General features: G+C 44.8%; 1 protein-coding gene and 1 long non-coding RNA gene across 3 annotated transcripts in view; both read left to right on the forward strand.

Annotated features, from left to right (window-relative positions):
• The first annotated feature begins 4616 nt into the window (after positions 1-4616).
• LOC121001747 (prostatic acid phosphatase-like) lies at positions 4617-216092 on the forward strand. Of its 2 annotated transcripts, none has more exons than XM_040432942.1 (11): positions 4617-4848; positions 51735-51830; positions 91622-91708; positions 123991-124143; positions 125112-125210; positions 140961-141059; positions 159145-159277; positions 171425-171510; positions 172155-172261; positions 179960-180138; positions 215926-216092. In XM_040432942.1, exons 1-11 carry the CDS (start codon positions 4723-4725, stop codon positions 216036-216038), a joined length of 1278 nt encoding a protein of 425 aa, XP_040288876.1. In that variant the 5' UTR covers positions 4617-4722; the 3' UTR covers positions 216039-216092. The 2 variants fall into 2 exon arrangements, with proteins under 2 accessions (XP_040288876.1, XP_040288877.1); XM_040432943.1 differs by lacking the exon at positions 4617-4848 and adding an exon at positions 6369-6440.
• A 71589-nt stretch (positions 216093-287681) lies between these two features.
• Positions 287682-288358, forward strand: part of LOC121001748 — a 20407-nt gene continuing 19730 nt past the window's right edge. The window contains exon 1 of the long non-coding RNA XR_005779128.1: positions 287682-287691. This is a non-coding gene — a long non-coding RNA (uncharacterized LOC121001748). The remainder of the gene's footprint in view (positions 287692-288358) is intronic.

Raw genomic sequence — 288358 nt, forward strand, 5'->3', positions numbered from 1 at the left:
CAAGGGAAACACACAGCAGTTCCAACAAAGGCAGGGCAACACTCTTCAAGGCATGGGACACTTTCATGACACCCCAACAGCAACCTCAGCCTCAAGCGTGGCCTAGTGGTACAAGGAGGGAAACGTTTTGGAAGATGGTTAAGGAATACATAGCAGACCTTATCAGCATTCAAAATGATCCCTCAGTGCCTTACAACTACTGGGTGTCCAAGCTGGACACGTGGCTCGAACTTGTGCTCTACGCCTTGGAGGTGCTGGCCTGCCCTGCCGCCAGCGTTTTGTCTGAGCGTGTATTTAGTGCTGCTGGTGGCATTATAACAGATAAGCGTATTCGCTTGTCCACCGGCAATGCTGACAGGTTGACTCAGATAAAAATGAACAAGGCCTGGATTGCCCTGGACTTCTCAACTCCACCAGAGGAGAGCTGAGCTGATGATTAACATAAAGGCAATTTCAATCTATCATTTATAATGTACTCAATCTACTATAGTGTATTCCCATGCACCTTTTCCACCACAAAAAAGAGTATATTATTGAATCTTGTTTTCTCCTCCTCCTCCTCCTCATCCAGATTGTATATATTCCCTCCACTCTATTTTTTTTTAATAGGGTCAGCTCAACCGCAGGCCCTCAACTTAAATTTGTTTATAGGGTCAGCTCACCAGAAGGCCCTCGCCCCTAATGTTTTAAAGGGTCAGTTCAGCAGCAGGCCCTCGCCCAAAATGTTTTAGAGGGTCATCTTAGCAGCAGGCCCTCGCTCCTAATGTTTTAGAGGGTCAGTTTAATAAGAAGTGGCAAGGTGACGGCAGTATGAGGAGGCCACATAGTAACACAATGACTAAGTCTACAGTGTAGATAAAAGACTGAGGCCACAGGTTGTTTAGAAAAATGCAGATGGAAACAAACAATCTGTTGAGCTGTATCACGGTCACCTGCAGATTAATGCAGACCAGGGCCGTAGCTATAGGGGAAGCAGGGGAAGCTTCAGCTTTGGGGCCCTGACCCAAAAGGGGCCCATCCAGGATGAGGAGGTTTGGTCAAGGCCCCCTCAACAGTATTACACAATGAAATTAGATACAATGATAGTATAGACAGTGTATAAAACTGATGGAACAGCTGCCGGCCCTCGTCTGAGAGAGCGATCTTTACTATCCACAGGAATGGGGGAGGCATGAAAGGAAGGGGTCGCTAAAAACTTACTGTGGGATGGAGTCCCATTCAAAAATTTGCTGTGGGGCCCAGTCAATTCTAGCTACGCCACTGATGCAGCCGACAAAAGCAAGTTGGGTTTATCGATCACAAAACCTTAATAAAATTGTGGGCCTGGTGATTAGTTTAAGGCCTTTTAAGCAGCATCAGCAGCAGCAGCATGGTGATAAAAATGAGTGGCAAGGTGACATGTTGTGGAGATGGAAGCATGAGGAGTCCTCTTTCAAACGGGCATCGCGTGTGAGGGCCGGATAGGATGCGGGTGCGTTGCTGGAAAATGCATGAGTGCAAAGCGTTTTAATGCATTTTGCACGCCCATGAGAAAAATCGCCATGTTTGGTACCCAGACCCGAACCCGGACTTTTTCACAGAAGCTCAGGTTTGGGTTAGGTGTTGTGCAGATTTTATTATTTTCCCTTATAACATGGTTATATGGGGAAAATAATAGCATTCTTAATATAAAATGCTTAAAATAGGAATGGAGGGGTTAAAAAAAAATATATTAAAATTAAACTCACCTCATCCACTCGTTCGCACAGCCCGGCTTCTCTTCTTTCTTCTTCTTTGAGTACCTGGAAGAAAAGGACCTTTGGTAACGTCACTACTCTAATCACATGGTCCATCACCATGGTGATGGACTATGTGATGAGCGTGGATCCATCACATGACCATCAGATGGCTAATCACCATGGTGATGGGCCATGTGATGAGCGCAGTGATGTCACCAAAGGTCCTTTTCTCCCAGGTACTCAAAGAAGAAGAATGAAGACAAGCCGGGCTGCACGAACAAGTGGATGAGGTGAGTTTATATATATATATTTTTTTAACCCCTCCATCCCTATTTTACTAAGCATTCTGTATTAAGAATGCTATTATTTTCCCTTATAACCATGTTATAAGTGAAAATATTATATAGATCGGGTCCCCATCCTGATCGTCTCCTAGCAACCATGGGTGAAAATCGCACCGCATTGGCATTTGCTTACATTCACTTCTATGGGGCCTGCGTTGCGTGAAAAATGCACAATATAAAGCATGCTGCGATTTTCACGTAACGCACAAGTGATGCATGAAAATCATCGCTCATGTGCACAGCCCCATAGAAATGAATGGGTCCGGATTCAGTGCGGGTGCAATGCGTTCACCTCACGCATTGCACCCACGTGGAAAACTCGCTCGTGTGAAAGAGGCCTAAGGCCACAGATTGCTTGGAAAGATGCAGATGGAAACAATCTGTGGAGCTGAATCACCGTCACCTGCAGATTAATGCAGCCATCAAATTCAAGTTGGGTTTGTCGGTTCCACCTCAGCTCACCAGCAGGCCCGCACCTAAAATCTTTTACTGGTTCTGCTCACCTGCAGGCCCGCAACTCGAATCTTTTACTGGGTCAGCTCACATGCAGGCCCGCAACTCATGCTGCCTTGCTTTGAAGTAGTAGCTGTAGCCGTTTATCAGGCTCCCTCTCCGAAATCGAACAAGGATTCCCCATTACCGGTGGTCCCCATGTTAGGCACATAAAAGAACATCGAAAGTTGATAGGGAAGATATCCAAATGGATCGTGGACTTCACGGGGACGTGCGATCAGGAAGAAGTTATCTAGAGTCAACAAAGCGGCAGCAGGGCCTCTCCTGTATAACGTTTCCTCATCCAAAATACTGCAGTGACATTCCCTGTAATTTTTTACTTATTCCAATAACAAGGCATCTTAAGAGTCCTGTATTGTTATTTATTGTCACTACCTCCCCGAGTCGGGAGTGGGTAATTGCCGCTCGCCTGCTGCCTTCCTTGAATGTTTCTGCTTTAATAACTTGACCCACCCTCTCTGGGTGGTTTGCAATTATGAAAAAAAAAGTGGCAAGGCAACAACAGCCAACCAGATTTCAGACATTGACCTCCCTTGGATGTGGTATCCCTTTCTCAAGCTTCCTTTTCCAGCATGGAACCCTGATTCCCCGTTACCCGTGATCACCCTGGTAGGCGGAGAAAAGAACATCGAAAGTTGATAGGGCAGACATCCGAATGGATCATCACGGTGACGTGCAATCGCCCAGAGATTATCTAGAGTCACCAATGCGACAGCAGGCCCTCGCCCCTAAGGTTTTAGATGGTCAGATCAGCAGGCGCTTGCTCCAAATGTTTTTGAGGGTCACCAGCAGGCCATCAATCATAATTTTTCAAGGGTGTGTATGATGCACTCCTTTATGTGTAGCAAAGGGTGTTTTGGAGTGCCGGTTCCTTGTAATTTTTGGCAGCCCTTTGACTTAGTGCATAGGCTTAAGTGTAAGAGTCCCACTACCTGAACATTTGTACCACAATGTGAATGAGGCCCTCCTTTATGTGATATACAGGCTGTTTCGGAGTGCCTCTTGCTTGTAATTTTATTGCAGCACTTGCACTTTATATACAATTGAATATACAGGAAAGAATGTTTCCTAACAATTTTTCCTGTAAAATTTATTTTTGGGGGGGATTTTGTGCGTATTTTTGTCAGTCTGTAAAAGTGGCGTACAACTCGGAGAACATGGATCCCAGCAGCGACCTGGGAGTCCAAGATGCATCCAGACATCGTCCCCATGGTGTTCCTGATCCATTTCGGTGGTGTTTCTGTTACTTTCTGACCTTTTCCAATGGACTAGGCACCCTCCCCTCTTCAGAGCAGGGGGTGCCTGCTTGTCTCCCATTGATTTCCATTATACTTTGGTGCTCGGCCGAGCACACGAATATAGCAATGTGTTCGGTCCAAAACCTGAATACTTTGGTGCTCGATTATCACTAGTGCTGACCGTAGCACCTGATGTGAACATCGCTCATCTGAATAAGCATTTTCTGCTTCTATATTCTGCATTCATAGTTTTAACAATATTCTGATGTTTTCTGATGTTTTCGTAATGTTATCTAAAAATTTTACAAATATTTGGAATATTGAAATGAATGCCTGGCAATCAGCTTTCTTTGCATTAAAGAGATTGTTTTATTATAGACATTGGTGGGTTAGGGCTACCATAAGCCACAAATATTCGATCACTGTTGTCACCACCACTGATCACTACAACAAAACAACACTATACCTTATTCAGGTGCAACATAGACAGCCTAACCCAACCTGCTGACAGTTTGCTTTTAAATGTATAGTTGCATATATAAAAAGAGCTAAAAGTGTAAACCTTAAATATAAACTTACCTAAGAATCTGTATAACATCTTCATCAAACATTAGACAATGAAATAATGCTCTGACCTAACTACATGAACAGCTAAGCTTCCACTTGCAGGTGTGTAGACTTTGTACACTGTGTAATACGTGGAGTGTGTAATAGAAGCGATAACAATCTAATGCTATTGTGCAGGGAGGACTTCAGTGAAAGCATTCTTCCAGAGATTAAACATTCAGTATTTGAAATTAATTCTTTCAGTGACACCCAGCTCCTCCCAGCTTCCCTTAAGTATGTCATGTATTGTCTGAGCACCTTGCAAGATCTACCTGATCAGCAAGGTTAAAGTGACACTACAGTATGCCTCCTGCAGAACTCAATGTGAGCCATTCAAGATGGTTTTTATCAAATTATATTTGTCTCACTATGTGTTTTCTGGTGTTGGGCCAAACAGATGCTGAGAAGACGCTGAAGTTTGTTGTTCTGGTGAGTAGTGTTATGGTTATTTTAAAATAGATATCTATTTATCTGGTCTATAGAATTACAGATGTAGCAGAGCTGAAATCAGTCACTTCGCTGTTTGAAGCTGAATTTTTTAGCACTGCTAATGCTGTGTTAGGTTTCGATGCAGATAATACATTTGTATTTTTAAGATGGGTCAGACTCATACCATCTAAAATGTATTCATTAATTTGGTAATGTACGCTATATGTATGTACTATGAACGAACTTGTGTTTTCAAGTTCGCCCCAGGCAGAGAGAGCGATCTCTTACAATTGGTGGAGGATGCATGCATGTCATTGTTGCTCGGGGCAATAGAAAGTTAACCCCTTCAGGACCCTGACATTTTTCAACTTAAGGACCAGGCTATTTTTTTGCAAATCTGACATGTGTCACTTTATGTGCTAATAACTTTAAAACGCTTTTGCTTATCCAAGCTATTCTGAGACTGTTTTCTCGTCACATATTGTACTTCATGACAGTAGTAAATTTGAGTCAAAATACTTCATTTTTTTATTAAAAAAATACCAAATTTACAAACATTTTGGATACATTCACAATTTTCAAAATTTCAATTTCTCTGCTCTTAAAACAGATAGTGATAGCTCCTAAAGTAGTTATTACTTTACATTTCCCATATGACTACTTCATGTTTGGATAATTTTGAAAATGAAATTTTCTTTTTTTGGGAAGTTAGAAGGCTTAGAAGTTTAGAAGCAAATCTTAACATTTTTATGAAAATTTCCAAAACCCAATTTTTAACGACTAGTTCAGGTCTGAAGTCACTTTGTGACTGTGAGGAATATGGATTATTATTTTATGTCAGCCATGTTTCTACATCAGTCATCAGCTGTCAGATAGCAGAGGTAGTGAACTCCACAGGGGGGCCCTGATTCAAAGCTAAGCCAAATGGCAGAGAACCTTTAGCAGACCACCGTTGTTTACAATTTCTCGCCTCCATTCAGCCAGCCAGGAATCCATCTAATGGAACAGGAAAACCCTCTCTGCAGGGGGTCTAGGCCATTCCCCAGTTCAATGAACAATATCAGACATCATGGAACGGGCGATTAATAAGAAAATATGAATCGCCTGTCCATCACAGACATAAACCAGATGCATATTTGTGTCCCTGTGGCCACGTTGAACAGGCCGTGGTCATAGTTTGGTGGTGGGATGCCAGGGAGGGGAGACCAGGGAGGGGAGATATACATATCTGCCCACAGAAACCAAATAACGGTACCATGCTTGGACTCTACTGGTAGCCGGAACCCAGACGGATGCATTGGTCCCAGAACCACCTCTCTGCGACATTCTGGTCTGGAGCCATGAGCCCTAATCGGTTTTGTGGCTCATGTGCTGCCAGCCCAGCAGATGGGGAGTAGACCACTCCCAGAGGCCGGGAGGGGAGGGGCCGGCTACAGGTTAAAAGGCTTGTACCAGCATGTGGGCGGTTCTTTTTTCTGAAGGGAGTTCACATCATGCCATTTGTTTAGAGGGACCCGCAACCGGCTGACATCACTGCTTCCCATGTGACTACAGATAGGAACCCATCACAACCCAAAGAACTCATATACCTGGTAAACTGACCTTTTTGTTCTGCTTAACCCTGTTTGTACCACACCATCTGTATTTACCGCTCAGACAACTGTATATATTTTCTGTGTATATTGTTTTACATCTAGTGCACCCTCAAGGCAATTAAATATATAATTTAATCTTGTGCTGTCCTTGTATCTCGATCACAAATCCCCATGTCCGTGTTTCGGCAGTACCGTGGGCTGGTTTCTTACCCTATATAATCCCGTTAGTGGACCGGGCTTATATCAAACAAGAAACTGGTGGCAGTATACCCAGGCTGAGAACGCGCTGTTTCACTGGGGCAGTGAAAGGGCTCTCTCAGCTTGTTGCCTCTCTGTACCCGTGTGGACAGGAGGAATCTGTGATCACTGTACCAAGCGGACCTTACCTGCTCCTCAGGGACGGCGTCACGTCACACATTGGCAGGGGCGTAGCTAAAGGCTCATGGGCCCTGGTGCAAGAGCTCAGCTTGGGCCCCCTACTTTGGGGCAAGGGACAGGGAAACACATAGCCTTCGTGCCACCTGAGGCAAAAATTTAAACAGCACCCCACCTCAATCCAAATTCTTAACCTAACCCCTTCCCTTCAGCCAGAGGTGTAACTTGACCAGCATGTACTTTCTATAATACCACTGTCCTCTTATACGGCACAAGGGACTTTGGGCCCCCTCAGGCTCCTGGGCCCGGTAGCGACTGCTACCTCTGCACCCCCTATAGCTACGCCCCTGCACCTTGGTAACCAGTGATCATATCGTATCTCGCTGGCTCTACGTAGTTGATGTCAGTCGGGGTAGGGTATTTGTCACAGTGGGGCTTACATAATAGAAACATTTTAGAAACTACACCCCTCAAGGTATTCAAAATTGCTTTTACAAACTTTGTTAACCCTTTAGGTGTTCCACAAGAATTAAAGGAAAATGTAGATGAGATTTCAGAAGTTCACTTTTTTGGCAGATTTTCCATTTTAATCCATTTTTTTCCAGTAACAAAGCAAGGGTTAACAGCAAAACAAGACTCAACATTTATTACCCTGATTCTGTAGTTTACAAAAACACCCCATATGTGATCGCAAATTTCTGTATGGGCACACGGCAGGGCACAGCATATGGTTTTTGGAAGGCAGATTTTACTGGGATAATTTTAAGTTGCCATGTCATATTTGAAGACCCCATGATGCACCCCTAGAGTAAAAGCTCCAAAAAAGTGACCCCATTTTGGAAACTACATGATAAAGGTGGCAGTTTTGTTGGTACTATTTTAGGGTAAATATGATTTTTGGTTGCTCTATATTAAACTTTTTGTGATGCAAGGTAAAAAATAGCTGTTTTGGCACTGTTTTTCTTTTTTGTTTTTTACAATGTTCATCTGACAGGTTAGATCATGTGCTATTTTTTATAGAGCAGGTTGTTACAGACGCAACAATACCAAATATGACTACTTTTTTTTATATTCTGAAAGCCATAGTTTATTTTTTATTTTTTGGGCTACTGTCTTATGTAGAGGCAATTTTTTTTCCACTGTATGAGATGACGCTTTGATTGGTACTATTTTATGGTGCATATGACTTTATGATTGCTTAGTATTACACTTTTTCTGATGTAAGGTGACAAAAAATGGCTTTTTTTACACCGTTTTCTTTTCTTTTTTACGGTGTTCATCTGAGGGGTTAGTTCATCTGATACTTTTATACAGCAGGTTCTTACGGATGCGGCGATATCTAATATGTATACTTTTATTTATTTAGGTTTTACACAATAACAGCATTTTTTAAACAAAAAAAATCATGTTTTATTGTGTCCATATTCTGAGAGCCATAGTTTTTTCATCTTTTGCCTGGTTGTTTTATGTAGGGACTATTTTTTTGCAGGATGAGATGACAGTTTGGTACTATTTTGGGGGGCATACACTTTTTTGATCGCTTGGTGTCTCACTTTTTGTGATGTAAAGTGATCAAAAATGATTGTTTTAGCACAGTAATTATAAAAAAAATTCTACGGCGTTCAGGTGAGGGGGTGGATCATGTGATATTTTTCTAGAGCCGATCATTATTGACGCGGCAATGCCCAATATGTCTGGTTTTCTTATTTTTTTCTATTTTTTTAATTTTGGGAATAAATATTTTTTTTTCTTACTTGAAACTTTTTTTTTATTGTGAAAAACACTTTCTTTAACTTTTTTTAACTTTTTATTTTTGTCAAACTCTGGGACTTCAACTTTTGGGGTCTGATCCCCTCTGCAGTTCATTACAATACAACCTGTATTGTAATGCATTGGCTGTCAGCTTTTATGCAGACAACCAGACTGCCTGTGAGACCCAGCCTAAGGGCTGGATCTCACAGGCTTCCATAGAAGCCAAGCCCCGTTGCCTATGAAAGTCATTGGGCTTGCCTTCTATGCCATCGGGTCCCCGCCACTGCAGCGCGGTGACACGATTGGGAAGCGGAGGGCACCTATACCCTCTGTGAACCCCGCATGCAGCGGTCAGTTTGACTGCGGCATACAAGGGGTTAACACGCCGGCATTGGTGTTTTCACCAATGCCGGCGTATGCGGCAGGGGCCCAGCTGTCAGTGACGGTGCTGATCCTTAAGTCACGTCCACCAGCGCCATACATACACGTACGGCGAAAGTCCTTAAGGGATTAAAGTGCAATAGTTGTTGCCAGGGATAATGGCATGACAAATGAGCAGGTGCTGCTGAATACTGCATAGCATGTTAAAGGGCCAGAAGCCTGTTTGTCCAGTGAAGCTGCTGCTCTTACTAATCTGTGCATTTTTGGCTGTGTTGCAGAGAAATTTTTCCTGTGATTTAAAGGGCAGGAAGCCCAAGATATAGTGGGACACTATGAAATCCTATGTAGAAGTTGCTGAGGCTTGATGGAGCCCATCAGGTGCCACAAATTATTGTTGGGAATGGTGCTAGCTGAGCTGGAGGACTGTGCAGGGGATGATCGTTTGATCAGGACATCAGAGAAAGCATGTGAAAGATCCTGCGAGTTGGTGATCCCGCAGGGGGAATCCCGCGGGGGATTACTCTAGATGCTCGCCGACAAGTATCTTGGGTTATGCCAGACATACTGGACTTTCTGAAAAGGAGGCCAGAGACAGTCCCATGTAAGATACATCTCTTCCCTGCCTTCAGCCCTTCTTGAAAACAGTCCCATGTAAAATTCATCACTCGTCCTGCCTTCAGCCCCTCCAGCATACAGTCCCATGTAAAATACATCACTCCCCCTGCCTTCAGCCCCTCTAGCATACAGTCCTATGTAAAATACATCACTCTCCCTGCCTTCAGCTCCTCCAGCATACAGTCCCATGTAAGATACATCACTCTCCTGCCTTCAGCCCCTCCAGCATATAGTCCTATGTAAGATACAACCCCCCCGCCTTCAGCCCCTCCAGCATACAGTCCCATGTAAGATGAATCACTTCCCTGACTTAGTCCCTCCAGCATACAGTCCCATGTAAAATACATTTCTCCCCGCCTTCAGCCCCTCCAACATACAATCCCATGTAAAATACAAAACTCCCCCTGCCTTCAGCCCCTCCAGCATACAGCCCATGTAAATAATATCACCCTCCCTCTTTTCGCCGCTTGCCTTCAGCCCCTCCAACATACAGTCTCATAAGATACATCACTCCCCCTGCCTTCCAGCCCTTCTTGCAAACAGTTCCATGTAAAATTCACCACTCTTTCTGCCTTCAACCCCTCGAGCATACAGTCCCATGTAAAATAATATCACCCCCCGCCTTCAGCCCCTCCAGCATACAGTCCCATGTAAATAATATCACCCCCACTACCCTCTCTTCAGACCCCTCTAACATAGAGTATCCAGTACAAGGATTATTCCTCCTCCCTTCAGCCCCTGCAAAAAGTTCCCCAAGTAAACATACCAGTCAATATTCTCCTCCACACACTGACCTGCAGCCTCTGTCCCTCTCTCAAACAACATGCTCTGTAGAATCTCCTGCAAATATTGAGGTCCCGCCCCCTGGATGACGAGACTCCGCCTCTTCCCCCAACATCATACCTCCTAGGAGAAACTCCATTCTAGTCACTACGGTCGCTCTACTGCCTCATAGGCTTTAGGAAACTAGCCTGAAGCCTATGAGGAAGAACAGAGGGGACGGGAGCCTCCCGTGGCCCTCATTGAAGTGCTTGTGCAGTGGCCAGGAATGGGTGGTTAAAATGTTCTGTATTTGTCGTGATGCCAATTGTAGCATGTGCAGGGTATTATCACAGGGCCCTTCCAAGGTGTTATAACTCACGTCCCAGTTTAGGAATGCCAGAGTGGTGTAATGTCTCTGTATGGTAATGGTAATTGTGTCAACTATGTCTCCTACCTGGGTATGGCTGGACTCCTGGCTCCTGGATCACTTGCAATAAAATGGAGTGTAGTGATAGGAGGAGTAATAGAGGGATTTTGCAGCAGAAATTGAGTTCCAGACCTTTAGATAAAGTTCAAACTCGTCTTTACTGAGGGTAACTTTCATCCAAGAAAGGTGCAGCTTTTTGTCTTAGGTCCCAGCAGGCTTTCAGCAAAGGTTGGCAGGAATAAAATCTTCTGCTTTATCAACCTGGAGCTTGCAGGAAAGGACGTCTGTTTGTTAGCTCTAAACTGTGGCAGGAATTTGGCTTCTGCACTTTCTTTCTTCTGCTGTATGGGGACTGACTAGCTGAGGAGGAATATGACTTATCCTGTGTCTCTGGACTTTACTCACAGTTATCTTCTCAAGGAATGCTTTCTTCCTGGATCTGGAGGTTGTCCTCTTGCTTCATCCAGCTGAGGCTGCAGGGCTCAGGCTGGGGGTTGTGATCAATGTCTCAGCACGAGACTTGGTCCTGACTTTGTTCCCTATATCTTGGAGCTTCTAACATGCACACCCTACCCCAAGCAGGGGGTGGGCTGCACTCCTCACTAACTTACTTCTCCACCCAGGGTGTAGGCTGTGGGAATAGTCCACAGCTCCACAGAGGGGGAGCTAAGCTGGAATGAATTATTCCAGCTTAGATGTACTAAACTGAACCTAGCTCCTTACCAATGCATTGCTGCCACCAAAGGGTGGTATAAAATGTTATGTAAAAGCACATAAAATAGCAGCATAAGTGAGAACCATAGTTCCATGAGGCTCTCAAGTAACGTGAGAAAGGGGATAAAACAATGTAAACTTGGATGCAAAGGGTTAAAGTAGTTGGGGGGAGTCCTCACAAACCATGTCCATCCTGGTGAAGAAGAAACAAGGACAACACACACAGAACAAATGGCCAACAGCTCTACACCCTTCAAGTGTAGTCCATGTTGTGGCTCCCATTAGTTCTTTTTATTTTTAAAGTGAGAACTGCATTTCGAGAAGGACTTCCAAGTTCTCCTCGCTGCTGGAGCTACTGAATCTCATGAGAGGGCGCTCCTGTTTCTGGTAGCTCAGGGTTGCAGCAGTTGTGGTCCGCCACTGCCATCTGGTGGTGTCTTTTGGTAATGGCTGTGCAGTCATCCTGGTGAATGCAGCTGTAACATGCTGTAAGCTGGGATCCCTAGCTGGTGCAGAGGTGGGTAATACCTCTTTGGCTGGAGAGGTTCTGGAAGAAAGACTGGGGTTGCCTATGGCTCTGGTTCTGGCTGGGATTGTTCCCTGAACCTCATCCTGCCGTCTCGGGTCTCCTGAAGGCAGCAGACTCTCCCTGTAGAGCCCGGATCTTCCTGCCAGGTCTATGGGGTCAAAGCAGGGGACAATGGTTTGGCCAGTAAGGTCACATCGGCTGCGAAAGGGCCATGGATGGAGCGCATGGGGGTGTATTCCACCTGGTCACCCACATATAGGTTGTGGCGGGCCTGCGGTAAATAGTGGCGCTTCACGAAGTGGTGGCCCATGAATATCTCAGCCCCTGAGTGATTGTCCTGGAGGAAGCCCACTCCATTCTCCAAACCAAACCATAGTACTGTCCCTGTGCGCCGGACAAGCTTTGGGTCACCGGGCCAGGGGTCATCTAGAACCTGCTTGACCCACTCCTCTATAGCAGATTTGTACTCCCATGAGGTCTGGGCATGGGCTGTAATCTCGACGGGGATCTCCGGGTTAAGTCTTTCTGACTTGGGGGTTTCTTTTCTGGGCGGCGGAGTGGAAACTCTGGCCGCCTCCGCCACACCAGCAAGCGTGCGTAGCGGAGTCTGTTCGGGCCTGCTAGCAGTGGCGGGACCCACCGGGCGCGGTGCAGTTACTGGGAGCGGGGGTGCTAACACCTGTAGTTGCGGCCGGGTGGCTGGTACCGGTGCCTCCTCCTGGCGCTTGGAGGTGGTCGCATGTAACGCACCTAGTTGATCAGTTAGGATCTCAACTGCGGAAGCAATGGACATGCACTATTATCCCACTGCCCTTGTTCTTGACTGTGGGATTCGCGGTTACTCAGTATGTACCCCAGGCGTCTCTCTCAGTCTTGGGCGGAGAGTTTGGGGTAACAAAATCATTTACCGCTATCCATCTATTTAGTATTACTGCTGGAGAGGAAGGTCTCCCAGTATTACAGGAGTCACAAGTTAGTATAAGCTTGTGCACAGTTCAGAGTTAGTATCTAGTATGCAATAGGTTCAGGGTTAGTATATAGCATGTCCTCAGTTTAGTATATTGTATGCCATAGGTTCAGAGCATGTCCACAGTTTAGTATATAGTATGCAGTAGGTTCAGAACATGTCCACAGTTTAGTATATAGTATGCAGTAGGTTCAGAGTTAGTATAGCATGTCCACAGTTTAGTATATAGTATGCAGTAGGTTCAGAGTTAGTATAGCATGTCCACAGTTTAGTATATAGTATGCAGTAGGTTCAGAGCATGTCCACAGTTTAGTATATAGTATGCAGTAGGTTCAGAGTTGGTTTGGGAGTATCGTCTCACACCAGTCAGGAACCACCCCACTCAGAGTTCCAGGACATTAATCAGAGCAGGTAACAGGCATATACTTGCGGTTAGTTGGTCCTGGCTAGGAAGCCAGCAGTGGGGAAGCCAGTGGCAAGAAGGTAGACAGTCCTTCACGCTGTTGTTAGGGATCCAGGTCTGGATATGTGGACAGAGTCCTCAGATGCAGTGGAGCTAGCAGGGTGCGCACTCCATTAGTGGAACACCCTGTTTAGCACCTGTCTTCTATTTAAGGGCCTGACGGTAAGTGGGCGGAGTCACAGGAGGGCCCAGCAGCCACTGCGTTCCACGCTGGAGCGCAAGCCAGCGTAACAACACAGGCGGTCGCTGCGTTCCACGCTGGAACGAAAGCCAGCGTATCATCGCAGACGGCCGGTGCGTTCCACGCTGGAGCGCAAGTCAGCGTATCGTCACAGGGAGCCGCTGTGATCCAGGCTGTACTGTTACAGTACCCCCCCCTTAAGGGACCCCTCCGGGGTACCCCACTAGGAGAGGGTCGGTTGGGAAATCTTCTATGGAACAATCTTTGGAGTCTGGGAGCATGAACGTTTTGCACATCTTCCCAAGAGTCATCCTGGGGACCATACCCCTTCCATCTAATGAGATACTGGATCTTCCCCCGTCTTCTTCTGGAATCAATGAGCTGCTCAACTTCAAATTCTTCTTCTCCTTGGACCTCTATCGGAGGCAAGGGTCGAGGATCACTTGATGGGAACGGCCTAGATCTAAACGGCTTCAGTAGTGACACGTGGAATGTGGGATGTACCTGTAATCGCGGAGGAAGGGTGAGTCTCACCGTGTTGGGGTTAATAATCCTTTCTATCGGAAAAGGACCCAGGAATTGTCTTCCCAATTTCTTGGAAGGTACCCCCAACCGAAGGTTTTTTGTTGATAACCAAACCGAGTCCCCGACCTGGTAGGGAGGACTTTCTCTCCTACGACGGTCGTAGTAACACTTCTGTCTTTCTTTTGCCCGTTGAAGGTTGTCTTTTAGCGTCTTAAGGGTAGTTTGCAAAGTGGTCAGATAATCGTCTGTGGCTGGAACGTTTGTGGGAAGGCTGGTTTGAGGAAGAGACCTAGGGTGAAATCCGTAATTAGCAAAGAATGGAGTATGTAATGTGGAGGAATTCGTAGAATTATTATAGGCGAATTCAGCGAGAGGAAGTAGGCCCTCCCAGTCATCCTGGAGAAATGAGCAGTGACATCTGAGATACTGTTCCAGACACTGATTCACCCTTTCAGTCTGCCCATTAGTTTGGGGGTGATAGGCGGTAGACATTCTGTGGTCGATTTGAAGTCTGGAACAAAGTGCTCTCCAGAATTTGGATACGAATTGCGAACCCCTGTCTGATATGACCTGGCTAGGAATTCCATGTAACTTAATAATATTAGACAGGAATACCACGGCCGTTTCCTTGGAGGAGGGTAACTTCTTGAGGGGCACGAAGTGTGCCATCTTAGTCAGCAAATCCACTACCACCATGATGGTGTTGTTTCCTCTGGAAAGGGGAAGTTCAACTATGAAATCCATCGAGACCCATTCCCAGGGTCTGTTGGCGATGGGAAGACTCATTAGGAGACCATAAGGTCGGTTTCTGTCAGTTTTACATGAGGCACAGGTCTCGCACGTGGAAACGTATTCCTCAATTTGTTTGGTCATCTTTGGCCACCAGAAGTTCCTGCGTATCAGGGTTGTGGTTTTAGCAATGCCGGGATGTCCCGCGAGGGGTAAATCATGGCAAAGTTTGATCACCTGATTGGTGAGGGAGGGTGGTATGTACAGTTGGCTGTCCTTGTAAAGGAGACCCTGTTGGTTCTGCGAAAGACCAGGGGGGGTATTAGCATGGTCATTAATTAGAGCATCCTTGAGCTGGGTTTCCAACGTTATGGTGGCAAGGACGAGTTTCTTCGGTGGAATGATCCATGTGGGGGCCGTGTCTGAGGTGCGAATTTCAGCCAGTCGTGACAAGGCGTCGGCCTTCCCATTTTTTGAGCCTGGTCGGTATGTAATTTGGAAGTTAAACCTGTCAAAAAAAAAACTCCACCGTACTTGACGGCCTGATAATGTTTTATTGGTTTTCAGGTATTGTAGATTACGGTGATCCGTATAAATTGTGATGGGGTGTATTGATCCTTCAAGTAAATGCCTCCAATTTTCCAGGGAGCACTTTATGGCGAGGAGTTCCTTTTCGCCTATGGGGTAATTGAATTCGGCGGTATTTAGCGTCCGGGAGTAGAACCCGATAGGATGTAACGGAGTTGAAAAAGAGCTTCGCTGGGACAGAACAGCTCCTATGGCTGCCTGGGATGCGTCTACTTCCAGCACGTAGTGATGGTTCGGATTTGGGAGAGTCAGTATCGGTGCAGTAATGAACCTGTTCTTTAATAACTCAAACGCTGATTGGGCGTCCTTGGACCAAACAAACTTCGTGTTGACACTAGTTAAGCAGGTTAGTGGTTTAGTGGTAGCGGAGAAATCTTTAATGAATTTCCTATTGAAGTTTGAGAACCCCAGGAACCGTTGAAGAGCTTTCCTGGAATCCGGAATCGGCCAATTTTGGATGCAAGTGATTTTTGAGGGATCCATCTGGATACCTTTGGGTGAAATTATGTATCCGAGGAAGGGAAGAGAGGTAGTCTCGAATACACATTTTTCCTGTTTGACGTATAAGCGATGAACACTTAACCGTGCGAGAACCCAACGGACATGTTTCCTGTGATCGTGTAAGTTATCGGAATACACTAGTATATCATCAAGATAGATGATTACACATACGTCCAGTAGATCCCTAAAGATGTCGTTAATAAAATTTTGGAATGTGGCAGGGGCGTTGCACAACCCGAAGGGCATCACTGTATACTCGAAGAGACCATACCGAGTGCGGAAAGCTGTCTTCCATTCATCACCTTTTCTGATCCTAATTAAGTTGTATGCGCCTCTCAAATCCAGCTTGGTGTAGATTGTTGCTGTTTGTAATCTTTCTATGAGTTCGGATATTAGTGGCAAGGGGTACCGATTTTTGATTGTTACTTTGTTCAAGGCTCTGTAATCTATAATGGGCCTTAGGCTTGAGTCTTTGTTTCTCACAAAGAACATCCCTGCTGCTGCCGGGGAGGTTGAAGGCTGAATAAAACCTTTTCGTAAGTTCTCTTCTAGGTACTGTTTGAGGTGAACAAGTTCTGGTTGTGCCAATGGATAAATTCTACCCGTGGGTATCTCACTACCCGGCAGCAAGTCTATGGGGCAATCGTAAGATCTATGGGGCGGAAGAGATTCCGCCTTCTTTGCGCTGAATACCTCAGCAAAGTCTGCGTATTGGCTGGGGACCTGGTTCACTCCCACGTGCATGAGAGATTTGAGAGGAAAGCAGGTCTCCATACAATAAGGTGACGTAAACTGAACTCTCCCCTGTTTCCATAGGGGGGTTGGCTGGTGTATTTGCAACCATGGCAACCCAAGAATCACGGGAAACAATGGAGAGTGTAAGATATCAAAGGATAAGAATTCTGTGTGGTTATTTTCACATGTCACCATGAGGGGTTGAGTCTGACTGTGGATAGGACTAGAAGTGGTACCATCAATGAAACTCACGGATATCGGAACGTTTTTTCTCATGTGGGGAATTTTATTTCGCTCAACCAGATGCATATCGATAAAATTCCCCTAAGCTCCCGTGTCCACCATGGCTTCAACGATAATCCGGTTTTGGTCCCACTGTAAGGTGAGAGACGTGTATATGTAACCACCAGTACTATTTTTTGTACTGCCTAAGGTACAAGACGTGCCGCTCTTACCTTCGCACTTCTTACTTATCGCGGGGCATCCGTCAACGGTATGGTCAGCAGACACACAATATAAACAGAGGTTGAGGTTACGTCTCCTGGCTTTCTCTCTCTCGGTCAGAGGACCTCGGATCGCCCCAATCTCAATCATCTCTACAGCAGGACCCTGGCTGGACGGTCTTGGGTTGGGTGTGAAGCCTGAGACTCTCTCGGCACTGCGTTCCCTCAGCCGTCTGTCAATGGTGGTGGCCTTCTGCATCAAGGCATTAAGTGTAAGTGGTAATTCTCCTCGGGCTAATTCGTCCTTCAGGGCCTCGGAAAGACCTAGGCGAAACTGATTCCTAAGGGTGAGGTCATTCCATTCAGTCTCCCGGGCCCAGCGAGTGTATTCCGCAATAAAGTCCTCTACAGGTCGTCTCCCTTGTTTAAGGCTGCGTATAGCGGTCTCAGCGGTCAGCTGTTTACTATGGTCCTCGTAGAGAAGGGCCATTTTTTCAAGGAACAGAGGGAAGGATTCCAGGACTGGGTCTTCTTTTTCTAAATAAGTATTGGCCCATGCTCTGGGCTCCCCCCTGAGGTATGAGATCATGGTAAGTACTTTTGTTCTGTCAGTTGGGTAAGTCCGGTGCTGCAGCTCAAACATTAGTTTGCACGCGTTCAGGAAATCCCTGAACTGCCTTCGGTCACCCGCGAATATCTCAGGTGGGCTGACCTTGGGTTCTGGTCCATCACGGGGGTGTCCTGGCCCCTGAGTGACAAGTTGCCGTATTGCCTGGTTTTCTAGCTGGAGATGTTGTATAGTCCCATTGAGGGTCTCCACCCTCTTAGTGAGGGTGACGAGATGACCTGCAACCTCCGCTGGATCCATGTGGGTTCCACTAATATGTAACGCACCTAGTTGATCAGTTAGGATCTCAACTGCGGAAGCAATGGACATGCACTATTATCCCACTGCCCTTGTTCTTGACTGTGGGATTCGCGGTTACTCAGTATGTACCCCAGGCGTCTCTCTCAGTCTTGGGCGGAGAGTTTGGGGTAACAAAATCATTTACCGCTATCCATCTATTTAGTATTACTGCTGGAGAGGAAGGTCTCCCAGTATTACAGGAGTCACAAGTTAGTATAAGCTTGTGCACAGTTCAGAGTTAGTATCTAGTATGCAATAGGTTCAGGGTTAGTATATAGCATGTCCTCAGTTTAGTATATTGTATGCCATAGGTTCAGAGCATGTCCACAGTTTAGTATATAGTATGCAGTAGGTTCAGAACATGTCCACAGTTTAGTATATAGTATGCAGTAGGTTCAGAGTTAGTATAGCATGTCCACAGTTTAGTATATAGTATGCAGTAGGTTCAGAGTTAGTATAGCATGTCCACAGTTTAGTATATAGTATGCAGTAGGTTCAGAGCATGTCCACAGTTTAGTATATAGTATGCAGTAGGTTCAGAGTTGGTTTGGGAGTATCGTCTCACACCAGTCAGGAACCACCCCACTCAGAGTTCCAGGACATTAATCAGAGCAGGTAACAGGCATATACTTGCGGTTAGTTGGTCCTGGCTAGGAAGCCAGCAGTGGGGAAGCCAGTGGCAAGAAGGTAGACAGTCCTTCACGCTGTTGTTAGGGATCCAGGTCTGGATATGTGGACAGAGTCCTCAGATGCAGTGGAGCTAGCAGGGTGCGCACTCCATTAGTGGAACACCCTGTTTAGCACCTGTCTTCTATTTAAGGGCCTGACGGTAAGTGGGCGGAGTCACAGGAGGGCCCAGCAGCCACTGCGTTCCACGCTGGAGCGCAAGCCAGCGTAACAACACAGGCGGTCGCTGCGTTCCACGCTGGAACGAAAGCCAGCGTATCATCGCAGACGGCCGGTGCGTTCCACGCTGGAGCGCAAGTCAGCGTATCGTCACAGGGAGCCGCTGTGATCCAGGCTGTACTGTTACATCGCAGCTGTCTCTGGAGCCGGGACGTCAGTCGCAGGAACAGTAGGTGCCGTCGGCGATGCAGGCATGTCCGGGGCCTGGGCGACTTGGCTGGAGGTGGCTTCCGCGGGAGCAGGTTCATCGCTGGCGGCCATCTTGGGGGACGTCTTGTCTCGGTGTTCGGCCATCGCGAAGGGATCCACAGCCTCCGGGGTCCGTAATGTAAACACGATATCGTCATACGCAGGAGCGGGTTCAGGAACGGCGGCCATCTTTGTTAGGGCTGTGGCGGAACTCACAGCTTCCAGGGATACTCCAAAAGTGCTGGGGCCAGCTCTCTTCATCAGCTGGGAGACCCAGATCTCTGGTAAGTGAGCCTCATACACTAGCTCTCCCTGGACCGCCATTTGCTTCCACTTGAGTGATGGGAGCGCCATGTTCCCTGCGTCTCTTTTCTCACTCGGTACAGGGAATGAGGGTGGAGCCAGAGTCTTCACTCTCTTGGCTCACATTGCAAAGTTCTTGGTGGGCAGGCTTGAGAGTTCCTGCTTCTAGGGGAGCGTATTCGGCATTTTTGCGCTCTTGAGAGGGCGTTCTTGAGTTTTCCCGCTTCTGAAGGGCATGAAGAAGCAGCGTCATTACACGAATATGGCGAATTAACCCTTGGAGTGCTGGTGCACACTTTGTAGCGCTTTCTGGCACCGCAATAAAATAAAAAATTTTGGATTTTGGCACAGTTTGTAGGCCTTGTAGCGGGGTTAGGCACACAATCCAATCCTGTTGAGGCACACAATTCGATCCGTATCCTGTTTGTGATGCCAACAGGAACGGGTGGTTAAAATGTTCTGTATTTGTTGTGACGCCAATTGTAGCGTGCACAGGGCATTATCACAGGGCCCTTCCAAGGTGTTATAACTCACGTCCCAGTTTAGGAATGCCAGAGTGGTGTAATGTCTCTGTATGGTAATGGTAATTGTGTCAACTGTGTCTCCTACCTGGGTACGGCTGGACTCCTGGCTCCTGGCTCAATTGCAATAATAATAATGGAGTGTAGTGATAGGAGGAGTAATAGAGGGATTTTGCAGCAGAAATTGAGGTCCAAACCTTTAGATAAAGTTCAAACTCAGGGAATGCTTTCAAACTCAGGGAATGATAGAAACTTTTAAATACATAAAGGAATCAACTCGGTAAAGGAGGAGAGCATATTTAAAAGAAGAAAAACTACCACAAGAGGACACAGTTTTAAATTAGAGGGGCAAAGGTTTAAAAGTAATATAAGGAAGTATTACTTTACTGAGAGAGTAGTGGATGCATGGAATAGCCTTCCTGCAGAAGTGGTAGCTGCAAATACAGTGAAGGGGTTTAAGCGTGCATGGGATAGGCATATGGCTATCCTTCATATAAGATAGGGCCAGGGGCTATCCATAGTATTCAGATATATTGGGCAGACTAGATGGGCCAAATGGTTCTTATCTGCCGACACATTCTATGTTTCTATGTTTCTATGTTTCCTGGAACTGGAGGTTGTCTGCTTGCTTCATCCAGCTGAGGCTGCAGGGCTCAGGCTGGAGGTTGTGACCAATGTCTCAGCACGAGACTTGGTCCTGGCTTTGTTCCCTATATCTGGGTGCTCCTAACACGCACACCCTACCCCAAGCAGGGGGTGGGCTGCACTCCTCACTAACTTCCTTCTCCACCCAGAGTGTAGGCTGTGGGAATAGTCCACAGCACCACAGAGGGGGAGCTAAGCTGAACCTAGCTCCTTACCAATGCATTGCTGCCACCTGCTGGTGAACATGGAAATTGCAACAATAAACATTTAACATGGTTTATAATGCACAGTTGTGAAGACATCCTGTAAAATCACATCAGATGACCAGGTTAAGGCTCTTAACAGATTGTAGTGGGGTATAAGATTTTCTTAACACAACTCTGGGGTGTTACACTTGCTGCCTGGCGGTCAGAGTCGGGTGGACTGTTGGACTATATCCCCCCAAGGTATTGCGTGGTCACCATCAGGAGGACTGGTGGTCCGAGATCCTAATGGATTGCATTGGTCACAGCTAGGAAGCTGTCTGACCGCATGGCTGAGTAAAGCCGAATACCACAGTGTGAACACTGAGCTAATGGTAAGTTAGGAAAAACCTCTGTATATTCAGCGCCTAGCCGGGCAAGGATTTTTAATTTTTTTATGTTTATGTAACACATTGTGATTACAAACTTGGAAGTTTGATGTGCTGTGTGACAAATAAAGCACTGTTTGAAATTGAAAACTGCCTGTTTAATGAAAAATCTGTCATCGCCGCTCTAGGCAGAGAGAGCGATCCCTTACAGGAGCTACAGTTCATTGAGGGAACTATGAATACCAGCATGTACTGTGACATACTGAAGCAGAGCATGATCCCCTCCCTTCGGGAACTGGGCCACAGTGCTGTATTACAACATAATGATTCCAAGCATACCTCCATGATGACCACTGCCTTGCTATAGAAACTGAGGGTAATGGTGCTGGACTGGCCAAGCATGTCTCCCGACCTAAACCCTATTGAGCATCCTCAAACGGAAGGTGGATGTCATGGCAAGTGAGGATAAGAGGAATACCAATTAAACAAACTGCAACAGGTAAACAGACTAGGCCCCAAAGCTAGGGAGAAGGGAATGGTAACCTCCTAACAATCCCTTAGACTCTCCCTGACTGCTGACAATATGAGCAAGTCCTGATGGTGAACGAACTTCTACGCTGGAACCTAGGCCCCGCTGACACTGATGCAAACCCTAACTTAGGGAGCAGGGAATGAGACAGCCAGTACCTTCCACCGTGAAGGGACCAACGTCTCCCTGAGACCTAGAAGCAACACATGAACAAAGGGGAGAACAGGAGGACTTGGCTTGAGACGAGCGGGAAGTAGAGGATCCACAAACAACCTGTAAAGAACTCCAGAAGGAAAATATCAACCGCAAAGTCAGCAGTAAGAGGCAGACTTAAATGGAGCCTCTTAACCACTTACCGTCACGCTAACGCCGAAAGGCGTCATTTCTGCGGCGCTCCCAGGTCACACTAACGCCAATAGGCGTCATCTCGCGTGAGCCGAGATTTCCTGTGAACGCGCGCACACAGGCGCGCGCGCTCACAGGAACGGAAGGTAAGAGAGTTGATCTCCAGCCTGCCAGCGGCGATCGTTCGCTGGCAGGCTGGAGATGTGTTTTTTTTAACCCCTAACAGGTATATTAGACGCTGTTTTGATAACAGCGTCTAATATACCTGCTACCTGATCCTCTGGTGGTCCCCTTTGTTTGGATCGACCACCAGAGGACACAGGTAGCTCAGTAATATGTTGCACCAAGCACCACTACACTACACTACACCCCCCCCCCCGTCACTTATTAACCCCTTATTAGCCCCTGATCACCCCTGATCACCCCATATAGACTCTCTGATCACCCCCCTGTCATTGATTACCCCCCTGTCATTGATTACCCCCCTGTAAAGCTCCATTCAGACGTCCGCATGATTTTTACGGATCCACTGATAGATGGATCGGATCCGCAAAACGCATCCGGACGTCTGAATGAAGCCTTACAGGGGCGTGATCAATGACTGTGGTGATCACCCCATATAGACTCCCTGATCACCCCCCTGTCATTGATTACCCCCCTGTCATTGATCAACCCCCTGTAAAGCTCCATTCAGATGTCCGCATGATTTTTACGGATCCACTGATAGATGGATCGGATCCGCAAAACGCATCCGGACGTCTGAATGAAGCCTTACAGGGGCGTGATCAATGACTGTGGTGATCACCCCATATAGACTCCCTGATCACCCCCCTGTCATTGATTACCCCCCTGTCATTGATCAACCCCCTGTAAAGCTCCATTCAGATGTCCGCATGATTTTTACGGATCCACTGATAGATGGATCGGATCCGCAAAACGCATCCGGACGTCTGAATGAAGCCTTACAGGGGCATGATCAATGACTGTGGTGATCACCCCATATAGACTCCCTGATCACCCCCCTGTAAAGCTCCATTCAGATGTCCGCATGATTTTTACGGATGCACTGATAGATGGATCGGATCCGCAAAACGCATCCGGACGTCTGAATGAAGCCTTACAGGGGCATGATCAATGACTGTGGGGATCACCCCATATAGACTCCCTGATCACCCCCCTGTAAAGCTCCATTCAGATGTCCACATGATTTTTACGGATGCACTGATAGATGGATCGGATCCGCAAAACGCATCCGGACGTCTGAATGAAGCCTTACAGGGGCGTGATCAATGACTGTGGTGATCACCCCATATAGACTCCCTGATCACCCCCCTGTCATTGATCACCCCCCTGTAAGGCTGCATTCAGATGTCCATATGATTTTTACGGATGCACTGATAGATGGATCGGATCCGCAAAACGCATCCGGACGTCTGAATGAAGCCTTACAGGGGTGTGATCAATGACTGTGGTGATCACCCCATATAGACTCCCTGATCACTCCCTGTCATTGATTACCCCCCTGTCAAGCTCCATTCAGACGTCCGCATGATTTTTACGGATCCACTGATAGATGGATCGGATCCGCAAAACGCATCCGGACGTCTGAATGAAGCCTTACAGGGGCGTGATCAATGACTGTGGTGATCACCCCATATAGACTCCCTGATCACCCCCCTGTCATTGATTACCCCCCTGTAAAGCTCCATTCAGACGTCCGCATGATTTTTACGGATCCACTGATAGATGGATCGGATCCGCAAAACGCATCCGGACGTCTGAATGAAGCCTTACAGGGGCATGATCAATGACTGTGGTGATCACCCCATATAGACTCCCTGATCACCCCCCTGTCATTGATTACCCCCCTGTAAAGCTCCATTCATATGTCCGCATGATTTTTACGGATGCAATGATAGATGGATCGGATCCGCAAAACGCATACGGACGTCTGAATGAAGCCTTACACGGGCGTGATCAATGACTGTAGTTATCACCCCATATAGACTCCCTGATCATCCCCCTGTCATTGATCACCCCCCTGTCATTGATCACCCCACCTGTCATTGATCACCCCCCCTGTCATTGATCACCCCCCTGTCATTGATCACCCCTCTGTAAGGCTCCATTCAGACATTTTTTTGGCCCAAGTTAGCGGAATTATTATTATTTTTTTCTTACAAAGTCTCATATTCCACTAACTTGTGTCAAAAAATAAAATCTCACATGAACTCACCATACCCCTCACGGAAACCAAATGCGTAAAATTTTTTAGACATTTATATTCCAGACTTATTCTCACGCTTTAGGGCCCCTAGAATGCCAGGGCAGTATAAATACCCCACATGTGACCCCATTTCGGAAAGAAGACACCCCCAGGTATTCCGTGAGGGGCATATTGAGTCCATGAAAGATTGAAATTTTTGTCCCAAGTTAGCGGAACGGGAGACTTTGTGAGAAAAAAATTAAAAATATCAATTTCCGCTAACTTGTGCCAAAAAAAAAATTTTTATATGAACTCGCCATGCCCCTCATTGAATACCTTGGGGTGTCTTCTTTCCAAAATGGGGTCACATGTGGGGTATTTATACTGCCCTGGCATTCTAGGGGCCCCAAAGCGTGAGAAGAAGTCTGGTATCCATATGTCTAAAAATGCCCTCCTAAAAGGAATTTGGGCACCTTTGCGCATCTAGGCTTCAAAAAAGTGTCAAACATCTGGTATCGCCGTACTCAGGAGAAGTTGGGGAATGTGTTTTGGGGTGTCATTTTACATATACCCATGCTGGGTGAGAGAAATATCTTGGTCAAATGCCAACTTTGTATAAAAAAATTGGAAAAGTTGTCTTTTGCCAAGATATTTCTCTCACCCAGCAAGGGTATATGTAAAATGACACCCCAAAACACATTCCCCAACTTCTCCTGAATACGGCGATACCACATGTGTGACACTTTTTTGCAGCCTAGGTGGGAAAAGGGGCCCATATTCCAAAGAGCACCTTTAGGATTTCACAGGTCATTTACCTACTTACCACACATTAGGGCCCCTGGAAAATGCCAGGGCAGTATAACTACCCCACAAGTGACCCCATTTTGGAAAGAAGACACCCCAAGGTATTCCTTGAGGGGCATGGCGAGTTCCTAGAATTTTTTATTTTTTGTCACAAGTTAGTGGAAAATGCTGATTTTTTTTTTTTTTTTTTTATACAAAGTCTCATATTCCACTAACTTGTGACAAACAATAAAAACTTCCATGAACTCACTATGCCCATCAACGAATACCTTGGGGTCTCTTCTTTCCAAAATGGGGTCACTTGTGGGGTAGTTATACTGCCCTGGCATTCTAGGGGCCCAAATGTGTGGTAAGGAGTTTGAAATCAAATTCTGTAAAAAATGACCTGTGAAATCCGAAAGGTGCTCTTTGGAATATGGGCCCCTTTGCCCACCTAGGCTGCAAAAAAGTGTCACACATCTGGTATCCCCGTACTCAGGAGAAGGTGGGGAATGTGTTTTGGGGTGTCATTTTACATATACCCCTGCTGGGTGAGAGAAATATCTTGGTCAAATGCCAACTTTGTATAAAAAAATTGGAAAAGTTGTCTTTTGACTAGATATTTCTCTCACCCAGCAAGGGTATATGTAAAATGACACCCCAAAACACATTCCCCAACTTCTCCTGAATACGGCGATACCACATGTGTGACACTTTTTTGCAGCCTAGGTGGGAAAAGGGGCCCATATTCCAAAGAGCACCTTTAGGATTTCACAGGTCATTTACCTACTTACCACACATTAGGGCCCCTGGAAAATGCCAGGGCAGTATAACTACCCCACAAGTGACCCCATTTTGGAAAGAAGACACCCCAAGGTATTCCTTGAGGGGCATGGCGAGTTCCTAGAATTTTTTATTTTTTGTCACAAGTTAGTGGAAAATGCTGATTTTTTTTTTTATTTTTTTTTCATACAAAGTCTCATATTCCACTAACTTGTGACAAACAATAAAAACTTCCATGAACTCACTATGCCCATCAACGAATACCTTGGGGTCTCTTCTTTCCAAAATGGGGTCACTTGTGGGGTAGTTATACTGCCCTGGCATTCTAGGGGCCCAAATGTGTGGTAAGGAGTTTGAAATCAAATTCTGTAAAAAATGACCTGTGAAATCCGAAAGGTGCTCTTTGGAATATGGGCCCCTTTGCCCACCTAGGCTGCAAAAAAGTGTCACACATCTGGTATCCCCGTACTCAGGAGAAGGTGGGGAATGTGTTTTGGGGTGTCATTTTACATATACCCATGCTGGGTGAGAGAAATATCTTGGCAAAAGACAACTTTTCCCATTTTTTTATACAAAGTTGGCATTTGACCAAGATATTTATCTCACCCAGCATGGGTATATGTAAAAAGACACCCCAAAACACATTCCTCAACTTCTCCTGAGTACGGCGATACCAGATGTGTGACACTTTTTTGCAGCCTAGGTGGGCAAAGGGGCCCATATTCCAAAGAGCACCTTTCGGATTTCACAGGTCATTTTTTACAGAATTTGATTTCAAACTCCTTACCACACATTCGGGCCCCTAGAATGCCAGGGCAGTATAACTACCCCACAAGTGACCCCATTTTGGAAAGAAGAGACCCCAAGGTATTCGCTGATGGGCATAGTGAGTTCATGGAAGTTTTTATTTTTTGTCACAAGTTAGTGGAATATGAGACTTTGTATGAAAAAAAAAAAAATCATCATTTTCCGCTAACTTGTGACAAAAAATAAAAAGTTCTATGAACTCACTATGCCCATCAGCGAATACCTTAGGGTGTGTACTTTCCGAAATGGGGTCATTTGTGGGGTGTTTGTACTGTCTGGGCATTGTAGAACCTCAGGAAACATGACAGGTGCTCAGAAAGTCAGAGCTGCTTCAAAAAGGGGAAATTCACATTTTTGTACCATAGTTTGTAAACGCTATAACTTTTACCCAAACCATTTTTTTTTTACCCAAACATTTTTTTTTTATCAAAGACATGTAGAACTATAAATTTAGAGCAAAATTTCTATATGGATCTCGTTTTTTTTGCAAAATTTTACAACTGAAAGTGAAAAATGTCATTTTTTTGCAAAAAAATCGTTAAATTTCGATTAATAACAAAAAAAGTAAAAATGTCAGCAGCAATGAAATACCACCAAATGAAAGCTCTATTAGTGAGAAGAAAAGGAGGTAAAATTCATTTGGGTGGTAAGTTGCATGACCGAGCAATAAACGGTGAAAGTAGTGTAGTGCAGAATTGTAAAAAAGGGCCTGGTCTTTAGGGGGGTATAAACCTGTGGTCCTTAAGTGGTTAAACAGCTAATGAGCAGAACCTGTGGAGAGGGTGAGATCCTGCCCACAACAACAAATAGAAAGGAAACACAGAAAGACCTGTCAGACTCACGTTCTGCAAGTCTATCCGATCTGTTCAGATCTCTCACAGGGCAGGCAGTGACAGAACCCCATATTCACAGTGGGTGGAAACGTTGTAAATGGAATAAAACTACAAAGTTTATTGGGTATACGTTAAAATAAAGGGGGAGGGTATGAGAGCCCTACCTCATGTGTACAAACAAACGACACTAAACTGGTCGAGACTCTGAACTGTAAAGACAGACAACCAACTCTCCCCTTAGAGTTCCCCTGTGTGCCAACAGTGGGATTATTGGCTGCCTAGACGGATATAACCCAGAGTATATGCAGCTGAATAACGCACTGCACTCTACAGTGTATGCAAACTGGTATCTATTGATGAAGCTGCTGTAACGCAGTGTGTCTTCAGCATGTTACCAGCCACTGTCCGTTCAAGAGTAAAAAGTCACCAGACACCTATAGACACCTATAGACTGCCAGGCCGGGATCTACTTGAAATCAGTGGGTAACACAATGCTAGCATCCCCATCAATGCTGTCCAGTCCCCTTACTGCCTCTATTGTTGTGCAGTAGGATTGTCTGGCTAAAAGAACAACTGCGGCTATCTACCCTATGTCCCCATAAAGGGGTAGCGCTGAACCTGTACCCTATTCACTGCTCTATGTTTCGCCCGGTAGGCTCATCAGGAGCTAGGCAACCAGAGTTTAGGACATACAAACATATAGAACGCCGTGTGCCTCGTGTGGTGAGGCAACGGCATCGGCGATAGGGTGGCCGTAATATGGCCGCCACTCACAGCTTGTCAAATAGTGGAAGCCCCTCCCCCAAGAAGGCGGATTCAGTGGTTACCAGCGAATAGGAGAGCGGTAGGCCTGTCACACGGACCGAGCGCCTTCGTTCCCCCTGCCCATCTCGGCAACGCGATCCTCTCTAGAGTGTAAAGACACTCCCATTTTTATGTTAACAAGGACCAATCGGCGGTTATATAAATACTACCAGGCATCATCACCTAAAGGTACTGTGAAGCTAAGTTATGGATGTATAGAGCCAGTAGTAGGGAGGTAACCAGCAAATCTATAATGATCAAAGGGTATGTCTCTAGGCTCCTTTCACTCCTCGCAGGGGTGCAGTACTTATACCGGTCCACAGTAAGCACACCATACACTGCAAACATGCAGTGTATGGATTACAATGCACACCTCCTGATGATATACAGAACAAGAAAAGCTTGTAAGATAGATAGTAAATGGGGACTTCTACTCATAGGGTACATAGTGAGGCCCAGCATGCCCAGCATGACCAGACATCACCTTTATATGAAACAGGTATATGAGATGTGTTCATTCAGGCCTCCTGGACGTATGGTTCGTAATCTGAACGCCCATTCTGCCTCCTTCTGTAACAGTTTAGTATCGAAGTCCCTTCCTCTAGGAGTTCTTCTATTGACCTCAATCCCTTGAAATCTGATCGCCTCCAGGTTACCAGCGTGGCCTATGGAAATGAGACGTGCGATAGGGGTATCCGCATCATTACGGATATCATTGAGGTGTTCCCCTATCCTCCGTCCGAACTCCCGTATGGTTTTGCCTACATACTGGTGGTCACACATACACGTTGCAAGATTGATGACCCCTCTGGTCCTGCAATTTATGAATGACCAAATTGCAAACCTTTGTTGTGTCACTGTACTGATGAAACTGTTCCCCCTCTCAATCGCTCCGCATGTCACACACCCACTACATGGGAACGTGCCCTTAGGTTGGCTATCGAGCCACGTCCCCGTTGTGGGGGTTGTAGAAAGCTGTGTACTATACGATCTCTTAAGCTGCGGCCTCAACGAAAGGTAATGCTTGGGGTATCACCTACAAGGTGTCCCACATCTGGGTCCGATTTAAGGATGCCCCAAAAGCGGGTGAGGACCTCGCATACATCTCTCTGAGCCTCATCAAATGTGGCAATAATTCGGACTTGGTTGTCGTCGCCATCTATGGTACGTGGTACCAACAATGTATCGCGGTTTACTGTAAGCGAGTGCTGGTATGCATTCGTCAAGACCTATCATGGATATCCCCTATCTGTAAACCTACTCTGAAGGTCCCTAGCCGCCACCCGGTAGTCTACCATCCTAGAGCAGTTTCTGCGTAATCTCAAGTACTGCCCTATGGGTATACCTTTTTTCAGAGCTACCGGATGGCAGCTGTCCCAACGTAGGAGGCTATTAGTGGCTGTGTCCTTCCAGAACAGGCGTGTGCCTATATTACCTTCAGGATCCTTAAAGATATAAAGATCTAGAAAGGTAATGTAGTTTTGATGGATTTCCAACGTGAAATATAGTCCCAGGTCATTCTTATTAAGGTCGGTGACAAAATTTATAAAATCACTCACACTCTTAGACAATAGAATCAGCACGTCGTCCATATAGCGTAACCACAGGCCTATGTGTTTAAGCCATCTGTTTTCCTCCTCAGTAAAAACCACTTTTTGTTCCCACCAGCCCAGGTAGAGATTGGCAAAGGTCGGTGCACATGGGCTACCCATTGCCACTCCTCTGAGCTGGTGGAACAGGCGGCCATTAAACAAACACACGTTATGTTCCAGAATGAACCGTAATAACTCCAGTACAAAATCATTGTGCCGCCACATGTGCATACCCCATTCTTGTAGAAAGGCCCCCACAGACCCATACCCTTTTTGTTGGGGTATTGAGCTGTAGAGCACCTCAACATCCAGGCTGGCCAGAAAAGTCTGGTCATCGATGTGAATTCCCTCAAGTTTTTTAATCACATCCATGGTATCTCTCACATTGGACGGGAGAGGCAGCACAAAGGGACGTAAGATCTTATCAACGTATATACTAATACCCTGTGTCAAGCTCCCCACCCCTACATTTTACTCTTGAACTGACAGTGGCTGGTAACATGCTGAAGACACACTGGGTTACAGCAGCTTCATCAATAGATACCAGTTTGCATACACTGTAGAGTGCAGTGCGTTATTCAGCTGCATACACTCTGGGTTATATCCCTCTAGACAGCCAATAATCCCACTGTTGGCACACAGGGGATCTCTAAGTGGAGAGTTGGTTGTCTGTCTTTACAGTTCAGAGTCTCGACCAGTTTAGTGTCATAGTAACATATTAACATAGTACATAAGGCAGAAAAAAGACATTTGTCCATCCAGTTCGGCCTGTCATCCTGCAAGTGAATCCAGAGGAAGGCAAAAAAAAAACTGTGAGGTAGAAGCGAATTTTCCCCACTTGAGGGGAATAAAAAATTCCTTCCCGACTCCAATCAGGCAATCAGAATAACTCCCTGGATCAACGACCCCTCTCTAGTAGATATAGCCTATAATATTATTACACTCCAGAAATACATCCAGGCCCCTCTTGAATTCCTTTATTGTACTCACCATCACCACCTCCTCAGGCAGAGAGTTCCATAGTCTCACTGCTCTTACCATAAAGAATCCTCTTCTATGTTTGTGTACAAACCTTCTTTCCTCCAGACGCAGAGGCTGTCCCCTCTTCCCAGTTACAGTCCTGGGGATAAATAGATAATGGGAGAGATCTCTGTACTGACCCCTGATATATTTATACATAGTAATTAGATCTCCCCTCAGTCGTCTTTTTTCTAAAGTGACATTTGTTTGTTTGTTTGTACACATGAGGTAGGGCTCTCATACCCTCCCCCTTTATTTTAACGTATACCCAATAAACTTTGTAGTTTTATTCCATTTACAACGTTTCCACCCACTGTGAATATGATTTAACTATGAAACGTAATCTGTATTACTGATTCAGTGTCGAATATTAGTGACAGTACCCCTTCCTTCTACGGGTGACCTCCGGGCACCCAGGACCGACCTTATCCGGGTGCGCCCTGTGAAAATCCTTCAGAAGGTGACTAGCACTGACATCAGTCACCGGAACCCACATTCTTTCTTCTGCCCCGTAAACCTTCCAATGTACGAGGTACTGAAGGGAACCACAAAGAATACGCAAGTTAATTATTCTGGAGAGCTGAAACTCCAGATTACCATCTACCAAGATAGGAGGAGGTGGCAAGGGAGATGGTTTAGCAGGTTCCACATAGATTTTTTAGCAAAGACTTGTGAAACACATTATGGATCTTCCAAGCCTGCTGAAGTTTGAGACGAAACGCAACCGGATTAATAAAGGCAGAGATCTTGTGAGAACCAATAAATCTTGGGCCCAACTTCCAAGAGGGTACCTTCAACTTAGATGGTCTAATATGTCCGTTTGCCAAACTCTTCAGTAATATACTCTAGCATAGCTACTCTTTCGGGTTGGGAAAGATTATACAACCGAGACTTTGGCAATATAGCTCCGGGAATAAGGTTGACCGGACAATCATACTCTCGTGAGGGGGTAACTCCGGATCTCCACCCTCAGAGAATACATCAGAAAAATCTGAAAGAAACAGGGGTAACATCTTAGTGGATACCACAGAAAGTGATGCACCGAGACAGTTGTCTATACAGAAATCACTCCAATTACTGATTTGTCTTTCTTGCCAATCTATGGTAGGGTTATGTTATGTCTGGTCAACCATGGTAAACTTAGCACAAGAGGGGCAGGCAAACCCTAACTTAGGGAGCGGGGAATGAGACAGCCAGTACCTTCCACCGTGAAGGGACCAGCATCTCCCTGAAACATAGAAGCAACACATGAACAAAGGGGAGACCAGGAGGACTTAGCTTGAGACAAGCGGGAAGTAGAGGATCCATAAACAACCTGTAAATAACTCCAGAAGGAAAATATCAACCGCAAAGTCAGCAGCAAGAGGCGGACTTAAATAATACCTCTTAAACTGCTAATGAGCAGAACCTGTGGAGAGGGTGGGATCCTGCCCACAACAACAAACAGAAGGGAAACACAGAAAGACCTGTCAGAGAGACTCACGTGCTGCAAGTCTATCCAATCTTCTCAGATCTCCCACAGGGCAGGCAGTGACAGTGGAGAAGTGCAAGGTCTCTAACATCCACCAGCTTCGTGATGTCATCATGGAGGAGAAGAGGATTCCAATGGCAACCTATGAAGCTCTAGTGAACTCCATGTCCAAGAGAGTTAAGGCAGTGCTGGAAAATAATGGTGGACACAAAAAATTTACACTTTGGGCACAATTTGGCCATTTTCACTTAGGGGTGTACTCACTTTTATTGCCAGTGGTTTAGACATTCATGTCTGTTGAGTTATTTTGAGGGCACACAAAATGTACACTGTTATACAAGCTGTACACTAATTACTTCACATTGTTTCAAAGTGTCATATCTTCAGTGTTGTCCCATGAAAAGATATAGAATAAAATATTTACAAAAATGTGAGGGGTGGACTCACTTTTGTGAGATACTGTATATTCAGGTATTCAATAGCAAAGCTTATCATCACTTTTGCAAAACCAACTAGCAACACTACAAAGTATTGTTACAGCAGAGCAGACTTACCATGACCTCTTCTGTATGTGTAGCTGCATGTACAGTTGTCAATCACATACTGTAAGAGAAAATTTGATTCCTGATCAAAGTCAAGGCCTTGAGCTGTGTAAGGGGCCCTAAAATTTCTGATGGCAGCCCTGTATGTAACCCTTATAGTTCTCGACTGTATTGGATAGGATAACACTGACATAATGCGGTCAGTGTTATTCAATACATTCCAGAACTCTAAGGGCTACATAGCATCATAAATCTATATAATGCTATGTGACCCAGTCAGTTCTGGGAGTTCAGGATGGGAGCTGCTGCATATTCACGCTGTGAGTCTGGAGCGTTGAACTCGCTTGTCTTAAAGGGGCCTTAAGATCCCAATCAATTCTGCCACAATCACAATTGCTCCAATTAGTGTGAACATTTGTGTATGACACTCTGAGGTCTCCTAGGACTCATATTATTCTCTCAAGTCTCTTACTTTTTATATTTCTTTTATTTCTTTTATTTTTTTTCCCCTCTTTCGCCCCTGTCCAAAATTCACCCAAATTGAATCACCAAACATTTTAAGCTTATCCTGCTCTATACATGATGCCTGCAGAAAGTACAGCAGATTCCCTTAAAGCTCTGCAGCATTAGATCTATAATTAAGCTGTCACCAACTGCAACAAATCATTGAAGATCTGTATAATAACTACTTTAGCGTACTTTAAAAATGGATCAAAATATATTTAACAAGCTAGGTCCTTCGCCGTCTTGCGTAAAATGTCTCCACCCAAAACATAACTCATTCTTTTTTTTTCTTGGCTTAACTATGAAGCTACTTTATTTTCTGATTAGTGTTTACACAACAAGTACATTCATATTTGTCTGTCAACCACTTCCCTCTTTGTAGAAAAAAACCAGTTGTCAGAGTTTTGCTTGAAGAAGGAGGCTTCAGCACTGCAGTTTCTTCTTCATTGCAGCATATCCATGAAGCTGCAGTACAATCTACAGTGAATTAGAACTCTCTTACATGTTTTAGATGAAAAACATCCTTAATCATAGCCCCAGTCTAGTACAAGTAATGTGCAATTTAAAAGCTATGGGAAGTAACATGATGCTGGATTCTCCCCTGGGAGGGTCAGAACCAAGTCATGCAAATTACCCTGGCACATGATTAAAAATTAGCTTTTTTAAAAACTATACTTGAATACAGTGATATAAATATAATAATACAGTGCATTCAGAAAGTCTTCAGACCCTTTAACTTTTTTCACATTTTGTTATGTTGCAGCCTTGTGCTAAAATTAAAAAAGATTCAACTTTCCCACCATCAGTCTGCCCTCAATACCCCAATACTTCAATACCTTAAAAGGCAGACATAGCAGAGCTGTAGAGGGTCCAGAGGAGGGCAACTAAAGTAATAACTGGAATGGGGCAACTACAGTACCCTGAAAGATTATCAAAATTAGGGTTTTTCACTTTAGAAAAAAGACGACTGAGGGGAGATCTAATTACTATGTATAAATATATCAGGGGTCAGTACAGAGATCTATCCCATCATCTATTTATCCCCAGGACTATGACTCTGCATCTGGAGTAAAGAAGGTTTGTACACAAACATAGAAGAGGATTCTTTTCGGTAAGAGCAGTGAGACTATGATACTCTCTGCCTGAGGAGATGGTGAGTTCACTAAAACAGTTCAAGAGGGGCCTGGATGTATTTCTGGAGTGTAATAATATTACAGGCTTTAGCTACTAGAGAGGGGTCGTTGATCCAGGGAGTTATTCTGATTGCCTGATTGGAGTCGGGAAGGAATTTTTTATTCCCCTAAAGTGGGGAAAATTGGCTTCTACCTCACAGTTTTTATTTTTTTGCCTTTCTCTGGATCAATTTGTAGGATGACAGGCCGAACTGGATAGATAAATGTCTTTTTTCGGCCTTATGTACTATGCAATCATAGCCACAGTCTAGTAAAAGTAATGTGCAATTTAAAAGCTATGGGAAGTAACATGATGCTGGATTCTCCCCTGGGAGGGTCTGAACCAAGTCATGCAAATTACCCTGGCACATGATTAAAAAGCAGATAGAAAGCTTTTTTAAAAACTATACTTGAATATAGTCATATAAATATAATAATACAGTGCATTCAGAAAGTCTTCAGACCCTTTAACTTTTTTCACATTTTGTTATGTTGCAGCCTTGTGCTAAAATTAAAAAAGATTCAACTTCCCCCCCATCAGTCTGCCCTCAATACCCCCTTAATAAAACAATAAAAACTGAATTATAAAAATGTTTGCAAATGTATTAATAAGGAAAAAAAAAAAATCCCATGGAAATAAACATTCAGAACCTTTGCTAAGGCACTTGAAATTTAGCTCTCGAGACCCATTTCTGCTGCACTAAAAATTCCAAAGAGCACAGTGGCCTCAATAATTCTTAAATGGAAGAATATTTGAACAACCAGGACTCTTCCTAGAGCTGGCTGCCTCCCAAAAATAAGTAATCAGGGGAAAAGGTCTTTGGTAAGAGACCAAGAACTCAATGGTCATTCTGGCTAAGCTCCAAAGATCATGTGTGTGTATATGTCAGAAACCTCCAGAAGGTCAACCATCACTGCAGCATTCCATCAATCTGAACTATATGCCAGAGTGGACCAAAAGAAGTTTCTCCTCAGTAAAAGACACATGACAGTTTGCAAAAAAGCACCTAAAGAACAAGATTATCTGAGCTGATAAAACCAAGATTGAACTTTTTGGCCTCAATTCTAAGTGTCATGTTTGGAGGAAACCTGGTCCAGTGTGCTCTGAACCTCAGACTGGGCCAAAGGTTTACCTTCCAACAAGAAAATGACTCTAAGCATACAGCTAAGACAACACAGGAGTGGCTTAGAGACAACTCTCTGGAGAGACCTGAAAAGTCTGACCACCAATGGTCCCCATCCAACCTGTTAGAGCTTGAGAGGATCTGCAGAAAAGATTGGTAGAAAGGCTTAGTGGTAAGGCTTAGCTTTAATGCCAGACACAGCCCAGAAACAACAGTAGTGCTGTTTTGAGGGGGGAAAGACGCAGATACTTACAGTCTTTCTAATCTTAGACAATCTTTTTGATAGTTAGTACTGTTTTTACACATCCTTTGTTTTGGGTGAACAAGAATTACAAGTAAGGGTGGTTTCATACAACAGGGTCCTGGTTCCTATTTTCTTATAAGAGAGAACATGAATGTGCATATTCATTGCAGGGACTGGTTGAGGTCCCATTTGCTACATGATATTAGTGTATGAGACAGGGGTGTGAGACACTAAATGTCTTTCAGGACTGGTGAGCTACAGTATGCTAGCATCCGCAAATAACAAGGTAGGCTGGATAGCTTAATCCTGTCTAGAATATTCAACTGTAGGTGATAACAACATTCTAATTATTGTTCCTACTGTTATCATGTATTATATGAGGTAAACGCCTATTAACACAGTAACTATGAAAAATAGCTATATACTTTCGCTACTATTTCCTGGACATCCTATGGCTGCATAGTCACAAATGGGTTAAAGGAGTTGTGAAGGCAATATATATTGATGACCTATCCTCGGAACCTATCCTCGGGTCATCAATATCTGATCGGTGGGGGTCCAATGCCCAGCAACCCTACCGATCAGCTGTTTGAGGAGAAGGAGGTGGAGCTATATGTAAGCGCTGCTTCCTCCTCATTACACTGCACATCATCTCCCTTGCAGTGGCGGTGCAATGTAATCAAGTGAATGATGTAAGTGCTTGTAATTACTCTGCTTTGCCAAAACTTCTGAGAACACAGGCATTGTAATAAAGAGGAAACAGCACTTACATGGAGGTTAGGTCATCAATATACACTCACCTAAAGAATTATTAGGAACACCTGTTCTTTTTCTCATTAATGCAATTATCTAGTCAACCAATCACATGGCAGTTGCTTCAATGCATTTAGGGGGGTGGTCCTGGTCAAGACAATCTCCTGAACTCCAAACTGAATGTCAGAATGGGAAAGAAAGGTGATTTAAGCAATATTGAGCGTGGCATGGTTGTTGGTGCCAGACGGGCCGGTCTGAGTATTTCACAATCTGCTCAGTTACTGGGATTTTCACGCACAACCATTTCTAGGGTTTACAAAGAATGGTGTGAAAAGGGAAAAACATCCAGTATGCGGCAGTCCTGTGGGCAAAAATGCCTTGTGGAGGCTAGAGGTCAGAGGAGAATGGGTTCAAGCTGATAGAAGAGCAACGTTGACTGAAATAACCACTCGTTACAACCGAGGTATGCAGCAAAGCATTTGTGAAGCCACAACACGCACAACCTTGAGGCGGATGGGCTACAACAGCAGAAGACCCCACCGGGTACCACTCATCTCCACTACAAATAGGAAAAAGAGGCTACAATTTGTACAAGCTCACCAAAATTGGACTGTTGAAGACTGGAAAAATGTTGCCTGGTCTGATGAGTGTCGATTTCTGTTGAGACATTCAAATGGTAGAGTCCGAATTTGGCGTAAACAGAATGAGAACATGTATCCATCCTCTGATGGCTACTTCCAGCAGGATAATGCACCATGTCACAAAGCTCGAATCATTTCAAATTGGTTTCTTGAACATGACAATGAGTTCACTGTACTAAAATGGCCCCCACAGTCACCAGATCTCAACCCAATAGAGCATCTTTGGGGTGTGGTGGAACGGGAGCTTCGTGCCCTGGATGTGTATACCTCAAATCTCCATCAACTGCAAGATGCTATCCTATCAATATAGCCCAACATTTCTAAAGAATGCTATCAGCACCTTGTTGAATCAATGCCACGTAGAATTAAGGCAGTTCTGAAGGCAAAAGGGGGTCCAACACCGTATTAGTATGGTGTTCCTAATAATTCTTTAGGTGAGTGTATATTGCCTGCACAACCCCTTTAAAGCTCCCTAGGTACAATATACTGTAAGTAAGGCAGACATTGTCAGTGCATTTATCACAGCTATATTTACTCTGTTGCTATCAATCTGCGGTATGCTACCTAGCACTCTATGGCTGCTGTTCTTTGGGAGATATCTCTGTTCTGGCTATGTTGTGGTCACCTCCAGAGTTCTCATACTATGTATGTTTTCTTATTAGATATCTATTATTGAGATTTCAGGAGGAAGTTAAAAAAATCCAGACACTGCAGAAAATGCCAGCAGCTTGTACCAGAAGGCTTTGTTTGTGATCTCAGCAACTACCTGTTCATCACATAATCTTTGTTCTCTGAAAAATGAAACCAGGAAATGTTTTGTCTTGGTCTTAAGACAATTTACATCTGTTTTTGCAGCCTCTCAATCCTGAACAGGTCCAGCCCTGCCTAATGTGGTAAAACTAAACAGAGTTAGGCCTCATGCACACGACCGTATTTTTTTCCGTGATCCGTGACCGTTTTTTCGTCCGTGGGTCTTCCTTGATTTTTGGAGGATCCACGGACATGAAAAAAAAGTCGTTTTGGTGTCCGCGTGGCCGTGCGGAGCCAAACGGATCCGTCCTGAATTACAATGCAAGTCAATGGGGACGGATCCGTTTGACGTTGCCACAATATGGTGCAATTTCAAACGGATCCGTCCCCCATTGACTTTCAATGTAAAGTCAGGAGTTAATATACCATAGGATCAGAGTTTTCTCCAATCCGATGGTATATTTTAACTTTAAGCGTCCCCATCACCATGGGAACGCCTCTATGTTAGAATATACCGTCGGATTTGAGTTACATCGTGAAACTCAAATCCGACAGTATATTCTAACACAGAGGCGTTCCCATGGTGATGGGGACGCTTCAGGTTAGAATATACTAAAAGAACTGTGTACATGACTGCCCCCTGCTGCCTGGCAGGTGCTGCCAGGCAGCAGGGGGCAGCCCCCCCCTGTAGTTAACACATTGGTGGCCAGTGCGGCCGGCCCCCCCCTCCCCTGTAGTTAACTCATTGGTGGCCAGTGGGCCCCCCTCCCTCCCCTGTAGTTACCTCATTGGTGGCCAGTGGCCCCCCTCCCTCCCCTGTAGTTAACTCATTGGTGGCCAGTGGGCCCCCCCTCCCTCCCCTGTAGTTAACTCGTTGGTGGCCAGTGGGCCCCCCTCCCTCCCCTGTAGTTAACTCGTTGGTGGCCAGTGGACCTTCTCCCCTCCCTCCCCCTCCTAATTAAAATCTCCCCCCTATCATTGGTGGCAGCGGAGTGTACCGATCGGAGTCCCAGTTTAATCGCTGGGGCTCCGATCGGTAACCATGGCAACCAGGACGCTACTGCAGTCCCGGTTGCCATGGTTACTTAGCAATTTGTAGAACCATTATACTTACCTGCGAGCTGCGATGTCTGCGTCCGGCCAGGAGCTCCTCCTACTGGTAAGTGACAGGTCATGTCACTTACCAGTAGGAGGAGCTCCCAGCTCTTCGGATCCGTCTGTATAAAAACTAACCTACGGCCACGGATCACGGACACGGATGCCAATCTTGTGTGCATCCGTGTTCTTTCATGGACCCATTGACTTGAATGGGTCCGTGAACCGTTGTCCGTCAAAAAAATAGGACAGGTCATATTTTTTTGACGGACAGGATACACGGATCACAGTCTCGGCTGCAAAACGGTGCATTTTCCGATTTTTCCACGGACCCATTGAAAGTCAATGGGTCAGCGAAAAAAAACGGAAAACGGCACAACGGCCACGGATGCACACAACGGTCGTGTGCATGAGGCCTTAAGCTGGGTTCTGGTCTGGAAGGGAGACCAATGCTTTGATTCATTAGGTGCTGTGCTTAATGAATTAAAATTGTCATAAGAAGGGTGTCAAGTGGAGACATCCTACAGAACCTTGTTACTAAACTTTGTATCAGAGTTCCCCTATGATGCTGTTTTGAACATAAAACATTTTTTCCTCCGAATTCTTGGTAGAAATGCCATTGGGGTCAAACAGTGACCTGCCAATGTACAGTACCATTTCTGTAACCTATTGTTTCAACCAGTAGAGAAAATTTTAACAATTGTAAAGTATTCAGGTTCACAGACACTAAAAAGAACACCCTATTTTTTTGGGGGGGGGGAGATCTTCAAACCTCAGACCTAAATAGAGCTCTTCAGTTGTTTGGCACCAAGCCTGTGGATGTGCACATAAAGGCCAGACTGAAAAATACTTTGTGTATGGTTCAGGACTCCGTCAGGCACTTGGGTTTCTTCATCAATAAGAGAATTCTATGCATCCAGGTTCAGAAAATTCCTTTCAGATGCCTTTTTCCCCAGCACAAACAACAAACAAGTTCAGTTTCCAGTTGTTGTTCCTCATCTCCTCCAACGATTTTTTGAAAAGGTAGTATTATAAGAAGTGCCATCTTTAGAGAAAGGTTCCTGGTAAACAGAAAATTCAAAATGAAGACTTTTCGATGTCATGGTGTCCTGCAAATGTCGTCAAAATGTGGTTAAGAGCATGGCAAGTGCTCTGCAAACAAATGTGGATAGGGAAATGACTTTAAATAACATAAAATACGTAAAAATAAAAAATTATAATCTTGATCTAGGAGGACGAGGTCCATATAGAGTAGGAGGTTGAGGAGGCGGTGGATGTGGAGGTGTAGGTGGAAGTGGCAGTGGAGGAGGAGGAGGTAGCCTACACTGCTTTTTGGTTTAAAATGTATTTTTATTTTTTTAAATTAGGGTACACCCCAAAACATTGGGAAATATAACCTTCCAGTCGTGCTAAACACACGTTCAGACAATACACTGGCTGCAGGGCAGGCCAGCACCTCCAAGGCGTGAAGGGCAAGCTCAGGCCATGTGCCCAATTTGGAGACCCAGACGTTGCAGGGGCTGACCCCTGTCAGTTAGTTCGTGTAGGCGTGTGCATACTTACTGCCCCACCATGTCGCACGTCCCCGTGATGTTCACCATCCAATTTGATATCTGCTCTATCAACTTTCGATGTTCTTTTATGCGCCTACAATGGTGATCACGGGTGGCGGGGAATCAGTGTTCCAGGCCGGAGAGGGAGCGTGAGAAAAAGAGACCAAATTTAAGGGAGATACATTTATTTTAAAAATTTGGGATCGAGCAGAAATGTGGGAAAAGCTACTGAGGCGCAAATGTGGGACAAATTACAGAAGCCCAACTGTGGGCCAAAAGAGTCAAGCGGAATTGTGGGAAAAGCTATTGAGGCTCAAATGTTGGCCAAAAGAGTATAGCGGAAATGTGGGACAAATTATTAAAGTGCAAATGTGGTACAACTTGTTTAAGTTTAAGAATTGAATCAAAGGAGGTGGCGCGCATCAATTAAAGAAGCATTTCAGAAATTTTATTCCCTGTCACCTATGCAGAGCAGGGGTTTATTCACATCTAAAATTGTATAATGTCAACCCAAGAATGTAACAGAAAAATTACAGAAATTAATTAATCTGTGTACTTGGTAGAGCAGGGGTCTATGACAGAAAACAATTTTTTATTGTCACCCGAAAATGTAAAAAAAAAAATTATTGAAAATTATTAAGCTGTCAACTAGGTAGAGGAGGGGTATATTACACCCAAAAATTGGTGAATTTGACCATAAAATGTACGGTAACTGACAATTTTTTTTATTGTTTAACCTGTCTACTAGGTATAGCAGTGGTACTTCACACCCAAAAATTGTTGAATTTCAACTAAAAAAAGTAACTGACAAAATATTTTTTTTTTTTAACCGGCCTACTACAGTAGGTATAGCAGTGGTACTATACACCCAAAAACTGGTTAATTTCACCCGAAAATGTAAATGACAAAGTAGTAAAATTATATAAAATAAAACACGTACAAAAAAAATAAAATTGATTTATGAGGTGGTGTTCCATATGGAGTAGGAGTTTGAGGAGGCGGTGGACGTAGCAGAGTAGGTGGAAGCGGCGGTGGAGGAGGACGAGATAGCCAACACAGGTTTTTGGATAATTAATTTTTTTAAATTAAGGTACACTCCAAAAGAGTGTGAAATATCCAAAATACAAACATGAGCAATTGCGCTGCAGTATAACAATGGCTGGTTAGTGCCGGCATACATGTCTATTCTGGACAAGATACGGACAAGTCCTGAGAGATCCATGCCTGGTTCATTTTAATGAACGTGAGCTGGTCCACATTGGCTGTGGACAGGCGGCTGTGCTTGTCTGTGATGACGCCCCCTGCCGTGCTAAACACACGTTCAGATAATACACTGGCTGCAGGGCAGCCCAGCACCTCCAAGGCGTAAAGGGCAAGTTTGGGCCATGTGCCCAAATTTAAGACCCAGAAGTTGAAGGGGGCAAACGAGTCATTCAGTACGTGTAGGCGTGTGCACACATACTGCTCCACCATGTTGGTGAAATGCTGCCTCCTGCTAAGACGTTCCATATCAGCTGGTGGTGCTGGTTGTTGTGGCGTGCTCACAAAGCTTTTCCACATTTCGGCCATGCTAACCCTGCCTTCTGAGGTGCTGGCGGTGCCCCAGCTGCGTTGGGGACCTCTTACTCCTCCTCTGCCTTCGCCTTGTGCTTCCACTGTGCCCCTGCTGTCAGGTGGGAATGCCACCAGCAGCGCATCTACCAGCGTGCACTTGTACCCGCGCATCTTACGATCATGCTCCAGTGATAGAATTAAGGACGGTACGTTGTCCTTGTAACGGGGATCCAGTAGCGTGGTCACCCAGTAATCAGCACATGTTAGAATGTGGGCAACTCGTGGTCTTTGCGGAGACACTGCAGCATGTAATCGCTCATGTGTGCCAGGCTGCCCAGAGGCAACAAAAAGCTGTCCTCTGTGGGTGGTGTATCGTCTGTGTCCTCTGTATCCCTCCATCCACGCGCCAGTGATGGCCATGAGCTGGTCTGGGTGCCACCCTGCTGTGAACATGGTTCCTCCTCCTCCATCTCCTCAACCTCCACCTTGTCATCCTCCAGAACTGTGCCCTCGCTGGACAATTGTGTACCTTGGGTTTGTGGGTGCAGCTGTGCTGACTGGCACAAACTCCTCATAGGTCTGTTGTTCAAGGCCCGTCCACAGCTCCTGCGCAGTGTGGGGTTTGTCCCCCAAACAGATAAGTATTAAAACTGCCTGCTGTTGTTTACCCCTGGCTGTGCTGAAGTTGGTGGTGAATGTTACGCTGACCGGATGAGGAACTGGTAGAGGATAATAAAGCAGAGTAGGAGGAGGAAGCAACAGGAGGCAAACTGAAGCGCCCTGCAATCCTCAGTAGTGGAAGGACATGCGCCAAACTGCTATCCGCCTCAGGCCCAGCCGCCACTGGATTTACCCAGTGTGCTGTTATGGAGATATAACATCCCTGACCATGCTTACTGGTCCACGTATCCGTAGTCAGTTGCACCTTGCCACAGATGGCGTTGCGCAGTGCACACCTGATTTTGTCCCCTACTTGGTTGTGCAGGAAAGGGATGGCTCGCCTTGAAAAGTAGTGACGGCTGGGCACGACGTACTGTGGAGCAGCCACTGCCATAAGACCTTTAAAACTATCCGTCTCCACCAGTAATGGAATGACAGCATTTCAAAGGCCAGTAATTTAGAAAGGCTGGCATTCAGGGCTAGGGGGGTACTTCCTCTTTCTCTCCAGCGTTTGGGAGATGGAGAGCTGAACGCTTCCGTGGGACATTGTGGAGATGCTTGGTGACCCAGGTGTTGGTGTTGCTGGCAGATCCTCTGTTTGCGGAGTGGCAGGTGGCACTGTCACTTCAGAGGTGGATGAAGAGGCCGAGACTGCAGCAGAAGAGGAAGCAGGAGGAGCCAGAGCCCTTTCTTGGTTTTTGAGGTGTCTACTCCACTGCAGCTCGTGCTTTGCACTTAAATGCCTGGTCATGCACGTTGTGCTCAGGTTGAGAACGTTTATGCCTTGCTTCAGGCTCTGATTGCACAGCGTGCAAACCACTCGTGTCTTGTCGTCAGCACATTGTCTAAAGAACTGCCACGCCAGGGAACTCCTTGGAGCTGGCTTTGGTGTGCTCGGGTCCCTTGCTGCTGTGGGCAGTAAGAGGCGTACTGTCTAGAGGACGGCCGCTCCGCTTTTGCACCCTGCTCCCTCTTCTGCTGTGCTGGTGGCTCTGTGTGACCACCGCCTCTTCCTCCGAACTACATAGGTCACTCGCATGACCTTGATTCCATGTGGAGTCGAGGACCTCATCGTCCTCCACATCATCTTCCACCCAGTCTTCACCCCTGCCTTCCTTGTCGGTCTGCACACTTTCGAAAGCCCCAGCAGTTGGCACCTGTGTTTCATCATCATCTGAGAGGTGCTGCGATGGTCCTCCCATGTAATCCTCTTGAAACATCAGTGGTTGGGCATCGGTGCACTCAATCTCTTCCACTTCTGGGGCAGGGCTAGGTGGATGGCCCTGGGAAACCCTACTAACAGAGTCATCAAAAAGCAGAAGAGACTGTTGCATGACTTGGGGCTCAGAATGCTTGGCTGATTTGCAAGGGGGTAAGGTGAAAGACTGATTTACATTGGCTGCAGGTGCCAACTGTGGTCTTTCAGCAGGAGACTGGGTGGGAGACAATGTGAAGGAACTGGATCCACACTGTCAGCAACCCAATCTACTATCGCCTGAACTTGTTCAGGCCTCACCATTTGTAGAGCAGCATTAGGCCCGACCAAACAGCGCTGCAGGTTTTGTTGCCTACTCGCACCTGAGGAAGGGGTTTCACTTGTGCGTGTAGCTGGCACAGATCGACCACGTCCTCTCCCTGCAACAAGAGCTCCACCAGCAGCACCACGACCTGGGCCACGTCTCTTATTTGACGCTCTCCTCATATTTTTCAAATTTAGGATCTTGCCCTAAATGGGTGTTTAATTAATAGTAGAATAGAATGACAGTATGTTAAGGGTGTATCTCACACGGTCTGAACCAGTGTAGGCCTCAATTAAAGATTTTTTTGCCCAAAATGGCTGTATTTCAAATGCCTGAATCAAACCCCTGTATGTAGAGGGTGTATCTCACACAGTCTGAACCAGTGTAGGCCTGAATAAAATATTTCTTTGCCCAAAATGGCTGTATTTCAAATGGCTGTATTTCAAATGCCTGAATCAAACCCCTGTATGTAGAGGGTGTATCTCGCACGGTCTGAACCAGTGTAGGCCTGGATTAAATATTTATTTGCCCAAAATGGCTGTATTTCAAATGGCTGTATTTCAAATGCCTGAATCAAACCCCTGTATGTAGCGGGTGTATCTCACACGGTCTGAACCAGTGTAGGCCTGAATTAAATATTTCTTTGACCAAAATGGCTGTATTTCAAATGCCTGAATCAAACCCCTGTATGTAGAGGGTGTATCTCACAGGGCCTGAAACAGTGTAGGCCTGAATTAAATATTTCTTTGCCCAACAAGGCTGTATTTCAAATGGCTGTATTTCAAATACATGAATCAAACCCCTGTATGTAGAGGGTGTATCTCACACGGTCTGAACAAGTGTAGGCCTGAATTAAATATTTCTTTGCCCAAAATGGCAGTATTTCAAATGGCTGTATTTCAAATGCCTGAATCAAACCCCTGTATGTAGAGGGTGTATCTCACACGGCCTGAACCAGTATAAGCCTGAATTCAATATTGGTGCACCAAATGGCTGTATTTCAAATGCCTTAATCAAACCCCTGTATGTAGAGGGTGTATCTCACACGGCCTTAATCAGTGTAGGCCTGAATTAAATATTTCTTTGCCCAAAATGGCTGTATTTGAAATGCCTGAATCAAACCCCTGTGTCACGAGGGTGTCAAGAACCACGCCTGACTCCGTTATACCCGGGGTCAGGAAGTCGCAGCGGTTGGCTGCGCGCTCTATGTAAGATAGGGCTGTTTCCTTATGGTAGCTTTCTGGGTTTGCTTTGCAACCCTTTTGGCTCACTCAGGGATCCATAGCTCCTTCTCCTCAGCTGTTCCTTGTCCAGCACTCCCAACCTCCTTATATTCCCCTCTCACACTTCTCTGGTTGCCAGATATAGAGCTTCCTGCCTGGACATCTATTCTGACCCTCTGGAGCTGTGTTGCTGCGTTCTCTGGTTGTTGGTCCAGAACGCTACCCTCCGGATCCCTGTTGGACCTTTGTGGTCTGCTGTGGTCGCCCACCTGGGTGTATGTGTTTGTCTGTATTGTCTGTCCTCTCCCTGGTGTTTCCCTCTTAGTGTCAGTGGTGCGGACTAGCAATCCCACCGGCCCATTCACTATCTAGGGCTCATTTTAGGGAAAGCCAGGGTTTAGGCACGTGATCGCCGCACGGGTGAGGAACCCGTCTAGGGACGTCAGGGCAGTCAGGTGCCAGCCGCAAGGTGAGTCAGGGGTCACCACCTTTCCCTCTCCCTTGGGCAGGGCTTTCCCTTTTCCCTCCCTGTGCGTGACGCCGGTCATTACATTATATCTGGCCCTTATTTTGTGTAGGTAAAAAAAATATATATTTTTTTTTACCTACTTAGAATCCAGTATGGATCAAAATGCTGCTCTGTCCAAACAATTTCATGGCCTGTCTTTGGAGGTGGCAGGAGGTGCAAGCTAACTTGAAAAATATGGGAGGTAAATACAAATGCATGGCTGATAACAGACGGTCGCCAGGTCCGGACCTAGGAGTGAATGACTATGTGTGGTTGTCTACTAGGAATATTAAATTGAAGGTTCCCTCTTGGAAACTGGGTCCTAGGTTTATTGGTCCTTACAAAATTGTAGCCATCATCAACCCCGTGGCTTTTCGCCTGGAGTTACCTCAGACTTTTAAAATCCATAATGTCTTTCATAAGTCGTTACTCAAAAAATATGTTCCACCTCTAGAACCGTCACCGCTGCCACCCCCTCCTGTTGTTGTGGATGGTAATCTAGAATTTCAGATATCCAAAATTGTTAATTCTCGTCGGGTCCGCCGGTCTCTTCAATATCTGGTGCATTGGAGAGGTTACGGTCCCGAGGAAAGAATGTGGGTTCCTGCGTCTGAGGTAAACGCCGACAGGCTAGTTCGGGTTTTTCATGCCTCTCATCCTGAAAGACCTGGTCCTGAGTGTCCGGAGGCCCCTCGTAGAGAGGGGTGTACTGTCACGAGGGTGTCAAGAACCACGCCTGACTCCGTTATACCCGGGGTCAGGAAGTCGCAGCGGTTGGCTGCACGCTCTATGTAAGATAGGGCTGTTTCCTTATGGTAGCTTTCTGGGTTTGCTTTGCAACCCTTTTGGCTCACTCAGGGATTCGTAGCTCCTTCTCCTCTGCTGTTCCTTGTCCAGCACTCCCAACCTCCTTATATTCCCCTCTCACACTTCTCTGGTTGCCAGATATAGAGCTTCCTGCCTGGACATCTATTCTGACCCTCTGGAGCTGTGTTGCTGCATTCTCTGGTTGTTGGTCCAGAACGCTACCCTCCGGATCCCTGTTGGACCTTTGTGGTCTGCTGTGGTCGCCCACCTGGGTGTATGTGTTTGTCTGTATTGTCTGACCTCTCCCTGGTGTTTCCCTCTTAGTGTCAGTGGTGCGGACTAGCAATCCCACTGGCCCGTTCACTCTCTAGGGCTCATTTTAGGGAAAGCCAGGGTTTAGGCACGTAATCGCCGCACGGGTGAGGAACCCGTCTAGGGATGTCAGGGCAGTCAGGTGCCAGCCGCAAGGTGAGTCAGGGGTCACCACCTTTCCCTCTCCCTTGGGCAGGGCTTTCCCTTTTCCCTCCCTGTGCGTGACGCCGGTCATTACACCCTGTATGTAGAGAGTGTATCTCACACGGTCTGAACCAGTGTAGGCCTGAATTAAATATTTCTTTGCCCAAAATGGCTGTATTTTAAATGGCTGTATTTCAAATGCCTGAATAAAACCCCTGTATGTAGAGGGTGTATCTCACAGGGCCTGAACCAGTGTAGGCCTGAATTAAATATTTATTTGCCCAATAAGGCTATATTTCAAATGCCTGAATCAAACCCCTGTATGTAGAGGGTGTATCTCACAGGGCCTGAAACAGTGTAGGCCTGAATTCAATATTGGTGCACCAAATGGCAGTATTTCAAATCTCTGAATCTTTCCCAAATGTATTAAGGGTGTATCTCACAATGACATCTGCATCAAAGGCTGCCAACTATTTTTTTTTTGGCCCAAACGAGTGTTTGTTTAGCAACTGAATCTGACAGCAGTATATAAGCCTGTAAGGCCTGAAAATAGTGTTTTTTGTCAAAAAAGTGTGTTTTTAAAACCCCAGAAAATTATGGGTGTATTTCTAGCTTAAATTGCACACTAACTAATCCAGATGTTGTAGATTGCCAAAAAAGTGTTTTTCTGGTAACAGAATATGAAAGCTGTATATATTAAACTTGAATTTAACACTTGCAGATCAGGAAAATACTGTGTTTTTTTTTTTTTACAAAAAAGTGTGTTTTTAAAACCCCAGAAAATGATGGGTGTATTTCTAGCTTAAATTGCACACTGACTAATCCGGATGTTGTAGTTTTCCCAAAAAATTGTGATTTGCAATGTCCCAAAAGCTCAGATGCAGTGCTGGTGCACTGAGCTTGCATAAAATGGCCGCCGCCACCGCCCACCTAACTTTCAGAATTATAAAAGTAATTTCTTTTTGGTCAATGGGCTCAGGGCAGGGTAAAACGATTGTGCCCTGCACCCACACAACTATTTCTCTGTAGATCGCTGAGTTAGATTCTCTCCCTGAAATCACAAGTCCAGCAGCATCCTCTCCCTACACTTGTAAAAGCAGAGTGACGTGCAGCGCTACGTGACTCAAGCTTATATAGAGCCTGGGTCACATGCTGCTCTGGCCAATCACAGCTATGCCATTAGTTGGCATGGCTGTGAGGGCTTCTAAGGTCAGACAGTTAACCGCTTGTTAATTGGCTGCTCTGTAGCCTTTCAAAAAGAGCCAAGAAAGCGATGAACACCGAACCCGAACTTTTACTGAAATGTTCGGGTCCGGGGTCCAAAAATACTAAAGTTCGATACGAACCTGAACTTTACAGTTCGGGTTCGCTCAACCCTACTCCCTGATCAATTACAAGGAGTCACAGCTAGTCCCAATCCAGGAGATGGAATTTCTGGTTTCATCATAAATGATTAGCAGCCAACAATAAAGTTGTGAGAGTGGAGACACAATCTTGAAGTGGGCGAGTAACCTCTTTCGTCACCCCAAAGTGTCTGTTTGCTATGACATAAAGTGTTGAATCTCCTATCTTCATCATAGATGTAATACTATTGCCTTTATCTCATGTCCACTTCCTCCAAGACAATATGCACTCATTGAAACAGATGTTACAAGAGCCTATATAAGTTTATTTTTTTGGATGTATCCATCAACTTGCCAAGAGCTGAAGTGGTGGCTATCTCCAACGTGGCTATGGATCACTACGGATGACTCGACCTGCTACTCTAGTGTGTAAGTAGACAGATTCTAGGTCCATAAAATATAACACAATCCGAAAGATGTCAAGGCTGTCAGAATGGCCTTTGCTCACTTCCAACCTTATCCTCGCTACAACCAGTCAAGCTAATTTACCAAATGGTTTATATTAATAAACAAGCTCCAAGGAGGTTTATCCAGAGGAATGGAGTCTCAACTCTACAATCTTCTTTCAGATAGTGAATAAGTGGGGGGAAAAAACGACCAAAAAAGGTACTAGGCCTGGATACTAAGAATTGGGGAAAATGTCACCACCTAGTGAATCCCTAAACCAAGCCCTGACTACTATCAGTACGAACAGACCTTGATGGTAGGAATGTTCATACGCTGTAATCTAGGGCCCTATCTGAACCTAAAGGGCCCTGGAAATAGTGTCAGGACAAGAGATGACCTGTTCCTTCCCAGCCGAAGGAACAGGAGACTCCCTCAGGCCTCATACCAAAAGGTAGGGGAAAACAACAAACAAGAAATAAAGGAAAGACACTTAACTCCGAAGTATGCGGATGAGCAGGAACTCAGAGGAGAACCAACACCAGCACTTCCAACATCCAAAAGGAGCTATCAACCGCATAGCATGATGGGTGAGGCCAGATTAAATAAAGGAGTTGGAATGACCACTTAAGCTATACCTGAGACCAGAGGTGTGGTCATACCCAGCAACAACACAGAAGCAAGTAAAACCAGAGAGGCTGTCAGATCACATCACGTGCAGCCACTCTCTTAGATCTTCTGACCCCTGTCACAGGAGAGACCGTGACACTTTTTTCTCGAGCAGACAGAAGTCATGACGATTCTTCCTGATGGCCTTGAATGGACTGGTTCCCATTCCTGTGGTCACTCTGGAAGGAGTTACTGGAGTCGAGTCTGACAGGAATTCCAGACCTTCTCTTTCAAGAGGGGTGTCTTCTTCATCCACACAAGTTGTATCTCACAGTGTGGAAGCTGGCAAGGACAACCTATTATACCTAGGATTTCTACTGAGGTTGATAACGCTGTTAGCTGCCTAAAGGCCTATACATTTTTTGTACAATGTATTAAAAAGCACTCATGGTGCAATTCATCACCATCAAAGCACAGTTACAAAGCAAGGTTTCTAACCACCATCTTGTCAGATATTTCTTTCAGAGCCTCAAAAAAATCTCAGTTCAGCATTTGATTGACCTGCACCTTCCTAGAGTTGTCTCCATTGCTAACTCCGCTAACTAAACATGAGTTTAAAACATTGGAGGATTGTTTTCTTAGATTCATCATTTTCAAGATGTTCTTAATATTTGTCATTAGTGTTGATCACAAATATTCGAATTTCGAATTTTTATCGCGAATATAGGTACTTCGAAAATTCGCGAATATTTCGAATATAGTGATATATATTTGTAATTTCGAATATTCTATTTTTTTTTTAATCAGTACACATGATCCCTCCCTGCTTCTAGCTTGTGGGCCAATGAGAAGGCTGCAGTATATTTGACTTTAGGAGTAGTGTTGTTTGCGAATTTTCGTAATGCAAATTTTTGTAATGCGAATTTTTACAAAGAAGATTATAGCGCTATATTAGCTAAATTGCTCTATATTCGTTTTTTTTTTTTTGAATATTCGGAATATTCTAAAACAAGAATATATAGCAATATAGCGAATATTCAAAAAAAAAATATAGAGCAATTTAGCTAATATTGTGCTATAATCTTTTTTTTTTAATCTGAACTTCAGATGAGAAAAAAATTTCAACTGTTAGACAAAGAAGATTATAGCACTATATTAGCTAAATTGCTCTATATTCGTTTTTTTTTTCAAATATTCGCTATATTGCTAAATATTCTTGTTTTAGAATATTACGAATATTCGAAAAAACGAAGTTATAGCAATATAGCGAATATTCCGGAAAAAAAAACGAATACAGAGCAATTTAGCTAATATAGTGCTATAATCTTCTTTGTCTAATAGTTGTAAGTTGAAAAATTCGCAATAAAAATTCGCATTACAAAAATTCGCATATTACATGATCATTACCTTGACGATTTTTCGAGTAAAAAGATCGTTGAATATAACGAATATTGGAATTTGCGAATATTCTACAAAATATTAGCGAAATATTGCAAATTCGAATATGACCCTTGCCACTCATCACTAGTTGTCATCTCCTCTACTAGGGGTATTAGTGAACTACAGGATTTGTCATACCAAACAGTATCTCAAAGATCTAGGACCAAAAACGTCATGAGCAGGAGGAATCGCACTCCCTTTAATTTTACTCCCTTTAATAATTGTAATATTTTTCTATAAAAATACACTGACTCTTTCTTACTGTTCAGCTTTATAGGGTCGATTGGTTATTTGATTATTACTGCTTTTTAATGTATGTCTAGTTGTTCCTAGGGAGATTTAACCCACTTGCGACTGCCTACAGGTTACAGGAAATGAACATTTCAACTAAATACATTTTCATTATACATGTATCTATATTTTGTTAATAATTGTGTTATTTCACAGGTATTTCGTCATGGTGATAGAAGTCCAGTTCTGTCATATCCCAAGGACAAACATCAAGAAGACTCTTGGCCAAATGGGTTTGGACAGCTGACTGAGGTATGCTAAATTGAAAAATAAAAAAGTAAATAAATATATATTTATAAATATATTTATTTAAAAAATTATCATTCCTCCTATGCCATGTTTGAAAATTTTTAAATGGTATTGCAACAACATTTCCGTTTCTACTCTGCCCTAGCCACTTTCTGAAAAGGGGTTGAGGTGAGGGCAAGGATGGGGCGGGGTCAACAGGCTCGGCACATCTTCATTTATGACAGTTTTCTGGCCTAAATAAAGACAGAAATATATGGCAGTAGATTTCTATCTAGGCACAAAAACTGGCAGTGGATGAGCCTAATTAATAACGAGACCTGTGCCTTTATAAATTTCAACCTTATGTCTTTAATAGAGTATGCTAAATTTAAAAATAAATAAGTAAATAAATATATATTTATAAATATATTTATTTAAAAAATTATGATCCCCCTATACCGTGTTTGCAACTTTTTAAATGGTATTGCAACAACATTTGGATTTCTCCTCTGCCCTTGCCATGTTCTGAAAAGGGGTCGGGCAGGGCCGTAACTAGAACTGACTGGACCCCACAGCAAATTTTTTACAGGGCCCCCCTCCCTTAGGGTCCATTCAGACGTCCGCAAGTGCTTTGCGGTCCACAAAATGTGGATCCGCAAAACACGGATACCAGCCGTGTGCGTTCCGCATTTTGATAGTTCCCTATGATAGAAATGCCTATTCTTGTCCGCAGTTGCAGACAAGAATAGGACATGTTTCATCCTTTTTTGCAGGGGCCGCGGAATGGAACTACGGATGCGGACAGCACACGGTGTGCTGTCCGCATCTTTTGTGCCCCTATTGAAATTAATGGGTTTGCACCTGTTCCGCAAAATTGTGGAACGGATGCGGACCCAGAACAACGGACGTGTGAATGGACCCTTACTTAAAATAAAACCTTTGAAAAAACCTATTTGTCTTTGTATCACCATTTTTTGACAGCTAAAACTTTTTTTTAGATTTCTGCCTAAAGAGCTGAAGCTTTTTTTCAGGTGGATGAATTGTAGTTTTTATTGGTACCCTTTTTGAAAATTACTTATATTTTTTAATAGTGAAGACATTTTTGGACATGGCAATGCTTTTTTTTAAGCTTATTTACCTATATTTAAAACATTGTGAAAGTGGGTGATTCGAACTTTCATCCCAACCTCTGCCCACGCCGTCCTCTGCCAGCCTCCTGTACTATAGCATGCGGTACGTGGCAGCCTTCCCTCTCTGCCTCCGCTGCTCTGCCATGTACTAGTGTTTATTATGGCACCCGATGCCTGCCCAGAACTATCCTGGCATCACATTTGTGTATATGTAACTTAAAAGAGTGCCATAATAAGCACTAGTAGATGGCGCAACAGCAAGCAGAGAGGGGAGGCTGCCACGTCGCATGCTATAGTACAGGAGGCTGGCAGAGGAACCGTGGGCAGAGGTTGTGATCTGGCTACCTGGCAGCTACATGATGAAGGCTTCAGCATGCAGCTGCCAGGTGGCGATCCCAGCATCTGCCAGCCTCCTGTACTATACCAGCAGATGCATGCATTTTATTATATAGGAGGCTGGTGGGGCTGGGATGGCAGCCTGTGGCAGCTACATGCTGCAGCCTGTCATGAACGTTGCCTGCTGCTGTACCTGGCCTTACCTCCTCTCCTCTTCCAGTCTGTGAACTTGACAGACTGAGAGAGGAGGAAAGGGTTAACTACTTTGACTCTCCCCTGCCCTCCTCTTTCCTCATGCCCAGAGAGGCCCCAGAACCACTGTGTACTAGTGCAGCTGCAGCAGCCGCAGGGGAGGGGGGGGGGGGGACAATGGGGCCCAGGCACATACCTGAAAAAATGAGTGCTGTGCATGCTTGTTGTGCCTCCCTTCGCCCTCTGCCATGATGCGCTGCCTCCCTGCCCCTTGAGGAGGACTTCATTTGGTGGGCGGACTGCCGGAAGAGATTCATTTGCATAGCGCGCTGCCGACTTGTTCTCTGGCAGGTGTCACGCTAGGCAGGCAGAAGAGGCAGCTCAGCAGATAATCATGGATGGAGGCGGGCAGTCGCCCACTGAAGCGGGCCCTGTGTAATGAATGGGGGTGTAGGTTGGATGGGAGGGGTGGACGGGCCTGGCCCCGGGCCCGGCCCCTATACGACCGCACCAAATGTAAAGGGGAGGGGATTTGGAGGGGTTGTTTTCGGGGGTGAGGCCAGCCTGAAAATGTAAAATTATTGTGTGTGTGTGAGACACTGCTCCCGGGCCCCTTGTCAGCCCGGGCCCCGAAGCAGTCGCTTCCCCTGCTTCCCTGGTAGTTACGCCACTGGGGTCGGGGTAGGGGCTAGGATGGGGTTGGGCCAGCAGGACAGGCACATTTATCTTCATTTATGCCAGTTTTCTGAAGACAGAAATGTATGGCAGTAGATTTCCAACCAGGCACACAAACTGCCAGTGGATGAGCCTAATTAATAACGAGGCCTGTGCCGTGATAAATTTCAACCCATTGTCTTTATCTTTCATGGTCAGCCCATTCAGTGACAACTGTGCAATGACAAATTTTCACTGTAGTGGCTCTACAGGGGATTAACCACTTGTTGCCATGTTCCCTAACAGATTACTGCCCATTTATTGGGATCCTAGCAGAGAGACCTGGCTTGCAAACCATTAATAAATTTACTGACAATCCACAAAAAGTATGTGTCTCCACTGTTCCCCATTATAATTAATGGTGGCCAGGCCGCAACGCTGTCACTTTTGGCAATGCCGGAATACAGAGAGATATACGTACAAGCACTAGAGTAAAACCTCTTAGATGTAGAAAGGAGAGCATAGTACCACTTCTCTTGTCCTGTATGATTGGTGTAATTTCCAGTATCTGCTCATACACTGCTTATACAGATACTGCACGGTCTAATTTCTCCTGTTCTGCATACTGGGTGTAATTATCAGTATGATCTGCCCTTATTCTCTATATATGAGTGCTGCACAATACCACTTCTCTTGTCCAGTATGCTAGGCTTAACAGCTTACTTACTCTTATTCTGTATATAGGAGGACACTGCACAGTACCACTCGTCTTGTCCTGTATGCTTAGTGTAATTCCCAGTATCCCCTCTTATACATGGATGTTGCACAATACCACTTTTCGTCCTGTATGCTAAGTGTAATTCCCAGTATCCCCTCTTATACATGGATGTTGCACAATACCACTTTTCGTCCTGTATGCTAAGTGTAATTCCCAGTATCCCCTCTTATACATGGATGTTGCACAATACCACTTTTCGTCCTGTATGCTAAGTGTAATTCCCAGTATCCCCTCTTATACATGGATGTTGCACAATACCACTTTTCGTCCTGTATGCTTTGTGTAATTCTTAGTGTTCTATTTTATTCTGTATATATGGACACTCAGTATATGCACTTTATATATATATATATATATATATATATATATATATTGTAGGGATTTGCTCTAGTAGGCAGGGTAAGCGGACGCAATACAGAGGCAAAACCACGGTTGAAAAGCAAAAGTCAGTGTTTATTCACACAAAAAGGCAAAAAAGAAACACAATACTTGGCAGGGTCGTGGTGTTAATTCACACCGCAGGAATCCTCGTGTTAATTCACACAGCAAAAGTCCACAGAACTAGAAAAAAAAAACTCACCTGGCAGTCCACAGCAGGCTTTAGGGCGCCTGGCTTCCAGCTTTCATGCAGCTCTCAGCCTTGCAGTATGGCAGAACTCCCAAAACACAGAGCTCCACTATCACCTGGAGGTTCATTCCACACCCAGCTGAGCTGCTGGCTGGGCTTTTAAACCCCAGCCCAAAATCTGGCCTGGACGTGGGGAACAGCCACCCACCCTGCTCTTTGGCTGCTTCCAATAAGAACCGGCCCAGATTGTCTTTAAAGCCACACTAAGTAAAACAGTGTCAGCGAGCACTAGCTGCCGGTTCTTATCTCACCGAGGCCAGGAACCTCGGTGACACGTACCTTCCGTCAATACCAGACCCCTGCGCCTTCCTACAAAATATATATATATATATATAATAAGGTACAATAGCAGCACACACAATTGCCAGGTGCAACAAATCCTTGATATAGATTCCGAACAAAAATCCTCAAGTTAATAGAAAAAGGTAACATTTCAGCTCATCTCATTGGAGCCTTTGTCAAGCAGTGATAACAATGCTCTTTACAAGTATATATACAGTCAGGTCCATAAATATTGGGACATCGACACAATTCAAACATTTTTGGCTCTATACACCACCACAATGGATTTGAAATCAAACTAAGATGTGGTTTAACTGCAGACTGTCAGCATTAATTTGAGGGTATTGAGGGTACATCCAAATCAGGTGAACGGTGTAGAAATTACAACAGTTTGCATATGTGCCTCCCACTTGTAAAGGGACCAAATGTAATGGGACAATTGGCTTCTTAGCTGTTCCATGGCCAGGTGTGTGTTATTCCCTCATTATCCCAATTGCAATGAGCAGATAAAAAGTCCAGAGTTCATTTCAAGTGTGCTATTTGCATTTTGAATCTGTTGCTGTCAACTCTCAAGATGATATCCAAAGAGCTGTCACTATCAGTGAAGCAAGCCATCATTAGGCTGAATAAACAAAACAAACCCATCAGAGAGATAGCAAAAACATTAGGCGTGGCCAAAACAACTGTTTGGAACATTCTTAAAAAGAAGGAACGCACCGGTGAGCTCAGCAACACCAAAAGACCCGGAAGACCACGGAAAACAACTGTGGTGGATGACCGAAGAATTCTTTCCCTGGTGAAGAAAACGGTCTGCACAACAGTTGGCCAGATCAAGAACACTCTCCAGGAGGTAGGTGTATGTGTGTCAAAGTCAACAATCAAGAGAAGACTTCACCAGAGTTAATACAGAGGGTTCACCACAAGATGTAAACCATTTGTGAGCCTCAAAAACAGGAAGGCCAGATTAGAGTTTGCCAAACGACATCTAAAAAAGCCTTCACAGTTCTGGAACAACATCCTATGGACAGATGAGACCAAGATCAACTTGTACCAGAGTGATGGGAAGAGAAGAGTATGGAGAAAGAAAGGGACTGCTCATGATCCTAAGCATACCACTTCATCAGTGAAGCATGGTGGTGGTAGTGTCATTGCGTGGGCATGTATGGCTGCCAATGGAACTGGTTCTCTTGTATTTATTGATGATGTGACTGCTGACAAAAGCAGCAGGATGAATTCTGAAGTGTTTCGGGCAATATTATCTGCTCATATTTAGCCAAATGCTTCAGAACTCATTGGACGGCGCTTCACAGTGCAGATGGACAATGACCCAAAGCATACTGCAAAAGCAACCAAAGAGTTTTTTAACCACTTCCCATCTGGGCCATTTGCCCCCTTCATGACCAGGCCTAATTTTGCAAATCTGACATATCTCACTTTATGTGGTAATAACTCTGGAACGCCTTTACTTATCCAAGTCATTCAGAGATTGTTTTCTCGTGACACATTGTACTTCATGATAGTCATTAATTTGAGTCAATATATTTCACCTTTATTTATAAAAAAAAATCAAAAATTTACCAATAATTTTGAAAAATTTGCAATTTTCTAAATTTCAATTTCTCTGCTTTTAAAACAGAAAGTGATACAGTACCTCAATAAAATATTAATTACTTAACATTCCCCATATGTCTACTTTATGTTGGCATCATTTTGGAAATGTCATTTTATTTTTTTAGGACGTTAGAAGGCTTAGAAGTTTAAAATCAATTCTTCAAATTTTTAAGAAAATTGCCAAAACCCACTTTTTAAGGACCAGTTCAGGTCTGAAATCACTTTGTGGGGCCTACATAGTGGATACCCCCATAAATGACCCCACCCTTACAGTAGAAACTCCCAAGAAGTAACCCCATTTTGGAAACTAGGGGATAAGTTGCCAGTTTTATTGGTACTATTTTTGGGTACATATGATTTTTTGATCATTCATTATAACACTTTATGGGGCAAGGTGACCCAAAAATTAGTTGTTTTAGCACAGTTTTTATTTATTTTTACAGCGTTCACCTGAGGGGTTCAATCAAGTGACATTTTTATAGAGCAGATCGTTACGGATGTGGCGATACCTAATATGTATACTTTTTCTTATTTATTTAAGTTTTACACAATAATAGCATTTTTGAAACAAAAAAATTATGTTTTAATGTGTCCATGTTCTGAGAGCTATATTTTTTTTATTTTTTGAGAGATTTTCTTATGTAGGGGCTAATTTTTTGCGGGACATACACCTTTTTGATCACTTGGTGTTGCACTTTTTGTGATGTAAGGTGACAAAAATGGCTTTTTTTGACAGTTATTTTATTTATTTTTTATGGTGTTTATCGGACTGGGTCAATCATGTGATATATTTATAGAGTCGACCGTCACGGACGCGGCAATACCAAATATGTTTATTTTATTTTATTTTTTCTATTTTAAATTTTTTTTTTTATTCCTTATTTGGGGATTTTTTTTTTACATGTGAAACCTTTTATTTTATTTTATTTTTTTAACACTTTATTTTTATTTTTTATTTTTTTACACTTTTCGTCCCCCATAAGGTCTTACAAGACCTCTGGGGGACATTTCATTCACTTTTTATTTTTTTTCACTGTTGATTTCTCCTGTAACTGGGGCTTACATAGTAGCCCCAGTTACAGTAGAAATACACCCCCCAGAGAGGCTGTACAACGCAATACAGCGCTGTACAGCCTCAGAGCAGGGCTGATCGAGGTCTCTGAAAGACCTCACACAGCTCCTGCACTCTCCAGTCACATGACCGCCGGGATGGAACAGGAAGCGCATAGAGCTTCCTGCTCTGCATACACAACGCTCGGTGAGCGCTGTGTATGCAGCGATCCAGAAGGCAGGGACACCTGGGCACTGTCCCTGCCTTCTCTCTGGGTTTCCCTTCTGTCACTGACAGCGGGCAACCCGATCAGCAGCTGCACGATTAGCGTGCAGCTGCAGTTTCTGAATAGACGATCTGGAACGTCCATTCAGAAATAGAGAACCACCTCCCGGACGTTTATAGTCTATGGGTGGACGGTAGGTGGTTAAGGGAAAGAAGTGGAATGGCAATTGGCAATGGCCAAGTCAATCACCTGACCTGAATCCGATTGAGCATGCATTTCACTTGCTGAAGACAAAACTGAAGGGAAAATGCCCCAAGAACAAGCAGGAACTGAAGACAGTTGTAGTAGAGGCATGACAGAGCATTACCAAGGATGAAACCCAGAGTCTGGTGATGTCTATTCATTCCAGACTTCAGGCTGTAATCGACTGCAAAGGATTTGCAACCAAGTATTAAAAAGTGAAAGTTTGATTTATGATTATTATTATGTCCCGTTACTTTTGGTCCCTTAACAAGTGGGAGGCACATATGCAAACTGTTGTAATTCCTACACCGTTCAACTGATTTTGATGTAAATACCCTCAAATTAAAGCTGACAGTCTGCAGTTAAAGCACATCTTGTTAGTTTCATTTCAAATCCATTGTGGTGGTGTATAGAGCCAAAAATGTTAGAATTGTGTCGATGTCCCAATATTTATGGACCTGGCTGTAGGTGAAACTTAATTTGTACATGATTGTTGCCAAACATAATCAATTAATCAATAAATCAGTGAAAATTTCAAAATACAATTCATAAAATGTCATATTATGATCCCCAACTGTTGATTAGTAAGTGCCTGTGCGTGAATTCTTATGTGTCCATAATCGATGTTCAATATTATAAGACATATACTTGTGTTCCAATTATAGGTATATTGTGCACATATGTGACAAAATACATATTAGTGATTAAATCAATAAAAACGATTATTATCGTGGGCGGCTCACCCTATTAATCGGGGCTCCATGTGGCCATGATCCAGCGTGTCTTAGTTGCTAGTGCGCCTGCAGGCATCAGTAGAAAATACTTGCTCCTTCAGGCTTCAGGCACATAGCCTTGGAAATGGGAGCGCTGTCTGAGCGGCGATAGAGTCACGGAGGCAGACCGGAGGAGGGGGAGAGTGTGACGTGTCGTCATCACGTCCCACCAGAATCCACCACAGGGTTTAAGGGTTAAAGAAAAATAATATGTCTTCTTTTTTTTATTATCTACCAGTTTTTTCCTTCAAGAATTGCATAAAAAAACTGCACATGAAGCCATAACTTTGCACTACTGTACTCTCGTCCTGTATGCTGCATGTAATTCTATGTATCTGTTCTTATTCTATATATTTTGACACTGCACAATACCACTTCTCTCATCATGTGCTGTGTGTAATTCTCAGTATCTGCTTTTATTCTGTATATATCGACACTGCATGGCACCACTTCTCTTTACCCTCTATGCTGTGTGCAATTCTCAGTATTCTATCTTATTATGTATATATGGACATTGCACAGGATCACTTCTCTTGTTCCGCATGCTGGCAGTAGTGTAACTATAGAGGTCGCCAGTGGCACACAAAAAATGTATGTATTTTTATGGAAGTGCTCACTAGTATGCACAAGGAGCAGGGAGCAGTGAGTGAAGCACTGTTCTCACCCCTCCTCCCTGGTCTTCTCTGGGTGCTGCGATGCATTGTCCCGACTGCGTACAGAGTCAGGCTGTAGTCTGCACACTATGACCTGACCCTGTATGCAGCACCCAGAGAAGACCAGGGAGCATGACTGCAAGAAAGGATGCTGAGACTGCTTTGTAGCAGCATGGCAGGACAAGTAAGTGAATTTATTTATTTTGTGTCTGATCTGAGGTCTGACATGGAGGTCTAACGGGGTCTGATATGGGGAGCCTAACATGGAGGTCTGATGGGGGTCTCATCTGAGGTTTGATATTGGGGTCAGATCTAATGTTTCATATGGGGGTCTGATTTGAGGTCTGATATCGGGTCTGATTTAAGGTTTGATATGGGGGTCTGATCTGAGGTGCCATATGGAGGTCTGATCTCATACGGGGGTCTGAACCGAAAGGTAAGGGGGTATTTTTTGTACTGGTGCACATTATAAGGTGGTATGTTTTGTACTGGCACACATTATAAGTGGGTATTTTTCTACTAGTGCACATTATAAGGGGGTATTTTTTGTACTGGTGCACATTATAAGGTGGTATTTTTTGTACTGGCTCATTTAAGGGGGTATTTTTTGTTTTAACACACATTATTACGGGATATTTTTGTTCTAGCACACATTATAAGTGAGTATTTTTGTACCTGCACACATTATAAGGTGGTATTTTTGTACTGGCACACATTATATGGAGAATTATTACTACTGGCAGACTATGGGGAACATGATTATTAGTATGGGCACAATGGGAGCACTGTTAACACTAAATGCACTCTGGAAGATAATTATTACAATTGGTGAAACTTTGGGGAGCACTATTACTGAGGGGGTGGGGGGCACTGTGGCACATTATCAGCTTAGCACAATTATTTTTGGAGGACATTATGTTTACAACACTATTGGTGTCAGACACTATTTGCAGGATGCAGATATTTTTTAGGGCACTGTGTGCCAATAATTATTGAAGGAGGCACTATCTGTGTGGTACTAGTATTTTCAGGGGGCTGTTTCTGCAGTGGGCACAGTATTGGAGGTGGCAGGATGTATTCGAGTATTCAAGCTTATTCTGTTCATATAGAAACTACACAATACCACTTCTTTTGTCCTTTATGCTGAGTATAGTTTTCAGCATCTGCTCTTATTCTGTATATATGGACGCTGCATAGTCCCACTTCTCTGGTCCTAGATAATGAGTAAAATTTTCAGTAACTGATCTTATACTGTATTCAGCTTTTTAAGGGTCCATTCACACGTCCGTATTTTTTTTCCACATCCTTTCCGCAAAAGTGCAGAATAGATGCAGAATATATGCAGACCCATTCATTGTCCGTATCTGCAATTCCGTTCTGCAATGCGGATCCGGAAAAAAGTAGCGTATGTCCTACTTTTGTCCGCAAATTGTGGATCGTGGCCCCATTGTAGTTAATGTGTCCGCAAAAATGCGGATGACATGCGGAGAGGTGCCAAATGTCATCCGCATGTCATCCGCAATTGCGGATCTGCAATTGCGTATCCGCAGGAAATAGTAAACGAATCCTGCCCCATGTGACCTTGATCTCCAGGGAGACAGGTGGCAGAAGACAAGTTTATCTGTTATCAGAGCCGAGCAGCACATTTATCTAGAGACACCATGTGCAATTTTGAAGTAGAGAAAGTAATAATCCTCATCCAAGAGAGGCCAGCCCTGTGGGACTCCAGGGCAGAAGTCTACCATGAAAGGACCGTAAAAGATCGCTCATGGGACAAAGTTTGCCGGGAGTTGCTGTCCACTGCATGGACCTCCGCATCTAAAGAAAAGAAAGCTAAAATGCGTGAGTATATACTTTAATTAAAAGTTATGTGTATTTAATATTGCTTCGTACACACATTCATGGTGCATAGTCTGTGTAAACCGAGCCTGCCATGCACTGGCTTGCAGTAGTGCATGGAGTCATTGGTTGGTATGACGCCGTGTGCTCCTGTACTCCAGAGCATGGCAGGCTGGGTATACATGGACCATGCTCCTCGGATGTGTGCGTCACGACTTGTTCCATGAGTGCACCATATGTCTTGGAACAGCATAGACAGTGTAGTTTTGCACATAGTCTATGCTTCTTCATGACCGATGTCAACTCACTTTTTTTCAAATATATAAAATGATATATATTTTTCAAGAGGCCTATTCTGAAAATGTAATTTTATTTTCAAATTAAATAACTATTTTGATGAGTTTCTTTTTAAAACTATCTTATATATGAATTGATAATAGGCCTCTTTGACAAAATTGATTATTAGTGCTCATGGAAATGGCCGCTGAGTGGTCACTCCATGCATTGTGGAGTACCATATGCAAGCAGCAAATACGGCCATGTGCATGAGCCCTAATACTCAAATGATTTTCGGATTATCACTCCTACACATGACCGTATGCGTCTGAGTCACATGGTCTGTGATTAGGCCATATGTCCAAGAAAAACACTGATTGTGTGTACATGAGATAAATGTCAGTTTAAAAATTTTAACCAAAAAATTTATAGTATTTTATTAATAAATACATTTTTTTTTTTTTTTTCAGTTGACCAAATAAAAAATAGGAGAACTCAATAATACACAAAAGAGCGGGGAAGGAGCCAAACGGTAGAAACCATACATGTTTACTAAGCAACTCCAATTTCTGAAGCAAATCATGGAGTTAGGACTGTAAGTAGTTTTTAAGTTATATTTTTTTTGGAGGACCTTTCACCAGTTTGTACTTAATAAAATGCGGTACCTTACGCAGTAGCACATGTCCCCTACATGTCATGTAGCAAATATTCTTCATTATATCCTCCGTTGCGGTGCAGTAGTCCCCATTATGTTTAGGCGTCCTGTATGTAATTAGCTAGCATGGGAACAGGGAGGAGGAGACATCAGCTTTTCTCACAGGGTGATTCCTCTATCCGGCTATGACACTGTTCAATCGCTACGGAGCGCATCATTGTGAAAAAAAATGCTCACTTTCCCCTGGGCTGTGACGTGATCCTTTGTGATAGGACTGCCAGATCGAAGATACGCCAACATAGAAAAGCTGCTCCCTGTTCAGATGCTAGTAATTAGCATACAGGTCCCCTAAACAGAATGTGGCCTAAAGCGGCGCAACAGAGGAACATAGCCTGCCAAATTTTAGCTATATGACATTTACATGGGTACATGTGCTACAGTGTGAGGTACGACATTTAAAGAGTTCTAACTGGTGAAAGGTACTCTGTGAATAAATGTTAATAAAAATAGAATAAATGGACGGCACTCGCAGCAAATGGGGTCTATGGATATTATTTATTAGGTTATAAAAATGGGGTAGTTTAAAAATACCAGATGGTAGTTAACATGTAGTTTTATATTTATTATATAAAATGTATAGTTTTGATGAAAATTATGATGTGCGCACTCCTTAAGGAATAAATGATAAATAAATATGAGATATTAATTTATATCCATATAAGAAGATATTAATTTATGTCCATATAAGAAGATAGGCATTAGTTTATGTCCATATATAAATTTAGGTCCATATAAAAATTCAAATAGTCCATATAAGAATTCATTTAATCAAAAAAAAAATCCATAAAAAAAAAATCGTAAAAAGAGTGCAAAACAAGAATAAATATATAAGAATAATCTATAATAAAATCACAAAAAAGCAGTTCATATAGGTGTTTGGATAATCCCAATATTGGTCGATTTAAATGTAGATAATTGGTGATCCCTAAGTAGGAATAGTTGTACAGTCGTGGCCAAAAGTTTTGAGAATGACAAAAATATTAGTTTTCACAAAGTTTGCTGCTAAACTGCTTTTAGATCTTTGTTTCAGTTGTTTCTGTGATGTAGTGAACTATAATTACACGCACTTCATACGTTTCAAAGGCTTTTATCGACATTTACATGACATTTATGCAAAGAGTCAGTATTTGCAGTGTTGGCCCTTCTTTTTCAGGACCTCTGCAATTCGACTGGGCATGCTCTCAATCAACTTCTGGGCCAATTCCTGACTCATAGCAACCCATTCTTTCATAATCACTTCTTGGAGTTTCTCAGAATTAGTGGGTTTTTGTTTGTCCACCCGCCTCTTGAGGATTGACCACAAGTTCTCAATGGAATTAAGATCTGGGGAGTTTGCAGGCCATGGACCCAAAATGTCAACGTTTTGGTCCCCGAGCCACTTAGTTATCACTTTTGCCTTATGGCACAGTGCTCCATCGTGCTGGAAAATGCATTGTTCTTCACCAAACTGTTGTTGGATTGTTGGAAGAAGTTGCTGTTGGAGGGTGTTTTGGTACCATTCTTTATTCATGGCTGTGTTTTTGGGCAAAATTGTGAGTGAGCCCACTCCTTTGGATGAGAAGCAACCCCACACATGAATAGTCTCAGGATGCTTTACTGTTGGCATGACACAGGACTGATGGAAGCACTCACCTTTTCTTCTCCGGACAACCCTTTTTCCAGATGCCCCAAACAATCGGAAAGAGGTTTCATCAGAGAATATGACTTTGCCCCAGTCCTCAGCAGTCCATTCACCATACTTTCTGCAGAAGATCAATCTGTCCCTGTTTTTTTTGGAGAGAAGTGGCTTCTTTTCTGGCCTTCTTGACACCAGGCCATCTTCCAAAAGTCTTCGCCTCACTGTGCGTGCAGAGGTGCTCACACCTGCCTGCTGCCATTCCTGAGCAAGCTCTGCACTGGTGGCACTCCGATCCCGCAGCTGAATCCTCTTTAACCACTTCCCATCTGGGCCCTTTGCCCCCTTCCTGACCAGGCCAAATTTTGAAAAAACTGACATATCTCACTTTATGTGGTAATAACTTTGGAACACCTTTATTTATCCAAGTCATTCAGAGATTGTTTTCTCGTGACACATTGTACTTCATGATAGTCATAAATTTGAGTCAAAATATTTCACCTTTATTTATGAAAAAATCCCAAATTTACCCAAAAATTTGAAAAATTCGCAATTTTCTAAATTTCAATTTCTCTGCTTTTAAAACAGAAAGTGATACCTCATAAAATAGTTATTATTTAACATTTCCCATATGTCTACTTTATGTTGGCATCATTTTGGAAATGTCATTTTATTTTTTTAGGACGTTAGAAGGCTTAGAAGTTTAGAAGCAATTCTTCAAATTTGTAAGAAAATTGCGAAAACCCACTTTATAAGGACCAGTTCAGGTCTGAAGTCACTTTGTGGGGCCTACATAGTGGATACCCCCATAAATGACCCCATTGTAGAAACTACACCCCTCAAGGTATTCAAAACCGATTTTACAAACTTTGTTAACCCTTTAGGCGTTCCACAAGAATTAAAGGAAAATGGAGATCAAATTTTTAAATTTCACTTTTTTGGCAGATTTTCCATTTTAATCAATTTTTTTCTTTAACACATCGATGGTTAACAGCCAAACAAAACTCAATATTTATTACCCAGATTCTGCGGTTTACAGAAACACCCCACATGTGGTCGTAAACTGCTGTATGGGCACACGGCAGGGCGCAGAAGGAAAGGAACTCCACATGGTTTTTAGATGCCATGTCCCATTTGAAGCCCCCTGATGCACCCTTACAGTAGAAACTCCCAAGAAGTGACCCCATTTTGGAAACTAGGGGATAAGGTGCCAGTTTTATTAGTACTATTTTTGGGTACATATGATTTTTTGATCATTCATTATAACACTTTATGGGGCAAGGTGACCAAAAAATTGGTTGTTTTAGCACAGTTTCTATTTATTTATTTTTACAGCGTTCACCTGAGGGGTTCAGTCAAGTGACATTTTTATAGAGCAGATTGTTACGGACGTGGCGATACCTAATATGTATACTTTTTCTCATTTATTAAAGTTTTACACAATAATATGTTTTATTACATAATTATGTTTTAATGTGTCCATGTTCTGAGAGCTATAGTTTTTTTATTTTTTGAGAGATTTTCTTATGTAGGGGCTCATTTTTTGCGGGATGAGGTGACGGTTTTATTGGTACTATTTTGTGGGACATACGCGTTTTTGATCACTTGGTGTTGCACCTTTTGTGATGCAAGGTGACAAAAATTGCTTGTTTTGACACCGTTTTTTTTATTTATTTTTTACGGTGTTCACCCGAGGGGTTAGGTCATGTGATATTTTTATAGAGCTGGTTTTTACGGACGCGGCAATACCTAATATGTATACTTTTTTTTATTTGTTTCACTTTAACACAATAATAGCATTTTTGAAACCAAAAAAATGATGTTTTAGTGTCTCCATGTTCTAAGAGCTATAGTTTTTTTATTTTTTGAGAGATTTTCTTATGTAGGGGCTCATTTTTTGCGGGATGAGGTGACGGTTTTATTGGTACCATTTTGTGGGACATACGCGTTTTTGATCACTTGGTGTTGCACCTTTTGTGATGCAAGGTGACAAAAATTGCTTGTTTTGACACAGTTTTTTTAATTTATTTTTTACGGTGTTCACCCGAGGGGTTAGGTATAGAGCTGGTTTTTACGGACGCGGCAATACTAAATATGTCTATTTTATTTTATTTTTTCTATTTTTTTTTTTTTTTTTATTCCTTACTTGGGATTTTTTTTTTTTTTACATGTGAACCTTTTTTTTATTTTATTTTTTCAACACTTTATTTTATTTTTATTTTATTTTACACTTTTCGTCCCCCATAAGGTCATACAAGACCTCTGGGGGACATTTACTTCACTTTTTTTTTTTTTTTTCACTGTTGATTTCTCCTGTAACTGGGGCTGACATAGTAGCCCCAGTTACAGTGGAAATGCACCCCTATAGAGGCTGTACAGCAGCAATCCTGCGCTGTACAGCCTCACAGCAGGGCTGATCGAGGTCTCTGAGAGACCTCACACAGCCCCTGCACTCTCCGGTCCCGGCGGTCACATGACCGCCGGGCCGGAACAGGAAGCGCACAGCGCTTCCTGCTCTGCAGACACAGCGCTCGGTGAGCGCTGTGTCTGCAGCGATCGTGAAGGCAGGGACACCTGGGCACTGTCCCTGCCTTATCTCTGGGTTGCCCTGCTGTCACTGACAGCGGGCAACCCGATCAGCAGCTGCACGATTAGCGTGCAGCTGCTATTTCTGACAGGACGTTTTAAAACGTGCTGTCAGAAATAGACGTCCACCCATAGGACGTTTATATCCTATGGGCGGACGTGAGGTGGTTAAGAGACGATCCTGGCGCTTGCTGGACTTTCTTGGACGCCCTGAAGCCTTCTTAACAAGAATTGAACCTCTTTCCTTGAAGTTCTTGATGATCCTATAAATTGTTGATTGAGGTGCAATCTTAGTAGCCACAATATTCTTGCCTGTGAAGCCATTTTTATGCAACGCAATGATGGCTGCGCGCGTTTCTTTGCAGGTCACCATGGTTAACAATGGAAGAACAATGATTTCAAGCATCACCCTCCTTTTAACATGTCAAGTCTGCCATTTTAACCCAATCAGCCTGACATAATGATCTCCAGCCTTTTGCTCGTCATCATTCTCACCTGAGTTAACAAGACGATTACTGAAATGATCTCAGCAGGTCCTTTAATGACAGCAATGAAATGCAGTGGAAAGGATTTTTTGGGATTAAGTAAATTTTCATGCCAAAGAAGGACTATGCAATTCATCTGATCACTCTTCATAACATTCTGGAGTATATGCAAATTGCTATTATAAAAACTTAAGCAGCAACTTTTCCAATTTCCAATATTTATGTAATTCTGAAAACTTTTGGCCACGACTGTAGATACAAGTAGGTAATAGTTCTGTATATACTCCTATATAGGAGCGTCAACTTGTATTGAGGCCGGATCTCAACCTGGAAGATAAAGAATGATCTTACATGGGTACGTTACCACTCCTATGTGCGGTCTTCCTGTAACCTTCTACGGCCGTCGGGGTGGGGGGTAGCGTCCTCCTTACTGTGCGCGTGAGTTGCACGAGTTCAGCTGCCGCGATGTTTCTTCCAGTGACGTCACTTCCGGGTGGTGAAATTTCTGGTGGTCGGCGTGTCACATGTTCAAATCACCGCGGTTGGCCTGCCACTTGTTCTGATGAGCGGGATCTTTTATAAAATGGCGGATTCTTTGTATGTTCCGCAATTCTTTAGTATATTGGCCAATATAATTGAAAATATGGGATTTATGGCTGCTCTCTCACCATACGCGTTTCAGAGCTACCAGTTCCTTCTTCTGTGGGTATGAGTAGCCATAGTCCTTTGCCCATATATATTCTCTTGTCATGATTGATTAATTGATTGATTGATTGATTAAGAGGAGGGGATTGTGAACTCCTCTTCTGGTTGTGGTAAAACATGGACTGGAATTTGGATAAATTAATTATTAAATCGAAAGGATATATAAAATATGATATAAAATATGAAATATAAAATATAGGGTAAGAATTAGATTATATATAAATAAATGGAATACGAATTAGATTATATATAAATAAATAATTAAATGAATAAATAATTAAATGGATAACATGATTGATTCGAACAAATAGTTGTTTAGGGGTAATAGATATAGTATCAATTAAAAAGTATGTATTAGTCTGTTTCTTCAATCAATTAAGCTGCTGAAAATGTGCATATTTTTCACTGAACGTATTTTGATCTTGATGGATGTGTGTATTCTATTTATAGTCGATAGGAGTGAGAAGTCACCCGGGGAGGCGGGGTCAAGGTGCTGGTAAACAGCCGGACACTTGACTCCGTGTCACCAGGGGACATCCCACCCAAGTGTTGGCTAAGGGTCGTCGTGGATCGTCATAAAAGGGTCAAGGGTCGTCATAAAAGAGTTGAAAGTCATCCTATTGTCACAAAAAAACAAATATTTCCATTTCAGCATTAAGGCCTGTAGGTATTGTGTCAAATTCAAAGATTCTTCTTGATTCTATCCTCGACATGTTTTCTATATGATTTCCACCTCTTCAATGTCGTTTTTATTCTTTCGAAGGCCATAAAAGTTAATAATGAGGGGTCACTGTTATGATGTTCTTTAAAGTGGTTCGATACTGTATGTAACTCATATCCCTTGGTAATGTTTGCCATATGTTCTGATACTCTTGTTTTAAAAAGTCTTTTTGTCCTGCCTACGTATTGTTTTTGGCAAGGACACTGTAATAAGTAGATTACATCCGTAGAATTACAAGAGAGATGTTCACGGATTTGGTATGTGAAGTCATTTCGTGTGGAATTGACTGTGTTGGTTCTTTTAGGAAAATTTGTGGTTCTGCAGTTTTTACATCTTCCACATCTAAAGAAACCTTTTAATGATAGCCAGTTAGAATTGCTATTACTAGTTTTCTTTTTTATTGTTGGGGCTATTTTAAGGCCTAAATTTGGGGCCTTAGTATATGTGATTAATGGTTTCACTGGGAGCATGTTACCTATTAATTTGTCTTTTAACAAATGGTGCCAATGTTTATGGATAATCTTTTCTACTTTCTTATAGTGTGTGTTAAAGGGTATTATTAATCTAATATTATCATCTTCGGTTTTGATTGGATCTTGTGATGAGGAGAAGAAAGTGTTCCTGTCCATTAATTTAATTTTTTCCAAGGAGTTTTCTATTAGTTCAATTGGGTATTCTTTAGCCAAAAATGATTTCTTTAGACTATTTGCTTCTACCTGAAATTGACTATTTTCCGTACAGTTTCTTTTTAATCTTCTGAATTGGCTAGTCGGTATGTTTGTGAGTCATCTTGGTAAGTGGCAGCTAGAATGAAAGATATAATTATTCTTTGCAATGTACTGCAGAGGAGTTTTGTTCCTGATATTGCAATTGTGAGATCTAAAAATTTTATCTGTTTGTTGCTTGTGTTGGAAGTGAAGGTAATATTTTGTTCATTTATATTAATATTTGTTAAAAATTCTTTCAGTTTGTCTTCCGTGTCAGCCCATATAAATATGATGACCTCTCACTACTATCGACTATAAATAGAATACACACATCCATCAAGATCAAAATACGTTCAGTGAAAAATATGCACTTTTTCATCAGCTTAACTGATTGAAGAAACAGATTAATACATACTTTTTAATTGATACTATATCTATTTCCCCTAAACAACTATTTGTTCGAATCAATCATGTTATCCATTTAATTATTTATTCATTTAATTATTAATTTATCTACCTATTTATATATAATCTAGTTCTTATTCCATTTATTTATATATAATCTAATTCTTACCCTATATTTTATATTTCATATTTTATATAATATTTTATATATCCTTTCGATTTAATAATTAATTTATCCAAATTCCAGTCCATGTTTTACCACAACCAGAAGAGGAGTTCACAATCCCCTCCTCTTAATCAATAAATCAATCAATCAATCATGACAATTATATTGGCCAATATACTAAAGAATTGCGGAACATACAAAGAATCCGCCGATTTCTAAAAGATCCCGCTCATCAGAACACGTGGCACGCCAACCGCGGTGATTTGAACACGTGACACGCCGACCGCGAGAAATTTCATCACCTGGAAGTGACATCACCGGAAGAAACATCGCGGCAGCTGAACTCGTGCAACTCACGCGCGCAGTAAGGAGGACGCCACCTACCACCCCGACGGCCATAGAAGGATACAGGAAGACTGCACATAAGAGTGGTAACGTACCCATGTGAGATCTTTATCTTCCAGGTTGAGATCCGGCCTCAATACAAGTTGAAGCTCCTATATAGGAGTATATACAGAACTATTACCTACTTGTATCTACAACTATTCCTACTTACTATTTACCATAAGGGATCACCAATTATCTACATTTAAAGCGACCAATATTGGGATTATCCAATCACCTATATGAACTGCTTTTTTGTGATTTTATTATAGATTTTTCTTATATATTTATTCTTGTTTTGCACTCTTTTTACATTTTTGGATTATATGAATTTTTATATGGACATAAATTTATATATGGACATAAACTAATACCTATCTTCTTATATGGACATAAATTAATATCTTCTGATATGGATATAAATTAATATCTCTTATATGAACTAACACCCATTCATTATTCATTATATATTTATTTATCATTTATTTATTCCTTAAGGAGTGCGCACATCCTAATTTTCATCGAAACTATACATTTTAAAGAATAAACATAAAACTACATGTTAACTACCATCTGGTATTTTTAAACTACCCCATTTTTATAACCTAATAAATAATATCCATAGACCCCATTTCCGGCGAGTGCCGTCCATTTATTCTATTTTTATTCCACTATCTCCGAAGCTTTGGGTTAGCTTCATTGGACTGAGCACCGCCGCGATTCTGCTACTAGAAGTGAGCTACCATAACTGCATATTTGAATAAATAATGTTTAACATTTTTTTTTTATATATATACAGTACAGACCAAAAGTTTGGACACACCTTCTCATTCAAAGAGTTTTCTTTATTTTCATGACTATGAAAATTGTAGATTCACACTGAAGGCATCAAAACTATGAATTAACACATGTGGAATTATATACATAACAAGTGTGAAACAACTGAAAATATGTCATATTCTAGGTTCTTCAAAGTAGCCACCCTTTGCTTTGATTACTGCTTTGCACACTATTGGCATTCTCTTGATGAGCTTCAAGAGGTAGTCCCCTGAAATGGTTTTCACTTCACAGGTGTGCCCTGTCAGGTTTAATAAGTGGGATTTCTTGCCTTATAAATGGGGTTGCGACCATCAGTTGCGTTGAGGAGAAGTCAGGTGGATACACAGCTGATAGTCCTACTGAATAGACTGTTAGAATTTTTATTATGGCAAGAAAAAAGCAGCTAAGTAAAGAAAAACGAGTGGCCATCATTACTTTAAGAAATGAAGGTCAGTCAGTCAGCCAAAAAATTGGGAAAACTTTGAAAGTAAGGGCTATTTGACCATGAAGGAGAGTGATGGGGTGCTGCTCCAGATGACCTGGCCTCCATAGTGACCGGACCTGAACCCAATCGAGATGGTTTGGGGTGAGCTGGACCGCAGAGTGAAGGCAAAAGGGCCAACAAGTGCTAAGCATCTCTGGGAACTCCTTCAAGACTGTTAGAAGACCATTTCAGGGGACTACCTCTTGAAGCTCATCAAGAGAATGCCAAGAGTGTGCAAAGCAGTAATCAAAGCAAAAGGTGGCTACTTTGAAGAACCTAGAATATGACATATTTTCAGTTGTTTCACACTTGTTTGTTATGTATCTAATTCCACATGTGTTAATTCATAGTTTTGATGCCTTCATAGTCATGAAAATAAAGAAAACTCTTTGAATGAGAAGGTGTGTCCAAACTTTTGGTCTGTACTGTATATGCATTTTTTTTTATAGAACTGTGGACAACTTAAGTGAGAGTTCCGGTTCACAAACACCATCAGGAGAAGTGGCTGAGAGGCCACACACTTCAACAATGGGGAGGACCAAGAAGTGGTGATGGAACTTCAAGAAGGCACAGAAGAACCCTCAGGTTCACAGCTTCTGAGCACAGCAGAGGAAACCCCCGAAAATCAAGATGTTCCACAAATCCCTCCCAGCAACCAAGCAGCAGAGGAACCAGTTTGCCATTCTTCTGGCCGACGAGTCATTACCAATTCCGGTGTAGATCTCCTTGAACGGGTAGATATGATGGTGATGGAGTATCTAAACCGGAATCGGTCTGACGGGAAGAAAGAAACGGCATTAAAAGGGCTGGCTACTTCAACCGCCAGTGCCAGAAGAACGGCAAGCGCGTTGCATTTCTGCAATGGCAATGTTTCTGGACCTTTTTGCAGGCCCCCAGGAGCCACATCATCTGGTGGACTATATGGTGAACGCAAGAAATGCAATGCTTCATGTAAATCCTCCTTCAAGTCAGCATCCTGATCCCCGAATGGTACATCCTCCGGGCCCTTTCATGAGGGAATTATATGACCTTTAATTTTTTTTTTTGTTAATAAAATGTTTTGTTACATTTAAAATTTTTAGTGTTATTTTTCTTTATAAAGGTTTAGATTGTATAATTTATGTTTGTATTTAATATTGATGAACTATTATAAATTTAGGTCATTATTATTATTAAAAATGATCTCATGCACACAAGTTGTTGCTTCTGTTCCATGCATTTGGTACCGCAATTTGCGGTCCACAATACACTTTGAACTGATCCACTTGAATGAGTCGTTGATCTGTCCGTTCTGCATCACTGTGATTGAGGAACCATTCAAGTGAATGGATCCACATCAGTGAAGACCATAGGGACAGGTGCCCGTGTATTGCAGAACTGCAGTTTGAGTACTGCAACGAGTAGGTTACGGTCATTTGCAAGAATAATAATATTTCATCTGTAAATTATTATATTTTATGATATGGCACATAATGACTTCTATTTATTTTAATCAGCTTCATAGAGGTTTAATAAACAGTAGAAGTTATTATGTCCAATGACCCTGGGAGTTTTCCGGGTTCAGTTGTGAACACGGATATATTCATATTTGAGCATCAGAGCTTTTTATGCTCCAATATTCTCCATTGCTATTCGCTTGATAGTGCATGGAAATGGCTATTAAAAAAAACACACTGCTGTGCAGATGCTTCTGGCAAGAAGTGTTTTTGATGATGTCTGTTCTGCTTCACGTTATTGACTGTTGTATAACACTAGTCAGACAGCTTAACAATAATTCAGAAGTCAAGAAACGTGAGACATCAGATCTGTATGTATTCTTTTTTCTGAATAACTTTGTAAAACTACAACATAAACAAAACATATGTGTCAATACACTAAACATAATACAGCAGCCACACTCAATCAGTGAGAGTACTCACAGACAATTCCATCATAAGTCCAGGAATAGATCAAGAGCTCCTCTGCATGCAGCCTGCTAGATCCAGGAGCAGTCATGAAATGGAGGAAATACAGTTCCAGGTTAAAGGTTACTGCCTCTGACTCTGGGAAAAATACACTTCCTGTAAAGTTCTGGCAAAGCAGTAACTAACTTTGACCACTAGATGGCAGCAACGTCAAGCATAACATAGCAGTATAATCTTTTCAGCACATTACATACATTTACTATGCACAAAATGGGCAGAACACTCCCTGTCTGGCATAATTTATTATGTCACTACTTAAATAACTACTGCTATGCAGAAAAAAACATATAAACAGGAAATGGAATCCTAGCTAATCTGAAACTAAAACTATGATGTCAGTAATAGGTCTAAGATACATTTTGGAAGTCCCATTTTTTACAATCTTGACCTCCACCATCCTAGCCTTGCCAACCCTGCTTGGTAGAGCATTGACAATAAGTTCCACAGGCCACTCGTTCCTGCCCTCTTGGCTGTCCTTCAACAGAACAACATCACCCACTTTTACATTTGGGCGATCCTCAGTCCATTTCCTACAGCATTGTAGATTTGACAGATACTCTCTCTTCCATCTTTTCCAAAAGGTGTCTGCCAAGCATTGTACTTGCTTCCATTGTTTTGCATGAACTTATGTAGTACTTATGGTTCCAGATGAAGCAGACAAAGAGTTCACCTTTTGAGTCAACAACATTGCTGGGGTAAGGACCATAGGTGTATCTGGGTCTGAGGACACAGGAACTATAGGCCTGGCATTCATAATAGCTGTAACCTCTGCCATAAAGGTGCTTAAAGTCTCATGGGTCAAATGAGCAGGTTTGGTTTGTAGAAGCATAGTGTCCAAGATTCGCCTGGCAATACCTATAAGTCTCTCCCAGACACCACCCATGTGTGAGGAGTGTGGAGGATTAAAGACCTATGTACATCCTCTGTCTTGGAGAAAGTCTTGCAATTGTGATTCGCTGGCACAAATGTTAAGTTCCTTGCAGGCTCCCACAAAGTTTGTTCCCCTGTCAGAACGGAGCAGTTTTGCTGGGCCACGAATTGAGAAGAATCTCCTCAAGGCATTAATAAAGCTTGATGTTGACATGGTTTCAAGTAGCTCTATGTGTACAGCTCGGGTGGACAAACAAGTGAAAAGGACTGCCCATCGTTTACTGTCCGCACTGCCTCCTCTAGTGCGACGGGTTAAAACAGACCACGGACCAAATACATCTAAGCCCACATTGGTAAAGGTGGTTGAGCAATTACTCTGTCCTCTGGTAGCTCTGCCATCTTTTGACTTTGTAATCTTCCTCGCAGCTTGCGACAGATGACACATTTGTGTATAACAGCTGATACCAAGCGTTTGCCACCAAGAATCCTGAAACCTGCGGATCTAATTGCACCCTCTGTGATGTGTCGCCCTTGGTGAACTACTTGTTCATGATAGTACCTAACAAGCAGTGTTGCAATGTGGTGATCATAAGGTATAATGACAAGCTGTTTCTCTTCCTCTGAAAGTTCAGCAAGAGACAAACGTCCACCTACTCTCAACAACCCATTTTTGTCTAAAAAGGGGCTAAACTTCCCAAGACAGCTTTGTTTTGGGAATGTCTTTTGTTTTTTGATGCAGTCAATTTCCTTCTGGAAATGTTTGTTTTGAACAGAAGAGATTATAAGAAGTCAAACTAGAAGTTCTTCTAGTTTGACTTGTTCATGGAAACTTTCCCACCTTCTGACCTGATTGCTGCTGGTTTCCCTCCGGAAGGTTTTAGACATGGATGAGTCTGGCTAGGGTCTTAACTAATATCTTCCAGCAAGAGAATCTATCAAAACAATGTGAGTGAAGTGTGGCTTCAGAAGCTCTGGTGCTGAAGCTTATAATTTCAGATCTGATTTCAGGGTCAGCTTCAGGCTCTATGAGTGGATAAACATTAGCAGTGTCTATCTGCTCACAGTGTGGTTGGTACAGAAAGGATAGGCCTGAGAACCATATAGAGTTCTGAAGGCATGCTGCTTGAGTAGGGCTAGTGGCATAATCTGCAGGGTTTTGCTCTGTAGATACATAGAACCACTGATCTGGGTGTATAGGTTGCCTGATTCTATTCACTCTGTTGGAGACATACAGATAGAACCTCCTAGTGGTGTTGTAAATGTACCCTAGGACAGTCTTGCTATCAGTGAAGAATTTCACAGCATCAAAATCAGTGTCTAGTTCATCTGTAATTAGCTCAGACATTTCGACTGCAAGTACAGCAGCACACAACTCTAAATGAGGAATAGTGTGGGCTAGTTTAGGGCTTAATTTGGACTTTCCCATGACAAATCCAACATGACACATTGTCTGCATCAATTTTTTTAAGTAAGCTACTGCACCTATATCTGTGGTGGATGCGTCTGAGAAGATGCACAGTTCTTTCCTGCGAGCTGATGATAGAGATACGGGCACATAGCATCTGTCTATCTTTAGGTGCTCTAACGCTTGCAAGGATTCTGTCCATTGAACCCACTCACTTAGTCTCTCCTGTGGAAGAAATGCATCCCATTCACTTTTCCCAGAGGACCGAACTAAGACCTTACCTCTTATAGTCACAGGTGATACAAACCCTAGGGGATCATTGCGGCTATTTACGGTGGATAGAATGCCTCTACGTGTAAAAGGCTTTTCCTCTGAGGAAACTCTGAAAGCAAAACTATCTGTTTCTAGATCCCAACTTAGGCCTAGGCTTTTCTGCAAAGGAAGGGTACCTGTACCTAGGCAAAGATCTTTAAGGTCCTTAGCTCTGTCTGCTACAGGGAAGGCTTCCATTACTTTTTGGCTGTTGGAAGCGATTTTATGAAGACGCAGATTGGATTCTACCAGCATTTGCTTTGCTTTACCGAGGATGGAGATTGCATCTTCAGGTGTGCTAGCAGAAGCGAGTCCATCATCTACATAGAAATGTCCCAATACAAAGTGTTTGGCTTCTTGTCCATAGCACTCTGTATTTTTCTGGGCAGCCTTTTGCATGCAGTATATAGCGACAGCAGGAGAGGGGCTATTGCCAAATACGTGCACCTTTATTCTGTACTCGACAATTTCTTTGTCTATGTCATTGTCTTTGTACCAGAGAAAACGTAGAAAGTCTCTGTGATCTTCCCTGACAAGAAAGCAAAAAACATTTGTTGCACATCTGCTGTGAAAGCAACGGGCTCTTTTCTGAAGCGCATTAGGACGCCTAGCAATGTATTGTTTATGTCAGGCCCACTCAACAGTACGTAATTTAAAGAGACTCCTTTATACTCTGCGCTGGAATCAAAAACTATTCTGATTTGGTTAGGGTCGTGAGGATGGTAAACACCAAACATTGGTAGATACCAGTGTTCCCTGTCTGTCTCAAGTGGTCCTGCAACTTCAGCGTGATCATTGTCTAGCATCCCTTTAAAGAATTCAGTGAAATCTCTTTTCACTTCTGGCTTTCTCTGCAGTGTTTTTCTAAAAGTGAATGCAAACGCTTCATGGCTTGCTCCCTGTTACTAAGCAAAACACGTCTGGGTGTGCGAAAGGGGAGAAGGGCCACCCAACTGTGATTGTCATCTTGGTAAGCCTCTCTATCCATAATCTGCAAAAAGATTTGATCCTCTATAGAGAGGGCCTGTTTATCATCATCTTTAGTTTTCTGGAACACTGTTATCCCTAGATTGTCTGTCTCAATGTTGGTATTGACTTCTTCTTTACCATATAGTGTAGAAGAGTCACAGTGTTGTGTTGACCTGTCAAAGCTTTCCTTGACAACAAAGCTTTGTTGCGACAGGAACTGAGAAGGCATGTGCGTCCATTTGTTAACACAGACGTCTTCAAAGTGTTGATCAGGCTGGTGCACTGTCCCCAGGCAAACTTCTCCTACAATGACCCACCCCAGGTCAAGTCTCTGTGTATAGGGGGAATTATAAGGTCCATTGATTTGCTGGCGCACCTTGTGTACCTGAAGGATGTCTCTCCCAAGAAGTAGAAGGATAGAAACATCTAGCTCAACAGCTGGGATAAGGTGAGCAATTGAGCGGAGGTGAGGGTGGTGATGGGCTACTTCTGGAGAGGGAATCTCATTTTTGTCGTCTCATGCCACACTCTATTAGGGTAGGAAGTGGGAACTGCACTTGAAGGATTCAATAGTAAAGTCAGTAGCTCTTCTCCCTGTAGTTTCAATTGTCCCCGCACATGTCCTTAGAGTGTATGGAACTGCACTTGCCTTAAGGTTAAAGATATCAAAGAAATCTGACTTTGCAAAGATCTGTTGCTCTGTTCATCTAGCACTGCATACATTTTCACTGCCCTTTCTTTCTTGCCAGTGGGATACACAGTCACTAAACAGATTTTAGAGCATGATCGTGCACTCTTGCCTTGTCAACATACTTCATTGCAATTAGACATTACAGAGGAGAGTGGGGTCTCTTGTTGCTCCCTGCCCTGATCTTTCCTGGGTTGTACAGTCTCTAGTGGGGTAGGAGCAGGGCCAGGGTGCAAAGCTGCAATATGTCTCTCACTGCCACATTCTGTACATTCTACTGGTATTTTGCAGTCTTTGGCAATGTGATAATTTTGTTTAAGGAAGGACATCCATTCTGCAATGGGTTTGCTCATAAAGCCTTTGCATTTCTTTAGTGAATGTGTTTTTTGTGTATTGGGCAATGTCTATCAGGGTTTTCTATGGTGTGTACCTTATGGGTGCTTTGGTAGTCAGTGACTTCTGAAGGTACAGCTGTGGATACAGAGGTCCTACCGTGAGGTCTGTGAGGTCTCTCAGGTCTGTGTGATTGATTGCCACTGGTGGTGAAGGCGAAACTGGGATCACGTCGGATTTTCGCTTGCAGTAGGACAACCCTAGAAAACAGAGAAAGGGGGAAAAGCGACTCCATAATCTTCTTTGAATTTACCTCCCACAGACATCTACTTGTCTTGCAGATTTGAGGGTAGTTGCTCTCCTATGGGATTAGTGCCTCTAGCTGTATCTAGATATGAAAGTCCTGACAAGTAGCCAGCCTCTGGCATATTCTATCTCTAGTAGAAGATCATTTAGTTCTTGTAGCCGCAGATTGTCTCTGTAGCCCACCTTGGGAAAGACTTCAAGTTTTTTCAACAGTGCTCCTTCTATTACCTCTGGGGATCCATATGTTTCTTCTAGTCTTTTCCAGGTCATGTTGAGTCCTGCTACAGGGTTGAACAGGTTTGCTCTTCTCATCCTCTTAGCATGCTCTGCTGCCTCGGTGCCAAGCCATTTTATCATTAAGTTAAGCATTTCTGCTGGTGATAAGTTCAGACCTTCAGTGGCATTCAGAAAGGAAGATTTCCATGCCCAATAGTTTTCAGGACAGTCATCAAATTGGAGAAATCCTGAGCTAACCATTTCTTTGCGGATGAGATATTTGGTGACATCCACTGCACATTGTTGTTCGCGCATGTAATCTATAGGTTGAGGTGATGGGAACACTTGTTTTTTGTTCTTAGGGGTTTTTGGTGCTTCATTCTTGGTTTGCTGGCAGCCGCTGACCTCATGTGGTTGATTGGGCCTGCTCAGGGGGTATGTTGATCTGGGCCTGAATTCCTTTGCTTCAGGTTTAAGAGACTGTTCCTTTGTATGCGCATCAGTAAGGTTCTGGATGTACTCACTTGTACGATCTGCAGCGAATAGAGGTTTTTCTGGAACCTCTGAGTTTTTATATGATTTTTCACTTCCTGACCGACTTGTTCCTATGTAGGCAGCGGCCTTTGCTTCAGCAACTTCAGCTGCAGTCTGTCGCTGCAGAAAGAGCAATTTTGATTCTAATTCTGCTTCTACTTGTGCTATGGCAGCTTCCCTAGCTGCTGTCTCTTGTCCTATGGCAGCCTCAATAGCTGCTGTCTCTTGTGCTATGGCAGCTTCCCTAGCTGCTCTCTCTTGTGCTAGGGCAACTTCCCTAGCTGCTGTCTCTTGTGCTAGGGCAGCTTCCCTAGCTTCTCTCTTGTACTAGGGCAGCTTTCTTTGCTGCTAACTCCTGCATCATAATGGCTTCTTTTTCTGCGTACTGTAGCTGGATGCGGGCAGCTTCTGCTTTGGCAAGAGCTCTATGTGCTGAGGAACTTGCTGAGGGCATCTTGCTAGCCCGTGAAGATCTGGACACATTTGACCGTGCATCGTCTTGCTGGGCACTGGGAATGTTCTCCCTGCCTTGCTGTGTCGGTGGTAGAGAGTCATCAGCCTGGTACTTTGCTCCTGATCTTAGACTCATGCTGCAGTAATGGCGCCACGTGGGTGTCTTTTCACTGTTCTGCATCGCGTTATTGACTGTTGTATATCACTAGTCAGACAGCTTAACAATAATTCAGAAGTCAAGAAACATGAGACATCAGATCTATATGTATTCTTTTTTCTGAATAACTTTGTAAAACTACAACATAAACATAAACAAAACATATGTGTCAATACATTAAACATAATACAGCAGCCTGACTCAATCAGTGAGAGTACTCACATACAATTCCATCATAAGTCCAGGAATAGATCAAGAGCTCCTCTGCATGCAGCCTGCTAGATCCAGGAGCAGTCATGAAATGGAGGAAATACAGTTCCAGATTAAAGTTTACTGCCTCTGACTCTAGGAAAAATACACTTCCTGTAAAGTTCTGGCAAAGAAGTAACTAACTTTGACCACTAGATGGCAGCAACATCAAGCATAACTGTCACGGGGTTCCGAAGGTGCATTCGGTCCCCCATTTCCCGCAGACCTGTTGCTTAGCTTTGGGAATGAGGATTTGTGCTTGATTTGTGCTTGAGTCTCATAAATTGACTACGCGGGATATTTTCCAGCCATTTCGGGAGGTGGCAGCTGTTCATAGAGATAAAACTGTTCCCATCTGTTGGCTTGCTATAGGTTTTGGTAAGTAATTTGTCCCCTTCTACATAAATAGATAAATCTAAAAAATTGACTTCTTTTCTGCTGTATGTTGAACTGAATTCTAGATAAAAATCATTTTTATTAATATCATTTAAAAATTCCAGCAGCTTTGTTTCCCCCCCATCCCATATAAAAATAATATCATCTATAAAACACCGCCAGAGGACGAGACCCGCACGGGGGTCGCCACCCGGTTGGATAGATAACTCCTCCCACCACCCAACGTACAGGTTTGCAAACCCCGGTGCGAATCTCGTCCCCATCGCGGTCCCCCACGTCTGGAGGCAAAAGTTTTCATTATACAGAAAATAATTTTTTGTTAAAATAAATGTAATACATTCTCCCAGGAAATGTATTTGTGCTTCATGCATTTCCCCTGTTGTTTTTAGGAAATGTTGGACAGTGTCTACTCCTTTTTTATTCTCTATCACGGTGTACAGAGATTTAATGTCCAGTGTACCAATTATATAGTTGTTTTTCCATTCTATATTATTTAAAATTTGCAAAGTGTGTTGGGTGTCCTTGAGGTAAGTTGGGAGTACCTGTACATATGGCTGTAGTTGTTGATCTATGTATCTGGACAATGAACTAGTGAGACAATCTATACCGGACACTATCGGTCTCCCTGGTGGTTTTTCTGTATTTTTATGGATTTTAGGGTTGTGGTATAACACAGCAATTTTTGGATGGTCATTGTTAATAAAAGTCGCTTCTTTTTTATTTAAAATCCCTGTGTCTCTCCCTTTTTGAACCAACCCTTTAAGTTGTTTTTTAAAAATCTCAGTTGGATCATTTTTTTATTTTTTATATGTTCTTGTGTCACTCAGGATGTTATCTGCTTCTCCCTTGTAGTCCTCGGTATTCATTAGGATTATACCTCCCCCTTTATCCGCTGGACGTATAATAATGTTATGGTTTTTTTGCATAGTGGAGATGGCCTTCTTTTCTTCCTCCGAGATATTACACATATATTGAGGGTTTTTTGGATAATACATTTTTCTTATGTCCCTTGTCACCTGGTTCATAAAACTATTCAAGGCCAAGGAATATTCTTGTAGAGGGTTATATTTTGATTTCGGCTTTAAGTCAATGTGTCTGAAGCCGTTTGTTGGCTCCTCCTCTTTTTCTTGTTTTTCCTTATATTGATTCTTGTGGGACAGTTGGCTGTTTGTGGATTTTTTTATAAAATATTTTTTCAAAGCCCATTAGACAGGGGTGTAGCAACCATTCATTACCTCTGAAATTTCTCTGACCGTGGGTGTGTGCCACTCTGAGAGATGTTCTCTTTTTGTCTTGGAGAACCTACCGGTTGAGGTGGTACTAGGGTTGCCTTGGCTCCGTTTACATAACCCCACAATTGATTGGTTCAAAGGAGAGTTGGTGAAATGGGGACCTAAGTGTGACTCATGCTTGTCCGTGGTCCAGGCTGGGGTTTCAGTAAGGTCTAATACATTAACTTCAGTTATTAAAGAATATTCTGATGTATTCTCATCCCCTATTCCAGAGGTTCTACCGCCCCATAGACCTTATGATTGCACCATAGAGCTAATAGAGGGTGCCGAATTTCCTAAAGGGCGAATTTATAATCTTTCAGGGCCCGAACGCAAAGCTATGGAAGATTATATTAAGGAGAGCCTTGCTAATGGGCATATTAGACCTTCAGTCTCTCCTATGGGAGCAGGGTTTTTCTTTGTTAAAAAGAGGGATGGTGGTCTTAGGCCTTGTATTGATTACCGGAGACTAAATAAGATCACTGTCCAAAATACTCTCTCCCATTGATTCCGGATTTATTTAACCAGGTTCTGGGGGCAACCTGGTTTTCCAAGATTGACCTGAAAGGGGCATACAATCTAATCCGAATCAAGGAGGGAGACGAATGGAAGACAGCGTTCAATACTCCGATAGGACACTTTGAATATCAGGTGATGCCTTTTGGACTCAGCAATGCCCCAGCTGTGTTCCAAAACTTAATGAACAATATTCTTAGAGAGTTTTTAGGTAAATTTATTATTGTCTATCTTGACGACATTTTGATATTCTCTCCTGATTTCGAATCTCATGTGTCTCATGTCAAACAAGTATTAGAGGTGTTGAGGGAGAACCAGCTATCCGCTAAGCAAGAGAAATGTGTCTTTGGTGTACAGGAGATACTGTTTCTAGGGCATGTTTTGACTCCTCACGCCTTTAAGATGGATCCTGGTAAGGTTTTAGCAATTAAGGAATGGGTAAGGCCTTCATTCTTAAAGGCTTTACAACGGTTTTTGGGTTTCGCTAATTACTATCGTAAATTTATCATGAATTTTTCTGTAATTGCTAAGCATTGACCGACCTTACTAAGAAAGGGGCAGATTTGGAGAATTGGTCTACCAAGGCCATTTCTTCATTTGAAACATTAAAAAAGGCATTTAGTAGCACTCCCATTCTGATCCAGCCTGATCAGGAGAGACCCTTTATTGTGGAGGTAGATGCGTCCGAGGACGGCGCAGGAGCAGTTCTTTCACAGCGTCCTGCTAGCCTCACTAACCTGAGACCGTGTGCCTTCTTCTCCAGGAAATTCTCTCCCACGGAGAGAAACTACGACATTGGGAATAGGGAGCTGCTGGCTATTAAATGGGCATTTGAGGAGTGGAGGCATTTTTTGGAGGGGGCAAGGCATCGAGTAACTGTTGTCACTGATCATAAAAACCTAATGTTTCTCGAGTCGGCTAAGAGGTTGAATCCCCGACAAGCCCGATGGGCTCTGTTTTTTACCCGTTTTGATTTCTCCATTACGTTCAGGCCGGGAAGTAAAAATGTGAAAGCAGACGCATTATCCCGGAGCTTCCATGCCTTTCAACCCACTGAGACGCCGCCTGAATCCATCCTACCAGCAAACATCTTCTTAGCAGCTCTAACCCAGGATATCTTGGCTCGCATTAAGGCTGAACAACATCTGGCACCGGCATCCACCCCAACAGATAAGTTGTTTGTTCCCGTACAATTTCGTCTCCAGCTGTTGGGGGAGTGTCACGATTCTGCCTTTTGTGGACATCCGGGTGTTGAGGGCACTAAGGATCTGGTTTCTAGATCCTATTGGTGGCCCACTCTGATCAGGGATGTCAAGTCCTACGTGTCAGCCTGTGAGGTTTGTGCCAGGTCTAAGACACCTAGGACTCGCCCTGCTGGTAACCTACGACCCCTACCCATTCCCAGTAGACCCTGGTCCCATATCTCGATGGACTTTATAACTGACCTACCGCTGGCGGAGGATAAGACTGTAGTTTGGGTAGTGGTCGATAGGTTTAGCAAGATATTTCATTTCATTCTCCTGTCTAAACTTCCGAATGCTAAAACCCTGGCGTCTATTTTTGTGAGAGAGATTGTTCGTTTACATGGCATCCCGGAAAACATTGTTTCTGACAGGGGTGTGCAGTTTGTGTCCAAATTCTGGAGGGCCTTCTGTCAAAGATGTAAAATTTCATTGTCTTTTTCTTCCGCCTACCATCCTGAGAGTAATGGGCAGACTTAACGCCTTAATCAGTCTGTGGAACAATTCTTGAGGTTGTATGTTGCTGATGACCAGTAATTATGGGTCAAATTCCTTCCGTTGGCTGAATTTGCTTTGAATAACCGTGTCAATTCTTCTGCTGGGGTCTCCCCTTTCTTTTGTAACCATGGTTTTCATCCCCGTTTTCATTCTGGGTCGTCCGTCTCCTCCTCTAACCCTGAAGCGGATAAACTCTCCTCCGAACTGTGCACAGTTTGGGCCCGGGTTCAATCGAACCTAGAAAAGGCTCAAAGTTCTCAAAAACTCAAGGCCGATAGGAGACATTCAAGGGGGGTGAACTTTCAGGTTGGGGATAAAGTATGGTTGTCCTCCAAGAATCTATCTCTCAAGGTAACTTCTAAAAAATTTGCTCCTTGTTTTATTGGACCATATAAGATCACGGAAGTGATTAACCCGGTATCTTTTAGGTTGGAGCTGCCCGAGTCATTCCACATTCATAATGTGTTCCATAAATCTCTGCTTAAAAAATATTTTGAACCAGTAGTACCATCAAAAGCCTCGCCTCCGCCGGTTCTTGTTAATGATGCTGTCGAGTATGTGGTGTCTAAAATAGTGGATGTCAGGAAGGTGCGTAATGCCTTGCAGTACCTGATTCACTGGAAGGGGTATGGACCTGAAGAGAGATCTTGGGTACCTGCTAGGGAGGTTCATGCTCCTATACTTGTTTGTAAATTTCATTTGGAACACCCTGAAAAGCCATCGCCTGAAGTCTTGGGTCCGGTGGCCCCTCGTAAAAGGGGGGGTATTGTCACGGGGTTCCGAAGGTGCACTCGGTCCCCCATTTCCCGCAGACCTGTTGCTTAGCTTTGGGAATGAGGATTTGTGCTTGACCTCATTCCCAGGGCGGCTTTGCTGGCTGGGTGGCTCCCTGCTCCTAGTCTGCCTTGAGCGCCGAGCTGATCACTCGGTGCTCGACTTGTTGGCCTGTCGGTCATGTGACGCTGGCCACGTCACATGACCCTCACTCCCCACTATAAATACAGGCAGCCTGCTGGCCACAGGTTGCCTGTTAATTTCTAGGTTCCTGGCTATTTGTTGGACTACTGAATACTTACCTGATCCTGTTCCCTGACGATCCTCTGCCTGCTCCTCCTGTACTGCGCATCCATCCTGGTATTGTGACCTCGGCTCCCACCTGACTACTCTCTTAGGACTCCTCTTGTACTTTGCTACTCTCCTGGTATTTGACCCCGGCTTCTCCTGACCATTCTTTGCTTAATCCGTTGTACTGCGTAGCTCTCTTGGTTCTGACCCGGTCCGTTCATGTTCCGTATTTTGTCTTGCCTGTCTTCCCTGCACATATCCTAAGTTAGGGACTGCCGTCCAGTTGTCCCCTGTCATCAGGACTCATGAGGCAAGTAGGCAGGGCCAGGGGTGAGGGTGGAGCGCAGTGGTCACTACCCTTCCCCCTGTGTGTGTGTGTGGACGTGACCGTTACAATAACATAGCAGTATAATCTTTTCAGCACATTACATACATTTACTATGCACAAAATGGGCAGAACAGTGTCAATAGCTCTAATGGGCTGGCTCTCGCACAGCCCTAGCCTTTTACGGGCCAGGTCAGCGCAGAAGCCCGCATATTAGTGCTGTTGACATCACCAAACACAGTGCTTGGTAGAAGCATCTGCCCGTCAGTGGCAATGTTTAGCCAAAATACGGTAGCCCTTTCCATGCACGATCATGTGCTGTGCAAATGAGAGCATCGGAGCATGAAATTGTCACGGCTGAGGATGGGGGAAACCCTCAGCCGTGAGGTGCCAGGTGTTGAAGTAGCTACTCGGCCATGAAGCCACAGGACAGGGAGCAGGTCACCTCCTACAGCGTCCCTACCCTGACCCTAACTCCTAACCTGCATGGGCCGACCTTTAAGGTAGGAGGGCCCATGCGCCGGAACCTCGGAGCCCTATCTTACCCTCCGCAGATCCCTGAGCTAGGAGCTGGGTAAGGCAACCTACTCCTCCTTGACACGGAGGAGCAGGAGCCTCAATGGCCAAGCTGTTGGGAAAAGGGGGACAAAAACAGCAATACGGAAATGGCAGGTGAACAGACATTCACCAACCTGCCACAGCCCTGCTGACTGGATCCCTAAACAGACAGGGATCCAGAACCGTTATGCTGCACAAACACATATGAAAATCCCAACAGACAAACTTGCTACAACACACACATAAAGACATAGGCATACATAAAACTTTAACTTAAACCTCAAACTATGAACTGTAAACTCAAACTTAAACTTAAACTATGACCACAGTGGTGGCTCTCACTGGCGGATGACAAACACAGGAGGCTGCTATCAGCAAGCATGCTGAAGCAACCTACTGAGCTCTGCAAGAGAGAGGGTCTTTATAGGCCCAAGTGGCCACACCCAAGGATTGGACACACCCAGTGACATCACACACACACTGGGAAGGAAGTTAACCCTTCCAGTAACACAGAAGGGAAAACAAACATACATAAAGGGAAAGTGCACACAATAACTAACAACAAGTGCACACATACACACATCACACAAAACCGCATGCACAACGTAGCAAGCTGCAATGGCACAGCTCCGACTGCTACGCTGCCCATACACACTGTTGCCAGCGGCAACCACAGGTGAGGCAAATACCACAGCCCTCACCTGTGATTGAACACCAAAGAGAACCGCTGACAACCGCATGCGGTTCAGGAGTCACGGTCATAGCCATGGCCGTGACAGAAATGCTCCGATTCTCACATCGCAGTGTCTGCCTGGATGAAAATATGATGTAATATACTTACCTTTTCTGCATAGAAGTATTTTCCTTGTGAATTGTGGGCCTGATTACGTCTGTTGTTGTCCTTGTTCAAAGCTGAACGCATACATATACCATTTTATTAATAAAAATGGGACATGTTTGTGTTTAGCTGTGAGGATATAGACAAATCTAAAAATTCAAAAAACATTTTTAATAGACGGAATTAGAAATGAGGTATTAGAAGGTATTTACACCAAATTAAAAAAAAATATTAGGATTTGGCAAAATACCTCAGCCCGCAAAACCCACGTCAAGGGTCCTCATTATGTTATGAGTTCCTAATCTAAACTAACAACAGGGGATCTAACTAAACTAAGGAATTAAACAAAAAAAAAAAAATTGCAACCAGATTCCAGCTGAAATCAGCGTCTTCCACGGATGGCATCCAACTGCCATGACAATGCCCCCTCAGAACTGCAGAAGTAGTCAGCATAGAGTTCCCGAACAGCTAGTCCAGCTGTTTCAGAGCGTCCAGGCTGGCTCAGGTCAAAACTGACTGAAGATGTCATATTTAGGCCCAAATCTGCATCCGTGGAGGCATTGTGGATCCTGGTGAAGTTGCGTAGCAGTACACAAGCCTGTATCACCAGGGTGGCATTGTCCGGATTCATCTGTATGGATGACATGAATACTCTCCACTTAGTGGACAGTATTCCGAAAGCGCACTCCACATACTGACGGGCGCGAGTTAATCGATAGTTGAAGATGCGCTTCCTGTCATCCAGATCGCGTCTAAGGAAGGGCCGCATCAGGTGGGGTGACAATACGAATCCTTCGTCTGCCACGATCACAAATGGAGTCGCTGGACCTGCAGATCCGGGAAGTCTACTGGGCTCTGGCAGGGCAAGCTGGTTTGTCTGAAGTCGTTGACCCATTCTGGAAGTACTAAAGATGCGGCTGTCTGAAGTGCTCCCATAGGCCCCGATATCCACAATTACAAACCTGTAGTTACTGTCAACAAGGGCCATCAGCACTACAGAAAAATATTGTTTGTAATTGAAGTACCGGAACCCTGAGTGTGGCGGCTTCTTCACACGGATATGCTTACCGTCCAGTGCCCCAATAAAGTTAGAAAACTGCGCAGATTGGTAAAATCCCTCGGCGATACGTAGCCCATCTTCCACCTTGGGGGTGGGCATCAACGCTTCTCTGAGATGCTGCCATATAACTGTAAAGATTCCAAGCAGAAACTCAAAATGCAACGAAGCGAATTAATTTCCAGTAGCAAGGAATCTGAAAAAAAAAATAAAAGAAAGAAAAATAAATTCTAACTTTCAGTTTAATATATTTATATTCAATATATAGTATCTAAAAATTGCACATTCACTTACCTCAAGGTGACAATCAACCGTTGTTCAGCAGATATGCAGCGCCTCATACTGGTGTCCAGGAAATTAAGGTCAGGATGTAGAGAGACCAGCAGATGATCGAATGCTTCCATGGACATCCGGCAATAGCTTTTGAACTTTATAGGGTCACGTCGCAGATCGTTGTATAACTTGTGAAATTGTCCTTTCTGAAGGCCCTGAGCAACAATGGGATGAACCCACTGCCGTCTCCTCTTCCTCCCCGCTTTCTTCATCCAGCATAGATGACTGCCGTCTGAATCGCCGAGAGAGAATCCAGTGAAATAGAACGTTATCCATGTCGTTTGCCATGATGCTCGCTGACAAATTGGTAGAAAACTATGCCAGCCAAGCAGAGGTTTCTTACACAGCTCTGAACGACACCAAAAGCACAATAAAATGGCGCCTGTACTAGCACATGTCCTCTGTTTTAAACATCTTTTTTTTTTTTTGGTACCCTAGCAACATCTTTTCCACCTTCTTTTTCTTATTTTTGCGGAAACACGGAAAAGATGCGGATGCACTTTTGTAAAAAAACTGAAAGTTTTTGCGGAAAACAGATCCACAAAAAAACGGAACGTAAATCTGGAAAGAAAATATACTGATGTGTGAATGGAGCCTAACCCTTAAGATGCTGTGGTCAAAAACAACTGAAGCATCTAAAGGGTCTAAGGGTACTTTCACACTAGCGTTTTTGTTTTCCGGTATTGAGTTCCGTCCTAGGGGCTCAATACTGGAAAAAAACTGTTTTATCGTAATGCATTCTGAATGGAGAGCATTCCGTTCAGTATGCATCAGGATGCATCAGTTCAGTCCCTCATATGTTTTTTGGCCGGAGAAAATATTGCAGCATGCTGCAATTTTCTCTCCGGCCAAAAATCCTGAACACTTGCTGGAATGCCATTAAATGCATTAATGACGGATCCGGCCCCAAGTGTTCCGTCAAAATGGATCTGTTCTGTCCATGCATGCGCAGACCATTAAATCTGTGAAAAATAAATAAATATAGGATCCGTTTTTCCAGATGACAACCGGAAAGACGGATCCGGTATTGCAATGCATTTGTGAGACGGATCCGTCTCACAAAAGCATCTGTTTGTGTCCAGATTGCCAGAATACTCTGGCGCAAGTGTGAAAGTACCCTAACAAAGGCACAGTAACCTTCATCAGCACCCTGCAATGTAATTTCGCAATGCCAATTGATTGTTATGGCAGAGATGGGCCTAATGAAGGCCTCGTCATTATTAGGCTGACAAGAACAAGATTGGTATCACCATAATTGAACTGACCTACAGAATATACTATTGACCTACATTATTTATGCTGAGTGGCGAACAGTGCAAAATGTAAAACACACAAAATATTAACAAAATAGCTTTTTTTCCATCCCACCCATAAATTAATAAAAGATGCCCCAAGTGGTGCCATTGAAAAATACAACTTATCCTACAAAAAACAAGCCCTCAGATGGCTATGTTGATGGAAAAAATGCAAGAGTTTTAGAAAAAAAACAAATCGGTGTCTTTAAAGGGTGTCAGGAATAAAGACCTTATTCCAAGTTATTATAATGTTTGCTGTGATAATATATGTTGTATGGTTATGTGTTGTGGTGTAACATGTTCTGGTGTGATTCACACATATATATATATATATATATATATACACACATTATGTAGTTATGTATTTGTGTTGCCAGGCCAGCAGCCATTGATGAATTGGTTTAAGGCTGCATATAGGCCGAGATGTCTGCCTCAAACCTGGGAAAACAGCAGCCTTCTCCCCCGGGGGGTAGTTAGCACAGAGATGCTAACGAGGATGGGCCCATTTGCTGGTCACACTCGGGACAGGGGACAGCAGACTCTCCGGCGCCTTGTGTCAGCATGGGGGCTTCCTAATTAGAGCATGAACCATAATCCGTAATCCTTATTTATCCCAATTACACTGGCGCTTACACCTCCTGATTACTGATGCTGCGGTACCGCAGCAGTATCGGCACCGTTGCTATTCACAAGTGACACGTGTATTCTGTACTATGGTACTGCGCGATGCATTCCCTGTTCACCTTCACTATATGTCAGTGCCCTAAAAACACAATACACAATAGCTATACAACTTCAGATTGGTAATTACCCGTTCCTGAATTCTTGTTTGTTCGACTGTATACTGGTGTCTTTTCTCTCGCTCTTACATCAGCATGAAGGGGATTCGGGAGGCTAAACCCTATCACTTTTATTGAGCTTGCCCCGGCCGGTGGCACAGCTCTAATTGAAAAGTATGCTCGCTCGCGCTCACACGGAGCGCTGTGTGACATCACAGTTTGAGCTACGGATGGTTAGGAGGTCCTTCCTTGGCTTAACTTTATGTTTTAGTCTGACAAGCCCTTGAAAAACGCAGACTTTTTTATGCCTTTAGGATGCAATGAGTTATTTTAGTCTTTCGCGTCCCCACATTCCATCAGCCATAACTTTTCATTTTCCCTCAACATTAATGTAATAGGGTTTGGTTTTTGTGGGCAAGTCACAGTTTTTACTGGCATCATTTGATTTTTATTATATTTTTGGAAGGGCAATGGAAACAAATAGCCAAAAATGAAAACAAAAGCCATAATAACTATGTGGACCAACCATGTTTATGTACTGTAATTGTCTCTCTTCATGAACACAGTGGGAAGCAATGGAAATGGACTCCACAAAAATGTCAGTCTGTGACCTTTCCTATACAACTTGGTTTTCCAACACTATACATACATCATAAAATTGTGATAATGTAAATATGAATTCTACCAACTTTTTTATCAGTACTTTTTTCTCTGAATTAATAGCTCGGCATTGAGCAACACTATGAGCTGGGGAAGTATCTGAGGAAGAGATATTCTGGATTTCTGAATGAGACCTACAGTAGGCATGAGGTAAACATATCTGTGTTTCTCAATATAACCATGTGTTTTCATATCTATTAGTAAGTTAAAGAGGTTAGGGTACTTTCACACTAGCGTTATTCTTTTCCGGCATAGAGTTCCGTCAAAAGGGCTCTATGCCGGAAAAGAACTGATCAGGCATATCCCAATGCATTCTGAATGGATAGAAATCCGTTCAGTTTGCATCAGTATGCCTTCCATTCAGTCATTGTCAGGCGTTTTGGCCGGACATAATACCGCATCATGTCAGTTGTCACACTGCTGTCAGTTGTCAGTCTACAAATGCTGTCAGTTGTCACACTGATTGGCGGATCCGGCAGGCAGCTCCAACAACGGAACTGCCTGCCGGATCACACTAACGCTAGTGTGAAAGTACCCTTATCCAACACTTTAGCAGACCTTACAGAGTGGCTGACCTGCTGTGGTGATCATACTTACCTGGTTGAACATCCTGTTGATAAATCAATAGCGATTGAACCCAGAGGTGGGGACCAAGTAACTATGACCACCAGCATGGGCCGGCCACTCTGTGTGGTCTGCTATAGTATTGGATAGCCCTTTTAAACTATGGGCTGTGTAAATAGATGACATGGAGGGTAAAATGGATTTGGGTGCATTGCATACAATTTCTTTTCTCTGCCCAAATACAAAAATCTGTGGAATTTCAATGAAATGTAATGTCAAAAGGATGTCTCATGAAGAAAACCCCTTTTCAGATTGATGTCAGCCCAGCAAACAACTGATTGACAGTTGTAAATGTTTATCTTGTAAATGTTTATCTCACACAGCTGCAGTCAGCAGCAAGGCGCTACAAGATGATTGATTATGGGGGTTCCCGCAGCAACTTTGCTGTACACTAATTATCCATAGGTAGTGCAGTAAGTCTACTGTGTTATGTGCTACTTGTGCAGTGGGTGGTACGCTTGTGGCCGTCCTTATTCAGGGGCCCACTGGGGGATTCACCTGTACCCCTGTGGGCCAGTCCAAGTCTGGTAATGACAGCAGATAGAGAAATACGAGGAAAGTGAGTCCCTGTATCACATCTGATATGGCAGGTAACAGACGTGTGGTGCAGAGGGGAGGGAAGGAGAGTATCCTTTCACTAGGGAGAGGGAGGAGTAGTGACCCCTAACTTACCTAGCACTGGACCCTGGCTGCCCTGACGTCCCTAGATGGGCTGCTAACCCATATGCCGATCACGTGCCTCGTCCTTGGCTTACCCTACAGTAGACATGAGGTAAACATATCTGTGTTTCTCAATATAACCATGTGTTTTCAAATCTATTAGTAAGTTAAAGGGGTTATCCAACACTTCAGCAGACCTTACAGAGTGGCTGACCTGCTGTGATCATACTTACCTGGTTCCCGCCGCTGGGTTTGTATCACTCCACGGCTGGCTCTTTATCTCCCTGCTGTGCTGATATTAACATCCTGTTGATAAATCAATAGCGATTGAACCCAGAGGTGGGGACCAAGTAACTATGACCACCAGCATGGGCCGGCCACTCTGTGTGGTTTGCTATAGTATTGGATAGCCCTTTTAAACTATGGGCTGTGTAAATAGATGACATGGGAGGGTAAAAAGGATTTGCGTGCATTGCATACAATTTCTTTTCTCTGCCCAAATACAAAAATCCGTGGAATTTCAATGAAAAATTTAATGTCAAAAGGATGTCTCATGAAGAAAACCCCTTTTCAGATTAATGTCAGCCCAGCAAACAACTGAGTTGTAACTGTTTATCTTGTAAATGTTTATCTCACACAGCTGCAGACAGCAGCAAGGCGCTACAAGATGATTGATTTTGGGGGTTCCCGCAGCAACTTTGAGAAGGTGGGTCACCGGGAAAAGAGGATACTGGCTGACTTGCCCATGTACCTATAAGACTTCTCTGCCACCTGATCACATCTATAGTAATAAACTGGGTAGTTTCTTAAATAATGTAAGCAGTTTTTTATATAAACTTAGACTGGTTGAGGTGCTGTACACTGCTTATCTATAGGTAGTGCAGTAAGTCTACTGTGTTATGTGCTACTTGTGCAGTGGGTGGTACGCTTGTGGCCGTCCTTATTCAGGGGCCCACTGGAGGATTCACCTGTATTCCTGTGGGCAGGTCAAAGTCTGGTAACAACAGCAGATAGAGAAATACGAGGAAAGTGAGTCCCTGTATCACATCTGATATGGCAGGTAACAGACATGTGGCGCAGAGGGGAGGGATGGAGAGTATCCTTTCACTAGGGAGAGGGAGGAGTAGTGACCCATAACTCACCTAGCACTAGAACCTGGCTGTCCTGACGTCCCTAGACGGGCTGCTAACCCATATGCCGATCACGTGCCTCGTCCCTGGCTTACCCTGAAATAAGCGCTAGATAGTGAATAGGATGGTTGGAGCACTAGTCCTCACCACTGACACCTAGGGTAACAACAGGGAAAGGACAAACGACAAAAACACCACAAACAATCCCCAAAGGGAGACAACAACAGGAGTGAACAGGAGATCCAACAGCTCCAGTTCCAACACCTACACAGCAACTCCAACTCCACTAGAGGTCAGAATAAAAGACCTAGAAAGAAGGTCTATATCTGGCAACAAGGGATGCAGAAAGGGGGAATATATAGTAGCTGGGAGTGGCTGACAGAGAACAGCTGAAAGGAAAAGCTACAGATTCCTAACTGGGACAAAAAGGATCACAAACCTAAGAAGGAAAACCTGGACCGGAATCCATTCCCACCACTAGGTCATTGAGCAATCTCTTGAAACCGAGTGAGTAGCCACTCACTGTGACCTTCTGACCCCAGGCACAATAGGGTCAGCGATAGGTCGTGACACCCTCATGACTGTACCCCCCTTTCTACAAACAGCCACCGGACACTCAGGACCAGGTATTTCCGGATGAGAAAAGTGGAAAGACTGAATTATTCTGCTGGCGTTTACTTCCGATGCTGGCACCCACGTACTTTCTTCCGGACCGTAACCCCTCCAATGCACCATATATTGAAGGGAGCGACGGACAAAACAAGAATCAACAATTCTTGCCACCTCAAACTCCAAATTGCCATCAACAATAATTGGAGGGGGCGGTAACGGTAATGGTTCTGGATGAGCAACCTACTTTTTGAGCAACAATTTTTGAAATACATTATGAATTTTCAATGTTTGAGGTAGCTCTAGGCGAATTGCCACGGGGTTAATGACGGCGACTATTTTATAAAGATTGATAAACCTAGTACCCAATTTCCAAAATGGAACCTTTAACTTAATATTTCTAGACGACAACCACACATATTCATTCACCCCTAAGTCCGGACCTGGTGAACGTTTTTTATCAGCCATACTTTTATATCTGTCTTCCATATTTTTCTAATTGCTTTAAACCTTTCACCATACAGAAGAGAGTGATGACATAAACTGTTCTTCCTCAGGGATACCCTAAGTTTCCACCTTACTGAAAGTGCAAAATTAAGGATGAAAACCATATGCACCAAAAAATGGTGACTTACCAGTTGATTCTTGACTGCGATTGTTTATAGCAAACTCTGCTTAAGGTAAGTAAGATGACCATTCCTCCTGATTTTCAGACACAAAACACCTAAGGTTAGTCTCTAGGTTTTGGTTGGTGCATTCAGTCTGGCCGTTTGACTGCGGATGGAAGGCTGAGGAAAAGGACAAATGTACAGTACGCCAAGACAAGAACAAAAAGCTCTCCAGAATTAAGAAATAAACTGGATTCTACGATCCGAAACAAAATCGGAAGGGACCCCGTGAAGCTTCACTATTTCACTGATAAAACCTGAGCCTGGGTTCTAGAATTTGGCAATGCGGGTAAGGCAATGAAATGCACCATTTTACTGAACCTGTCTACTACTACCAGGATAACAGTTTTACAGATACAGGTAGGTCAGTAATAAAATCCCTCTACAGGTGTGTCCACAGTCTGTTGGGAATGACCAGTGGCAACAGAGACCCCGCCGGACGAGTATGAGTGACTTTAGCGCGTGCACAGGTTGTACAGGTAGACACAAAATCAACTACATCCTTGTGCAAGCTTGGCCACTAAAAAAGACAATAGCTCCAAGGTTGCCCTACTACCTGGGTGCCCAGCAAGTGCAGAATTATGATGTTCCTTTAATATTTCAAGGAGCAAATTCAAGGGCACAAACAACTTTTCTGAGGGACAGGAGACCTGGGCGTCCCCCTGAGCCTCCAACACCATTCCCTCCAGGTCTGAATGTAACGCAGAGACAAACATCCCTTTTTGTAAAATCGGCACCGGATAGTCAACCTCCAGGAAAACTTCGGGATAACGCATCAGCTTTGGTGATTTTTGCCCCCGGAAGATAGGTAATAAAATTAAACCTGGTAAAAAATAAAGACCACCTAGCTTGTCTAGGGGTAAGACGTTTATCAGATTCAAGGTATAACAGGTTTTTATGATCCGTAATCACTGTGATAGGATGAGCTGCCCCCTCCAAAAAGTGATGCCATTCCTCAAACTAATTTAATAGTTAAAAGTTCCCTGTTGCCTATATCATAATTCTTCTCGGCTGCTGACAATTTCTTAGAAAAGAAAGCACAAGGATGCCATTTATTTGAAGGAACCCTGGGACAGTACAGCCCCCACCCCCACCTCCTTCAGAGAGGAAACAGACAGTTTAGCAACATCAGACCATTTAGAAAAATTGGTCCCCTTCTTTGTCATGTCCGTAAGGGGTTTGACAATCGCAGAATAGTTCTCAATGAATTTTCTATAGAAATTGGCAAAACCCAAAAAACGCTGCAAAGCTTTAAGGTTCTCAGGAAGATGCCATTCTAGGATCGCGCAGACCTTCTCTGGATCCATACGGAACCCTGAAGCTGATAGCAGATACCCCAGGAATTGTACCTCCTGTACAGCGAATACACATTTCTCCAATTTAGCATATAACTTATTCGTCCATAACAACACCTGCCTGACCTGTACCTTGTGTGAATAGATCTCCAGATCGGGTGAATAGATCAAAATATCGCCAAGACATTGTAATGACCGACGACACGCACAGGGAGGAAAACAGGGAAAGCCCTGCCCAAGGGAGAGGGAAAGGTGGTGACCCCTAACTCACCTTGCGGCTGGCACCTGACTGCCCTGACGTCCCTAGACGGGTTCCTCACCCGTGCGGCGATCGCGTGCCTAAACCCTGGCTTTTCCTAATATGAGCCCTGGATAGTGAACAGGCCGGTGGGATCGCTAGTCCACACCACTATCACTAAGAGAAAACACCAGGGAGAGGACAGACAAAACATACAAACACATACACCCACGTGGGCGACCACAATAAACCAAAAAGGTCCAACAGGGATCTGGAGGGTAGCGTACTGGACCAACTACCAGCGAACGCAGCAACACAGCTCCAGAAGGTCAGAATAGATGTCCAGGCAGGAAGCTCTATCTCTGGCAACCAGAGAAGTGTGAGAGAGAAATATAAGGAGGTCTGGGAGTGCTGGACAAGGAACAGCTGAGGAGAAGGAGCTACGGATCCCTGAGTGAGCCAAAAGGGTTTGCTAAGCAAACCCAGAAAGCTACCATAAGGAAAACAGCCCTATCTTAAATAGAGCGTGCAGCCAACCGCTGCGACTTCCTGACCCCGGGTATAACGGAGTCAGGCGTGGTCCTCGACACCCTCGTGACAGTACCCCCCTCTCTACGAGGGGCCTCCGGACACTCAGGACCAGGTCTCCCAGGATGAGAGGCATGAAAAACCCGAACTAACCTGTCGGCGTTTACCTCAGATGCAGGAACCCACATTCTTTCCTCGGGACCGTAACCTCTCCAATGCACCAGATATTGAAGAGAGCGGCGGACCCGACGAGAATTAACAATTTTGGATATCTGAAATTCTAGGTTACCATCCACGACAACAGGAGGGGGTGGCAGCGGTGCTGGTTCTAGAGGTGGAACATATTTTTTGAGTAACGACTTATGAAAAACATTATGAATTTTAAAAGTCTGAGGTAACTCCAGGCGAAAAGCCACGGGGTTGATGATGGCTACAATTTTGTAAGGGCCAATAAACCTATGACCCAGTTTCCAAGAGGGAACCTTCAATTTAATATTCCTAGTAGACAACCACACATAGTCATTCACTCCTAGGTCCGGACCTGGCGACCGTCTCTTATCAGCCATGCATTTGTATTTACCTCCCATATTTTTCAAGTTAGCTTGCACCTTCTGCCATACCGATGAAAGAGATGACGAAAACCGTTCCTCTTCGGGAACCCCAGAAGACCCCCCCTCTTTGAAAGTACAGAATTGGGGATGAAAACCATATGCACCAAGAAATGGTGACTTGCCAGTGGATTCCTGACGACGATTATTTATGGCAAACTCAGCTAACGGTAAATATGATGACCACAACTCTTGGTTTTCAGACACAAAACATCTTAGATATGTCTCAAGGTTTTGGTTGGTACGCTCAGTCTGTCCATTCGACTGAGGATGGAAAGCTGAGGAAAGGGACAAGTGTACCCCCAAACGAGAACAAAAAGCTTTCCAAAATGTAGAAATAAACTGGGTACCCCGATCCGAAACAACATCGGAGGGGACCCCTGTGAAGCTTCACGATTTCACTGACGAATACCTGAGCAAGAGTCTTAGCATTAGGTAGTGCGGGTAACGCAATGAAGTGTACCATTTTGCTAAACCTGTCCACTACTACCAAAATAACTGTTTTACCCACAGACAAAGGTAAGTCAGTGATAAAATCCATTGACAGATGTGTCCACGGTCTATTGGGAATGACGAGTGGTAATAGAGACCCTGCAGGACGTGTATGTGAAACTTTTGCGCGCGCACAGGTAGAACAAGAAGACACAAAATCCAATACATCCTGACGCAACCTTGGCCACCAAAAACGACGAGACAATAGTTCCAAGGTTGCTTTACTACCCGGGTGCCCAGCAAGTGCCGAATTATGATGTTCCTTTAATAATTCGAAACGTAAGTTCAACGGTACAAACAATTTCTCTGAGGGGCAAGAGACCGGGGCGTCCCCCTGGGCCTCTAACACCTTCCCCTCCAAAACAGAGTGTACCGCAGAAACAACCACTCCTCTTTGAAGAATGGGTACCGGATCACTCACATTACCCCCTCCAGGGAAACAACGAGATAGTGCATCAGCCTTGGTGTTCTTTGCCCCAGGACGATAGGTAATCACAAAGTTAAACCTGGTAAAAAATAGCGACCACCTAGCCTGTCTAGGGGTGAGACGCTTAGCTGATTCGAGGTACAGAAGATTTTTGTGGTCCTTAATTACAGTGACGGGGTGGACTGCCCCCTCTAAGAAATGACGCCACTCCTCAAACGCAAGTTTAATAGCTAATAGTTCCCTATTGCCAATATCGTAGTTCTTTTCTGCTGCAGATAGTTTTTTAGAAAAGAAAGCACAAGGACGCCATTTGCCAGGAGACGGACCCTGAGACAGCACCGCCCCCACTCCCACCTCTGACGCATCGACTTCAACAATAAAAGGCTGAGAGACATCAGGTTGGACCAGTACAGGTGCTGAGGTAAACCTCTCTTTTAGAGAGGAAAAAGCAACTTTAGCGGCGTCAGACCATTTAGAAAAATCAGTCCCCTTCCTAGTCATGTCAGTAAGCGGTTTTACAATAAGTGAATAATTTTTAATGAATTTCCTATAGAAATTCGCGAAGCCCAAGAACCGTTGTAGTGCTTTGAGGTTCTCAGGAAGATCCCAATCTAAAATTGCCTGGACCTTCCTAGGATCCATACGGAAACCTGACGCAGATAAAAAATAACCCAGGAATTGTATCTCCTGAACGGCGAAGACACATTTTTCAATTTTAGCATATAATTCATTCGTCCGTAGGACCTGCAGTACTTGTCTGACATGCACCTCATGTGTTTTCAGATCGGACGAATAAATTAAAATATCATCTAGGTATATTACCACAAACCTGCCGATTAGATGACTAAAAATGTCATTAACGAAATGTTGAAAGACGGCAGGAGCATTGGTCAGACCGAAAGGCATAACTAGATTTTCATAATGCCGCTTAGGGGTGTTAAACGCTGTCTTCCACTCATCCCCCTCCTTAATACGAATCAGATTGTAGGCACCCCTAAGATCAAGTTTGGAGAACCACCTAGCACCCGCAATCTGATTAAACAGGTCAGGAATGAGAGGAAGAGGGTATGGGTCTCGGATGGTTATCTGATTTAATTCGCGAAAATCTAAGCAAGGACGCAGGCCCCCATCTTTCTTTTTAACGAAGAAAAACCCTGCAGCCACGGGTGAAGAAGAGGGTCTGATGTGTCCCTTAGCCAAGCTCTCGGAGATATAATCTTTCATGGCTTGTCTCTCTGGACCCGAAAGATTATATAACCTGGTCTTGGGTAATTTTGCGCCGGGAATAAGGTTAACCGGGCAATCATAAGGACGATGAGGTGGTAACTTCTGACAACCCTTTTCAGAAAAAACATCCTCAAAGTCCGAAATAAATGTAGGTAGGGTAGTTATGGAGGCGACTAAGCAATTGCTATTTAAGCAATTTTCTCTGCACTGCTCACTCCACTCCAATATCTCCCTAGCCTGCCAATCCACCACTGGATTGTGCGCTACCAACCAGGGAAGACCCAGCACTACCGGAGTGGGAAGCCCCTCCAGAACATAACCTGAAAGCATCTCGTTATGGTGGTCCCCTACCCGAAGGTGTAAATTATGAACCATGTGCGTGAGGTTTCTCTGAGACAGGGGAGCAGAATTAATAGCGAATATGGGAATGGGTCTCTGTAAAGTACAGAGAGACAAACCCAAAGTGCGGGCAAAATGGGCATCTATCAAATTTACCCCTGCTCCACTGTCTAGAAAGAAAGAAATAGTCTCCGTCTTATCACCAAAAATAATAACCGCTGGCAACACAAATTGCGATGTACGTATGGAGGAAACGTATACCCCCCGGCTGACATCCTCCACACAGCCTGGGGTTAGTAGTTTTTCCAACGGTCTTTTGTTTCTGAGGAAAGAAGGACAGACATTAATGAAATGACCCCTCTCCCCACAAAAAAAACAAACCCCACGCCTACGGCGAGCCTCAGGAGGACGGACCTGACGAGTAGTTCCTCCTAGCTGCATAGGCTCGTCTAAGTCCGTACAGACTAACTGCTGCTTGGGAGGGGTTACCAATTGCTCTGGTTTTTTCAACCTGACCCTAAGGCGTCTATCTATTCGGATAGAAAGGGACATAACCGCATCAAGGGAAAAGGGGGTCTCATATAATGCAAGCGCATCCTTAACCCTTTCGGATAACCCAGAGCAGAACTGACTCCTGAGAGCCGGGTCGTTCCATTGGGTATCCGTAGCCCACCTACGGAATTCAGAGCAATACTCCTCTACCGGCCGCTCTCCTTGTAAGAGTCTCCGTAATCTTGATTCAGCCAGGGCGACTCGGTCAGGGTCATCATATATGAGACCCAAGGCCCCAAAAAACTCATCCACTGACCGAAGAGCCTGGGAATCAGTAGGTAAAGAGAACGCCCAGGACTGCGGATCCCCCTGCAGCAGGGAAATAACAACCCCCACCCGCTGATCTTCATTACCAGAGGAGTAAGGGCGCAGTTTAAAATATAACTTACAGGCCTCACGGAATGTCAAAAACTTGTCCCTTCCCCCAGAAAATCTGTCAGGGAGAGGGACCTTGGGTTCCGCAACAACCTGGTTACCAGTAGCAACCGCTGGGCTTGCAGTCAGTTGTAATTGCTGCTGTTGCTGGAGGACCGACGCCTTCAATCCTACCACCTCCAAAGACAGGCCATGAAATTGTTTGGACAGAGCAGCAATTTGATCCATACTGGATTCTAAGTAGGTAAAATTATTATTATTTTTTTTTTTTTTACCTACACAAAATAATGGCCAGAGATAATGTAATGACCGACGACACGCACAGGGAGGAAAACAGGGAAAGCCCTGCCCAAGGGAGAGGGAAAGGTGGTGACCCCTAACTCACCTTGCGGCTGGCACCTGACTGCCCTGACGTCCCTAGACGGGTTCCTCACCCGTGCGGCGATCGCGTGCCTAAACCCTGGCTTTCCCTAATATGAGCCCTGGATAGTGAACAGGCCGGTGGGATCGCTAGTCCACACCACTATCACTAAGAGGGAAACACCAGGGAGAGGACAGACAAAACATACAAACACATACACCCAGGTGGGCGACCACAATAAACCAAAAAGGTCCAACAGGGATCTGGAGGGTAGCGTACTGGACCAACTACCAGCGAACGCAGCAACACAGCTCCAGAAGGTCAGAATAGATGTCCAGGCAGGAAGCTCTATCTCTGGCAACCAGAGAAGTGTGAGAGAGAAATATAAGGAGGTCTGGGAGTGCTGGACAAGGAACAGCTGAGGAGAAGGAGCTACTGTACGGATCCCTGAGTGAGCCAAAAGGGTTTGCTAAGCAAACCCAGAAAGCTACCATAAGGAAAACAGCCCTATCTTAAATAGAGCGTGCAGCCAACCGCTGCGACTTCCTGACCCCGGGTATAACGGAGTCAGGCGTGGTCCTCAACACCCTCGTGACAGACATATCACCACTAGTGTTGGTTGAGCACCAAAGTGCTCGGGTGCTCGAGTAGAACACCTCGGGATGCTCAGGTGCTCTTCCGAGCACCCAAGCACAATGGAAGTCAATGGGAGAACCCGAGCATTAAACCAGGCACCCCATGCTCTGAAAAGGGGAGGGTGTCTGGTTCATAGGAAAAGGTCAGAAATTGATGGAAACACCACTGAAATGGTTCAGGAACAGCATGGGCCTGCTGCTGAGCAGACCCTCTAAAACATTATGGTTGAGGGCCTGCTGGTGACCCTCAAAAACATTAGGAGCGAGGGCAGCCTAATAAGCATGTTGATATGATGGAGGAGGAGGACAAGGAAAGGGAGATTGAACCATATACCCTTTTTAGTGCTGGGTGCATGGGAATACGGTGTATTCAATACACCATAAAAGCCACATTTAGAGTGGCTTTATGTTCAGCCGCGTTCCTCTGGTGGAGTAGAGAAGTCAGGTGCAATCAAGGCCTTGTTAATTTTTATAAGAGTCAACCGGTCAGCATTTTCAGTTGACAGGCGGATGCGCTTATCAGGTATTATGCCCCCAGCAGTACTAAATACATGCTCTGACAAAACACTGGCGGAGGGGCAGGCCACTGAGGCCTGCACCTCCAAGGTGTAGAACGCCAGTTCGTGCCACGTGTCCAGCTTGGACACCCAAGGCACACTCGGATCACTGAGGACGCTGACTCAGTCTGCTACGTACTCCTTCACCATCTTCCAAAATGTGAAACTAGGCCGCGCATCAGGTTGAGGGTGCTGGCGGGGGGTCATAAAACTGTCACAGGCCTTGGAGAGTGTTGCCCTGCCTCGTTTGGAACTGCAGTGTGTTCCCCTCATCTCCCCTCCTCGGTATCCCAAGGAACTACGTACTCTGCAGCCAGCATTGTCAGCTGAAAATTTTTGGAGCAATTTTATCACAAGGACCTTCTGGTATTACATAATTTTGCTCGTTCTCTCCACCACAGGAATGAGAGATGACAAGTTCTCTTTGTAGTAGGGGTCAAGAAGGGTAAACAACTAGTAATCGGTGTTGGCCAAAATGCGAACAACGCGAGGGTCACGGGAAAGGCAGCATAACATAAAGTCAGCCATGTGTGCCAGAGTCCCAACAGACAAGACTTCGCTGTCCTCCTCAGAAGGATGACTCTCAATCTCCTCATCCTCTTCCTACTCTTCTACCCATCCATGCTGAACAGATGGAATAAAACTTCCATGTGTACTACCCTCTGTAGCGGAGGCAACCGTCTCCTGCTCCTCCTCCTCCTCCTCATCATCATCCAATCCGCGCTGAGAAGACGAACTGAGGGTGGTCTGGCTATCACCCTGTGTACTTTCTTCCCCCATTTCTACCTCTTCCACATGCAAAGCGTCCACCTTAATTGTGAGTAGCGAGTGTTTGAGTAGACACAGTAGTGGGATGGTTACACTGATAAATAGCGTTATCGTTGCTCACCATCTGTGTTGATTCCTCAAAGTTGCGTAAAACCTCACAGAGGTCAGACATAAATGCCCACTCGTCGCTTGTGAAGAGCGGAAGCTGACTGGAAAGGTGACCACCATGTTGCAGCTGGTATTCCACTACTGCCTTCTGCTGCTCACAAAGCCTGGCCAACATGTGGAACGTCGAGTTCCAGCGCATGCTCACGTGATAGAACAGTCGGTGAGCTGGCAATTGCTAGTGCTGCTGCAGCATTGCCAGACCGTCGGAAGCTGATGATGACTTGCAGAAATGGGCACACACATGGCGCACCTTCACCAGCAGCTCAGGCAAATTGGGGTAGGTTTTGAGAAACTGCTGAACCACTAGGTTGAACACGTGGGCTAGGCATGGTATGTGTGTGAGCTTGTCGAGCTCCAAAGCCGCTTCCAAGTTACGGCCATTATGAGACACAACCATGCCTGGTTGTAGGTTGAGTGGCGAGAGCTACAGCTCAGTCTGGTCCCTTATCCCCTGCCACAGCTCTGTGGCGGTGTGCTGTTTGTCACCTAAGCAGATTAGTTTAAGCACGGCCTGTTGCCGCTTCCCTTCAGCTACTGACTGATGGCTGACTGGTGCTGCAAGAAGATAATTCCGAGGTGGAAGTAGAGGAGGTGGAGGAGAAGGGGGGGTTGCAGCCAAAACTCTGATGGAAGTAGGGGCCGCAATCCTTGGCGTCTGTAGCACCTGTGCCATCCCAGGGTATGACTCGCTCCCTGCCTCCACAGCGTTCACCCAGTGGGCTGTCAGGGAAATATAGCGTCCCTGGCCAAAAGCACTTCTCCATGTGTCAGTAGTTAAGTGGACCTTCCCAATAACTACGTTGGTCAGGGCACTGGTGATGCTACGGGACACATGCTGGTGTAAGGCTGGGACTGCACACCGTGAAAAATATTGGCAGCTGTGGACAGAGTACCACGGGACAGCCACCACCATCAGGCTGCGGAAAGCCTCAGTGTCCACAAGCCTAAATGGCAACATTTACAGGGCCAGCAATTTAGAAAGGTGCGCATTTAGTGATATGATCTGTGGGTGGGTGACTGGGTATTTGCGCTTTCGTTCAAAGGCCTGGGGTATGGACATCTGTACGCTGAGCTGGGACACAGAAGTGGATGTGCTAGCTGATGGTGGAAAAAATATATGGTGTCTTTCCAGGGTAGATGACTGCGGGTGCAGTTCTCCTGGATACCGCTCAAAGGAGTGAAGCACAAATGGAGAAGGGGAGCAGTAACAAATAAACTTAACTTTTAATATGTCTATTCTCCCTGGGTAGGGAATAAAAGACCCCTTACAAACAAAAAAACACACAATGACAGACGTGGATCCTGGATTGGTGTGCTGCATGTGTTGTCTGCACACCAAATCAGGTGTCGTCCTCCCTAGGCCTGCGACAAACGTCACAAAGGCCCACGGGGGATAGACCGTAAGATCCCTTAATCCTGATCCCAAAGGGTATTGGGACCAAGCTAAATAGCAATGGAAAGATCTTACCAATTCATAGAAAAGCCTCACTTGTTAGCCACGTATAGTGGGTTAGTACAGGAGGTGGTCACGTGCCGCAGGCTGGTCATTCATCAGATGTCCAAGGGTAACGAGGGTATCCGAGATTCCAGTCAGACCTGGTATTAGAGTAGCCTCAACAGAGAAACTTACCCTAGTACCACCCTGCTTGACCTGTCTGGCCCTAGTGACCTAACACGGGGTCCGTGCCCCGCAAGGGGTGGCCCCGTCCGGAACCTTGCCCTGATAAGGAGTCCCTATGTGACCCTAAAACAGGGTGACCAGGGGCAAAGCCCTAAGTATCAAGGCAAGGAGAAGTATATAACCGTAATAAATTGCGTGTGCCGCAAGATGTGGACATATGGAAATGAAAGGTAGACAAGCGTAAAATAGTTGCTCGTCCAGTGATATGTAAGCGTGTTCCAACGCGTTTCATTAATCTAACATATCTTTAGTCTGCTTTCATAAGCATAAGACCCCATAAATCGTCAGGGGACACGGGGCCTATTGTTATGGCTCCTGCCAGTCTACCTATTGCAACCGTATAGGGGTATTACAATATTGCAAATATATGGGGGTATTACACTGAAAAGCCCCTCAAAGCAAGGTAGACAGGTGACAGAATGAGGCATGTGGAATGATATACCTGAAAAGACACATAAACAAAAACAGAACGGAAAAACTATTAGAGTCTAAGTGCTCACACTGCCAGCAAGGTGATGGGTGGGAGCCGGTACTCACATTCTTACTGGAACAGCGTGTCGCAGATGTCCAGAATTGTGGGCATGGAGGTTCACCACGCCAACCATCACAAGTGCACGCCTGACAAACATGCACAGGCGCACTGTATTTAAATGCTTGCCAAGGTCCAGGTGCATGGCGGGAGACTTCTGGGCCTGCGTCTTGGACAAGGGATTGGCCAGCACGTAACACAGGGGAAGAGGAGGCAGTGGTGTGACCCGCAGACACTGGTTGTGGACCTAGGCATTCGGCCCACCCATTAGGGTGCTTTGATGCCATGTGGCGGATCATGCTGGTGGTGGTGAGGTTGCTAGTGTTCACGCCCCTGCTCATTTTGGAACGGCACAGTTTGCAAATGAAAATTATTTTATCGTCCGCACTTTCCTCAAAAAAGCGCCAGACTGCGGAACACCTACCCCTTGGCAAGGGAGATTCTCGCAAGGGGGTGCTCCGTGGAACGGTTGCGGGCCTGTTTGGTGTGGCCCGCCTTTTCCCTTTTGCCACCCCACTGCCTCTTCCAGCCTGTTGCGGTGCTGCGGATCCCTTCCCCTCTGTACTGCTGTCCTCACTCGGCTTGCCACCTTCCCAGGTTGGGTCAGTGATTTCATCGTCCACCACTTCCTCTTCCACTTCCTCACTCTGGTCATCCTCCTGACTTGTTGACCTAACAACAACCTCAGTTATTGACAACTGTGTCTCATCCTCATCATGAACATCTTGAGACACTAATTGCGGTTGACTTTTTGGCAACTGTGTCTCATCATCATCATCCACCTCGTGAAACACTAATTGCTGTTCCCCACCATCATCTTCTTCTGACTGTAGATGCCGCAGCGTTTGGGAATCAGAGCACAAGATCTCCTCATGTCCCTCTTCAAGTGGGCTTGGCGAGAGGCCCAAATTAAGGAATGGTGATGAAAACAGCTCCTCTGAATATCTGAGTGTGGGATCACTTGTTTGCCAAGACTCTCTATGGTGGGTGAAAGGAGTATCAGGCACAGTTTCACCGCGGCCAGGGCCATGGCCTCTGTGTGCACCATCAGCAGCTTAGCCACTTCCCCGTCCCTTACTGCTCGCCTTGCGCATATTAAATTGTATATATGCTTGCAAGTATGTAGCACAGGTTTTGTAAGTGTATGCGCAAATAAAGTACACAGAATGTCACAGATATTTTTAGGATGTGCACATGTTAAACAGGAGGTATAGCGCAAGTAATGTTGCTGTCACCACCAGCTAATAAAAAATTACACTGAATTAATGTCACTGATATTTAGGATGGGCAAATGTTATACAGGACATGTAGCGCAGGTAATGTCGCTGCCACCAGCAGCAAAAAAATTTAAGTGAATGTCAATGATATTCAGATATGCAAATGTTATACAGGAGATGTAGCGCAGGTAATGTAACTGTCCACAGAGGGCACCGTCTACAGAAAAAGTACACTGGATGTCACAGATATTTTTATGCTGTGTACACATTAGACAGGAGATGTAGTGCAGATAATGTTGCTGCCACCAGCAGCAAAAAGAATTAGACTGAATGTCACTGATATTTCAGATATGCAAACGTTATACATTAGATGTAGCGCAGGTAATGTAACTGTCCGCAGCGGACACCGTCTACGGAAACAGTACATTGGATGTCAGAGATATTTTTAGGCTGTGCACATGTTAGAAAGGAGATGTAGCACAGATAATGTCGCTACCTGCAGCGGCCAAATAATTGCAAGCTATTTAGTGCAGGTTGCGCTAAAAATATATATTGCTGCCAGATACATCTATAGTCCTTAAAAGGACTTTTGGCTCTCTAACAAATTTTAGCAATTTAGTGCAGGTTGCGCTAAAAATATATATTGCTGCCACACACAACAATAGTCTTTAAAAGGACTTTTGGGTCTTTACAAGTATAAAAGCTAAAATATTCCTATTTCACTCCCCACACTATCTCTCCCTTCTGCTCTCCAGCTCTCCCTGACTAAGACTGAGCCGAACACATGTTATTGGGTGATATATAGCACTCGATGACACGCTCCGGCCAGCCAATCACTGTAATGCCAGTAGCCAACATGGCTACGGCATTACAATGAATAGCAGTACTTACCTGCACGTTTATTGGCTGCATAGCAGCCAACAAACGTGCTGGGAGGAGACTCGAGCATGCTCACCCAACACTAATCACCACAAATCTGCCGATAAGATGACAAAAGATATAGTAACATAGTAACATAGTAACATAGTACATAAGGCCGAAAAAAGACATTTGTCCATCCAGTTCGGCCTGTCATCCTACAAGTTGATCCAGAGGAAGGCAAAAAAAAACCCCTGTGAGGTAGAAGCCAATTTTCCTCACTTTAGGGGAATAAAAAATTCCTTCCCGACTCCAATCAGGCAATCAGAATAACTCCCTGGATCAACGACCCCTCTCTAGTAGCTATAGCCTGTAATATTATTACACTCCAGAAATACATCCAGGCCCCTCTTGAATTCCTTTATTGTACTCACCATCACCACCTCCTCAGGCAGAGAGTTCCATAGTCTCACTGCTCTTACCGTAAAGAACCCTTTTCTATGTTTGTGTACAAACCTTCTTTCCTCCAAACGCAGAGGATGTCCCCTCGTCACAGTCACAGTCCTGGGGATAAATAGATGATGGGATAGATCTCTGTACTGCCCCCTGATATATTTATACATAGTAATTAGATCTCCCCTCAGTCGTCTTTTTTCTAACGTGAATAACCCTAATTTTGATAATCTTTCAGGGTACTGTAGTTGCCCCATTCCAGTTATTACTTTAGTTGCCCTCCTCTGGACCCTCTCCAGCTCTGCTATGTCTGCCTTGTTTACAGGAGCCCAGAACTGTACACAGTACTCCATGTGTGGTCTGACCAGTGATTTGTAAAGTAGTAGGAATTGACAAAGTGTTGAAAAACAGCAGGAGCATTAGTCAGGCCAAATGGCATGACCAGGTTTTCATAATGCCCCTCAGGATTGTTAAACGCTGTCTTCCATTCATCCCCCTCTTTGATGCGAGCCAGATTGTAGGCGCCCCTTAAATCCATTTTGGAAAACCATTTTGCACCCGCAATATGATTAAAGAGGTCGGGAATGAGAGGAAGAATATAGGGGTATTGGATAGTTATCCAATTTAGTTCACGCAAATCTAGGCAAGGACGCAAGCCCCCATCTTTCTTCTTCACAAAGAAGAACCCTGCATCCACGGGTGAAAAAGAGGGTCTGATATGTCCTTTAGCCACACTCTCGGAAATTTAGTCCTTCATGGCTTGTTTTTTGGGGCCAGAAAGAATATATAACCTTGTTTTAGGTAACTTTGCTCCAGGGAGCAGGTTAACCGAGCAGTCATACGGTTGATGGGGTGGTAACTCCTGACACCCCTTCTCAGAGAAAGCCTCTTCAAAATCGAACACAAATGCTGGCAAGGTTATAATGGAGATGGCTGAGCAACTGCTACTTAAGCAATTGTCCCTACAATGCTCACTCCACTCAGACAAGTCTACAACCAGTGACCCTGCTGCCTCCATACTGCGATGACCAACTTCCCCCGCACCTACTGTATCCTTCCTCCATACCATGTAGATTGTAAGCCCTCACGGGCAGGGCCCTCTCTCCTTCTGTACCAGTTTGTAACTCGTCTTGTTTATGATTAGTGCAATTGTCTGTATTATGTATGCATACCTCTTCTCATATGTACAGTGCTATGGAATGAATGGCGCTTTAATAATAAATAATAATAATAATAATAATAATATCTCCCTGTCCTGCCAATCAACAACAGGATTGTGCATTACCAACTAGTAATGAGCGGCATGAGAAATATTCAAATTTGCCATATTTCACAACCTTTTAGCTGAATATTCGCGTTAAATTCACGATTGCAATTTAATTACTTATAACATATAACAAACAATCACACAAAGGCTATATGCCAAACGCCAGGTATGTGCGAGCCAACAACCTATCCATGAGTCAGATACAGTCAGCATACCTTACAATAGTAGCCTTGTGCACTATGAGACATTCAAGACCAGCTCTCTATTCACACAGACTTGAGAGCCAGTGAGCCTCAAAGTTGCTTGACTTTTGTTGGATGGCTTGGGGGACCTGCGCACCTAGATCATTATCATTAGGCTGACAAAAAGTGTACATTTTATTTTGCTGCCAGCTAACTCTTCTCTCACTGCTTAGGAGGGCTGCATACAAATTTTCAGTTTTTTAATTGTCCTAACATTTAAATTCAATAAAGACATGTAAATTAGCAGTTCTGCCTTGCTTTTCAGCTGAAACACTATTTGCATAGTGCATGGTAGGTTCATTTAACCCTCATGCAAAATACCTTGCTAATTAAAATCACCTGGCTGAATGGAAGAAGTGCTGATCCAGAGACAGAATCACAGCTGGATGTGTGATTCATTTCTTTTCTTTTTTTCTTTATATATGTACAGAGATTCTGTCCCTGGATCAGCACTCTTTCCATTCGGCCAGGTGATTTTAATTATCAAGGTATTTTGCATGAGGGTTAAATAAACCTACCATGCTCTCAGTTGGAGTTTCTGAGAGCTTCAGGTAAGGTGAGCTTTGACAACTGTTCACATGGTGCGGTACTGCACGGTGGTCACTATGCTGTTTTTCTGGCGGGTTGGTGGGGCCCAGTGCTAGGTATGGCATAGTTGGGCAACAGGGTTGCTGTTTGAATGCTGGGTCCCGCCGCCTGCCGTATTGGCGCCACAGCGTTGGTGGTCGTCGTGCAGCGATGCGCCAAATTTAGAGTAGGACACACTCATAGAGGCAACCTTGGTGTGGTGAGTGGGCTTATGCCTTTTGATTAAAATGTACACTAATGCCTCATTTATAGAGTTGAGCGGACACCTGGATGTTCGTGTTCTACGGGTTCGGCCAAACTTCACAAAAAAGTTCGAGTTTGGGACCTGAATTTGACCCTGAACCCGAACCCCATTGAAGTCAATGGGGAACCAAACTTTTGAGCACTAAAATAGCTGTAAAAATGTCATGGAAAGGACTAGAGGGCGGCAAATGGCATCAAAATGTGGTTAAGAGCATGGCAAGTGCTCTGCAAACAAATGTGGATAGGAAAATGACTTAAATATTTTTTTAAAATAAATCTTGATCTAGGAGAACGAGGTCCATATGGAGTAAGAGGTTGAGGAGGCGGTGGATGTGGCAGTGTAGGTGGATGTGGCAGTGTAGGTGGAAGCGGCGGTGGAGGAGGTAGCCTACACTGCTTTTTGGTTTTAAATTTATTTTTATTTTTTTAAATTAGGGTACACCCCAAAACATTGGGAAATATAACCTGTGATAACCCCCTCCAGTCATGCTAAACACACATTCAGACAATACACTGGCTGCACGGCAGGCCAGCACCTCCAAGGCGTAAAGGGCAAGCTCAGGCCATGTGCCCAATTTGGAGACCCCGAAGTTGAAGGGGGCAGACCCATCATTTAGTACGTGTAGGCGTGTGCACACATACTGCTCCACCATGTCGCACATCCCCACGATGTCCATGATCCAATTGGATATCTTCTCTATCAACTTTTGATGTTCTTTTATGCGCCTCCCATGGTGATCATGGGTGACGGGAAATCAGGGTTCCAGGCCGGAGAGCGAGCCTGAGAAAGGAATACCACATCCAAGAAAGGTCAATGGATGAAATTAAATGTAATCAAGCGGAAATGTGGGACAAAGTATTGAAGCATAAGCTTCCAAGTTAAGGAGGGGGCGCGCGGCAATTACCTACTCCAAACTCGGGGAGGTAGTGATGATAAATAACAATACAGGACTCTTAAGATGCCCTGTTATTTGAATGATTAATTAAAAATTACAGGGAATGTCACTGCGGTATTTTGGATTAGGAAACGTTAGACAGGAGAGGCCCTGCTGCCGCTTTGTTGACTCTAGATAACTTCTGCCTGATCGCACGTCCCGGTGACGTCCACCATACATTTGGATATCTTCTCTATCAACTTTCGATGTTCTTTTCTGAGCCTACCATGTTGATCATGGTTATCGGCGAATCAGGGTTCCACGCCGGAGAGTGAGAAAGGGAGACCTCATCCAAGGGAGGTCAATGGCTGCAATGGGATGAAGCGGAAATGCGGGACAAATTATTAAAGCAGAAGGATCGAAGGAAAGCGACAATTAGAGATGAATTTTAGAAACTTAAGTCCCTGTCAACTATGCAGAGTAGGGGTTTTTCATCGGCAGAAATGGGTTAATGTCACCCACCAATGGAACAGATTATTTTTAAAAATGTTGGTCCCTGTCACCTATGCAGAGTAGGGGTTTATTCACGTAAAAAATTGCAAAATGTCAACCCAAGAATGTAACGGAAAAATTTGTGAAATTTATTAACCTGTCTACTAGGTAGAGCAAGGGTCTATCACAGCCAAAAATTGTTTAATATCAACCGAAAATGTAAAATAAAAATTTGTGAAATTTATTAAGCTGTCAACTAGGTAGAGCAGGGGTATATCACAGCCAAAAATTTGTTAATTTCACCCGAAAATGAAATAGACAAATTAGTGATTATTTTTTTTTACCTTTCTACTAGGTATAGCAGTGGTATATCACACCCAAAAATTGCTGAATTTCACCTGAAAATGTAACAAATTAATGAATTTTTTTAACCTGTCTACGAGGTATAGCAGTGGTATATCACACCCAAAAATTGCTGAATTTCACCTGAAAATGTAACAGACAAATTACTGAAATTACATCAAATAAAATAAAATTCGTACAAAAAAATTAAAATAAACTTGATTTATGAAGTGGAGGTCCATATGGAATAGGAGTTTGAGGAGGCGGTGGACGTAGCGGTGTAAGTGGAAGCGGCGATGGAGGACGAGATAGCCAACACTGGTTTTTGTTTTTTATTTTTATAATTTTTTTTTTTTATTAGGGTACACCCCAAAAGAGTGTGAAACGTCAAAAATACAACAATTGCGCTGTAGTGTAACAATGGCTAGGTAAGGCCGGTATACATGTCTATTCTGCACAAGGTACGGACAAGTCCTGTGGGATCCATGCCTGGTTCATTTTAATGAATGTGAGCTTGTCCACATTGGCTGTGGACAGGCGGCTGTGCTTGTCTGTGATAACGCCCCCTGCCATGCTAAACACATGTTCAGATAATACACTGGCTGCAGGGCAGGCCAGCACCTCCAAGGCGTAAAGGGCAAGCTCAGGCCATGTGCCCAATTTGGAGACCCAGAAGTTGAAGGGGGCAGACCCGTCATTCAGTACTTGTAGGCATATGCACACATACTGCTCCACCATGTTGGTGAAATGCTGCCTCCTGCTAAGACGTTCCATATCAGCTGGTGGTGCTGGTTGTTGTTGCGTGCTGACAAAGCTTTTCCACATTTCGGCCATGCTAACCCTGCCTTCTCAGGTGCTGGCGGTGCCCCAGCTACGTTGGCGACCTCTTCCTCCTCCTCTGCCTTCGACTTGTGCTTCCACTGTGCCCCCGCTGTCAGGTGGGAATGCCACCAGCAGAGTGTCTACCAGCGTGCGCTTGTACTCGCGCATCTTACGATCACGCTCCAGTGAAGGAAATAAGGACGGTACGTTGTCCTTGCAACGGGGATCCAGCAGCGTGGCCACCCAGTAATCAGCACAAGTTAGAATGTGGGCAACTCGGCGGTCGTTGCGGAGTCACTGCAGCATGTAATCGCTCATGTGTGCCAGGCTGCCCAGAGGCAACAAAAAGCTGTCCTCTGTGGGAGGTGTATTGTCTGTTTCCTCTGTATCCCCCCAGCCACGCACCAGTGATGGCCATGAGCTTGTCTGGGTGCCACCCTGCTGTGAACATGGTTCCTCCTCCTCCATCTCCTCCTCCTCATCCTCCACTTCGTCATCCTCCAGAACTGTACCCTGGCTGGACAATTATGTACCTGGAGTTTGTGGGTGCAGCAACCCACCCTGGGAGCCACTTGTGAATGACTGGCCGGAAACCCTACGAAATGATCCCTCTTCCTTATCCTCCTGTGCCACATCCTCTTCTGTTATCGCCAGCAGCGTTTTTTCAAGGAGGCATAGAAGTAGGATAGTAACGCTGAGAACGGCGTTATCGGCACTGGCCATCTTGGTGGAGTACTCGAAACAGCGCAACAAGGAACACAGGTCTCGCATGGAGGCCCAGTCATTGGTGGTGAAGTGGTGCTGTTCCACAGAGTGACTCACCCGTACGTGCTGAAGCTGAAACTCCACTATCGCCTGCTGCTGCTCGCACAATCTGGCCAGCATGTGCAAGGTGGAGTTCCACCTTGTGGGCACGTCGCGTATGAGCCATTGAGCGGGAAGGCCGAAGTTACGCTGCAGCTCTGACAGGCGAGCAGCAGCATGGTGAGAACGCTGAAAGCGCGCACAGACGGCCCGCACTTTCTGCAGGAGCTCTGACATATCGGGGTAATTTTTAAGGAATCTCTGCACCACCAATTTCAGCACATGTGCCAGGCAAGGGATGTGCGTCAAACCGGCTAGTCCCAGAGCTGCTACGAGATTTCGCCCATTATCGCACACCACCAGGCCGGGCTTGAGGCTCACTGGCACCAACCACTCATCGGTCTGTTGTTCAAGGCCCGACCACAGCTCCTTCACGGTGTGGGGTGTGTCCCCCAAACAGACAAGTTTTAAAACTGCCTGCTGTCGTTTACCCCTGGCTGTGCTGAAGTTGGTGGTGAAGGTGTTACGCTGACCGGATGAGGAAACGGAGCAGGAGGAGGAAACAACAGGAGGCAAACTGAAGCGCCCTGCAATCCTTGGTGGTGGAAGGAGATGCGCTAAACTGCTATCCGCCTCAGGCCCAGTCGCCAATGCATTTACCCAGTGTGCTGTTATGGAGACATAACGTCCCTGACCATGCTTACTGATCCACGTATCTGTAGTGAGGTGCACCTTGCCACAGATGGCGTTGCGCAGTGCACACCTGATTATATCCCCCACTTGGTTGTGCAGGGAAGGGATGGCTCACCTGGAAAAGTAGTGGCGGCTGTGGGACAGCCACCTCCATAAGGCCTTTAAAACTCTCCGTCTCCACCAGACGGAATGACAGCATTTCAAAGGCCAGTAATTTAGAAATGCTGGCATTCAGGGCCAGGGATCGCGGGTGGGTAGGGGGTACTTCCTCTTCCTCTCCAGTGTTTGGGAGATGGAGAGCTGAACGCTTTCATGGGACATTGTGGAGATGCTTGGTGACCCAGATGGTGGTGTTGCTGGCAGATCCTCTGTTTGCGGGGTGGCAGGTGGCACTGTCACTCCAGAGGTGGATGAAGAGGCCGAGACTGCTGCAAAAGAGGAAGCAGGAGGATCCAGAGCCCTTTCTTGGTTTTTGAGGTGTCTACTCCACTGCAGCTCGTGCTTTGCACTTAAATACCTGGTCATGCACGTTGTGCTCAGGGTGAGAACGTTTATGCCTCGCTTCAAGCTTTGATTGCACAGCGTGTTTTGTCGTCAGCACATTGTCTGAAGAACTGCCACGCCAGGGAACTCCTTGGAGCTGGCTTTGGTGTGCTCGGTCCCTTGTTGCGGTGGGCAGTAGCAGGCGTACTGTCTAGGGGACTGCTGCTCCGCTTTTGCACACTGCTCCCTCTTCTGCTATGCTGGTGGCTCTGTGCGACCACCGCCTCTTCCTCCGAACTACATAGGTCACTCGTATGACCTTGATTCCATGTGGGGTCGAGGACCTCATCGTCCTCCACATCATCTTCTACCCAGTCTTCACCCCTGCCCTCCTTGTCGGTCTGTATTTCTAGCTTAAATTGCACACTGACTAATGCAGCAGAGGCCCAAAATGAAGGTTATTGCCAAAAATAGGTGTTTTTTCAAAGTCATAAAATTATTTAACTATTTCAAGCTTGTTTTTAACAATCACAGATGCAGCAAGGGCTGCAAAATTAAGTATTTTGCCCAAAAAGGGTGTTTTTTAAAACCCAGAAAATTATAGCTGTATTTCTAGCTTAAATTGCTGTCACGCTGGACAGGATACAAGATACACAGAAGACCACCAAAAAAGTGTCTAGGCAAGAAGCTGGGGATAAAGGTCACCTCCTGACAAATCCCTACCAGCTCTCCCTAGACTTCTATGACCACGTTCAGACCCTAAAGGTGTGAATAAACGTGTCCCCATGCCTAGGCTGAAGATTCCCTAAAATCCCTAAGATGGTGAAAGGGGGAAAGAGACAGCCTGCTTCCTCAGGACCTGGAGGGGGCAGGCGTCTCTCTAACAGCCTAGACAGAAAACCACAAGAAAAACAAAACCAACTTATCTTGTTACTGAGCAGGAACAGCAAATCCTTCCTTACTTCCTCTGAGCAAGACTGAAGCTATAACCCGCACAGGACACTGGGAATGGGCGTAATTTAAACTCATACCAACGACCCCACCCAGTGCACCTGAAGGGAGGCATATACAGCTCAACTCCAAAACAAAAACAAAAGGCTACACACGTGCTGCTAACCTGGCAAACCTCTGCACATAACCTGAGCAGGGCATGACAGTACCCCCCCTTCTACAGGTGACCTCCGGGCACCCCGGCCCATCTTTATCCGGGTGGGATCTGTGAAAAGCCCTCACCAGTCGGCTGGCAATAACATCCACAGCCGGAACCCACATCCTCTCCTCAGGGCCGTATCCCCTCCAGTGTACCAGTGTACTAAAGGGAACCCCGAAGAACTCTTGAGTCGAGAACCCTAGAGATCTCGAACGCTAAATTTTCATCAACCAGAACAGGGGGAGGAGGCAATGGCGATGGTTCCACCGGTTCACATATTTCTTCTGTAAAGACCTGTGGAACACATCATGGATCCTCCAAGTCTGCGGAAGATCCAGACGAAACGCTACTGGATTGACCACCGCAGATATTTTGTAAGGTCCAATAAATCTTGGACCCAGTTTCCAAGATGGTACTCTCAGTTTAATATTTTTAGTAGATAACCACACCAGATCACCCACACACAGGTCCGGACCAGTCATACATCTCTTTTCAGCCATTCGCTTATACCTCTCACCCATCCTCTCCAAATTCACTTGAATCTTCCGCCAGATAGAAGACAAGGCAGAAGAAAATCTCTCCTCCTCTGGCGGACCAGAGGAACTAGTCCCAGAAAAGGTACCAAACTGAGGATGAAAACTGTATGCGCCAAAAAATGGCGACTTACCTGTGGACTCCTGCCTACGGTTATTCAAAGCAAATTCTGCTAGTGATAAGAATGACGACCAGTCCTCCTGGTTTTCAGCCACAAAGCACCTCAAGTAGGTCTCCAAGTTTGATTAGTATGCTCTGTCTGTCCATTCGACTGCGGATGAAAAGCCAAAGAGAACGAAAGTTGAATACCAAGACGAGAGCAGAACGCCCTCCAAAACCTGGAAGCAAACTGTGTGCCCCTATCAGAAACCACATCCGAAGGAATGCCATGTAATTTCACGATGTTATCCAAAAAAACCTGAGCAAGAGTCTTGGCATTGGGCAGAGTAGCTAACGATACAAAGTGAGCCATTTTATTGAAACAGTCAACAACCACCAAAATCACTGTTTTCCCAGAGAACGAGATGGAATAGACAAAGGAAGAAGTGAACCAGAAGGTCGAGTGTGAGCAACCTTTGACTGTGCACAGGTCTCACAGGCCACTACGTAATCCTCAACACTCTTACGTAACCCGGGCCACCAGAACCTCCGGGAAATCAAATCAAATCAAATCAAAAGTGGACTTGCCCCCAGGATGTCCCGCAAGGACAGTATCGTGATGTTCCTTGAATACCTTGTATCGCAATCCAGCAGGAACAAACAACCTACCTGGGGGACAAGAATCCGGAGCGTCCTCCTGGGCTCCCAACACCTCCATCTCCAACTCGGGGTACAGAGCGGAGACAACCACCCCATCAGCCAAAATCGGATCCTCTGAATCACTTCCCCCAGGAAAACTACGAGACAATGCATCTGCCTTGATGTTTTTAACCCCCGGGCAAAAAGTAACCACAAAGTTGAACCTAGTAAAGAACAGTGACCATCTAGCCTGTCTAGGATTCAGACGCTTCTTATGATCAGTATATACCGTAACGGGATGAGACGCCCCCTCCAACCAGTGACGCCATTCCTCAAAGGCCAATTTGATGGCCAGCAATTCCCTATCTCCTACATCATAATTCCTCTTGGCGACCGAGAGCTTTTTGGAAAAAAAAGCACATGGACGCCACTTGCCAGGAGAAGAACCCTGCAACAACACTGCTCCAACCCCCACCTCTGATGCATCCACCTCCACCACAAATGGTTGAGACACATCGGGCTGCATCAGAATGGGAGCAGACGCAAAAAATTCCTTAATAGCCGAAATGGCCTGCAATGCCTCATCCGACCAGACAGAGAAGTCAAAGCCTTTCTAAGTCATATCGGTCAGGGGTTTTACAATGGTAGAGTAGTTCAAGATAAATTTTCTATAATAATTGGTAAACCCCAAAAACCGCATCAAAGCTTTCTGATTCTCCGGTCGGTCCCATTCCAGAACCGCCCGGACCTTTTCGGGGTCCATACGAAAACCAGAGTCAGAAAGCAGATAACCCAAAAATGGAAGCTCCTGAACAGAAAACACACATTTCTCCAATTTAGCATATAATTTATTCTCCCGAAGGATCGACAAAACCTGTCTCACGTGATCCTGATGAGTCTTCAGATCAGGAGAGTAAATTAGAATTTCATCCAAATAAATTACAACGAACCTTCCCACAAAATGATGGACAAGGCATAACCAGATTCTAAAAATGACCCTCGTGTGTGTTGAAGGCCGTTTTCCACTCATCCCCCTCCTTGATTCTGATCAGATTGTAGGCCCCTCTTAAATCTAACTTGGAGAACACCTTGGCTCCAACAATTTGATCAAAAAGGACAGAGATCAAAGGAAGGGGATACGGATCACGGACCGTAATGTGGTTCAATTCCCAGAAATCCAAACAGGGTCTAAGCGATCCATCCTTTTTCTTAACAAAGAAAAAAACAACTGCGACCGGAGATTTAGATGGCCTAATATGACCCTTTGCCAAACTCTCGGCAATATACTTCCGCATGACCTCTCTTTCGGGTTGAGAAAGATTGTATAGCTGAGACTTTGGCAACTTAGCCCCTGGGATGAGATTAACTGGACAATCATATTCACGATGAGGAGGCAATTCCTGAGCCCCACCCTCCGAAAATACATCCGTAAAATCTGAGAGATACTGAGGTAAAACCGTAGTAGACACCCCAGAAATAGATGCACCAAGACAATTGTCCGAACAAAATTCACTCCAACCAATGATCTGCCTTGCCTGCCAATCTATTGTTGGGTTATGTTTTGTCAACCACGGTAAACCTAAGACCATAGGAGCGGGCAAGTCCTTCATGACAAAACAAGAAATGATCTCAACATGTGAATCACCCACTCTTAACTGAATACCATGAGCAATATGAGTGAGACTCCTTTGAGAAAGAGGGGAAGAATCAATTGCGAACACCGGAATCTCTTTTTCTAAGGGGCAAGTACTTAGGCCCAGATTTTTAAGAAAAAGATAATCAATGAGGTTTACCCCAGAACCACAATCAATGAATACTTGAAAATTACATTTTCTTGCATCTAGCGCCACCATAGCTGGAAGGAGAAAACGAGTATTGCAGGTAGATTGCATACTTGATTGCTCCGGCACCACTTTTTCCACAGTAATAACATAGCTTATGCAACCTCCTAAAGTTCCTATTACCAGAACGGAACGACACCTGACCCAGCTGCATGGGTTCCTCCCCTACCTCAGAATTACATGTCATAATACTCTGGGGAACTGGTGGGACAAAACCACTCACAGAAGGGAAGCCTTGCGCGGAGGGGACCTTACGCCTCTCTCTAATGCGTCTATCTAACCGTACTGCCAGAGACATTGCATTCTCCAATGTATCCGGATACTCATGAAAAGCGAGGGCATCTTTTAATCTCTCAGACAACCCCTGACAAAACTGACTACGAAGCGCGGGGTCATTCCACCCAGATTCCATAGCCCATCTCCTAAACTCAACACAATACGCCTCTGCAGTATGTTCTCCTTGTAATAAAGTACACAACTTAGATTCCACCATCGAGACCCGATCTGGGTCATCATAAATTAATCCCAAGGCTTTAAAAAATTCATCCACCTACCAGAGGGCCAGAGAACCGGTCGGCAGAGAAAAGGCCCAGGACTGCGCGTCCCCTTTAAGCAGGGAAATGATTATCCCTACTCTCTGACTCTCATCACCAGATGAAGACGGCCGCAGCTGAAAATACAGCTTGCATGACTCCCTAAAGCGGATAAAGTCGTCCACACCCCCTGGAAACCGATCAGGAAGAGCAACCTTAGGTTCAAGGTTGGACTGACTCCCACCAGCGGAGCCATGAAGCAGAAAATTCTGACAAAGTGCAACAGTATTGCGGAGGTCAGCTACCTCCCAAGTAAATTCCTGCATGCGATCAACCAACGAATCAATTGACTCCATCTCAGGGCTGCTGAGAAATGGCAATCTAGGTTTTGGCGGGTTATAATGTCACGCTGGACAGGATACAAGATACACAGAAGACCACCAAACAAGTGTCTAGGCAAGAAGCTGGGGATAAAGGTCACCTCCTGACAAATCCCTACCAGCTCTCCCTAGACTTCTATGCCCACGTTCAGACCCTAAAGGTGGTAATAAACGTGTCCCCGTGCCTAGGCTGAAGATTCCCTAAAATCCCTAAGATGGTGAAAGGGGGAAAGAGACAGCCTGCTTCCTGAGGACCTGGAGGGGGCAGGCGTCTCTCTAACAGCCTAGACAGAAAACCAGAAGAAAAATAAAATCAACTTATCTTGTTACTGAGCAGGAACAGCAAATCCTTCCTTCCTCTGAGCAAGACAGAAGCTATAACCCGCACAGGACACTGGGAATGGGCGTAATTTAAACTCATACCAACGACCCCTCCCAGTGCACCTGAAGGGAGGCGGATACAGCTCAACTCCAAAACAAAAACAAAAGGCTACACACGTGCTGCTAACCTGGCAGACCTCCGCACATAACCTGAGCAGGGCATGACAATTGCACACTGACTAATGCGGCAGAGGCCCAAAATTAAGGTTATTGCCAAAAATGGGTGTTTTTTCAAAGCCAGAAAATTATTTAACTATTTCAAACTTGTTTTTAACTATCACAGATGCAGCAAGAGCTGCAAAAGTTGTAAAATGGTAAAAGGTAGAGTGGACCCAGCATGCATGTGGATCCAACACTCCCTGAATTTTATGGCGGCCATTATGGAGCATAACAGGTAGTATTTATTGTTAGGACCCGTCTAACAGAGATTGCCTTGACGTACGGCAGACGGGCTCAGATGGTTTTGTACAAAATCCATTGGCCAAGCATCTCACTTTATAAATAAGCGTAGCATTAGCACTATAATTTTTGTGACTATGGCATTGTTGTACTTTATCTGATTTGCAGGGTGCTGCTGCATTGTCTCTTTTTTTCCTCTAGGTCTTTGCCATGGCAGCGTGCACCTGCGCATTGGGAGGTGCTGACTAACCCCCTTTTTTTGCAGATTCCCACCAGTAGGTCATGGAGTGATCTCTTGAAACCGAGTGAGTAGCCACCCGCTGCGACCTTGTGACCCCAGGCACAACAGGGTCAGCGATAGGTCATGACTAGGCATGAGCGAATCAACTTCGGATGAAACATCCAAAGTCGATTCGCATAAAACTTTGTTCCAATCCTGTACGGAGCAGGAGCTCCATACAGTATTAGAATGTATTGTCTCCGATGAGCTGAAGTTATTGCTTCATGAAGTCTCGCGAGACTTCACGTAATAACTTCATAAATTAATTTGTACTGTAAAAAAACATTTCCCGAACTCGGGTTCGGTGCCAAGTGATACCTTGAAGGAGCTTAGTACAGTATTGGAACGAAGTTTTATGCAAATCAACTTCAGATGTTTCATCCAAAGTTGATTTACTCATCCTTCGTCGTGTCACCCTCATGACACCCTGAAATAAAACCCAGCCCGCTTCCCCTACCTACTTGCAGTGTAAGCCCTAAATGACAGAACCGCAACTGGATGACGGTTCCTACAATAGTATAAGTGCAGGACAAACAAGTCACAAAAGGACAACGGATAACACAAAAGTAGTCGTACAAAATGGGTCTGAACCAGACCAAAATATGAGTCGGAGAGAGGTCAGAAGACAAGCCATGGTCAGAAATAGTGATGAGCGACAGGGGCAATATTCGAATTTGCAATATTTCTCTAATATTTGGGCCAATATTCATTATAAATTCTCGAACTCTCGAATTCGCCATTATTTTCTTGATTGCGAAAATCGGCAATGTATGTAACATGCGCGTATTGCGCGTGCAATACAGGCGTGGGTCTCTTTTGCTACATTTTTCAAGCTGCTAGAAGTTTCCTGAGACTGGAGAAAATGGTTGGCACAGCAGAACTTTACAATAGCTTTATATGCAGATAGAGTGCTCCAAAATATTTGCGATTGCGCAAATTGGCAATTAATGCTGCACATATTTTGGCGCAATACGTGCAACTTCACATTTTAGCAGGTCTGACTACATATTACTGATTGGTGCACTAAGTATTGTTGTGAACTTGTGAGTACAGCACAATGTCTGTAGCATGTATGTATGGACAACAGAACCTATCACACTAGCTACACTATATCACAATCTACAATCTACACTGACTATCTCCAACTGACTATCTGTATTATATATATAAGCTAACTAACTATCTAATGTAATGACACAGCAAAGCACTGCTGTCTCTCTCAGAACTGCAAAAAACTGCAGAAAGTGGCTGCTGGGGAGTTTCTTATATAGTAAGGGGTAGGAAACTTTCCTATTGGTTGCCAGTGATGTTGCTAAGCTCAGACAAAGACATTGCAGCCTTATCATTTGCCCACGAGCAAGAAGCAGGGAGGGATCATGGGTTTATATGAAAAAAAATCTAGAATATTTGCGAATACGAATATATAACACTATATTCTAAATCTTCGTGAATTCTCGAAGTGGCGATATTCGCTATTAATATTTGCGATTCGAATATTCGCATCCAACACTAGTCAAAAACACAGAGTAATCAATCAACAAATTCAGGGAGAAAGCACAGCATTGCGCTCTGTACCTAGGGATGTGGCCGCTTCACTGGGAGAGTGGCTCAGCAGGGAGTCTCTACTGGCATATAGATGCCGGAGCTGAGGATTGCGCCGTTGGAGCCCGGACAGGTAATTTTATTACAAGTATATAATTCCAGTGCTCATACTGAAGGATATGCACTAAATTATGAATAGGAAGAACGCTACTAAGCACTTGGGTTATAATTGATGTTCTGAGCCTTTGCAAAACTGTCTGGATATATTATCCAAACCTTGTTCAGAGAGAAAGGAGATGCATGTATTTCTGGAGCGTGCTGCTCTCTTTATCCGGTCCAGTGACCATAAAATAAAGTTCCTTTGAATGATATTTGCTTGAAGACCTTCTGTACCAGCAGTGCTGTTAAAGCCCTCCATATCTCTTCAATTAGTATTACCTCTTGAGCGAGATGCAACACCTGGGTTACTCTACTGTTGCCTACAGTAGAGTTGTGCCTCTTGTTTGCACAGCCTTTGAAGGTCAGCACCCATTTATTAGACAAGTGCTTGAGCCACATCCAGGACAGATATTACCTATGTGCGCTGTTTTTGATATTCCTTTGCAGTACATCCCAACTCTTATAAAAAATTTATTTTGAAAAACAAACCATCAAGTCGATGTACCAAAAGTATTCTTCTGCTATATTGAATTAATTTCCTTGCTGGCTGGGGCCAGTGCTTGAGGCTGCCACAGCCCCAGGTCTAATCTAGTTTCATGTATGTCTACTGAAAGAGTATTCTGACATGATTTATTCTGCTTTTAGGTTCATGTGAGAAGCACAGATGTGGATCGTACATTAATGAGTGCCCAAGCCAACCTTGCAGGCTTATATCCACCAGTAGGCAGGCAAATCTGGAACAAGAATATTACATGGCAACCGATTCCAGTCCATACAGTGCCACTCTCAGAGGACAAAGTGAGTTTTAAGAACTTCTTTGTAAAGTTTTGGGATATATAAGTACCGGTATATAATAGCAAATGTAGAAAATTTCAGTAAAATGGCTTTATCATAATTTGGCATCAATGGGAACTAATAGGTGCCAAATTAGAAGATTTTTTGATCTAAGAGACTGGCATAGAAAGATATATAATATCTTCATAAAAATAACCATATTAAAGTGGTAATTTGGAATTTAATATGATTGGTATTTCATACACCAGTCTTAATAAGAATAGCAATGGAGTATTAAGTGTCTCATTTATTAAGAGGTGACTTGAAAAAGTAAAAAATAAATTCTCTAAATGCTGCTTGTGCTAGTTCTGGTCAGAATCCATTGATTAATTTCCCCTGCGCTATTTTATAATCAGATACTTTTCATAATTGGTTTTCCATGCTCAATTTTAAGTTTCTGGTTTTATGAAATTCCACATAATATTGCTTTTCTGTGCTGGAAACATGTCATATATCAGACATTTAGATTATTGCTTTGTAATAGATTGAATCTGCTGTGAAAATCTGAGGCATTTGCACTGAAGATTTTGTAAGTGTAGGTGGATTGATTTTCTTGATATCCCATTCTCTTAAATTGTAATGCATTTTCTTGCAGAATTTCTTGAGAATTTCACAATTGAAATTGCACAACAAATATATATATATTCTCTATAAGGATCTTTCTGTGTATCTTGAATTGCATATAAATCTGCAATATTGGATATGGAATATTGAACATTGAAATGTAGTTGCATCACAATATGAGTGTATATGAAATTAAGGGTTTATGAACTGCTCATTGCACAGTAATGGGTGCTTGTCTTAAAGACTAAAAGGACACTTTTTCAATCCACCTCCATAAGTTATTCAGCCATCTGGAAATAATGCTATATAGATAATGGATTTAGGATTAAGCAGATAGCTATAATTTCCATGCTTTTGTTATATTTCAGCTGATTTCCATGCCATTACAAAACTGTCCTCTGTACAATAAACTGCAGACTGAGACATATGCATCAAAAGAGTATCATGATCTTGTAGACCCGTATAAGGTAAGTTAAATAATATTGTCTCTAAATGTAACAGCTCTACTTTGATATATTCTATGAACTGAGCAAAATGAAAAATGTTAGATTTGGCCATCGTATATGTTTTTGCCCTTGGAAGTAGGGTCAAATCTAGGATTATAACCTGAGGGGGTGGAAAAATTGTACCACACAACAATTTTACTTATTTTGTCATACCCCACTGCCACCTGCTAACATAAATATAGCATCTGTACAAGACAATCAACAAAAAAAGAAATGAGTAGAATATAAAAACACCCAATCACGTGGTCGAAATATAATAGTTCCACACATTGTGCCCCCTGAAACCCCATACACTGTGCCCCCAGAATAAAGCAGCTCTATACACACTGTCTTCTGAATAAAACAGCTCAACACACTGTGCCCCCTGACTAAAATAATAGTGAAATAATACTGTGAGTCAGTATGACATGCAGATGACAGGGGTCGCTCTTAGAATCACTGCATACTTCACTTATTTGGGCAATCACGGGGCCAGAACTGACCAAATAACTGAAGTATCAACTCAGCCTTGCAGGTCGATATTAGCGTCAAGAAGAAGCGCAGTCCTTTTACACCCTTGTCAGCTGATTCCACGTAGATATCTACAGAACCTGTTCTATTAAACGCTTATACAAGTAGAGCCCCCCGACAGAGTGGAGAGGGTGTCAGCAGTAAGTTTGTGTTGACGTCACTGATTAATTTGCTCTTCCTCTGATCCATCAGAACAATAACCCACAAAAAACAGATCCTGTCTGTGGAGCATACGCCTTCACTCGGTCAGCATTTGCTCAATAATCCATCAGTATTGCAAATGCCCAAAAAACAGGAGTGGATCTAAAACAGAGATGACATGTGATGGAATGTTTGCATGTTTTCTGTGTTTTGTACCCACTCCTGCTTTTGGCTACCAAATCATAAGCCAATTCTGATGGGACCATACAGGCCTTACAGCTGCTACACAGACAGGATTCGTTGTGCGTCTCAATTTTCTTTCCTTCTGACAGATCAGAAGAAAGGTCAAATAAATGATGATGTCAGCCAGGCTGAAAGCCAAAATAGTGGACCAGTCATGAAGTGGGGAGGGTGTGAACAGCGTGAGAAGTCCACAGAGTAAACCTATGACATAGTGGTGAGGTGGAAGCAGAATGAGGAGACCACAGAGTGGCCCAATGACAGGGTCTGGAGGTGGAAACAGTATGAGAAGGCCACCGAGTGGCACAATAGTACATACATAGTAATACATAAGGCCGAAAAAAGACATTTGTCCATCCAGTTCAGCCTGTCATCCTGCAAGTTGATCCAGAGGAAGGCAAAAAACTCCTGTGGGGTAGAAGCCAATTTTCCCCACTCTAGGGGAATAAAAAATTCCTTCCCGACTCCAATCAGGCAATCAGAATAACTCCCTGGATCAGCGACCCCTCTCTAGTAGCTATAGCCTGTAATATTATTACGCTCCAGAAATACATCCAGGCCTCTCTTGAATTCCTTTATTGTACTCACCATCACCACCTCCTCAGGCAGAGAGTTCCATAGTCTCACTGCTCTTACTGTAAAGAATCCTCTTCTATGTTTGTGTACAAACCTTCTTTCCTCTAGACGCAGAGAATGTCCCCTCGTCACAGTTACAGTCCTGGGGATAAATAGATGATGGGATAGATCTCTGTACTGACCCCTGATATATTTATACATAGTAATTAGATCTCCCCTCAGTCGTCTTTTTTCTAAAGTGAATAACCCTAATTTTGATAATCTTTCAGGGTACTGTAGTTGCCCCATTCCAGTTATTACTTCAGTTGCCCTCCTCTGGACCCTCTCCAGCTCTGCCATGTCTGCCTTGTTCACAGGAGCCCATAACTGTACACAGTACTCCATGTGTGGTCTGACTAGCGATTTGTAAAGTGGTAGGACTATGTTCTTATCACGGGCATCTATGCCCCTTTTGATGCAACCTATTATACAGTATTATTGGCCATGGCAGCAGCTGCCTGACACTGTTTTTTGCAGCTTAGTTTGCTGTTTATTAAAATTCCTAGATCCTTTTCCATGTCAGTGTTACCGAGTATTTTACCATTTAGTATGTACGGGTGACTTGCATTATTCCTTCCCGTGTGCATAACTTTACATTTGTCAGTGTTAAACCTCATCTGCCACTTATCTGCTAAAGCCTCCAATCTATCCAGATCCCTCTGTAGTAGTATACTGTCCTCTTCAGTGTAAATTACTTTACACAGTTTAGTGTCATCTGCGAAAATTGATACTTTACTATGCAAGCCTTCTACAAGATCATTAATAAATATATTGAAGAGAATAGGGACCAATACTGACCCCTGAGGTACCGCACTAGTGACAGTGACCCAATCTGAGTGTGTACCGTAAATAACCACCCTCTGTTTTCTATCATTGAGCCAGTTACTTACCCACATACAGACGTTTTCTCCCAGTCTGAGCATTCTCATTTTGTATACTAACCTTTTGTGTGGTACAGTGTCAAATGCTTTGGAGAAGTCCAGATATACGACATCCATTGATTCGCCGCTGTCAAGTCTAGAACTTACCTCCTCATAGAAACTTATTAAATTAGTTTGGCATGACCGATCCCTCATGAAGCCATGCTGATATGGCGTTATTTTTTTATTTCTGTTGAGATGCTCTAAGATAGCATCTCTTAGAAAACCTTCAAATAGTTTACCCACAACAGATGTTAAACTTACCGGCCTATAGTTTCCAGGCTCTGTTTTTGGACCCTTTTTGAATTTTGGCACCACATTTTTCATGCGCCAATCCTGTGGGACATTCCCTGTCAGTATAGAGTCCGCAAATATCAGAAATAAGGGTCTGGCTATGACATTACTTAATTCCCTTAGGATACGGGGGTGCATGCCATCCGGTCCTGGCGATTTGTCTATTTTAATCTTTTTAAGTCGCTGTTGTACTTCTTCCTGGGTCAAACAGGACACTTTTAATGCGAAACTTATTTTTACATTCTGCATGTCATCTGACAGTTTATTTTCCTCAGTGAATACATTGGAGAAAAAAATATTTAACAGCTTTGCTTTCTCTTAGTCGCTCTCTGCGACTCCCCCCACATTACTCTTTAAAGGGCCAACACCTTCAGATTTACATGTTCATGTTCCTCACTTATATCTTCACGGAGTGTGGGCTTGAAAGAGTCTTCAGGTGGCAGCAGTATGAGGAGGCCACCGAGTGCCACAATGACAGAGTCTTGAGGTGGCAGTAGTATGAGGAGGCCACAGAGTGGCTCAATGACTGAGTCTGGAGGTGGCGGCAGCAAGAGGAGACCACAGAGTGGTCCAATGACAGAGTGTAGAAGTAAAGGCAGCAGCAGCATCATTAGGAGGCCGCAGAGTGGCACAATTACCGAGTCTGGAGGTGGCGACAGCAGCAGCATCAGGAGGATACCACGGAGTGGCAAGGTGACAAAGTGTGGATATGGCAGCAGCAACATCAGGATACCACAGAGTGGCAAGGTGACATAGTGTGGAGATGGCAGCAGCATCAGGATACCACAGAGTGGCAAGGTGACATAGTATGGAGATGGCAGCAGCATCAGGATACCACAGAGTGGCAAAGTGACATAGTGTGGAGATGGCAGCAGCATCAGCATCAGGATACCACAGAGTGGCAAGGTGACATAGTGTGGAGATGGCAGCAGCAGCATCAGGAGACCACAGAGTGTGAAGGTGACATAGTGTGGAGATGGCAGCAGCAGCATCAGGAGACCACAGAGTGTGAAGGTGACATAGTGTGGAGATGGCAGCAGCATCAGCAGACCACAAAGTGACCCAGTAACAGAGTGGGGTGGTGGGTGAAAGAAGGAGCACTTGGCATCTGATGTTGTGTGGCATCAGGCAGGTGGCAGCATCAGAGTAGTAGCTGAGGCAGGTAGCCAGATGAAACCGGTCACTTTTTTTCAAGGTTTGGGTGAGGCGGCATGGATGATCTAATCAGATGTAACAGGCATTGGTGGGTGGAAATCCTGGCTGATCCACACCTGATTCATCTTTTTTTTTTTTTACTTCTTTATTGAAAATAAAGTATACATACATGAATAAATGAATAAGTAATACATTGCTAATGCATATACAATCAATATATAACTGTATATAACGTGGGTTAACATAGACAGGAGGTGAAAAGTTACTAGGCCATAGAGGATATAACACTTAGGAGGCGTTAAGCAAAGGCTCCTAATTTGTTGAGCTTGTTGAGCTTGTTTTTTTGGAGGGAGGAATATTCTCTTAAGTTCAATCAAACTTTCTGTATACGGCCCATTTTTGCCAGCGGGATTTAAACTGGTTAATCTTACGATCCTCCCAGGCAGCTATTTCCTCAAATCTATACAGTTGGTCTACTTTACTGATCCATTGGGTCATAGGGGGCAGGTCGTGGACAGTTAATAGTGGGGAATTAGTAAACAGGCTGCACTCAGTAGGGACTGATAGAAAGGTGGGAGACTCCTGAGTCGACCCCAGGGGGGATGCCCAACAGGGCTAATTGGGGTGTTATCTTAATATTAAGGTTGCAAATACTGTTAGCTCTACTGAAAATATCCTACCACCAGGACTGTATGGTGGGGCAGGTCCACCAAATGTGAAAATAGGTTCCCCTCTGGGTCAGACATCTCCAACAAGAGTCCGAATTGTCTGAGCTATAAAGGCACGTTATTTCTGGGGTCTTGAACCAACGAGTCAGGATTTTATATCCGTTCTCTTGTGTTCGTACACATCTTGACGACTTATCAGGTGTGATAAGGAGTTGTGATAGGTTTGTTTGGGACCAATGTATGCCGGTTTGAGCATGAGTATTGGGGTGATTAGTTTTTTATATATATGAGATATCAGTTTTACTCTTCTATCGTGATCTGAGATGAGACCCTCGAACCATGTTAGCGGTCTTAGGAGCACACATCTAGGGGCATTTTTAATCATAAATGATCTTCAGAATGATACCAGGGGTGGAGTGAACTTATATTCTAGGAATAGTTGTGAGATCTTTTCTCCCTTCAGGAGGTCTCCTTCGTCATTATATAATGATATTACCCTCATTGTGGAGTTTCGAATGGATTGGGGTAGGCTTTTTAATAAGGTTGAGGGGGCAAATGATAATATGTCTCGGATTTGTATTAGGGGTGATGGGTGGGGAATAGCAGGATTGGTAGATTGTAACCAATTCCATGCTGAAAGAGTAGCTTTAATAATTGAGTTGGGTGGCTTATCCAGGTTCTGAGTAATGTCAGGGCCAACTAGTAGGCTTGAAAAAGGGAAGTTCAGATCAGTCTGTTCCATAGAGACCCAAGATTTCTCCTCTGGAGTATTGAGCCAGCAAATCAATCTCGTGAGAAGGCTAGCCCTACCATAAAACTCAGGATCTGGGAGGGCTATCCCACCATGGTGAGAGTGGACAGCCCTGTCTAGTGTCTACTGAGTAGGCTAGGCGCGCTCTCTTTCCTGCCCAAATAAAAAGGCTAATCTTCCGTCTCAATGTGGAATAATAAGTCCTCGGGATAGCAATTGGCAGAACCTGTTGGAGGTACGTAAGTTTGGGTATTATAAGTGATGTGACAATGTTTTTTCTGCCAAACCAGGATAATTTGAATTTATCTAATGTAGACATTTGGTCCTCAATGAAGTCTTAGAGGGGGGGCGTAGTTAAGTTGGAAGAGTGAGGACGGATTAGGGCCAATCTTTACACTGAGATAGGTAATGTAAGGGGTATTCCAGTTAAACGGGGAGTTGGTTATAAGATCTGTCCTAATTGATTCCGGAATGTTAATACTTAGCATATGTGATTTGTTCATATTAACTTTGAAATCGGAAAGAAAGCTAAATCGATTAAGGCAGTTGTAAATGTGTGGTAGGGCCTTGATTGGGTTAGTGGTCATAATGAGTAGATCGTCAGCAAAGGCGGTGACCTTGTGGTTCTGATGTCCTAAGAGAAGTCCTTAAATTTCTCTATTACTTCTGATCACCTGAAGCAGGGATTCCATCATAAATATAAAAAGTAAGGGTGATAGTGGGCAGCCCTGTCTAGTGCCATTTCATATGGTGAAGGAAGGGGATAAATATTAATTTATAATGATTGAAGCTGAGGCGTTTGTGGAAAGGGACAAGGTGGCTTTAATAAAGGTGTCCGGGAGGCCAAACACTTTCAGTACTTTTCTCATGTTGTCCCAGTTAACTATCGAAAGCCTCTTTGGCGTCGGTACTGATAAGCACAAGAGGGTGTTTTGTCTTTTTGGCATGAAATATGGCGTTCAGGACTCTATTCGTGTTGTCTTTGCCCTCCCTGCCTTGAACAAAACCTACCTGATTTCTGTGAATTAGATATGGGAGGAGTTTAGATAATCTGGTGGCCAGCATCTTAGCTAGTAATTTCAGATCTAAGTTTAAAAGGGAGATTGGGCAGTAGTTTTGGAATTGTTGCGCTATGTCAGTGGTAGCAAAAACCTCTTTGCCTTCATTGGTTTTGACTCTGTGAATATAGTTGAGGGATTTTCTCTGCTTGATACGTTGCATCATAAATTTGGAGGCCTTGTCACTATGAGCGAAGTGTGACGAGGGTATCCCAAGTAGAGTCCCCTTTTTAAATACACACACTCACAGGCCTAGAGGCCCCCTTTATTCTGCTTTAAAGTTAAATATTCCCTTGCTTGGAGCTGTGTCCTAGTAATTTAAAATTACACTTCCCCGTCATAAAGATAAGGATGGGAGCTTTATAAGCACCCCTGCCAAGGCTCATCGTAAAATACTGGATCCTGGGATAACATTAGCCAGACATTCTGACTACAGTCCCAGCAGGGAACCAGAGAGAGATGGGAAAGCGACCTATTGAACCTTTAAGGGACTCAAACATAGTCATCTTTCATCATTCTGCACTGGCTAAGGCCGGATTCAACCTCCGTGGACCAGTGCGATCACGGAGATATCAAACAGTATGTTCTTGTCCCCCTGGAAGGCTGAAAAGCCAGCTTTAAGCCGTCCTGGAGAACCACAAGCCCCAGCAGAGTCAAGTTTAATCTTGTTAGACTCTTAAATCATAAGGTGTCATGCCCCGCCCTGACTATGTGCGGAGGTCGGCCAGAATAGCAGCACGAGTTTAGTGTTTTGTTTTGGAGCCGTGCTGGATCCGCCTCCCATCAGGTGGACTGGGTGGGGTCATTAGTTTAAATAGCACTCCAGCCCAGTGCTCTGAGCGGATTATAGGAATCACTTTGGTCTTGGAAGCTAGGAAGGAAGGTTGTCTGTTCCAGCTCAGAAAGATAGGTGTGGTTTCAAGTTTGATTGTTTTGTGTCATCTCTCCCATCCAGGTTCTGCTGTGTTTTTTGCAAGAAGAGATAGGCTCTATTTTCCTTAAATTCTCATGTATTGCTGAAGCTTGCGCTCACGGACCGTTTACTGGAAACTATCAATCGAATTCTGTAGGAGCTCTTCTCCTCTCTTTAAAATAGATGAGATAGTGTTACTAAAATTCTTACAGACACACTTTTGTGCGTATAGCTCTTTGATTGGAGAAGAGGATTTCTGTGGTCTTTTGCCATAGTTAGGGCTTGGCAGTTAGCAGTGGGGGTTGCTTCTTGGGCGAGATCTGCAGATAATGCTCAGTATTTGCTATACAGCTTAGCCTACTTGTCTCTGTAGAATTTTTGTAACACTGTCTCATCTATTTTAAAGATACTAATAAAGGTTACGTATTATTAGATCTCACAAGGCACACTCAGTTCACGATATAATAATTATTGAGACCACTGAGCTACTAGATAGTCTGTCAAGACGGACAGCCTATCCTACATTGGGTCATTTATTTTCCAATATAGAAGTACTAGCGCAAATGGCAGGATTCCTCTCTGTCGCTCCGAATTTAGAATCCTGGGCCACTGAGGCTAGAGGCGTATTCTCTGAAAGCGAATATACCCAAACAGTTTCATCAAATAGTATCAAAAATGTGTTCAAAGATCTCACAGTAGCAAACAAAGATCAGATTTTTTTCCTGGTGGGAAATCCAGTCACTCGAACATTACCTAAAAGAGAAAATTATGCCAAAGGGGCTAAGGATCTATTTAACTCCAGCAGATAGACTGAGGAATATTAGTCTAGTCAAAAAGTTGGAAGAGGAAGCGACCTCGAGCTGCCATAGATTTTTGCGCCTACACACTTTATCCAGCTCACCTCCCTGGTCAGTCAATAGTCCCGACTCCTGAAGCCTTTGGGTGTGTCCCAGTTGCAGTCAGCACGAAAAATAGAAAAGAACGGCTCCGGATTCAAATAGAGATCCTCTAAAACTTCTTCTTTATTGGTATAAATAATAATACAGCAGACAGATTTTTGCGCCTACTCTTAGAGGAAAGAAAGCTGACCCTTGAGCAAAAACAGAAAAGGGTCAATAATCTGAGTTTCAGAAAAAAGAAGAGCTCCTACAGAATTCGATTGATAGTTTCCAGTACACGGTCCATGAGCACAAGCATCAGCAATACGTGAGGGACTTTACAGAATTTAAGGAGAATAGAGCCTATCTCTTCTTGCAAAAAACACAGCAGAAGGAGGTACAGAGCAAAATCTCCTCTGAAGCAGATGGGTCAGACAGTGAAATAGGGAAGGGGAGAGGCAGAGGGAGAGGACGCAGAGGTAGGGGGAGAGGAGGTAGAGGTCAATACAATAGGACCAGCTCAAATAATTCTGGCTATTCAACATGGGTCACATTTACCCATACAGCGGCACCTTCGTCCTCTGCATCGTCTTCTTTTTTAACCCAGGTACCCACAACTGAGAAACAAGACTCAGGAAGGTGTAAAAACCTAGTGTCTGCATACAATAAATTCTAAATAATAAATTTATCGTCTTATCAAATTACTGATAACGAGGTATCACTCCTAAATAAAGGTCTGTCATATGTCCCCAGAGTTAAATATGATTGCTTTGAATGGAGCAAAGATATTGCCCTTTTATACGGAAATTACAGTGGCACAAACACTTTAAACTACAAGATAGGGAACAATGTGAGGAATTAAATATAGATGTTAGTGATCTGACAGCAACAAGAACACTGTTGGGACTGATGGAAGAGGGTGAAAGGGACAGAGCAGAGGGCCCCTTCACTACATTAAAACTAAAAAGTACTCAAATGCCTCACCCTCTCCTGGACTCACACATATCTATTTTCCACAAGCCAGTCTCTAGAGACCTGGAACAGATTAGTCCAAGGATGAAAGGGATTAATAACTTAAGTAAAAAGGAATTTTTGTCTCTCAAAAAACTGGAAAAGGACAGAAATGTGGTCATAAAGTCCTCCGACAAAGGGGGCAATGTGGTCCTAATGGACCACACGATGTATAAAAGAATGTGTCTAGACATTCTAAATGACAAACAGTCATATACTATTTTACAAAATGACCCAGGTCCACTTTTCCTGATGGCGTTAAAAAACATCCTGGAAGATGGACTGAAACGAAAACTGATCGATAAATAAGAATATGATTTCCTCTTGCCAAAAAACTCCCTACGTTTTACTCCCTGCCCAAGATACATAAGGGGACGACACAGCTGAAGGGGCGCCCATCGTGTCAGGGGTAGAGGGACTAGGACAAAATGTGGGCATTTATGTGGATAAAATGATCAGACCATTTGTGGAAGCTCTCCCGTCATACATACGAGATATAGCAGATCTGTTCCTTTGACTTAATGGGATATGTATTGATGAGACAATTATCTTTGCTTCCATAGATGTGAAAGCTCTTTACAGCTCAATTCAACATCATCTAGGTCTGAGAGCTGTGAAGAGCTACCTATCCACCAGGGACACAAGACTGGCATCACATAATACATTTATACTGGATCTCCTACAATTTTGTCTAACCAGGAACTGTTTCACTTTCAATGACCACTACAACCACCAGCTCAGGGGTATCGCGATGGGAAGTCCCTGTGCAAATTTACTCCTGGGCTGGTGGGAGGCCAATATTATCTGGTCTGAGTTTTTAAATCAGTGGCATGAAAGTATAGTTCTATGGTATAGATTCATAGATGACTTGTTCTTACTCTGGGAGGGTACAGAACGGTCATTCACAAAGTTTGTGAAAATCATTACCATCAATGATCTAGGACTGAGATTCACCTACGTGTGTGAACGAATGTCCCTTCCATTTTTGGATGTACTAATTAAGAGGGGCCCGGATAATAATATTAAGACATCAGTTTTTCGTAAAACAACCGTGACGAATAGCCTACTCTGCTGGGAGAGTGCACATCCTTACTCCCTGCGTAAAGGCATACCAAAATGCCAAAATTTAAGGCTACGTCGCAACTGTTCTAGTATGAATAAATTCAAATCGCAAGCAAATGATCTAAGAACAAGGTTTAGGGACAGGGGGTACCCTGATGGTATACTCAGGTCTGCGTTCGAATCAGCCTGCAGAGCGAAAAGAGAGTCGCTCCTGGTCCCCAAAAAAGCAGATACAGAACAGTCATCTAATAGACAGATCCGAATTATTGGCACGTATGACAACACACATGGGCAAATCAGACAAACACTCACCAAATATTGGGACATCCTATGTGTGGATCCAGACCTAAAAGAGGTTATTGGGACATATCCACAGATTACCTACAAAAAAGGGCGGAGCTTAAGGGATAGGCTGGGGAACTGGCTGTCTAGAAGACCACTTGGAATGTTCAAATGTGGCAAATGCGCAGCCTATAGCCAGGTTAATTCTACAAAAAAATTCAGGAGTTCACACACAGGAGTCGAATACGATATCCGGGATTTTATAAACTGTGTGACAGTGGGAGTAGTTTACCTGGCACAGTGCACCTGCCCTCTAGATTACGTGGGAAAGACCAAGAGGGAGTTTAGACGAGGCATGAGAGATCATTATAATGATATTGCCAAGGAAAAGGATACCTCAGTGGCGAGGCACATAAACCAAGTACACAGAGGTGATGCATCATGCCTTAAATTTGTAGGCATCCAACATATCCCCCAACCAAGAAGAGGGGGGGGGGGGGATTGGGATAATAAGATCTTGAAGGCAGAGGCAAAGTGGATCTTTAAATTAAAAACGGTGACGCCAAATGGCCTGAATAAATATCTTTCATTTAGGCCATTTCTTTAATAAAGAAGCTACCCAATAATGGAATCTAGGTCAGTGGAGAGGTCACAAGGACTTTGGCCTGTGATTCAGGCTTGGATCCCACTCCTATTCCTAGGAGGGATCAAGATTTGATCAAGGTGCATTATTCTTAAATAAGTATCCACAATTTGTCATAATGCCCAAATAATGTAATCCTCCGCCTTCTTAATGTAAGGGTCCTGGAAGATCTATAGCATTGTCTGTATGGTAGGATACATATATGTAACAGCAGTATTTGGCATATATGTTAAATATAAATGCTATTTATATATATGATCCTAAAAACTAATCTAGTGGAATGTACATCAAGGGTTAATTAGGATCAGACAAACACAGGGTATAACCTTTATAAAATAAAATAAATTAATAACTAAATCAGTCAGAATTAACTTCTAAGTATGGTCATTCTATTAAATGACTTTTGAGAAAAGTCTGATTAAAGGGAACCTGTCACCGGGATTTTGTGTATAGAGCTGAGGACATGGGTTGTTAGATGGCCGCTAGCACATCCGCAATATCCAGTCCCCATAGCTCTGTGTGCTTTTATTGTGTTAAAAAAACGATTTGATACATATGCAAATTAACCTGAGATGAGTCCTGTCCCTGACTCATCTCACATACAGGACTCATCTCAGGTTAATTTGCATATGTATCAAATCGTTTTTTTAACACAATAAAAGCACACAGAGCTATGGGGACTGGATATTGCGGATGTGCTAGCGGCCATCTAGCAACCCATGTCCTCGGCTCTATACACAAAATCCTGGTGACAGGTTCCCTTTAAGTAGCCATCATGCACATCAACCTTACCTAAATATAGATCGCAATGAACACTATAAGGAATTGTCTTGTATCGCTAAAGGAGTTTGATCGTCACCAGCGCTGTCAGTGTTCTGACAGGGATGGCATAGAAAGAAGTGAGCGGCAAGGCTCATTGCCAGGGATGAGTTGCAAGATCCCCATAGAAACAATCCCGTCCCCTGGTGTGCGTCACTTCCAGAAGGCGGGGCGGGGTGGGCCAGGACGACATAACTCTGCCCTATGGCCCTCCTCTGCCTCCTAGCGATTGGTGAACGTCACCTAAGTGGGCGGTACTAGAAGTATAAAAGGAGACAGAATCCTTTAGCAAGCTGCCATTGCCATTTTGTATGAAGAAGCTCTGCCACTGCACAGATCGCTTCCTGATGAGCCATTGTATTATGGCGAAACGCGTCAGATGGTGCTTGTAGGCAGCTGTTAGTAGAAGAGATAATTAGGTCAGGCCCAAGGTTCCAGCGGCTGGGGGTCACTCTTTTCAGGGTGAGTGCTCCGACTACAGCCAGTTAGCCTATCTCCCCACTCAAGACTAGAGTTAGGGTCAGAGACAAGTAGGCTTATCTGTATAGCAAATACTGAGCATTATCTGCAGATCTCATCCAAGAAGCGACCCCCACTGCTAACCCTCAAGACCTAACTAGAGCAAAAGACCACAGAAATCCTTTTCTCCTATCAAAGAGCTATACGCACAAAAGTGCGTCTGTAAGAGATTTAGTAACACTGCCTCATCTATTTTAAAGAGATTAATAAAGGTTACATATTATTAGATCTCACAAGGCACACTCAGTTCACGATATATCAATCTCCCTAAGACATCTATCAATCCTTACGGCCAAAGACATGGCCGTCTCCAAAGAACCTGGGTTTTCATGAAAAGAAAGGGCATCTTTTAATCTCTCAGATAGCCCCTGACAGAACTGACTGCAGAGTGCAGGGTCATTCCATTTCGAGTCAGTCACCCACCTTCTAAATTCATCACAATAGGACTCAGCGGTATGTTCTCCCTGACACAAACTGCGCAACCCAGATTCAGCCATTGAGACCTCGTCTGGGTCATCATAAATCAGACCCAGGGCTCCATAAAATTCATCCACCGACCTCCGTGTATGAACGAATGTCCCTTCCATTTTCTGGTGTTAGTTGTAAAACTGTTCATAGATGTCCAGGTAAATTGCAGTATTCACAGTTGATTTGAAGAAAATTAGGCGCACTATTTGTGTTCCTGACACTGCACACCAGATACCTAAGAAAGATTTACTATTAAAGGGCTTCTGTCCTTTAATAGTGGAATGTGAACCGGTCGGCAGAGAAAAAGCCCAAGACTGAGCGTCGCCCTTTAGCAGAGAGATAATCATCCCTACCTTTTAGTTTTCATCTCCAGATTAAATTTGCCGCAGACGAAAATAAAAATTGCAGGATTCCCTGAACCGAACAAAGTTATCACTTCCCCCGGAAAACCTATCAGGGAGAGCGACCTTAGGTTCAAGGCTGGACTGACTCCCACCAGAGGAGCCATGCAGGAGAAAATTCTGACACAGTGCAACTGAATTAGGGAGGTCAGCTACCCCCCAATTTAATTCCTGCATGCGATCAGCCAAAGTATCCATTTTGTACGGAACATGGGAGACAAAATGGCAGGTTATAATGTCACAATAGGTAGGGAAGGGAACAGCAAACTGAAAGACAAACTCAACAACGGACTAGGCCCCACAAGCTAGGGAAAAAACAAGGACACCTCCTAGCAATCCCTGACACACTTTCCCTAGGCTGCTAAGCCCATGTGCATACCTCAATGGTAGATATACACATGTCCCCGTGCCTAAGACTATAACACACTAAACAGACCCTCAGCAATAGGGAAAAAGGGTAAGAGACACCCAGCGCCTCATACCACCGAAGGCTCTAGCGTCCCCTCAAGAGGCCTAGACAAAACAGAAACCAAAAGGGAAAAGACTTATCTGATACGAGAAGGAGCAGACGACCCACCAAACATCCAAAGCTCACACAAGGTAGAACTATAACCTGCAAATGCTATAGGGAAAAATAGCTTCACTAATCACCAAAAGAACACCACCTGGAAGAAGGTGGAACTGTGCTAAAGCCCACAACAAACAAACTATCAGATCGAGTCATGTGCAGCAATTCTGAAAGATCTCCTCCAACCACCCACAGGGCAGGGCTTGACACTATCCTTTCCCTGCACTTATAAATAGTTTTTTCTGTTTGTTTTTTTCACAATGAGGTTTTTCCTATTGCTGTCCCTAGTGCCTTCTCACGTCTGTCCCTGCACTCAGAACGCTGGAAAATGTCTGAGTCCAAGATGGCCGCTGTATTATGGGGCTGTGACATTACAGGGCTGTCTGGCTGCTTATTGGCTGCATGCATGGCATTATAGGTCATCCTGCCTTCCCAGAGTTCCTTGCCCCATGTCCTCACACGTGTAGTCACCATTTTAGCCGCCATTTTAGGAAAAATTCCAATTCATTACCATGAAGCGTGAGGAAATTTGCATTCTTTGCAAATCTAATTTTTCCAGAAATTAGGATCGAATTCCACTTCGTCAGCTTTGATTCGCTCATCTCTATTCTCAATGTTCACAAGCTGTCATCCTGATGTTTGTGGCTGGCTTCCACAGAATGATGCAGGCAGTTATATGATGTCATCATGTCACCTGCACCTGCTTTTCCTTACCCTGTTCTCTGCATCAACTCCTCTGACTAACACAACAAGGGGTTGTGTGAGGCTGTGATGACTGCAGAGGAAACAGACTTGGGGCTCATGCACATGGCAATTGCCCGACCGTGGCCATATTGCGGTCCGCATACAGCGGGTCTGCAATGCACGGGCACCGACCGTGTGCACCCCGCATCACGGATGCGGACCCATTCACTTGAAGTGGTCTCCCACAGGTGAGCATTGCGTACACTACTCATACAAATAGTAACTTCTAGGCCTGAGTGCCTGGTCTGAGTAGAAAGATGATACCTGGTATTCCATAAGCTAAAATTATCCTGCAACTTACAAGGTGAATATCAGTGCAGGTAGCTGAAGCTTCCCTTACTCCAGCTGGACAACTGATTCTCCTGATTTAAATGGAATTTTGAGAGCCATGTCAAAATAATCAACCTAGACAGTGCAGGGTAATAGTGGTGGCCCCAGGTACACACCCTGTAATCAGGTCCTGTTGTCCACCATACCTAAGTTTATATTCCTTTACTATTAAAATTATGTTTTTAATTCTTCAGTGATGACAATAGGACATATGTATGATGCCCAATCATCTTCAAAAGCTTGCTCGGCTGACAGCCCCTACATGTGTTATCGATAAGGAAAAAAGTGAAGTTGCTGTCAGACACTTATGGAACTGGCTTATATCCCTGAAGAACAAAGGGATTAGGCAATATGTCCACTCCTGCTTTCCCTCAACATCACCCACCAGAGGAGAGTTGGGATACCTCAATACACATTAGATTGTCAGCTGGCCCTGCCAAAATGGTTGAGTTTGGCAGAAAGAAATCTAATGTATCTAGGTGTCTAGGTGATAATGGTTTCGTTCAGGCATGCTCAACCTGCGGTCCTCCAGCTGTTGCAAATCTACAACTCCCAGCATGCCCGAACAGCCTACAGCTCTCAGCCTACAGCAGGGCATTGTGGCGTTGTAGTTTTACAACAGCTGGAGGGCCGCAGATTGAGCATGCCTATTTTAGTTTAATGCCTAATACATATTGGACAATTTTGTTAGGATGTCATACTTAATTTTCTTTTCTTATAGGACTTTATAAATAGTTTACAAAATGACACTGGCTACTCATCCCAGGAGCTGAATGACATTTATACTTTGTGGTTAATACATGATGCTTTGCTCTGTGAGGTAAATAGAATTGCATTTTACATCAAGGGTATTTTACTTTAGCTTTACATCCTGTTCTATTGCCATATTTTGTATGCTTTTAAACTTTCAAACTTTATCTATAAAACATTATTTATTTATTTATTTAATTATTTATGTATTTATCAAAAGTACAGGGTGGCTGACTATAAAGTAACCCCCCTCTAGCAATAGTATGACAAGATGAACAAGCTAGTGGATTGTTTTTTTTAATTACCCACAAGTTACAAAAGATGCTGAAAGTGGTCCCTGTTTACGTCTCTGCATCTTTGGGCAGGTTGGATTATGTTGGCTGATATTGCTTTCCGCTCTTCAACAGTGATGATGCTGATATTGTTTGTGATGTTTTCCCTGAGTTTATCCAGGGGTTATGGATTGTTAGGCGACACTTTCTGTTTTAAATTTCCCCACAGATAAAAATTGCATGTGGACAAGTCTGGGAAAAGAGGTGTCCATAACCCCTTGCTCACACTTCGCTCCTCCGTAAACAGTTCATGACCCTGTGCCAGTGACTTCCATGAGGTGTGGCATGTTGCCCCATCTTGTTGGAAAAAGCAGGAAATGTTTTCTTCTGGTGTTAGTTGTAAAACTGTTCATAGATGTCCAGGTAAATTGCAGTATTCACAGTTGATTTGAAGAAAATTAGGCGCACTATTTGTGTTCCTGACACTGCACACCAGATACCTAAGAAAGATTTACTATTAAAGGGCTTCTGTCCCTCCACTAAACTCATTATTTTTTTTTTGTCTCCTTAAAATCCTTATGCTGCGATTTCTCAATATATAGGGCTATTACTCAGTTTGGTTCAGTAGTTATATAAAAAAACAGACTTTTATAATATGCAAATTACCTCTCTAGCAGCAGGTAGGGTGGCTACCTGCTGCTAGTAGCCGCATCCTCCATTCATAATGACGCCCCCTCCTCATGTTGATTGACAGGGCCAGCGGACGCGCTCGTTCTCTGACTGGCCCTGTCTGCATTTTAAATCTCGCGCCGGTCTTCAGTTGGCGAAGGCGCACTGAGTGGAGGACGCTCGCTCGGCCGCTCCATCCTCAGTGCGCCTGCGCCGGGTGTACATGTGACGTCATCGGCGCAGGCGCACTGAGGATGGAGCGGCCTGCTCCAACTGAAGACCGGCGCGAGATTTAAAACGCAGACAGGGCCAGTCAGAGAATGAGCGCGTCCGCTGGCCCTGTTTAGTGGAGTGACAGAAGCCCTTTAAGATATTGGAGGCAGGCTACTTTTTTGTGGGCTACCTTATATATATTTGTCAAAGAGTTGGTAACTGCAACTAGTCCTCATCACCTTGGGGGTCCAACGAACCATGTAAAGAGATTTTATATTACATGATATTAGTAGTGTTGATCGAGCACCAAAGTGCTTGTGTGCTCTGGCCGAGCACATTGGTATGCTCGTGTGTTCTACCGAGGACAATTGAAGTCAATGGGAGAACCCCAGGCACCCCCTGCTCAGAAGAGAAGAGGGTGTCTGGTTCACAAAAAAAGGTTAGAAATTCATGGAAACCCCATCAAAATGGTTTGGAAAGAGGTGGATGCGTCTTGGACTCCTATTATCTATGACATACAATAAACAACCACACAAAGGCTATATGCCAAAAGTTAGGTTTGGCAAGCCATCAATCTATCCATGGGACAGATGACATGCTTAGTCAGCATACCTTATAATGGCAACCATGTGCACTATGAGACATTCCAAACCTTCTCTCATCTGACTGAGAGCGGGTAAGCCTCAAATTTACTTCAGATCTGTTGGATGGCTTGGGTGGACCTGCGCATCTAGATCAATATTATTAGGGAGACAAAGTTTTCTGATTGTCCTAACATAATATTCAATAACCTTTCTATACAGTTTTGTCATGTAAAAACTCATTAGCATAAACATGGGTATATGGAAAAGACATGCAAATGAGCAGAATTTGCCTTGTTTTTTGTGTCATGAACAGCGCCATCTATTGGTTTCATAGACTTATCACAAGAGTAATAGTCTTTTTTCAGCTAAAAAACAAGGCAGATTCTGCTCATTTGCATGTTTTTCCCATATGCTCATGTTTATGCAAATTAGTTTTTACATGACAAAACTGTATAGAAAGGTTATTGAATATTATGTTAGGACAATCAGAAAAATGTTTGTCTCCCTAATGAAATTGATCTAGGTGTGCAGTTCCACCTAAGCCATCCAACAGATGTAAAATAACTTTGGGGTTTACTGGTTCTCAGTCAGATGAGAGCTGCTTTGGAATGTCTCATAGTGCACAAGGCTGCCATTGTAAGGTATGCTGACTAAGCCTGTCATCTGTCTCATGGATAGATTGATAGCTTGCATATACCTGGCTTTTGGCATATAACCTTTGTGTGGTTGTATGTTGTATATAATAGGAGTCCAAGACGCATCCAGCCATCCTCTTAATGCTGTTTCCAAACCATTTTAAATGGGGTTTCCATTAATTTCTAATCTTTTTTGTGAACCAGACACCTTTTCTTCTTCAGAGCAGGGGGGGGTCATTGACTTTCATTGAATTAAATTGTACTTGAGCACCCGCAGTATTCGGCCGAGCACTTGGATGTACCGAGCATAGTGATGCTTGAGCCGAACAGATAGATAGATAGATAGATAGATAGATAGATAGATTAAGAAGGTACCAGGAATTATCGTGGATGGAAGGTATGTGTCACCAAGGTTCCTGGCCTGGGTGAAGTAAGAACCGGTATTTTATGTGTCAGCAGCAGCTATTGCTAATTGACACCGTGATATTTAGCATGGCTGTCATAGCTGACCTGGGACGGCTCTTACTGTGAGTAGTCAAGGTGCTGGGTGGGTGACTACTCCCCATGTTCCAGGCCAGGTTTTGCCAGGCATAAAAACCAGCCAGCACTGCCAGGTGTGGTGGATTTACCTCCCTCTGACAGTGGAGCTCAGAAGTCTGTGAGCTGTGAACTGAGTGCTGTGTTGAGATTTGAGGTTTGAGCCGAGCTGGAGGACTCAGGCCCCTCTAAAAGCGAACAGGCCGCCAATGGACTTGATGAGGCTGAGCTGGTAATAGGGTGTGAATTAACACCCAGGAAAAATGTGACTTTTATTGTTTATGGTCTTTCTTTGTGTGTGAACAAACACCACCTGCGTTTTTTGATACACCTCATCTGCATTTTGTTATACACCAATGTGTGAAAAAACACTGCTGTTTGATTCAAGAACTGTTTACTTTGCCTCTATACTGCATCCGCTAGTCCTAACTACCAGAGTGAATCCCCACAATAGACAGACATAGACATATAGATATGAGACAAAGAGATATGAGATTGCGCTCCAGTCCTCAGTCAGTAAAACAAAGTGGATCTTTATTACACCCAATGCAAATTCAACTTTTCAGCTCATCTCAATGAAGCCTTTGCCAAGCAGTGACCACAGTGCTCTGAACATACATATATAGGGCTGTGAATCAAACGTTACATAATTGGTATCAATTCATAAATAAACATGATTTAACAAGGTATAAAAAGTTATTTTTTGTTAAAAAACATGTCATATCCAAGTGTAAAAAATCCAGTGACCAGGTAATGTGTATTATATAGAAATACATATATATCAAGTGATATCAAATATAATAAAACCCATGATAGTGTCTCATCAACAATAATTCATTAATAAAGTGCACTTGTGCTAGTTAAAAATACATATAGATCAATTTATGAGGCATACACCCACCATGATTCCGACCATGTGTGCTTAAACAAGCGTCCCATGATATACAATGCGCCTGCACTAGCATAGGCTTACATCAAACCAGCGCGAGAACACGGCATCATCAACGTCTCTGCCCATACTACAGATGGCTCGCTGAATATGATTAGTAAAGTGCACATGATCACTCGGACCGCAATATACAGGGTGGGCCATTTATATGGATACACCTTAATAAAATGGGAATGGTTGGTGATATTAACTTCCTGTTTGTGGCACATTAGTATATGTGAGGGGGGAAACTTTTCAAGATGGGTGGTGACCATGGCGGCCATTTTGAAGTCAGCCATTTTGAATCCAACTTTTGTTTTTTCAATAGAAGGAGGGTCATGTGACACATCAAACCTATTGGGATTTTCACACGAAAAACAATGGTGTGCTTGGTTTTAACGTAAATTTATTCTTTCATGAGTTATTTACAAGTTTCTCTTTGTTTACAGCCATTGACATGTCGCCGAGATTAACACGTGAGGAGCGGATAGAAATTGTGTTGATGTCTGGTGAACGCAGTAACCGGGTCATTGCAGCAGATTTCAATGCAAGACACCCTACGAGACCACCCATCTCCCATGCTACAGTTAGCAAACTGCTTGCTAAGTTTCGTGAAACTGGTTCAGTGTTGGATTTGCCAAAATGTGGACGCATGAAATATGTCTCTAATGAAGAAACATCAGTGGCTGTCCTAGCTTCATTCAGCAAGAGCCCACAGCGTATCACTCGCCACATGTCATTGGAGAGTGGCATTAGTCGAACATCCCTTCGGCGGATATTAGCTACTCACAAATGGCACCCTTACAAACTCCAGCTACTGCAGCATCTCAACTGGGATGACCCAGATCGGCACACTGAATTTGCAGAATGGGCAAAACAAAAATTGGAACAGGACCCTCAGTTTACGCAGAAGATTTTGTTCAGTGATGAGGCAAACTTTTATGTGAATGGTGAAGTTAACAAACAAAACCACCGCTATTGGTCTGACACTAACCCACATTGGATAGATCCCTCCAAGACTGTTGGAATAAAAAAAATTGTTGGTATGGTGTGGTATATGGGGTACAAAGATAGTGGGGCCATTCTTCATCAATGGAAACCTCAAGGCCACTGGATATGCGAAATTGCTACATGATGATGTGTTTCCCTCTTTATGCACTGAAGTTGGCACGTTCCCTGAGTTTTTCCAGCAAGATGGTGCACCACCACATTATGGGTGTCAGGTCCGAGCATTCCTAGATGAACAGTTTCCTGGAAAGTGGATTGGTCATCGTGGGCCAGTTGAATGGCCACTAAGGTCTCCCGATCTGACCCCCTTAGACTTTTATCTTTGGGGTCATCTGAAGGCAATTGTCTATGCTGTGAAGATACGAAATGTGCAGCACCTGAAACTACGGATACTGGAAGCCTGTGCTAGCATTTCTCCTGCGGTGTTGCTATCAGTGTGTGAAGAGTGGGAGAGGAGGATTGCATTGACAATCCAACACAATGGGCAGCACATTGAACACATTTTATAAGTGGTCAGAAACTTGTAAATAACTCATGAAAGAATAAAGTTACGTTAAAACCAAGCACACCATTGTTTTTCTTGTGAAATTCCCAATAAGTTTGATGTGTCACATGACCCTCTTGCTATTGAACAAACAAAAGTTGGATTCAAAATGACCGACTTCAAAATGGCCGCCATGGTCACCACCCATCTTGAAAAGTTTCCCCCCTCGCATATACTAATGTGCCACAAACAGGAAGTTAATATCACCAACCATTCCCATTTTATTAAGGTGTATCCATATAAATGGCCCACCCTGTAGAACGGGCATAATGAACAATTATAATTTATGAACTCTACTTACCACCCCATCATCCCCACCATATGTAGCCATGCAGCCTCATCTAAACCTCTCGTCTTAAACTTCAAGGGGATGTCCAGGATTAGTGTAAAGGATCTGAATTTTATTTTTATTTTTTTCAGAAACAGCTCCACATCTTCAAATCTTCAAAGTGAATAGGGCTGAACTACTGCTGAACTACTGTCTATGGACAGATGTGTCGCTGTTTCAGAAATCCTTTTTAAATACTATTTTATTTACTAGTGATGAGCGAGCATGCTCGGCCGAATACCTGTTCGGCTCGAGCATCACTATGCTCGGCATATGGTGGTACTCGGCCGAGTCTCCTTCCCGCACGTTTCATGGCTGCTAAGCAGCCAATAAATGTGCAGGTAAGTACTGCCATCACTGTAATGCCAGTAGCCATGTTGGCTGCTGGTATTACAGTGATTGGCTGGCCGGAATGCGTCATCGGATGCTATATAGCACCGATGACGCGGGTTTGGCTCATTGCGAGTTAGGGAGAGCTGCGCTTTGGAAGGGACAGATAGTGTAGGGAGCTTGTGATTGCAATATATTCCAGTGAATAAGGTTTCAAAGACCCAAAAGTACTTTTAAAGACTATTGTGTGTGGTGGCAACAATTTAATTGTGCAAAGTAGTACTCAAATATTTTTTTTATACTTTGCAAAATAGCGATTCTTTTGCTATATAGAAGGTGTCTGCAGTGACTTGTGACATCTGTGCAGCAATACCTTCTGTGTGTCAGAGATAGGAAGAATATTAGTGGAAACAATAATTTTTTCCCATAATCCACATTTTTGCTGTCAACGGTGTAATCCGTGAATTGTGTGATCAGCGCTTCAATACCTTGTGTGGTTGTCAGGCCCAGATATAGGGAAAAAATGATAATACAGAAAACACAATTTTTTTTCCCATAATCTATCCACATTTTTGCTGTCAACGGTGTAATCCGTGAATTGTGTGATCTGCGCTTCAACACCTTGTGTGGTTGTCAGGCCCAGATATAGGGGAAAATATAAATATAAACTACATCAGAAAACAGTGTCTGTACCGCAGATTCCAAAAATCTGGGTCTAAAATAGTGTCCATATTCTGTAGTGGTCTGTGACATATACAGTACGCCATCCGAAAATTGTTTCTTTATGGCAAATTTAACTAATCTGGGCCAAATATAGTGTCCATATTCTGTGGGTTTCTGTGACATATACTGTCCTGCATCCGAAAACAGTTTGTATTGCAAATTCCAATAATCTGGACCTAATCTACGGTCCATAGTTTGTGGGTTTCTGTGACATATACAGTATGCCATCCGAAAACTGTTTCTTTAGGGCAAATTCCAATAATCTGGGCCTAATATAGTGTCCATATTTTGTGGATTTCTGTGACACATACTGTCCTGCATCAGAAAACGGTGTCTTTAGCGGACTGTAAAACAATCTGCGCCACATCTAGTGACAAACCATTAATATGAAGAAGGCGAGCACTAAGGGACGGGGAAGTGGGCGTGATGGTGATGGTGCACGCAGAGGCCGTGGCCCTGGGCGCAATGAAACTGTGGCTGCTGCAAGTGCACTAGAAAAAATAAAAACATCCACCGTACCCAGCTTCATGTCCATCTTAGCTGGGCGGCGCAGGATTGCGGGCCCTACGTCCATCAGGGTCTACGCCAGCAGCTATGTTACTGGCTCCAACCCCCACTTCTCCTCCTCTGCCGCCTCCTCCTCCACTTCCACCTCCAGCAGCAGTCAGCCATCAGTCGCTAGCTGAAAGCAGTGTAGCACTGCTGTGGGTAAGCGTCAACAGGCCGTGCTGAAGTTAATCTGTTTAAAGGACAAACAGCACACTGCCGCAGAGCTGTGGCAGGGTATAAGGGACCAGACCGAGCTGTGGCTCTCGCCACTCAACCTACAACCAGGCATGATTGTGTCTGACAATGACCGTAACTTGGTGGCGGTTTTGGAGCTCGGCAACCTGACACACATCCCATGCCTAGCCCACGTCTTAAACTTAGTGGTTCAGCGGTTTATCAAAACCTACCCCAATTTGCCAGAGCTACCAGTGAAGGTGTGCCGTGGGTGTGACCATTTCTGCAAGTCATCCACAGCTTCAGCCGGTCTGTCAACGCTGCAGCAGCGCTTGTGACCTCCAGCTCACCAAACTGTTGTGCGACGTGAGCATGCGCTGGAACGCTACGTTCCACATGTTGGCCAGGCTTTGTGAGCAGCAGAGGGCAGTTATGAAATACCAGCTGCAACATGGTCGTCGCCTTTCGAGTCAACTGCCACTATTCACAAGCGAGGAGTTGGCATTGATGGCAGGCCTCTGTGAGGTTTTAAAAAACTTTGATGAATCCACACAGATGGTTAGTGGCGATAACGCTATTATCAGCGTAACCATCCCACTGCTGTGTCTACTCATCGCTGCTCACAATTAAGGACGCCGCTCTGAATATAGCAGACGAGGAAATGGGGGAGGACATTACACAGGGTGATAGCCAGCCCACCCTCAGTTCATCTTCTCAGCACGAATTGGACAATGAAGAAGAGGAGGAGCTGCTACAGAGGGTAGTTGTCACTGCCAGTTCTGTGAGAAGGTCTGACAGACGTTTGTCTCTACCTCTTGCATGACGTTCTTTGTTTTGGTTTCACTTTGTCATCTCCTTTCCTTCTGCCAGGTGTCACTTATTTAGACTAATCGTCTTCCTTTATATTCCCTCCCATACTGCCTCACTTTGCGGTTTATACTACTTCCTGGATGAAGTGTTCATAGCTGGAGGCTGCTGCTGCTGTTTGCTCAGATAAGTCTTTTCCTTTATTGTGTTTCCTTGCTGGCTTGATTCTAGGTGACCCTGAGTCAGTCCGTATTAAGTGCAGGGAGCCGGTGGTCGTGTTCCCTCACTATTATAGGGTTTTCAGGTGTCACACAGTCTTAGGTATGTGGGCACGCAATCGTCTACCATTGAGACCCTTGAATGTGCATAGCAGTCAGGCAGAGCTCTTAGGGTTTTCAAGTGCTCACTCATATGATCCTTAGTTTGGGATCAAGCCAGTCAGTCGTTTATTTATAAGTTCCAGCTATCTGCAACTTCATCCGTGACAGTAGTACCCATGGAACTTTAATTCCATTTGTTCAGCTTGGAAGGGCAGAGGAGGAGGAGGAGGATGAGGAGATGGAGAGTCATCCTGATGAACATCTTGCCTGTTGGTACTCTGGCACACATGGCTGACTTCATGTTAGGCTGCCTTTCCCGCAACGCTCGCATTATATGCATTTTAGATAACACGGATTACTGGGTGTTCACCCTTTTCAACCCCCGCTACAAAGAGAACTTCTCATCTCTCATTCCTGTGGTGGAGAGGATGAGTAAAAGGTACAATACCAGAAGGTACTTGTTGAGAGATTGCTCCAAAGTTTTCCATCTGACAACGCTGGCGGCAGTTCGTACTTCCTTAGGCAACCTGTCCTAAATGATCCCTCAGTGCCTTACAACTACTACTACTGGGTGTCCAAGCTAGACACGTGGCACTTGCGCTCTACGTCTTGGAGGTGCTGGCCTGCCCTGCCGCCAACGTTTTGTCTGAGCGTGTAATTAGTGCTGCTGGTGGCATTATAACAGATAAGCGTATCTGCTTGTCCACTGGCAATGATGACAGGTTGACTCAGATAAAAATGAACAAGGCCTGGATTGCCCCTGACTTCTCAACTCCACCAGAGGAGAGCTTAGCTGATGATGAACATAAAGGCAATTTCAATCTATCATTTAGAATTTACTCAATTCACTGTAGTGTATTCCCATGCACCTTTTCCACCTTAAAAAAAAGTATATGGTTGAATCTTGTTTTCTCCTCCTCCTCCAGATTGTATATATTCCCTCCACTCAATTTTTTTTTTAATAGGGTCATCTCACCAGCAGGCACTCGCATATAATGTTTTAGAGCGTCAGCTAACCAGCAGGCACTCGCATATAATGTTTTAGAGCATCAGCTCACCAGCAGGCACTCGCATATAATGTTTTAGAGCGTCAGCTTAGCAGCAGGCTCTCGCCCCTAATGTTTTAGAGGGTCAGATCAGCAGCAGGCCCTCGCAAATAATGTTTTAGAGGGTCAGTTCAGCAGCAGGCCCTCGTATATAATGTTTTACAGGATCAGCTCACCAGCAGGCCCTCGCCCATAATGTTTTACAGGGTTAGCTCAGTAGCAGTCCCTCGCCCCTAATGTTTTAGAGAGTCAGCTCAGCAGCAGGCACTCGCATATAATGTTTTAGAGCATCAGCTCACCAGCAGGCACTCGCATATAATGTTTTAGAGCATCAGCTTAACAGCAGGCACTCGCATATAATGTTTTCGAGCGTCAGCCCACCAGCAGGCTGTCGCCCTTAATGTTTTAGAGGGTCAGCTCAACTGCAGGCCCTCGCATATAATGTTTTACAGGGCCAGCTCAACTGCAGGCCCTCGCATATAATGTTTTACAGGGCCAGCTCAACTGCAGGCCCTCGCATTTAATGTTTTACAGGGTCAGCTCACCAGCAGGCCCGCACCTAAAATCGAACAATGATTCCCCTTTACCGGTGGTCACCATGTTAGGCACATAAAAGAACATTGAAAGTTGATAGGGAAGATATCAAAATGGATCGTGGACGTCACGGACACGTGCGATCAGGCAGAAGTTATCTAGAGTCAACAGAGCGTCAGCAGGGCCTCTCTTGTATAACATTTTCTCATCCTAAATACCGCAGTGACATTCCCTGTAATTGTGTATTACTCATTCCAATAACAGGAAGTTAAGAGTCCTGTATTGTTATTTATCATCAGTACCTCCCCGAGTCGGGAGTGGGAAATTGCTGCGCGCCTGCTGCCTTCCTTGGAATTTTGTGATTTAATAACTTGACCCACCCTCTCTGGGTGGTTCATAATTATGAAAAATTTCAGCCATTGACCTCCCTTGGATGTGGTATCCCTTTCTCAAGCTCCCTCTCCGGCATCGAACCCTGAATCCCCGTTACCCGTGATTAGAGTTGAGCGAACCCGAACTGTAAAGTTCGGGTTCGTACCGAACTTTAGGGTTTTCGGCACCCGGACCCGAACATTTACGTAAAAGTTTGGGTTCGGTGTTCGGCGATTTTTATGGCGCTTTTTGAAAGGCTGCAAAGCAGCCAATCAACAAGCGTCATACTACTTGCCCCTACTATTGGCATGGCTGTGATTAGCCAACTGCAGCATGTGACCCAGCCTCTATTTAAGCTGGAGTCACGTAGCGCCGCCCGTCACTCTGCTCGGATTAGTGTAGGGAGAGGCTGCAGCTGCTGTGAGGGAGAGACCAGGGATATATCTTATGAAGATTCAGAACTACTTCTTTACTCAGCGATCTACAGCAAATGTGTTTTGTGGGTGCAGTGCACAATTTTTTTAAGCCTGCCCTGAGCCAACTACTACTGAAAACAAACTTTTTTTCCTTCAGTTAGTCAATATCAATACATAATCGGCAGCGATTTTGTGCAACGATAGTGCACCAGCACAGGCTATCTGCATGTCTGCAAGTCCAGAAATACAGCTTTTTGCTTACTGGGGTGAAAAAAATGCTGTTTCATATAGTGCATATCTGGGTTTAGACATGCATAAGTGAGTGTCACATTTAGGCCAGAAATACGGCTTTGTGCTTACTGGCGTGAAAAAACCCTCTGATATACTGCACATCTGGGATTAGACGTGCATAAGTGAGTCACATTTAGGCCAGAAATACAGCTTTTTGCTTACTGGGGTGAAAAAAATACATCTGTTTCATATAGTGCACATCTGGGATTAGACGTGCATAAGTGAGTGTCACATTTAGGCCAGAAATACAGCTTTTTGCTTACTGGGGTGAAAAAAATACATCTGTTTCATATAGTGCACATCTGGGATTAGACGTGCATAAGTGAGTGTCACATTTAGGCCAGAAATACGGCTTTGTGCTTACTGGGGTGAAAAAACCCTCTAATATACTGCACATCTGGGATTAGACGTGCATAAGTGACTGTCACATTTAGGCCAGAAATACGGCTTTGTGCTTACTGGGGTAAAAAACCCCTCTAATATACTGCACATCTGGGATAAGAAGTGCATAAGTTACTGTCACATTTAGGGCAGAAATACAGCTTTTTGCTTACTGGGGTGAAAAAAAATACATCTTTTTCATATAGTGCACATCTGGGATTAGACATTCATAAGGGAGTGTCACATTTAGGCCAGAAATACAGCTTTTTGGTTACTGGGGTGAAAAAAATACATCTGTTTCATATAGTGCACATCTGGGATTAGACGTGCATAAGTGAGTGTCACATTCAGGCCAGAAATACAGCTTTTTTCTTACTGGGGTGAAAAAAATACATCTGTTTCATATAGTGCACATCTGGGATTAGACGTGCATAAGTGAGTGTCACATTCAGGCCAGAAATACAGCTTTTTTCTTACTGGGGTGAAAAAAATACATCTGTTTCATATAGTGCACATCTGGGATTAGACGTGCATAAGTGAGTGTCACATTTAGGCCACAAATACGGCTTTGTGCTTACTGGGGTGAAAAATCCCTCTGATATACTGCACATCTGGGATTAGACGTGCATAAATTACTGTGAAATTTAGGCCACAAATACCGCTGTCATATAGAGTTAAAAAAATAATAATTGAGTGCAATACCCTACATCAGGGTTTTTATTGGCGGTTAATTATTTTTAACAGACTTAACCACTTTTTACTTTGCTTTGTGAACGCTAACTATGAGGAAAACAACTAATAAGGGATGCCGTCATGGTCGTGGTGGTGTTGGTGGAGCCTCTGGTGCAGGGAGAGGACGTGGCCGTTCTCCCACAGCTACACGTCCCACTGAACCTACTACCTCAGGTCCCAGTAGCCGCCAGAATCTACAACGATATTTGGTCAGGCCTAATGCCATTCTAAGGATGGTAAGGCCTGAGCAAGTACAGGCGCTAGTCAATTGGGTGGCCGACAGTGGATCCAGCACGTTCACATTATCTCCCACCCAATCTTTTGCAGAAAGCGCACAGGTGGCGCCTGAAACCCATGCCCATCAGTCTGTCACATCACCCACGTGCATATCGGGGAACCTGTCTGAGCCTCAAGTCATGCAGCAGTCTCTTATGCTGTTTGAAGACTCTGCTGGCAGGGTTTCCCAAGGGCATCCACCTAGCCCTTCCTCAGGGGTGGAAGAAATAGAATGCACTGACGCACAACCACTTATGTTTCCTGATGAGGACATGGGAATACCACCTCAGCACGTCTCTGATGATGATGACGAAACACAGGTGCCAACTGCTGCGTCTTTCTGCAGTGTGCAGACCGAAAAGGAGGTCAGGGAGGAAGACTGGGTGGAAGACGATGCAGGGGATGATGAGGTCCTAGACCCCACATGGAATGAAGGTGCCACTGACTTTCAGAGTTCGGAGGAAGAGGCAGTGGTGAGACCGAGCCAACAGCGAAGCAAAAGCGGGAGGAGGGTGCAAAAGCAGAGCAGCCGTCGCCAAAACAGTTCGCCTGCTACTGGCCACCGTCACCAGGGACCGAGCACACCAAAGGCAGTTTCAATGAGTTCCCTGGCATGGCACTTCACACAATGTGCTGACGACAAGACCAAAGTGAGGCATTAACGTTCTGAACCTTAGCACAACCTGCATGACCAGGCATCTACATGCGAGACACGGGCTGCAGTGGAGTAGGCACCTTCATAACCAAGAAAGGGCTCAGGCCCCTCCTGCTCCCTCTTCTGCTGCTGCCTTGGCCTCTTCCTCCGCCTCTGGAGGAACGTTGGCACCTGCTTCCCGGCAAACAGAGGATGTGCCACCAACAACACCACCTCCGTCACCAAGCATCTCCACCATGTCACATGGAAGCGTTCAGCTCTCCATCTCACAAACCATTGATAGAAAGCGTAAATTCCCAGCTAGCCACCCTTGATCCCTGGCCCTAAATGCCAGCATTTCTAAACTACTGGCCTTTGAAATGCTGTCATTCAGGCTGGTAGAGATGGACAGCTTCAGACAGCTCATGTCGCTTGCTGTCCCACAGTACGTCGTTCCCAGCCGCCACTACTTCTCCAGGAGAGCCGTGCCCTCCCTGCACAACTAAGTATCGGATAAAATCAAGTGTGCACTGCGCAACGCCATCTGTGGCAAGGTCCACCTAACCACAGATACGTGGACCAGTAAGCACGGCCAGGGATGCTATATCTCCCTAACTGCACACTGGGTAAATGTAGTGGCGGCTGGGCCCCAGGCGGAGAGCTGTTTGGCGCACGTCCTTCCGCCACCAAGGATCACAGGGCATCATTCTTTGCCTCCTCTTCCTACTCGGCTTCCTCCACCTCTTCTACCACCTCCTCATCCGGTCATCGACAGACCTTCACCACCAACTTCAGCACAGCCAGGGGTAAACGTCAGCAGGCCGTTCTGAAACTGATGTGTTTGGGGGACAGGCCCCACACCGTGCAGGAGTTGTGGTGGGGTATAGAACAACAGACCGACGAGTGGTTGCTGTCAGTGAGCCTCAAGCCCGGCCTGGTGGTGTGCGATAATGGGCGAAATCTCGTTGCAGCTCTGGGACTAGCCAGTTTGACGCACATCCCTTGCCTGACGCATGTGCTGAATTTGGTGGTGCAGAAATTCATTCACAACTACCCCGACATGTCAGAGCTGCTGCGTAAAGTGCGGGCCGTCTGTGCGCGCTTCCGGCGTTCTCATCCTGCTGCTGCTCGGCTGTCTGCTTTACAGCGGCCTTCCCACTCACCGCCTCATATGCGACGTGCCCACCAGGTGGAACTCCACCTTGCACATGCTGGAGAGACTGTGTGAGCAGCAGCAGGCCATAGTGGAGTTTCAGCTGCAGCACACACAGGTGAGTCGCACTGCGGAACAGCACCACTTCACCACCAATGACTGGGCCTCCATGTGAGACCTGTGTGCCCTGTTGCGCTGTTTCGAGTACTCCACCAACATGGCCAGTGGCGATGATGCCGTTATCAGCGTTACAATACTACTTCTATGTCTCCTTGAGAAAACACTTAGGGCGATGATGGAAGAGGATGTGGCCCAGGACGAGGAGGAGGAAGAGGGGTCATCTCTAACACTTTCAGGCCAGTCTTTTAGAAGTGGCTCAAAGAGGATTTTTGCAACAGCAGAGGCCGGGTACAAATTTGGCCAGCCAGGGCCCACTACTGGAGGACGAGGAGGAGGAGGATGGGGATGAAGCATGTTCACAGCGGGGTGGCATCCAACGCAGCTAGGGCCCATCACTGGTGCGTGGCTGGGGGGATACAGAGGATGCAGACGATACGCCTCCCACAGAGGACAGCTTGTCCTTACCTCTGGTCAGCCTGGCACACATGAGCGACTACATGCTGCAGTGCCTGCGCAACGACAGCAGAATTGCCCACATTTTAACGTGTGCTAACTACTGGGTGGCCACCCTGCTGGATCCCCGTTACAAAGACAATGTGCCGTCCTTAATTCCCTCACTGGAGTGTGATCTGAAGATGCGCGACTACAGGCGCACACTGTTAGATGCGCTTCTGAGAGCATTCCCGACTGACGCCGGGGGACAAGTGAAAGCACAAGGTGAAGGCAAGGGAGGAGGAAGAGGTCGCCAATGCAGCTATGTCAGCGCCAGCACCTCATAAGGCAGGGTTAGCATGGCCGACATGTGGAAAAGCTTTGTCACCTCGCCGCAACAACCGGCCCCAACTGCTGATATGGAGCATGTTAGCGGGAGGCAGCATTTGTACAACATGGTGGAACAGTACCTGTGCACACTCCCACACGTACTGACCGATGGTTCTGCCCCATTCAACTTCTGGGTCTCCAAATTGTCCACATGGCCAGAGCTTGCCCTGTATGCCTTGGAGGTACTGGCCTGCCCTGCAGCCAGTGTACTCTCTGAACGTGTATTTAGCACGGCAGGAGGCGTCATTACAGACAGACGCAGCCGCCTGTCCACAGCCAACGTGGACAAGCTCACGTTCATTAAAATGAACCAGGCTTGGATCCCTCAGGACCTGTCTGTACCTTGTGCAAAATAGACAGTTCTAACAGCCTCAACCATCCATCCTTGTACTCAAGTGCACTTATTCCTTTTTTTTTATTTTTTATATGTCCCAATATTTTGGGGAATACCGCTATGTAAAAATTCAAAATAACACACATCTGTGTTGGCTACCTATTCCTCCTTCGCCGCCGCTTCCACCTAGACCGCCACGTGAGCCTACACGGCAACATCCACCCATTCACCGCCTCCTGAACCTCTTCCTCTTACATCATTCCTAATTTTTATTTTTTTAAGGTATTTTATGTTTTTTTTAATTCATTTCCTTATCCACATTTGTTTGCAGAGCATTTGCCATGCTCTTAAGGACATTTTGGTGCCTTTTGCAGCCCTCTAGCTCTTTCCATGACATTTTTACAGCCATTTTAGTGCTCATAAGTTCAGGTCCCCATTGACTTCAATGGGGTTCGGGGTCAAGTTCGGATCCCGAACCCGAATTTTTTTTTTCAAGTCCGGCCGAACCTGCCGAACCCGGACATCCATGTGTCTGCTCAACTCTACCCGTGATCACCATGGTAGGTGCAGAAAAGAACATCGAAAGCTGATAGGGCAGAATATACTGTAAAATAGATTATTTTTTTGGGGGGGGTTCTGTGCGTATTTTTGTCAGTCTGTAAAAGTGGTGTACAAATCGGACAACATGGTTCCCAGCAGCGACCTGGGAGTCCAAGATGCATCCAGACATCATCCCCATGGTGTTCCCAATCCATTTAGGTGGTGTTTCTGTCTTCAGAGCAGGGGGTGCCTGGTTGTCTCCCTTGACTTCCATTACACTGCGTGCAGAATTATTAGGCAAATGAGTATTTTGACCACATCATCCTCTTTATGCATGTTGTTTTACTCCAAGCTGTATAGGCTCGAAAGCCTACTACCAATTAAGCATATTAGGTGATGTGCATCTCTGTAATGAGAAGGGGTGTGGTCTAATGACATCAACACCCTATATTAGGTGTGCATAATTATTAGGCAACTTCCTTTCCTTTGGCAAAATGGGTCAAAAGAAGGACTTGGCAGGCTCAGAAAAGTCAAAAATAGTGAGATATCTTGCAGAGGGATGCAGCACTCTTAAAATTGCAAAGCTTCTGAAGCGTGATCATCGAACAATCAAGCGTTTCATTCAAAATAGTCAACAGGGTCGCAAGAAGCGTGTGGAAAAACCAAGGCGCAAAATAACTGCCCATGAACTGAGAAAAGTCAAGCGTGCAGCTGCCAAGATGCCACTTGCCACCAGTTTGGCCATATTTCAGAGCTGCAACATCACTGGAGTGCCCAAAAGCACAAGGTGTGCAATACTCAGAGACATGGCCAAGGTAAGAAAGGCTGAAAGACGACCACCACTGAACAAGACACACAAGCTGAAACGTCAAGACTGGGCCAAGAAATATCTCAAGACTGATTTTTCTAAGGTTTTATGGACTGATGAAATGAGAGTGAGTCTTGATGGGCCAGATGGATGGGCCCGTGGCTGGATTGGTAAAGGGCAGAGAGCTCCAGTCCGACTCAGACGCCAGCAAGGTGGAGGTGGAGTACTGGTTTGGGCTGGTATCATCAAAGATGAGCTTGTGGGGCCTTTTCAGGTTGAGGATGGAGTCAAGCTCAACTCCCAGTCCTACTGCCAGTTTCTGGAAGACACCTTCTTCAAGCAGTGGTACAGGAAGAAGTCTGCATCCTTCAAGAAAAACATGACTTTCATGCAGGACAATGCTCCATCACACGCGTCCAAGTACTCCACAGCGTGGCTGGCAAGAAAGGGTATAAAAGAAGAAAATCTAATGACATGGCCTCCTTGTTCACCTGATCTGAACCCCATTGAGAACCTGTGGTCCATCATCAAATGTGAGATTTACAAGGAGGGAAAACAGTACACCTCTCTGAACAGTGTCTGGGAGGCTGTGGTTGCTGCTGCACGCAATGTTGATGGTGAACAGATCAAAATACTGACAGAATCCATGGATGGCAGGCTTTTGAGTGTCCTTGCAAAGAAAGGTGGCTATATTGGTCACTGATTTGTTTTTGTTTTGTTTTTGAATGTCAGAAATGTATATTTGTGAATGTTGAGATGTTATATTGGTTTCACTGGTAAAAATAAATAATAATTCTGCACTCCCTGTATACTCGGCCGAGCACACGAATATAGAAATGTGTTTGGGCCGAACACCCGAATGCTTTGTTGCTCGTTCATCACTATTATTTACTTATTATGTAAACAGTAGCAGTGTTATCTGGGCATTGTCACTATTACACTATTACTACATGCAGACATTTTACGGTAGTACTAATTGGAAACAGTATGGCCCTTTCACAAAAATGAAGAGGACATATTGGTGCAAATTGAATCTAAAATAAATTACACTTAAATTGATGTCCATTTATTATAGCAAATTCACAATTATACTCTGCCAGACTGGGCAACCAAAGATGTTATGGACCAACTGTCTCTTCTATCTGATATTGGAATGTCAACTAAGTATGGAGTATACAAACATCATGAGAAATCAAGGCTACAAGGAGGTAAATCTGATATTCTATTATGGTTTACTTTTAGGATTTGTCCTGGTTTATAACACCTATGCAACTCAAAACATGATTTGCCCTAGGTTTGTTTATTTGTTGTATGTTGTTTGCCCTATGGAAAATGGGGGAAAGGGGATGTGCACTTGTGGTATGGACTATTCAGAGTTTTACTTCTAAAGAGCATCGGACTCCTCTAGACCTCTCTACAATCATGTCCAAGCAATACTGAAAGATGTCAAATACATTCATGGTCATTGACACAATAGGGTATTTCATACACCAGTGTCAATTAGAAAATAAAAAACACTGGAGTAACATGCACCAAATTTATGAAGAGGCCTTTTATTAAGTTTGATGCATCTTCAGGTAATCCATGTGCCAAAAATGCAAATCTGTGTCAACTATGAACTAGCGTAGATTTGAACTCTAATTTATTCAAGTTTCTGGTGTCAATTATAAGAAATCTACAGTAAGGCTGGGTTCACACTTGAGCGTTTTACAGCGCATTCAAACACGCTGTAAAACGCTCAACACATGAAAACCAATGCTTCCCTATGGCCCTGGTTCTCACTTGAGCGTTTTACAGCGCGTTTGAACGCGCTGAAAAACGCCCTACGCTCAAACAAGTTCTTGAGCTTCTTTGGGGCGTTTTGACGCGCGTTTGTGGCCATAGGACACTGCAGTCAATCACACAAACGCGCGTCAAACGCGCGTTTACTATTGCAAAAAAACGCGCATAAAAACGCGCGACAAAAACGCGCGTTAAACGCGCATATCAAATACGCTCAGGTCTGAACCCAGCCTAAGTCACATCACCATGCTTGCTCAAAACATGTGTGCCTTTTTGAAGCATAAAGGCCTTGATGGATTGTCAAAGTTCATATATGCATCTGGCAATACCAGCAGGGGCATAGCTCCAGGATGTGCATGGGCAGCTAGCAGACATATAGTGCTAGTTGTAACTTACAACTAGGCTTGAGGGAGCCATGGAGAACTTGAAAATGGCTCCAAGGAACAACTAAAAATAAAACAATAAAATACATTTCATCACAGCACTACAGTATGTCATATTGCACAGTTTTGTTTTGTTTTTTATCAAAAACACACTATGGTTAGCTGTAGATGACTCACCTCATTGAGTCATGGATAGTTGGAATAAAGAATTACAGCAGCCATTAGGCAAACGTGAGGCTGGGTTTACACACTTAGGTTTTTTTATGCAGTATTTGAAGCCAAAGCCAGAGGATCATTCAAAAGGAGGATTAAGACTCAGCCTTCTTTTTTATATATCACCTGTTTATTATCCCTCCTGGCTTTGGCATCAAAAACTGCATAAAAATACCTGAATATGTAAACCCAGCATTACAAATGCTATCATAAAATTTGTATTATACCAAGATTACAACTTTATTTGGATGTAAACATCATGCACTAAAAATGTGTGTTCTTATATGCCACATTTTTGGCTAATGCAGTCTTGCCAGTGTATAAATAAAAAACATTCACAATCTATTTAGGTTTGATACCAACTACAATTAAATAGATAAATATAGGTAGATTGATAAATTGATAAAAAGGCTTATGCACGCAACTATGGTCCCAGCCACTAGAGAGTCCAGTGCTTTTTCCTAAGTGTTTAAGCCCAGCCACCACAGCTGCATTACATGGTGGTCATAATCATAACCTCTGGATATAAGCAGTGTATAATGTATTAGAAAAATGAATCAAGCCAGAAAAGGAGGCAATATGGACATTCACAATATATTAGTAAGTGCCTTGTCATTTGCTAAAGTGAGACAACCCCTTTATAGACTTTCCACACCTTCAGGGGCAATTTTTGATTTGGTTAATCTCTGGCCTAGCTGTGAGCTTCTTTTTTTCACTTTATCTCATAATTTTTATCTCTGAATTAGAAACAGCTCATAAATAGAGTTGAGCGAACACCTGGATGTTCGGGTTCGAGAAGTTCGGCCGAACTTCCCGTAAATGTTCGGGTTCGGGATCCGAACCCGAACCGAACTTCGTCCCGAACCCGAACCCCATTGAAGTCAATGGGGACCTGAACTTTTGGGCACTAAAAAGGCTGTAAAACAGCCCAGGAAAGAGCTAGAGGGCTGCAAAAGGCAGCAACATGTAGGTAAATCCCCTGCAAACAAATGTGGATAGGGAAATGAATTTAAATTTAAATTTAAAAAATAAAAATGAACCAATATCAATTGGACAGAGGTCCCATAGCAGAGAATCTGGCTTCACGTCAGCAGAGAATCAGTCTCTTCATGCCATAGCAAAGAATCTGGCTTCATGTCAGCAGAGAATCAGTCTCTTCATGCCATAGCAGAGAATCTGGCTTCATGTCAGCGCAGAATCAGTCTTCATGTCATAGCAGAGAATCAGGCTTCACGTCACCCACCACTGGAACAGGCCACTGTCACACATTTAGGCCCCGCACCCAGACAGAGGAGAGCGGTCCCGTAACAGAGAATCTGGCCTTATGTCAGCGCAGAATCTGTCTTCATGTCATAGCAGAGAATCAGGCTTCACGTCAGCCACCACTGGAACAGGCCACTGTCACACATTTAGGCCCAGGCACCCAGGCAGAGAAGAGCGGTCCCGTAACAGAGAATCTGGCCTTATGTCAGCGCAGAATCTGTCTTCATGTCATAGCAGAGAATCAGGCTTCACGTCACCCACCACTGGAACAGGCCACTGTCACATATTTAGGCCCAGGCACCCAGGCAGAGGAGAGAGGTCCCGTAACAGAGAATCTGGCCTTATGTCAGCGCAGAATCTGTCTTCATGTCATAGCAGAGAATCAGGCTTCACGTCAGCCACCACTGGAACAGGCCACTGTCACACATTTAGGCCCAGGCACCCAGGCAGAGGAGAGCGGTCCCGTAACAGAGAATCTGGCCTTATGTCAGCGCAGAATCTGTCTTCATGTCATAGCAGAGAATCAGGCTTCACGTCACCCACCACTGGAACAGGCCACTGTCACACATTTAGGCCCAGGCACCCAGGCAGAGGAGAGAGGTCCCGTAACAGAGAATCTGGCCTTATGTCAGCGCAGAATCTGTCTTCATGTCATAGCAGAGAATCAGGCTTCACGTCACCCACCACTGGAACAGGCCACTGTCACACATTTAGGCCCAGGCACCCAGGCAGAGGAGAGAGGTCCCGTAACAGAGAATCTGGCCTTATGTCAGCGCAGAATCTGTCTTCATGTCATAGCAGAGAATCAGGCTTCACGTCACCCACCACTGGAACAGGCCACTGTCACACATTTAGGCCCCGGCACCCAGACAGAGGAGAGCGGTCCCGTAACAGAGAATCTGGCCTTATGTCAGCGCAGAATCTGTATTCATGTCATAGCAGAGAATCAGGCTTCACGTCACCCACCACTGGAACAGGCCACTGTCACACATTTAGGCCCAGGCACCCAGGCAGAGGAGAGAGGTCCCGTAACAGAGAATCTGGCCTTATGTCAGCGCAGAATCTGTCTTCATGTCATAGCAGAGAATCAGGCTTCACGTCACCCACCACTGGAACAGGCCACTGTCACACATTTAGGCCCCGGCACCCAGACAGAGGAGAGCGGTCCCGTAACAGAGAATCTGGCCTTATGTCAGCGCAGAATCTGTATTCATGTCATAGCAGAGAATCAGGCTTCACGTCACCCACCACTGGAACAGGCCACTGTCACACATTTAGGCCCAGGCACCCAGGCAGAGGAGAGAGGTCCCGTAACAGAGAATCTGGCCTTATGTCAGCGCAGAATCTGTATTCATGTCATAGCAGAGAATCAGGCTTCACGTCACCCACCACTGGAACAGGCCACTGTCACACATTTAGGCCCCGGCACCCAGACAGAGGAGAGCGGTCCCGTAACAGAGAATCTGGCCTTATGTCAGCGCAGAATCTGTATTCATGTCATAGCAGAGAATCAGGCTTCACGTCACCCACCACTGGAACAGGCCACTGTCACACATTTAGGCCCAGGCACCCAGGCAGAGGAGAGAGGTCCCGTAACAGAGAATCTGGCCTTATGTCAGCGCAGAATCTGTCTTCATGTCATAGCAGAGAATCAGGCTTCACGTCACCCACCACTGGAACAGGCCACTGTCACACATTTAGGCCCAGGCACCCAGGCAGAGGAGAGAGGTCCCGTAACAGAGAATCTGGCCTTATGTCAGCGCAGAATCTGTCTTCATGTCATAGCAGAGAATCAGGCTTCACGTCACCCACCACTGGAACAGGCCACTGTCACACATTTAGGCCCCGGCACCCAGACAGAGGAGAGCGGTCCCGTAACAGAGAATCTGGCCTTATGTCAGCGCAGAATCTGTATTCATGTCATAGCAGAGAATCAGGCTTCACGTCACCCACCACTGGAACAGGCCACTGTCACACATTTAGGCCCAGGCACCCAGGCAGAGGAGAGAGGTCCCGTAACAGAGAATCTGGCCTTATGTCAGCGCAGAATCTGTATTCATGTCATAGCAGAGAATCAGGCTTCACGTCACCCACCACTGGAACAGGCCACTGTCACACATTTAGGCCCCGGCACCCAGACAGAGGAGAGCGGTCCCGTAACAGAGAATCTGGCCTTATGTCAGCGCAGAATCTGTATTCATGTCATAGCAGAGAATCAGGCTTCACGTCACCCACCACTGGAACAGGCCACTGTCACACATTTAGGCCCAGGCACCCAGGCAGAGGAGAGAGGTCCCGTAACAGAGAATCTGGCCTTATGTCAGCGCAGAATCTGTATTCATGTCATAGCAGAGAATCAGGCCTCACGTCACCCACCACTGGAACAGGCCACTGTCACACATTTAGGCCCAGGCACCCAGGCAGAGGAGAGAGGTCCCGTAACCGAGAATCTGGCTTCATGTCAGCGCAGAATCTGTATTCATGTCATATCAGAGAATCAGGCTTCAAGTCACCCACCACTGGAACAGGCCACTGTCACACATTTAGGCCCCGGCACCCAGACAGAGGAGAGCGGTCCTGTAACAGAGAATCTGGCCTTATGTCAGCGCAGAATCTGTCTTCATGTCATAGCAGAGAATCAGGCTTCACGTCACCCACCACTGGAACAGGCCACTGTCACACATTTAGGCCCAGGCACCCAGGCAGAGGAGAGAGGTCCCGTAACAGAGAATCTGGCCTTGTGTCAGCGCAGAATCTGTATTCATGTCATAGCAGAGAATCAGGCTTCACGTCACCCACCACTGGAACAGGCCACTGTCACACATTTAGGCCCCGGCACCCAGACAGAGGAGAGCGGTCCTGTAACAGAGAATCTGGCCTTATGTCAGCGCAGAATCTGTCTTCATGTCATAGCAGAGAATCAGGCTTCACGTCAGCCACCACTGAAACAGGCCACTGTCACACATTTAGGCCCCGGCACCCAGACAGAGGAGAGGTTCATTCAACTTTGGGTTGCCCCGCAATATAATGGTAAAATGAAATTAAAAATAGTATTGAATGAGGATGTGCCCTGGAGTAGAATAATATATTGTTAAGGGGAGGTAGTTAATATCTAATCTGCACAAGGGATGGACAGGTCCTGTGGGATCCATGCCTGGTTCATTTTTATGAACGTCAGCGTGTCCACATTGGCTGTAGACAGGCGGCTGCGTTTGTCTGTAATGACGCCCCCTGCCGTGCTGAATACACGTTCAGACAAAACGCTGGCCGCCGGGCAGGCCAGCACCTCCAAGGCATAAAAGGCTAGCTCTGGCCACGTGGACAATTTGGAGACCCAGAAGTTGAATGGGGCCGAACCATCAGTCAGTCCGTGGAGGGGTGTGCACAGGTACTGTTCCACCATGTTAGTGAAATGTTGCCTCCTGCTACCACGTTCCGTATCAGGTGGTGGTGCACTTAGCTGTGGCGTGTTGACAAAACTTTTCCACATCTCTGCCATGCTAACCCTGCCCTCAGAGGAGCTGGGCGTGACACAGCTGCGTTGGCGACCTCTTGCTCCTCCTCTGCCTTCGCCTTGGGCTTCCACTGGTTCCCCTGTGACATTTGGGAATGCTCTCAGTAGCGCGTCTACCAACGTGCGCTTGTACTCGCGCATCTTCCTATCACGCTCCAGTGTAGGAAGTAAGGTGGGCACATTGTCTTTGTACCGGGGATCCAGCAGGGTGGCAACCCAGTAGTCCGCACACGTTAAAATGTGGGCAACTCTGCTGTCGTTTTGCAGGCACTGCAGCATGTAGTCGCTCATGTGTGCCAGGCTGCCCAGAGGTAAGGACAAGCTGTCCTCTGTGGGAGGCGTATCGTCATCGTCCTGTGTTTCCCCCCAGCCACGCACCAGTGATGGGCCCGAGCTGCTTTGGGTGCCACCCCGCTGTGAACATGCTTCATCCTCATCCTCCTCCACCTCCTCCTCATCCTCGTCCTCCTCGTCCTCCAGTAGTGGGCCCTGTCTGGCCACATTTGTACCTGGCCTCTGGTGTTGCAAAAAACCTCCCTCTGAGTCACTTCGAAGAGACTGGCCTGAAAGTGCTAAAAATGACCCCTCTTCCTCCTCTTCCTCCTAGGCCACCTCCTCTTCCATCATCGCCCTAAGTGTTTTCTCAAGGAGACATAGAAGTGGTATTGTAACGCTGATAACGGCGTCATCGCCACTGGCCATGTTGGTGGAGTACTCGAAACAGCGCAACAGGGCACACAGGTCTCGCATGGAGGCCCAGTCATTGGTGGTGAAGTGGGTCTGAGCCGCAGTGCGACTGACCCGTGCGTGCTGCAGCTGAAACTCCACTATGGCCTGCTGCTGCTCGCATAGTCTGTCCAGCATATGCAAGGTGGAGTTCCACCTGGTGGGCACGTCGCATATGAGGCGGTGAGCGGGAAGGCCGAAGTTACGCTGTAGCGCAGACAGGCGAGCAGCGGCAGGGTGTGAACGCCGGAAGCTCGAACAGACGGCCCGCACTTTATGCAGCAGCTCTGACATGTCGGGGTAGTTGCGAATGAACTTCTGCACCACCAAATTCAGCACATGCGCCAGGCAAGGGATGTGCATCAAACCGGCTAGTCCCAGAGCTGCAATGAGATTTCGCCCATTATCGCACACCACCAGGCCGGGCTTGAGGCTCACCGGCAGCAACCACTCGTCGGTCTGTTGTTCTATACCCCGCCACAACTCCTGTGCGGTGTGGGGCCTGTCCCCCAAACATATGAGTTTCAGAATGGCCTGCTGACTTTTACCCCGTGCTGTGCTGAAGTTGGTGATGAAGGTGTGTGGCTGACTGGATGAGCAGGTGGAAGAAGAGGAGGAGGAAGCTGAGTAGGAGGAGGAGGAGACAGGAGGCAAAGAATGTTGCCCTGCGATCCTTGGCGGCGGAAGGACGTGCGCCAAATAGCTCTCCGCCTGGGGCCCAGCCGCCACTACATTTACCCAGTGTGCAGTTAGGGAAATATAGCGTCCCTGGCCGTGCTTACTGGTCCACATATCTGTGGTTAGGTGGACCTTGCCACAGATGGCGTTGCGCAGTGCACACTTGATTTTATCGGACACTTGTTTGTGCAGGGAAGGCATGGCTCTCTTGGAGAAGTAGTGGCGGCTGGGAACAACATACTGTGGGACAGCAAGTGACATGAGCTGTTTGAAGCTGTGTGTGTCCACCAGCCTAAATGACAGCATTTCATAGGCCAGTACTTTAGAAATGCTGGCATTCAGGGCCAGGGATCGAGGGTGGCTAGGTGAGAATTTACGCTTTCTCTCAAATGTTTGTGAGATGGAGAGCTGAACGCTGCCGTGTGACATGGTTGAGATGCTTGGTGACGCAGGTGGTGGTGTTGGTGGTACATCCCATGTTTGCTGGGCGGCAGGTGCCAACGTTCCTCCAGAGGCGGAAGAAGAGGCCGAGGCGGCGGCAGCAGCATCAGAAGAGGCCGAGGCGGCAGCAGCAGAAGAGGTAGCAGGGGAGCCTGAGTGACTTCCTTGTTTTTAAGGTGTTTACTCCACTGCAGTTCATGCTTTGCATGCAGGTGCCTGGTCATGCAGGTTGTGCTAAGGTTCAGAACGTTAATGCCTCGCTTCAGGCTCTGATGGCACAGCGTGCAAACCACTCGGGTCTTGTCGTCAGCACATTGTTTGAAGAAGTGCCATGCCAGGGAACTCCTTGAAGCTGCCTTTGGGGTGCTCGGTCCCAGATGGCGGCGGTCAGTAGCAGGCGGAGTCTCTTGGCGGCGGGTGTTCTGATTTTGCCCACTGCTCCCTCTTTTGCTACGCTGTTGGCTCGGTCTCACCACTGCCTCTTCCTCCGAACTGTGAAAGTCAGTGGCACGACCTTAATTCCATGTGGGGTCTAGGACCTCATCGTCCCCTGCATCGTCTTCCACCCAGTCTTGATCCCTGACCTCCTGTTCAGTCTGCACACTGCAGAAAGACGCAGCAGTTGGCACCTGTGTTTCATCATCATCAGAGACGTGCTGAGGTGGTATTCCCATGTCCTCATCATCAGGAAAAATAAGTGGTTGTGCGTTAGTGCATTCTATCTCTTCCACCCCTGGGGAAGGGCTAGGTGGATGCCCTTGGGAAACCCTGGCAGCAGAGTCTTCAAACAGCATAAGAGACCGCTGCATAACTTGAGGCTCAGACAGTTTCCCTGATATGCATGGGGGTGATGTGACAGACCGATGGGCTTGGTTTTCATGCGCCATCTGTGCGCTTTCTGCAGAAGACTGGGTGGGAGATAATGTGAATGTGCTGGATCCACTGTCGGCCACCCAATTGACTAATGCCTGTACCTGCTCAGGCCTTACCATCCTTAGAACGGCATTGGGCCCCACCAAATATCACTGTAAATTCTGCTGGCTACTGGGACCTGAGGTAGTTGGTTCACTAGGACGTGTGGCTGTGGCAGAACGGCCACGACCTCTCCCAGCACCAGAGGGTCCACTAACACCACCACGACCATGTCCACGTCCGCGTCCCTTATTAGATGTTTTCCTCATTGTTCCCGTTCACCACAATTTTGAGAATGGCAAATTTGGGAATGCTTTTTCAACCCAGAACAAAAAGTCTGCTTTTACGGTCACTACAAATAACTTGACCAGCTAAAACTGTGCAGATTTGGTTGAATAGAGATGTGAGACCTGTTTTTTTTTTGCGCTGTGTGACAGTTATAGGTTTAATCACAGAATGACACTTCTATCAGCACGCTAGCGTGTGTCTTAGGTTTTTCTGAATCACACTATCAATACCTTCAATGTAAGATTTTCTTTTTGGGATAGATTTCAAGTAGGCCTCAAATACCACAAACTAGTTATTTTCAGAATGGCAAATTTGGGAATGCTTTTTCAACCCAGAACAAAAAGTCTGCTTTTACGGTCACTACAAATAACTTGACCAGCTAAAACTGTGCAGATTTGGTTGAATAGAGATGTGAGACCTGTTTTTTTTTTGCGCTGTGTGACAGTTATAGGTTTAATCACAGAATGACACTTCTATCAGCACGCTAGCGTGTGTCTTAGGTTTTTCTGAATCACACTATCAATACCTTCAATGTAAGATTTTCTTTTTGGGATAGATTTCAAGTAGGCCTCAAATACCACAAACTAGTTATTTTCAGAATGGCAAATTTGGGAATGCTTTTTCAACCCAGAACAAAAAGTCTGCTTTTACGGTCACTACAAATAACTTGACCAGCTAAAACTGTGCAGATTTGGTTGAATAGAGATGTGAGACCTGTTTTTTTTTGCGCTGTGTGACAGTTATAGGTTTAATCACAGAATGACACTTCTATCAGCACGCTAGCGTGTGTCTTAGGTTTTTCTGAATGACACTATCAATACCTTCAATGTAAGATTTTCTTTTTGGGATAGATTTCAAGTAGGCCTCAAAAACCACAAACTAGTTATTTTCAGAATGGCAAATTTATGAATGCTTTTTCAACCCAGAACAAAAAGTCTGCTTTTACGGTCACTACAAATAACTTGACCAGCTAAAACTGTGCAGATTTGGTTGAATAGAGATGTGAGACCTGTTTTTTTTTGCGCTGTGTGACAGTTATAGGTTTAATCACAGAATGACACTTCTATCAGCACGCTAGCGTGTGTCTTAGGTTTTTCTGAATGACACTATCAATACCTTCAATGTAAGATTTTCTTTTTGGGATAGATTTCAAGTAGGCCTCAAATACCACAAACTAGTTATTTTCAGAATGGCAAATTTGGGAATGCTTTTTCAACCCAGAACAAAAAGTCTGCTTTTACGGTCACTACAAATAACTTGACCAGCTAAAACTGTGCAGATTTGGTTGAATAGAGATGTGAGACCTGTTTTTTTTTGCGCTGTGTGACAGTTATAGGTTTAATAACAGAATGACACTTCTATCAGCACGCTAGCGTGTGTCTTAGGTTTTTCTGAATGACACTATCAATACTTTCAATGTAAGATTTTCTTTTTGGGATAGATTTCAAGTAGGCCTCAAATACCACAAACTAGTTATTTTCAGAATGGCAAATTTGGGAATGCTTTTTCAACCCAGAACAAAAAGTCTGCTTTTACGGTCACTACAAATAACTTGACCAGCTAAAACTGTGCAGATTTGGTTGAATAGAAATGTCAGGTCTATTTTTTAGGCGCTGGGTGACAGGCTCAACTTGCCCCTGATGTAATATATGGCCAAAAAATAACCACACTGTTGATGGTTAAATGCACTTGGGTGACACAGGCTCAGCCTGCACCAGATGTAGTATATGGCCAAAAAATAATCAGACTGTTGATGGTTAAATGCACTTGGGTGACACAGGCTAAGCCTGCACCAGATGTAGTATATGGCCAAAAAATAATCAGACTGTTGATGGTTAAATGCACTTGGGTGACACAGGCTCAGCCTGCAGCTGATGTAGGATATAGCACAAAATAACCACACTATCGATGGTTAAATACACTTGGGTGACCCAGGCTCAGCCTGCAGCTGATGTAGTATATGGCCAAAAAATAATCAGACTGTTGATGGTTAAATGCACTTGGGTGACACAGGCTCAGCCTGCAGCTGATGTAGTATATGGCCAAAAAATAACCAGACTGTTGATGGTTAAATGCACTTCGGTGACACAGGCTCAGCCTGCAGCTGATGTAGGATATAGCACAAAATAACCACACTATCGATGGTTAAATACACTTGGTGATAGCTCGTGCTGGCGCACCAGAAGTCACAAAATGGCCGCCGATCACCCCAGAAAAAAAGTGATCTAAAAACGCTCTGGGCAGCCTCAAAAAAGTGAGCAAGTCAATAATAGCACTTCAATGATCCACAGCTGCAGATCGATCACAGAATGAAGTCTTTTGGAGGAGTTAATCTGCCTAATCTCGCCCTAACGTCGCAGCTGCAACCTCTCCCTATACTGATCATAGCAGAGTGACGTGCGGCGCTACGTGACTCCAGCTTAAATAGAGGCTGGGTCACATGGTGCACTGGCCAATCACAGCCATGCCAATAGTAGGCATGGCTGTGATGGCCTCTTGGGCCAAGTAGTATGACGCTTGTTGATTGGCTGCTTTGCAGCCTTTCAAAAAGCGCCAAGAAAGCGCCGAACACCGAACCCGAACCCGGACTTTTACGAAAATGTTCGGGTTCGGGTCCGTGTCACGGACACCCCAAAATTCGGTACGAACCCGAACTATACAGTTCGGGTTCGCTCATCCCTACTCATAAACACTTATTTAAGCCACATTTTACCAGTAAGAATTGAGCTAAAATGAGTGTTAATAAGCTCTCAGGAGAATAGAGATAAGCTACACATGAGCCATCAACTGAGCTATCTGATGGGACACAGTCTAAACACAAAGTCTGGTACTAGAGAATCTCAACCCTAAATAGAGAAAGTTGCAGAAAATGTTTAATAAAAAGCAAGTGAAAATTTTTTTTTTTTTTTTTTATTTTAATTTGTAGCTCAAAATGAGTAGAATACAATTATAAAAAAAATTGCCATAAAAGGTGTCCTTAGCCTTTAAGGAAGACTGGTAGGTTCTAAGTTTGCTGCCTGTTGTTCCGGACAGTGATATTATTTCCTTTCAATGCTCCTCAATAATAAAAATTATTGCTTTATGGTTTTTTTTTTATTATTATTATTATTATTATTATTCTGTGCATTACTATTATTTTCTTCTATTATTTGTAGGTGTCCTTGTGAGTTCCATTTTGAAAAATATTACACATGCTGCAACCACACCATCCATCAAGCTAAAGTTAATCATGTACTCTGCGGTATGCTGAAAATTATCTGTGCATTTGTGTTTGTTCTTTTATAGCAATTAGAGAAATAATAGCAAATCAAGAATTATAGCAATTCAATTTTTGTTCAAATCGGCAGATTTTCCCAGGCAAATTGTTTCCTACTTTAAAAAACAGTCCATGCCAACATAAAAGAGAGGACTCCTGTATGCATACACAGCAGTTCTGAGAATGTATTTCAGCACAGTTTTAAATGCTGACAACAGGAGAATGGGGGCAGTAGGAAAATAAAAAAAAATGGTATCTATAGTAGTATTCATATATTACTACAGAGAATAGTCCAAGATCGTGGCGACAGATTCCCTTTAAAGCTGAAATGCTATGGCTCTGTTCATATCTGCATTGTGGTTTTCATTATATATATATATATATATATATATATATATATACGATATAGTGCTGGATCTGTCACACAGTGGATACCAACAGGGTTTAACAGACCACATTGACTTATAATGGGGTCTGTTGCCACTATATTATGCAATTTTTTGGGACATTTACTAAAATCTATTCAATGGCGCATCTAGTTTTATCTTTGACATTAAAATAAGCAATTTTTTTTATTTATGTCTTATGTAAATGTATTTTCTCAGACAATCCCTATTTCTCTCCCATAGCATGACACTACAATAGTTGCTCTCCAGATGGCTCTGAACGTCTTCAATGGAAAATCACTACCTTATGCGGCATGCCATATTTTTGAACTTTATAAAGCAGATAATGGGTAGGTGAGAAATAATGAGACTAGGTTACATACAGTATCTGAGAAAGCAGTTACTAAAAGTTCTCCTTGTCATTGTTTGGAGGGGTATCTCCTAAATATGATGTGGTATTCACGTTATTAGAAACCGATACCATATAGATGGTGAAAAAACTGTTGCAGGCAGCAGGGAAGAAGAATATCTTCATCATGTAGATTTCTAATCCATTGTATTAGGCTACTTTCACACTTGCGGCAGGACGGATCCGACAGACTGTTCACCCTGTCGGATCCGTCCTTCCGCTATTTCGCCGTGCCGCCGGACTCCCGCTCCGTCCTCATTGACTATAATGGGGACAGGGCGGAGCTCCGAAGCAGTACGGCAGTTCGAGTGAGAGGCCGCCGGACTAAAAAGTTGGACATGCAGGACTTTTAGTCCGGCGACCTTTCGCCGTGCACTGCCATGCTGCACTGGCGCTCCGCCACCGTCCCCATTATAGTCAATGGGGACGGAGCGGCTGTCCCGCGGCATGGCGAAATAGCGGAAGGACGGATCCGACAGGGTGAACAGCCTGTCGGATCCGTCCTGCCACAAGTGTGAAAGTAGCCTTAAATATTTATCTCATACCGAAACACACCTTGACAAGTATAAGAGTAGTGTGCAGTGTATTCAAGAGGTTCTGCTAGCTACAGATATTGAAGACCTATCCTCCAAAGAGTTAATCAATAACAGACTGGGGGAGCACCCATACTCATCAGCTGTTTTGGGCAGCCTCGCAGCCAGAAACTAATATTGTACGGAGCAGAAGGCTCCATACACTGTGTAATTTCTGGCATAGGCATAATAAAACTCAGCTCCTGTTTATTTGAATGGGAACTGAGATGCAGTACCCTGGCACAGCCACTACAGTGTTCAGACTCAGAGCTGTCTTCCTCCAGCTCCATACAATGTATAGATTTTGGTGCCACTGAAGCACAAACCAGCTGCTCAGTGGTGGTGCTAGGTATCAAACCCCTACCGATCTGATATTGATTTTCAATATCTGTAGCCCTGAACATCCCTTTGATTAATATAAAAAGAAAATACATTTTCGCTTATAATTGCTGTTTTTGTTGTATGATCAAAGGCAAAAATAATACAAGGTACAGTCTTTGCTAGAGATGTCGCGAACATAAAATTTTCCGTTCGCGAACGGCGAACGCAAATTTTCGCAAATGTTCGCGAACGAGCGAACCGGGTGAACCGCCATTGACTTCAATTGGCATGCGAATTTTAAAACCCACAGGGACTCTTTCTGGCCACAATAGTGATGGAAAAGTTGTTTCAAGGGGAAAACTCCCATGGAAAATTACGTAGTTGACGCAGAGTCGGGTTTTAATCCATAAAGGGCATAAATCACCTAACATTCCTAAATTGATTGGAATAACGTGCTTTAAAACATCAGGTATGATGTTGTATCGATCAGGTAGTGTAGCGGTTACGCTCGCTTCCCAGTGACAGACCAAACTCCCTGTTTAACGCACCGCAAACAGTCCATTTGCACAAGCGCAAACTCCCCATTTGCACAAGGTTGGATACCAAGCTAGCCATGTCCCGTTCCTTGTCCTCACTGATGTCATTAAAGGTCTCTTCCTCCACCCAGCCACGTACAACACCAAGGGTCCCCGAAAGGTGACAACAAGCCCCCTGGGACGCCTGCTGTGTTTGGTCTTCCACCTCCTCAAAGCCACCTTCCTCCTCTGACTCCTCTTCTTCAGACTCCTCTCTCTGCGTTACCTCTCTCTGCGTTATTATAAGGTGTGTTAAGTAGTACTATTCCTATCAGTTTAATCCCTGTTACGGCCCCTATCAGGGGATGTGTATGGAATAGATTTTAGGAACTGGGAGATGGAAAAAGATGCTTGGTTGGTCCTCTTACTTCCAATTTGGGGCACTGCGCGTGCACCGTGCAATGTACTGTGCCACCAGATATGAGTGGTGTGTTAAGTAGTACTATTCCTATCAGTTTAATCCCTGTTACGTCCCCTATCAGGGGACGTGTATATGGAATCGATTTTAGGAACCGGGAGATGGAAAAAGATGCTTGGTCGGTCCTCTTAATTCCAATTTGGGGCACTGCGCGTGCGCTGTGTAATGTACTGTGCAATCCCAATATGTGTGGTGTGTTAAGTAGTACTATTCCTATCAGTTTAATCCCTGTTACGTTCACTAGTATTATTATTATTATAAGGTGTGTTAAGTAGTACTATTCCTATCAGTTTAATCCCTGTTACGTCCCCTATCAGGGGATGTGTATATGGAATCGATTTTAGGAACCGGGAGATGGAAAAAGATGCTTGGTCGGTCCTCCTACTTCAAATTTGGGGCACTGCGCGTACAATCTAATGTGACACCAGATATGAGTGGTGTGTTAAGTAGTACTATTCCTATCAGTTTAATCCCTGTTACGTCCCTTATCAGGGGACGTGTATATGGAATAAATTTTAGGAACCGGGAGATGGAAAAAGATGCTTGGTCGGTCCTCCTACTTCAAATTTGGGGCACTGCGCGTGCAATCTAATGTGCCACCAGATATGAGTGGTGTGATAAGTAGTACTATTCTTATCAGTTTAATCCCTGTTACGTCGACGTGTATATGTAATCGATTTTAGGAACCGGGAGATGGAAAAAGATGCTTGGTCGGTCCTCCTACTTCAAATTTGGGGCACTGCGCGTGCAATCTAATGTGACACCAGATATGAGTGGTGTGTTAAGTAGTACTATTCTTATCAGTTTAATCCCTGTTACGTCCCCTATCAGGGGACGTGTATGGAATAGATTTTAGACAACCGCAAAGAGTTGTCATTAGTTGACACACTCATGACATAAATTTTATACCTCTATGCGTCAATCTTGGTGTAGTTATGACTGTGCTCGTGCACATGTTTGGGAGATTGCAGGCGATGGGGGGTTTTCAAAGCCTATGGTCGTGCTGAGGTAGTTCAGTGACAGTTAAGTGACCCAGAAAACAATGATTCTGCAGTGTGGGCCCATTGTTGGCCTAGTAGGCTTTAATGATCACCTTAGATGATCACAAAGAAAATTTATGTTTTTTCTATGCAAAATTATCCAGCCGATCGCTTTTGGTCTGTTCACAATGAAGCAACGACCTTAACATCTGGGGTGTGCCAACATTGCCATTGCCAACACACTCATAGAGGTGGTCGCTTCATTGTGATACGCAAGCCCCTTCACCACAACAAGGTAACGATCATGAAGGGGAATTGACACTTTTTTTTTGTTTGGTTTTTGAAGCCACAGTGCAGCACCAGAGGCCAGAAAAATTAGGCATGTACACATGCCTGAAAAATTAGGTATTGTTGCAGCCGCTGCTGTAGCAGCGTCCAGAAAAATGTATGTTTGTTTCCCAGGCAGAAAGTGCCCTAAAACATTGCGGCTTGAACCCTAGTTGGTGGCGGATAAGTCACGCAAGTCATCCGGCATTCAGAGATAAAATACAGTAGCGTGTGGACCATTTTTAGCCCAAGGCAGCTCATCTCATCAGGCCTTTTTTAGTCGAATGTATCGCCCACTGTCAGTCCCTTCGGGATCCATCCCTCATTCATCTTAATAAAGGTGAGGTAATCTAGACTTTTTTGACCTAGGCGACTTCTCTTCTAAGTGACAATACCTCCTGCTGCACTGAAGGTCCTTTCTGACAGGACACTTGAAGCGGGGCAGGCCAGAAGTTCTATCGTAAATTGGGATAGCTCAGGCCACAGGTCAAGCCTGCACACCCAGTAGTCAAGGGGTTCATCGCTCCTCAGAGTGTCGATATCTGCTTGAGGACGTTCTGTAAGCCTGGGTACTTATGCACAAAGCGTTGTACGATCAGATTACACACATGTGCCATGCACGGCACATGTGTCAACTTGCCCAAATTCAATGCCGCCAACAAATTGCTTCCGTTGTCACACACCACTTTGCCAATCTCCAGTTGGTGCGGAGTCAGCCACTGATCCACCTGTGCGTTCAGGGCGGACAGGAGTGCTGGTCCGGTGTGACTCTCTGCTTTCAGGCAAGTCAACCCCAAGACGGCGTGACACTGTCGTATCCGGGATGTGGAATAGCCCCTGGGGAGCTAGGGGGGTGCCGTTGATGTGGAGCAAGACGCAGCAGCAGAAGAGGACTCAGCTGAGGAGGTTAGGGAAGAGGATGGAGTAGGAGGAGTAGAGGAGGTGGCAGAAGGCCTGCCTGCAAGTCGTGGCGGTGTCACCAACTCCTCTGCAGAGCCACACATTCAATGCTTTGCAGCCGTCAGCAGGTTTACCCAATGCGCAGTGTAGGTGATATACCTGCCCTGACCGTGCTTTGCAGACCAGGTATCAGTGGTCAGATGGACCCTTGCCCCAACACTGTGTGCCAGACATGCCATTACTTCCTTTTGCACAATCGAGTACAGGTTGGGGATTGCCTTTTGTGCAAAGAAATTTCGGCCAGGTACCTTCCACTGCGGTTTCCCAATAGCTACAAATTTTTTGAAGGCCTCAGACTCCACCAGCTTGTATGGTAAAAGCTGGCGGGCTAAGAGTTCAGACAAACCAGCTGTCAGACCCCGGGCAAGGGGGTGACTTTGTGACATTGGCTTCTTACGCTCAAACATGTCCTTGACAGACACCTGACTGTGGGCAGATGAGCAGGAACTGCTCAAGACGAGAGACGGAGTGGCGGATGGTTGAGAGGGGGCAAGGAGGACAGCAGTGGTTGACGTTGATGAAGATGCTGGACCAGGAGGAGGATGGCGGCTTTGAGTTTGTGTGCTGCTTGTACTCATGTGTTGATCCCATAGGTGTTTGTGATGTGCGATCATGTGCCTTCACAAAGCAGTTGTACCTAGGTGGGTGTTGGACTTCCCACAACTCAGTTTCTTTTGGCACAGGTTGCAAATGGCATCGCTGTTGTCAGAGGCAGACACACAAAAAAAATTCCACACTGCTGAGCTCTGCAATGACGGCATTCTGCGACGACCTCCCCCTGCTTCCAACTCGTCTCCTCCTCCTCTCTGTCTCCCCATCAGTACTTTCCCCCTGTTAAGAACATTCCCCCACGTGACATCCACGGACACATCGTCATCATCAACCGCTTTACTTGTATCTGACAACTCAGAAAAGGAAGCAGCAGCGGGTACAACATCATCATCATCACACCGTATGTCCATGTGTGTAATGCTGCCTGACTGAGACATATCCCTGTTATCTACATCCTCTGGCAATAATGGTTGCGCATTACTCATTTCTTCGAACTGATGTGTAAATAACTCCTCTGACAGATCAAGTGAAGCGGCTGTGGTGCTAGTGTTGGTGGTGGCGGCAGGCGGGCGAGTGGTAACTTGAGAGGTGCCCGAAGCTGAGCTGGAGGAGGATGGTGTGTCAAGGTTCCGAGCGGAAGCTGTAGAAGATTGGGTGTCCTGTGTTAGCCAGTCAACTATGTCCTCAGAACTTTTTGAGTTCAGGGTACGTGGCCTCTGAACACTGGGCATTATTCTAGGGCCAAAGGGAATCACAGCACCACGACCACGACGGCCCCTGCGCGGTGGCCTGCCTCTGCCTGTTTTTTTTTTTAGATTTGTTAAGTTGTCCTGTGCGTGCAAGCTACTGTGACACCAGATATGAGTTGCGCTGGTGACACTATGCACTTGCAGCTGGGCCTTAAACACACAAACATGTGTGTGCAACTGACTGCTATTTATTCACAGTCAAAATTGTTGTTTTTTTTTAAATGGAATCGAATGTGACACCAGATATGAGTTGCGCTGAAGTGACACTATGGACTTGCAGCTTGGCCTTAAACACACAAACACGTGTGTGCAACTGACTGCTATTTATTCACAGTCAAAATTGTTGTTTTTATTTAAATGGAATCGTATGTGACACCACATATGAGTTGCGCTGAAGTGACACTATGCGCTTGCAGCTGGGCCTTAAACACACAAACACGTGTGTGCAACTGACTGCTATTTATTCACAGTCAAAATTGTTGTTTTTATTTAAATGGAATCGAATGTGACACCAGATATGAGTTGCGCTGAAGTGACACTATGCGCTTGCAGCTGGGCCTTAAACACACAAACACGTGTGTGCAACTGACTGCTATTTATTCACAGTTAAAATTGTTGTTTTTATTTAAATGGAATCGAATGTGACACCAGATATGAGTTGCGCTGAAGTGACACTATGCACTTGCAGCTGGGCCTTAAACACACAAACACGTGTGTGCAACTGACTGCTATTTAGTCACAGTCAAAATTGTTGTTTTTCTTTAAATGGAATCGAATGTGACACCAGATATGAATGGCGCTGAAGTGACACTATGCGCTTGCAGCTGGGCCTTAAACACACAAACACGTGTGTGCAACTGACTGCTATTTATTCACAGTCAAAATTGTTGTTTTTCTTTAAATGGAATCGAATGTGACACCAGATATGAGTTGCGCTGGTGACACTGTGCACTTGCAGGGCATGAAACACACGCGTGTGCCGGCAACTGACTGCTATTATATTACAGTCAAAAAAAGTTGTTGTTTTTTTTAAATGCAAGCTACTGTGACACCACATATGAGTGGTGGCACTGGGCAAGTGGGCACATTATACGCTGTGAGCCTGACACACGCTGGCAGGCAGGCAACTGCAATAAAATTACACAGGAAAAAAAAAAGCAGACTGATGTTCTAGCCCTAAAAAGGGCTTTTTGGGGTGCTGTCCTTACAGCAGAGATCAGATGAGTCTTTCAGGACTGTAGTGGACACTGAATACACTAGCCTAGCTATCGATTTCCCTATTAAATCAGCAGCAGCTACACTGTCCCTCCTCTTACTAAGAATGCAGCTTCCGAATGAATCTAAAATGGATGCTGTCCAAGAGGTGGGAGGGTCTGGGAGGGAGGGTCTGCTGCTGATTGGCTGGAATGTGTCTGCTGACTGTGAGGTACAGGGTCCTTAGGAACCCAGCTCTAAGTTGAATTTGCAATGCCATTAATATAACCTGTATTAATCGCATTGCGATTACAACTTAGATCTGAGTTCCTAATGGTTGTATTGCTAGAATTGACGAATATAACGAATATAGCACTATATTCTCAATCTTTGTTATATTCTAGCAATACAACAACCATTAGGAACCCAGCTCTAAGTTGAATTCGCAATGCGATTAATATAACCTGGATTAATCGCATTGCGATTACAACTTAGTCAAATTTGTGACACTGCAGCTTCCGAATGAATCTAAAATGGATGTTGTCCAGGAGGAGGGAGGGTACGATGCTGATTGGCTGGAATGTGTCTGCTGACTGTGAGGTACAGGGTCAAAATTTACACAATGATGACGAATAGGGGGCAGACCGAACATCGCATATGTTCGCCCGCCGTGGCGAACAAGCGATGTTTGCCGGGAACTATTCGCCGGCGAATAGTTCGGGACATCTCTAGTCTTTGCTTCTAAGGAGCAATTTCTGTCAATGCATTGGTGGTGAGGGCAAACCCACTCGTGGTGGTCTGAGGAAGAAGTACCAAATAATCAGTTCCCCTTTGCAGAGTCTACATGACAATAAAAAACATTTCAATATGCTCTATTAATGTTACATACAAATACTGGTTTACAGAATATACAAGGTTGTGCAGTATAGTTACATTGTATTTTTAAGAGGTTTAATATGATCATTCAAATAGTTTTATTTGAAACCTCCAGGGAATACACTGTTGAAATGTATTACCAAAATGACTCATTGGTGGATCCATACTTGGTCGCTTTGCCAGGCTGTTCTTCATCGTGTCCTTTGGCGAAGTTTACTGAGCTGACATCATCAATAATTGCAGAAGACTGGGAGAAAGAATGTGAAGCTGATGTAGAAGGGGTTAAAAGTTCAGGTATGGTTCACATTCTTTTTATTAGCATGTAAACTGGGTAATTTTGCAATCTCACCTAAACCAACAATATTTAAAAGAGGTCTCCCACCATGGATATCAAGGCCTTAGGTTGCTTTCAAACATGGCAGGTGTTTCAGAAATTCCTGCAAATGAAAATTGGTTCCATTCACCTGAATGGGGCTTGCAGGAATCTATGTACTTCTGTCAAAATAACCCAATTCAAATGACTGGTCTCAAGAAAGTTTGCAACAAAATCTGCCACATGCTAAGGTACCTTTATAATATTCATATAAAAGCTAAATTTTCATAATTTAACCTCATGTACTGTACACCCTCAATAGCTATTGGCAGAACACTCGTTCAGCCACCAGCTGTTTCCTCTAACAGCCTCATACACATGCACAATTGGTTTGCATGGGTTTTCATTCTGGAGCAAGCAGTAAACCTCTCTTGGCTACAATTCCTTTTTCAAATACCTCTGGCAGTAGCCTACCTTTGCTAAGAACAATATGATCAGGCATTGAAATTCCACCATGCCTGATCCTTCCTTCCCCCATTCAGAGAAGGCTCCCATAAGATAGTCAGCAAATCCTGCTGAAATCAGCAGGTTTGGAGAACTTTCCTATTGTGTTCGTTGGTGCTTTAATTGAGATTGCACTTAACCTGTATACTACCAAGGCATACTAATGGTTTAGAAATTATAGTCTTAACCTCTTTATGACATTTGACTATGCACTACAACTGCAATAATTTATTCCAATCATCTGTTATAATAAGCTAATGACAATTACATGTAATGTAAAATGCAACCTTTAAAGGGAACCTGTCACCATGAAAATGATATGCAATCTACCAGAAGCATGCTATAGAGCAGGAGGTGCTAAGCAGATGGATATATCATTTTGTAGGAAATTATAAAATATAACTTGTAATTTATTAATTTATACCTGCCCTTTCTGACCATAGGAGTCATGTGGGCAGTTGGTGTTCAGTGATTAAAAGCCTTTTCTTTATGTGCATACCAAAATTGCTGTCAGTTACCAAGTAGGCTCACCCACATGATTAAGCATAGAAAGAGCAAGGATTTAAACAAATACATTACAAGTAATACTTAATCAGTTCTCGACCACCAATACTATATAGACTATAAACAAATACTATATAGACTATAAACGTCCTGGGCGGTCAGGATTTTTCTCTAAAACGTCTGTTCAGAAATTGCATAGGAAAGAGCTGTTCCATTGATGTGAATGGGACATCTTAGTTGTGATCACACCTGCTCACCGCTGTGGTTGCGAAGGCAAGCACATAAACAACAAAGAGAAGGTATTGCTCGTACAAGCGCTGCTCTTTCTTCAAACAGATAATCAGCCATTGGTCCCCCCACCGATCTGAGATTGATAACCTATACTAAAGGAAAAGTTATCAAAAAAAAAAAGTGGACAACCCCTGTAAAGATGAAAGAATAATGATACAGCCTTCTTCCTCACCTGACCTAAACCCTATTGAGAACTTGTGGGCCCTTCTTAAATGGGAGATTTACAGTGAAGGAAAACAGTCAACCTCTCTGAACAGTGTCTGGGAGGTTATGGTTGCTGCTGCACAATAAGTTGATTGTCAGCAGATTGAGAAACTGACAAACTCCATGGATGGAAAGCTTATGACTGAAAAGATGGATGGCTATATTGGTCACAGATTTTTTTTAGGAAATGACAGAAATATTAACTGCTTAAGGACCCAGAATGAGAATGCTCGTCCTAAGCTGCCGGTACTTTGCGCCCCAGGACGAGCATTCTCATCCTGCGGTCCTTCCCATGCCACATGTGTGGTGCCGCGATCAGCAGCAGGGGATGGCTGTTACTGACAACCGGACCCTCGCTGCATCCACCAGCGCCGGTGATAAAGCTGATGCTGGTGGATTAACAGCGGCATATGGGAGGTTTGCGCTCCGTCTCCGCGGTGGTGGGGACCCGATGGTTTCCATGGCAGCCCCAAGCCTTTCAAAGGCGTTGGGGCTCGACCCGGGTTTCATCCTGTGTAATACAGTGCATTATCCTGTGTAATACACAGATAGTCAATGCAGTACAATACAGATGTACTGTACTAAGTTGAAATAGGGATCAGACCCTGTAATGTTGAAATAAAAATAAAAGAGTGAAATAAAAGTGTTTAAACGATAAAAAAAAATGCAGGTTTAAAGTAAAAGAAAAGCACCTACTTTCAAAAATTATTTTATTGTAACAATCTGCTCTATAAAAATAGCACATGATTTCCTCTGTCAGGTAAAAATAGTAAAAAGAAATTACATAAAACCTGTGAAAAAAAAAAAGATTTTTTGTTACCTTACATCACAAAAACTGTAATACCAAATGATCAAAAAGTCGTATGTACCCCAAAATAGTACTAATCAAACCGTCACCTCATGTCGCAAGATAATTTCATTTCATAAGATAATCGCCTGAAAAATATAAAAAAATATAGCTTTCAGAAAAGACACAAAAACTTTTAATTTAAATGCTTTATTATGTAAAACTGAAACAAAAGAAAATAAAAGTAGACATTTGATATTGTCACTTGCATAACAACCTGCTCTATAAAAATATCACATGATATAACCTTTGAGGTGAACATCTTAAAAAATAAATAACAAAATCGGTGCCAGAACAGCTATTTTTTGGTTACCTTGCCCCACAAAAAGTGTAAGATAGAGCAATCAAAAATCATATGTACCTCAAAATAGTACCAATAACACTGTCACCTGACAAAATCCCCCGCCTGCGCTGTTCACTTCTGTATTTGGCGCGGGCGCCGTGAGTGAATGATGCCCTCCGGGTGCCGGATTCCTCACTACGCCTGCGCCGACTACGTCACAGTGAGGAAGCCGGCATCAGGAGAGCGGCCTTCATTCACTGCGCCTGCGCCGATTACAGAAGTGAACGGCGCAGGCGTGGGATTTTGTCAGCGATTCTGCGAACCTTGACATCAATCAAGAGGAGCGGGGGGGGGGCAGAACGGGGGACCTGGGTGGGATAAAGGGTGAGTAGACGGAGCCTCTAGGTGCTGATTTTACACCCACATAGCACGGTAGAGGCTCATTAGCATATTATAAAAGTGCTTATTTTATCAGAACGGCTGCAGGGAGAAATGTAAAAAACATACTGTTACAGTATGTAGTGCTGACATTAGCGCATCGCAAATGTCAGTCAGCTACATAACAGTATTTCTGGTGGTAGAAACCCTTTAAGGTGTTAATTGTAAATTTATGTGTATTGTTTATTTTTACCAAATGTACCAAAAATGTTGAAAAATGTGCAACTTTCCAAATTTCTATTTCTTTGCTTTTAAAACAGATAGTGATACCTCATATAATAGTTATTACTTTACATTTACCATATGTCTACTTCATGTTTTGGCAGTCACAATGATTAAAAATATGTAAGAGACAAGTATGATGTATTGAGAAATATTTATAATGACCTGGTTGCCCGCCAAAAACATCACTTCCGGTTTTGCGTTCCAAGGTGGAACGCATGCATCCTTATTCTATACATACGATATTTAAAAAGCTTAGGGAGGATGATTACATGGTAAGGCACTCGGGGGTGAGTACAAGGAGGAGTAAAGGGAAGAGGATGAAAAGTGGTGTGCTCTAGCAGGACCAGAAGTGGAGGAACCTCCGGTTCCGCAGGTGTAACGCAGACGTGGGACGCAGGACTTCTGCCTGTGTGGGGTGCGTATGACTGTTTGATCGCTTGCTATTACACTTTATGTGATGTAAAGTGACAAAATGGCTTTTTGATACCATATTATTTTTTTTTTTTACGGTGTTCATCTGAGTGGTTAGGTCATGTGATATTTTTATAGAGCAGATCGTTTTTTTTTGGGCAATTGTCTTAGGTAGGGGCTCATTTTTTGCGGGATGAGATGAGATTGATTGGTACAATTTTTGGGGTGCTTATGACTTTTTAATCGCTTGGTATTACACTTTTTGTTATGTAGGGTGGCAAAAAAATGGCTTTTTCACACCGTTTTATTTTATTTTTACATGGTGTTCACCTGATTGGTTAGGTCATGGGATATTTTTATAGAGCAGGTCGTTACGGACGTGGCAATACCTAATATGTATACCTTTTTTATTTATTTAAGTTTTATATACTAATATCATTTTTGAAACAAAAAAAAATCATGTTTTAGTGTCTCCATAGTCTGAGAGCCATGGGCGATTGTTTTAGGTAGGCTATCATTTTTGCAGGATGAGATGGTAGTTTAATTGGTACAATTTTGGGGTGCGTATGACTTTTTGATAGCTTGCTATTACACTTTTTGTGATGTTAGGTGGCAAAAAAATAGCTTTTTTTAATTTATTTTTACGGTGTTCATCTGAGGGGTTAGGTCATGTGGTATTTTTATAGAGCAGGTTGTTACGGACGCGGCGATACATAATATGTATGCTTTTTTTAAAAAAAAATTACATTTAACACAAAAGCATTTTTGAAACAAAAAAAAAATCATGTTTTAGTGTCTCCATAGTCTGAGAAATAACTGAAATAAAGTGGCCATGGGAGGAAATGCTCAAAAAACCCAAACACTGTGGCGTATTTATAACCGGGGGAGCAATTCCTCCGCAGCAAAAATGCATACAATGGAGGATGTCGGCAGCGGACCACATGCACCACAATGGCATCCTACACAATGTGGGATAATGTGTGGATGCAAATATAAAAATACATAAATCACAGCGAAAGGTGCACCACAATGATATGCAACTGACAACACTGGCTAACCCCTCAAGCTGATGCTAAGAACTGAGACTTTAGCCAATGTATTCCAGTCAGGAACACATCGGAGCCCTTTTGCACCATCGTCAAGGTATCTCAGCGTGGCATGGGTTCCTACCACTAAGCTACCTACGGAGTGTGAACAACGGTCTGATAGGGGCTAAGATACAACTTGCAGCTAAACTCCCACATACCTTCATAGTGAAATCACTCAGGCAGTGGGAGAGATGATAAGGCTGTAAGCCTCACCCATAACAGGCCATGTGACAGACTACCAGGTGCAACAGAATGCTACCAGCAGTACGCAATGGCACATTCTAAACATTGAATTGTTCCCCCAGTTATAAACACGCCACAGTGTTTGGGTTTTTTGAACATTTCCTCCCATGGCCACTTTATTTCAGTTATTTTTCTTGATATGTTTAGAATGTGCCATTGCGTACTGCTGCACTTGACAGTGATGCAAAAGGGCTCCAATGTGTTCCTGATTGGAATACATTGGCTAAAGTCTCAGTTCTTAACAGCAGCTTGAGAGGTTAGCCAGTGTTGTCAGTTGCATATCATTGTGGTGCACCTTTCGCAGTGATTTATCCATAGTCTTAGAGCCATATTTTTTTTAATTTTTTGGGCGATTGTCCTATGTAGGGGCTCATTTTTTGTGGCATGAGCTGACAGTTAGATTAGTACTATTTTGGGGGCATACGCCTTTTTGGTCGCTTGGTGTGGCACTTTTAGTGATGTAAGGTGACAAAAATGGCTTTTTATGACAGCTTTTTTATTTTATTTTTTTATGTTGTCGATCGGATGGGGTGGATCATGTGATATATTTATAGAGCCGGTCATTACGGACGTAGCGATACCTAATATGTGTGTTTTTCTTTTTTTTTCTTTTTTTTTCAGGTGAAAGGGGCGTTTTTTTAAATTTTTTACTTGAAACTTAATAATTTTTTATTGAAAACACTTTTTTTTACTTTTTTTTTTACTTTATTTCTGTCCCACTCTGGGACTTCAACTTTTCTGGGTCTGATCCCCTCTGAAATGCATTACAATACATATTATTATTATTATTATTTATTATTAAAGCGCCATTCATTCCATAGCGCTGTACATATGATAAGCGGTGCACATACATAATACAGACAATTGCACTAATCATAAACAAGACGAGTTACAGACCGGTACAGAAGGAGAGAGGGCCCTGCCAGTGAGGGCTTACAATCTACATGGTATGGGAGAAGGACACAGTAGGTGCGAGTTAAGTTGGTCATGGCGGTATAGAGGCAGCAGGGTCACTGGTTGTAGGCTTGTCTGAAGAGGTGGGTTTTCAGGTTTCTTTTGAAGGATTCCAATGTAGGTGAGAGTCTGATATGTTGGGGTAGCGAGTTCCAGATGTTGGGGTAGCGAGTTCCAGAGTATGTGGGAAGAGGCGATAAGAGGAGAGGAGAGAAGGAGGTCTTGTGAGGATCGAAGAGTGCGTGTGGGGATGTATCGGGAAAGTAGCTCAGAGATGTAGGGAGGGGACAGGTTATGGACGGCCTTGTATGTATTTGTTAGTACTTTGAAGTGAATTCGCTGGGCAATGGGGAGCCAGTAAAGGGATTGGCAGAGGGGAGAGGCAGAGGAGTAATATGTATTGTAATGCATTGCCTGTTAGTGTATTACACATAGTAATACACTAACAGGTTGCCTAGGAGATGCAGCCTGAGGCTGGATCTCCTGGGCACCCATAGAAGGCAGGTCACGATGCCATGCAAAGCATTGGGCAGCCTCTTCATGGTATCGGCCTGCCTTGTTACACAACGGGTCCCACGCAACAGCAGCCGCAAACCATTTCTATGCCGGAGTCAGTGCTGACCGCGGCATAGTAGGGGTTAATCTGCCGGCATCACTGTAAAAGGCGATGTTGGCGGCTACCAGGGACTGCCGTACCCCTGCAGTGATCGGGCAGGCGCAGCTCTTGCACCTGCCCAATCAGCCTGCCGTGCATGTACAGCGGAATGCATTCTGGCAATGCATCCCCCGCCGTACATGCACTGCATTTTGTGTTAAGGGGTTAAAGGCCCCTTTTGTAACAGGATAGTCTACCTTCAACGAGAGATGTGTTTGTTTTTTCTCGTTTTTCTGAATGCTCTTCTGAATGTCATTGAAGGGATCCGGGGTAGAGATGGCCTTGAAGTTCGCCCGGCGGTCGTTTTGTGGCGAACTTTGTGCGTTCGCGATTCGCCGAACATATGGTAATGTCCCCTGGCGCCATATTCTTTTGCATTGTGCCAAACTTTGACCCATGTCACATTCATCAGGTGGGACTACACTGCCAATTAAGATGTTTCAGCACATGGACACACCCCCACCCTATAAAAGAACCCGATCTGGCAGCTATTTTACATTCTGTGTTTTGCCAGTGTAGGGAGAGGATGCTTTGTACAGCAAGTACAGGCTGTTAGGGACACCAAACACTAGCTACTAGGGCCACAAAAGTCCTTTCATGGACTGGTATAGGTGTGCTATCGATAGGTGTGATATACTGAGGGGTGTGATATACTTATAATATACTTTCTAACATAGAAAGTATATTATAGTAAATTTGTATTGTGCAGCAGTTGTGTGCGGTTTTGCTGTGATCCCGCACCTACATAGAGGGACAAATGCTATTGGAACAACTAATTGCAATGGGTGTGATACTGACTGAGGTGTGATATACCTTCTTCCACAATATACTGAATGAGGGCTGCGATATACCTTTTCCCCCAAATACACAGGGTGGTGTGATATAACTGTTGTGGCAAAAATAATAATTGAGGGGTTCGATATACCCACTTCCACCAAATATTGATTGAGGGGTGCGATATACCTGCTTCCACAAAATACTGATTAAGGGGTTTGATATACCTTTTTTTTTTTAAAAGATTCTTTATTGTTTTCTGAGCCAAAGATACAAAATTCCATTCCATATAATTTAAGAATAACAAGTAATCTTAAACCAATTTTTATAATTGACCCCTTTTTACCCCCCCCCCCCCCCCCCCGTTGATTCACTGCTGCGGGGTCCGACTGTACCCTTGTTGCCACCTGGAATCGTTCCCTAGTGCCATAGATAGCCGAAACTTTTAGGGCGGAAAAAATTAAGAACCTACCCTTTCCAACATTACTCAGATTTTCTTGCTAATCTTCTATAAGCGTCAATGGTATCTATCCGAGCCCTCCACTCAGAATAGCTAGGGCTATTTTGTGTGCCCCAGTATTTAAGAATCAAGACCTTTGCGGCCATGAAGCTCTCCAAAGAGACTCTAATCTCATCGGGCGTTAAATCAACAGGGAAGAAGAGACCTAATATTGCCTGCATAAAACAGCGATTCAATTTAATCTTGTATCTTCTATATAGATCTTCATAAATACTCGTCCAAAATACACTTATTTCTGGACAATTCCATAGCAAGTGACTTAGACCAGCCTTTTCAGCCGAGCACTTATCCTTTCTTTCCTTATATATTTTAGCGAGGAAGGCGGGGGAATAGTACAGGCGGTGTACAATCCTAAACTGGATCAATCTATATTTTTGGGAAATCGATACTTTTTTTTATATTTTGATATACAATATCCCAATCAACAGAGCTCCCTTCGCCTAATTCAACTTCCCAGCCTCCCTCGCTTTTAAATGTTGTTATTTCTCCTAAACAGTCCCGAAATCTGTAATATATTTGAGAGAGAGTGAGTTGTGTATCCCTAAATTTAAAACAATAGTCCAAAAAGGAGTTTGCCCTAGTGATCAAAAGACTTTTATCCCGAGTGCACGTGAATGCGTGACTAATTTGTGCATATCTATATCTATCTAAGAAGGTGACATTTGTACCCTTTATTAATTCATCAAAAGGGATAATACTACCATGTGATATTATATGAGTTAAGCGGTTGATGCCGCGTAAATTCCAATAATTATAATCTTTAATTAACATAAATTCAGCTAAATTACAATTGTGCCAAAGTGGAGTGAAATAAGTGGGACTACTTACACCCAATATCTTTTTAGTCTTATTCCAAACCCTGTCTAACGTATCGCTGATTAAACACAGTTTTTTTCTTTTCCCCGGATGCCCAGTCTCCAAAATAGAAAAAAAAATATCTCTGTAAGGCCCCTGAAAGTACCTTGACAGGATATTCAACAGCGTCGCAGACTGATGGCCCACCCACCACATTATCTGAGCTGCAATATAGTATCCCTGAAGGAATGGAAGGGAAAGACCACCGTCTCTCTCAGAAAGGCAGAGATATTTTTGCTTGATCCTAACCCTTCACCTCCCCCAGATTAACTCATTCAGCAATCTATCCAGCAGCCCGAAAAATTAATCATCAATCCATATCGGACATGCTGTCAAGGGGTATAGGGCAATAGGAAGGACCACCATCCTAACCAGTGCAGTCCTTTCTGCCTGTGACAGGGGGAACTTCTGCCAAGTTCGGATCTTCTCCTTCACATTATTGATCATAGGAATTATATTTAGGAAATTATATCTAGTCAAATCTGCACTAATTCTGATACCCAGATATCGAATGGAGTCAGTAAGGCTGAGTGGTCTGATACCTAATACTCCATCGGTAGGTGTTCGGACAAGGGGGAGGAGTTCAGACTTATCCCAGTTAACTTTATAGCCTGATAGAGAACCATATTCTTCCAAGATATTCATTACGGGTGGGACGCCTTTCCACCCCTGCCCCAGGAAAACAAGAATATTGTCCACGTACAGGCTAATTTTATCTTCCTCTCCTCTCCCTCCGAAGCCAACAATCTCTTTAGACTGTCTAATTCTGCATGCGAGGGGCTCTAACGCCAGAGCAAATATCAAAGGTGAAAGGGGACATCCCTGCCTGGTGCCTCGCTGTAGGGGGAACTGTTCTGAATCAATCCCATTTATCTTAACACTGGCTGTGGGCCCAGAGTAGAGCAACCGTATTTTTTGCTGCATGTGTGACAGTCCAATACAAGTTTTAAATACTGCAGTTATATTCTGGTTTTAAAAAAACACCCATTTTGTCTTAGATACTACATTTGGGGCCTTTACTGCACTTGTGACAGTCCAATACAAGCGTTAATACTCCTGCTATATTCTGGTTTTGAAAGAACAACCATTTTGTCCTAGATACTACATTTGGGGCCTTTGCTGCATGTGTGACAGTCCAATACAAGCTTTAAATACTGCAGTTATATTCTGGTTTAAAAAAAAACACCTATTTTTTGCAAGACCCTACATTTGGGGCCTTTGCTGCATTTGTGACAGTCCAATACATGCGTTAAATACTGCTGTTATATTCTGGATTTAAAAAAAACACCCATTTTGGGCGAGACACTACATTTAGGGCCTTTGCTGCATGTGTGACAGTCCAATACAAGCTTTAAATACTGCTGTTATATTCTGGATTTGATAAAACACCCATTTTGTCCTAGATACTACATTTGGGGCCTTTGCTGCATTTGTGATAATCCAATACAAACGTTAAATACTCCTGTTATATTCTGGTTTAAAAAAAAGCAACCATTTTGTGCTAGATACTACATTTGGGGACTTTTCTGCATTTGTGATAGTCCAATACAAACGTTAAATACTGCTGTTATATTCTGGTTTTAAAAAAACACCCATTTTGTGCAAGACACTACATTTGCAGCCTTTTCCTTTTATGCACTTGTGACAGTCCAATACAAGCATTAAATACTGCTGTTATATTCTGGTTTAAAAAAGCAACCATTTTGTGCTAGATACTACATTTGGGGCCTTTGCTGCATGTGTGACAGTCCAATACAAGCTTTAAATACTGCAGTTATATTCTGGTTTAAAAAAAAACACCCATTTTGTGCAAGACACTACATTTGCGGCCTTTTATGCATTTGTGACAGTCCAATACAAGTTTCAAATACTGCAGTTATATTCTGGTTTAAAAAAACACCCATCTTGTCCAAGATACTACATTTGGGGCCTTTGCTGCATTTGTGATGGTCCAATACAAGCTTTAAATACTGCAGTTATATTCTGTTTTTTAAAAAAAAACACCCATTTTGTCCTAGATACTACATTTGGGGCCTTTGCTGCATTTTTGCCAGTCCAATATAAGCGTTCAATACCGCTGTTATATTCTGGTTTTAAAAAAACACCCATTTTGTGCAAGACCCTACATTTGGGGACTTTGCTGCATTTGTGACAGTCCAATAGAGGCTGTAAATACTGCAGTTATATTCTGGTTTAAAAAAAACACCCATTTTGTCCTAGACACTACATTTGGGGCCTTTGCTGCATTTGTGACAGTCCAATACAAGCTTTAAATACTGCAGTTAGATTCAAGTTTTAAAAAAAACACCAATTTTGTGCAAGACCCTACATTTGGGGCCTCTGCTGCATTTGTGACAGTCCAATACAAGCTTTAAATACTGCAGCTATATAGGGAGCAGGGTGCAAAAGCGGAGCGGCCGTCCCCTAGACACTACGCCTGCTACTGCCCACCGCACCAAAGGAACGAGCACACCAAATCCAACTCCAAGGAGTTCCTTGGCGTGGCAGTTCTTCAGACAATGTGCTGATGACAAGACACGAGTGGTTTGCACGCTGTAAAATCAGAGCCTGAAACGAGGCATAAACGTTCTAAACCTGAGCACAACCTGCATGACCAGGCATCTAAGTGCAAAGCACGAGCTGCAGTGGAGTAGACGCCTCAAAAACAAAGAAAGGTCTCTGGCTCCTCCTGCTTCCTCTTCTGCTACAGTCTCGGCCTCTTCCTCCCCCTCTGTAGTGATAGTGGCACCTGCCACCCCACAAACAGAAAATGTGCCAGCAACGCCACCACCTGGGTCACCAAGCATCTCCACAATGTCCCATGGAAGCGTTCAGCTGTCTATCTCCCAAACACTGGAAAGGAAGAGGAAGTACCCCCCCTACCCACCAGCGATCCCTGGCCCTGAATTGCAGCATTTCAAAATTCCTGGCCTTTGAAATGCTGTCATTCCGTCTGGTGGAGACTGAGAGTTTTAAAAGCCTTATGGTGGTGGCTGTCCCACAGTAAGTCGTTCCCAGCCGCCACTACTTTTCCAGGTGAGCCATTCCTTCCCTGCACAACCAAGTGGGGGACAAAATCAGGTGTGCACTACGCAATGCCATCTGTGGCAAGGTCCACCTAACTACGGATACGTGGCCCAGTAAGCACGGTCAGGGACGTTATATTTCCCTGACAGCACACTGGGTAAATGCAGTGGCGGCTGGGCCTGAGGCGGATAGCAGTTTGGCGCATGTCCTTCCACCACCGAGGATTGCAGGGTGTTTCTCTTTGCCTCCTGTTGCTTCCTCCTCCTCCTCCTCTTCCTCATCCTCTACCGCCTCCTCATCTGGTCAGCGTAACACCTTCACCACCAACTTCAGCACAGCCAGGGGTAAACGACAGCAGGCAGTTTTAAAACTTATCTGTTTGGGGGACACACACTACACCGCGCATGAGCTGTGGATGGACATGGAACAACAGACCGATGAGTGGTTGGTGCCAGTGACCCTCAAGCCCAGCCTGGTGGTTTGAGATAATGGGCGAAACCTCGTAGCAGCTCTGGGCCTGCCTAGCCGGTTTGACACACATCCCTTGCCTGGCGCATGTGCTGAATTTGGTGGTGCAGAAATTTCTTAAAAATTATCCCAATATGTCAAAGCTGCTGCAGAAAGTGCGGGCCGTCTGTGCACGCTTTCAGAGTTCTCACCCTGCTGCTGCTCGCCTGTAGTGTTGAGCGCGAATATTCGAATATCAAATTTTTTTTGCGAATATCGGCACTTCGCTAATTCGTGAATATTTAGAATATAGTGCTATAAATTTGATATTTCGAATATTCGTTTTTTTTTATTGTTATATTTTCTTCTTTCCCACTTCCCAAAAGTAGTTCTTACCTGTCCTTAGGATTCCTGGCTTCCTTGGCTGCTCCAGTCAGAAGGAGCCGGACTGAGGGCGCAGCATAGGGGGAGGCGAGCATGACAGGGGGTGGTTTAAGGAGACCCCTCCCTGGTGATGGTTAGGGATTGGTGGGTTGATTTAGTGGGGAGGGAAGCAAAGGGGTTAAAAGGGGAGGCGAGGCAGGAGGAAGGGGCCATTTTGCTGTGACTGACCGCCATCCGGTCACATAATGGAAGCGGTTATCGCACAGCTTCGTGCAGCGGCGGCTGAGAAGGGTGAGGACTGGCTGCAAGGTCGGGTCCAGGAGCTGCTGCAGGGGGTGGCAGAGGCTCCCGCTTTGCCTCTGCCTCAGACGTCCCGGCCGCGGCGGTCCGTACCGCCGGCGCGCCTTAGTCCGGAGATGGCGCCCCCTAGGGCTCAGCGCCAAAAGAGGAGCCCCTCAAGGGACCCTTCACGCCCAGGCGTGGGAGGAATCCTGCTCAGCGGTGGAGCTCTGCTGCAGGCTGTGCCAGGCCTGCCCGGCATGACGGACAGCGTTTGGAGGCGGGACCCGGTTCGGCAGGCCCAGTCCATGGACCGGTGACTGGGGCCTCTCAGCGTGGGAGCGGTGGTCAGCATGGCGGAGCTGCTGCAGGCCAGGTGGCAGGAGGCAGCAGGCTCCCGGCGGTGACTTCCAGCAGAGGAGAGGGGGAGGGGCCGGCCCTCCTTGAAGAACTTGCCGGCAGCAGTGGATCCTCGTCTAATGGAGGGGTGTGACGCCTGGAAGAAGATGCCCCTGGAGTATCAGCGCAGAGATCAGCCCATCTGGATGCAGGACCTGCGGCTGGTGGGGTCACAGCACCCACGCAGCCAGGTGAGACACCTTGGGGACCATTAGTACAGTTGGGGGCTAGTTTGGCAGGGGCTGGGGCTGGGGGTGGGGGGGCCCACCTTGATTTGAGCAGAGGTTTAGGCCAGTTGCTGGGGGGTTTGGCGGGGCTGGCGGCTAGCTGGGGGGCCGGGGGCCTGTCACCGTTGCCAGTTTGGGGGGCGTTGGGGGGCCCCAGTGGGGTACAGAGTGGGGGGGGAACGGTATCAGACGTGCGGGCTTCTAGCGTGTCAGTGCAGACTCAGGCCGGCGGAGTGGGGGAGGCGGGGGAGTCGCGGTTAGATGACCGGGCAAAAGGTGAGGTTTATGTTTGCTTTGAGGGGCCGCTGGGGGCCCATTTAAAGCAGGAGGTGAGGGATCGGATCTGGAAGGGGGAGTATGTGGATATTTTTTCGCTGCTCCCTCTTGAGAAGTTTAATCTGGATCGGGTGAGGAAAGATGAGGGAAAAAGAGAGGAGGAAGAGAAGCGGAGACATCGATTAATACCGCGCACGTTTGCAAACTGGTTGCAGGCGTTCGCGATCCTGGCTAGTGTTATAGGGGAAAAAGAGCCGGAATGTTGTTCCGCTCTTTTTTGTTACCTGGATGCGATAGGGGAGGCCTATCGGGTGTATGGGGAGCTGGCTTGGCTGCGATACGATGAGCAGTTCCGGCAGCGCAAGGCGGTGCGGCAAGGGATCCGGTGGGACCACAAAGATATCGCGTTGTGGTTAAAAGTTACGGCGCCGGTTAGGGGGGGGCAGTCCTTTTGGGGGGAGGTGGGGGGAGGAGGCCAGTCAGGTTTTGCGTCAGCGTCTGCAAAAGGGCTGTGCTTCCTGTTTAATGAGGGGGGATGCAAGTTTGGGGCAAAGTGTAAGTTTAAGCACGAGTGCTCAACTTGCGGGGGGACACATGGAGCGGCAAGGTGTTTTAAAGGGGGGAAGCACAGGGGAGGGGATAATTCTTGAAAAGGGGGAGACGCCGGTGCGGCTGGTAAGGATGGTTCCGTACCTAGATAGGTACCCGGATAGGGGAGCGGCGGAGGTGTTGAGAGATGGGTTTGCGTTTGGTTTTCGGATTCCGTTTGTTCCGTCTGACGCTGTTTTGGTTAGGAAGAACTTGCGTTCGGCTATGGAGCACCCGGAGGTAGTCACGGAAAAACTGGAGAAAGAAGTTAGGTTGGGTAGGATGGCTGGCCCCTTTTTGGAGCCACCTTTAGCGGAGTTGCGTTTGTCGCCCTTGGGGGTGGTTCCAAAGAAGAAGGTTAATAAATTCCGGCTGATTCATCATTTGTCCTTCCCTTAGGGAACGTCGGTCAATGATGGTATCGACCCGGCGATGTGTTCCGTGGTCTATACTTCGTTTGATGCGGCAGTGGCATTGGTGAAGGGGTATGGGCGGGGAGCGCTGATGGCAAAGACCGACATTGAGGCGGCTTTTAGGCTGTTGCCGGTACATCCCGATAGCTTGCATCTGTTGGGGTGTTTTTGGAACGGGGGTTTTTTCGTGGACCGTTGTTTACCGATGGGGTGCTCCTTATCGTGCGCTTACTTTGAGGCGTTTAGTTCGTTTTTAGAGTGGGCAGTTCGGGACGCGTCGGGGTGTGAGTCGGTCATCCATTATCTGGATGATTTCCTTTGTGTGGGTCCGGCCCAGTCCCGGGTGTGTTCAGTTTTGTTGAACACGTTGTTTGCGTTGTTTGAGGCGTTCGGGGTTCCGTTGGCGGGGGAAAAAACGGTGGGTCCGGTTACGGAATTGAGCTTCTTAGGGATAGCAATCGACTCTGGGAGGATGGAGTGCAGGTTGCCATTGGATAAGGTGGAGGACCTTAGACAGGAAGTGGCGAGGGCGGGGAGATCGTCAAAAATCAAATTGAGGGATTTGCAGTCTCTTCTGGGGAAGCTTAATTTTGCATGCCGGGTAATGCCGATTGGGAGGATTTTCTGTAGAAAGCTGGCGGGGGCCACGGGGGAAGGTTCAGGCTCCTCATCATTTTGTTCGGTTGGGTCGGGAGTTGAAGGCTGACCTGAGGGTTTGGGGTATGTTTTTAGAGCAGTATAATGGACGTTCTTTGTTCATGGAGGAGGTTAGCTCGTTTGATTTTGATTTGTTCTCGGATGCGGCGGGGGGTTGTGGGTTTGGGATCTACTTAGGGGGCCAGTGGTGCGCGGGTAGGTGGCCGGACAGTTGGGTTAGTAAGGGATGGGTGCGCAACCGAGCGTTATTGGAGCTGTTTCCGATTGTCGTGGCGGTGTTGTTGTGGGGGGACCTTTTTCGTAATAAGACGGTTCGGTTCCACTGCGACAATTTGGGGGTAGTGCAAGCAATCAACAGTTTGTCGGCTTCTTCACCATTGGTTGTGCGGCTTCTACAGAAGTTGGTGCTGGAATGCCTGCTACTTAATGCATGGGTCATGGCGGTTCATGTGCCCGGTGTGGATAACTGTATTGCTGATGCCCTCTCTCGTTCGCAGTGGGACCGTTTCCACCAGCTGGCGCCTGGTGCAGCAGAGGTGGGCCTGGAGTGTCCGGCGGGGATTTGGGAAACCCTGGAACTGCAGTGATGGGTTTGATTCGGTCATCCTTGGCGCCTGAGACGTGGGATAAGTATGCTAGAGCTTGGCGGGGGTGGGAAGAGTGGAAGGTGAGGTTGGGTGTGGGGGAGCGGGAGGATTTGGAGATTCCCCTTTTGTTGTTTATTGGGCATTGTAGGGAGGAAGGATGGTCTGTCACCAAGATGAATAGCTGGATCGCGGGAGTGGCTTTTGGGTTTCGTTTACGGGGCATGGTCGACGTTACTAAGGCTTTTTTGGTGAGGAGGGCATTGAAAGGGTGGCGTAGGGGTGGTACGGGGAAGGATTCTCCTCGCCCGGTGTCATTTTTGATGTTGTTGCAGTTAGGTAGGACGTTGGTAGATGTGTGCACATCGCCGTGGGAGGTGCGTTTGTTCCGCTTGGCGTTTTCATTGGCGTTTTTCGGGGCATTGAGATTGGGGGAGCTAGTTTGCCCGGCAACAGATAGGTTGGGGGGCCTGTTGCGTGATGATGTGGATGTTTTTCCGGATCGGATGGAGTTAGTTTTGCGGCGGTCCAAGACCGATGTGGAGGGAAGAGGCAGGCGGGTGGTGTTGTTTAGTGTCCCGGATTGTGAGATGTGTCCTGTTCGCTGTTGGCGGGATTACGGTTGTGAATGGGGTAGGGTGGCCACTCCCCTGTTGGTGCATGCGGATGGGGCTTTTCTGTCTAGGTTCCAGTTCACGGCAGTGTTTAGACGGTGCTTGGTTCAGTTGGGTCTGGGTGATGCGGGATATGCTAGTCATTCTTTTCGGATAGGTGCGGCAACGGAGGCTGCCAGATGGGGTTTGGGGGAGGAGGTCATCAAGAAGATCGGGAGATGGGAATCAGTGCGGTTTAGGTCCTATGTGCGCCTGGAGGGGCTTGGGGGGTGGTGACTTGTTGTAAAGTAAGTCTTGTATAGGATGTGGGGAGTTGGCCAATCGTTTTGGTTCTGTTATGTTTTTTGTTTCTTTGCAGGTTCTGATCCGGCGTTGGTTTGGGTGCTAGGGCACTCCTACGTTTTCTGGGGAGCACTCCGGGCGGCAGTTCGGCCTGATGGCCAGCAGCTCGGTTTGGCGCGGGATGTGGCAGTGGTAAGGTGGATTGGCAGGCGGGGTATGATGTGGAAGGGTATGTTGCCGGAATTCCACAAGTTTGTAAAGCAGGATAGGGCTCCGGACGTACTTGTATTGCATGTGGGGGGCAATGATCTGTGTGCGCGTCCTTCACGGGAGTTGGTGAGGGATGTTAAATTTGACCTGCTAAGATTGTGGTCCCTTTACCCGGGCATGGTGACGGTCTGGTCGGACATGGTGCCGCGGATGGCGTGGAGGGGGGCTCGCTCAGTGGAAGGTGTGAACAAGGCGCGAGTGAAGGTAAATAGGGCAATAGGTAGGTTTATGGCCCGGAATGGGGCATTGGCGGTTGTTGAAATCGCAATTCGATTAATTCATGTTATAATAATCGAATTTCGATTTCAACTTAGCACTGCTATATTCCATATTAGGCTAGAATTAACGAATATGGAATATAGCAGTGCTAAGTTGAAATCGAAATTTGATTACTATAACTTGAATTAATCGAATTGCTATTTCAACTTGGACCTGGTTTACTATGGTTGGCTTGGTAGAATTAGCGAATATGACGAATGTATTCGTCATATTCCTCAAAACGAAGATAACAAAGTATTCTCCATCTTCGTTTTAGCTACCTATTCGTCAACTTCGCTAATTCTAGCAATCAAATAGGAAAGTTGACTATAGAGGCAGTTAAGTTTAACCAGTTGCCGCAACTGTAACGCCGAAAGGCGTCATCACGGCGGCTCCCCCAGACTACGCTATCGCCGATTGGCGTCATCTAGCGTGAGCCGAGATTTCCTGTGAACGCGCGCACACAGGCGCGCGCGCTCACAGGAACGGAAGGTAAGAGAGTGGATCTCCAGCCTGCCAGCGGCGATCGTTCGCTGGCAGGCTGGAGATGTGATTTTTTTAACCCCCAACAGGTATATTAGACGCTGTTTTCATAACAGCGTCTAATATCCCTGCTACCTGGTCCTCTGGTGGTCCCCTTTGTTTATATCGACCACCAGAGGACACAGGTAGCTCAGTAATATGTTGCACCAAGCACCACTACACTACACCCCCCCCTGTCACTTATTAACCCCTTATTCACCCTTGATCACCCTTGATCACCCCTGATCACCCCATATAGACTCCCTGATCACCCCCCTGTCATTGATTACCCCCCTGTCATTGATCACCCCCCTGTAAAGCTCCATTCAGATGTCCGCATGATTTTTACGGATCCACTGATAGATGGATCGGATCCGCAAAACGCATACGGACGTCTGAATGGAGCCTTACAGGGGCGTGATCAATGACTGTGGTGATCACCCCATATAGACTCCCTGATCACCCCCCTGTCATTGATTACCCCCCTGTCATTGATCACCCCCCTGTAAAGCTCCATTCAGACGTCCGCATGATTTTTACGGATCCACTGATACATGGATCGGATCCGCAAAACGCATACGGACGTCTGAATGGAGCCTTACAGGGGCGTGATCAATGACTGTGGTGATCACCCAATATAGACTCCCTGATCACCCCCCTGTCATTGATAACCCCCTGTAAAGCTCCATTCAGACGTCCGCATGATTTTTACGGATCCAATGATAGATGGATCGGATCCGCAAAATGCATACTGACGTCTGAATGGAGCCTTACAGGGACGTGATCAATGACTGTGGTGATCACCCCATATAGACTCCCTGATCACCCCCTGTCATTGATTACCCCCCTGTCATTGATAACCCCCTGTAAAGCTCCATTCAGACGTCCGCATGATTTTTACGGATCCACTGATAGATGGATCGGATCCGCAAAACGCATACGGACATCTGAATGGAGCCTTACAGGGGCGAGATCAATGACTGTGGTGATCACCCCATATAGACTCCCTGATCACCCCCCTGTCATTGATCACCCCCCCTGTCATTGATCACCCCCCCTGTCAGGCTGCATTCAGATGTCCGTATGATTTTTACGGATCCACGGATACATGGATCGGATCCGCAAAACACATACGGACATCTGAATGGAGCCTTATAGGGGGGTGATCAATGACAGGGGGGTGATCACCCCATATAGACTCCCTGATCACCCCCCTGTCATTGATCACCCCCCTGTCATTGATCACCCCTCTGTAAGGCTCCATTCAGACATTTTTTTGGCCCAAGTTAGCGGAAATTATTATTTTTTTCTTACAAAGTCTCATATTCCACTAACTTGTGTCAAAAAATTAAATCTCACATGAACTCACCATACCCCTCACGGAATCCAAATGCGTAAAAATTTTTAGACATTTCTATTCCAGACTTCTTCTCACGCTTTAGGGCCCCTAGAATGCCAGGGCAGTATAAATACCCCACATGTGACCCCATTTCGGAAAGAAGACACCCCCAGGTATTCCGTGAGGGGCATATTGAGTCCATGAAAGATTGAAATTTTTGTCCCAAGTTAGCGGAAAGGGAGACTTTGTGAGAAAAAAATAAATAAAATCAATTTCCGCTAACTTGTGCCAAAAAAAATAAATTTCTATGAACTCGCCATGCCCCTCATTGAATACCTTGGGGTGTCTTCTTTCCAAAATGGGGTCACATGTGGGGTATTTATACTGCCCTGGCATTTTAGGGGCCCTAAAGCGTGAGAAGAAGTCTGGGATCCAAATGTCTAAAAATGCCCTCATAAAAGGAATGTGGGCCCCTTTGCGCATCTAGGCTGCAAAAAAGTGTCACACATCTGGTATCGCCGTACTCAGGAGAAGTTGGGCAATGTGTTTTGGGGTGTCATTTTACATATACCCATGCTGGGTGAGATAAATATCTTGATCAAATGCCAACTTTGTATAAAAAAATGGGAAAAGTTGTCTTTTGCCGAGATATTTCTCTCACCCAGCATGAGTATATGTAAAAAGACACCCCAAAACACATTGCCCAACTTCTCCTGAATACGGCGATACCACATGTGTGACACTTTTTGGCAGCCTAGGTGGGCAAAGGGGCCCACATTCCAAAGAGCACCTTTAGGATTTCCCAGGTCATTTACCTACTTACCACACATTAGGGCCCCTGGAAAATGCCAGGGCAGTATAACTACCCCACAAGTGACCCCATTTTGGAAAGAAGACACCCCAAGGTATTCCGTGAGGGGCATGGCAAGTTCCTAGAATTTTATATTTTTTGTCACAAGTTAGCGGAAAATGATGATTTTTTTTTTTTTCCTTACAAAGTCTCATATTCCACTAACTTGTGACAAAAAATAAAAACTTCCATGAACTCACTATGCCCATGACGAAATACCTGGGGGTGTCTTCTTTCCAAAATGGGGTCACTTGTGGGGTAGTTATACTGCCCTGGCATTCTAGGGGCCCAAATGTGTGGTAAGAAGTTTGAAATCAAAATGTGTAAAAAATGACCGGTGAAATCCGAAAGGTGCTCTTTGGAATATGGGCCCCTTTGCCCACCTAGGCTGCAAAAAAGTGTCACACATGTGGTATCTCCGTACTCAGGAGAAGTTGGGGAATGTGTTTTGGGGTGTCATTTTACATATACCCATGCTGGGTGAGAGAAATATCTTGGCAAAAGACAACTTTTCCCATTTTTTTATACAAAGTTGGCATTTGACCAAGATATTTCTCTCACCCAGCATGAGTATATGTAAAATGACACCCCAAAACACATTCCCCAGCTTCTCCTGAGTACGGCGATACCACATGTGTGGCACTTTTTTGCAGCCTAGGTGGGCAAAGGGGCCCACATTCCAAAGAGCACCTTTCGGATTTCACCGGTCATTTTTTACACATTTTGATTTCAAACTACTTACCACACATTTGGGCCCCTAGAATGCCAGGGCAGTATAACTACGCCACAAGTGACCACATTTTGGAAAGAAGACACCCCAAGGTATACGCTGATGGGCATAGTGAGTTCATAGAAGTTTTTATTTTTTGTCACAAGTTAGTGGAATATGAGACTTTGTAAGAAAAAAAATAAATCATAATTTTCCACTAACTTGTGACAAAAAATAAAAAGTTCTATGAACTCACTATGCCCATCAGCGAATACCTTAGGGTGTCTACTTTCCGAAATGGGGTCATTTGTGGGGTGTTTGTACTGTCTGGCCATTGTAGAACCTCAGGAAACATGACAGGTGCTCAGAAAGTCAGAGCTGCTTCAAAAAGCGGAAATTCACATTTTTGTACCATAGTTTGTAAACGCTATAACTTTTACCCAAACCATTTTTTTTTTATCCAAACATTTTTTTTTTATCAAAGACATGTAGAACAATAAATTTAGAGAAAAATTTATACATGGATGTCGTTTTTTTTTGCAAAATTTTGCAACTGAAAGTGAAAAATGTCATTTTTTTGCAAAAAAATCGTTAAATTTCGATTAATAACAAAAAAAGTTAAAATGTCAGCAGCAATGAAATACCACCAAATGAAAGCTCTATTAGTGAGAAGAAAAGGAGGTAAAATTCATTTGGGTGGTAAGTTGCATGACCGAGCAATAAACCGCTAAAGTTGTGGAGTGCCGATTTGTAAAAAAGGGCCTGGTCTTTAGGGGGGTATAAACCTGTGGTCCTTAAGTGGTTAATTCGCTATGCGATTATATTACTTTGCTTTTTTTTTTATAAAAAGAATCATTATAATAATCAAGTATTTAACTATTCAATTAAAAAAAAAAAAAGCAAAGTAATATAATCGCATAGCGAATTAAACTTAGCTGGCTGTCTCTATAGTCAACTTTCCTATTTGATTGCTAGAATTAGCGAAGTTGACGAATAGGTAGCTAAAAACGAAGATGGAGAATACTTAGTTATCTTCGTTTTGAGGAATATGACGAATACATTCGTCATATTCGTCATCTTCGCTAATTCTAGATATCAAACCATTAGTAAAGTAGCCTTAAGTTAAAATCGCAATACGCGATTATTTAAATCGCATATTAATCGCGATAACTAGAATAATGCTGAATATTCGATTTCGACTAATATGAAACAAATATTCTATCGAATATTCGCGAATTTCGTCTAAATCGAATATGGCACCTGCCGCTCTTCACTACTCGCCTGTCAGCACTGCAGTGTAACTTCGGCCTTCCCGCTCACAGCTTGCTCTGCGACGTGCCCACAAGGTGGAACTCCACCTTGCACATGCTGGCCAGACTGTGCAAGCAGAAGGCGATAGTAGAGTTTCAGCTGCAGCATGCATGGGTGAGTCGCTCTGCAGAACAGCACCACTTCACCACCAATGAGTGGGCCTCCATGCAAGACCTGTGTGCCTTGTTGCGCTGTTTTGAGTACTCCACCAACGTGGCCAGTGCCGATCACGCCGTTCTCAGTGTCACTATCCCACTTCTATGCCTCCTTGAAAAAACGCTTTGGGCAATGATGGAAGAGGATGTGGCACAGAAGGAGGAGGAAGAGGGATCATTTCTAAGGGTTTCAGGCCAGTCATTCACAAGTGGCTCCGAGGGTGGGTTTCTGCACCAACATACGCCAGGTACACAATTGTCCAGCCAGGGCACAGTTGTGGAGGACGACAAGGTGCAGGATGAGGAGGAGGAGATGGAGGAGGAGGAACCGTGTTCACAGCAGGGTGGCACCCAAACCAGCTCATGGCCATCATTGGTGCGTGGATGGGATACAGAGGACACAGACGATACACCTCCCACAGAGGACAGCTTGTCGTTGCCTCTGGGCAGCCTGGCACACATGAGCGATTACATGCTGCAGTGTCTCCGCAACGACCGCCGAGTTGCCCACATTCTAACTTGTGCTGATTACTGGGTGGCCACGCTGCTGGATCCCCGTTACAAGGACAATGTACCATCCTTAATTCCGTCACTGGAGCGTGATCGTAAGATGCGCAAGTAAAAGCGCACACTGGTGAACGCGCTGCTGATGGCATACCCACCTGACAGTGGGGGCACAGTGGAAGCTCAAGGCGAAGGCAGAGGAGGAGGAAGATGTCGCCAATGCAGCTGGGGTCCGGCCAGCACCTCAGAAGGCAGGGTTAGCATGGCCGAAATGTGGAAAAGATTTGTCAGCACGCCACACAACCAGCACCACCAGCTGATATGAAATGTCTTAGCAGGCGGCAGCATTTTAGCAACATGGTGGAGCAGTATGTGTGCACTTGCCTACATGTACTAATTGATGGGTCTGCCCCCTTCAACTTCTGGGTCTCCAAATTGGGCACATGGCCTGAGTTTGCCCTTTACGCCATGGAGGTGCTGGCCTGCCCTGCAGCCAGTGTATTGTCTGAACGTGTGTTTAGCACGGCAGGGGGCATTATCACAGACAAGCACAGGCGCCTGTCCACAGCCAATGTGGACAAGCTCACGTTCATTAAAATGAACCAGACGTGGATCCCACAGGACTTGTCCGTACCTTGTGCAGAATAGACATGTATACCGGCCTTACCCAGCCATTGTTGTACTCCAGCGCACTTTCTCTTTGTTTTATTTTTATATTTCCCAATGTTTTGGGGTCTACCCAAATTTTAACCAAAAAAATGTAATAATAAAATAAAATAAAAAACCAAAACAAAATCCAGTGTTTGCTACCTCCTCCTCCTACACCGCCACTTCCACCTACACCGCCACATCCACCGCCTCCTCAACCTCCTACTCCATATGGACCTCCTCCTCCTAGACCAAGATTATTATTTTTAATTTTTACGTATTTTGTGTATTATGTATTATGTTCTTTTAAGTCATTTCCCTATCCACATTTGTTTGCAGAGCACTTGCCCTGCTCTTAACCACATTTTGCTGGCCTTTGCAGCCCTCTAGCCCTTTCCATGACTTTTTTAGAGCCATTTTAATGCTCTAAAGTTCGGGTCCCCATTGGCTTCAATGGGGTTTGGGTTCGGGGTCAAGTTCGGGTTATGAACTCAACTTTTTTGTGAAGTTCGGCCGAACCCGAACATCCAGGTGTCCGCTCAACTCTTCTAAAGGGTTAACAGAGTTTCTAAAATGAGGTTTAAATAATTTGAGGGGTGTAGTTTCTAAAATGGGGTCATTTATGGGTAGTTTCTACTATGTAAGCCCCGCAAAGTCACTTCAGAGCTAAATGGCCCCTTAAACTGTCTGTTATTGAAATTTTCTTGAGAATTTTAAAAATTGTTTATAAAATTCAAAGTCTTTAAACATCTTAAAAAATTTAAATGGCAACATAAAGTAGACATGTGGTGAATGTTAATAAATAACTATTTTGTGAGTTATCACTATATATGTTTTTAAAGCATAGAAATTCACTTTTTGAAAACTGCTAATTTTTCAAAATTTTTGGGAAATTTGGAATTTCTTTTATAAGTAAAGGTAAAAAAATATCTGCTCAAATTTGTACAAAGTATTCCCGGAATGGCTTGGATAAGTAAAAGCATTCCAAAGTTGTTACCACGCAAAGTGGCAATCAGATTTGCAAAATTAGTTTTGCTGAGATGGGAGGGTAACAGGGGTAAATAGCCAGGTCTGGAAGTGGTTAATCATTTCCCACAAAACTATATATATATTAATCTGCTCATCTCCTCCTACTCTATAACATGCTGCCTGCAAATTGCACAGACAGTTTCAATTTAAACAATTTTAATTACTAAAAATGGGATAGCATGAATGGCACTCCACAGTCCTTGTGGTCACCCTTCATCCGAAGTCGATTCGCTCATCCCTAGTGACCATGTCTGAAAATGCACATACTATTAAAATCTAAAAGTATTTATCCCATAAATCAAACTGTGTAATGGAAAAGAATTGACAATTCGCAGTTTTTTCATCGCTTGAATAAAAAGTGTTAAAAAAGTCACACACCACAAAATGTTATCATTAAAAGTACAGATCAAGCTGCAAAACAATGAACCCTCACACAGGCTCATAGACGTAAAAATAGACGTAAAAATAAAAAAGTTATAGGGATTAGAATATGGCGATGCAAAGAAAAAACTATTTTTTTCCTTAGTTTTTAACTTTTTTAGGTATTAAAACACAAGAAAAACTATACAAATGTGGTATCATCTTAATTGCACTGACCTAGAGAATGAAGGAAAGTGTTGAATTTTTTTTCCAATTCCACCCCATTTGGATTTTTTCTAGCTTTCCAATAAATGGCATGTAATAGCAAATGGTGCAATTAGAAAGTACAACTTGTCCTGCAAAAAACAAGCCCTTATACGTCTATGTGAATTGAAAAATAAAAAAGTTATGACTCCAGAACGGCCGGGAGTAAAAAACAAAGGGAATTTGTCCCGGAAATTTCCCATCCATATTGAGGTCACCTTGCTGTTGGTGGATGCGCTCAGATAATTTTTGATCAAAATATATTTTCTAAGAACCTCTGAGCATAGATAGGGTGCTAGTTTATATATAGATTATATATTGTACATTTATAAAATGCTGTTATACCTGGCTTTCCCTTTACTCAGTGTCACATCTGTGACAGGTCCCAGAAGGTCTGAAAGATTATCTATGCATTAGTGATCTGACAGCCTCTTTTGGTTTCACTTTGTCTGTGTGTTGCTGGTATGTCCACACCTCCTGTTCAGTTGTGGATCATGTGACCTCTACCACACCCTATTTAGTCTGACTTTTCCCATCTCTCCTTGCTTGGGATAGCTTCATTTGGTCTTGGAAGAGCTGGAGTTTGGTTAGTGTTGAAGTCCTGTTCATCCTTCATCCTCTGAAGTTAAGTGTTCCGCTGTCGTGTTTTGTATTACCACCCACCCCTTCCCCCGGTTGTTTACTAGGCCTCAGTGAGACGCTAGTTCCTTCACCAGGGAAGGAACAGGTGGTCTCTGCCCTGTCATTATCTTTAGGGCATCGAGGGTCACCAGGGTTTTCTAGGTTCCTGTGTATGGGTATCTCTACCATCAAGAGTTGCCCATACGGATAGGAGTTAGGGCCAGGAGCAGTGTTTTATAGGTGGTGACCCTTTTCCTTCCCTAGCGGTGAGGCCTAGTGTCTTTCCCCTTCCTTCTTGATTGTCTTTTGGTGTTCTCCCCTACTACATCCGTGACAGTTAGCCCCTAAAAACCTATAACAAATCAATGAGGATCTAAGGCCTACAGAGCAACTTGGAAACTTACATTTAAGGGAACAGAGAGAAAGAATTACTGTCCCTGGTATTTTATATGACCATAGTAGCTCCTTGTTACTGATCATAAAGTTTCACTTCAGTAGCAGTCAATGGGGAGATGTATCAAAACTAGTGTAAAGAATAACGAGCTTTGTTGCTCATAGCAACCAATCAGATTTCACCTTAAATTTTTCAGAGCTGCTTTAGAAAATGAAATTATCATTTTGATTTGTTGCTATGGGCAACTAAAACAGTTTTTCTTTACATCAGTTTTGATAAATCTCCCCCCTAATGTGTGTAAAGCAGAATGTTAGATGAATTCATTAAGTATATACACTCACCTAAAGAATTATTAGGAACACCATACTAATACGGTGTTGGACCCCCTTTTGCCTTCAGAACTACCTTAATTCTACGTGGCATTGATTCAACAAGGTGCTGATAGCATTCTTTAGAAATGTTGGCCCATATTGATAGGATAGCATCTTGCAGTTCATGGAGATTTGAGCGATGCACATCCAGGGCACGAAGCTCCCGTTCCACCACATCCCAAAGATGCTCTATTGGGTTGAGATCTGGTGATTGTGGGGGCCATTTTAGTACAGTGAACTCATTGTCATGTTCAAGAAACCAATTTAAAATTATTCAAGCTTTGTGACATGGTGCATTATCTTGCTGGAAGTAGCCATCAGAGGATGGATACATGTTCTCATTCTGTTTACGCCAAATTCGGACTCTACCATTTGAATGTCTCAACAGAAATCGAGACTCATCAGACCAGGCAACATTTTTCCAGTTTTTAACAGTCCAATTTTGGTGAGCTTGTGCAAATTGTAGCCTCTTTTTCCTATTTGTAGTGGAGATGAGTGGTACCCGGTGGGGTCTTCTGCTGTTGTAGCCCATCCGCCTCAAGGTTGTGTGTGTTGTGGCTTCACAAATGCTTTGCTGCATACCTCGGTTGTAACGAGTGGTGATTTCAGTCAACGTTGCTCTTCTATCAGCTTGAATCAGTCGGCCCATTCTCCTCTGACCTCTAGCATCCACAAGGCATTTTTGCCCACAGAACTGCCGCATACTGGATGTTTTTCCCTTTTCACACAATTCTTTGTAAACCCTAGAAATGGTTGTGCGTGAAAATCCCAGTAACTGAGCAGATAGTGAAATAATCAGATCGGCCCGTCTGGCACAAACAACCATGCCACGCTCAAAATTGCTTAAATCACCTTTCTTTCCCATTCTGACATTCAGTTTGGAGTTCAGGAGATTGTCTTGACCAGGACCACCCCCCTAAATGCATTGAAGCAACTGCCATGTGATTGGTTGACTAGATAATTACATTAATGATAAATAGAACAGGTGTACCTAATAATTCTTTAGGTGAGTGTATGTGACAGTAATGTAACTAGTGACACTGATGAAAGTTGAGACACTTGAGTTTATCGAGTTGGTGGTACTGTACTGTGTCGGGAAATCTCTGCCTTTCTGCAGGTATTCAGGCTCTTATGCAGGTACTTATATTAGCTCTCCTATCAATAGTGTGGAGACAGCACACCAAAGACGGCATATAGCTTCAATTCAACATTTATTTTACCAGTGGTACATAGAGATATCGCGAACATAAAATTTTCAGTTCGCGAACGGGCGAACCGCCATAGACTTCAATAGGCAGGCTAATTTTAAAGCCCGCAGGGACTCTTTCTGGCCACAATAGTGATGGAAAAGTTGTTTCAAGGGGACTAACACCTGGACTGTGGCTGGCCGGAGGGGGATCCATGGCAAAACTCCCATGGAAAATTACGTAGTTGACACAGAGTCGGGTTTTAATCCATAAATCACCTAACATTCCTAAATTGTTTGGAATAACGTGCTTTAAAACATCAGGTATGATGTTGTATCGATCAGGTAGTGTAAGGGTTACGCCCGCTTCACAGTGACAGACCAAACTCTGACAGACCAAACTCCCCGTTTAACGCAACCGCAAACAGTCCATTTACACAACCGCAAACTCCCCATTTGCACAAGGTTGGATACCAAGCTAGCCATGTCCCGTTCCTTGTCCTCACTGATGTCATTGAAGGTCTCTTCCGCCACCCAGCCACGTACAACACCAAGGTTCCCCGAAAGGTAACAACAAGCCCCCCGGGACGCCTGCTGTGGTTGGTCTTCCATCTTCTCAAAGCCACCTTCCTCCTCTGACTCCTCTTCTTCAGACTCCTCTCTCTGCATTGCCGCAGGTCCAGCAATCGACGACGACAAGGCTGCTTCTGGTGGTGATGGGGACCACAACTCTTCCTCTTCATGCTCATCTACGGCCTGATCCAGCACTCTTCGCAGGGCACGCTCCAGAAAAAACGCATATGGGATGAGGTCGATGATGTTGCCTTGGGTTTGACTGACCAGGTTTGTCACCTCCGCAAAAGGACGCATGAGCCTACAGTCATTGTGCATGAGCGTTCAGTAACGCGGCCAAAAAAATACCCAGCTCCGCAGAGGCTGTCCTCCTTTTTTTAAATTAAAAAAATCTGTTCTTACCAGTTTAATCTCTGTTTTGTCCCCTATCATGGGCCGGTGTATGGAATAGATTTTAGGAACCGGGAGATGGAAAAAGATGCTTGGTCGGTCCTCTTACTTGCAATTTGGGGCACTGCGCGTGCGCCGTGCAATGTACTGTGCTACCCTACATGAGTGGTATGTTAAGTAGTACTATTCCTATCAGTTTAATCCCTGTTACGTCCCCTATCAGGGGCCGGTATATGGAATAGATTTTAGGAACTGGGAGATGGAAAAAGATGCTTGGTCAGTCCTCTGACTTCCAATTTGGGGCACTGCGCGTGCGCCGTGCAATGTACTGTGCCACCCTATATGAGTGGTGTGTTAAGTAGTACTATTCTTATCAGTTTAATCCCTGTTACGTCCCCTATCAAGGGATGTGTATCGAATAGATTTTAGACAACCGCAAAGAGTTGTCAATAGTTGACACAAATAATTTTATTCCTCTATGCGTCAATCTTGGTGTAGTGATGACTGTGCTCGTGCGCACGTTTGGGAGATTGCAGGCGATGGCAGTTTTTCAAAGCCTATGGTCGTGCTGAGGTAGTTCAGTGACAGTTAAGTGACCCAGAAAACAATGATTCTGCAGTGTGGGCCCATTGTTGGCCTAGTAGGCTTTAATTATCACCTTAGATGATCACAAAGAAAATTAATGTTTTTTCTATGCAAAATTATCCAGCCGATCGCTTTTGGTCTGTTCACAATGAAGCAACGACCTTATCATCTGGGGTGTGCCAACATTGCCATTGCCAACACACTCATAGAGCTGATCGCTTCATTGTGATACGCAAGCCCCTTCACCACAACAAGGTAACGATCACAAAGGGAAATTGACACATGTATGTGCCATTTTTTTTTGTTTGGTTTTTGCAGCCACAGTGCAGCACCAGAGGCCAGAAAAATTAGGCATGTACACATGCCTGAAAAATTAGGTATTGTTGCTGGAAAAATTGATGTTTTCCAGGCAGAAAGTGCACTAAAACATTGCGGCTTGAACCCTAGTTGGTGGAGGAGAAGTCACACAAGTCATCCGGCATGCAGATATTAAATACAGCAGCGTGTGGACCATTTAAGGCATCTCATCAGGCCTTTTTTAGTCAAATGCATCCCCCACTGTCAGTCCCTTCGGGATCCATGCCTCATTCATCTTAATAAAGGTGAGGTAATCTAGACTTTTTTGACCTAGGCGACTTCTCTTCTCAGTGACAATACCTCCTGCTGCGCTGAAGGTTCTTTCTGACAGGACACTTGAAGCGGGGCAGGCCAGAAGTTCTATCGCAAATTGGGATAGCTCAGGCCACAGGTCAAGCCTGCACACCCAGTAGTCAAGGGGTTCATCGCTCCTCAGAGTGTCGATATCTGCAGTTAAGGCGATGTAGTCTGCTACCTGTCGGTCGAGTCGTTCTCTGAGGGTGGACCCTGAAGGGCTGTGGCGATGCGTAGGACTGAAAAAGCTCTGCATGTCCTCCATCAAAAACACGTCTGTAAAGCGTCCTGTCCTTGCCGGCGTGGTCGTGGTAGGAGGAGGATTACTTTCACCTCTTCCCCTGTTAGATTCCCGTTGTGCTGTGACATCACCCTTATACGCTGTGTAAAGCATACTTTTTAACTTGTTTTGGAACTGCTGCATCCTTTCCGACTTCCGGTAATTCGGTAACATTTCAGCCACTTTCTGCTTATACCGGGGGTCTAGTAGCGTGGCCACCCAGTACAGGTCGTTCTCCTTCAGCCTTTTTATACGAGGGTCCCTCAACAGGCATGACAGCATGAAAGACCCCATTTGCACAAGGTTGGATGCCGAGCTACTCATGTCCCGTTCCTTGTCCTCACTGATCTCATTGAAGGTCTGTTCTTCCCCCCAGCCACGTACAACACCACGGGTACCAGATAGGTGACAACGAGCACCCTTGGATGCCTGCTGTGGTTGGTCTTCCTCCTCCTCAAAGCCACATTCCTCCTCTAACTCCTCTTCCTCAGACTCCTCTTCCAGCATTGCCGCAGGTCCAGCAAGCGATGCTGATAAGGCTGTTTCTGGTGGTGATGGTGACCACAACTCTTCCTCTTCCTCTTCACACTCATCTATGTCCTGATCCAGCACTCTTCGCAGGGCACGCTCCAGGAAGAAAACAAATGGGATGATGTCGCTGATGGTGCCTTTGGTGCGACTGACTAGGTTTGTCATCTCCTCAAAAGAACGCATATGCCTACAGGCATTGAGCATGAGCGTCCAGTAACGTGGCAAAAAATAAAAAAAATAAAATAAAAAAGCTCTGCAGAGGCTGTCCTAGCACCCCGGTCATGCAAATACTCGTTGACGGCTTTTTCTTGCTGGAGCAGGCGGTCGAACATTAGGAGTGTTGAATTCCAACGTGTCGGGCAGTCGCAAATCAAGCGCCTCACTGGCATGTTGTTTCGCCGCTGAATATCGGAAAAGTGCGCCATGGCCGTGTAGGAACGCCTGAAATGGCCACACACCTTCCTGGCCTGCTTGCGGACATCCTGGTAGCCTGGGTACTTATGCACAAAGCGTTGTACAATCAGATTCAACATATGTGCCATGCACGGCACATGTGTCAACTTGCCCAAATTCAATGCCGCCAACAAATTGCTTCCGTTGTCACACACCACTTTGCCAATCTCCAGTTGGTGCGAGGTCAGCCACTGATCCACCAGGAGTGCTGATCCGGTGTGACTCTCTGCTTTCAGGCAAGTCAACCCCAAGACGGCATGACACTGTCGTATCCGGGATGTGGAATAGCCCCTGGGGAGCTGGGGGGGTGCAGTTGATGTGGAGCAGAAGAGGACTCAGCCGAGGAGGTTAGCGAAGAGGATGGAGTAGGAGGAGTAGAGGAGGTGGCAGCAGGCCTGCCTGCAAGTCGTGGCGGTGTCACCAACTCCTCTGCAGAGCCATGCATTCCATGCTTGGCAGCCGTCAGCAGGTTTACCCAATGCGCAGTGTACGTGATATACCTGCCCTGACCGTGCTTTGCAGACCAGGTATCAGTGGTCAGATGGACCCTTGCCCCAACACTGTGTGCCAGACATGCCATGACTTCCTTTTCCACAATAGAGTACAGGTTGGGGATTGCCATTTGTGAAAAAAAAATTCGGCCGGGTACCTTCCACTGCAGTGTCCCAATAGCTACAAATTTTTTGAAGGCCTCAGACTCCACCAGCTTATATGGTAAAAGCTGGCGGGCTAAGAGTTCCGACAAGCCAGCTGTCAGACGCCGGGCAAGGGGGTGACTCTGTGACATTGGCTTCTTACGCTCAAACATTTCCTTGACAGACACCTGACTGTGGGCAGATGAGCAGGAACTGCTGAAGGTGAGAAGCGGAGTGGCAGGTGGTTGAGAGGGGGCAAGGAGGACAGCAGTGGTTGACGTGGCTGAAGATTCTGGACCAAGAGGAGGATGGTGGCTTTGAGTTTGTGTGCTGCTTGTACTCATTATGTGTTGATCCCATAGGCGTTTGTGATGTGAGATCATGTGCCTTCGCAAAGCAGTTGTACCTAGGTGGGTGTTGGACTCCCACGAGTTTTTTTTGGCACAGGTTGCAAATTGCATCGCTGTTATCAGAGGCAGACACACAAAAGAAATGCCACACTGCTGAGCTTTGCAATGACGGCATTCTGGTGGTGGCAACAGCATGAGTTGATTGGTGTGCTGTCAGGCTGTGCCACTAGCTCATTCCGACGACCTCCCCCTGCTTCCAACTCGTCTCCTCCTCCTCTGTCTCCCCATCTGAACTTTCCCCCTGTTCTTCTTCTCTTCGAGCGGGCACCACGTGACATCCACGGACACATCGTCATCATCAACCGCTTCACTTGTATCTGACAACTCAGCAAAGGAAGCAGCAGCGGGTACAACATCATCATCATCATCACACCGTACGTCCATGTGTGTAATGCTGCCTGACTGAGACATATACCTGTTATGTACATCCTCTGGCAATAATGGTTGCGCATCACTCATTTCTTCCAACTGATGTGTAAATAACTCCTCTGACAGATCAAGTGAAGCAGCTGTGGTGCTAGTGTTGGTGGTGGCGGCAGGCGGGCGAGTGGTAACTTGAGAGGTGCCCGAAGCGGAGCTGGAGGAGGATGGTGCATCAAGGTTCTGAGCGGAAGCTGTAGAAGATTGGGTGTCCTGTGTTAGCCAGTCAACTATGTCCTCAGAATTTTTCGAGTTCAGGGTACGTGGCCCCTGAACACTGGGCATTATTCTAGGGCCAAAGGAAATCACAGCACCACGACCACGACGGCCCCTGCGGGGCGGCCTGCCTCTGCCTGTCATTTTTTTTTAGATTAGTGGTACTATGCGTGCAAGGTACTGTGCCACCCAATATAAGTGGTGGGCACAGTACAGTCTGTGAGCCTGACACACACTGGCAGGCAACTGCAATTATATTACAGAGAAAAAGTTGTATTACTTTTTTATCTGCAAGCTACTGTGCCACCAGATATGAGTGGTGGGCACTGGCAGTGGGCACAGTACACTCTGTGGCCCTGACACACACTGGCAGGCAACTGCAATTATATTACAGAGAAAAAGTTGTATTACTTTTTTATCTGCAAGCTACTGTGCCACCAGATATGAGTGGTGGGCACTGGCAGTGGGCACAGTACACTCTGTGGCCCTGACACACACTGGCAGGCAACTGCAATTATATTACAGAGAAATAAATGTATTACTTTTTTATCTGCAAGCTACTGTGCCACCAGATATGAGTGGTGGGCACTGGAAGTGGGCACAGTACACTCTGTGGCCCTGACACACACTGGCAGGCAACTGCAATATATATATATATATATATATATATATATAAAAAAGCAGACTGATGTACTAGCCCTAAAAAGGGCTTTTTGGGGTGCTGTCAGGACGCTGTCCTTACAGCAGATCAGATGAGTCTTTGAGGAATGGAGTGGACACAGAACACTGGCCTAGCTAACGATTTCCCTATTAATTCAGCAGCAGCAGCACTCTCCCTGCTCTCACTAACACTGCAGCTTCAGAATGAATCTAAGATGGATGCTGTCCTTGCTTTTTGATAGGAGGTGGGAGGGTCTGGGAGGGAGGGTATGCTGATTGGCTGGAATGTGTCTGCTGACTGTGAGGTACAGGGTCAAAGTTTGCTCAATGATGACGTATAGGGGGCGGACCGAACATTGCATATGTTTGCCCGCCACGGCGAACGCGAACAAGCGATGTTCGCCGGCGAATAGTTAGGGACATCTCTAGTGGTACAATCTCAGAGTTACATTTATTGCTTATTGTGACGTTTCGGGCCCAGTTTGGTGCCCTTTATCAAGCTATAAATGCAAAAACAAGGGATATACTGTATATCAATACAAATATTCAAAAAATTCTGAACATTAATCATAATGTACAGTATTTCATCCATAACATAAGGAAAAATATAGTATGTCCATGTGGGTAACACGGGCCAAAAGGTAAGTATAATGGAAAAACATGATTGAATGAATTAGAAACTGAAAATTAAAATAACATGATTGGAAAACATGACCGTATGTACTGAATAACATGGTCACAGGAAATAGTTTCAGACTCAATCCCAAGAGTGGCAGACTAAACAAATTGATTGGAACAGGTGGCCAAAGAGAATAATATCAGTTGGCCTGGATGCTTACAGAGGGTTGTAATGACTCTGATATAAGTATTAGGTCAGCTGAGTAGTATCATAATACAAATGAGAAATTGACAGGCTAGAGTCACCTTATAGAGTTAATATATTATATGTAGGTCAAAGAAGTTAAGTGATCAGAATGTAATAGGAGCATTGGTGGTGCCCTGTTACATTCTGATCACTTAACTTTATTCTTAGCACCACGCTTGGTTGGGTCGAATACTTTTTTTACTCCATGGCAGCCTAACATTACTGCATAATGCACCACCAATGCTCCTAATACATTCTAATCACTTAACTTAATTCTTAGCACCACGCTTGGTTGGGTCGTATACTTTTTTGACTCCATGGCAGCCTAACATTACTGCATAAGGCACCACCAATGCTCCTATTACATTCTGATCACTTAACTTTATTCTTAGCAGCACGCTTGGTTGGGTCGTATACTTTTTTGACTCCATGGCAGCCTAACATTACTACATATATACTGCACTACTATACTGGTTACATCTGGCTTGTGTGTAATTGGATAATACGTATTATCATACTTATTATGGGCACCGCCTACACACCTATCAATCATCTTTGACCTACATATAATATATTAACTCTAAAAGGTGACTCTAGCCTGTCAATTTCCCTTTTGACAGGCTAGAGTCAAACGCAGGACATATGGATTCTTCAATAAGGACTAATAGTTAATTGGGAATTGTGTGTAATTGGATATTACGTATTATCATACTTATTATGGGCACCACCTACACCCCTATCAATCATCTTTGACCTACATATAATATATTAACTCTAAAAGGTGACTCTAGAGTCTAGAGCAGTGGCATACATAGAGAAGTAAGGGCCCCATAGCAAGGATCAAACCAGGCCCCCATACAGGACAGAATGATTTCTGCCTAAACCCTTTTCAATGACCCTTGGGCCATTTTTCCACTGCTTCATTTGCTAAAAGTTGTTCCTTTAGAGGGTAGAGTCCTGACCAAGTGTTCACCTGCAGTAGAAGAGGAGATAACCCCAACTAGGACTGAGCCCCATCTTGCCCTGGGCCCAATAGCAGTTGCATGGTCTGCAGCCATGGTAGATACACCCCTGGTCTAGAGCTCAACTGATTGGATTCAAATGGGGTCTTCTGAACTTTTGGAGCATATTATTATCCCAGAGCCTTGGCCTACTGGAGGAGCCTCTGGTGAATCCTTTCAAACTTGGTCCTGGCATGTAGCACCAGAACTGTTGTTAACAACACCAGATGAGCAACCAAGTGCATTTATATTGAGACTTCTGCTTGGAAAGAAGTGTAGTTTATAATGTATGTGAATTGTTTGTCTTAATAAAAGATTTTGTGATTTTCCTCAGGTACTGTTTTTGGACTCACAATTGCTGTGGTCATCCTAAGTGTCGCATTCCTTGGTCTGCTGATCTTGCATTGCTACTGGAGGAAAAAGTCCAGAAATTACGAATCAGTATAACGAAAAACTAGAAAAATATCTTTGTTGAATGAAAAAAAAGGTTCAATGCCAGAAATGGAAGAGGAAGTCTTGCAATGCTCAGGTAAGGCTACTTTCACACTAGTGTTTTTGCTAGATCCGGCAGGGTTCAGCAAAAAAGCTTCCATTACTGATAATATAACCATCTGCATCCGTTATGAACGGATCCGGTTGTATTATCTTTAACATTGCCAAGACGGATCCGTCATTAACTCCATTGAAAGTCAATGGGGGATGGATCCAGTTTCTCTTGTGTCAGATTGTGACAGAGAAAACGGATCTGTCCCCATTGACTTGCATTGAGGGTCATGCCGGATCTGTCTTGCTCTGCATCCCAGGACGGAAAGCAAACTGCAGCATGTTGCGGTTTGCTCTCTGGTCTGGGAACGCAACAAAATGGAACGGAATGCATTTTGGAGCATTTCATTCTGTTCAGTTCAGTTTTGTCCCCATTGACAATGAATGGGGACAAAACTGAAGTGTTTTTTTCCGGTATGGAGCCCCTATGATGGAACTCCATACCGGAAAACTTAAATGCTAGTGTGAAAGTACCCTTACTGATGATAGTGACAGTGACAGTGTTACTGTGCAGTATAAATGACAGTTGTATCATGATACAGAAGACCGTCAAGATGGAAAAATGGAGATAGTCAACCCTCAGGTGCAAAGTATACATAAAATTACTGTGGAATATGTTGGTGCTATATAATCGTAAGCCGTGGACCGAGGTGGGCTCCCCAGGATACAGCAAAGTCACGAACTAGGAAAACAACTCCACCACCAGCTTTTGCCAAAACAGAATTTTACTTAAACGTGGTAATGAACACAACCACAAATGCTGGGAACATAAATTTACATGCACCCAGCCTAAAGGCTGAGACCCTTGTGCTGAACAGCATGGCGCCCTCCGATGGATGCAGGAGGAAAGCATGGTAATTTACCTACTGGCGGGCATAACTAAACTGCCACACCTTACCTGTTATTACCCTAAAAAAAACAAGAATAACTGTATGGGTATGTGGTACGGACTAGCCTGCGGTGCAGCACAACAGCTTACAATCTTGCAAAGCTCTACAGAATTCCCCCTTCCCATAACTGGTGTTGTAGCACGTGCCTGAGTATTCCGTCTGAGCAAAATGCCAGCCTGGCTTGAGTTTGTGGGGAAGTTTATCAGCTCTCCGGTGTTAAATGTCCCTTTAAATTCTTGAGTCCTTGCGGTGAACAATAGCAACACTTGTGGCCTGACACAAACAGAGACCCTATCTAACTAACTACAGGCCTGGTCTCAGTCTCTAGGCGCCAACACTGTAATGAGTTGCGTTCACGATCTTACCGACCCAGGTCTCCTCTGCCTCTGCTGGTGACTCTGAACAGAACAAATGCCTCTCCAACAAGCATGCGGTCCCGCAGTGTATGTCGCTTTGCTCCTCAGCTCTCATCAGCGTTCCTGAAAACAATCCTTGTTCCTCTGGACAGGATCAAGGTCTTGGACATAATCAGCTTTACTTAGCTGCCGCTCTGGTCACTGAGGTATGCCGTCGGATCCTCTGCTGACACAGTTCCTCAGTCTCAGCTCCCTCTAAGATGGCTGCTCTCATTCTCTTCCTCTCAAGGCTCTGAGTAACTCCACCTCTCATGAATATGAAAATATATGTAGTCTGTAGCTGTGTTTAGGAAACAGCGGCATCTTGTGGCCAAACAGCAGAATGTCAGTCCAGATCATTTAATTTAATATACACAGTGTTCAGACAAGGAGAGCTGTTTCCCCATCTCACATAATTAAAAATTATTATTATTACATCAAGTAGAGTAATACAAGTGCCTGAATAAAATATCACTATACAGTAAATCTAGTCAAAGAATGTATCCCGAATACAGAAAATGTTATAGTTACATACATAGTTCCATATGCAGAAAGCTACTGGCAATATTATTATGTATTGATGATTCTATGCTTTTATATTATATGTTTTATATAGTTGGTTTGCTGGGCTTTGTCCACATTACATTTAAGTCTTCTTTCAGACCTATCTATTGGAACACCTAATGCATATGCTGTCCATTAGCACCCATGTGTTAAAAAGAAAAAGGAAAAAGTTTACCGGACAGCGTGATTTTTTTTGTGGGATAGTCTACTACAGGGGTAGGCAACCTCCGGCACTCCAGCTGTTGTGAAACTACAACTCCCAGTGTGCATACTTGCTCAGCTCTTCTAAGAACTCACATAGAAATGAATGGAGCATGCCGGGAATTGTAGTTTCACAACAGCTGCAGTGCTGAAGGTTGCTGATCCCTGGTCGTCTATGTTACTCTATACAGCAAAAACAGGTATGCCAATGCACACAGATGGATGCCAAAACAACATTCTTTTCTAAATGGAACCCTATGGATATAATTGACCTATACATTTGTGGGGTTATTTATCAAACTGATGTAAAGTAGAACTGGCTTATTTGCCCATAGCAACCAATAAGATTCCACCTTTCATTTTTGACAGCCTCTTTGGAAAATGAAAGGTGGAATCTGATTGGTTGCTATCGGCAACTAAGCCAGTTCTACTTTACACCAGTTTGATAAATGACCCCATTGGTGCTTTCTGGGCTTGTAGGGTAAACATAAGGCTTTAACATGTTGTTAGTCTTGATATCTTCTTGTGATGCCATGATCTTGTCAGGTTGCTTCCTCCTCTGCCATGTGGACAAATGCAATTTCAATAAAACCTGTCATTTTATGTATTTATTGGGACTCATTTCTTTAACACTGTTCTTATTGTGCACATTTTAACAGAAAGAAATCTACATATCATATATACAGTAATAATGCTTCTACATTCAGACTTTCCTACATTCTTGCATTCCTTTTTTATTCCTGCTAGAAAGTTATAAAATTAATTTCTGGCAGTCTGCGTGATGGTCCAGACTAGTATGATCAGTTGGGGGGGAGGGGGGTGTCCCTGCACATTCAGACACTGGCAGCACTGATTGGATAATGTCAGACTGTGCAGCAATACATCCCCAACTGGTAACACCCATTGGTACCTTGTTTCAGTGTCGGCTGCGAGCTGCCACTGTCCAATTTACTGCACCCTGCGGCCTAGACCTGCCTTCCACCACCTTCTTCCTGCTGAGTCTGTTCTGTCCCTCCACACAGGGGGTGCCCTGCTTGCTGGCAAGACCTCTTCTCCATTGTCCCTAAGGCACGCACACACTGGCCCATTAAAAGCTGGGAGAGCACCTCAAACTTCACCAACCAATAGCTGACAACCCTGAGGTACTTAAGGCATCTTTCCCTGTAGGAGGTTGCCTGAGCAATAGATTGGTTAGCTTTCTAATTTCTTTCAAATATGTGCTGTATTCTAGTCTCCCCCTGTACTGACTATTTGCCTGTTTACTGGATTCTCACCCTCCGCTGCATGACCTGACCTGTACCTGACCTCTGTATTGACCCTTTGCTGCCTGCTTTGACTGTTTACTGTATTGCTTGTACTCTGCCTGCTTGTACTCTGCCTCCCTCATTACTCTACACCAGTATCTCTGACTGGGTCAGCTGTCAATAATGTCCCCCTTCACCCCGGTAATGTCCCCCACTGCCCCTGGTAATGTCCCCCATTGCCCCTGGTTATGTCCCCCACTGTCCCCAGTAATGTCCCCCACTGTCTCTAGTAATGTCCTCCACTTCCCCTGGTAATGTCCCCCATGCCCCTGGTAATGTCCCCCACTGTCCCCAGTAATGTCCCCCACTGCCCCAGTAATGTACCCCACTGCCCCAAGTAATGTCCTTCCACTGTCCCAAGTAATGTCCTTCCACTGTCCCAAGTAATGTCCTTCCACTGTCCCAAGTAATGTCCTTCCACTGTCCCAAGTAATGTCTCTCACTGCCCCCAGTAATGTATCTCACTGCCCCCCAGTAATATCTCACACTGCCCCATTAATGTCCCCCACTGACCCCAGTAATATTCCCCACTGCCCCTAATAGTGTCCCCCACTGCCCCATTATTCACTGCTGTACTGCAGGTGATGCAGGTGAGTTGAGCACTCTGACAGGGCCCGGCATGAAGTATAGTGGCAACGCAGGGCCCTGTTACATGAAGTACAATGACAGTGCCAAGCCCGTTACATGTGAGTACAGTGGGCCTCACCCTGACTTTTGAGACCGCGATCGTTACGCCCCTGGATATGTGATATGTCACTGTGGAGAAATGACTTTAAAGGGAGTATGTCACAAGGTCAAACTCTTTAGCATATACTGGAAATATATATGCCCACAACTTCTTAAGATGTATTAGACCTACCCACTTTATTGTAAGCGGCATGAAGGGACTGATTCAGTTAAAGGGGATTTCAAGACATTAGAATCTGATTGGTGGGGGTCTGACGCCAATCAGCTGTTTGACGGGACTGTGGCGCTCCGGTGAGTGCTGCATCCTCCTACAAAGCCAGCAACATTGCATTCTTTGGTCACATGGCCTAAATGCAGGCCAGTATCATTCAAGTGAATGGGACTGGGCTGAAATACCAAGCACAGATTCTATACGATCTACAGCACTGTGCTCAGTATGCGCTCATCAGAGTGCCGCAACCTCTTCAAACATGTAATTAACAGGGGTGTCAGGAATTGGACCCCCTACTCCCGATCTGATACTGATGACTAGTGTTGAGCGAATCAAAGTTAAACAAATTGACCTCAATCCCAATTTCATGAAAAAATTTATTCACCATGAATCCGCATTTTCTGGCACTTTGTGGTAACTAATACATTTTTCAAAAAATGACAATCATCACGTCAGCGCACGCTCCAATTGGCATGTTTTCTTCTATCAAGATGGCTGTGATTGCCTCTCCATAATAAAGTAGATGAGGTGAGTATATACATATATTTTTCTTTTCACCTCGGATTAACCCCCTGAGCACCTGAACGTGAGTCTCAAATGCCATGATCAGCATTGAACGCGGCATCTGAAGGGTTAAATGATGGTGGGCAGTGCGATTGCTATTCCCCGTAGTTGCGCCCGCTCCATACAATGCAATGAGATTTGTGACAAAGTAATTCATAACTAATCAAATTTCTTGTCGAAGTTCGACAAAGCAGAAAAATCTAATTTCTTTAAACTTCCCTATGAGGTACATACCTTATAGGAATAAAAGGCTAAGGAACAAGGGAAAAAAAACAATGTGGATAAATAGAATTGTAAGGGAAGCAATAAATGACAAAACAAGGAAGCACTGAAAACTATAAGGAAAAAAACTGAATATGTAAAACACAAATAAAAGCAGCCAAGCTAGAGACAGAGAGATTCATTGTCTAAGAGAGTAAAACTAACCCTAAAATGTTCTTCAATTATATAAATGGTAAAGTATAAATCTAAACGTGTTGGTCCTTTACAGAGTGATGATGGGGGAGTTGCAAAGCTATTTTTTTTTTCTCCACTGTCATATGAAATGTAGAATGTAAAAGTAAATTACCCATTAAAAGTGCCCTGTCTGACACAGGAAGAAGTACAGCGGCATCTTAAAAAGATTAAAATAGACAAATTGCCGGAACCAGATGGCAGACAACCCCCGTATCATAAGAGACTTAAGCAATGTCATAGCCAGGTCTTTATTTCTGATATTTCAGGACTCTATATTGACTGGGAGTATTCCACAGGATTGGGCCAAATGTGGTGCTAATATTCAAAAAGGGTAAAAAACAGAGCCCAGAATCTATAGGCCGGTAAGTTTAGCATCTGTCGTGGGTAAACTGTTTCAAGGTTTTCTAAGAGATGCTATCTTGAAGTACCTCTATTAAAATAAGCAAATAATACCATATCAGCATGGATTTACGAGGGATTAGTCATGTCAAACTAATTTAATCAGTTTCTATGAGGAGGTAAGTTCTAGACTTGACCGCGGCGAATCAATTGATGTTGTATATCTTGACTTCTCCAAAGCATTTGAAAGCATTTGATACTGTGCCACATAAAAGGTTAGTATATAAAATGAGAATGCTTGGACTGGGAAAAAAAATTCTGTATGTGGGTAAGTAACTGGCTCAGTGATAGAAAACAGGGGGTGGTTATTAGTGTTACACACTCAAACTGGGTCACTGTCCCTAGTGGGTTGCCACAGGGGTTAGTATTGGGCCATAGTCTCATCAATATTGATGATCTTGTAGAATGCTTGCACAGTAAAATAACATTTTTTGCAGATGACAAAAGTAATTAACACAAAAGAGTACAATACACTGCTACCAATGGATTTGGATAGATTGGAGGCTTAGGCAGAGAAGTGGCAGATGAGGTTTAACACTGACAAATGTATGGTTATGCACATGTGAAGGAATAATGCAATTCACCCATACATACTAAATGGTAAAACACTGGGTAACACTGACATGAAAAAGTACTTAGGAATTTTAGTGAACAGCAAACTAAGGCTACTTTCACACTAGCGTTCAGAGCGGGTCCGTCTGATGTCTGCTCAGACGGATCCGCTCCTATAATGCAGACGTTTATATCCGTTCAGAACGGATCCGTCTGCATTATAGTTTGAAAAAAAAACTAAGTCTGAAAGTAGCCTGAACGGATCCGTCCAGACTTTACATTGAAAGTCAATGGGGGACGGATCCGTTTGAAGATTGAGCCATATGGTGTCATCTTCAAGCGGATCCGTCCCCATTGACTTCCATTGTAAGTCTGGACGGATCCGCTTGCCTCCGCACGGCCAGGCGCACACCCGAACGCTGCAAGCAGCGTTCAGGTGTCCGCTCGCTGAGCGGAGGCTGAACGCTGGCAGACTGATGCATTCTCAGCGGATCCGCGTCCACTGAGAATGCATTAGGGCTGGACGGTTGCGTTCGGGGCCGCTTGTGAGCCCCTTCAAACAGAGCTCACGAGCGGACACCCGAACGCAGGTGTGAAAGTAGCCTTAGCTGTAGAAACCAGTGTCAGGCAGCTGCTGCCAAGGCCAATAAAATAATGGATTGCATCAAAAAGGGTATAGATGCCCTTGATGAGAACCTAGTCCTGCCACTTTACAAATCACTAGTCAGACCGCACATGGAGTACGGTGTACAGTTCTGGGCTCCTGTGAACAAGGCAGACATGACAGAGCTGGAGAGGGTTCAGAGGTGGGCAACTAAAGTAATAACTGGAATGGGTGCACTACAGTACCCAGAAAGATTAGCAAAATTAGGGTTATTCACTTTAGAAAAAAGACAACTAAGGGGAGATCTAATAATTATGTATAATTATATCAGGGGTCAGTACAGAGATCTCTCCCATCATCTATTTATTCCCAGGACTGTGACTGTGACGAGGGGACATCCTCTGCGTCTAGAGGAAAGAAGGTTTGTACACAAGAGGATTCTTTACGGTAAGAGCAGTGAGACTATAAATATCTCCTCTTCAAGAGTTCAAGAGGGGCCTGGATATATTTCTGGAGTGAAATACTATTACAGGTTATAGTTACTAGAGATGGGTCGTTGATCCAGGGAGTTATTCTGATTACCTGATTGGAGTCGGGAAGACATTTTTTCCCCTAAAGTGAGGAAAATTGGCTTGTACCTGACAGGGTTCTTTTGCCTTCCTCTGGATCAACTTTCAGGATAACATACTAAAGAAAAAAGGAATACATCCAGTACACACCTCACCCACCACCGTAGTTGGCTGACATGTTTCGAACTATTCAGTTCTTAACCATAGCCATAGTTCGAAACATGTCAGCCAACTAGGGTGGTGGGTGAGGTGTGTACTGGATGTATTCCTTTTATGAATCCGAATAAAGGCGAAGCAACCTTCTGAAGCTCTGGATGCTGGGACATTTTTTCTTTCATATGTTACATAGAAGGCTGGTCCAGTCTTGTTCCGTGCATCCTCGTCTATGGTGAGCTGGAAATCGCAACTTTCTTACTTTACATTGTTTCAGGATAACAGGCTGAACTATTTTACTAACAGTAACTCTACTGATCTATTATGAGAATAAGTCATAGGTAAAAAAATTCCCCAAATTTTTTTTTCCTACTAGCTCTTCCCCTTCTTTTCTATTTTGCACTTATTTTGCTATAATTATTTCCTTTATTTACTCTAAATTTTTGTTGCAAGGGTTGTGAAAAGGGTTAAATTGCATGTGTCCTCGTGAGGGATTTTCATATTGTACTGTCACTAAAATGCACTTCTTAATCTATACTTTTTATTTTTTCTATTTTTCATTTTCTGCTTTATTATGTACCCTTATTAATTAATTTTGGGGTATTCAAGAGCATTTATTCAATTTTGTCAAGTGGTATAAATCCACATGCAGTGTTTGTAATTGTGGCGTGTACCCTTATTTCTCAGTAGTTGGCATAAGAATCTTGAGGTCGATTTATTTAAATCAGTTTAGATGGAAAATCTTTGAGATATGATAGTATACTGTGTATCTCGGATAGACATGATCATTTTTGAGTTATCATAGTACTGCAGGAATGTATTCCTTTCAATTTCCAATTATACCATGATGCGGTCATAATGCCTGCCTATCCGACACGCACAAGATGGCTCGTAGTTCTCAATGAGCCTAGAAAAATTCTCCCTTTTAATAGGGACCAGCAGCAGTACATTGTAGATTTGGAAAGAGTAGGGTATTAGACGCACGTGCCCGCAATAGTAGTGGCAGCAGAAGCAGCATAGCATAGAACATACAGGGCAGTAGACCATCTGTCTATGGGTAGAAGTAGTAGAGGTAACGGCAGTACTGCTAATAGTGATGGCAGTAGGGGATTGGCAGTGAGGAGTAGCAGTTGTGGTGGTGGAGACAGAAGGAGCCATATGGTACATGTTGGCAGGCAGCAGCATGATGGTGGCAGTGGCACGATGACAGCAGCAGCTGGAGGCTGGGCAAGAAATAAGACAGAGATCATACTGTACCAGTTTGGGCCACTGTTCTAGTCTGCCTGTCCAAAAGTCAATGGGTTCAGGGAACCGGGTATGCACTGGAGATAGACTAGAGTGTAAATAGACCTGGATGTTGAAGCGGGAGGTCTTGGCTTGCTGGTTTGCCTCAGCTTTTTCTCTCTGCTCCGTCATGTTGTGGATACTGAACTGGCTGCTGCTGCTACTGCTGATCTGGCTTTTGTGGCAAGGGGAGGTGGATGACTCTGCAGGGGGTGGAGAGAGGCCTTCCTTTCAGACATGTTGGCAACAAGCGTTGGCTTGCCAAAAGATGCGGCAAGCTGCGTATACAGTGTTTCCTGGTAACAACGTAATTTTGCCTCCCTTTCAGAGGGAGGAAATCATTCCTTTGTTTTGCTTTAAAGGCAAGGGTCTAAAAGCATGGCTATCCAGTAATCATCAGACTACTTTATGTCAATGATATGCCTGTCAGTGTGAGCGCAAGTGAGCACAGAGGTCGCTATTCTGGTCACCATGCCAGAGATGCCAGTTCTTTCCAGCTCTGCCCCCTACTGAGACGTTTGGATGTCATGGCTGGTGTCATCATCCTCAACCTCCGACTCCTCCTCCTCCAGTGGAAGATTCTCATCCTCATTCTCCTCATTCATGGGAGTTTCTCCTTTTTTGTCCCCAAAAGCTACAGTGTGCACAGCAATATATGTTAGCTGTTCTTCCGACATTATCCCTTGCTGCTTGAGCATCAGCATTAGAGATGAGCGAATCGAAGCTGACGAAGTGGAAGTTTATCCGAATTTCAGGAAAAATTCGATTCAAACAGAAGTGGAATTTCCTCATGCTTCGTGGTAACGAATCACATTTTTTCCTAAAATGGCTACTGCACGTGTGAGGACACGGAGAAAGGAACTCTGGGAAGGCGGGATTACCCATAATGCCATGCATGCAGCCAATCAGCAGCCAGCCCTGTTATGTCACAGCCCAATAAATAGTGTCAGGCATCTTAGATTCTGCCATTTACCAGTGTACTTAGTGCAGGGAGAGACGTCAGCAGGTGCTAGGGACAGTGTTAGAAAAAACTTAATTGTGCTGAAAAAATGATTTACAAGTGCAGGGAAAGATTATTGAAGGTGTAGGGAAAGGATAGGGAGGAATTATTCCACAGTATTTATGTTGAACAGTGCCAGTAGGGGAGGTTACAGCCTGGGTAATGGGAACAATCCTAATACACCTTAATGCACTGACTGGGGATCCAAATTGCCATTATAGAGCTATGTAATTCCAGCAAACCGTTCTTATTAGGGTGCAAGTGCTGTTTGAAAGAGGCATTAACAGGGTTTATTACAAGGAAATATTTCTGTCTTTTTGCCCTTGTGCGGTGCAGTTATATGTTCTAAAGCAGTGGTGCCAACCATTTTTCGTCTGAGGGCCGCACTAGTCTTGGTAAAAATTTTGTGGGCCGGAACCAGGTAGCTTTGCCAGAAAGAAATGCAAACGTTGTAAGGAAGCACGTGTGAGCATTACTATTGTGAAGAGGGCACAAATCTGGCATAACTACTGTGAGGGGGCACATATCTGGGCATAACTACTGTGAGGAGGGCACATATCAGGGTATAACTTCTGTGAGGAAGGCACATATCAGGGTATAACTACTGTAAGCTGTGAGGAGGGCATATATCAGGGCATAACTACTGTGAGGGGTACGAGTGAGCATTACTACTGTGAGGAGGGCACATATCTGGCATAACTACTGTGAGGGGGCACATATCTGGGCATAACTACTGTGAGGGGGCACATATCAGGGTATAACTACTGTGAGGAGGGCACATATCAGGGCATAACTACTGTGAAGAGGGCACAAATCTGGGCATACCTACTGTGAGGGGGCACATATCTGGGCATAACTACTGTGAGGGGGCACATATCTGGGCATAACTACTGTGAGGGGGCACATATCAGGGTATAACTACTGTGAGGAGGGCACATATCAGGGCATAACTACTGTGAAGAGGGCACAAATCTGGGCATAACTACTGTGAGGGGGCACATATCTGGGCATAACTACTGTGAAGGGGCATGTGTGAGCATTACGTCTGTGAAGAGGGCACATATCTTGCAATTATTACTGTGAGGGGGCACATATCTGGGCATAACTTCTGTGAGGGGGCATGTGTGAGCATTACGTCTGTGAAGAGGGCACATATCTTGGCATTATTACTGTGAGGGGGCATGTGATGTATACATGTGTGTAATGTAGGTAGTGCAGTATGTGATGATCACACACTGCACTACATACATTACACACATGTATACATCACATACTGCACTGTCACCTTCTTCTGCAGGTCTACCTTGATGTCTGGTCTTTAGGCTTCAGTCAGATCCTCCACCGCCATGCTTGTGCCGTGTGCCTGACATCACCAGGAGCTGGCCCCTCCTCCTTTCATCTCCCGCTGGCTTCTCCTACAGCAGGGCGCTCTATCGCTCCATTGCCCGCCAAATCTTAACAATCAGGGGCGTAGATAGAAATGACTGGGCCCCATAGCAAAAAAATCCCCCCTTCAGTGTCGCCCACAGATCCCCCCTTCAGTGTCGCCCACAGATCCCCCCTTCAGTGTCGTCCACAGATCCCCCCCTTCAGTGTCGTCCACAGATCCCCCCTTCAGTGTCGTCCACAGATCCCCCCCTTCAGTGTCGTCCACAGATCCCCCCCTTCAGTGTCATCCACAGATCCCCCCTTCAGTGTCGTCCACAGATCCCCCGTTCAGTGTCATCCACAGATATCCCCCCTTCAGTGTCGTCCACAGATATCCCCCCTTCAGTGTCGTCCACAGATTCCCCCTTCAGTATCGTCCACATATCCCCCCTTCAGTGTCGTCCACAGATATCCCCCCTTCAGTGTCGTCCACAGATATCCCCCCTTCAATGTCGTCCACAGATATCCCCCCTTCAGTGTCGTCCACAGATATCCCCCCTTCAGTGTCGTCCACAGATATCCCCCCCACCCAGAGCCGCTTCCTAGCTAATTTATTCACTGCACTTGCCTCTGTGAAATTGAAGAGAAGCGCCGTAATCTCGCACAGGCGCACTGGCAGAGGCCAGGAAGACGGTGCATGCGCACTTCGATGCCTCTGCTAGTGCGCCTGTACGAGATTACGGCGCTTCTCTTCAATTTCACAGAGGCAAGTGCAGTGAATAAATTAGCTAGGAGGCGGCGCTGGGCGGGGAGATTGCAGGCACAGGCAGCATCGCTTTGCCACCTGTGCCGTTCGCAGCGCGCCCTGCGCTGATAAAGTCCTGTCACTGCGCTGGCCGCATGACACGGCTTCGCGGGCCGCATTTGGCCCGCGGGCCGTAGGTTGGGCATCACTGTTCTAAAGCATTTTCTGGCTTGTATTAGTGGGAAAAAATAGCTTATTAGCCATTGTGTAGTGAAGTGCTAAAATTGCAGCCCTTTTTGTCATGTATTAGTGGCAATAGTAAAATATATATTTGCCGGTCAGTGGTGCATTATATGTTGTAAAGCCGTTTGTGGCGTGTATTAGTGGAAAAATAAAAAATATATTTGCCGGTCAGCGGTGCAGTTATCTGTTCTAAAGACTTTTGTGGCGTATATTAGTGGAAAAAGAAAAAATATATATTTTTGTTGATCAGCGGTGCAGTTATCTGTTCTAAAGCCTTTTGTAGAGTGTATTAGTGGCAAAATAAATATATATTTGACGTTCAACTTGAGTTATTTGGTCAGTTTTGGCCCCGTGACTGCCCAAATAAGTGAAGTGTGCAGTGATTCTAATAGCGATGCCTGTCATTTGCATGTTATACTGATTCACAGTATTATTTCACTAACAAAGCAGACTCCCTATGTGTGTTATTGCAAGGCACAGTGTTCTACACCACTATAAAGGCTCTCTGCAGCCCGGAAATAGCTGTTTTGTAACGAAATTCGCAGTGAATATAACATTTTTATTTTTTTTATTCGGCGAAGAGGCGAATCGAATTTTTTAAAAATTTGCTCATCTCTAATTAGCATCTGTGCTAAGATAAATATGAGGGGGATGACATTGTTCATGCCACAGTTGTCCCTACTGACACATTTTGTGGCCTCTTTGAAAGGCTTCAAGCACCCTACATTCATCTTGGATAAGCTTCTTCTACCTGACCTCAAAGCAACATATGTTCCCTGCTGAGGCAGTCTGCTGCTTGACAAAATCATTTACTACTTTCAGCTTTTCATACAGATGCTCTAGCATGTGCAATGTTGAGTTCTAGTAAGTCATAATGTCGCAGATTAATATGTAATGGCAGACCGCTCTGTCACTGCAAGTCCCAGAGAGTGTTCCTCGCCAAGGGAGTGGCTCAAATGTGAGGACAGTCTACTGGACATTGCCAGCAAGCTGAGCAAGCCAGTCAGTGATGTAGAAGAGTTAGCACACAATCTTTATGAGATGTGTTATCTAAACTAGACTATGAGTTAAGCAAAAACCTTCAATTGCTTTTCAATCCCTTTTGTTTCAAGATAACAAGATGAGTTAAAGGGTTTCTGTCACCCCATTAAACCGTTTTTTTTTTTTTTTTCTTTACTAATAATCCCTATAGTGCGATCTCATGATACATAAGCAAATTAATCATTTTGGTTCAGTAGAATTTGCTAAAAATCGATTTTTAAAATATGCTAATTACCTTGCTACCAGCAAGTAGGGCGGCTACTTGCTGGTAGCAGCCGCATCCTCCGATCGTAATAACGCCCCCTCGGCATGCTGATTGACAGGGCCAGGGAAGGGAATCGTTCTCTGCTGGCGCTGTTGGAATTTGAAATCTCGCGCCTGCGCCGTACCTGACTTCAATCGGCGCAGGCGCACTGAGAGGCGGCCGCTCGCTCGACCGCTCCATCCTCAATGCGCCTGCGTCGATGACGTCATCGCATACACCCGGAAGAGAAGACGCCGGCATCGCTGGAAGGAGGCGGAGAGTCTGGATGACGTCGCTGGATGCTCGAATCAGGTAAGTATGTATGTAATAAGCATCCTGCCACAAAAACCACCAACGAAATGGTCATAAAAAACAATAAATAATTGTTATCAAAAGTACAATTATTAACACTATACCACCAACGAATATGAATAATAAGCCCTACTCAAATATACAGATGCTTATACATGACACATATATAAATATCTGTATATATCTGTCAAATAGTGTATATATACATATATATATATATATACACCCTGTACAGAATTATTAGGCAAATGAGTATTTTGACTACATCATCCTCTTTATGCATGTTGTCTTACTCCAAGCTGTATAGGCTCGAAAGCCTACTACCAATTAAGCATATTAGGTGATGTGCATCTCTGTAATGAGAAGGGGTGTGGTCTAATGACATCAACACCCTATATCAGGTGTACATAATTATTAGGCAACTTCCTTTCCTTTGGCAAAATGGGTCAAAAGAAGGACTTGACAGGCTCAGAAAAGTCAAAAATAGTGAGATATCTTGCAGAGGGATGCAACACTCTTAAAATTGCAAAGCTTCTGAAGCGTGATCATCGAACAATCAAGCGTTTCATTCAAAATAGTCAACAGGGTCGCAAGAAGCGTGTGGAAAAACCAAAGCGCAAAATAACTGCCCATGAACTGAGAAAAGTCAAGCATGCAGCTGCCAAGATGCCACTTGCCACCAGTTTGGCCATATTTCAGAGCTGCAACATCACTGGAGTGCCCAAAAGCACAAGGTGTGCAATACTCAGAGACATGGCCAAGGTAAGAAAGGCTGAAAGATGACCACCACTGAACAAGACACACAAGCTGAAACATCAAGACTGGGCCAAGAAATATCTCAAGACTGATTTTTCTAAGGTTTTATGGACTGATGAAAAGAGAGTGAGTCTTGATGGGCCCATGGCTGGATTGGTAAAGGGCAGAGAGCTCCAGTCCGACTCAGACGCCAGCAAGGTGGAGGTGGAGTACTGGTTTGGGCTGGTATCATAAAAGATGAGCTTGTGGGGCCTTTTCGGGTTGAGGATGGAGTCAAGCTCAACTCCCAGTCCTACTGCCAGTTTCTGGAAGACACCTTCTTCAAGCAGTGGTACAGGAAGAAGTCTGCATCCTTCAAGAAAAACATGATTTTCATGCAGGACAATGCTCCATCACACGCGTCCAAGTACTCCACAGCGTGGCTGGCAAGAAAGGGTATAAAAGAAGAAAATCTAATGACATGGCCTCCTTGTTCACCTGATCTGAACCCCATTGAGAACCTGTGGTCCATCATCAAATGTGAGATTTACAAGGAGGGAAAACAGTAAACCTCTCTGAACAGTGTCTGGGAGGCTGTGGTTGCTGCTGCATGCAATGTTGATGGTGAACAGATCAAAACACTGACAGAATCCATGGATGGCAGGCTTTTGAGTGTCCTTGCAAAGAAAGGTGGCTATATTGGTCACTGATTTGTTTTTGTTTTGTTTTTGAATGTCAGAAATGTATATTTGTGAATGTTGAGATGTTATATTGGTTTCACTGGTAAAAATAAATAATTGAAATTGGTATATATTTGTTTTTTGTTAAGTTGCGTAATAATTATGCACAGTAATAGTCACCTGCACACACAGATATCCCCCTAAAATAGCTAAAACTAAAAACAAACTAAAAACTACTTCCAAAAATATTCAGCTTTGATATTAATGAGTTTTTTGGGTTCATTTAGAGCATGGTTCTTGTTCAATAATAAAATTAATCCTCAAAAATACAACTTGCGTAATAATTCTGCACTCCCTGTATATATATATGCTATTCATATATATATATATATATATATATATACACATATATTTTAGTGTAAGTGATATATATCATATATGTTTCTTTGTGTATATATTACTATATATATATATATATATATATATATATATAAATATATGTTCACGGACTGGCATATATATACACATAGAAACAGATATAGAGATACACATAAATATATTTTTATATATATATATATATATATATATATATACAAAGAAACATATATGATATATATCACTTACACTAAAATATATGTGTATATATATATGAATAGCATATATATATATATATATGTATATATACACTATTTGACAGATATATACAGATATTTATACATGTGTCATATATAAGCATCTGTATATTTGAGTAGGGCTTATTATTCATATTCGTTGGTGGTATAGTGTTAATAATTGTACTTTTGATAACAATTATTTATTGTTTTTTATGACCATTTCGTTGGTGGTTTTTGTGGCAGCATGCTTATTACATACATACTTACCTGATTCGAGCATCCAGCGACGTCATCCAGACTCTCCGCCTCCTTCCAGCGATGCCGGCGTCTTCTCTTCCGGGTGTATGCGATGACGTCATCGACGCAGGCGCATTGAGGATGGAGCGGTCGAGCGAGCGGCCGCCTCTCAGTGCGCCTGCGCCGATTGAAGCCAGGTACGGCGCAGGCGCGAGATTTCAAATTCTAACAGCGCCAGCAGAGAACGATTCCCTTCCCTGGCCCTGTCAATCAGCATGCCGAGGGGGCGTTATTACGATCGGAGGATGCGGCTGCTACCAGCAAGTAGCCGCCCTACTTGCTGGTAGCAAGGTAATTAGCATATTTTAAAAATCGATTTTTAGCAAATTCTACTGAACCAAAATGATTAATTTGCTTATGTATCATGAGATCGCACTATAGGGATTATTAGTAAAGAAAAAAAAAAAAACGGTTTAATGGGGTGACAGAAACCCTTTAAGAAACTTGAGTTAAGAGTTTGTGTGTTAACTCTGCTACACTTGTAGGTTAACCCCTTCCCGACCACCTAAAGTAAATTTACATTGGCAGTCAGGTATTTAAAAATGGCACCAGCTCGCAAGCAGAGCGGGCACCATGGCCGCCAAGTGCCTGCTGTTTTAAACAGCAGGCACCTGGAACTAATGTATGCGATCTACAAGGACATCGATCGCGTACATTTAACCCCTCAGATGCTGTGGTCAAATGTGACCATGCCATTCAATAGATTAAAGACTGTGAGCGCGCGTTCCCAGACGTGCTCCAGCTCCCCCTGGCAAGGATCAGGGGAGCCGGATGTAGTGTGCGGCAGCCCCTTTACTTCTATAGAAATAGTGTAAAAAGTGTAAAAAAAAAAATAAGGTTTTTAAAAAATATTAAAATTAAAATCATCCTCCTTTCCTCAAAATTTAAATAAAAATACATAAATAATTAAAAAAATGGTCATCATGGGCATCGCTGTGTGCAAAAACATCCATACTATTACAAAATATTTACCCCATACGGCAAATGGCCAATGGCCAATTTGACGTTTTTTGGTTGCTTCACCACCTACAAAAAATTGAATAAAAAATTATCAAAAAGTCATACACACCCCCATAATGATATCAATGAAAAGTACAGACCGTCCTGCAAAAAGTAGCTCTCACACAGCTCCATACACAGCTCCAAAGTTATGGGAGTCAGAATATTGCAATGCAAAAAAAATAAAAAATATTTATATTAAAACATAGTATAAGAAAAACTATACATGTTGAGTATCTTTGCAATCGTAATCACCTTGAGAATAAAAGTAACAGGTCAGTTTTACTACATAGGAAATGGTGTAAAAATAAAAAAAAATAAAACTGGAGTGGAATAATGATTTTTTATAATTTCACACCATTTGGAATTTTATGCAACTGTAAATGGTGCCATTAGAAAGTATATCTTGCCCTGCAAAAAAACAAGACAGAAGGGAGATACTCGCGCAGAGCTAGAGGGCATCGAACTTGACTTAGTTCTGGCACATTTTGGGCCTAGTGCACCCACAGTGTTGGCAACATCACCAGTTCCTGAAGCATATATGGCCCTGGTGGTTCAATTGGAGGTATATTGCTTCTGCTTCTGTTATAAGTATTGGAGTTCAGATTCTTCATAAATCCCTGTAGTTCATCAGCAGAACCATGAAACTCATCCCTTCTGAAAGTACGTGAATTTGGGAATGAGAGGTGGAAGTGTCATGAAAACGCTTGCTCAACGTGCGACAAGGTGGATTTGGACCCTGGATACTACGCAACCGAGGGGTCTTAATGATGTCCTGGGTTTCACTCCTTTTCTCTGAGTGCCACGCCAATTTTTAAGTATATGTTTATTATTTTTGTATATTTGGTTATTTTTATGTTTATATTAAAAAAATATATATAATAATTACTTAGGAAATTACTTTATATAGTTTGAGTATATTGTGTTCGTCCTTTGTGTATGTGTTTTTAGCTAATACTTTTTTCTATGTCTTTACCTAGCTTATTTATTTCACCATATGCATTTGTCGTTATTTCCATCCTTTTGATGACCCCCGAAGAGTCTCTGAGGAGGGGAAGGAAAAAATATATATTGAAGGCCTATCATTCTGGCCAACTTGAATTGCTGCTATCAACAAATTCTTCCCACTTGATGGCCCAATCTCAATGTAAAGGCTTGGAATTTAAACTGCAGGAAGAGTGCAGGGAGAAGGAGGGAGAGAGTGGACAACTTCTGAACTACAGACTGCTAAAATGTATTGCTGTGTACAAAACAGTGCAGTGCACCAATATTCAAGTAGTGGCCCCATGAAACAGTGGGGAGGGTGGCAGCAGCAGCAGTAACAGTGTGTACAAATATTCATAGCTAATCCCTTTTGTTAAACAAAAAGAAATGAGTACAGCACCCTTTAGTAAAGCAAAAAACAGGTGAGCGCCCCTACAGGAGCTGTGTCCAAATGGCTCCTTAGTGGAACCAAATAAAGAAATGGAGGCAGAACCAATAAAGTAGTGTGTAAAAAAATAAAATAAATTTAATCCATGTTGTGGCAGTCGAAACATAGGCTTTTTAATTATTTCTGTCAGCTGTAGATTTACTGTGCCTCAGTATTACAGGTCACTGTTACCGTCATGTCTAATTTATTGCCCTGTACATAACTGTGCAGTGCACCAAGATTCAAATAGTGGCCCCATGACAGAGTGGGGAGGGTGGAAGAACCTGCAGTGACAGTATTGGCTCCATGACAGAGTGGGGAGAGTGGCAGCAGCAGCAGTGGCAGTAAGGTTGTGTTCATATCACCGTTTATTTTTCCGTTTTTCTTATCCATGAGAAGAACATAAAAATAAAATAAAAACAATCCTGTATTTTGAGCATCAAATACTGATGCAAAATACTGACCATGTGAAAGAGGCCTTAGGCCACTTTTACATAAGCGAGTTTACCTCACGGGTGCAATTAGTACTAAACGCATAGCACCCGCACTGAATCCTGACCCATTCATTTCAATGGGTCTGTGCACATGAGCGTTTTTTTCACGCATCAATTCTGCATTGCATGAAAATCACAGCATGTTTTATATTCTGCGTTTTTCACGCAGCCCTGGCCCCATAGAAGTGAATGGGTCTTCAATGAAAAATGCATTGCATCCGGATTGGTTGCTAGGAGATGTTGTTTGTAAGTCTACAGTTTTTTTCACACTCGTGAAAAACGCATCAAAACGGACTGCACCCGCACGGAAAAAAATGAAACCCTGAATGCAATTGCAGACAAAACTAACTGAACTTGCTTGCAAAATGGTATGATTTTCACTGAACGCATCCTAAATGCATCCTGACACAATCCGTAATCCATAATCATGTGAAAGAGACCTTAAGGCCCCTTTCACACGGGCGAGTTTTCCGCGCGGGTGCAATGCGGGAGGTGAACGCATTGCACCCGCACTGAATCCGGACCCATTCATTTCTATGGGGCTGTTCAGATGAGCGGTGATTTTCACGCATCACTTATGCGTTGCGTGAAAATCGCAGCATGTTCTATATTCTGCGTTTTTCACGCAACGCAGGCCCCATAGAAGTGAATGGGGTTGCGTGAAAATCGCAAGCATCCGCAAGCAAGTGCGGATGCGGTGCGATTTTCACGCACGGTTGCTAGGAGACGATCGGGATGGAGCCCCGATCATTATTATTTTCCCTTATAACATGGTTATAAGGGAAAATAATAGCATTCTGAATACAGAATGCATAGTAAAACAGCACTGGAGGGGTTAAAAATAAATAAAAAATCATTTAACTCACCTTAATCCATTTGCTCGCGTAGCCGGCATCTCCGTTTCTCTTTTACTGTATAGGACCTGTGGTGAGCATTAACTATAGTTCAAGGACCTGGGATGACGTCACTCCGGTCATTACATGGTACGTCAGATGATCTTTTACCATGGTGATTCACCATGGTAAAAGATCATGTGACATACCATGTGATGACCAGAGTGACGTCATCCCAGGTCCTTGAACTATAGTTAATGCTCACCACAGGTCCTATACAGTAAAAGAGACAAACGGAGATGCCGGCTACGCGAGCAAATGGATTAAGGTGAGTTAAATGATTTTTTTATTTATTTTTAACCCCTCCAGTGCTGTTTTACTATGCATTCTGTATTCAGAATGCTATTATTTTCCCTTATAACCATGTTATAAGGGAAAATAATACTATTTACAGAACACCGATCCCAAGCCCGAACTTCTGTGAAGAAGTTCGGGTTAGGGTACCAAACACGCACGATTTTTCTCACGCGAGTGCAAAACGCATTACAATGTTTTGCACTCACGCGGAAAAATCGCGGGTGTTCCCGCAACGCACCCGCACATTTTTCCGCAACGCCCGTGTGAAACCAGCCTAAGGCTGGGTTCACACGAGCGTGTCCGGATTAGGTCCGGATGCGTCCCGGTGTTGCGGCAAACCCGCGCGAGTAGGAATGCAATTGCAGTCAGTTTTGACTGCGATTGCGTTCCGATGTTCAGTTTTTATCGTGCGGGTGCAATGTGTTCTGCATGCGCGTGATAAAAAACAGACTGTGGTACCCAGACCCGAACTTCTTCACAGAAGTTCAGGTTTGGGTTAGTTGTAGTATAGATTGTATTATTTTCCCTTGGTTATAAGGGAAAATAATAGCATTCTGAATACAGAATGCTTAGTAAAATTGCGCTGGAGGGGTTAAAAAAAAATAAACAAATTAACTCACCTTCTCCTCTTGTTCGCGAAGTTCCCGGTATGATGAGTTGTGGGCTAAAGGACCTTTGGTGACGTCAGATCACATGCTCCAATTACATGGTACATCACCACGGTGATGGACCATGTGATTGGAGCATGTGATCTGACGTCACCAAAGGTCCTTTAGCCCACAACTCATCATTAAAGAAGTAAAGAAGAGGAGAAGGTGAGTTAATTTGTTTATTTTTTTTAACCCCTCCAGCACTATTTTACTAAGCATTCGGTATTCAGAATGCTATTATTTTCCCTTATAACCATGTTATAAGGTAAAATAATACAGTGAATAGACTGTCACCTAGCAACCATGCGTGAAAATCGTGTCTGGAAATCTCGCCCGTGTGAACGCAGCCTAAGGCCCCTTTCACACAAGCGAGTTTTCCGCGCGGGTGCAATGCGTGACGTGAACGCATAGGACCAGCACTGAATCCTGACCCATTCATTTAAATGGGTCTGTGTACATGAGCGTTTCTTTAACGCATCAGTTCTGTGTTGCGTGAAAAACGCAGCATGTTCTATATTCTGCGTTTTTCATGCAGCCCTGGCCCCATAGAAGTGAATGGGGCTTCAATGAAAAATGCATTGCATCCGGATTGGTTGCTAGGAGATGTTGTTGCCTTCAGTTTTTTTTCACACGCGTGAAAAACGCATCAAAACGGATTACACTCATGTGGAAAAAACTGAACAACTGAACGCAATTGCAGACAAAACTGACTGAACTTGCTTGCAAAATGCTGAGAGTTTCACTGAACGCAACCTGAACACATCCGGACCTAATCTGTCACACTCGTGTGAAAGAGGCCTAAGGATGCTAAAAATACAGGATTTTTTTTTGTTCTGATGGATCAGAACCACAAAAAAGTAGATGCTGATGTGAACACGGCCACCAAACAGTGACAATAGTGGCCCCATGACGGGGGGGGGGGCAGCAGTGGCAGTAGCAGTGACAGTAATGGCCCCATGAAAAAGTAGGGAGGGTGACAGCAGCAGCAGTGACAGTAATAATGACAATAGTGATCCCATGACAGAGTGGATAGGGGCAGCAGCAGTGGCATACAGCATAAGAAGGTGGCAGATCACATAGTAGAACCCAACAACAGCAATGTGATAGCAAGTGCCACTGGTATGCATATGCTTGCAAAAATGTAACATGTACATATCAGCAGGCCAAGAAGCCCCTTTGCAGGAATGGCAGTAGAAGCAGCAGGCGAGTGCTCTCAGATAGTTGGCAGCATCAGAATGGTGGCAACAGCATGTGGCCAGAAATAACCGCCCATTTTGCATAATATTCCAGTGTGCCAGCACACTACAGTATGATCATTAGTGGCAGAATGATCGATTCTGTTGCATCAGGCACCGGTGTCTGTAAATCCAGTTTGATCCACGCCTGTTTCATCTTCATGAAGGTTAGTCTCTCAATATTTTGGGAGGAGGTGAGTTTTCTTAGGAGTAACTATGCCCCCCGCCGCACTGAGCACCTGCTCTGATGCCACACTACTGGCTGGGCAGGAAAGCATGCCCATGGCAAACTTGGCCAGTAGCACCTACACTTCAAGTTTGTATGCTTTACTAGTCCAGGGGATCTTGGATCATGGGTGACAGGGTGCAGTCCAAGTATGCCACTACCTGGTGGTTGAGGTTTTGTTGCATATCCCACTGCTGCTGCTGCTGCTGCTGCTGCTGCTGCTGGGTGGTTTCTTCAGAAGGCGGCTGAAGAAAACTGGTCATCAGAGACTACAGAATCAAGGTGCTGCTTATGGAGCTGGAGCTACTCTTGCCCCCACCCCCACCAGTCATGGTACTGCAGAGTGAAAACAGAGGGTACCCCAGTCAGACCTTCTTCATGATGGCCGATGGCACTCATAGGCAGAGACCAACCGACTACACAGCATGTCTATAGTAGTCCATTTTTGTATCCCTCATAGAAGGTCCAAAAAATGCACTAATTTTTGAGCAGTAGCGAGGGTTTAACAATGTGGATAGACAGTAGTCATCACTCTTTGTCCATTTGTGCAAGGGACTCAGAGGGCCCTCCTGCCTCCATCTCCACTGCATACTGCCATGGTCTGTCGGGGTCATCAGTCATCTTTGTCCAGCTCCTCATGCTCCTCTCCTGTCGCTTGGGCAGATAAACCATCTAGCTATGTGTAAAATTCCTGGATGTTTATGTACTACTCATCCTCCTCCTCTGCCAGTTCATCCTCCACAGGGTTTAGATGGCCATAATTATAAAGAAACCAGTAATATTTATTAATTTGAATATTTGCTTAAGAGGCTCACCCGCTCCCAGTAGATCGGCTTGGCTTTAGGTCTCTATTGTTCAAGGCCTTCCTGCATATAGGATTTCATCATGCCTCCATGTGGGTTTGATATGAAGTAAACCCTAAGGATTCCTGAATATCCTGACTTCACGCCAATGTTTGATATGGGCCAATGTAGAGGTAAGTGAGCAGGTTGTCTCCCTTTAATGTAGAGGTAAGTGAGCAGGTCGTCTCCCCAATGTAGAGGTAAGTGAGCATGTCATCTCCCCATAATGTAGAGTTAAGTGAGCAGGTAGTCTCCCTATAATGTAGAGGTAAGTGAGCAGGTCGTCTCCTCAATGTAGAGGTAAGTGGGTATGTCGTCTCCCCATAATGTAGAGGTAAGTGAGCAGGTCGTCTCCCCATGGGAGACGACCTGTTCACTTACCTCTACATTGGCCCGTATCAAACATTGGCGTGAAGTCAGGATATCCAGGAATCCCTAGGGTTTACTTCATATCAAACCCACATGAAGGCATGATGAAATCCTATATGCAGGAAGGTCTTGAACAATAGAGACCTAAAGCCAAGCCGATCTACTGTGAATAAGATGTAATAAACCTGGTATCAAGACAAAGCCATCACGGGCAACAAGAGTTATTTAACATTATATTGACACGTGGGACGCCACAATAGTTAAAGGCTATATAGCATACTAAGACTGTGCACTTAAATTACTTACCTCCATGGACAGATCCATATAAATCGCACATGTGCACCTCTCCAACATTCAGATTTTTTTATAATCTTGAATAATACTTGATATGCATAAAAAATTTGTAATAAGTAATCATCTACTAGTAGGATCTGTACATAGCCGAACTTTGAAAGCAATTACCCATTACTGCAAGGACTACCGCCATCTGGCTGATAAGAAATACATTGCAGCCGATAAGTACATTGCAGCTTAAACAGAAAGTTGAATACAACTTCCATCTAGTGTCCAAAAACCAAAATACACTAGCAAATTTTACTAACAGTTGGTCATAGGAGAAATACACCAACAACTTTCACTAACAGTGTGCCATAGGAGCTTTATTAATAGTGTGTTATAGGAATTATATCAACAGTGTCTCATAGAAGTTTAAAAGTTTTATATTATACATTTTTTTATTTTTTTATTGAATGTTTACAGCATATTTTATGTACAGTCGTGGCCAAAAGTTTTGAGAATTACATAAATATTGGAAATTGGAAAAGTTGCTGCTTAATTTTTTATAATAGCAATTTGCATATACTCCAGAATGTTATGAAGAGTGATCAGATGAATTGCATAGTCCTTCTTTGCCATGAAAATTAACTTAATCCCAAAAGAACCTTTCCACTGCATTTCATTGCTGTCATTAAAGGACCTGCTGAGATCATTTCAGTAATCGTCTTGTTAACTCAGGTGAGAATGTTAACGAGCACAAGGCTGGAGATCATTATGTCAGGCTGATTGGGTTAAAATAGCAGACTTGACATGTTAAAAGGAGGGTGATGCTTGAAATCATTGTTCTTCCATTGTTAACCATGGTGACCTGCAAAGAAACGTGTGCAGCCATCATTGCGTTGCATAAAAATGACTTCCCAGGCAAGGATATTGTGGCTACTAAGATTGCACCTCAATCAACAATTTATAGGATCATCAAGAACTTCAAGGAAAGAGGTTCAATTCTTGTTAAGAAGGCTTCAGGGTTCAGGGCGTCCAAGAAAGTCCAGCAAGCGCCAGGATCGTCTCCTAAAGAGGATTCAGCTGCGGGATCGGAGTGCCACCAGTGCAGAGCTTGCTCAGGAATGGCAGCAGGCAGGTGTGAGCGCATCTGCACGCACAGTGAGGCGAAGACTTTTGGAAGATGGCCTGGTGTCAAGAAGGGCAGCAAAGAAGCTACTTCTCTCCAAAAAAACATCAGGGACAGATTGATCTTCTGCAGAAAGTATGGTGAATGGACTGCTGAGGACTGGGGCAAAGTCATATTCTCCGATGAAGCCTCTTTCCGATTGTTTGGGGCATCTGGAAAAAAAAAGGTGAGCGCTACCATCAGTCCTGTGTCATGCCAACAGTAAAGCATCCTGAGACGATTCATGTGTGGGGTTGCTTCTCATCCAAGGGAGTGGGTTCACTCACAATTTTGCCCAAAAACACAGCCATGAATAAAGAATGGTACCAAAACACCCTCCAACAGCAACTTCTTCCAACAATCCAACAACAGTTTGGTGAAGAACAATGCATTTTCCAGCACGATGGAGGACCGTGCCATAAGGCAAAAGTGATAACTAAGTGGCTCGGGGACCAAAACGTTGACATTTTGGGTCCATGGCCTGGAAACTCCCCAGATCTTAATCCCATTGAGAACTTGTGGTCAATCCTCAAGAGGCGGGTGGACAAACAAAAACCCACTAATTCTGACAAACTCCAAGAAGTGATTATGAAAGAATGGGTTGCTATCAGTCAGGAATTGGCCCAGAAGTTGATTGAGAGCATGCCCACTCGAATTGCAGAGGTCCTGAAAAAGAAGGGCCAACACTGCAAATACTGACTCTTTGCATAAATGTCATGTAATTGTCGATAAAAGCCTTTGAAACGTGTGAAGTGCGTGTAATTATATTTCACTACATCACAGAAAAAACTGAAACAAAGATCTAAAAGCAGTTTAGCAGCAAACTTTGTGAAAACTAATATTTTTTGTCATTCTCAAAACTTTTGGCCACGACTGTATACTTTTTGCAATCGTTAAACCTTATATATGTGTATAGAACAATAAAATAGGATTTTAATTATTTAAATCTCCTGCTCTCTGAGTGAACCATTGTTGCGAGTCCCCGACAAACACTATATAGAGTAATATTTATTAGCTTTCTAAAAAAAAAAACATTATTCTCAATATATTAAGGACATAGACTTTTCTTATGGGATAAATGTGGAAGAAAAAAATATATCTGAATAATAAAATGTTGATGTTTCTCCCAAGATTCAAACCTGGGATCTCTACATGCAAAACCAAACACAACCACCAAGTTATAGCATTATCACATAAAGGTGTATGTTTTAACCATGTTTATAGGCTAACGCATATTATTGGTGTCCTTATGATCATATTGTACTTATGAATAAAGCAATAATATGTAGATTAGCTTTTTGAGAAAATCGCAGTGTGGTGAAGCTATAGTTTATGGAATATACAGTATGATATTGCTAGCACCACATAGCTCTTGGACAGGGCTCTGCCCTCAGCATATCTAGCCCTGTCAATCAATGGGGGGGGGGCATGTGTAGAGTACAAGGGGTGTTACATAGCATTGCTCAGACGATTCAGCCACGCCTCTGAGTGCTCCTAATTCATACGAATACAAATGGAGATTTCTCTGCAGCTATTTATCATACAGACAAAAGAAGGGTATAATTTTAATCAGCATGATCAGCCCTACCAGTATGTCTGGTTTAATAGTGTTGATCCTGATGACAGAGCCTCTTTAAGACTTAAAAAGAGAAATAGTCAATCTGCAAAGTATCTGCACCCTCTGCATAATAGCATACAGTTGTCTACTACATTATTCCATACAGAAAAAAAAGATATGCAACATATACCAGCCTGAAAAATGCCAAAAAAGTAAATGGAGCCCTATGGATACGAGACGCACCTAGGTTTTTGAGGAGGAAAATAAGAACAAAAATATTTTTAACCAAAAGGTGTGCTTTTGGTGGGTTTTGAACTAATAGTGGTTTGTGGATAACACTATTATGGGAGATCTATGGATGATGCCCTTTTATGGGGGTCTGTGGATGACACTGTTATGGGGATCTGTGGATGGCACTGTTATGGGGGTATCTGTGGATGGCAATGTTATGGGGGCATCTGTGGATGGCAATGCTATGGGTGCATCTGGGGATGGCACTGTTATGGGGGCATCTGGGGATGGCACTGTTATGGGGGCATCTGAGGATGGCACTGTTATCGGGGCATCTGGGGATGGCACTGTTATCGGGGCATCTGGGGATGGCACTGTTATGGGGGCATCTGGGGATGGCACTGTTATGGGGGCATCTGGGGATGGCACTGTTATGGGGGCATCTGGGGATGGCACTGTTATGGGGGCATCTGGGGATGGCACTGCTATGGGGGGATCTGTAGATGACACATATCATCTTATGCTATGTGTCATCCATAGATCCCCCCGATAACAGTGTCCCTGTGTAGTAAATGACCCCCAATACAGAGGGTGGGGGTCGGCATCTTGTCTTGTAATGGCAGCGGGCCCCGCTCACTGTAGTAATCATATAGGCAATGTTAAACTGTAGAATTCCTCTTCAATCCAGGCTGTAGTACTTACTACTAACTTTCATAGCAGGCAGGAGGCAGCGTAACTCACTACGTCACGTGCCTGTGCCACCTGCTTCATTCATAAAGTGGGAGGAGCAGGTGAGTTACGCTGCCTCTTCCCGCCCGCCCGGCCTCCTGCCTGCTACGGAAGATTGTAGTAAGTACTACAGGCTGGATTAGAGAGGAATTCTACAGTTTAACATTGCCTATACCATTACTACAGTGAGCGGGGCTTGGTCTAATAGAATACAGTGACTGCACCGAGCCCCGCTGCCATTACAAAACAAGATGCTAGCCCCCAGCCCCTCCTCCCTCCCTGCTGATACACATGCCAGCCGCGCTGTGCAGCAGCGTGGCAGCGGTGTATCGGTGTAAATTTTAGCATTCGCCCCATAAGACGCAGTGCTATTATTCCCCCACTTTGGGGGGGGGTGCGTTTTATAGGGCGAAAAATACGGTACAGATACTTGAAGCTTTCTTGGGCTTATACGGTAAACATAAGGATATAACGTGATGTGAGTCTTAATATCTTCTTGTGAGGTCATGTCCTTGTGAGGTTGCTTCCTCCTCTGCCATGTGACCAAATGCAAGTTTAATAAAAATCTATGTCATTTTACATATTTCATGGGATTTATTTCTTGGACATTGTTCTAATTGTGCACATTTTAAAATAAAAAAAGGAGATCTGCATATTATATATTTTCACACTATCAGAGGAATTAAAGAGGAACATATCTGCGAACGTTTCAATCCCAGATTACCAGACATGTAAGACCCACCTCTTCTTCACACAAGGATGTCCCAAAAATAGTAGATAAACACTAATTGCTATGAAAATGTTCACAAGTTCCACTAAACAATAGGACTGTTGTAAGACATGATGTGGATAACTCCAAAAAATGTTAGATGTTGAAAGAATATTAATTATTTATTAATGCGTTTGTAATATACCAACAGAGCATTATTCTGTGCCCCAGTACAAAGTGCAACAGATTTGTTAACACGGTGTACACCCTATCGGTGAATCTACTGTACCCTGAAAACAATTCCAAGTCAGACCTGCCGTTGTTTTCCAACGAAGTAGTAATGTGTTGGGAATGTCTGATAAATGAACTGTCTAGTTTTCCTGAACATTTGCAATTGTAAGAATAAGTGGAAAAGGCTTTCATAAATACGGTATTTGGCCTGAACACCATATATGTCAAAGTATTTATAAGCAAAAAACTGCAAGAAATACATCTTTAATATGTCCTAATTATCTTAGATAATTAAAAATCAGTACATATAATGCTTGTGAAAACCCTTCAGACCCTTTCACTTGATTTTTTCCATTATATGTTGCAACCTTGGGCTAAAATAATAAAAAAAAAATCAAGTTGTCCCCATTATTCTGCACTTAATACCCCTTAATGTCAAAGTGAAAACAGAATTTGTGAAATCTTTGCTAATTTACTAAAATGAAAAAAAAAATACAATTTTGCATTGAGATAAGTATTCTGAATAGAGTTGAGCGGACACCTGGCTGTTCGGGTTCGACGGGTTCGGCAGAACTTTGGAAAAAAGCTCGAGTTCGGGACCCAAACTTGACCCGAACTTGACACCGAACCCGAACCCCATTGAAGTCAATGGGGACCCGAACTTTTCAGTACTAAAATGGCTGTAAAAATGTCATGAAAAGGGCTAGAGGGCTGCAAATGGCGTCAAAATGTGGTTAAGAGCATGGCAAGTGCTCTGCAAACAAATGTGGATACTGAAATTACTTTAAATAACATAAAATATGTAAAAATTAAAAATAATAATCTTGATCTAGGAGGACCAGGTCCATATGGAGTAGGAGGTTGAGGAGGCGGTGGATGTGGAAGCGGCGGTGGAGGAGGAGGTAGCCTACACTGGTTTTTGGTTTTAAATTTTATTTTTAAAATTAAGGTACACCCCAAAACATTGGGAAATATAACCTGTGATAACCCCCTCCAGTCATGATAAACACACGTTCAGACAATACACTGGCTGCAGAGCAGGCCAGCACCTCCAAGGGCTAAAGGGCAAGCTCAAGCCATGTGCCCAATTTGGAGACGCAGAAGTTGCAGGGGCTGACCCCTGTCAGTCAGTTCGTGTAGGCGTGTGCACACTTACTGCCCCACCATGTCGCACGTCCCCGTGATGTTCACGATCCAATTTGATATCTGCTCTATCAACTTTCGATGTTCTTTTATGCGCCTACAATGGTGATCACGGGTGGCGGGGAATCAGGGTTCCAGGCCGGAGAGGGAGCGTGAGAAAAAGAGACCAAATTTAAGGGAGGATCCATTTTTTCAAATTTCAAATTAGAGTTGAAATATGGGAGAAATTATTAAAGCATAAAAGTGTGACAACTTTTCAAAGTTTAAGCATTGAATGTAAGGATGTGGTGCGCATTAATTACTGAATAATTTATAAAATTTTATTCCCTGTCACCTATGCATAGCAGGTGTTTATTCACGTCTAAAATTGTATAATGTCGACCCAAGAATGTAACAGAAAAATTATTGAAATTTATTAAGCTGTCAACTAGGTAGAGGAGGGTATATTACACCCAAAAATTGGTGAATTTCACCCAAAAATGTAACTGCCAATTTATTTTTATTTTTTTAACCTGTCTACTAGGTATAGCAGTGGTACAATATTTCTCCAGAAAATGTAAATGACAATTTTTATTTTTTTATTTTTACCGTTCCACTAGATATAGCAGTGGTACTATACACACCAAAATTGGTGAATTTCACCCTAAAATGTAAATGACAATTTTATTTTATTTTTTTTACCGTTCCACTAGATATAGCAGTGGTACTATACACACCAAAATTGGTGAATTTCACCCTAAAATGTAAATGATAATTTAATTTTTTTTAACCAGCCTACTAGGTATAGCAGTGGTACTATACACCCAAAAATTTGTTATTTTACATAGTAACATAGTACATAAGGCCGAAAAAAGACATTTGTCCATCCAGTTCGGCCTGTCATCCTGCAAGTTGATCCAGAGGAAGGCAAAAAAAAAAACTGTGAGATCGAAGCCAATTTTCCCCACTTTAGGGGAATAAGAAGTTCCTTCCCGACTCCAATCAGGCAATCAGAATAACTCCCTGGATCAACGACCCCTCTCTAGTAGCTATAGCCTGTAATATTATTACACTCCAGAAATACATCCAGGCCCCTCTTGAATTCCTTTATTGTACTCACCATCACCACCTCCTCAGGCAGAGAGCTCCATAGTCTCACTGCTCTTACCGTAAAGAATCCTCTTCTATGTTTGTGTACAAACCTTCTTTCCTCCAGACGCAGAGGATGTCCCCCTCGTCACAGTTACAGTCCTGGGGATAAATAGATAAATTTCACCCGAAAAAGTAGATGACAATTATTATTTTTGTTTAACCTGTCTACTAGGTATAGCAGTGGTACTATAAACTAAAAAATTGGTTAATTTAACCCGAAAAAGTAAATGACAATTTTTTTTTCTTTGTTTAACCTGTCTACTAGGTATAGCAGTGGTACTATACACCCACAAATTAGCTAATTTCACCATAAAATGTAACTGACAATTTTTTTTTACCGGTCCACTAGGTATAGCAGTGGTACTATACACACCAAAATTGGTGAATTTTTGCCTAAAATGTAAATGACAATTTATTTATTTTTTAACCGGCCTACTAGGTATAGCAGTGGTACTATACACCCAAAAATTGGTTAATTTCACCTGAAAAAGTAAATGCCAATTTTTTGTTTTGTTTTGTTTAATCTGTCTACTAGGTATAGCAGTGGTACTATTAACCCAAAAATTAGTTAATTTCACCATAAAATTTGTTAATTTCACCATAAAAACCAATAATACACTGGCTGCAGGGCAGGCCAGCACCACCAAGGCATAAAGGGCAAGCTCAGGCCATGTGCCCAATTTGGAGACCCAGAAGTTGAAGGGGGCAGACCCGTCATTCAGAACAAGTAAACGTGTGCACACATACTGCTCCATCATGTTGTTGAAATGCTGCCTCCTGCTAAGACGTTCCATATCAGCTGGTAGTGCTGGTTGTTGTGGCGTGCTGACAAAGCTTTTCCACATTTCAGCCATGCTAACCCTGCCTTCTGAGGTGCTTGCGGTGCCCCAGCTGCGTTGGCGACCTCTTCCTCGTCCTCTGCCTTCGCCTTGTGCTTCCACTGTGCCCCCGCTGTCAGGTGGGAATGCCACCAGCATCGCGTCTACCAGCATGCGCTTGTACTCGCGCATCTTACGATCACGCTCCAGTGACAGAATTAAGGACAGTACGTTGTCCTTGTAACGGGGATCCAGCAGCGTGGCCACCCAGTAATCAGCACAAGTTAGAATGTGGGCAACTCGCCGGTTGTTGCGGAGACACTGCAGCATGTAATCGCTCATGTGTGCCAGGCTGCCCAGAGGCAATGAAAAGCTGTCTTCTGTGGGAGGTGTATCGTCTGTGTCCTCTGTATCCCCCATCCACGCACCAGTGATGGCCATGAGCTGGTCTGGGTGCCACCCTGCTGTGAACATGGTTCCTCCTCCTCCATATCCTCCACCTCCTCATCCTCCAGAACTGTGCCCTGGCTGGACAATTGTGTACCTTGGGTTTGTGGGTGCAGGAACCCACCCTCGGAGCCACTTGGGAATAACTGGCTGGAAACCCTAAGAAATTATCCCTCTTCCTCCTCCTCCTCCTCCTGTGCCACATCCTTTTCCATCATCGCAAGGAGCGTTTTTTCAAGGAGGCATAGAAGTGGGATAGTAACGCTGAGAACGGCATTATCGGCACTGGCCATGTTGGTGGAGTACTCGAAACAGTGCAACAAGGAACACAGGTCTCGCATGGATGCCCAGTCATTGGTGGTGAAGTGGTGCTGTTCCGCCGAGTGACTCACCCGTGCGTGCTGCAGCTGAAACTTCACTATCGCCTGCTGCTGCTTGCACAGTCTGGCCAGTATGTGCAAGGTGGAGTTCCACCTTGTGGGCACGTCGCATATGAGGCGGTGAGCGGGAAGGCTGAAGTTACGCTGCAGCGCTGACAGGTGAGCAGCAGCAGATTGAGAACGCCGAAAGCGCACACAGTTGGCCCGCACTTTATGCAGCAGCTCTGACATGTCTGAGTAATTTTTAAGGAATCTCTGCACCACCAAATTCAGCACATGTGCCAGGCAAGGGATATTGTCAAGGCTGAGGGTGGGGGAAACCCTCAGCCGTGCGATGTCAATAATAAAGGGTAGCTGCTGGGCCAGGACAGGAAACAGGGAGCAGGTCACCTCCTATAGCCTCCCTAAATCTGACCCTGATTCCTAGCTGTATGAGCCAACCCTGATGGTAGGAGGGCTCATACTCCATAACCTAGGGTCCCTACTAGCCCTCAGGATAGCCCTGGAACTAGGAGCAGGGTAAGACGACCTGTTCCTCCTAGTCACAGACGAACAGGAGTCTCACTGGCCAAGCTGCAAGGAAAAGGGAAACATATACATCAGATGGCAATGGCAGGTAGTGAAACTAGTACAACACCTACCTGCCACAAACACACAGACTGGAACCCGTGCAGAAGTGCTAATGTCCACACCAAACACAAAAGGACACAGCACACACACAAAAATCACAGAATCCCAGAAACCATAAGCTGCAATAAACATAGAGACACCACTAGACATATAATAAGATAAGAACATCTATGTCTAAACATTACTTATGACCACAAGGGTGGCCCTCACTGGAAGATCGTATAATACCAGGAGGATGACTCCAGCATAAACATGGCTGAAGTACCCCTCAGCTACAGGCATTCAGCGGAGGCTAAATAGCTGTCACGGCTGAGGGTGGGGGAAACCCTCAGCCGTGCGGTGTCAATAGCAAAGGGTAGCTGCTGGGCCAGGACAGGAAACAGGGAGCAGGTCACCTCCTATAGCGTCCCTAAATCTGACCCTGACTCCTAGCTGTATGAGCCAACCCCGATGGTAGGAGGGCTCATACTCCAGAACCTAGGGTCCCTACTAGCCCTCAGGATAGCCCTGGAACTAGGAGCAGGGTAAGACGACCTGTTCCTCCTAGGCACGGATGAACAGGAGTCTCACTGGACAAGCTCCAAGGAATGGGGAACATATACAGCAGATGGCAATGGCAGGTAGTGAAACTAGTACAACACCTACCTGCCACAGCCCCCAGACTGGAACCCGTGCAGAAGTGCTAATGTCCACCCCAAAAACAAAAGGACACAGCACACACACAAAGCACACAGGAACCCAGAAACCATAAGCTGCAATAAACATAGAGACACCACTAGACATAGCATAGCATAAGAAGATCAATGTCTAAACATAACTTATGACCACAAGGGTGGCCCACACTGGGCAGATGGTATATGAGACCAGGAGGATGACTCCAGCAAACACCATGGCTGGAGTACCCCTCAGCTACTGGCATCCAGCAGGAGCTAAATAGCCCAAGTAGCCACACCCACAAACAGACACACCCAGTGTTCACTCACTAGGAAGGGAGTTAACCCTTCCAACACCAGGCAAGGGAAGAAAGCCACTTAAAGGGGAAGTGTACACACAAACATCACACTCTACCTGTTACCGCCGGCAATGGCATGCGAGGCAACCATGTCCTGGGAAACAGCTAGAAGGCCTAGTCACTGCCACCACATGCACACGACACCACACGTTGCCACGGGCAACCGCAAGTGAAGGAAAGTGTCACAAAACACACCATAGGCCGTGACAATAGCCCAAGTAGCCACACCCACACACAGACACACCCAGTGTTCACACAGTAAGAAGGGAGTTAACCCTTCCTACACCAGGCAAAGAACGGAAACCACTTAAAGGGAAATACACACATAAACACCACACTCCACCTGTTACCGACTGCAACGGCATGCGTGGCCACCATGTCCTGGGAATCAGCCAGAAGGCCGAGACACTGCCACCACATGCACACAACACCACACTTTACCGCGAGCAACCAGAAGTGAAGGGGAAATGTCACAGTGCACACCTTACAGACAAAAGGCACACCTACAAAGACAGGTTGCCAGCTGCAACCGCATGACCTTAACAGCAAGCTGCCTAGCAACAGCTCAGACCGCTATACTGAGAATACCATCATGTTGCCAGCGGCAACCACACGTGAGGCCACATACTTCAGCCCTCACCTGTGATTGATAACAAGACCAGACCGCGGCAACAGCATACGGGTCCAGGAGTCACGACCATGAGCATGGTCGTGACAGATATGCGTCAAACCGGCTAGTCCCAGAGCTGCTACGAGATTTCGCCCATTATCGCACACCACCAGGCCGGGCTTGAGGCTGACTGGTATAAACCACTCATCAGTCTGTTGTTCAAGGCACGTCCACAGCTCCTGCGCGGTGTGGTGTTTGTCCCCCAAACAGATAAGTTTTAAAACTGCCTGCTGTCGTTTACCCCTGGCAGTGCTGAAGTTGGTGGTGAAGGTGTTATGCTGACCGGATGAGGAACTGGTAGAGGATGAGGAAGCAGAGTAGGAGGAGGAAGCAACAGGAGGCAAACTGAAGCGCCCTGCAATCCTCGGTGGTGGAATGACATGCGCCAAACTGCTATCCGCCTCAGGCCCAGCCGCCACTGCATTTATTCAGTGTGCTGTTATGGAGATATAACGGCTGTGACTGTGCTTACTGGTCCACCTATCCGTAGTCAGGTGCACCTTGCCACAGATGGTGTTGCGCAGTGCACACCATATTTTGTCCCCTACTTGGTTGTGAAGGGAAGGGATGGCTCGCCTTGAAAAGTAGTGGCGGCTGGGCACGACGTACTGTGGGACAGCCACCGCCATAAGGCCTTTAAAACTATCCGTCTCCACCAGACGGAATACAGCATTTCAAAGGCAAGTAATTTAGAAATGCTGGCATTCAGGGCTAGGGATCGCGGGTGGGTAGGGGGGTACTTCCTTTTCCTCTCCAGTGTTTGGGATATGGAGAGCTGAAAGCTTCCGTGTGACATTGTGGAGATGCTTGGTGACCCAGGTGTTGCTGGCAGATCCTCTGTTTGTGGGGTGCCAGGTGGCACTGTCACTCCAGAGGTGGATGAAGAGGGCGCGACTGCAGCAGAAGAGGAAGCAGGAGGAGCCAGAGACCTTTCTTGGTTTTTGAGGTGTCTACTCCACTGCAGCTCGTGCTTTGCACTTAAATGCCTGGTCATGCAGGTTGTGCTCAGGTTGAGAACGTTTATGCCTCGCTTCAGGCTCTGATTGCACAGCGTGCAAACCACTCGTGTCTTGTCGTCAGCACATTGTTTGAAGAACTGCCACGCCAGGGAACTCCTTGGAGTTGGCTTTGGTGTGCTCGTTCCCTTGCTGCGAAGGGCAGTAGGAGGCGTACTGTCTAGAGAACGGCCACTCCGCTTTTGCACTCTGCTCCCTCTTCTGCTGTGCTGGTGTCTCTGTGCGACCACCGCCTCTTCCTCCGAACGACATAGTTCACTCGCATGACCTTGATTCCATGTGGGAATCGTCCTCCACATCATCTTCCACCCAGTCTTCACCCCTGACTTCCTTGTCGGTCTGCACACTTTCGAAAGCCCCAGCAGTTGGCACCTGTGTTTCGTCATCATCCCAGACGTGCTGCGATGGTCCTCCCATGTACTCATCTTGAAAAATAAGTGGTTGGGCATCGGTGCACTCAATCTCTTCCACTTCTGAGGCAGGGCTAGGTGGATGGCCCTGGGAAACCCTGCTAACAGAGTCATCAAAAAGCAGAAGAGACTGCTGCATGACTTGGGGCTCAGACTGCTTGGCTGATTTGCAAGGCGGTGAGGTGAAAGACTGATGGACATCGGCTGCAGGTGCCAACTGTGGTCTTTCAGCAGGAGACTGGGTGGGAGACAATGTGAAGGAACTGAATCCACTGTCAGCAACCCAATCTACTATCGCCTGTACTTGTTCAGGTCTCACCATTCGTAGAGCAGCATTAGGCCTGACCAAATACCGCTGCAGGTTTTGTCGCGTACTCACACCTGAGGAAGGGGTTTCACTTGTGCGTGTAGCTGGCACAGATCCACCACATCCTCTCCCTGCAACAGGAGCTCCACCAGCAGCACCAAGACCTGGGCCACGTCCCTTATTTGACGCTCTCCTCATATTTTTTGAATTTAGGATCTTGCCCTAAATGGGTGTTTAATTAATAGTAGAAAAGAACAACAGTATGTAAAGGGTGTATCTCACACGGCCTGAACCAGACTAGGCCTCAATTAAAGATTTATTTGCACAAAATGGCTGCATTTCAAATGGCTGAATCAAACCCCTGTATGTATAGGGGGGATCTCACACACCCTGAATCAGTGTAGGCCTGAATTAAAGATTTATTTGCACAAAATGGCTGCATTTCATTTGTCTGTATTTCAAATGGCTGAATCAAACCCCTGTATGTATAGGGGGAATCTCACACGCCCTGAATCAGTGTAGGCCTGAATTAAAGATTTCTTTGCACAAAATGGCTGTATTTCAAATGGCTGTATTTCAAATGGATGTACTTCAAATGGCTGAATCAAACCCCTGTATGTATAGGGGGGATCTCACATTCCCTGAATCAGTGTAGGCCTGAAGTAAATATATCTTTGCACAAAATGGCTGTATTTCAAATGGCTGTATTTCAAATGGCTGAATCAAACCCCTGTATGTATAGGGGGGATCTCACACATCCTGAATAAGTGTAAGCCTGAAGTAAAGATTTCTTTGCACAAAATGGCTGTATTTCAAATGGCTGAATCAAACACCTGTATGTATAGGAGGGATCACACACGCCCTGAATCAGTTTAGGCCTGAAGTAAATATATCTTTGCACAAAATGGCTGTATTTCAAATGCCTGATTCAAACCCCTGTATGTAGGGGGGTATCTCACACAGTCTGAACCAGTGTAGGCCTGAAGTAAATATATCTTTGCACAAAATGGCTGTATTTCAAATGCCTGATTCAAACCCCTGTATGTAGACGAGGTATCTCACAGGGCCTGAACCACTGTAGGCCTGAAGTAAATTTATCTTTGCACAAAATGGATGTATTTCAAATGGCTGTATTTCAAATCCCTGATTCAAACCCCTGTATGTAGAGGGTGTATCTCACAGTGTAGGCCTGAATTCAATATTGGTGCACCAAATGGCGGTATTTAAAATCTCTTAATGTAACCCAAATGCATTAAGGGTGTATCTCACAATGACATCTGCATCAAAGGCTGCCAACTAATTTTTTTGTGCCTAAATGTTTGTTTAACAACTGAATTTGACAGCAGTATATAAGCCTGTAATTTCACACGTGCTGATGCTGCAAGGCTTGAAAATAGTGTTTTTTGTAAAAAAAAGTGTGTTTTTCAAACCCCAGAAAATGATGGGTGTATTTCTACCTTAAATTGCATGCTGACTAATACAGATGTTGTAGATTGCCAAAAAAGTATTTTTTTGCTAACAGAATATGAATGCTGTATATATTAAACTTGAATTTAACACTTGCAGATCTGGAAAATACGGTTTTTTGGAAGAAGAAAAAAGTGTGTTTTTCAAACCCCAGAAAATTATGGGTGTATTTCGACCTTAAATTGCACACTGACTAATACAGATGTTGTAGATTGCCAAAAAAGTCTTTTTTTGCTAACAGAATATGAATGCTGTATATATTAAACTTGAATTTAACACTTGCAGATCAGGAAAATACTGTGTTTTTCAAACCCCAGAAAATTATGGGTGTATTTCTAATCCAGATGTTGTCGTTTGCCCTCAAAAAATGGTGATTTGCAATGTCCCAAAAGCTCAAATGCAGTGCTGGTGCACTGAGCATGCATAAAATGGCCGCCGCCGCCACCCACCTAACTAACAATATTATAAAAGTTTTTTTTTTTTTTTGGTCAATGGCCTCAGGGCAGGGTAAAACGATTGTGTCCTGCACCCACACAACTATTTCTAGGTAGATCGCTGAGTTAGATTCTCTCCTATTCTCTCCCTGAAATCACAAGTCCAGCAGCATCCTCTTCCTACACTTGTAACAGCAGAGTGATGTGCAGCGCTACGTGACTCAAGCTTATATAGAGCCTGGGTCACATGCTGCTCTGGCCAAGAAAGCACCGAACCCGAACCCAAACTTTTACGGAAATGTTCGGGTTCGGGTCCGGGGTCCAAAAATCCTAAAGTTCACTTTACAGTTCGGGTTCGCTCAACCCTAATTCTGACCCTTTACTCAGTATTTAGGTGAAGTACCTTTGGCAGCAGTTACAGCCTCCAGTCTTCTTGGGTATGATGCCACAAGGTTTTTCTGCATTTTCTGTCATTGTTCTCTGCAAATCTTCTCATGCTTTGTCAGGTTGGATAGATAGGGACCGTCAGTGGACAGCAATTTTCAGGTCTCTCAAGATATGTTTGATTGATTTAGTTCAAGTATGGACTGTGGCTGCGCCCCTCAAGGATATTCACAGAGTTGTCCCTAAGCCACTTATGTGTTGTCTTGGCTGGGTGCTTATGGTCATTCTGCAGTGTCCCACTCCTGTACATGGGCACTGCAAATCCTGTTTTATTATATGTTGTATCATGTTGTATTGCAATTTTGCGGGGATAGCACCACAGTATATATGCCACAGTTCAGGCCTAGTTAGCTAGTTTAGAGTGTGGGAGTTGAAGTTGGAGGAGATAGGGGGAAGGAGAGGACCTCCTCCTCTCAGCTCTCTCTTGGGCTCCAGGGCCCAGAGGAGCCAATTCGTTTGTTTTAGTGTCAAGCTAGGAAAGCAGGCAGAGGTGAAACCTTTATTCTACCGTCTACTCTTCCGGAGTGCCAAGTGGATTTTACAATTTTCTATGTGGAAAGACAAAGGAAAGACAATAGCCATTATTCTAGGCTTTAGGCGCCTTTGTGTCAAGTTGAAGGATTTATTAGGTTCTGGCAGCCTCACCGTTACTTCAAGGACAGACAGGTCATCTGTTGTAGCACTTGTGTGTAGAAGATAAGGACATGTACCACCTTTACTAAGATTAGGACAAGGCAAAGAGCTAAATACCGGTGAGTATAAAATCTCCTACTATAGCCTGAGATATAGCCACATATACAGCCTGTTACCTGGATTTACAGCGTCCAACCTCCATATTCATAAGATACTGTTTATATCTGAATGTAAATTGCTGTCAAGACCCTGTTTACAGTAAAGTTCTTAGTTGGATTCGAACTCTGTCTCATTCTTCCATCTCCATACTACAACCACTCTCATCATTTTGCACCACCAATGTGCTGCCGTTATGACAAGGTGCTGCCGTTACCTGATTCAGGGGCCCAAGCACCCTGAAATCTAATCACCATCAAGGGCAACTCGATCACCACCTGGCTGGTGTCCCCTGTAATCAGGGCCGGGCTGACACAGAGGCTGGGGAGGCTCCAGCCTCAGGGCGCAGGCCAGCTCCCCAGCCTCTGGGCGGCAGGCAGGCCACTGAGTTAGAAGATCCGATGGTATATTATAACCCCCAGGCGTTCCCATGGTGACAGGGAGCTTGCCTGGGGGTTAGAATATACCATCGGATCTGAGTTTTCACGAGTGTTAAAACTCAAATCCGATGGTATATTCTAACCCCCAGGCGTTCCCATGGTGACAGGGACACTTGCCTGGGGGTTAGAATATACAGGGTCACGCCGCCCCCAGGAGCACATTTATAAACTAATCATTAACTTTAACTTTATTAAAGTTGCTGATCTCTTTATTAAAGTTGCTGATCTAATCATTGCTGATCTCTTTACTTGAATATCTTACTCTGTCTCAGCTCCGGTAATAGCAGGCAGTGCGGGGGGCGGCGCTCACTCACTGACGTTTATAAATGTACTCCTGGGGGCGTCGGGGAGGGGGATCTGTGGATGTCACTGCTATGGGAGGGGGATCTGTGTATGGCACTGCTATGGGGAGGGGGATCTGTGTATGGCACTGCTATGAGGAGGGGGATCTGTGTATGGCACTGCTATGAGGAGGGGGATCTGTGTATGGTACTGTTTAGGGGAGGGGGGTCTGTGGATGGCACTATTTAGGGGAGGGGGGATCTGTGGATGGCACAGTTTAGGGGAGGGGGATCTGTGGATGGCACTATTTAGGGGAGGGGGATCTGTGGATGGCACTATTTAGGGGAGGGGGATCTGTGGATGGCACTGTTTAGGGGAGGGGGATCTGTTGATGGCACTATTTAGGGGAGGGGGATCTGTGGATGGCACTGTTTAGGGGAGGGGGATCTGTGGATGGCACTGCTATGGGGAGGGGGATCTGTGTATGGCACTGCTATGGGGAGGGGGATCTGTGTATGGCACTGCTATGGGGAGGGGGATCTGTGTATGGCACTGCTATGGGGAGGGGGATCTGTGTATGGCACTGTTTAGGGGAGGGGGATCTGTGGATGGCCCTATTTAGGGGAGGGGGATCTGTGGATGGCCCTATTTAGGGGAGGGGGGATCTGTGGATGGCACTGTTTAGGGGAGGGGGATCTGTGGATGGCACTATTTAGGGGAGGGGGATCTGTGGATGGCACTATTTAGGGGAGGGGGATCTGTGGATGGCACTGTTTAGGGGAGGGGGATCTGTGGATGGCACTATTTAGGGGAAGGGGATCTGTGGATGGCACTGTTTAGGGGAGGGGGATCTGTGGATGGCACTATTTAGGGGAGGGGGATCTGTGGATGTCACTATTTAGGTGAGGGGGATCTGTGGATGGCACTATTTAAGGGAGGGGGATCTGTGGATGTCACTGATTAGGGGAGGGGGATCTGTGGATGGCACTGTTTAGGGGAGGGGGATCTGTGGATGGCACTGTTTAGGGGAGGGGGATCTGTTGATGGCACTGTTTAGGGGAGGGGGATCTGTGGATGGCACTGTTTAGGGGAGGGGGATCTGTGGATGGCACTGTTTAGGGGAGGGGGATCTGTGGATGGCACTGTTTAGGGGAGGGGGATCTGTGGATGGCACTGTTTAGGGGAGGGGGACCTGTGGATGGCACTGTATAGGGGAGGGGGATCTGTGGATGGCACTGTATAGGGGAGGGGAATCTGGATGATGATTAATAACAAACATACATATCTAAATGGCGGCTATGGGGGGGGGGGGGGGGCGCACTTTGGCAGCTCAGCCTCTGTTGGTGGTGGACCTTGTCCCAGCCCTGCCTGTAATAGAGCGTGCCCCGGAGAATTTGGTGCTGTTCTCCCCTTCACTGCACTGCTGGCCCAGGGAGGCATCTGCTAACCGTGAGTACCGATGAACTGTTGCAGCCGTCGGCCCACCGTGAACCTCACACGTTGTCACCTGTGGATCGGCTGGTTGCAATTCTCTTGTTGGAAGTTGATCATTCGGCCCAATATGAGGTTCAGAACACTCTGGATCAGGTTTTCTTTAAGAATATCCCTGTACTTCTATTTTCCTTTAACCTTGACCAGTCTCCCTGGAATGAGCAGTGACTAGTTTTCTCCAGACACGATGCTTAGAATTGAGGCCAAAAGGTTCAATCTTTTTTAATCCAGAGGAAATAAAAGCAGTCTGGTTTGAAGTTGTTCGGGAGCAGCATCTATACAAGCAGTCAAACAATGCGAGTTTGTGAGCATTCACGTGTTTGATTTGTCTTTGTGTTTGTATTAAATGTGTAACTTTAGATTAAGTGACTTGAGATTCAAGGATTTTAGGAGGGGGCTACAATTAATCAGTTGCTTATCACTGCACTGTTGGTATTGTATGTATTGTATGTTTTTTATCTCTCTTCATGTGTAATTCCCATTAGTATGTGTTCCATTATTGATAACGCAGTCCAAAACACATCTGGTCAAATGTATGCAGTATGGCCTGAAACAGTCGTTTGAAGGCGCATATCTTTGTTCAAAATGTGAGCACTCGGTTGGAATCGCACATCGTGTATCTAAAGGAGCTAATTTCGACACTGAGAAGTGTTGACAATTTGGAATAGAGTTTGCTTCTCACTGAGCAGGTACTCTTTGGGGTAGATATGGGGGAGGGTGGTAGCATGGAGGCTCAGGAAAGTGAGGTAGGTAGCTGGATAACATTTAGAAAACAGGGTATAGGGAAGAGTGCCAGGGAGGCTAGCTCTGATATAACACATCCCAACATGTTTGCAAGGTTGACATGTGACGGGGATGTTAGGGGATGTAAAATAATTTTTCACCTACTATAGTAAGATGGATGCCAAAAGGGGTGTTCAAAATATAAAAAAATTGCCAGACACAGACACAATCCACAGAATTTCCTCTTCCACAAGAGCAGACTGATGAAGGGGTATACCTAATAATAAAATAAAAAAAACATGACTTTCACAGACACACTCCACAAAAGACTGTCCTCTCCTACAACAGTTATTACGTATGAAGACCCCCTGTAGCTCCTAAATTTTTTTAAAAATTCATGACTTTCACAGACACACTCCACAGAACAATTTCTTCTCCCCTATCAGTTGGATGGATTCAAAATGGATCGTCTTATTACAATTCTTGAAATATTTTTTTTATTTTTTTGGGGAAGGGGGAGATGGCAAAGTGAACGCACAAACTGCGTTGGAGTAAAACAATGGCTGGGTGCTTCAGATATACTTCTCTACTCTGCCAATATAAAACATAATAATCTTGAGCCTGGAGGCGGTGGTACCATGTGGAGGAGGAGGCAGACGTGGCGGTGCAGGCGGAGGAGGACACCACATTTTTTTATTTATTTATTTAATTTTTTATTTTTTGGTTTGTAGAGGCCTCAAAACATTGGGAAATAGCAAAGAGAAAGCACAAACTGCGCTGAAGTACAGCAATGGCTGCGCCCAGTATACTTCTTTAGAGATGGGCTTGCGGTTTGCCCGGCAGTCGTTTCGCGGCGAACTTTGCGTGTTCGCGATTCGCCGAACATGCGAACATATGGAGATATTTGTGCCCGCCATATTCTTTTACATTGTGAAGAACTTTGACCGATGATACATCCATCAGGTGGTACAGGACAGCCAATTGAGACGTTTCAGCACATGACATACCCCCTACCTTATAAATAAACCTGATCTGGCCGCCATTTTACATTCAGTGTTTTGCCAGTGTAGGGAGAGGTTGCTGTGTGGAGCAGGGACAGACTGTTAGGGACACCAAACGCTAGCTAATAGGGCCACAAAAGTCATTTTAAGTACTGGTATAGGTGTGCTATCGATAGGTGTGATACACAGAAGGGTGCGATATACTTGCAATATACTTTTATAATGAGTCAAAAACACATAGATCTATATAGTGATCACCTGGAAGTCAGGGGCCTAGGGGCTAGATTTACGGATCCGCACTTCCGCATCCGTGCTTCCGCAAAAAAAATAGAACATGTCCTATTCTTGTCCGCAATTGCAGACAAGATTAGGCATTTTCTATTATAGTGCCGGCGATGTGCGGTTTGCAAATTGCAGAATGCACATTGCCGATGTCCCTGTTTTGCGGATCCGAAAAAAAAAACACTTACGGACGTGTGAATGGACCCTCATAGTAACATTATTAAAGGTTACGTTTTATCGTTATGTATATTCTGATGGATTACCTTCCATGTACAATGTTATAATATACTTTCTATGTTAGAAAGTATATTATAGTAAATTTGCATTGTGCGGCAAATGGAGATCGCAAATTCGAATAATACATCTGGTATGTCACTGTCCATGTTGTGGGACTATTTGTGTACTTCTAGTAATTATTTCTTATCTGCAAATATGAGCTGAAGGTTTTTCAGGTTCGCCTGACATTAAAATGAATGGGACCTGCCACGAACCTGCGGTTCGCGAACATTTGATCGCGATCGCGAACCGTCCTGGCAGATGTTCGTCCATCACTATACTTCTTTACTCCAATATAAAACATAATAATCTTGAGCTGGAGGCGGAGGTCCCAGTGGAGGAGGCAGACGTGGCGGTGGAGTCGGAGGAGATTACCAACCTTTATTTTATTTTTTCAATTTTGTTTTTTATTTTTTTTATTTTTATTTTTTGATTTGTGGAGACCCCAAAACATTGGGAAATAGCAAAGAGAATGCAAAAACTGTGATGGAGTACAACAATGGGTAGGTGCACCCAGTATACTTCTCAAATCTGCCAATATAATACATAATAATCTTGAGCCTGGAGGCAGAGATCCCAGTGGAGGAGGAGGCGGACATGGCGGTGCAGGCGAAAGAGGCGGACGTGGTGGTACAGACGGAGGTGGCGGACGTGGTGGTGCATGCGGAGGTGGTCACAAACTTTTTTATTTTTTTTATGTTTTTTGGTTTGTGGAGGCCCCAAAACATTGGGAAATAGCAAAGAGAACATACAAACTGTGCTGAAGTACAATAGCTAGGTGCGATCGGTAAACTTCTCTACTCTCCCGATATAAGACATAATCATCTTGAGCCTGGAGGTGGAGGTCCCAGTGGAGGAGGAGGCAGATGTGGTGGTGCAGGCAGAATAGGAGGATGTGGCGGGGCAGATGGAGGAGGTGATGTGGCGGTGCAGGCGGAAGAACCCTTTTTATTTTTATTTTTATTTTTTGTTTGTGGAGGCCCCAAAACATTGGCAAAGAGAACACACAAACTGCGCTGGAGTATAACAATATCTGCGTGCGGCTGGTATACCTCTCTACTCTGGCTAAGGTATGGACAAGTCCTGTGGGATCCATGCCTGGTTTATTTTAATGAACGTGAGCTTGTCTACGTTGGCTGTCTGCGATCCCCCCCCCCCCCCCTTCAGCCAGCACCTGCAAGGTGTTAAGGCCATTTTGGAGACCCATAAGTTAAATGGGGCAGACCTATCAGTCAGTACATGCAGACGTGTGGCCACGTACTGTTCCACCATGTTGCTGAAACGCTGCCTCCTACTAAGATGGTCCATATCAGATGGTGGTGCTTTATATTGCTGTGTGCAGACAAAGCTTTTCCACATTTCCACCAAGCTAACCCTTCCTTCTGAGGTGCTGACGGTGACCCTGCTGTGTTGGTAACTTCCTCCTCCTCCATCTCCGCCTCGTGCTTCCACTGAGCCCCCGCTGTCAGACGGGAACACCATCAGTAGCGCCTCTACCAGCATTCGCTTGTACTCATGCATCTTCCGTTCACACTCCAGTAATGGAAGTACGGATGGCACGTTGTCCTTGTAGTGCGGATCCAGCAGAGTGGTCATCCAGTAATCAGCACTGGTTAGAATGTGGGCAACTCAGAGGTCGTTGTGCAGGCACTGCAGAATGTAGTCGCTCATGTGTGCCAGGCTGCCCAAAGGCAACGATAAGCTGTCCTCATTGGGTGAGGTATTGTCTGTGTACTCTGTATCCCCCCAGCCACGCTCCAGTGATGCCTGCGAGCCTATTTGGGTGCCACCCTGCTGTGAACAGAAATCCTTCTCTTCATCATCCTCTTCATCTTCCAAAATGGTGCCCTGGCTGGCAGTTGGGCGCTGTTGGTGAGGGAACCCACCCCCTGAGCCACCTGTGGACAACTGGCTTGATAACCATGGGAATGATCCCTGTTCCCCATCCTATTTCTCCTGTGCCACATCCTCATCCATCAGCGTCTGAAACTGATGGAAGCCATAGAAGTGGGATAGTAAGGCTGATGTTGGCATCATCACCGCTTTCCATGTTGGTTGAGAACTCAAAGCAGTGCAACATGGCACAAGTACCTTATGGAGGCCCACTCGTCAGTGGTGAAATGTTGCTGTTCCGCAGAGCGACTCACTCGTGCGTATTGCAGCTGAAACTCCACTGTCGCCTGTTGCTGCTCGCACAGTCTCTCCAGCATGTGTACGTGGAGTTCCACCCTGTGGGTACATCACATATAAGGTTGTGAGCGGGAAGGCCGAAGTTACGCTGAAGTCTAGACAGTCGAGCAGTAGCAGGGTGAGAACGCTGAAAGCGCGCACAGACGGCCCTAACTTTCTACAGCAGCTCTGACATATCAGGTTAATTCTTCAGGAACCTCTGCACCACCAAGTTCAGCACATGCACCAGGCAAGGGATGTGCGTCGAACCGGCTATCCCCTGAGCTGCTACGAAATTACGCCCGTTGTCACACACCACCACGCTGGACTTGAGGCACAGTGACACCAACCACTTATCGGTCTGTTCTTCCATGCATGCCCACAGCTCCTGTGTGGTGTGGGGTCTTTCCCCCAAACATATGAGTTTCAGAACAGCTTTCTGTCAGTTCCCCTGGCTGTGCTGAAATTGGTGGTGCAGGTGTTGCGCTGACATGATGAGGAGGCAGTAGAGGAGGAACTGGAGGAGGAAGCAGAGTAGGAGGCAACAGGAGGCACTGAGAAACATCCAGCAATCCTCGGTGGTGGTGGTAGGACATGCGCCAAACCTCTGCCTGCCTCAGGCCCAGCCGCCACTACATTTAACCAGTGGGCAGTTAGGGAAATACAACATCCCTGCCCGTAGTTACTGGTCCACGTGTCGGTGGTTATGTGGACCTTGCCACTAATGGTGTTGCGCAGCGCACATCAGATTTTTTTTCACCACTTGTTCGTGCAGGGCAGGGATAGCCCACCTTAAAAAGTAGTGGTGGCTGGGAACCATGTTCCATTGGACAGCTGCCGTCATTACATTTTTAAAACTGTCATTCTCCTCCAGACAGATTGGCAGCATTTCAAAGGCCAGTGTTTGAGGGACGTACAGCTGAACGCTTCCATGGGACATTGTGGAGATGCTGGGTGATGGTGGTGGTGGTGTGGCTTCCACATCCTCTGTTTGCAGGGTTGCAGGTACCCCTGTCTCTCCAGAGGGGGAGGAAGAGGCCAAGACCACAGCAGAAGAGGAAGCAGGAGGAGCCTCTGATCTTTCATGGTTTTTCAGGTGTCTACTCCACTGCAGCTAGTGCTTTGTGGTTAGATGCCGGATCATGCAGGTGGTCCTCAGTTTGAGAACATTTATGCCTTGCTTCAGGCTCTGCTGTACAGCGTGCAAACCACCTGTGTTCTGTGGTCAGCACACTGCCTGAAGAACCGCCATGCAAGGGAACTACTTTGCGCCGGCTTTCGTGTGCTATCTCTCTTGGTGCTTTGGGCAGTAGCAGGAGTACTTGCTGGGGGACATCCGCACTGCTTTTGCATCCTGCTCTCTCTTTTGCTGTGCGGCTGATGCTGCGTGCCCCCCTACTCTTCCACTGAACTGCACATGTCACTGGCATGACCTGAATGCCATGTGAGGTCTAGGACCTCATCATCCTCCCCATCATCCTCATCTTCCACCCACTCCTCACCCCTGCCCTCCTGGCTAGTCTGCACACTGCAGAAAGCTCAAGTGGTTGACACCTATGTTTCGTCATCGTCATCAGAGACATGCTGCGGTGGTTCTCCCACATTCTCATCCTCAAACATAAGTGGTTGGGCATCAGTGCTTCAGTCACTTCTGGGGCAGGGCTAGGTGGATTGCCCATGAAAATACCTACAGCAGAGTCATCAAACAGCATAAGTGACTGCAGCATGACTTGGGGCTCAGACTGCTTGGCTGATGTGCAAGGGGTTGAGGTGGAATACGGATGCCCGTGGGCCGCCAGTGCCAACTCTGCGCTTTCAGCAGTGGACCAGGTGGAAGACAATGTGAATGAACTGGAGGCACTCTCAGCCATCCAATCTACTACTGCCTCTACTTGTTCTGGTCTCACCATTCTTAGAGCAGTATTCAGGTCTACAAAATGTCGCAGAACGTCCTGTCGCCTGCGTGCACGAGTGGAAGGCATTTCATTTGGGCGCGTAGCTGGCACAAATTGACAATGTCCTCTCTCTGCAGCAAGAGCTCCACCACCACCAACACAAGCAACACCATGACCACGGTTACGTCCCCTAATTAATGCTCTCCTCATTTTGTATATCACGGATGCAAAAGAGGTGTTTAAAAACTAGAAAAAATAGGTAGGTCACCCCGACCCAATTAACTGGTTGAATAACTATCATTTGTGGTCTGAGCCTTAACAAGTAAGTGACACCCTGCCGCCACCCCCCCCTCGCAAATGGCCTGTATGCCTAAAAGGGGGCAAAAACCAACTGATAAGGGTAGGAACTCGGCCTAACCTGCTAGTCCACCAAGTGGCCGAAAGCTCGGGCCAGCTCTGCCTGTGGCTCCGGAATATATCGGACAAAGCAGCCCGAACTCCAGCGCCCCAGGTGTTTGATGATGTGCGCTGGGACCCCTTGCTTGGAAGCAGCGGATGCTGCCCCAATGCGGAATGAATGCCCAGAAAATTGTGCTGGATTTAAACCCATGTTGGCCAACAGGATGCGAATGTGTTTCACGAATTGGCTAGACGACAGCGGCCTGATGGGAAACGGGAGTAAGGGGTCCTTTGAGTTGTGGAGACTAAGAGCCAAAAAGTGATTGTCAAGAGCCGTCACTGGACACCATGCATTCCCGGTCTGAAAGAATTTGACTAAGTGCCCAGGACCCACCTGCCTGGTTTTGTCATGAGGTAACTGCAGCTGATAGCTAACACCCACCTTAACTAAATTGCCCTTGCAGAGAACCACCGCCCCCTGTCTAGCCTGGGTTACCTCCCCTGGCTTCAAAAACCCATAGAATGCTAGATACATGGCTGACTTGAGCACCAGACTGGGAAGAACCCCAAAAGGTGAAAGCGAAAGAACCTCTGACAGTCTGCGAAAGATGTCCCCCGTGATAGGCCGACGGATCGACTTGACCGTGACCTAACTCTTCTGGATACCCCTGAGGATGGCCTTGATCGGGTGTGCAGCAAATATGTAAGCTCTGTCCGGATCCTGAAGTGCCAAAAATTGCTGCACCCCCGCCAAATATAGCCTGATCGTGTTGTGAGATAGGGCCAGAACTGAATGACAGTACGACACAAAGGCCACCATGTATTTGACCTGACCAGTATCACCCCTAGGACAAGTCACCCGAAATTTGGAGAAAACCTCCCACGCTCTGGGGTACGCCTTCAACGTACTGCTAGACAAAGATTTTGTAATGAGAGAACTGGCGACCACCATCAGAGATTCTAGTCTAATACCAGCAGCCGCCAGTCCGGTACCGGGGTGCCCACTGTATCCGCCTCTGGATTCTGTAAGAAAAAACATGAAAAATCAAAACAAGACAAAGAATCGGCCGAAACATTGCTCACCCCTTCTACAAACAAAGCATGAAAATGAAACCCCTGCTCCAGAGCTATCCAGGTCAATCTGCGCATGAAAGACATGATGAGTAAGGATTTGGATCTACCCTTGTTAATGATGTCTGCAGTCGCCATGTTGTCAGTGTGGAAAACCATGGTGTGACCCGACCACCTTTGCCCCCAAACTACGGCAGCTGCTACGATAGGATAAATCTGAAACAATGCCGAAGTCTGGGAAAAACCTGGCATCTGTTGTACCTCCGTGGGCCATAAGCCGGCCAACCACTGTGAGCCAAAAATGGCAGCGAAACCTACCGAGGCTGCCGCATCTGAAAACACCTGTGGAGAATTGACGGTGGCCCTAGGAACAAACATCAAAATGCCATTCCACCCGCTCAGAAATCTGTCCCACATGAACAGATCTGCCCGGGCATTGGCATTTAGATGAACTGATGCGTCCAAATCATGAGTTTCCTGCAATAAAACTAACAATCTGGAAATAAACGATCTACCCTGAGGAATGATCCTCATAGCAAAATTGAACATGCCCAACAGGGACTGTAACTCTCTCTTAGTACAAACCTGTGAAATAACCAAGCAACGAACACCTAATTTGATCCTGTCGAGCTTCTCTTGGGGCAGACTAGCCGACATCTCCCATGAATTTAAGGAGATCCCTAAAAACTTCTGCAGGCCCCCCTGTCTTGTGGTCAGCAACCAGAATATTTAACTGCTTGAAAACTTGCAAAAGCACTTGTAAATCAACGGGCACCTGTGAGGGGCTTTCAATCAACAGAAAATTGTCAAGGTAATGAATGATATTCTGAAAACCCCGTACTTCCAACAAAATCCACTCCAGAGCCTGCGCTAACTTGTCAAAAAGACTGGGGCTACTTTTGGAACCAAAAGTCAATTTCGTGGCGAAATAATATGCATCTCTCCACTTGATGCCATGCCATTGCCAGAGAGATGGTCTAATGGGAAGTAATTTTAACGCATCAGAAATATCTGCTTTGGACAGCCAAGAACCCCTACCTGTCTGAAGAATGACCTGGATAGCCTGATCCACAGAAGCATACTTCAGAGAGAATTCCTCTGACGGAATCAATGAATTGAGACTTGGTACGTGAGAAGAATGAGGAGCAGACAAATCATAAATCAACCGAAATGTATTAGAATACTTCCCTTGCACCACCCCCACCCTCCATGTGTGAAAAGGAGGGGACTCAAAAGGACCTATGACGAAGCCCTTTTCCAAATGACTCCTTAACAGTTCATCCACTAAACCTGCATGTTTGAAAGCAGACTGTAGATTTGGATATTCAAACGTGTGCTGCGGCAAGGTAATGAGCCCGGTGTGAAATCCCCGGGAAAACCCTTCCACCAAGAATGATTGGAACGGTTGAACCGGGTGAAGCCGCAGTAGCCAGTCTAAGAGCTCTACGTCCACCCGGCTCAGTCATGCCGAGGACTTCAAAGTACAAGCCGTAACAGGATGTGCCCTAAAACAAGTGGCACAGACGTGCAGTATCCTGCACTGACTGTAGTTGCAAGCTGAGTAATTGAAGTTGTTACAAAGCTGTGCTTTCCCCAAAAAATGAATCGGTCTGCCCAGTTTGTCGTACTGTACTGCCTGCTGATTAGAACCCGGGGTGCTTTGACCTCTGGGGGTACTGAGAACAGCTGTTAGGTCAGCCAATGGAACACCAGGTGGTAATGTGAGCAGGAGACTGACATGTCGCACACACCGGAGATTTCAGACTGGTGAAGTGCCTGCAAAACAGCTCCATGTCAATGTTGCTCCAGGTTGTAAATACCTGAAACTGGGCCCAAATGGCTGCCGCTTTGGCCGAGAAGGATCTTTGATAATCATAAAACGCAGAACCCCCATACTTATGTGCCAGATCCCCCACCCTATAAAGGTAAGTGTCAAGTTCTTCTCTCCTGTGGGGGCTGGTGGAACACAACACATCCCTGAAAAGACTAAAAGCCAGCACGAATTCAGCCAGTGACAGCTTGGGATCCTTGGTCTTGAGCACCACCAACACCTCGCCACAGGCGAAGGCTTTGTTCTCCGCCACGTCATGGGACACTATTAACAAGGATGCCAAACTGACATCCTTGCCCTCCAAAATATCCTTCTTAATATTTGGCCTACAAAATAAACTGGCGCCACCGAGGGTACCCCCCCCCACCCTGTATAGGATTAGCTGCTGCCAATAAAATAGGTATGGTACCTGCCACAGCAGCCGGAGGTGCCGCATCACCAGCTGGCCCGACTACCTGTGGGGGGGTCACGACGCTTCTCCATCACCTCCATCCGGGTTTGTAAATCCTGAATGGAAGTCGTGAGAGTGTTCAACACTGCATGAATCTGCACCAACGAAGTGTTAATAGAAGTGTTGTCGTTGCACGTGGAAGGCCTAGCTGGTGCTGCACTAGGGAAAAGCAACTTGAACAGTTCCGCCTTTCTGGCAGTAGCCGCGAACGGAATGCCTCTTCTTACAAGTTCAGCCGTCAGCTTTGGCACTGTCCATGACCTAAGGGATGGGATGCTGCCTTGTTCGGACCCTCTGCCTGGGGATGGAGGCAAGGACGCGAACTCCTCAATGTAAGAAGGCTGAGACATGACCACTGAAACAACCAAACCAAACAAATTGTGATACATGCGCCCTGCTGCCCAAGTCCTAAGCAGACAAGGTGACAGACAGGCTCCCTCCCCTCACCATGCAGCGTGTTTGGAACGTATGCAAATGCCAACAAGGCCGACACAAAGTATGTTAGTCGTTTCCACTGACGTATGAAAAAGCGAGCCCGAGTTTGAATCTGCGACGTGACAGATCAATTATAAACTAATACTGCAGGATAACGTACCTTCAGACGTGGCAGGTAATGTATAAGAATAGGAATTGTGGAAAACTGACCGTATGACGTATGGAACCAGTCTACGAAATATGAGACAACGTATGCCTGTCCCCCGGGACAGAGTACGGCTGTATGTGTGCATGAAATGAACCCACCCTCAGATGAATATATGCATATATGTCCTCACAGCAAAATTTTTCTATCAACCTAACTATTGTTTGTATGATTGTTTTTTGTTTTGTTTGTTTTTTATAACGTCAAGAGCTAACCGATGTGAGAGAAATACCAGCTATAATAAGCATGTACTGTATGAACTGACGCATGATGTGCCCAAAAAATGCCTGGTGAAAGCATGCAAGCAGCCCCAATTGACAGAACCTAGTGAAAAGCAGTTGCACATGCACTGACAATCATGCCCAGTTGAGACTTACAACCCTTCGCACGAATTATGGAAATGCCCTTTAGGAACTCATTTCAATTAATAAACCAAATTATATGTTTAAAAAAAAAAAAAGAACTCATTTCAGAATGACATCTGAGCAAACATAGAGCAACGTGCATGGCAATGCTGACCTCTAGTGCTCAATCGAGAACTGCATGTAATGAAACATTCCTCCAAGATAGTTCCTCCCTCCCTCCCTCACCTTCCCACACACAGCTCCACAAACCCGAAAAGTGCGATCGTAAATCCTCCAAAACCCTTGTAGATGAAGTGGGAGAGCCCGGCTCCTGCAAACCCTCCGTCTCGTGGAGCGCTCGTAGCTGACGTCACCAACCCGGAAGTAAAGATGTACGTGACCCGCCGCCGTAATTCCCCTGTGAGCCGTGCCGTCTATAAAGGTACAGGCTCCTCCCACAAATCCAGGCTAACCTTCGACCAGCCTTCAAACATATCCCTGTGATGGTGGCAAGTACAGTGTTTTTTCAACCCCCAAAAAAAAGGTACTGTAGGTCACACCGATCCAATTAACCGGCTAAATCACTATTAAATATCCCTGTGACAGAATACCTATATAAGTCGACTTAAATGGGCTACATACATCTACATACAACTCCTACAACAAAGGTATGTATACCCACAGATAACGTAAAAGTAATCATAAAAGACTTCATTACTTTATTTCATAATCACATAAAAAAAAAAAAAAACTTATCGGAGAGAACATTGGTAAAATACATGAGTGAGGGATCACTGGAAAAAGGTTAGCAGCAATTATATCCACATTGGAGAAAGGCAAACACTATATAGTACCATGATGGTATATACCCAGGGGCGTAGCTATAGGGGGTGCAGAGGTAGCAGTCGCTACTGGGCCCGGGAGCCTGAGGGGGCCCAAAGACCCTTGTGCCACATAAGACACTGGCATTATAGAAAGTGCATGCTGGTCAATTTACACCTCTGGCTGGAGGGAAGGGGTTAGGTCAAGAATTTGACATGAGGGGGTGCCCTTTCAATGTTTGCCTCAGACAGCAGGAAGGCTACGTGCTCCCCTGCCCCTTTCCAACAAGCACTGAGGGAAGGGGGGCCCAAGCTGAACTCTTGCACTAGGGCCAATGAGCTTTTAGCTACGCCCCTGTATATACCTACTACAAATACCAAGAAGTCTCCATAGTCATCTGTATTGCTGTCCTCAGGACAGCGATACAGATACCTGTGCTGTGGGGCAGGGGAGGGAGAGGCGTCTGCGGGCCTTGCGCATCGCTGTGTGATGGAGGTAAGTATGTGTTCGTTTTTTTATACCAGACTTTTACTGCCACATGGGGGGAGCGGGAGGCACTTGATACTGGCACATTGGGGTGGGGGGGGGGGTTTGGCACTTGATACTGGCACATGGGGGGAGCGGGAGGCACTTGATACTGGCACATGGGGGTGGGGAGGGGGTTTGGCACTTGATACTGGCACATGGGGCTGGGGGGGTTAGGCACTTGATACTGGCACATGGGGGGGTTTGGCACTTGATACTGGCACATGGGGGGGTTGGCACTTGATACTGGCACATGGGGGGTTGGCACTTGATACTGGCACATGGGGGGGTTGGCACTTGAAACTGGCACATGGGGGATTGGCACTTGATACTGGCACATGTGGGGGTTTGGCACTTGATACTGGCACATGGGGGGGGGTTTGGCACTTGATACTGGCACATGGGAGGGAAGAGAGGCACTTGTTACTGGCATATGGGGGGGTTTGGCACTTGTTACTGGCACATGGGGGGCATGGAGAGGCACTTGTTACTGGCACATGGGGGGTGGAAGAGAGGCACTTGATACTGGCACATTATTATGGTGCACTATGGGGGCTTCTGCTGAGGCCACAAAGAGGGGGTATTTTATATGGGGGGCTCTGTGTGGTACTAGTATTATCAGGGGTATTATCTGTTTCTGCAGTATAGTATTGGGGAGCACAGCGGGTCAGTATTGGGGGTAGTAGTATGATTTTTTTTTTGTTGTTGTCAAACTGCAGAGACGGAAAATGGCGACAAAATGGTGGTCTGGTCTGAAGATCTGAAAGGAGAAAACGAGGACAGAGAACATCTACATCAAAGGAGACGTCACTGGATGTAAGAGGTATGGGGCGCTGTATTTCTGTAGTGATGGGTGGGATGTTAAAGTCAGCAAGTCTCATGGGGGGGGGGCCTTATTGTTTTTCGCCCCAGGGCCCCAATTCACCTAGAACCGGCCCTGCTCAGAATCTCATGGTTAGGTCCTTGATCTTCTTTTTACAGCAAAGTTCACGGGAGAAAATGTGTTTAATGTGCAAAAATTTCCCCATCAGAATGTTAGTGGGTGGGCTGATGACGCATGTAATAAGGTATTTGTTGCAGTAGGTTTCCTAAATAAATCATTCTGGATGTCACCCTTTTCATCTACCACCAATTCAATATCCAAAAAATCTATTTTTGATTCACTACATCTGTAAGTTTAATATTGTAGTAATTTTTATTTAGCCCAGAGATGGAGTCCTCCAATTGTTGGACCGAACCCTGCCAAATCAGAAGAATTTAATCTACATATCGGGTCCAAAAATTAACCCTCTCAATATCTTTGGAAGGGTTTTTCATGAAGATTTCCCTGCAACACTCCGTGCAACACTCAAAAAGTATTATGAACATCGCTCATCTGAATAAGCTTTTTCTGATTCTATACTCTGCATTCATAGTTTTAAGAATATTCTGTTTGCGTACTGTTATCTAAAGATTGTACATACATTGGGAATTTTGAACTGAATACCTGTGAAACATGTTTCTTTGCAGTACAGAGATTGTCTTATAGACATTGGTGGGATAGGACAACAATAAGCCACAAATATTCGATCACCGTTGTCATCACCACATCACTGGAACAAAACAACAATGATGCTTGGAAAGGGCTCTAACATTTCTTTCATGATATTTATGGCCATTTTAAAAAATATGACATGATTAAAGGGTTTCGTGATACAAAAGCTACAATTGACTAATAGAGTCAATAAACTTTCCTGGGTGTGTTCATTTTTAATGTGATTGACAATGCTTGTATCGCTAAGTTTAAGATCTGCCAAATTTGTAATACATGCTTATTACCTTTTTGCTGTCTAAGCACTTCATCACTCATGTTTCACATTCTACCAACTCACTTGGTAGATGATGACATGTTAAAAAAAAATGATATTCAGGTTATACCAGAAAACACATCCTAAGGACTCATTCATTCAGGGCACAAATACTACATGCTTGACTGTGCCCTGTGATAAAGCCAGTGAGCGAAACTGTCGTCGGGTTGTTCCCCCTAGCCAGGTTGGTTACTGCATTGTTATATACTTTACATGCCTCTAATGCTGCTTGTGTGATCGCCGGTGCCTTAACTCTGTTGCACACTATTTATACTCCAGGGTCCCCTCAGTTTCCCAGATTGGCTGTTTTTACCTGGGATGAGATGATGTCTCCACTGAGGTGACCCAATTTGGGGTCTTTTTGATACATTGATATGTTTACCGACATATTCACTGATTCAGTTATCATTATTTCATTTATTTGATTACAATCTGCAGTATGCGTGTTACGGGTTTCGGTGCACCACACGGGCAGTGGCAACTTGTTACAATCATGCATTGATATATATACCGGCCATAGGGGGTCATTTTCATCCACACTTGTCTGTATTTCCCTTCTGGGTTTTAAATTGTGTATTGTATTTTTTTGCATATATGTTTAATAAAATATTTTTGTATGAACATCACCGCTGGCGTGCTGTGCATCTATAGGAGTTTGTTAACAATATCTCCAGTGTCTTGTGTCAGACTGCCAGGAGGAATGGGCAGCTCACCTCCCTTTTGCAGACGTGGCTTATAACAACTCTGAATATGCCTTTACCAAGATGTCTCCATTCAGGTGGCGGACCAATGGTTCCAGGATAGGCAACCCATTTGGTTGTTGGCACGGCGGAATCTTCATAGTGCGGTGGCACAACAGAAAAGATTTGCTGATCGTCATCACACTGCGGAGCAAGCGTTTAAGGTAAGAGATCCGTACGCGCATCTTATTCACTACGCCGGCTGCTGACGGTGGATATATCTGTACATAAACCCTTTTATTCACCCATGTGGGAAGAAAGCGACATTTCGGTTCAACACTAGAGCATTTCTCAAGCAAAGTGACTGGACAACAGGGCCGGACTGGCCTGCCGGGATACCGGGAAATTTCCCGGTGGGCCGGCAAGCCTGAGTGCCGCAAGGCCGCGGCCCTGGTGACAAGTGGGGGCGGCCGCGGCCGGCGGCAGGGCAGAGCAGGAGATGAGCGCTTCCATTGCGGAAGCGCTCATCTCCATAGTCATCTGTATTGCCGTCCTCAGGACGGCAATACAGATGCCTGTGCTGCGGCAGAGGAGGGAGAGGTGTGTCCCCTCCTGTTCCTCTGATAGGCTGCCGGCCTAGTGCTGGCAGCCTATCAGAGGCCGATGCAGGCGGCGCGATGACGTCATCGCGTCGCCTAACTGCCGTATAGCGAGGGACACAGACGGAAGAGGCGGCCTGCATCGCATCACATTGCTGGAGGTAAGTATAAGTGTATTCTTTTTTTTTTTTTTTTTTTTTTAATATAGGTACAATACTGGGCAGGCCCATGATAATGGGGGGACGGCTGGGCTGGCACATGATAAGGGGGGCTACTGGGCTGGGCTGGCACATGATAAGGGGGGGCTACTGGGCTGGGCTGGCACATGATAAGGGGGGCTACTGGGCTGGCACATGATAAGGGGGGACTGCTGGGCTGGCACATGATAATGGGGGGACTACTGGGCTGGGCTGGCACATGATAAGGGGGGCTACTGGGCTGGGCTGGCACATGATAAGGGGGGCTACTGGGCTGGGCTGGCACATGATAAGGGGGGCTACTGGCACATGATATGGGGGGGCTACTGGCACATGATAAGGGGGGCTACTGGCACATGATATGGGGGGGCTACTGGCACATGATATGGGGGGCTACTGGCACATGATATGGAGGCACTCTGGCTACTGGCACATGATGATATGGGGGCACTCTGGCTACTGGCACATGATGATATGGGGGCACTCTGGCTACTGGCATATGATGATATGGGGGCACTCTGGCTACTGGCACATGATGATATGGGGGCACTCTGGCTACTGGCACATGATAATGGGGGGGCTCTGGCTACTGGCACATGATATGGGGGGGCTACTGGCACATGATATGGGGGGGCTACTGGCACATGATATGGGGGGGCTACTGGCACATGATATGGGGGGGCTACTGGCACATGATATGGGGGGCTACTGGCACATGATGATATGGGGGCACTCTGGCTACTGGCACATGATGATATGGGGGCACTCTGGCTACTGGCACATGATAATGGGGGGGCTCTGGCTACTGGCACATGATATGGGGGGGCTACTGGCACATGATATGGGGGGGCTACTGGCACATGATATGGGGGGCTACTGGCACATGATGATATGGGGGCACTCTGGCTACTGGCACATGATGATATGGGGGCACTCTGGCTACTGGCACATGATGATATGGGGGCACTCTGGCTACTGGCACATGATAATGGGGGGGCTCTGGCTACTGGCACATGATATGGGGGGGCTACTGGCACATGATATGGGGGGGCTACTGGCACATGATATGGGGGGGCTACTGGCACATGATATGGGGGGGGCTACTGGCACATGATATGGGGGGGCTACTGGCACATGATATGGGGGGCTACTGGCACATGATGATATGGGGGCACTCTGGCTACTGGCACATGATGATATGGGGGCACTCTGGCTACTGGCACATGATAATGGGGGGGCTCTGGCTACTGGCACATGATATGGGGGGGCTCTGGCTACTGACACATGATATGGGGGGGCTCTGGCTACTGGCACATGATATGGGGGGGCTCTGGCTACTGGCACATGATATGGGGGGCTCTGGCTACTGGCACATGATGATGGGGGGGCTACTGGCACATGATAAGAGGGGCTACTGGCACATGATAAGAGGGGCTACTGGCACATGATAAGAGGGGCTACTGGCACATGATAAGGGGGGCTACTGGCACATGATAAGGGGGGCTACTGGCCCATAAGGGGGGCTACTGGCACATGATATGGGGGGGCTACTGGCACATGATATGGGGGCACTCTGGCTACTGGCACATGATATGGGGGGGCTCTGGCTACTGGCACATGATATGGGGGGGGGCTCTGGCTACTGGCACATGATATGGGGGGCTCTGGCTACTGGCACATGATGGTGGGGGGGCTCTTATTTCTGGCACATGATTGGGGGCACTCTGGTTACTGGCACATGATATGGGGGGCTCTGGCTACTGACACATGATATGGGGGGGCTCTGGCTACTGGCACATGATGGAGGGGGGGCTCTTATTACTGGCACATGATTTGGGGCATCTATGGGGGCACATCTTACTGCAGATTATTGGGGGGCACTATAGGGGCATCTACTGAGGCTAAAAAGAAGATATTTTATATGGGGGGCTCTGTATAGGGGCATTTTATACTGGGACACATTATGGTGGGTACTATGGGGAAGGGGGGGAGCACTATGGGGGTCATCTACGGGGGCACTGAGAAGGGGTATTTTATATTGGCACATTATGGGAACATTAGCTCAACTGGGGGCATTACAAAGGGGTATGTTTTGCATATTATAAGGAGAATTATTACTACTGGGGGGGCATTATGGTGGGCTTTATTACTCCCCCATGGTATGACCCCCTAGTAGCAGCACCAGCCTCTCTCTGCTCTGCTATCCCTCTGCCCCTTCTCCATATCCTTATTATGAAATCTTTCTCATTAGGATAAAGCACAACATCAGCTCCGCCGAGCCCCCGGCCAAGTGTTGAAGTGGCGTCCGAGATCCCCAAGGGCCAAGTCAAGTAATTGTAAGTTTTTATGGGGGTTCTACAAAAGAGCTATCGTGGGGCAAAGTTCATATTCGTGTTTACACACGTGTTTTAAAATGAATGCTTTCTCCTATTATAAACAAGTAAATAATGACGCAATGCTGTGGGGCTGGTGTGCAACTTTTTCCAGGGCTGGTTTTTATCCCCAGTCCGGCCCTGCTGGACAAGTGCTGAGTATACACTCACCTAAAGAATTATTAGGAACACCTGTTCTATTTCTCATTAATGCAATTATCTAGTCAACCAATCACATGGCAGTTGCTTCAATGCATTTAGGGGTGTGGTCCTGGTCAAGACAATCTCCTGAACTCCAAACTGAATGTCAGAATGGGAAAGAAAGGTGATTAAAGCAATTTTGAGCATGGCATGGTTGTTGGTGCCAGATGGGCCGGTCTAAATATTTCACAATCTGCTCAGTTACTGGGATTTTCACGCACAACCATTTCTAGGGTTTACAAAGAATGGTATGAAAAGGGAAAAACATCCAGTATGCGGCAGTCCTGTGGACAAAAATGCCTTGTGGATGCTAGAGGTCAGAGGAGAATGGGCCGACTGATTCAAGCTGATAGAAGAGCAACGTTGACTGAAATAACCACTCATTACAACCGAGGTATGCAGCAAAGCATTTGTGAAGCCACAACACGCACAACCTTGAGGCGGATGGGCTACAACAGCAGAAGACCCCACCGGGTACCACTCATCTCCACTACAAATAGGAAAAAGAGGCTACAATTTGCACAAGCTCACCAAAATTGGACTGTTGAAGACTGGAAAAATGCTGCCTGGTCTGATGAGTGTCGATTTCTGTTGAGACATTCAAATGGTAGAGTCCGAATTTGGCGTAAACAGAATGAGAACATGTATCCATCCTCTGATGGCTACTTCCATTATGATAATGCACCATGTCACAAAGCTCGAATCATTTCAAATTGGTTTCTTGAACATGACAATGAGTTCACTGTACTAAAATGGCCCCCACAGTCACCAGATCTCAACCCAATAGAGCATCTTTGGGATGTGGTGGAACGGGAGCTTCGTGCCCTGGATGTGCATCCCTCAAATCTCCATCAACTGCAAGATGCTATCCTATCAATATGGGCCAACATTTCTAAAGAATGCTATCAGCACCTTGTTGAATCAATGCCACGTAGAATTAAGGCAGTTCTGAAGGCAAAAGGGGGTCCAACACTGTATTAGTATGGTGTTCCTAATAATTCTTTAGGTGAGTGTATATAGCAAATACAATCAATGTTCAATTTACAACATGATCAAAATCAATATTAAAATACAGTATTAGTGATACAACCCACATGTATAAAACCTTGGATGTGATAATTCATGATATAACTAGGGTAGGGTTCGTACCGAACTTTTGGTTTTTTGGACCCCGAACATTTCAGTAAAAGTTCGGGTTCGGTGTTCGGTGATTTATTGGCACTTTTTGAAAGGCTGCAGCCAATTAACAAGCGTTTAACTCTGTGCCCTTAGAAGCCATCACAGCCATGCCTACTAATGGCATGACTGTGACTGGCCAGTGCAGCATGTGACCCAGCCTCTATATAAGCTGGAGTCTCGTAGCGCTGCACGTCACTCTGCTGTGTTTAGTGTAGGGATAGGATGCTGCTGCTGTGAGGGAGAGAATAGGGTAAAAACTTTAATCAGAACTGCAATTTAACTCAGCGATCTACATAGATTTTGTTGTGTGGGTGCAGTGCGCAATCTTTTTACCCTGCCCTGAGCCCAGTGACAGAGAAAAAGTGTCATATGTGCTTTTGTGACATTGAAATCCAAGCTTGAAATACTGCAATAATAATCTGGGTTTAAAAAAACACCCATTTTTGGCAATATCCTACATCTGGTGCCTTTGCAGCATTATTCAGTGTGCAATTTAAGCTAGAAATACAGCTATAATTTTCTGGGTTTTAAAAAACACCTTTTTGAGCAAAATACACAATTTTACAGCCCTTGCTGCATCTGTACGTGTGAAATTCATGCGTTATATACTGCTGTAATTTTCTGTTATTTAAAAAGCTAGAAGTACAGCTATAATTTTCTGGGTTTTAAAAAACCTCTTTTTGGGAAAAGTACTTAATATTGCAGCCTTTTCTGCATCTGTTATTGTTAAAACCAGCTTGAAATACTTCAATAATTTTCTGGGTTTTAAAAAACACCCTTTTTGGGCAAAATACTCAATTTTACAGCCCTTGCTGTGTGAAATTCAAGTGTTATATACTGCTGTCATATTCTGTTTTTAAAAAAAACTCCCTTTTTGGGCAAAGTACTTAATATTGCAGCCTTTGCTGCATCTGTTATTGTTAAAACAAGCTTGAAATGCTGCAATAATAATCTGGGTTTAAAAAAAAAAAATTTTTTTGCAATATCCTACATCTGATGCCTTTGCAGCATTAGTCAGTGTGCACTTTAAGCTAGAAATACAGCTATAATTTTCTGGGTTTTCTGGCACAACAGAAAACTGATCCGTCCTCCATTGACTTTCAATGGTGTTCAAGACAGATTTATCTTGGCTATGTTAAAGATAATACAAACGGATCCGTTCTGAATGGATGCAGACATTTGTATTATCTGAACGGATCTGTCTGTACAGGTCCATGACGGAACCGCACCAAATGTGAGTATGAAAGTAGCCTTAGATACTGCTGTGCTATTCTGGTATTAAAAAAACACCCATTTAGGGCAAGATCCTAAATTTGAAAAATATGAGGAGAGCGTCAAATAAGGGATGTGGCCCCGGTCGTGGTGCTGATGGTGGAGCTCCTGTTGCAGTGAGAGTATGTGGTTGATTTGTGCCAGCTACACGCACAAGTGAAACCGCTTCCTCAGGTGCAACTAGGCGACAGAACCTTCAGCGGTATTTGGTCGGGCCTAATGCGGCTCTATGAATGGTGAGGCCAGAACAAGTACAGGCGATAGTAGATTGGGTTGCTAACAGTTCCTCCAGTTGCTTCACATTGTCTCCCACCCAGTCTCCTGCTGAAAGATCAGAGTTGGCACCTGCAGCCCATGGACATCAGTCTTTCACCTCACTCCCTTGCAAATCAGCCAAGCAGTCTGAGCCCCAAGTCATGCAGCAGTCTCTTCTGCTTTTTGATGACTCTTTTAGCAGGGTTTCCCAGGGCCATCCACATAGCCCTGCCCCAGAAGTGGAAGAGATTGAGTGCACCTATGCCCAACCACTTATGTTTCAAGATGAGTACATGGGAGGACCATCGCAGCACGTCTCGGATGATGACAAAACACAGGTGCCTGGGGCTTTCGAAAGTGTGCAGACCGACAAGGAGGGCAGGGGTGAAGACTGGGTGGAAGATGATGTGGAGGACGATGAGGTCCTCGACCCCACATGGAATCAAGGTCATGCGAGTGACCTGTGTAGTTCGGAGGAAGAAGTGGTGGTCACACAGAGCCACCAGCACAGCAAAAGAGGGATCAGGGTGCAAAAGCGGCCGTCCCCTAGACAGTACGCCTGCTACTGCCCACCGCAGCATACTGGAGCGGAAGAGGAAGTACCCCCCTACCCACCCGCGATCCCTGGCCCTGAATGCCAGCATTTCAAAATTACTGGCCTTTGAAATGCTGTCATTCCGTCTGGTGGAGACAGAGTTTTAAAAGCCTTATGGCGGTGGCTGCCCCACAGTACGTCGTGCCCAGCCGCCACAACTTTTCCAGGCGTGCCATCCCTTCTCTGCACAACCAAGTGGGGAACAAAATCAGGTGTGCACTACGCAATGCCATCTGTGGCAAGGTGCACCTCACTACGGATACGTGGACCAGTAAGCACGGTCCAGCACACTGGGCAAATGCAGTGGCGGCTGGGCCTGAGGAGGATAGCAGTTTGGAGCATGTCCTTCCACCACCGAGGATTGCAGGGAGCTTCAGTTTGCCTCCTGTTGCTTCCTCCTCCTACTCCGCTTCCTCATCCTCTAACGACTCCTCATCCGGTCAGCGTAACACCTTCACCGCCAACTTCAGCACAGCCAGGGGTAAACGTCAGCAGGCAGTTTTAAAACTTATCTGTTTGGTGCACCAAACAGCTGCCTTTGCAGATGACGTTCTACTACTCATTACTAACCCAAAATTAGCGTTCCCAGCAATTATGTCAACACTCCACTTTCAGTAAACCTTTCAAAATCTATTGTTCTAAATGTGTACTTAAGCCCCAATACTGTAGCTAACTTGCAGAAAACCACTCCCTTTCAGTAGACCAGTCAGTCGATAGTATTTCTGGGCATATTAATTACACCTGAATTCTCCTGAATGGAGGATTTGATAAGCTCATGGGATATCCCATTTGTATCATGGTTTGGTCGTAGGACACTTATTAAAACAATACTTCACAATACTTCTTCCTACGATTCTTTACTATCTCCAAGCCTTACCCATCCCAATTCCCAAAACGTACTTTAAAAATCTGCAAGGTATCCTCACGAAATTTCTTTTGAGTGGCAAAAGAGCTAGATTAATTCTCAAATTTACAACACAACACCCTAGAGATGGAGGACTCGGTATCCCAGAACTATACGTCTATCGTAAAGCGATTATGTGTCTCAGATGTCTGGAGTGGTTACGCCCAAACTCACAGCGATTAGACCTGATAGTTGAAGAAAACATGTCAAATATTCCTTTAATCTTCCTAGAAAAAAAACAAGAAAAGTGACACTCTGCATACACACAGCCATATCACTGAGTATACACCAAGAATATGGCAGAACTCCAATTGGGCAGATCAGTTCCTACCAAATCGCCTTGCTCTGATGCAGGTTCCAGATGTCCTTTATCAATCTTCTGCTCATTTCAGAGCAACGTTACCTGTGAAATCCAAAACTCTTTCTACTCCCGTCTTGGCCATATGCCCAAATAACGACATCCCTACCCTCGCTGAATTGAAAATACAGCCCATGTTGGCAGGTCTCCCCACATTCCACATGTTGCATATTATTCATTTCATAAAAAAAACACCTGAAAAATCTTCCTGACAAAAATGAGCATTCAGCTTTTGAAAAATTGGCTCTACAAGTCAAAGACCCAAAGGGGAAGATATTAAAACTCTACACCATCCTAAAGTCCTTATCACGCCCAGATAAATATCTGTTTATCCTAAAATGGGAATCAGAACTCAATATCCGGTTTGCAGCAAAAGAGCTGAGAAATGTCCTGACGGCTCCGTTTAGGGTGTCCAGGTGTGTCAAACTGCAGGAGAGTAGTTATAAAGCCCTGACCCAATGGTACTATACTCTGCAACGCCTTCACCTCATGTTCCCTGATTGTAGCCCTATGTGCTGGAGATGTAATGCTGAAATAGGCACTCAAAGTCATATTTGGTGGACTTGCCCCAAGATAACACCCTACTGGCGAGAAATCTGTAGAACACTATCTAATATAGTGAAGATGAACGTGTCGGTTTTGCCGAAACTGTGCCTTTTTGGGGTGTTTGAGGTCTCAGATGCCCTGGGGACACAGAAACCCTTTGTAAAATTATATTAGCTTCATCCAGACTGCTTATAGCTGTTTACTGGAAGAAAGCAGAAATACCCCCGATTCAGCAATGGTTCAAAGAGGGGATCAATTGTACCGTATGGAGCAAATAGCACACTGGGACTCCCGAACACCCCAACGATTCGAAGCTACCTGGAACCCTTGGAAAATTTTTAGAAATTTTCACGCCTAACATTAGAATAGGTTTTCATGCTATTGAAAGAGAAAGCCTGATTACCACTGATGAATTCCAATCCTTCCTCTTAAGCAGGACAAGTAAGTGACAGCACCCCCCCTCTTTCCTTTTCTATTTCCTATTACCCTCCTTGTTTTGTCTGTTCCCGACAACACATGATGCAATAATGGACAAAATCTCGTAGCAGCTCTGGGACTAGCCGGTTTGACACACATCCCTTGCCTGGCGTATGTGCTGAATTTGGTGGTGCAGAGATTCCTTAAAAATTACCTTGATATGTCAGAGCTGCTGCATAAAGTGCGGGCCATCTGTGCGTGCTTTCGGCGTTCTCACCCTGCTGCTGCTCGCCTGTCAGCGCTGCAGCGTAACTTCGGCCTTCCTGCTCACCGCCTCATATGCAACGTGCCCACAAAGAGGAACTTCACCTTGCACATGCTGGCCAGACTGTGTGAGCAGCAGCAGGCGATAGTGGAGTTTCAGCTGCAGCACACATGGGTGAGTCGCTCTGCGGAACAGCACCACTTCACCACCAATGACTGGGCCTCCATGCGAGACCTGTGTTCCTTGTTGCGCTGTTTCGAGTACTCCACCAACATGGCCAGTGACGATCACGCCGTTCTCAGCGTTACTATCCCACTTCTATGCCTCCTTGAAAAAACGCTGCTGGCGATGATGGAAGAGGATGTGGCACAGGAGGAGGAAGAGGGATCATTTCGTAGGGTTTCCGGCCAGTCATTTACAAGTGGCTCCGATGGTGGGTTTCTCCTATATAAATATGTTCAATGGAATCCAATTGGAACCATGGCGCCTAGCAGAGTACTGACCAAGAAACAGGTGATGAACATGTATAGGGGAGACTCACCAAACAAAGTAGTGTATCCAAACCGGAATGGCGCTACCCAAACGCGCATTTTGGCGTGCCTTCGTCAGGGGGTAGCACCATCACCGTGGATCAAAGGTTATAAAGGCCTCTCCTCCAATGAAGTTGATGTTCGGCGGCAAGGACCTGATGGATGTAGTCCGGCATGTGATCCTCCCCCCAGCCGGCAGGGCCGGACTGGCCATAGGGCAAACCGGGCATTTGCCTGGTGGGTCGGGCCGAACACAATCAGCCAGGCCGCCGGCTGAGTTTTTTTTTTTTTTTAATTAATGTGGCAGCAGCCGGGCAGGAGTGGAGATGAGCGCTTCCATTGTGGAAGCGCTCATCTCCATATTCATCTGTATCGCCGTCCTCAGGACAGTGATACAGATGAATGGAGCAGGGGAGAGGCGTCTCCCTTGCCCATTCCTCTGATAGGCTACAGGCACTAGGCCTGTAGCCTATCAGAGGCCGGTGCAGGCGGATCGATGACGTCATCGCGTGCACCGCCCGAGCCGTACAGCGCGGGACACAGGCCGGAAGAGGCCTGCATCGCATCGCTGACAGCAGCATAGAGGTAAGTATATGAGTTTATTGTTTTTATTATTTAATTTTATACTATACTGTGGCAAGAATATAGGGGGGGTCGGCACTATGGAGAAGAGGGGAAGCACTATGGGGCCATATATACTGCCACAATATGGGGGGGCACTATGGGGCCCTATATACTGGCACAATATGGGGGGGTCAGCACTATGGAGAAGAGGGGAAGCACTATGGGGCCATATATACTGCCACAATATGGGGGGGGCCTATATACTGCCACAACATGGGGGGGCACTATGGAGAAGAGGGGAAGCACTATGGGGCCCTATATACTGGCACAATATGGGGGGGGCACTATGGGGCCCTATATACTGGCACAATATGGGGGGACACTATGCAGAAGAGGGGAAGCACTATGTGGCCCTATATACTGGCACAATATGGGGGGACACTATACAGAAGAGGTGAAGCACTATGGGGCCATATATACTGGCACAATATGGGGGGGGGGTCGGCACTATGGAGAAGAGGGGAAGCACTATGGGGCCATATATACTGGCACAATATGGGGGGGCTATATACTGGCACAATACAGGGGCACTATTGAGAAGAGGGGAAGCACTATGGGGGCCCTATATACTGGCACATTATGAGGGGGCACTATGGAGAAGAGGGGAAGGAGCACTATGGGGGCATCTACTGGGGGCCCTATATACTGGCACGCATTATAGGTGGGCACTATGGAGAAGTGGGGGACAAGAGCACTATGAGGGCATTATATAGGGGCATTTAATACTGGCACCCATTTTGATGCCACTATGGGGAAGGGAGGAAAGGAGCATTATGGGGGTATCTATGTGGGGTATTCTATAGGGGCATTTTATAGTGCCACATTATGGAGGGCACTATGGAGACGGGGAAGGAGCACTATGGGGGCATCTTCTGGGGGGACTATATAGGAGTATTTTATACTGGCACAAATTATAAGGTCACAATGGGCACCTAAGCTCAACTGGTGGCACACAAGTACGGGTGAAGTGGAACACAAGTGTTTTTTGTAGTGTCACACAGTACGGGTCATTGGAACACATGAGGGCACTCTGGGGACATTGGCTCTACTGGGGGCACTAAGAGGAGGTATTTCTTTTTTTACTGCCACACAATGGGGCATTTTTTGTACTGGTGCACATTATAAGGGGGGGTTCTACTGTCACACATTATAAAGAGAATTATTACTATCGGGGCATTATGGTGGGCTTTATTACAACTGGGGGACTATGGGAGCATTATTACTTGTGGGACACAATTACTGTTGGGGGCACTGTAGGAGCACTATTACTACTAAATGCACTCTGGCAAAGAAATAATTACTATTGTTCGGACTTTGGGAGCACCATTACTTTGGGGGCACCCTGGCACAGCATCAGCTTAGAACAGTTCTTTTTGCAGTATAGTTTTGGGGAGCACAGCTTCTCAGTATTGGGGGTGCATGATTGGATGTTAATTGGAGGATGATGGAAAAGTAGGAAACTAAGATGTCTGTCAAACTCTGCAGAGACGTGAGATGGCTGAAAGAAATTTTCACAGTGGTCTGGTCTGAATGGAAAAGATGAAGAAAGAGAACATCTACATCGGAGGAGACGTCACTAGATATAAGAGGTATGGGGCGCTGTATTAGGCTACTTTCACATCTGCGTTAGTGATCCTGGCAGGCTGTTCCAGCTGAGAATTCACTGGATCCGGCACTGCTGGATGCAGACAGAATGCCCACCAGCCCCATTAACTATAATGGGGTACGGCAGAGATCCGGCCACAATCTGGGAAAAATGCAGAGAATCAGCAGGACATAAACCGCTGCATGCTGTGCTTTGTGTCTAGTCAATTCCTTGCATTTTCTGCCGGATTAGGTGGCCGGATCATACTTAGACCCCTAATGTCACCTGGGGACCCCCAAAGAAGCTTGTGTGTTGACTGAAGCCTTCCTATCTTACTGGTGGCTGGCCCTGCCTCTCAATAGTGCTTCCGGTTTTGGCTCCGCCCCTAGACTGCAAGGGGGTGGGGCCTGTTGGGGGTCATGTGATTGGGCTGCTCAGTCAAAAATGGCCAGGCCTATTTTTTGTCCCAGTCCAGCCCTGCCAGCCGGCGTCACTTCGTACTGCCCATGACACGTGACGTCTCACGTCATGCGGCTGGCCGACGTCAAGACGCCAGGTGGGAGGTGTCACATACCGTCTTGTGCATCATCTGCACATATCACAGGGGAAAAAAATCAGATCGAACTAGTGCTCCATAGTACTTACATAAAGGATGTCTCATGTGCGCTACCTCTCATTAATACATAGTTATACATGATTACGATGTGTACTGTACATTAGTCATAAAACATAAAAACCAATATCATGGAATACATCAGTATTAATTTCATATATAAGTCACACAATATATCTTCTATACATGATAGCAACAGTGTGTAAAATAGTACAGTATGTGCATAGCAGCAACATATAAAATAGCATAATGCACAATTAAATATATACATGTTCATTCTGTTCATCAATTAATATTCAAATATATATAGTCAACATATTGTAAAAAATCACACAATACATGATTATAAAAGAACTTCATGGTACATGATTGCATATGGTGTAAATAAATAAATAAAAATAAAAAATAAATGAATATAGAGTGCATAAAAAATACATTTCATAATAAAATATAACAATTGATTGGTGCAAAAAAAAAACATATTTCAATGGAAAATTTGTAAAAATATGTGCATATATAATGATAAGGAAGACTAGGGATAATATCCTCCATAGTGAGTTAATATGAACAATATAATAGGTATAACGTGACTCCGATGGTGATGTAAGGATCCCATATAATAGGGAACTACAGGGAGTGCAGAATTATTAGGCAAGTTGTATTTTTGAGGATTAATTTTATTATTGAACAACAACCATGTTCTCAATGAACCCAAAAAACTCATTAATATCAAAGCTGAATATTTTTGAAAGTAGTTTTTAGTTTTAGCTATTTTAGGGGGATATCTGTGTGTGCAGGTGACTATTACTGTGCATAATTATTAGGCAACTTAACAAAAAACAAATATATACCCATTTCAATTATTTATTTTTACCAGTGAAACCAATATAACATCTCAACATTCACAAATATACATTTCTGACATTCAAAAACAAAACAAAAACAAATCAGTGACCAATATAGCCACCTTTCTTTGCAAGGACACTCAAAAGCCTGCCATCCATGGATTCTGTCAGTGTTTTGATCTGTTCACCATCAACATTGCGTGCAGCAGCAACCACAGCCTCCCAGACACTGTTCAGAGAGGTGTACTGTTTTCCCTCCTTGTAAATCTCACATTTGATGATGGACCACAGGTTCTCAATGGGGTTCAGATCAGGTGAACAAGGAGGCCATGTCATTAGATTTTCTTCTTTTATACCCTTTCTTGCCAGCCACGCTGTGGAGTACTTGGACGCGTGTGATGGAGCATTGTCCTGCATGAAAATCATGTTTTTCTTGAAGGATGCAGACTTCTTCCTGTACCACTGCTTGAAGAAGGTGTCTACCAGAAACTGGCAGTAGGACTGGGAGTTGAGCTTGACTCCATCCTCAACCCGAAAAGGCCCCACAAGCTCATCTTTGATGATACCAGCCCAAACCAGTACTCCACCTCCACCTTGCTGGCGTCTGAGTTGGACTGGAGCTTTCTGCCCTTTACCAATCCAGCCACGGGCCCATCCATCTGGCCCATCAAGACTCACTCTCATTTCATCAGTCCATAAAACCTTAGAAAAATCAGTCTTGAGATATTTCTTGGCCCAGTCTTGACGTTTCAGCTTGTGTGTCTTGTTCAGTGGTGGTCGTCTTTCAGCCTTTCTTACCTTGGCCATGTCTCTGAGTATTGCACACCTTGTGCTTTTGGGCACTCCAGTGATGTTGCAGCTCTGAAATATGGCCAAACTGGTGGCAAGTGGCATCTTGGCAGCTGCACGCTTGACTTTTCTCAGTTCATGGGCAGTTATTTTGCGCCTTGGTTTTTCCACACGCTTCTTGCGACCCTGTTGACTATTTTGAATGAAACGCTTGATTGTTCGATGATCACGCTTCAGAAGCTTTGCAATTTTAAGAGTGCTGCATTCCTCTGCAAGATATCTCACTATTTTTGACTTTTCTGAGCCTGTCAAGTCCTTCTTTTGACCCATTTTGCCAAAGGAAAGGAAGTTGCCTAATAATTATGCACACCTAATATAGGGTGTTGATGTCATTAGACCACACCCCTTCTCATTACAGAGATGCACATCACCTAATATGCTTAATTGGTAGTAGGCTTTCGAGCCTATACAGCTTGGAGTAAGACAACATGCATAAAGAGGATGATGTGGTCAAAATACTCATTTGCCTAATAATTCTGCACGCAGTGTATAAATGCATGTGAACTGAATAAAGTGTGTAAGGTGATATGGGCAATTAAAACACTGAAGTGATGCTGATTGAAACTAAAAAAATTATTAAAATAATAATGATGATGGATCAGGAGCTGAACACCAACCCATGAGGATGTGAAATTATACTAAATGCATGGATGAGTGGTGTGAAGGAAGGGGAAGGAGAAGAAATGGATGGGGGAGAGGGAGGGGAGAGGGGGGGGAGGGAAGGCCAGGGAGAAAGGAGGGGGGAGGGAGAGAGGGCGACCTAAAGAAGGAAATATCCGCCCAAACCAAATGCGTGTAATCGCCAATCCTCACCCAAAATAATTACTAGAAAAGGCATATACAACTGCGTGTAGCAACCGGCCCTCATCCAATGTGACTTAATGAGGAAAACCGATGGTCCCTAGTCTCCTATGTCCCTATCTTATCTAGCCAAAATGTATATAACATCCTCTATAGAGAAAATAACATAAGTGTGCACACTTGAGATAATCCCCCTGACGAAGACTGTGCCAAAAAGACAGAAAAGGTCCAACCAAGATAAACCGAACCATCCCAGGGCTAATGCAACTTGTAGGGGAGACGAAAAAAGGAAGGAAACAAAGACATATTAAAAATAATAATCCAAATTAAAAACAATGGATCCACAGTAGGTGGTCCTGTTGTGCATTTTCATACGTATACAATATTATCTAATGACATTATAATCAAAATGAATGCTCATCTCATTGCCTTTAAGAATAAAATCAGCCTGAACCAAAGTTTTATTATGTGGCTGAGGAAGCCAAGATGAGTTCATGGCAAGTTCAGTTTATATTAAAAA

Source organism: Bufo bufo, chromosome 5 (genome assembly GCF_905171765.1).
Source record: "Bufo bufo chromosome 5, aBufBuf1.1, whole genome shotgun sequence".
Lineage (NCBI taxonomy): Eukaryota > Metazoa > Chordata > Amphibia > Anura > Bufonidae > Bufo > Bufo bufo.

Excerpts from the sequence above, each read along its gene's own strand:
- LOC121001747 (XM_040432942.1), top strand. The coding sequence starts at position 4,723 with ATGCCTCCTGCAGAACTCAATGTGAGCCATTCAAGATGGTTTTTATCA. Across the intron at positions 125,211-140,960 it reads ATCTTGTAGACCCGTATAAG|GACTTTATAAATAGTTTACA; the intron begins GTAAGTTAAATA and ends CTTTTCTTATAG. Across the intron at positions 172,262-179,959 it reads CTTTATAAAGCAGATAATGG|GGAATACACTGTTGAAATGT; the intron begins GTAGGTGAGAAA and ends TGAAACCTCCAG.